Source organism: Phascolarctos cinereus, unplaced genomic scaffold, assembly GCF_003287225.1.
Source record: "Phascolarctos cinereus isolate Bilbo 61053 unplaced genomic scaffold, phaCin_HiC Scaffold_2;HRSCAF=192, whole genome shotgun sequence".
In the NCBI taxonomy this organism is placed as follows: domain Eukaryota; kingdom Metazoa; phylum Chordata; class Mammalia; order Diprotodontia; family Phascolarctidae; genus Phascolarctos; species Phascolarctos cinereus.
This window is the reverse complement of record NW_027555625.1, coordinates 80,600,908-80,889,265: the sequence shown is the minus strand read 5'-3', so window position 1 is coordinate 80,889,265 and position 288,358 is coordinate 80,600,908. Positions and strand designations below refer to the sequence as shown.

The 288,358-nt window shown below is 39.1% G+C and overlaps 1 protein-coding gene, 1 long non-coding RNA gene, 2 other non-coding genes and 1 pseudogene across 5 annotated transcripts in view; 4 read left to right on the top strand and 1 right to left on the bottom strand.

Moving 5' to 3' along the window:
- Positions 1-7,243, top strand: part of LOC110193189 (uncharacterized) — a 114,109-nt gene extending 106,866 nt beyond the window's left edge. Inside the window, exons 8-10 of the long non-coding RNA XR_013484546.1 lie at positions 6,165-6,340; positions 6,866-6,935; positions 7,178-7,243. This is a non-coding gene — a long non-coding RNA (uncharacterized LOC110193189). The remainder of the gene's footprint in view (positions 1-6,164; positions 6,341-6,865; positions 6,936-7,177) is intronic.
- On the top strand, positions 6,726-6,791 carry LOC144456044 (small nucleolar RNA SNORD42). Its single transcript, XR_013484950.1, has one exon. It is a non-coding gene; the product is annotated as a small nucleolar RNA SNORD42 (small nucleolar RNA).
- Positions 6,967-7,034, top strand: LOC144456048 (small nucleolar RNA Z17). The gene has a single exon (XR_013484954.1). It is a non-coding gene; the product is annotated as a small nucleolar RNA Z17 (small nucleolar RNA).
- Positions 7,244-8,191: 948 nt separating the features above from the next.
- Positions 8,192-11,565, bottom strand: LOC110193239 (TLC domain-containing protein 1 pseudogene; annotated as a pseudogene).
- A 47,824-nt stretch (positions 11,566-59,389) lies between these two features.
- Positions 59,390-277,592, top strand: CDYL2 (chromodomain Y like 2). 2 transcript variants are annotated; one of them, XM_078149473.1, is made up of 8 exons: positions 59,390-59,766; positions 192,534-193,125; positions 193,316-193,465; positions 230,497-230,714; positions 238,462-238,634; positions 259,038-259,248; positions 265,375-265,518; positions 270,167-277,592. In XM_078149473.1, the coding sequence occupies exons 1-8, from the start codon at positions 59,743-59,745 to the stop codon at positions 270,323-270,325; spliced, it is 1,671 nt and encodes a 556-aa protein (XP_078005599.1). In that variant the 5' UTR covers positions 59,390-59,742; the 3' UTR covers positions 270,326-277,592. The 2 variants fall into 2 exon arrangements, with proteins under 2 accessions (XP_078005599.1, XP_020820530.1); XM_020964871.2 differs by lacking the exon at positions 193,316-193,465.
- The last annotated feature ends 10,766 nt before the right edge of the window (positions 277,593-288,358 follow it).

The following is a 288,358-nucleotide window of genomic DNA, read 5'->3' as shown; positions in this document are numbered from 1 at the left end:
GTTGGTTTCCAGTTCTTTGCCACCACAAAAAGAATTGCTCTAAATATTTTTGTATATATAGGTCCATTTCCTTCTTAAAAATTTTCATTTGGAATACAGACATAGTAGTGGTATTGCTGGGTCAATGATTATGCAGTTTTACAGTCCCTTGGGTATAGTTCCACATTGCTCTCCAGAATAGTTGGAACGGTTCACAACTCCACCAACAGTACATTAGTGTCCCAGTTTTCCCAAATCCCCTACAACATTTGTGATTTTCCTTTTTTTTTGTTCATATTAGCCAATCTGTTAGGTGTGAGGTAGTACCTTAAAGTTGTTTTAATTTTCATTTCTCTAATCAACAGTGATTTAGAGCATTTCTTTCATATAAGTAGCTTTGATTGTATATTTGTTTGTTTTTGATTCTTCTTCAGTAATCACAAGAGATATCATATCTAATTTTTCTAAAATTCTGTTCAGGTCCTTAAGTTCTTTCTCATTTATATTTTTATTAGATTTGTCTGGGTTTGAAGAAGCATATTGAGACCCCAAATATTTTAGTTTTTCTTTCTATTTCTTCCTGTAGTTAGATTATCTTTTCTTACCGGTGCTTAGATGTTATGCCATTTGATGCATATATGAAATATTGATATTTTATCATTTGTGGTTCTTTAAGGATAATATGGTTTCTTCATTTCCCTTATTTCTCTCTTTTAATCATGGCTATATTTATTGTCAACTCCTTTGAGATCATAGTTGCTTTCCTTGCTTTTTTGAAGTCACCTGAAGAATAATAAATTGTTGTCCAGCCCTTTATTTTTACTTTCTGTGAATTTTTGTTTCATAAGTATTTCTTGCAAACAAATTTTGCTGGATTCTGCATTTGAATCCATTCTATCGCCTTAATCCTTTTCATGAACTAGATGAGATTATTCCATGCACATTCATTGTGTCTTCTTATCAATTGTTTCTCCTTCCATGTACCATCTCATTCTTTTTCTTCTTACCCCACTCTTTACAAAGAAGAAGGTAATGGAGAAAGGAAGTCTAATCAACACTACTGATCTGTGTTTGAAGTGGTCTGTTCCTTTCTTCATCGAGCCTAGAAACCAAACTTTGGCTTTATACTTTCTTTATCACTTTTCAATTTCCCCTTTATATTACACCCTCTGAAGTTCAAATACATTTATTTGTGAGTCTTCCCTCCTCCCCTGATTCTAACCTACTTCCTAAATTTCCTCTATTTCAGTTCCTATCTATTCTTCTTTTCTGCTGTTTAGTTTAATGCATTTTTATACCAAACTCTCTGTCTCTAGGGCAGCTAGGTGGCGCCATGGTGCATAGACTTCTAGGCCTGAAGTCAGGAAGACTCATCTTCCTAAGTTCAAATATGGCCTCAGACACTTACTAGCTGTGTGAATCCTGGGCAAGTCACTTAACCCTATTTACCTCACTTTCCTCATCTGTAAAATGAGCCAGAGAAGGAAATGGGAAACTACTCCAGTATCCTTGCCAAGAAAACCCCAAATGAAGAGTCAGACAAGACTGAAATGACTAAACAACAACAAACACTTGGTCTGTGTCTCTGAGTTTTTCCTCCCCAAATCTCTCCTATCATCTCTCTCTCTGAGTGTCTCCGTTACTTTCTCTGTCTTTCTCTGATTCTGTTTCTCCTTCTTATGCGAAAGTGTGCATGTTCTCCCTCTATCTATATAGTTTTGATACTCTTCTGTTCAGTAAGAGTCAGTTTCATGTGATGACACAAACCCCATTCATTTCTCCATGTTTGAATACTCTTCTTGTACACCCCAATTATGCTAATATTCCCCTTTCCCTCCTTTTTCTCCTACTTAAAACAATAAAAAAAACTTCACAATGAAATCATGTTTAGTCTTTTTAACTTTGTCTATAAACCTTGAATACAGTGGGACAATAATCTCCTTCTTGTAGAATATAAGTGCTCCATCATAATTTAGCCCCCTCCAATTGCTCAAATGTATTTGCCTTCCTAGGTGTATCTTTACTCCCATTCTTGCATTGCAAAGTTTCTACCTAATTTTGGTTTTTCATCAGAAATGTTTGAAAGTCCTCAATTATATTAAAAATCTATTTTTCTCCATGTAGGGATTATATTGAGTTTTTCAGGGAAATTATTTTTGGCTACAAGCCTTTGTCATTTCTCTTTGGAAGTATCTTATTCCATGATTTTGTCTTATTCAGTGTTATTATAGCTTAGTCTTCTGTGATCTTGACTGACTCGTTGCTACTTGAACTCTTTCTGGATGTGATTTTTTTTCTCCAATTTTGAAGCTCTGGGTTTTGATTGTGATATTCAGATTGAGGTTTCTTTCAGGAGACAGTCAATGGATTCTTTGTATTTTTGCTTTGCTTTCAGGTTCTACTAGACCTAGATCCTTTTCTTTGATTTTTTTTTAAATAAAGTTCCCAGGTTTTTAGTTTGGTGATGGTTTCAGGAAGTCCAATGATTCTGCTTCCCAGATCAATTTACTACTCTCCCCCTATATATTTTCTATTTTTAAATCTTTTGAATTTGTTCTGTCTCTTTTTGTCATCAATTCATTGACTTCTGATTATCCTATTTTTCAATTCCACTACTTGGGGAAATTTTTCTACCTTCTTTTCTAATTTAAATTCTAATTTTAAGACACTTTCAGTGCCAAGATGGTGGAGTAAGGAAGGAACCCACTGGAGCACTCCCAAATTATCCTGCAAACAACTTGAAAACTATCTCAGTACTGATTTAGGAATGGGGAAGCAGTTTGCCAGTAAAACAGGAAAGGTCTGTCTCATTGGAGTGGGAGGGGAGTGAGGTCTGAGAGCAGCAACAGCTAGCCTCACAACAAGGTTAAAAAAGTTAAGGAGCTGAATAAAATTTTGGAAAAGTTAGATATGATGGATTTCTGAGAAAACTGAATGGGAATAGAAAAGAATATACATTTTTCTCAGCAGTACATGTCACTTACACAAAAACTGACTATACAGTAGGACAGAAAACCTCACAATCAAATGCAGAAAAGTAGAAATAGTAAATGCCTTTTTTTCAGATCATAATAAAATAAAAATTACATTCACTAATGGGCAATGGAAAGATAGATTAAAATTAATTGGAAAATTAAATAATCTAATCCTAAAAACAGTCAAAGAATAAATCATAGAAAAAAATTGATAATTTCATTAAAGAAAATAACAACAATGATACAACATGCTAAAATTTATGGGATACACCTAAAGAAGTACTCAGGGGAAAATTTATATCTCTAATTGTTTACATCAATAAAATAGGGAAAGACTAGATCAATGAATTGGGCATGCAACAACAACAACAACTAGAAAAAGAACAAATTAAAAATGGCCAATTCAGCATCAAATAGGAAATCCTAAAAATGAAAGGAGACATTAATAAAATTGAAAGTAAAAAAACTATTGAACTAATACATAAAACTAGAAACTGGTTTTATGAAAAAAATCAACAAAATAAACCATTGGTTAATTTGGTTAAAAAACAAAACAAAACAAATTACCAGTATTGAAAATGAAAGGGGTGAATTATAACAATTGTTAGGATTTATTTTGCTCAATTATATGCCAATAAATTTAACAGTCTAAATGAAATGGATGAATATCTACAAAAATTAAATTACCCAAATTAACAGAAGAAGAAATAGAATGCTTAAATAACTCAGTCTTAAAAAAAGAAATTAGACAAGCCATGAGTGAGCTTCCTAAGAAAAAATCCCAGGGCTAATGGATTCACAAGTGAATTCTACCAAACATTTAAAGAACAATTAATCCCAATACCATAAAAACTATTTGGGAAAACAGGCAAAGATGGAGTCCTACCATGTCTTTTTATGACACAAATATGGTGCTGGTACCTAAACCAGGAAGAGTCAAAACAGAGCAAGAAAATTATAGATCAATTTCTCTAATGGATATTGATGAAAAAATTTTAAATAAAATACTAGCAAGGAGATTGCAGCAATGTATCACAAGGATCAAACACTATGACCAGGTGGGATTTGTACCCAAAAATGCAAGGCTAGTTCAATATTAGGAAAACTATTAGCATAATTTACCATATCAATAACAAAACCAACAGAAATCATATGATTATCTCAATAGATTCAGAAAAAGCCTTTGACAAAATACAATAACCATTCCTATTAAAAACACTAGAGAACATAGAAATAAAAGAGCTTTTCTTGAAATGATAAGTAATATTTATCTAAAACCATCAGTAAGCATTATCTGTAATGGGGATAAGTTAGAAGCCTTCCCAATAAGATCAGAGGTGAAGCAAAGATGTCCATTATGACTTCTATTCAATATCGTACTAGAAATATTAGCTATAGCAAGAAGAGAAGAAAAAGAAATTGAAGGAATTAGAATAGGCAATGAGGAAACAAAACTATCACTGATATGATGATATGATGGTATACTTAGAGAATCCACTAAAGAACTACTTGAAATAATTAATAAATTTAGCAAAGTTTCATGATACAAAATGGACGCATATAAATTATCAGCATTTCTATATATTGCCAACAAAGTCCAGCAGCAAGAGATAGAAAGATAAATTCCATTTAAAATAACCATAGACAATATAAAATACTGAGGAGTCTACCTGCCAAGACAGACTACATAAACACAATTGCAAAAGTTTTCACACAAATAAAGTCATATTTAAACAATTGGAAAAATATTAATTACTCATGGTAGGCTGAGCCAATGTAATAAAAATTGCAATTCTACTTAATTTATTTGGTGTCATACCCATCAAACTACCAAAAATATTTTATAGAGTTAGACAAATATTAAGAAGATTCATCTGATGAACCAAAGGTTAAGGGAATCAATGAAAAAAAAATGTGAAGGCAGGTGGTCTAACCATACCAAATCACAAACTGTATTATAAAACAGTAATTATCAAAACAATCTGGTACTGGCTAAGAAATAGGTTGGTTAATCAGTGGAACAAATTAGGTATATATTACACTTTAGTAAATTACCATAGTAATCTAGTATATGATAAACCCAAAGATCCTTCTGGGAAGACTAGAAAACAGTATGGCAGAAACAAGGTATAGGTCAACACCTCACAGCATATATCAAGATAAGGTCAAAATGGGTACATGATTTACACATGAAGATTGATACCACAAGCAAATGAGTAGAGCATGGAATAGTTTATTTGTCAGATTTATGGATAAGAAAAGAATTTAGGACCAAAGAAAATATAGAGAGGATTACAAAATGTAAAATAGATAATTTTGATTATATAAAATTAAAAAGTTCTTGCACAAACAAAACCAATGCAACTAAAATTAAAAGGAAAGCAGAAAACTGGGGGAAATTTTTTTGCAGCAGGTATCTCTGATAAAGGCCTCATTTCTCAAATATATAGAAAACGGAGTCAAATTTATAAAAATACAAGTCATTCCCCAGTTGATCAAGGGATATGAACAAGCTGTTTTCAGACAAAAAAATCAAAGCTATAATCACATGAAAAAATGCTCTAAATCACAATTGGTTAGAGAAATGCAAATTAAAACAACTCTGAGGTATCACCTCACACTTATCAGATTGTCTAATATGACAAAAAAAGAAAATGATGAATGTTGGAAGGGATGTGGGAGAACTGGGACACTAATATGTGGAACTGCAGACTGATCCAACCATTCTGGAGAGCAATTTGGAACTATGCCCAAAGGGCTATAAAACTGTGCATACCCTTTGACCCAGCAATACCACTTCTAGTTCTGTATCCCAAAGACATCAAAAAAATGGGGAAAGGACTTATTTGTACAAAAATATTTATAGCAGCTTTTTTGTGGTGGCCTAAGAATTGGAAATTGGAAGGATATCCACCAATTAGGCAATGGCTAAATAAGCTGTGGTTATTGATTGTGATGGAATATTACTGTTCCATGAGAAATGACATCAGGATGATTTCAGAAAAACCTGGAAAGACTTACATGAACTGATGCAAAGTGAAGTGAGCAGAACCTGGAGAATGTTGTACACCGTAGCAGCAATATATTTTTTTTTGGTGATAGGAGGAACATTTTTATTTCAAAGTAAAAGATTTGGTTCTGTTGATAAAAAGCATCCCTGGTTCCTGTAATGTTAGGGCCCTGTTGCTGTGCCTCCCTTTTCCCTCCCAGGCTTGACCACTATGCCATCATTAAGTTTCCCTTGACCACTGAGTCTGCCATGAAGAAGACTGAGGACAACAACACGCTGGTTTTCATTGTGGACGTCAAGGCCAACAAGCATCAGATCAAGCAGGCCATCAGGAAGCTCTATGACATTGACGTGGCTAAGTCAACACGCTGATTCAGTGAGTAAGGGCTCCTCCCGGGGCAGGATCCCCAGCACAGGCGGCACTTTGTCCACGTTCAGGGAATGTGACAGCTTGGGTGCCAAAGGGAAAGGTGGGTGGGCACTGAAACTTATCAGTTCATCTTACTCATGTGACAGTCTCAAGCCCACACTGAGGTCGAGAGACAGGTTTGGGGTGGGGAAGCATGCTGCAGTCCAACATAAGTATGCTTTGGCCTGACTGCTGGTGAGATTTTATTGCCTTTTCCCTGGGTCCTGACCTGTGCCTTGGCACTTGGAACAAGGATGAAATTCTCCAGTGAAGAAAGGACAGGGAAATGATCTAATCTGGAACTAGAGCTGTAAACTGAGACCTTGTGTCTTGGGGCCTGTTCCCAGTGCTTGTGCAAATGATGGAAAATACCATTTTACAGAGAAAAATGATGCTAACAAAGGAACTGCTGATGCACGACATAAGGAAAGGGGTAGAGACTTTGGGAGAGGTGCTACATTCTGTGTGCTAAGGTCACTTTTTCTGTCCTAGGCCTGATGGAGAGAAGAAGGCCTATGTCCGACTTGCTCCAGGCTATGATGCTTTAGATGTTGCCAACAAAGTGAGTATTGAAGGTGGCCACCTTCTCCTTGGGTGCAGGTGATGAGTCAGAGTGACCAAAGCCTGAGCCTCAGTGAAGACTCTGGGTGGCTGATGCACCCAGTGACCACCTAGGCTGCGGGGATGGGTTGCCCTTGGCAGGAGCATCCTGGCCCAGCCACCTGCTTTTCTTACCCCCTTCTGTCTAGCCTGTTCCTAGCCCTCCTGAGCTCTTTGGTAACACTATTGCCTTTTGCTTTTCAGATTGGAATCATCTAAACTCTGTCCAGCTATCCCACTCCACCTACAATAAAAAAGTTTTCCAGTATATTCATGCTTGTCATCTCTCGTGGGGGGGGTCCCATGGGTGGCCTTTCTGGCAGGTTACCCAGCCTCCCTAGACCATTTCCTCACTTTCACAGGGAAAGGTCTGGATAAGGTTATGCTTCTCAAAGAAAATGCCATCACTGTTCTCGTCACTTTGTGGCCCTGCAAGTTGTCCCCTTTCCCTAGGGCTCAAGCCATCATACTGTGGTTGCTTAAACAGTACCCTCTCAGTGCCTGACAACTGTTTACTCCCAGGAGGGTAACAGTGGGGGAAGGGAAGAGCCATAGCTACTCTGTGTCCAAAGGGAGAGGGAAAAAAAGGAGCCCTGGGACAGAGCCAAGGGAAGGAGGAGGAGGGAACAGGCATTAGGGCCAAAAGCAGGGCTTGATGGGCCTGGTGCTTCTTTGTCCACAAGACTGCCTTCAGAGGGCTCAGTACTGAAATCTTGTGGGCTTCAGTTTTGTGTTCCACCCATTTCTAGGAATGTGGGGAGGAGAAATCAAGACCCTTTGGCAGGGCGAGGTTAACTGTTCCTTTATGTTCCCAAGGAAGAAAGTATGACTACTGACCTCTAGCTTCCAAGCAAGTAGTTGAATAAGTTGGTGGTTACAGGGTAGTAAAACCTGTATTCCTTGTGTTGTTAGGGGGAGTTTTGACTGGTCAAAACAAAATTAGCCCTATGTGGGTTACAGAGCATTTTATGTGATCCTTGTTCTGGACAGATGTTTCCTTCCATCTGGCTTTACCAAGAGTCTTCCCCCAAAGCTGCCATACCCAAAGGAACTGGCTTCCCTTGACCATAGAAAGGATTTCCAAATAGTGTGCTGTGGGATTTTTTGGCTTTTTTTTTTTTTTAGTGTCTTCAACAGTACATCTATGTTGGTAGAGAAATAGCTGCGTGTACCAGGAGAGGTACTGGGCCACATGGATATAGTAAGTCCCCAAAGTTATCAAAGGACAAAGCAGATCTGTTCGGTTGGAAATTTGTCTTTGTTATGCCGAAGGGAAGCTCTCTCTGGGCAGAAGTCTGAGTGAAGGAGGCGGGAGAAGTAGATGAGAATCATAAGATCCACCAGCAACAGGATGCTGAGCAGAAAGGCACCCTCTGTCCTCTACCCCAGGTACCGAAGGAAAAAGCTGGTGAGGTAGGCCTGGGGGGCCAGGCGAAAGAGGAAGTACATGACCAAACTGATGTACTTATTGACCCGGTAGAAAAGGCAGTCCTGATGGTTACCGAGCTTCATCATCATTCTCATCGTGAGGAAGATGTTGCTGACGAGTCATGACCCCACCTGCCACAAAGCTCCCCTTAAAGATGCCCGAGGCAAAGGCGGCAATAGCCAAGACATGGTGGACCAAGTATTCCCAATACGCCTGGGCCTGCTTGCTTGCCAGGAGGTCCACTGTGTCATGGATGAAATAGCCCGTCGAGAAGCAGACGAGCAAATAGCCAGAGACCGAGGAGGCCGTCTCAAGCTCCACCAGCATCTCCGGGGTCTGCCAGACGCAGAGCAGAGCCCAGAGGCCGGACACGATAGAGTGGCCCAAGGAGAGCAGGTTGTGCCGCGCCAGGTGCGCAGGGGGTCGCCCCGCACGTGGGCGGGCAGGGGCAGCCGGCTCAGCAGCAGCAGCGCGGGGGCAGGGGCACGGGCATGGTCGCGCTGGGGCGCCGCTCCCGGCGCCGCTCCAGATGCGCCGCGTCTGTCGGGGCCAGCTCTCGGACTGTCAGCGGCAGCCGGCTCCTCCGTCCGGCTCCCCGCCGGCGGCCCCTCCCCCCAGCAATATTTTATGATGAACAGCTGTGAACGACTTAGCCATTTCCAGCAATACAATGATCCAAGACAATCCCAAAGGACTAATGAAGACACATATACTATCCACCTCCAAAGAAAGAACTGATACTGTCTGAATATAGATTAAAACATGCTGTTTTTCATTTTATTTTCCTCTTTAAAAAAAATGGAGTCTTCTTGTACAAAATGATTAATATGGAAATGTTTTGCATGATTGCACATGTATAAATTATATTAGATTGTTTATTGTGGGGGGGGACAGAGATGGACGGAAGTATAGAACTTGAACTCAAAATTTTAAAAAATACTAAAAAATAGATTTAACATATAATTGGAGGGAAAAAATTGAATATCAAAAATTCTAATTTTATTCATCATCTCTTGCTTCATTGCTTCTAGCCATAGTTATTGTGGCCAAGCCATTTTTTTCCCCTGAGGCTGTACTTGTATTTTTAGAAGAGTTATTCTCTTTCTAGATTTATGCCATAAGCTTCTATTAACCCCAGTGCTCTCAGTAGAGCACTTCTAGGCCCTATCTCCCCCTTGTTAGTGAGCCATTTCAGTTGTGTCTTTGTTGACTCTTTGTGACTCCTTTTGAGGTTTTCTTGGCAGATATTGGAATGGTTTGCTATTTCCTTCTCCAGCTCATTTTACAGACAAGGAAGCTGAGTTAAGTTAAGAGTTAAGTGACTTGCCCAGGGTTACACAGTAAGTGTCTGAGGCTGGATATGAACTCAGGAAGAGGAGTCTTCATGACTCCAGGCCCAGCACTCTATCTACTAGCTGCCCTGTTTCTCTGTACAGGGATAAATTAGAAATGGCTCTATACTTTATTGGTCTGACAGACCCAAAGGTTAAGAACCTGATTATAGAAGCTCACACTAGTTTTCATGGTATGACCAAGGGAATTTACCAACCATTTCAGGCTTCAGGCTGAGTGGGATTGAAACCACCTACCCGAATAAAAATTCAGAGGTTTCTGTTAGTAGAAACAGAAGTTTTATTCTAGCAAGTCTCGCGAGAGAATTGGCATCACCTACCCAGGGCAGACTGGAGTAGGGAGGCAAGATGCAAGCAGCAAGCAAGCAGTTACATACCCCTAGACAAACAAATTCTAAGAAATCCCCACCCTCCCACCTTTTAACCTGAATCTCTTTATCCCCATTTTTTGAGGTAAGAGACCTTACCCAGAGACTAAGAGATACATTTTACCCAAAACAAGCTTGGGAGCTAGAAGACTGCTTGGCAAGATAAGGCTGGGGTGGTAGTTACAAAACAAGGGAGGGGGTAGGCAACAGATGTATGACCCGATCACATGATTTACAGGAAAGCGAAACTTAGGCCTGGCTAATGCTAAAGACTTAACTAAATTTTAGGGTATAGCTTCCATTTCATATGAGAAACTTTCACTTGTCCCACACAAGGCCTATCTACCAAAACTTGCATTAACTTCCCTAATGTAAGGCCTTGTCCAGCCTTACAATCTTTTTGTATAGGTTTTTTTTTTTTTTGGTGAGGCAATGAGGGTTAAGTGACTTGCCCAGGGTCACACAGGTAGTAAATGTCAAGTGTCTGAGATCAGATTTGAACTCTGATCCACCTGACTCCAGAGCTGGTGCTCTAGCCACTGCACCACCTAGCTGCCCCATATAGCTGTCTTCTGAATTGGATAGAGGAATTATTTCTTCAGTTTTCTTGATGTTGATCTATAGAGCAGCCTTTTCAGTAATTTTCTAGGCACATATTTGGGGAAGCTGGTCTCCTTTATGTCCTTTCACATTGCTATGCTAACCATCTTTTATTTAATTTAATTTAACCGTTTTATATTTAAGATAATAATGATTAAGCTTGTGTTTTATACTACTCTCTTTAGTATTTATATTAATTTTTTTCTCCTTATTTAATCAGTTCTTGGGCCCTGTGATGATTTTTCCATTTTTGCACTTTCTCTACTCTCTCATTACTTCCATTTGGAAAGATTCTTTGCTTATCATTCTCATTTTATTTTGTTCTTCTATCTCTTTACTTCCTATCTACCATACTTGATAATAATTAGGTTAAAAATCCTACCTTTCCTCCCTTATCAATTATTTTAACTTGAGGAATGTTAATTTACTGTGCTCTGTCACAAGCCATATTAATTTATTTTACACCCCCTCATGCCCCACTTATTTCTTTCTCCTACTAGCATGTTCTGCAATATTGTCTCCATTCAAGGTCTTTACACTTTCCTCTTCTTTATTTATTCTCTCTATATCCTGCATTCAAAGTAAGACTTCTGGAAAGAAAAAGAAAAAAAACAACTTTGCTGTACTATTTCCCATTCACATATTAGTCTGATTGAGAAGCTTCCCCTTCCATTTCCACCTCTTCCATCTGTTTATTTTGTTCTGTTTTTTTTCTGATGTGCCTTCTGAGAAGTCTTAAACCCTCCCTGCAACGTATCGATTGATGAGGGAGGTAATGTAGTGTGATGAAAGTTGCTCTGTATCTCTTGTCACAAGTTCTTTCCTCTGAGCCTTTATATTCATGATTCATCCATCCCAAGGCCAGTATCGTCTAACTCTTGAGCTGTGTCCTCCTAGCCACTTGTCTTCATTTTGTACAACCTTAACTGTCCATACACCTTCCCTCTCCTTCCTGGGGTGTAATTGGTCTTGGAAATAGTGATTCTTGTCTGAAGAAGAGGATCTCTGAGATACTCTGTCCCTCTGAGCAGCTCCTATTATGGAGGGGGGGTCCTCTCCTCTCTTTATAAGAACACATCTTAATGTCTCCTATTATTTCACTTCTTTGGGCAAGACCTAACTCCTATTAGTAAGTCTCCACATACACACACAGTCCTCATACTACCCTACTCCCCCACAACCATACCCCCAAGGCCAGATGAAAGAGCAAAGAAATACTTCTTCCTTCTAAAACTTATGCGGGGTGGGTATGAATGTCCAATTATACTTTGTCTCTAACCTCCCATTTTCACTGCCTTAGTGACCTCCCTTTGTGTTAACTATCACATTTCATGCCAAAAAACACTGATTCATATATTAGAAAGCATGGGATAATCAGTGGGATATTAATTCAATTTTTCCTCTTTCATTTCTACTTTTAGCATCATTAAATCTTTGACCCCTTAGACAATTTTTCTACTAAAATTTCCCTCTTTGTTCTTTCTTTGACCTTTGGCTAATGTAAGAAGTTTTTTTTGTTTTTCATTTAAGAATATCTTGTTTTACCCAATAAATATGATAGAATTGCTATCATTTATTAACATTTTCTTATTAAGTATATTTAATCATCTTTTTGTGTATCTGTTTCTCTTACTTAGCAAATTTGTTTACCAAATACCCTATTCACCTATGGAATGACTCAAATACTTGCCATTAGTTGAAAAGTTGAAATCTCTTTTTTCATTGATAATTAAGCTCAGCTTTGCAGAATATGTTATTGTATGTATTCCAAACTTCTTTGCTTTTCAAAAGATCACATTTCAATCACCTCTTTGATTTTTCATACATGAAGAGTGGTTTTGATTTATTTATATTAATTTTCCTTGATAGCTTAAGATATTATTTCTCCTGGTTGTCTATATAAATGAGGAGGCTGACCAGTTGGCAAGGAGGATACAGGAGTCCTTAGAGCACATGAAGATACTAATTTGGTCCTTGTCCGATTGACTAAGTGGAAGCGTGGACTGAGCCTACTTCTGGCCATGATCATTCAGGGCTTTTGTTCTGTGTTATGATGAAGAGTTCTCTGATGGGTACACAAAAAAGGTAACCTGCCCATCACTATCTCTGTCTCTCTCTGTCCCTGTCTTTGTCTCTTTGCCCCTTTCTATCTCCTCTGTATCTCTGTCTCTTCCTCTGTACCTCTGTCTCTGTCTGTCTGTCTCTCCCGCCTCCCAATCTTGTCTTAGCTCGGAAGCAGGAGGGCTTCATTGAGTTACCTCCCATGAGCCAGGTGGAAACCTCTGCTTGGGATGTGACTGCCTCTGTTTTGTGTTTTCTTCTCTGACTAGGTGACCAGTCATCAACCTTGAGGCTGACCTTGGAGAATATATAGGTAGTTCTCCTTTAGAAGAACTTAGAGGTATCTGAGACCTCCACTGAAGTTTCAATAGATGATGGCAGCACAGCATGGGAGAAAGGAGAAACACTGAGGACAAATTGATGAGAAGCAACAGCCACCTGAGTAGTCAGCATCATTGAACATTACTCCTAGAGAAATCTCAATTATAGACTCAGCAGAGTTGACCTTTCAGAGATCAGCTGGGCTGCTTCCCCACACTTTAGTGGAATTTGCTGAGGACTCCATGAAGGGCAAAAAAAAAAAAAAAGAAAAGTAATCTTAGTGTGAGAAGTTGAGTGGTACCTCCTGTCTCACATATCCTCTACAAGTATATCTCATTGCTTTTTATTTTAAGTGTTGAGTATGAGAACTTATGTGTATAAGGGGAAAATGCACCTCAGGTTTGGGGGAATGTGTTCTTGCTCTCCATTCTCAGTAAAATCCTTTTCTAAAAGTTAATGGAGTCAATTTGTTGATTAATGGGAAGCACACCAATGAGGGACAACCCTTCAGAGTTACATACCCCTTAAAATCCCTGAGAACAGAACTAATGAATTACTTTCTGGAGTGCCCAGTTGGGATTGTGGCCCCAGGGGAGGTGCTACATATATATTTGCTGTTTGACTTTGAAATTTTAAATTTTAGTAACCAACAAATTTCTTGGTAATTAAATCTCAAGGTTGGTCTGGGATCTTTAGATGTTTTGATTTATACTTTCCCCTGTTTTTTCCATACCTCTGGGTATTTTCTTGATTATTTCATGAAATATGATATTCAGGATTTTTAATTCATTGTATTTTTCCTGGGAAAAAATTATTTTGCTTTTCTATTCTTTCAACTAGCTCTCTATGGCCAATATTTGGGGAGCTTACATAGATCTCATGTGTTTCTCCAATACTATTGTTTTAATATCCTATTCCATTAAATTTCCTTCAATTTTTTTCATTTTTACTTTTACATGTGCCATTTGCCTATGTTTATGTTTTAAACTATAACTCTGATTTTTAACTCATTTCATCTTTAAATCATTCTTTTAATTTTAAGAATTTCTCTTTCAAACAATTTTATAGTGTCTTGGTTTTGTCCTGTTATTTCTAGGGACTTGTGGCATTTGTTGTACTTTCCTTTTCCTTTGGCAGTTTTTAATTCTCTTCTTATCACCATAGGATATTTTTATCCCTTGTGCTTAGAACTTTTCTAAATTTTTGTTCATTTTTTCTATTTTTCTTTATGAGTTTTACTACTACTTGTTTCTCTGATTGGGATTTGGGCTTATACCGAAATGTTCTGTTTCAACTGTTTTGTTGTCTGGTCTTTTTCTCCTTTTTAAAGAGTTGGGAGAAGAGGAGAAAAAAATGATGATATTCAGTGAATTAAAAGTCATATATTAAACTAAAACCAAAATTCAGCCTGCATGAAAATTTGGAGGGATAGGTAATACATAGGGAAGTTGCTTAGATTGAGAGAGGAGAGGGAGAGGAGAGAGAGAGAGAGAGAGAGAGAGAGAGAAGAGAAGAGAAGAAGAGAAGAGAGAGAGCAGAGAGACAGAGAGACAGAGAGAGACAGAGAGGAGAGAGAGAGAGAAGAGAAGAGAGAGAGAGAGAGAGAGAGAGAAGAGACAGAGAGAGGAGAGACAGAGAGAGAGACAGAGAGAGAGACAGAGAGAAGACAGAGAGAGACAGAGAGAGAGAGAGAGAGAAGAGAGACGAGAGACAAGAGGAGAGAGAGGAGAGAGAGAGAGAGAGAGAGAGAGAGAGAGGAGAGAGAGAGAAGAGAGAGAGAGAGAGGGAGAGGAGAGAGAGAGAGAGAGAGATGCATTCTATATCAGGCAATGCTTAGAGAGAAGTTGAGAAATATTTTTGTTTCTGTTGTTGTGGTTGTTTTTCTTTTTTCTTTTCTTTAGTCTGACAGGCTGTTATGACCTGAGTGCCAAGGCAGGAAGGTGCCTCTTGGCTGGATCATTGATTCCCTTTTTCTGTTAGGCTTAAACATAATCAAACCTAAGACCTGTATCTGTGAATCCTACCCCTTCATGAGATCTAGGCATATCCTTTGTCTTTCAGGTCACAGCCTGATGTATATTTGCTCTCCCATTGTTCCTTTTCTCATGCTTCCTCTATAAAGTTAAGCGCCTTTGATTGTCTGAGGCAAAGTGAACCTCTAAGAAAAGGTTTCTTTACTATTTGTATCTAAATGTCCCTAAAAAGCAGTGGCAAAAGACTGGGACATCAGCCAAAGCTTAGAAAGATAAATTAACTGAGTCATCTGTGAACTCCCAGATGGGAAATTAACTGATTGAGATGATTACAAGTGAATTCTTTCATTTTTCATAGAGCAATACATACATATACATATGTAGGCTTCACTAATAGAGAAAGAAGGTAAGTTACATTTATTACACAGATGTGATCTCATTTTTGGATGTCCAAAGCAGGCAGGAATATAACAGATAAAAAGAACTGTAGACCAGGATCACTAATTGATTTTAACACTTTTTAAAATAAAATTTTAGTGAAGAAATTATGTCAATTTTAACAAAAATATTTATTGTAGACTAGGTTGGATTTGTTCCAGAGTTAAAAAAAATAACGAAACACTTAAAAATAAGTTGCATAATTGATCATATGTACAACAAAAACATATGATTATATCAAAAGATGCAGAAATGGCCCGTTACAAAATATTGCAGTCATTTGTGTTAAAAAAAACTTTAAAAGTCATGAATATGGAAAAGCCCAGCTTTAATATTATCAAAGTCTTTCCCAGTCCCTCTTAATTCCAGTGCCTTTCCTCTTAATTATTTACTATTTATTCTGTATATGGCTTGTTTTGTATATATTTACTTGCATTTTGTCTCCCTCATTAGATTGTGAGAGCCTTGAGGACAGGACTGTCTTTTGCCTCTTTTTGTATCTCTAGCACTTAGTAATGTGCCTGGCACATAGTAGGCACTTAATAAATGTTGATCGATTGATTAAACCAGCTTTATTGCAGAAATGCTTAAAGCTTTCTCAATAGGAGAGGAATAAGTAAAGGACACAACCTCTCGTTATTTCACATAATAGAAATTCTAGGTATAATAGAAGAGGCATAAATTAAAGGAATAAAAAAAGGGAAAAAAAGGAAACAAAATTATCTCTGCTTCCAGATGACATTATGATTTGCTTAAGGAGTCTCAAAGAATCAGAAAAGAAAAACTGAATAAAATGTTTAGTAACTTTAATAAAGTTTGGGGGATGGGAGAAGTCAGTGTTTGTGCCTGTTTTCAACAGTCCAGAAACTCCCTCACAATTCAGATGAACAGCTTTTCTATCATTTGAAGTCTTAGAGAATTGCCTAGGACACTGAAAAATCAAGTGACTTGCCCAGGTTCACATAGACTGAATTTGAACCTGGACCTTCCTGACTTGGAGGCTCCATCTACTACACTATGTTGCCTCTCTTCAGTAAAGCAGCAGGATCCAAAATAAGCGCACCACATCCATCATCATTTCTAGACATCACCAATAAAACCAGGAGGAAATAAAAGAGAAAGAGAAATCCCATTAAAAATAACTACAGGGTTCATAAAGTGTCTGTGAGTCAGTCTACCAAGACTGGCTCAGAATTTATGTAAATGCAACTACAAAGCATTTTATAGAAATAAAAAGAAAGCACACAATTGGGAAGATAGTATTGTTTATGGCATTACCACATCATTACAATATAAATGATGATACTAAGTAAATTAATATACGAAGTTATTGTGATTCTAATCTAATCAAACATATTATTGTTTATAGATCTAGACATAACCATATCAAATTCATTTGCAGAAACAATAAGTCTCTAGGCTCAAGGGAAATAATGGGGAAAAGAAAGCAGGACAGGAGGAGGCCGAGCATTATCAGACCTCAAATAATACTATAAGCAATAATAATAAACCTATTTGATACTAGAAAAATAGATCAGTGAGGGAAGTAAGCTCAATGTTTAATAATAATAATACTAATAGCATTTATATAGTTCTTTAAAGTTTACAAAGTTTATTACACATATTATTTCATACCAACCTGGGAGGTAGATGCCATATTATTCCCATTTTACAATGAAGAAATTGAGGCAGAGAGAGGTGAGCTAACTTGCCCAAGGTCACATTGCTAGTAAATGTCTGGGGCTGGATTTGAACTCAGGTTGTCCTGACTCTACCAACCGAACCATAGTAGCTGTCTCTAAGATATAACCCCCACATAAACAATTCTGAAGGAATGACTTTCTATTCGATAAGAATGGTTGGGAAAACTAGGAAGCAACTTGATAGATATTAGACTTAGGCCACTACATCAATAAGCTCCCAACAGGTGCACTTTCTCAGTGTAAAAAATATAAAAAAAAATAGAGAAGTTGATATTCAGAAGAAAGCTAAGGGGGAATTCTTACCTAAATAAGGGATAGAACAAGGGATAGAGGAATTATTATGTAAGAGTATACGCTCCTTGAAGTGTTTGTATCCCCAGTGCTTATCATGCTACCTGGAACATAGTTGTTGCTTAATAAATGTCTGTTAATTGATTGATAAAAGATAAAGCATGCCATTTTGATTGTACAAAATTAAAATGCTTTTGCAAGAATAAAAGAAATGGAACTAAGAAGAATAAATCCTGAGTGGGGACAACAATCTCTGTACCATAGATATTTGAAAAAAGTCTGATATCCAAAATATACAGGAAATATCATATCCTAACCCCAGCATATGATAAACACAAAAATGCATTCCCTTGTAGATAAGTGGAAAGGAATGTAAAGAGTTTCAAAAGAAGAAAAGTAAATTATTAAAACCATGTGGAATTTTCTCCAAAACACTAATACTAGTAAAAGAAATATACTTTCATAATTCAAACATAGATAAAACAATCACAAAATTTCAAATTGGTAAAGATGATCAAAGATGCAAATAATAATGAAGGAGCTATGTAAGAAACATACTGTAATGCAGTCTTGGCAGAACTGTGAATTTGTCCAACTCTTCCATAAGGCAATTTAGAATTTTGTGAGAAGAATAATGAAATAAACCTTTGATTCAGAGATCCCAGCACTAGGCATATAGCTCTAAGCGGTCAAAGACAGAATCTTCATAGCAGTTTTGTTTTTGTTTCATTTTTTTAGTGGCAAAAAAAATAAACAAAATGGGTACTGAACAGATAAGATTTTGCTGAATAAATTGTGATATGTGAATGCAATGGAATATGTTTGCTCCAAAGAAAAAACAGATACAAGATACTGAGAGACACAGGGGAAGATTCATATGAACTGAAACAAAGCAAAGCAAGCTGGGTAAGGAGAACAATACATACAATGACTATAATAATTAAAAGAAAGCAACTCTTATAAGCAGCTGAACTCAGATTAAATGAAATGACCAATCTTCTTGTCTGAGGATAGATGATGTAACACTTCCTTTTTCTTGAGAGGCTATGGGTTCAGAATGTTGTATATGCTATCAGATGTGGTCTTTGTGATGTTGGCTTTACGTAGCTGTTTTTCATAGTAACATGCAAATGTTCTTTAGGGGGTGGTATATCTAGAAATGACTATGGTTTTAAAAAAAAGCCCACAAATGTCATCAATAAGGTATTAAAATTGGTGTTGCTTTCAAAGGTCTTCCAACATGATGTCTCCCATGCATAGATGAAAATCATACAAGATTCCTTAAAAGATGTAACAACAGAGATGACTTTGTTAGGCAACCCTCCTCTTGCAATGTTAACTTTAATTAAAGTTAAATTAAGTCAGGTGTATGCTTGCCAAAGGCAATTTTTATTGTCCTGGAACAGGTGAAGTGGAATCTAAATCTAAGAGTGATTCCCTATAGATGGTGAGATTCTCCAGATGCACCACCGGACAACATGGTGCTGATTGTCAAGCCTCGGAAAACAGCAGCGCTTCCCAAATGTGATCAACAGACACCCGAAAGATTTCAGCCTAATTATTGAGGGAGGAAAAACTAAGGGGATGAAGAGTACCTATTATCTAGACTGAGGTACACAGCTGCATAATCTCATAGACCCAAAGAACTGGTGCTTCAGGACTTTTTTTCCTGAACCCTTTAAAAAGCTTATACCCTTAGGCTGAAAATATCTGATTTGTGGTCTCCTCACATTAGAACATGAGTGTCTTGGACAGACACTATAGAATGGACAGTGAACTAAACTGAGAATTGAGGTAGGAGAGGAGAGCTGGTTAGATTGCATCTGGGAGATGAAGCAGTCTTTTAGATGACCCCAAACTTCTCCCTGAAATAAAACCACATCTCCACATCTTTTTTTTTTTTGGTCAGACAACAAACATTTCTTAAGCACCTACTATGTGTCAAGCACTGTGATAAGCACTGGGAACACAAAGAAAGGTAAAAGACAGTCCTTGCCCTAGAGGAGCTCATGATCTAATAGGGGATATAATATACAAACAATTACATACAAATAATCTATATGCTGGATAAATTGGGGATAATCAATAGTGTGAAGGTACTACTATTAAGGAGTATGGCAAATATATATATATATACACACACACATATACACATACGTGTGTGTGTGTGTGTGTGTGTGTGTGTGTATATATGTATATGTGAATGGTATATACAAGTTTAGCTGATACTTGAAGGAAGTAGGAAGCCAAGAAATGGAGATGAAGCTGGTAAAAATGCCCAGAATCAAGTTGTTAAGTGTCTTTCATGAGGACCAATGAGGAAGCCAGTATTACTAGATCACAGAATGTGTGTGTGTGTGTGTGTGTGTGTGTGTGTGTGTGTGTGTGTGTGTGTGTTGGGTAGAGTTGTGAGATGTAAGAAGAATGGAAAGTGGGGGATGTTATGAAGGACTTTGAATGCTAAACAGAGGATTTCATATTGTGATTAGAGATTACTGAATAGAGGAGCGGGCTACACGGAAAGACCTGGGCTTTAGGAAGACTTTTGTGAATTTAATATCATTAAAAAAAATACAAATATTCCATTATAAAAAGAGCAAGAAGACTGTATAAAAAACTGAATTTCAATAGTTTTTAATAGATATTTATATAAACACACATGCATGTACATGCATGTGTAAATGTGTACTTACAAATACATGTGTATGTGTATATACACACATACATACATAAAATCTCAGACCTCTGTGCTTTTGACATTGTATATATGAGGAAGAAAAGAGAGAAGTGGAGACTGGGGGGGAGAGGGGTGAACTCTGGCCTCTGGACATCCCTTGATTCCTAGTACTTTCAGCCCCAGAGACTTCTAAGGGTAGATTCAGAGATTTTTGTCTTGGCTGAACTGAGATTTTATCTTGATTCTGAGTCAGAATACTCATTTACTCATATATTCCAACATACACACACACACACACACACACACACACACACACACACACACACATATACACAGACACACACATACATATACACACATACACATGTATACATATATGTGCACATGTATTTATCTTATAGATAACATATCTTATACATTATATACATGTCATATATTTTATTGTCTAAACTATTCTCTATGGCATTTCTGATTTATCTTTACTGTTTGCTTGGATAAATGTATTTGCTCACTATCCTTAATTATCGTTTGTCTGATAAACATTTGGTGGAAAGGAGCTAAGCTGGCTGACAGTAAGCTAATGGTTACCTATATGGTATCCTTGGAAAGCGTTTTTTTTTTCTTCTGAACCCTTTAAAAAGCTTATACCCTTACGCTGAAAATATCTGATTTGTTGTCTCCTCACATTAGAACATGAGACCCTGGAGCGTAGGGACCATGTATTTGCCTTTGTATCCCCAGCACTTAGCATTCTTGAGTCCAGATCAGTTTACCTCTCTATGTAAATTCCTGCAATACATGCCACCATGGGTGCCTCTGGTACTGGTTAGCCCATTCCACATAGTAATTTAACAGGGTAGTAATAAAGTTGATTTATTTGTGACCTCTTAAACACTTTTTTTGGTTTCTTCTGTGCATTTTAAAAGGTTTTATTTATGCTTTTTTTGTGGGGGTATGTATGTCACAAATATCTATAGTGAAACAAAACAATTCAACACATTGAAATTTCAGAGAATGCATATTTTATTCTCTACCTTTATTTCATCACCCCTATGACAAAAGGTAGGAAGTATTTTTCATCATTAATCCTCTGAAGTCATCGCTCCTAATTTCCATCTCACAGAATCCATCTTTTCCTTCAAAACTCATCTCAAGCAAGTCTTCCACATGCCTTTCCTATTCCTGTAACTGCTAATGACCTTTTAACTATTTTGTACTTATGCTGCATATATATACATATGTATGTATACACATATTCACAGACACACATATATAGGTGTATGTGTGTATGCATACACACATTTCTTATCTACTCCATTAGAATGTAAGCTCCTTAAGAGTATAAATTATTTCATTTTTTTCTATTTACATCCCCAGTGCCTAGCACAGTCCTTGGTACATAGAAGGTGCTTGATAAATGGTGATTAATTCACTTTCTGAATTTTTCAGTTTTCAAAGCTGTTTTTTTCCCCGTGTTTTGTTCTCTAATTTTTGCGTACTTCATTTTGCATTAAGAACATCACCTACTTCACAGGATTATTGTATGGATCAAAAGACATATGTAAAGTAGTTTGCAGCATTTAAGTGCTATATCAATTTTATGTATATTTTCATATATATTTTTAAAATTCCATTCAGACTTTAAACTTCTTTCTTGTTCATCTCAGGGTTAGATATGTCTAGGTCTAAATGCAGAACATTGAAGCACCTCAAAATTGTTGTTTTGTTGTCCGTAATAGCTCCTCCTTTAAGTATTTAGATTTGCTTTATGCATCAGCTTTTCCATTAAGTACCTAGATGCTCTGCTAATTGGTTCATATATGTTTAATATTAAAATTGCTTTGTTATCTATAGTGCTTTTTAGGATAATGTAGATACCCTGATTATCTCTTTAATCATGTCTATTTTTAATGTTTCCTTGTTTAAAATAAATATTGCTACTTATCCATTTTTGGATTCACTTGATGTGTAATAGATTATATTCTAAGCCATTAATTTAACTGTATGACTCTTAATATCTCAAGCACCTTTCTTGAAACAAACTATTTTTGGATTCTATTTTCTAATATAATCTACAATTCTTTGTTTTATGGGAGAATTCATCCCATTGACATTCCTGCTTATGATAACTAGGTATGTTTTTTCCACTATAGTTTTCTATAATACTATTTCATTTTCCTGCCCTGCACTCTCCTTTAAATACAGGGGGTGGAGAAAGAAAAGAAATGGAATTAGTATTAGCAAACTACAATTGGAGTGGTGAAATATTATTCCACTGCCCTTACTTTATTCACCCAGCCCAAACCCATATTACTGGGTCATACCTTTTTTTTTTTTCTCCTTCTAATCCCCTCTTTTATAAGGGGGAGAAAAATAAACCCTTCCTTCCTTTCCTTCTTCCTATAATCAACTCTCTATAGGTGAAGTTTATTTTGTTTCTGCATGTTACCTACCAACTACCTTTTCTCTTAATTCCTTCTTTTCCTTTTCTTTCCTTTTCCCCACGTATTTCTCCATTAACATTAATATACTTTTATATTAAATTTTGTGTGTATGATTATTTCCCCAACTTTGATAAGCCCAAGTTTCATGAGATGCCTCCTCCTTCCATCTCCACATCCACACTTTATATATTTTGCCCCAATTATGAAAAATAGTAAATTGTTCCCTCTTTCTCATTTCTTCCCTCAGTATTCCTTTATTCTCCATATTCTTAACTCCATTAAACAAAACAAGCAGCAGAAAACCTACACTCACCTGAGTTTCTCTTTGTTCCTTCTTAAACCTTTGAAAGAATTCTGAATGGACACTCTTATTAGACTAGATCAATCCCTTCAAATCGCTCAAATGATTTTTTTAAAAAAATTCTTCACTTGTATTTATTTCAAATGTAAAGGTGGGGTTGATTGAGTGTGTCAATCAAGCCACTCTACCCCACTTAAGGTGATTAATAAAATGCCATGAATCTTAATGAAATTAGAGTGTCTTAATCAACAAGTTAAACAAACACCAGATCGAACAAAATTAGATCAAAAATTAAGCAAAGTTAGATAAGTGCAAAATGTCATTGAATGACCTGTACTAACATTTATAGGAAGACTCTTCAGATTAACTAAGGAAACTTAGTCATGCCCATTGGGTCATCTCCCAATTCAAAGCCCAAGTTATTTTTTAAAATATGGCAGAGATAGATTCCAGATCATTGTAGTAAATAAGTAGAGAACATCATATCAAACCCCCTTGTCCCACCAGGAGTAACGTGGGAAGGTGGAGAGCACTTTGTCCTCAGCCTTGATCTCTTCCCCTCTGCCCTCCTCCCCTGATGAAAGTAAGACTTCATGAATTTTGGAAATCCCGAAAATTTCCCATGTGTATCAGGAGCCAAGGACCACCTAGAATTCAGATCCACAAATCTACAAAGATCTCAGCAGAGAATTTAACCATATCTAAGGGTAACCTCATAAAAGAGAGAAAAGGACTTCTAGCAAGTGAGGGCTGTAAGTTAGCCCTCTGCAACATATGCTCTCCCCTAGACTTCCCCTGACTCTCTGTGTACTGGGGGAGAGTATCACAGACTTTGTGGGGATATTTTGTACCAACTATTTTTCTGTACCACCTTAGTAAATATCTCCTTTTAAAAGCTACTTACATTTGGTTGACTAAATGATTCTCAGCTGATGATCATGTTGAAAAACATGCCACTTGAGGGGCCTGTGAGCTATTGTAGGCTATAATTATATAATGATGACCCTCCAACCCTTCAGTCATACATGCAAAGACTGAAAAGGACAGAAGAACCATATATTGGTCCCTGAATCATCAGATCAAGTGAGATTCAGAATAAGGACCTCAGAGCATGTGCTACATAAACATTTTACTCAGCTCTGGGTTTCTTAACCAGCATGCTTAGAAAGTTCTCTCATCTATATATGGTCCATTTTTTTTCCTTGTAAGATTATATTCAGTTTTTCAGGTTGTTTTTTGGTAATAGGCCTTTTTCTTTTTCTTTTGCTAGATCACATTCCTGGCTTTACTTTCTTTAATGTAATTGTCATATATTCTTGCTTGATCTTGATTGCAGTTCCTTAATACTTAATCTTTTACTGTTTTCAGAATTTTTTTCTTTCTTTGACCTAGCAGCTTTGAGTTTTGAACAGTTTTTTAGGTAGCCTCTATACTCTGCTATGAAAACCATCTACACTCCATAACTCCACTTACTCTGCAATCTGGCTTCTGATGAGATCATTCAACCAAGAGTTAAATTTGTAATATTTGTTCATATTGATTCATGTGTTCTTTAACTTGCCTATCTCTCTAACTTTGGTTGTTGAATTGAGGATTTTTGCCAGAGCCAGGTTCTAACCCTACTGAACTTTTGAGTGAGGTAGTTGGTTCTACTTGGTCTTACCCCAGATCCCCAAATCCTAGACTTCCCAATCAGGGTTCAATCTCTAATAGATATTTTCTTCCTTTCTTCCTTCTTCTTCTTTCTTTCTTTCTTTCTTTCTTTCTTTCTTTCTTTCTTTCTTTCTTTCTTTCTTTCTTTCTTTCTTTCTTCTTTCCTTTCTTTCTTTCTTTCTTTCTTCTGCTTTTAGTTGTTCTTTTTTTTTAATCTTTTATTTTTAACATATGTTTTTAAAACCTTGGGTTACAAATTTTCTCCCTTCCTCCCTCCCCACCCACCCTCATTGAAAAGGCAAGCATCTCAATACAGGCTATAGATGTGTTGTCATGCAAAACACTTCCATAGTAGTGCTGCTGTAAAAAACTAAGTATATTTGCCTTCATCCTATCCTACCCCCCATTTGTGCTATTCTCTCTTTTGACCCTGTCCCTCCTCAAAAGTGTTTGCTTTTGATTATCCTCTCCCCCAATCTGCCCCCCTCTCTATCAACCCCCTGCTCTCTTGTCCCCTTTCCCCCTTATTTTCCTGTAGGTAAGATAGATTTCCATACCCCATTCTGTATGTTATTCCATCCTTAAGCCAAGTCCTATGAGAATAAGATTCACTCATTCCTTCTCACCTTCCCCATTTCTCCTCCACTGTAAAAGCCTTTTCTTGTCTTTTTCATGTGAGATAATTTACCCCAATCTACTTCTTCCTTTCTCCTTCTCCCAGTATAATCTTCTCTCACCCCTTAATTTTATTTTTCAGATATCGCCCCTTCATCTTCAACTCACCTGTTCCATCTATCTATCTATCATCTATCTATCTATCTATCTATCTATCTATCTATCTATCTATCTATCTATCTATCTATCTATCCATCTATCTATCTATCTATCTATTTATCTACCTATACATGCATACATATAAATTTTTCCTTTCCACTACCCTAATACTGACAAAGGACTCATGAATTACAAATATCTTTCCCTGCAGGAATGTAAACAGTTCAACCTTAGTAAGTCTCTTATGATTTCTCTTTCCTGTTTACCTCTACCATGTTTCACTTGAGTCTTGTATTTGAAAGTCAGATTTTCTATTCAGCTCTAGTGTTTTCCACAAGAATCCTTGAAAGTCCCCTATTTCACTGAATGACCATTTTTTACCCTGAAGGATTATACTCAGTTTTGCTGGTTAGGTAATTCTTGGTTGTAGTCCTATCTCCTTTGCCCTCTGGAATATCATACTCCGTGCCCTCTGGACGCTTAACGTAGGAGCTGTTAAATCTTGTTTCATCCTGATTGCATTTCCACAATATTTGAATTGTTTCTTTCTGGCTGCCTGCAATATTTTTTCCTTGATCTGGGAATTCTGAAATTTGGCTACAATATTCCTAGGAGTTTTCCTTTGGGGATCTCTTTCAGGAGGAGATCAGTGGATTCTTTCCATTTCTATTTTGCCCTCTGGTTCTAAAATATCAGGGCAGTTTTCCTTGATAATTTCTTGAAAGATGATGTCTAGGCTCTTTTTTTGATCATGGCTTTCAGATAGTCCAATAATTTTTAAATTCTCTCTCCTGATCTATTTTCCAGGTCAGTTGTCTTTTCCAGTGAGATATTTCACATTTTCTTCTATTTTTTCATTCTTTTGGATTAGTGTTACAGTGCCTTGATTTCTCAGATTGTCACTAGTTTCCAATTTCTCCATTCTAATTTTTAAGAAAGTATTTTCTTCAGTAATCTTTTGGACTTCCTTTTCCATTTGGCCAATTTTGCTTTTTAGGACATTCTTCTCCTCATTGGTTTTTTGGACCTCTTTTGCCATTTGGGTTAGGATATTTTTTAAGGTGTTATTTTCTTCAGTAATTTTTTGGTTCTCCTTTAGCATCACTCTCATTTTTTTTCCTCTACTTCTTTTACTTGCTTCTCAAAATCCTTTTTGAGTTCTTCCATGGCCTGGGACCAATTCATATTTTTCTTGGAGTTTTTGGATGTAGGAGCTTTGACTTCATTGTTTTCTTCTGGTTGTGTGTTTTGATCTTCTTTGTCACCAAAGTAAGAAAATATAGTCTGACTGTTTTTGTGCTGCTTGCTCATGATCCCAGCCAATTACTTGAGTTATAAACTCTTTGTTAAGGTAGGAGTCTGTTTCCAGTGTGGAGAATGTACTGTCCCAAGCTTCAGGGGTTTTGTGCAGCTGTTTTCTGAGATACTTGTAGGGACCTGTAAATTTTCAGTTCTTCCAAGGTGCTATGATCAAGGGCGAGGTGTTTATTCCTCTCCTGGCCTGTGCTCTGGTCTATGAGTGACCGACCACTCTTTTCTGTCTTGGAACTGTGAGGATTTCCTCTCCACACCACTACAAGCTCCACTTCCTCGCCCCAGGGCTGCCACCCAGAACTGAGACCCAGATCTGAGCATGGGCAAAGCAAAAGAATCCTGCACCTGCAGAGAGATCCCTTCAATACCTCCTCTGATCAGCCACTCGATTCCCCCTCAGTCTGTGGGCCAGAAGCTCGGAGGCAGCCACCACCCTGGGGCTGAGCTTGGGAACTGGAGCTGAGACCACCTTGCTTCTCTCTCTCACCACAGACACAGACTTTTCCCACTGACCTTCTAAGCTGTCTTTGGTCTTCATGGGTTGAGAAGTCTGGAAACCACCACAGCTGTCCACAATTCAGTTCTCTGAGGCCTGCTCCAGTTTCACTGCGGCCTGCGTGCCCACACTGAACTGCGCTCCTCTACCTGTATTTCACGATATACCTTTCTGATCAACCATCCAGGCTATCTTTGGCTGGAAATTTGTTTCATTCTGTCTTTTTGTGGGTTCTGCTGCTTTAGAATTTGTTTAGAGCTACTTTTATAGGTATTTGGAGGGGTTTGAGGGAGAGCTCAAGCAAGTCACTGCTTTTACTCTGCCATCTTGGCTCCGCCTCCCTAATAGATCTTTGAGGTTCAATGTTTGATGCTAAGGGCCTTCTCTGTCTTGTCAGGACAAAGTGTTAAGGACTTCAGAGACTCTGGGTCTGAATTCTCCTGACTGAGAACTGGGGTAACTCCCAAGCCTCTAGGGTTTTTTCAGGGGAGCCCTCCACCTCTTGATCCTTCCAGATACGGAGCCTAGCCCATTTCATGTGTTCCTGGGGGTCACTAGTTGGGTTGAGGGTGCTCTCTTATGCTGGTTTTCCTGGCAGGGAACTTCTGTGAAGTGCTGGAGCAAAAGAAATCACTTGCTATAGTTCTTCATTGAATTTCTTAATTATGGTTTTGGGGGGTTTTTGTCTGTTATGAACTTCAGAGTTTTTTTTATTGGAGTAGACAAGTGGAAGGATAGCAGCCAGCCTCCAATTCTGGAGGTCTCAGTCACCTTAGCAGGAAATACCTCCATAGAATTGTCCAACCCACATCCCATCTCTTAAAAAGGAAGTGAGGAAAGTGAACAAGAGAGGCAAAGATACTTGCTCAAGATCACTCAGAAAGCCTTGGTGGAAGAGCTGAGATTCAAACTCAGGTCCTTTGGCTCTACATTCAGTGCTGGTTCCTCCTATACCCCACTGTTCCAACCTCCGTATCAAGCAATTACTTTTCTACATCATCTGTTTCTATGGGGTATGTCTATGGTCCTATGTGGAAGTCAGCTATCTCTCTCTCTTTTTTTTTTTTCAAAGCAGTTGTTTTTCATGTTTTCCCTAATGAAGAAAGACACCTTCTCCCTCTCAACAGGCATTTCTAGCTGCTTGCATTTAAACACAGTAATATCTTGCCTGGCAACTGCCTCTAGCAACCAGCCCGTGTCTCAGACAGACTGTTTTCTGAGTACTTCAGGCAAGTCAGTACCTTGCTCTGGGTCTCAGCTTCCTCCTCTGACGTGAGTGAACTGGATTTGAGCTCTAAGACCCCTTCTAGCTCTTATCCCATGAATAAAAACATTTATGGGGTTGTTTTTGTTATAAAATCACCGAAGATCACATTTCGAAGATCACAATAGGAAGCAAGTATTTTTTTAAGAGGAGGATTTAAATTGGTTTGGCCTCCAGTATACATAATTCCTTCAAGATTGTAATAATAATAACAACAATAGGCCCTTTATATAGACTCTACTGTGTACCAGGAACTAAGTTTTCACAATTATTATCTCATTGGATCCTCATAACAACCCTGGGAGGTAGGTGCCATGATTATCCTCATTTCACAATTGAGGAAACTGAGGCAAACAAAATTAAGTGAATTGTCCAGTAACATAGCTAGTAAGTTTCTGAGTCCAGATTTGAACTCAGGTCTTTCTGACTCCAGGCCTGATAGTCTATTTACTACAAATAATAATAATTTTGAAAATTATAATAATAATAACAGCAATGACAATAATAACTGAGACTTATATAGCACTTACTATGTGCCAGGCACTGTGCTAAGTGCTGTGCTTTACAATTATTGTTTCATTTGACTGTCACAACAACCCTAGGAGGTAGGTGCTATTATGATCCCCATTTTACAAATGAGGAAACTGAGGCAAACAGAAATTGAGTGAATTGCCCAGGGTCACATAGCTGGTGAGTACCTGATTAACTCAGGTCATTCTGACTCCAGGCCTGATACTCTATTCACTGTTAATAAAAATAATACCAATGATGATTATAATAATAGCAAAGGCAATAATAGCAAAAAACTCACATCCTTACGGTGTTTAAACTCCAGTGATTGCCTTTATCACAACAATCGTGCAAGTTCTGCAGGCCTATACAGGGGGTGCACTATATCCCACTTTAAAGATAAAGAAACTTGAACTTCAAGATATAGAAAGGGCTACTCAGGGCCTTAGCTAGCCTTCGAACTAAGGTCTTCTCTCTCAAAATCCAGGGTTCTTTTCACTAACCACTATCTTAGCTCTGTGGGAGTCTCTCCACACCCAAGATCTCTTGGGCCCTGGCATCAATCACGTCACGGTAATGCATACTCTTTAACTTCATCTTCCAGTCCAGAAACAGATTTCTCTAAGTATTACTCTCATTCGGGTCCTAAAAAAGTGTAAGATCTTTGCAAAATCTTTACAACACAGTGTTCTCTCGTATTGAGTTAACAGCCAATAAACCCCTGGTCCTTTTTTTTCCCCCCTCACATGAACTGCTATTAAGGTAGGTCTCCTATATTCATATTGTGTGTTTGATCTTTTAAACCTAAGTGTAGGATTTTACATTTGTTTTTTATAAATTTCGTCTTGCAAGTTTCAGCCTATTACTCCAGCCTATAGAGATCTTTTGAATCCTGATTTTGCCATGGAATCTAAAATGTGATAAGCATGTTGTCTTTGTCTTTTTCCAAGTGATTGACAACCTTTGTCTTAACTCAGACTTTCATCACCTCTCACCTGGTTTATTACAATAGTCTCCTAATTGGTGCCCCTGCATCCAGTCTCTTTACTCTATAATCCATCCTCTGCACAGTTGCTAAATTTTTATTCTTAAAACATTTTATTCTTAAAGAATTTCATTTAATGATATTATTACTTAAATAAAACAGTATTTAATTATTTGGATACTTAAATATTTAAATCTTTAATTAGTTAAATAACAATTTATTCCTCAATTATATATATTTTATTATATATATACATGTATATATATATATACATATATATATATATGTAATATATCTAAATATTTTGCAAGGATGTACACATAGATGATAAGGTTGATGCACACATTGCCAGAGCTAGCTCAGTGTTTGGGAAGTTCCAAAGGAAAGTGTGGGAGACGAGGTATTAGGCTGCCTACCAGACTGAAGGTCTACAGAGCCATTGTGTTGACCTCATTGTTGTAGACCTGTGAAACCTGGACATTATACCAGTGCCATAACAGGAACTGAATTGTTTCCATTAGAAAGATTCTGAAGATCACCTAGCAAGATGAGGTTACTAGACACCAAGCTCATTTCTTGAGCTGAACTGCTGAGCATTCTATTGCTTGAACTCTATTGCAGAAAGCACAATTCCAATGGTCTGACCACATTTGAATGCCGAAGGTACATTTACCTAAATGACTATTTTATGAAAACTCACACAAGGCAAGCACTCTCACAGAGGTCAGAGGAAGCAGTATGAAGACCTTCTGAAGGTCTCTCTGAATTGGAATTGATTGTGAGGCATGGGAGACATTGGCATAGGACCATGCAGCATGGCATGCCTGCATCAAAGAAGGCGCTGCGCTCGATGAGGAAAGCAGAGTTGTAATAGCTCAAAAGATCAGCAAATCCAGAGACATCTCCAGTCCAAATGTTCATATGGACTATTGTGTCTGAGCTGTGGTAAAGCCTTCTGAGCTCTTACTAGTCTGATCAGCCAGTCTATACTTTATATAGAGCTATACTTTGACCCCAACATAGTAATGTCACTTTGGTCCCCTCAGAGCATGAAGAACAACAACAGCCATTTATTCATTTATTCATTCATTCATTTATTTATCTATTTATTTGTTTGTTTATTTATGTAATTGTTTGTTTGTTTGTTTGTTTATTGGGAATCGGGTTTAAGTGACTTGCCCAGGGATCCCTTGTTCCCTTCAATGTAGCTCAGATACCATTTTTTACCTGAACCTTTCTGATTCTTCCAATTGTTGTTGTTGCTCCACCCTATTACTCTATTTCATATACTTTTTTTTTTGCATTTACTTGAATATGCATGCTGCTTCCCCACATAAAACATAATTCTTTGAGGGGAGGGACTATTTCATTTATGTTTTTGTATCGCTGATGCCTAGCAGAGTCCCTTGCACACAGCAAGCATATTTTTTTTTTTTTTTGGTGAATTGAATCTACAAGACCAGAGAGAAGGAGAGCCCTGGGTCACATCTTCAAGACTAGCAATCATCTATTTGGTAGCATTTTTGTGACTATGACTATTAAGCTGCTTATCTATATTACTATCTAGCCTACATTTCCCTACTTTATCGAAAAGGAAACATAAGACACTTTAAAAGGTACCTTGTTGATATAAAGGAAATAAATTAAGTTTGGGATCACTTGGTTTTAGTGAGCCGATGGTAGCTTCCAGGATCATTCCATCCTTTTTGATGTGCTTACAACCGTTTGCTTAATAACCTAATGTGCTAGAATATTACTGGGAAATGACATGTACAGCACTATAGTTCTTAAAAATCTAACTCTGTGAAAATTGGGAACACATCTATCTCTCATTCTTTTTGTTTCTCAGTGACTTCTGACAAGGACTTTCCTGTTGCTTTTATTTATTTTTTTTTTCAGTATCCTGGGGTATAATTCATCTGGTCCTAGATACTTATCTTCATTTGAAAGGGCTTTGCATTCCCAATCTCCTCTCTTGTCTTGGTCGTCAGTTCCTTCTCATCCACGATTGCTCTAACTTCTGCCGCCTGAAAGTCATTATTTTTAACAGAGGAGATAGGAGCAAAGAGGAAATGGAATTGGTGGGAATTTATAGGATTTGGAGCTGGGAGAAACTTTAGAGATGATCACTCCAACCACCTTGTTCTACAGATAAAGAAACTTCTTTTATTCATTAATATTACACCTTTTTCCCTAACCAGAACCCATCTCTTTTCTCATTCTTTTCTTTTTTAATTTGGAATGTACTTTATGTCTTTTTTTTTAATTAAATTTTTTTTTGTGGTTACATTTTAAGTTCTGAACTGTCTCCCCTCTTCCCAGCCCACACTAGAGAAGGCCACCATTTGGCACAGATACATATGCACACATACATATAGTGCACATACATGTGTACATATATGTACCTTATATATGTAATATGTATGCATAAATGTGTAAAACCATACTATGCATACTTCTATTTATCAGTTCTTTCTGTGGAGGTGAATAGCATCTTTCTTCATAAGTCCTTTGTAGTTGATTTGAGTATTTGTAATGTTCAAAATGACTTAGTTTTTCAAAGTTCTTCTTAGAATGATATTGCTGTTACTGTGCACACCATTCTCTTGGTTCAGCTCACTTCACTCAGCACCAGTTCATATAAGTTTGTCCAGGTTTTTTCTGAAGACCAGGTTTTTCTGAAGTTCTGTTTCTTATAGAACAGTAGTATTCCATCACAATCATATACCACAACTTGTTTAGCCATTCTCAATGATGGGCATACCTTCAATTTCCAGTTTTTGCCACCACAAAGAGAGCTGCTATAAATATTTTAGCACATGAATGTTCTTTTCCTTTTTCTCTGATAAACTTGGAAAACAAACCTAATAGTGGTATTGCCGGATCAAAGGGTACACACAGTTTTATAACTCTTTAGGTGTAATTGCTTATTGCTCTCCAAATTGGTTGGATCAGTTTACAGTTCCACCAACAGTGTATTAGTGCCCCATTTTCCCACATCTCTTCCAGCATTTGTTATTTTCCCCTTCTATCATTTTCACCAATCTGATGGTGCGAGATGATATCTCATGTTGTTTTAATTTACATTTCTGTAATCAATAATAGCATTTTTATATGACTATATGTAGCTTTAATTTCTTCATTGTAAAACTACTTGCTCCTATCCTTTGATCATTTATCAATTGGGGAATGAATCATATGCTCATATTTTTAACAAAGTTCTCTATATATTTGAGATACGAGACCTTTATCTGAGGAATTGTCTACAAAAAAAATTTCTCTCCCCCCCAATTTTCTGCTTTCCTTTTAATCTTGCTTACATTGATTTTATTTGTACAAAACCCTTTTTAATTTAATGTAATCAAAATTATCCATTTTATATCTAATTGTTTTCTATCTATTGTTTATTCATAAATTCTCCTATCCATAAGTACAATAGGTAATATGTTCCATGTTCTTCCAATTTACTTATGATATCTACCTTTATATCTAAGTCATGTATTCATTTTGACTTTATCTTGGTAAATGGTGGAAGATATTGGTCTATACCCAGTTTCTGCCAGATTGCATTTCAGTTTTCTCAACAATTCTTAGCAAATAATGAATACTTATCCCAAACCTTAAATTTTTACATTTGTCAAAGACAAAGATATCATAATAATTTACAACTATATATTGTATGCCTACTCTGTTCCACTGATCCACCTTTTTTTTGTTAGCCAGTATCATATACTTCTGATAATTACTGCCTTATAATATAGTTTAAGATCTGATAACTGCTAAAACTTCTTCCTTCACCTTTTTTAAAAAGTTTAATTCCTTAAGTACTCTTGACCTTTTGTCCTTCCAAATGAATTTTATTATTACTTTTTCTGGCTTTAGAAAATAATTTTTTAAAATAATTTAATTGGGATGGCATTGAATAAGTAGATTAGTTTATGTAGAATTGTCATTTTTATTATATTGGCTCTGCTTACCCATTAAAAATTGCATTTCCTCAATTATTTAAATTTGACCTCATTTGTATAAAAAGTATTTCATATTTATGTTCATGTAATTCCTTGGTTTGTCTTGGCAGGTATACTCCTAGTATTTTAGGCTGTCTACACTTATTTTAAATGGAGTATCTCTTACTATCTCTTCTTGCAGGGTTTTGTTGGTGATATATAGAAATGGTGATGATTTATGTGGGTTTATTTTATATCCTGCTACTTTGCTAAAATTATTAATTGTTTCAACTAGCTTTTTAGTAAAATCTGTAGGGTTTTGCAAGTATATCATCATATCACTTTCAAAAAGAGATAGTTTTATTACCTCATTGTCCAGTCTAATTCCTTCAAATTCTTTTTCTTCTCATTGCTATTGCTAGTATTTCTATTACAATATTGAATATTGTTGGTGATAATGGGCATCCTTGTTTCACTCCTGATCTTATTGGGAAGGTTTCTAGCTTATCTCCATTACAAATTATGTTTGCTGATGGTTTTAGGTAGCTGTTTCTTACCTTTTTAAAGGAAAGATCCATATATACCATGCTTTTGAGTGTTTTTAATAGGAATGAGTTTTGTATTTTTCAAAAGCTTGTTCTGCATCTATTGATATAATCATATTATTTTTGTTGCTTTTGTTACTGATATGATCAATTATGTTAAATAATTTTCCTTATGTTAAGCCATCCCTGCATTCCCATCATAAACCCTACTTGGTCACAATGTATAATCTTTGTGATATATTATTGTAGTGTCCTAGCTAGTATTTTTTTTTAAGGATTTTTGCATCCACATTCATTAGGAAATTGGTCTATAATTTTCTTTCTCTGTTTTAGCTCTTCCTGTTTTGGGTATCAGCACCATATTTGTTTCATAAAAGGTGTTTGTCAAGACTCCTTCTTTGCCTATTATTCCAAATAATTTGCTTAATATTGGAATTAGCTGATCTTTAAATGTTTGGTGAAATTCACTTGTAAATTCATCCGATCCTGATTTTTTTTCTTAGGAAGCTCATTTATCTCCATTCATTTTCTTTTTGTAAAATAGATTTATTTGGATATTCTATTTCTTCTTCCATTAATCCAAGCAGTTTACATTTTTATAAGTGTTCTTCCATTTTACTTAAATTGTAAATTTATTGGAATATAATTGGGCAAAATAACTGCTAATAATTGCTTTATTTTCTACTTCATTGGTGGTACATTCATCCTTTTCATTTTTGATACTGGTGATTTGATTTTCTTCTTTCTTTTAAAAATTATATTAACCAATGGTTTATCTATTCTATTATTTTTTTTCATAAAACCAACTCCTAGTTTTTTTTATTAATTCAATGGTTTTCTTACATTCAATTTTTATTAATTTCATCTTTAATTTTTAGGATTTCCAAATTGGTGTTTAATGGGGATTTTTAATTTGTTCTTTATCTATTTTTTTAAATTGCATACCCAATTCATTGATCTGCTCTTTATTTTACTGATGTAAACATTTAGAGATATACATTTTCCTCTTATTACTGCTCTTGCTGCATCTGATAGGTTTTGGTATGCTGTCTCATTATTATCATTCTCTTTAATAATTTATTTTTTCTTTGATTTTTCTTTAACCTACTCATTCTTTAAGGTTAGGTTATTTAGTCCCTGATTAATGTTTAATCTGTGTTTCCATGGTCCCTTATTAAATATAATTTTATTACATTGTGATCTGAAAAGATGCTTTTAATATTTCTGCTTTTCTGTATTTAAATATCAAGTTTTTATGCTCTAATATGTGGTCAAGTCTTCCAAAGGTGTTATCTACTACTGAGAAAAAAAGGGATGTTCTTTTCTATTCCCATTCAATTCCTTGTTCTCTAAAAGTTATACATACATAACTCTCAAAAATTAGCCTTTCATTTCTAAAGGTTTTTTTTCATAAGCCTTTGCTCATTCTGAATTTTAGTATCCCTAATGCTTCTTAAAAGTTCCAGTTTTCACCCTTTGATCCAGCAATAGCACTTCTAGGGCTATATCCTAAAGAGATCAAACAAATGGGAAAAGGACCCACATGTATGAAAATATTCATAGTAGCTCTTTTTGTGGTGACAAAGAATTGGAAATTGAGAGGATACCCATCAATTGGGGAATGGCTGAGCAAGCTGTGGTATATGAATGTAATGGAATACTACTGTGCTATAAGAAATAATGAACAGACTGGCTTCAGAAAAACCTGGAAAGACTTATATGGTTTGATGCTGAGTGAAGTGAGCAGAACCAAGAGGACTTTGTACACAATAACAGCCATGTTATGCAATGACTAATATTGTTAAACTGAACCCTTCTCAGCATTACAAGGATCTAAGACATCTCCAGAGGTCTCGGGATGGAAATGCTGTCCACATCCAAAGAAAGAACTGTGGAAGTTGAATCGCTATCACTTTTTACCTTCTGTTGAGTTTTGTTTCATCTTTCTGATGGATCCTCCTATTGCTTTTAATTTTTATTTACAACTTCACTAATGTGAAAATATGTTTAATGGGTATGTAAATGTAAAGCCTATATCAGATTGTGGCTGTCTTGGGGAGGGTGGGGGGGGGGAGGAAGGGGGAGAAAAAATTTCAACTCAAAAGCATATGGAAGTGATTGTTGATAAATCAAAATAAATTAATAAATTTAAAAAAAAAAGAACAAAAAGTTCCAGTTTTCAGCTTTAGTTTCATGCCCTTGCTTTTACCACCCCATAAAGCTTTCTCTGATTTCCTCAGTCAAGAATTGCCTTCTCTTCTTCAGATCGTCTCTTCCATTAAATAAACATAGATCAAGTACCTCGTATAAATGTGCTCGGCTTGTGCTCGGCACTGAGGTTGGGAGGCTGATGTCAGAGTCAGAGAGTTAGGGTCAATAAATATTTATTAAGTGGTCACAATGTGCCAACAGCCATACTAAGCACTGAGGATAGAAATAAAGACCTAAGGCAGACCTTTCCATCAAGGATCTCACAATCTGATGAAGAAGAGAACATATAAAAAGAACTTGAAAAGGGGAGTAGGTACACAATGAAATTCTGCAGTGGGGTGGGGAGTGATGAGGTGACTACCCTTAGTGCCCTCCTAAAATGGTGGAAGATCTGGGAGGAGCTCTCTGATGTTCATATTCTACCATCTTCAGTTAGAGGGAGGGAGGTGCCTCAGGGACAGGGGCTACTGAGAAAATAAAAGTTTCAGAGGTGATGTAATCTTACAGAAAGATTAAATTCTGAAGGTCCAGAAGTCCAGGAGGGCATCAAAGATACAGAGATAATCTTTGAAAAACTATGGCGGTAGAAGGGTGCATAGTCAAGATGACAGATTAGAAGCAACCCAGATGAACTCTTTCAACATTCCCTTCCAAAGAATCTTCAAAAAATGCCTCAAGTCAAATTCTGCAGTGACAGAGCCAACAAAAGGTCAGGGTGTGATATTTTTTTCCAGCCTAAGAAAACTTAAGAGGGTGGGCAGGAGAGGTTTGTGGCATCAGGGTAGAAGCCCTTCTGGAGCCCACACATACGGCAGCACCAATGGTAGCTGCTGCTGCAGCAGCAGCAGCTTTGGGAGCTCTCTGTCAAGGCATAGTAAAGGGGTTGGACAACTGGTCAGAAAGATATTACAGGAGACCCTTTGCTGGCACTGGAAAGATCAAAACACATTCTGAAGAAAACAACAGTCAAAACTGGTACAGCCAAAGCCTCAGAGAAAAAATATGAATTGATCTCAGGCCATGGAAGAGCTCAAAAAGGATTTTAAAAATCAAATAAGAGAGGAAGAGGAAAAATTGGCAAGAGAAATGAGGGTGATGCAAGAAAATCATGAAAAATGAGTCAACAGTTTGGTAAAGGCAGCACAAAAAATATTAAAGAAAACAGCTTGAGAAACAGAATAGGCCAAATGGTAAAAGAGGCACAAAAATTCAATGAAGAAAAGAACTCTTTAAGAAGTAGAATTGGCCAAATGGAAAAGGAAGTACAAAAGCTCATTGAAACAAAGAAGTCCTTAAAAGTAGAGTTGGGCAAGTGGAAGTTAATGACTCCATAAGACATCAAGAAACAATAAAGCAAAATGAAAAGAATGAAAAAAAATAGACGAAAATGTGAAATATTTCATTGGAAAAACAACTGACCTGGAAAATAGATCCAGAAGAGATAATTTAAGAATTACTGGACTACCTGAAGACTATGACAAAAAAGAGCCTAGATATCATCTTTCTTTTTTTAAAAAAAAATAATATTTTCCCCCAGTTACATGTTAAAACAATTTAATTTTTTTAAGAAAAGTTTTGAGTTCCAAATCTTATCCCTCCCTCCCTTCCCTCTCTATTCCCTAAGATGATAAGCTATCTGATATAGGAAAACTGCCCTGATATTCTAGAACTAGAGGGTAAAATAGAAATTGAAAGAATCCATCAATCACTTCCTCCCCACCAGCCCCCAATAATATTATAGTCAAATTTCTGAGCTCCTAGGTAAGGGATAAAACATTGTAAGCAGACAGAAAGAAACAATCCAAAATTATGGTGCCACAACCAGGATAACACAAGATTTAGCAGCTTTACAGGGCTAGGAATATGGTAATCAGGAGGGCAAAGGAGATTGGATTACAACCAAGAATCACCTACCCAGCAAAACTGAGTATAATTCTTCAGAGGAAAAAAAAATCAATATTCAATAAAAATAGAACACTTTCAAGCATTCCTGATGAAAACAAGAACTGAATATAAAATTTGACTTTCAAATACAAAACTCAGGAGAAGCATAAAAAATTAATCAAGAAAAAGAAATTATAAGGAATTGAATGAGGTTGAAATATTTACATTCTTACATAGGAAAATGATATTTATAACTCTTAAAATCTTTCTCATTATTTGGGCCATTAGGAGGATTATACATAGACAGAGGGCATGGATGTGAGTTGAATATAATGGGATAATTAAATACACACACACACACACACACACACAGATCAATTAAGAGAGGAGAAAGAGGAATGCACTAGGAGAAGGAGAAAGGGAGAGGTAGAATGGGGTAAATAATCTGACATAACAAAGGCACAAAAGACTTTTATAGTGGAGGGGAAGATAGGGGAGGTGAGGGAAAGCATGTGAATCTTATTCTTATTGGAATTGGCTCAAAGAGGGAATAACATACACAACCAGTAGGGTATAGAAATCTATCTTATCATACAAGAAAGTAAGGGGGAAAGGGAATAAGAGTGTGGAGCTGATAGATGGGAGGGTGGATTGGGGGAGGTAAAAGTCAGAAGCAAAACACTTGACAATGGAAGAATGAAAGGAAAGAGAGAGTAGGATAAATAGGGGGAAACAAGATGGAGGGAAATACATAATAGTATCTCTGAAAACAGTTGCACAAAACCTCTGAAACTTGGGACAGTATATCCTCCACCCTAGAAGCAGAGCCCTACTTCAACAAAGAGTTAAAAGCCAACTAATAGGCTGGGAAAATGAATAAACAACAGAAAAAAACTCTATTTAAATTTACTATAGTGACAAGGAAGATCAAAATACACTCAGAAGAAAACAAAGTCAAAACTCCTACATTCAAAGCCTCCAAGAAAAATATGAATTGGCTGCAGACCAAGAAAGAGCTAAAAAAGGATTTTGAAAATCAAGTAAGAGAGGTAGAGAAAAAATTGGGAAGAGAAATGAGAGTGATGTAAGAAAAATCATGAAAAATGAGTCAGCAGCTTGGTAAAGAAGACACAAAAAATACTGAGGAAAATAACACCTTAAAAACAGACTAGGCCAAATGGTAAAAGAGGTCCAAAAAGCCAATGAGGAGAAGCATGCTTTTAAAAGCAGAATTGGCCAAATGGAAAAAGAAGCCCAAAACTCACTGAAGAAAATAATTCCTTAAAAATCAGAATGGAGCATATGGAAGCTAATGACTTTATAAGAAATCAAGAAAATAAATCAAAACCAAAAGAATTAACAAATAGAAGACAATGTGAAATATCTCATTGGAAAAACAACTGACCTGGAAAATAGATCCAGGAGAGGTAATTTTAAAAATTACTGGACTACCTGAAAAACCATGATCAAAAAAAGAGCCTAGATATCATCTTTCAAGAAACTGTCAAGGAAAACTGCCCTAATATTCTAGAACTAGAGATAAAATAGAAATTGAAAGAACCCACTGATCACCTCCTGAATGAGATCCCAAAATGAAAACTCCCAGTAATATTACCGCCAATTTCCACAGCTCCCAGGTTAAGGAGGAAATTGCAAGGAGCCAGAAAGAAATAATTCAAGTATTGTGGAACCATAGTCAGGATAACACAAAATTTAACAGCATCTACATTGAAGGATCAGAGAGCTTGGAATATGATAATCCGGAGGGCAAAGAAGTTTGTATTACAACCAAGAATCATCTACCCAGCACAACTGAGTATATTCCTTCAGGGGAAAAAAATGTACATTCAATGAAACAAAAGACTTTCAAGCATTATTGTTGAAAAGACCAGAGCTGAATAGAAAATCTGATTTCCAAATATAAGACTCAAGAGAAGAATAAAAAAGGTAAACAGGAAAGGGAAATCATAAAGGTCTTAATAAGCTTAAACTGTTTGCATTCCTACATGGGAAGATAATATTTGTAACTCATAAGACCTTTCTCATTATTAGGATAGTTAAGACTATATATAGACAGAGGGCACAGGTGTGAGTTGAATATGATATTTATTATATGAATATTATTATATTTATATATGAATATGAATATTTATTAAAAATAAAGTTAAGGGGTGAGAAAGAGGAATGCACTTGGAGAAAGAGAAAGGGAGAGATAGAATGGGGTAAATCATCTCACATAAAAGAGGCAAGAAAAAGCTTTTATAGTGGAGGGGAAGAGGGTGGAGTTGAGGAACAGTGAATGAAACTTAACTCTCATCAGAATTGGCTGAAAGGAATAACAAACACATCTATTAAATATAGAAATCTTTCTTACTCTACAGGAAAGTAGAAGGGGAAGGGGATAGATGAATAGGGGGTGCTAATAGAAGGGAGGGTGGATTGGGAAAGGTAGTAGCCAGAAGCAAAACACTTTTGAGGAGGGACAGGGTAAAAGGAGAGAGAGAGAATAGAATAAACGGGGGGGGGGAATGGAGAGAAATAGCAATCATAACTGTGGAAAAAATTTTGAAGTAAGTTTCTCTGATAAAGATCTCATCTCTCAAATATAGAGAGGTGACTCAAATTTATAAAAATAAGAGCCCTTCCCCAATTGACAAATGATAAAAAAAAAGATGAAGTCAGTTTTCAGATTAAATAATCAAAGCTATCTATAGCCATATGAAAAAATCCTCTAAATCACTATTGATTGGAGAAATGCAAAGTAAAACAATTCTGAGGCACTGCCTCACACCTATTAAATTGCCTAGTAGGACAAAAAAAGAAAGTAACAACTGTGGCATAGTATATGGAAAAATTGAGATGCTTATGCACTGTTGGTGAAGTTGTAAACTTATTCAACCATTATGTAGAATGATTTGGAACTATGCCAAAATACTTATAACAACTCTTTTCTGGTGGCAAAAAATTGGAAATTAAGGGGATACCCGTCAATTGGAGAATGGCTGAACAATTTGGGGGATGTAATTGGCATAGAATACTATTGTGCTATAAGAAATCATGAGAATGATGGTTTCAGAAGAACCTAGAGACTTATATGAACTGATGAAAATGAATAATGAGTATGAGTAGGGTAATGAGAAATGAGTAGAGCCAGGAGAACATTGTGCACAATAATAGTAATATTATAAGATGATCAGTGGTAAATGGCTTGGCTATTCTCAGCAATACAATGATCCAAGACAACTCTGAAGAACCTATAATGAAAAATGCTATCCCTCCCCAGAGAATGAACTGATGGAGTTACAGATTGAACCATACCTGTTTTTAACTTTATTATTCTTGGGTTTTTATTTTGGTCTATGTTTTTTTTTTTTTTAACAATGTGACTAATATGGAACTATGTTTTTGCATAACTACATATATATAAACCATATCAAACTGCTTACCTTCTCAATTAGGGAAGTGGGGAGGGAAGGTGAGAATTTGGAACTCGATTTTAAAAATGACTGTAAAAAATTGTTTTTACATGTAATTGGGGAAAAGCAAAATAGTAAAATAAAATAACTGTAGACAACATAAGATACTTGCAAGTCTACCTACCAAGATAAAACCAGGAACTGTGTGAACATAATTACAAAACACTTCACACAAATGAAATCTGATCTAAATAAGTGGGAAAATATTAATTGCTTATGGGTAGACCAAGCCAATATAATGAAAAATGATTATTCTATCTTGACTAATTCATTAATTACTCATCAATAATGAACACATTGATTAAATTAATTAACACATTAATTCAGTGCTATACCAATAAAACTACCAAAATAATTTTATAGAATAGAAAAAATAGTAACAAAATTCATCTGAGAAAACAAAATATCAAGAATATCAAGGGAATCAATGAAAAAAAAAAGTGAGAGAAGGTGGCCTAGTGGTACCAGATCTCAAACTGTATTATAAAGTCATAATCACCCAAACAATTTGGCACTGGCTAAGAAATAGAGTGGTGGATCAGTGGAATAGATTAGGTACATGATACATGTAGCAAATGACCTTAGTCATTTATAAATGCAAATATCCAAGCTTTTGGGACATAAACTCAATATTTGAGAAAAACTGCTGGGAATACTAGAAAAAGGTTTGACAGAAATGAGGTATGATGGTGAAAATGAGTACATGATTTAGACATAAAGGGTGATACCATAAGCAAATTAGGAGAACATAAAATAGTTTACCTGTCAGATCTATGGATAAGGGAAGAATTTCTGACCAAATGAGATAGAAAGATTTTGCACAAGCAGAAACCAGTAAATTGGGGAGGGGGAGGGGATTTTTACAGCAAGTTTCTCTGATAAAAATCTCATTTCTCAAATACATAGAGAACTGAATCAAATTAATAAGAATAAGTATCATTCCCCATTGACAAATGGTCAAAGGATATAAACAGTTTTCAGATGAAGGAATCAAAGTTGTATGAAAAATAAAATGCTCCAAGTCACAATTAACTAAAGAAATGCAAATTAAATTGACTGTGAGGTACCACCTCATATCTAGCAGATTGGCTAATATGACAGAATAGGAAAATGATAAATGTTGGAGAGAATGTGGGAAAATTGGGACACTAATACATTGTTAGTAGTTGTGAACTGATCCCATCATTCTGGAGAGTAATTTGGAACTATGCCCAAATGGCTATAAAACTGTGTAATACCACTACTATGTCTGTATCCCTAAAAGATCAATGAAAAAGGGAAAGGACCTATGTGTTCAAAAATAATTATAGCAGATCTTTTTTGGTGGCAAATAATTGGAAATTGAAGGGATGCCCAAAGATTGGGGAATGGCTGAACAAGTTGCGATTAAAAATTGTGATGGAATACTATTGTGCAATGAGAAATGAAGAGCAGGATGCCTCAAAAAAAAAACTGGAAAGAGTTACATGAATTGATATAAATTGAAGTGAGCAGAATCAGGACAACATTGTAGATAGTACATCGTACGGTGATCAACTGTGATGACTTTGCTCATGACTTTTCTAAGCAATACAATGATCCAAGACAATTCTGAAGGACTTATGATGAAAAATTCTATCCATATCCAGAGAAAGAATTGATGAAGTATAAATGTAGCTCAAAGAATAAGTTTTTAAACTTTCTTTTTCTTTTTTTTTCTTTTGGTTTGTGTTCTCTTTTACAACAAAGCTAATATGGAAATATGTTTTGCATGACTGCATATGTATACTCTATATCTAATTGCTTGCCATATCATGGAGGATGATGGGGAGGGAGAGAATTTGAAACTCAAAATTAAAAAAAAATTAAAAATCATTTTACATGTAATTTGAAAAAATATATAAAATTTTCATATATGAAGATAATAAAAAGTAAAAACTTGGGAAATTTGTGACAAAAATAATGTTATTTTTAAAAAGAGGTTGGAAAGTGGTAAAGAGAAAGGATTTTGAAACTATTATTTAACTGGGTTGGAAAAATAAGGGTCAAAAGATAATGAGAAATAGACAAAAAGAAATTAAAAATTAAAAATTTATGTGTATTAATGAATTTGGAATAAGGCAGGTGAACAAAGTAGAATGTGTGAGGACATGAGAGAGCCTATGAGAATAGACTACTATTGGAGTAGTATAAACAAAACTAATCAGTGAGACAAAGTACTGACAAAAGAGCAAAGTGATAAAAAGCAATTCAAAAGAAACAAATAGTAGAAAACAAAAATTTAATATCATAACTTTCAATGTAAATGAATTACAGAAGGTAATGAAATATAAAGGAATGGAAGAAATGATAAAATAAAATCAAGCTGTCTATTAAATAAAAGAAATTCATCTAAAAAAATAAAAGATGCTTGTGGGAAGGTGGTGGCTTGTTAGAACTGAGAAGAAGCAAGATGTTATACAAACACCTTCAGTAATGTGCTAAAAAATGCCTCAGATAAAGAAAGGACTGGGAAAATCAGCTATAGACTCCTCCACTCAGTACAGGAACGCATGGCCTCTTAAATAGCAATTGTTTCTGTTTTGGCCTGAAACCCTAAAGGTCTTCCCCTCCCAGATCTATTTTTTTAGAGGCCATTCTTTGATTAATTTCTTATTAAGCCTTAATGACTGAGTAGGCTTTGCCTCAGTCAAACTGAGGCCTGTTAAGGATCTTAGCTTGAAAAGTCCAAGGATCCTCTCTTCATCCTGGGCCATCTCCAGTTGTCCTGATCTATATCTGGCCACTGGACTCAGATGGCTCTGGAGGAGAAAGTGAGGCTGGTGACTTTTCACAGCCCTGCCTCACTTAAATCCAATTCACTTGTATGTCATAGAATCACCTTCCTTATGTCATGGTCCTCTTTGAGAATGAAGAACAAACAGAAGCAACAACAGGAATGCATAGAAGGGCTAACAGAATATTATGGAAACCATTAACATAGACAAGCAAGGATAGATTGAATGTGTTGTGAAAAGGAGAGAAAGGCTACAAGTTGAGCCCATCAAAGGAGCGGCCTCAGAGGCTGCTGAAGCAGGGAAGCTTAGAGCCTTGGCCATGATAGAAGAAAGGCAATAATTACCATCCAGGCAGTCCTGGCCCAGCTTAGCGTTCTAGCAGCTTGATCCTGAACCATAGAAGGAGATAAGGTCAAGCATCTCACATAGAGGGTGAGGCCTAGCCTTAGCTACCACATCCAAGATCAGACAGAGTCTTTCCATGCATCCAGAATAGAAAAATCAGAGTTTGACCGAGGCATAGGCCCCCAAACAGATACGAATGCTTCTCATAAGAGCAAATCAAACACCAAAATATTATGAAGAAATTCCTTGACTTAAGAAATACTCATGGGAGAACCCCACAATAAATTCAAATAGAGTCACAGAAAAAACAAAATGCCCTAGCCACAAGGAATATAAAATACCTGGAAGAAATAAAACAAGATATACAAAATGGAATAGCTATGGTGGGGAACATGGTAAGGAGAACCAATATCTTAGAATGGATGGGGGAACTGAATTCCCTGAAAAATATAATAAACCAAAAAGAAAATAATGACTCAATAAGATAAAAGAAACACTAAAACAAAATCAAAAGATTGGAAAAAGCAAGAAAAAATAAGGAATATAAGATAAAATATGTTTTTGGATAATAGGTCAAGGAAAGGTAATCTAAAAATGATCCGATTTTCTAAAATTCACTATGAAAAGCTTGGTTCTCATATTTTAGAAGTCATAAATGAAATCTGCCTATATCTCTTAGAACTAGAGGGAGAAGTCAAAAATAGAATGAATCTACTGGTCATATTCTAAAAGAAAGCCCAAAATGAAAACTCCTAGGAATGTCATAACCAAAATTTTGAGCTTCCAGCTCAAAGAAAAATTAAATATTACAAGCAAACAAAAAAAAAGAATTCAACTATGAAGAAACCACAGTCAGGAATATACAAGACTTGGAAGTTGCCACAGTGAAGAAGAGGAGACCTTGGGATTCCAAAAGGCAAAAAGATTTTACAAGCAAAAAATAACTGATTGGGGAGGGGTGGGGTGGGGGAACCAAAATGGGCCTTTAATTGAATAGAAAATTTCTAAAAATTCCTGATAACAAGGTTAGAACTGAGTAGACATTTTAGAATGTAAATGTCAGAGCCCAGAGTGACATACAAAAGGTAACACACTTGTGTTCAATGGAAAAGGACTAGGTGGGGATGAATTCCTTACTTATTAATAGGGCAATAAGAAACATATCTCCTTGAAACTCTAATATCTTAAGGAGTCATGAAAAAAAGAAAGATAAATAAAAGAGTCCCTAAATGTGGATTCGTTCTGTTTTTATGGTCTCAGGAAAAGATATAAATGGTAGGGATTCTGATGAGTAAAGAAGAAGGAAGGGTAGAGGAAACATTTCACATAAAAGTGGTGCATGTGATGAAGAGTATTCAGACATAGAAGAAGAGGAGGGGGAAATGGGCATCCCATGAACATCACTTTCATCTGAAAGACATGGAGGAAAATTGAACACAATCACACACACACACACATATATATATATATATATATATATATAAACACACACTCATAAAGATTGTAGTATATTTTAGTATAGAAATACATTAAATTAAAAATGAGGGACCAGGGAGAAGGAAAAGTAAGAAGAGAAATTAAGAGTGAGTACAACATTCTCTGAATTATGGAGAAAGCAAGGGAGTTTCAGGGAAAAAAAAAACAAATCTACTTCTGCTTCATTGCCTACACTAAAGCCTTTGACCATGTGGATCACAACAAAATGTGGTAAATCCTCAAAGAGATGGGAGTACCAAATTATCTTACTTGTCTTCTGAGGAACCTGTATGTGAGCCAAGAAGCAACAATTAGAACCAAACATGGCATGATGGATTGGTTTAAGATTGGAAAAGGAGTACAACAAGGCTGTATATGGTGACCTTATGCAGAGTGCATCATGTGAAATGCCAGGATAGATGAATTAAAAGCTGGAATTAAAGTTGCCAGGAGAAATTTCAACAATCTCTGATATGGATATGATACCATTCTGATAACAGAAAATGAATTAAGAAGCCTCTTGATGAGGGTGAAAGAGGAGAGTGTAAAAGCTGGCTTGAAGCTTAACATTAAAAATCTAAGATCTTGGCAACTAGTCTCATTACTTCCTGGCAAAAAGAGGGAGAAGAAAAGGAAGTAGTGTCAGATTTTATGCTCTTGGCCTCAAAGATCACTGCAGATGGTGACTGCAGCCATGAAAATAAAAGACATTTGCTCCTTGGAAGGAAAGCTATGGCACATCTGGACACCATTCTAAAAAACAAAGACATCACCTTGCTGATTATGGTCTGAATAGTCAAAGCTCTGTTTTTCCAGTAGCAATGTATGGCTGTGAGAGATGAACTATAAGGAAAACTGAGTGCTGCAGAATCAAAGCTTTCAAATTGTGGTGCTGGAGAAGACTTTTGAGAGTCCCTTGGACAGCAAGGAGATCAAGTCAGACAATACTTAAAGAAATTAATTCCACCTGTTCGCTGAAAGGTCAAATACTGAAGCTGAAATTTAAACACTTAGGCCAAATAATGAGAAGATAGGACTCATTGGAAAAGACCCTGATGCTGGGAAAGATTGAAGGTAAAAGGAAAAGGAATTGGCATAGGATGAGATGGCCAGATAGTGTTGTGGAAACAATGAACATGAACTTGATAGACTTTAAGAGACAGTGAAAGATAGAAGGACTTGGCATGCTATGGTCCATGAAGAATTGCACATGACTGAATGACTGAACAACAACAACACACCATAGGTAAAGGAATAGTTATAAATAACAAAAAACCCTCCACTGTTGAAGAAGAAAACATTAAGGAAGGATAAGAGAAAAAAAGGAAAGAAGGAAGAAAGCAAAGAAAGAAAGGAGGGAGAGAAAAGAAGAAAAAAAGAAAAAGGAAGGAAAATAGGAAAGGAGGTTGGAAGGGAAGGAAGAAGAAAGGAGAGAAGATAGAAAAAAAGAAGAAAAGGAAGGAAGGAAAGAAAGAAAGATAAAGAAAAATATAGAATCATGGAATCAGGTACAAGGCAAGGAAAAGAGAGGAGCTGCTTCTTTTATAGATCACAAATGTTAGGCAAAGTGTCTTTTGCCACATATGTCTTAATTCCAAGGAGATAAGTGAGAGCAAAGGGAGGGAAAAATACAAGGGGACAGATTGAGGTAAATACATGATTAATGTTTATAACTATGAATGTGAATGGGATAAATTCACCCATAAAACAGAAGAGGGTAGGAGAATGAATTAGAAAATATAATCCAACAATACCTCATTTACAAGAAATATACTTGAAAAATAAATATTTACACAGATTTAAATGACGTTCTATACCAAAAATCTATTATGCTTCAGGTGAACTTAAAAAAAAAAAGTAGGGATACCAATCATGATTTCAGATAAGCCTAAAGTAAATTTAGATAGGATAAATAAAATAGGCAGAGGAATGACATTGTTCTTTAATTTACAATATAAAATGTATAAAAATCAACATTTATATGTGTGTGTGTGTGTGTGTGTGTGTGTGTGTGTGTGTGTGTGTATCTACCAGAGAGGAAAACTTCTAAGTACTTGGTGGAAAAGTCCATCAAATGATAAAAAGAAATAGATAGTAAAAGTATAATAGTGGGGTACCTTCTTGTATTACTTTTAAATCTAGATAAATCTAATCTAAATATAAACAAGAAAGAAGCTTAGTATCTCAGGAAACTAGTAAAAAAAAGTAGGAAGGAAAGGAGCCTAGCAGTGCCAGATCTTGATCTATACTACAAAGCAATAATCATTAAAATTATTTGGTACTGATTAAAAAAGAGAGATTATTCAGTGGAAATTATTAGGGACATAACATATAGGGACAAAACAACACATTACTGTAGTGTTCCAAAAATTTAAAGATTCTAGTTTCTGGTGTAAGGACTCGTTATTTGACAAAAACTACTGAGAAATCTGGACAACGGTATGGCAGAAATTAGGTTTAAAACAACATTTCATACCACATAGCAAGATAAACTCCAAATGGCTCCATGACTTAGACAAAGTGATATCATAAGCAAATTAGAGCAAGTTAGACAGAAATAACTTTTTCAGACCTAAAGGATAGAAGTGTTCATGGCCAATCAAGGAAGAAAGAAGATTGTAGAAGTTTTAATTATATAAAATTTTAAATATTTTGCATAAACAAAACTAACGAAGTTAAAAGTAGAAGTGAAATAGGTAGCCGGGGGTGAGGGTGGAGGTGAGGAATCTTTGCATTGTTTCTCTGAGGTGGGTCTCTTTACAAGATATGTAAGGAACTGACTTCAGTTTTTAAGAGTGAGAGTCATTCCCAATAGTTGAATGATCAAAGTTCATGAATAGGGAATTCTCAAGAGAACCAAACTATCTATAGTTATATAAAAAGGCTCCAAATTACTAACAAGGAGGCAAATGTAAGCTAAAACAACTCTGGGGTTCCACTTTACACTTATCAGATTGGTAAAGATGCCAAAAGAGGAAAAAAAAAGACATGTTTAAGGTTCTGTAGGAAAACAGATACATTGTTACATTGTTGGTAGCTCCTGATTTGGTCTACCTATTCTGGAAAGTAGTTTGGAACTATTCATCCAAGGTCACTAACCTGTGTATATTCTATGCCCTGTGATGCAATTGCTAGGACTGTACCTCAAAGGGGTCAAAGGAAGAGAAAAAAAGACTCATATGTATGAAAATATTCATAGAAATTATTTTCACAGTAGAAAAACTCTAGAAATTGAAGGTGTGCCCACCAATAAGGAAATGCCTGTGCAAATTATAGTACATTTATATAAGTTTATTGTGTCATAAAAATGACTAAATGGACAGTTTCAGAGGGAATGGGAGACTTGTATGAACTGATGCAAAGTGAAGTAAGTAAAACTAGAAGAATATTTTATACAATGACAACATTATAAAGAAAGAACTTTGAAAGCCCTTAGAACTCTGATGAATGCAATGACAAAATGTTATTCCAGAGGAGCGAAGAAGAAGCGTGCTACTCATCTTCTGTCAGATAGACTATGGGCTTACATTGCAGACTGTGATATACATTTTTTGGACATCGTCAATGTGGGAATTTATCTTGCTTAATTATGTATATTAGCTATGACGTTTTTCTTTTACCTTTTCTTTTTGTTTGTTGTTCCACTGTGGGTAGGAGGAATAGAAGGGAGAGAAAATAAATGCTCATAAAAATATAAGAGTAGTCTTCTTTTTCTTCCCTTCCCTTTCCTTCTCTTTCCCTGCCTTTCCCTTCTCTTCTTTCCTCTCTTTTTCTTTTAACATTTTATAAAATTCTGAACTTAAAACACCAAGAAAAGATTGTTTCCATATAGACAGCAGCACACAAAAGAGGATATATGGAATTCTGAGTCTCCATTTGATACCATTTATTTATTTATTTCTAATTTATTTATTTTGCAATTACATGTAAAAACAACTTTTAACATTCTTTATTTTTAAACTTTGAGTTCCAAACCCTCCTCCTCCCTTCCTTTCCTCCCCTCTTATTGAGAAGGCCTTTAACCTGGTAGAGGCTATATATGTGGGGTCACACAAGAAAACACCTCCATACTAGTCATGTTGTAAAAGAAAACACAGACCAAAAAGAAAGAGAAAAAATAATAAAGTAAAAAAGTATGCTTTTGATATGAATTCAGATTTCATCACTTCTTTCTATAGAGGTGGATGGCATTTTTCATCATAAGTCTTTAAAATTGTCTTAGATAATAGCATTGCTGAGAATAGCTGTCATTCACAGTTGATCATCATACAATATTGCTCTAATTCTGTACAATGTCCTCCTGCTTCTGCTTACTTCACTTTGTATTAGTTCATGTAAGTCTTTCCAGGTTTTTTCTGAAAGCCTCCTGATAACCATTTATTATAGCACAGTAATATTCTGTCACAATTATATATCACAACTTGTCCAGCCACTCCCCAGTTGATGGGAACACCTTCAATATCTAATTTTATGCCACAAAAAAGAGCTGCTAAACATGTTTTTGTATGTATAGGATACTACTTATTTTAAAAATAAAATCTATCAAGATTTCCATGTTGATTTCAAAATTGTACTGCTTGCCTGTGCTTACTTTTGAACTTTCTTCTATTCCCTTCTATGAATTTAAAAAAAAATGCTTTAATGGCTTTCTTTTTTGTGTCATCAGTGTTATTAACTCTCTCCCCTTAACCCTCCCTCAACCTTTTATTTTTGACTGCTTATAGCATTTTTTTTTCTTTGACATGACATTCCTGAGGCTTTTTCTTTGGGGGTTTCTTTTCGGAGGTGATGGGAATTTCTTTTTCTATCTGTATTTTGCCCTCTAGATCTAATAGGTATGGGCAAGTTTTACTTATGATTTCTTGAACTATAATGCCCAATGTTTTTGTTGTTACTGTTATTTTCTGGGAGTCAAATGATTATTAAATTATCTTTCCTTGATTTGTTTTTCAGAACAGTTGTTTTGTGATATGATATACCTTATATTTTCTTCTATTTTATTCAGACTCTTGCTTTTGTTCTAATGTTTGTTGCTTCTCATGAAGTCATTGATTTCTTTTTCATCTATTCTAGTTTTCAGAGAGTCCGTTACTTGGGTAAGGATTTTTACTTTCTCTTCTAAGCTATTTATTCTCCTTCCAATTCTTTTTTTAGGAGGTATTATTTCATTTTTTAATCTTTAATTTCTTATAGGTATTTATGTAATTGTGAAAAGTCAATTCTTTTCTTTTGATTCACTGCTTTTAGCTGTTGTGGAGTTACTTGCTCTCTCACTATATATTTATACACATGTGCACATTCATATACTCATATACAAATATACCTATACATACACACATATACATACATACATGCATACACACATATATATACACACATATTCCTTAACTGGGGACTTGGAACCAGGACCAGGCTCTTCTCCCTCCTCTATTTATTTTTGCATGGGATTGGTGACCTTCCTTGGTCTCACCTTGAATCCCTTGGGTTTTGTTCTCACCTCCACTTCCCAGAATTAAGCTCCCTGGATATTTGATGTTCAGAATGCTAGATGCTCAGGGTTCTCTTTGGCTTCTCAGTATATCCACTGATCTTGGAGTCCTTAGGCCTGGGCTTTCCTGGTCTGAGTGCTGGGGTGGAGCTCTGGCCACTATCACTTTTGAGGGCTTCCAAGTTCCCCACATTGGGGCTTTCTGACTTCAAGGGTGTGTGTGCCTCCACTCGTGGTTGCTCCAGACCCAGAGTTCTGCAGGCTATACATATTTCTGACAAATGTCTGGTGGTGCTTGAAGGTTATTGACTTGTTTGCCTGTGCTGGTGCATTAATTTGTAGAGTTAGTGTTATACCAATCTAACTACTAGGAGAATATTTCCTAGAACTATAAAAATAATAACAAAATTATTTGGAGGAACACAAAGTCTAGAATCTCAGGGAGAATAATTTTTAAAAAGTATGAATGAAGGTTAAATGGCACTTCCAGCCTTCAAATTATATAATAAAGTCGTAATCAACTAAACTCTTTAGTATTGGTTTAAAAATAGGTAGATCAGGAAGAGAGATATGAAAAAAAAACCCAGAAATAACCAAACTCAATTACTCAGAGTTTGATAAAGTCAAAGACAAACATATCTAAACACATATACATATATATAAAACAAATATGTATACACACATATACATACGTATAGGCAGTCAGTCAATAAGCATTTATTAAACACTTACTACATGCTAGGCACTGTGTTAAGCACTGAGGATACAAAGAAAGACAAAAGACAGTTCTTGTTCTCAAGCAGCTCACACATCTTATGCTACGTACTCTAATAACCTCAAAATTGATATATGAATATAAAGATCATAACAAAATAATTAGAAAAGAAGATCAGGTCTATTTTAGTGTTGTGGCTAGAAGAATTCTTACACACAAAAGGGATTGATATAGTCACAAAAGATAAATAATTTTGATTACAAATACTTGAAATGCTTTTGCATGAACAAAATCAATGCAGCCAGAATAATAAGGGAAACCATTAATTACAAAAAAACCCCTCTGCATCAGATAAGTCTAATAAGCTTTGATATCCAAGATTTATAGGGAATTAGTATATGTAATCAAGAGCCCTTCCTCAATGGATAAGTGGCCAAAGGGTATGAACAAATAGCTCTCAAGAGAATTGCAAGCTATTAAAGACAATATGAAAGATTGCTCCAAATTATTAATATGAAAAATGTCAGATGCATGCATACATAGACACACATATATACACACCAATCTCTAAGGTTTTACCTTATTCCCAGCAAATTGGGAAACATAATAAAAATGGAAAAAATTAATATTGAAAAGGCTGAGGAAAGACATAGACCCCAGTACACTTTTAGGAAAGCTACAAATATGTCTGACCATTCTACACAGAAATTTTGAATTGCATATTTTAAAAAGTGACAAAAATGTCCATATCTTTTGACCCAAAGGTCCCACTGCTAGTAATATATTCCAGAGAAGACAAAGATATAAAGAAAGTTCTCCTATACATCAAAAATTGATAGCAGTGGTTTTTCTGGTAACAAAAACCTGAACACAAAATAGATGTTGTAGATTGGGGAATGGCTAAAAATTTTGTGGCAGATAAATATTATAGAATATTATTACATTGTAAAAATATTAAATTGGAAGATAAATATTATAGAATGTTATTGCACCATAAAATTATTAATAATTATTAATGATCAGAGAAGGAAGCAAAAGATTTATATGAAGTAATGCAGATTGAAGGTAAGCAGACCAGGAAGACAATATACATAGTTATTACAATGATATGAATGGAAAGAACAGGAAAAACGTAAATTAGTAATAACCAAGAAGCTTGGTACTGGAGAAGAGTTGAGAAATTCAGCTTCCCCCTTCTTTGTAGAGCTAAGGGGACTCTGGATATGACACACTGTATACACTGTCAAACCAAGTTGAGGCATTAGCTGGTTTACCTGAAGTGCTTTTTTTCTCTTTCTTTTTTAATTCTTTGTTAGGAAGGGAGGAGAGGGAGAAAGGATACCCACACCCCACACCCACACCCACACAAAGGTGATGCAAAAAAATGAAATCTATAAATTAAATTTTAAAAAGATCGATAAGATTATGAAAAATAGGAAAGGTACCTCCGAGAAGAGTGAACAAATGTGGATCCCATTTTATAGGTCAGTGAATTTAACTCTGATTCCTGGCAAAATTCTAGAGCATCTAATATCTTTAGAGATGGTTCGTGAGTGTTTATAAAGGGTAATGAAAATCATTATACCAGCATGTCTTCATCAAAAGCAGAACATGCCAAACTAATCTCATTTCCTTTTTTGACAAGGATTTTACTATACTGGAATAACAGGGAATGACCGTGACGTAGTATGGACAGTTTTCAACAAAATATTTTATGTTCCTAATATCACTGTGGATGAGATGGAGAGATGAGGGATAGTTAACAACACAGTTAGCTGAATTCAGAACTCTTTGAATGATTACTCCCACAGGATAGTCATTGACAGGTCCCAACAACTTGGAGATAGATCATTAATGGAATTCCATAGCCATCTACTTTTTGCCCTGTGCTATTTTACCATTTTCATCAATTATAAAAACTAGCATCCATATGACTCTTTTAGGTTTATGAAGTACTTTACATATGTTAACTCATTTGATCTTTAGAACAGCCTTGTGAGATAGGTGCTATTATTAACCTCGTTTTACAATGAGGAAGTTGAGGCACAGAGAGATTAAGTAATTTGCCTAGTATCAAGTAGCTAGCATTTGAGGCAGGATTTCAACTCAAGTCCTTCTGATTCCAAGTCCTGTGCTCCATCCACTGGATCACTTAGCCAACCTAACTTGACCAAAGGCACAGAGGGTATGATTATCAAATCTGGAGACAACACAGAGCTGGGAGGGAGAAAAAGCTAACAAATTTGATGATGGAGTTCAGGATCCAAAATTTAATAGAAATAAATGTAAAGTCCTACAGTGGGATTAAAAATAAATCTACTTTGCTTGTAAAGAATGATAGGAATAATTTATATTTACATAGTGTTTTAAGGCTTGCAAAGCCTTACATTGTGTTTTTTTTTTTTTCATGAAGGTAGTGCAAATATTATTCCTATTTTGCAGACTAGGAATTCAATGCAATAAATATCTGCAGAAGAAAAAGGGAGTCATGTCTAGAAAATAGTTAGATTAAAAAAAAACAACTGGGGGTTTTAGGATATTATAAACTTCATGAGTCCACAGTGCAACATGGCCACCAAGACCTGATGTGATTCTTATCTAAAGTAACCTTGCGTCTGTTTTGTGTGTATTTTGCATATACCTCTTTATGTACATGTTATCTTCCCCATTAGAAAGTAAGCTCCTTGAAGGCAGAGACAGTTTTACTTTTGTGTTTGTATCTCTAGTGCCTAGCAGAGTATTTAGCACATAGTAAGTGATTCTTTGATTGATTAGTTTGCCTTGGAAGGTATAGCATTCATGACTCTGGAGAGTTCTACTATCTTCTGCTCTGTTCAGACCACATATGGAGTATTGTGTTGGTTTGTGGTGACACATTTGAAGAAGGTAATTGACAAGCTAGTTTTCCCCAGAAGATAGTGACCAGGATGGGTCAATGGCCTTGTGATCATGTCACATGGAGATTAAAGAAAATGGGGGTGTTTAAAACTAGAGAAGAAAAGGTTTAGGTAGGACACTATAGCTATCTTTACTTATTTGAAGGACTGACATGAGGAAGAAGGTTCTGTTTGGCCCCAAGGGGCAGAATTAAGAGTAATGAGTTGCAGTAAAAGAGAAACAAATTTGGGTTCAATGCAAGAGGAAAAAGCTTCCCCCAAAATAGAGCTATACAAAAATAGAGAGGGCTGCCTCTTCATTGGCAGAGACTGACTGTCTGCAGAGTGTGTGGTAATGTGGATCCTTTTGGAAGTATGCATTGGAAAAGCTGATCACTGAGACAATTAGAACTGTACTAACCTGGAACTGACCATCTTTGGGGGTAGTGAGTTCACCTTTACTAGATCTCTTTAAACAGAGGCAGGATGACCACTTTTCTCTGTTATACAGGAAATTCCTGTTCAGATGTAGGATGGACGCTGAGGTTACTTACAATTCTAGAATCTTATAATTTCATGAAATAACACAATTCCTGCCCCCAGAGAGCTTATGTATGACAGTGTTCATAAATCTCGCATGTACTCATATTCTGTTTTGAATAATATTCTCACTCTCCCCCAGGTTGTGAGCTCCAAGATGGGACGTACTATAGTTTAAGATTATAGGATCATCAATTTTAAAGCTGGAAGGGACCTAAGAGGTCATCTAGTTGATTTTAGTCCAGCCTCCCTATTTTATAGTTTAAGAAATGGAGACTCAGAGAGACTAAGCTACTTACCCAAGGTCAGAATCCAGAACTGAACCCAGGTCCCCCGATTCCAAATCCAACTTTTTTTCCAATTTTACTAAGCTGTTTTTCTCTTATCTCTGTTGCACCTACTGTCTGTCACAAAATCATAAATATAGTATGGAACTGATCAATGTTTGTTGAATTGAACGATTACCTGTCAAAAGACAGTCTTTTACCTTTATTTGGGGGTGGGGTGGGGGGAGGTTACTCTAAAAGGAAAAGAACAGTCATAATGGAAAGAGAAATTATAACTGCTCTATCCATAACTTCAGTCCTTCAGGGATCTATGACTTCTTCAGCATAGGAACTTTCTCCACCAACTCAGATTATAGACTCACTGTGATTTAGGGGATGGTTTTCTAGAAGTTGTGTACCTGAACAATTCATCAACCCATATCCAGACTGTTGCTGTAACTTTTTATGCCTAACTAGGCTGGTCCTTGAACAAGACATGCCGTTACTGGATTTGGGAAGCCTTTCCATGTTTACAGCAACTGGCTCCTCCTAAATGGCCTTTGAGAACCCATCACTCAATGAGGCATTTTGGAGTGGACTTTAATAATGTGAGAAGGGGAATATCTATCATTACTATTCTATTATTACTGTACTTATCATCATTGTGTTTATCATTAACTTTCTCTCCTTCATGCTCTCCAATGGATTTTAGGATTAACTGTGAAAAATAAAGTTTTATTATTATTTACCATATAGACAAATGGATCACTGAAACTTTATGACCATCAAGTTTCAATAGCTATTTTAAAATAAAAGGTTTCTGTGACTTTCAAAAGTTTGACTATCTCTTTATATAACCCTCAGAGGACACTCAGAGGATCTGCATTTAGCTGTGGTCTCAGAGGTCATGTAGTCTATTTCATTTTGCTGAAGGCGAAACTGAAGCTCCCATAGGTCAGAAAACTTGACCAAGATCCCAAGTATAGGACTCAGGCTTCAAAAAACCCTCTAACTCTAAATGCAAAGATGTTTCTTCCACATCCCTATGACTTCCCTGAAATCAGTTAGTCAGTCACTATGTGCCTACTAGGAGCCAAGTGCTGTACTGAAGGTATAACAAAAGCCAAAAGACAGTCCATACTCTCTGTTTAATGGAGGAGACAACATGAAAAACAGTAAGTATGGACAAGATATTTACAGGATAAGCTGGAGAGAATAGAGAGAAAGCATAGGAATGAACGGGGATCAGGAAAGGCTTCTTGTAGAAGGTGGAATGCTGTCCTGTGATGGCTCTTATATTATTGTTCTCAATTTTAATTTAACTTCTTTGTTAGCCTCTCTTCCCCACTAGATTGTTTGCTTTCTGAGGGAAAGAACAGTGTTTTTTTTCTTCCTTTTATCTCCCTTTAGTGTCAGGCTCATAACTTGGCAGAAGGGGATGCTGAGTAAACATCTGTTGAATTTAAAGAATAATGGTGGTGGTGGTGAAAAATGGAGCCCTTCTCTTTTCTTCTCCAGTGGGAGAAGCCTTCCCCAAGTAGACTTCAAGCTCAGGGCACCTTTCCTGGGGGATCATCTCACCGTAGAGCAGTGTGTTTAACCTGGATTCTGGGCTCAGGTCCTCCTGAGGCTGGTACCCTACACCTTGTTTCCAAATTCCTCCATAGAATGTTGAAATCAGAAAGAGCCTGGGAAGTCATCATCCGTCTTTGAAGCCCTCTTATGTTACAGATCAGGAAACTGAAGCTCAACCACAGGAAGTGATTTGCAGAAGGCCACACTGCTAATAGTGACGAGGCAAGAACTTTAACCTGTCTCCCCTGCCAAAGTCCAGCGCTGTTTCCACCACACTGATCTCTTTCCCTCTGACATATAACTAAGACTCAAGCTCTCTAAATGGTGTGGTTCCTTCAGGTCTTGAGAAGTTCTTTGGGCATTTGTCTGTAGGGTGTCTTCAGGGAATGTTATGAAGGGTCCTTAAGTACTCCTCTGTTCCCCCAACTCTCCCCTTCCTCCTACTGGGGGCTCTAAGGCAGCCAAGGGTTAAAGACTTCTCTGGCCAAACCCCGACGCCCCCTACCCAGACATGGATGTGTTTCCTTCCTCCCTCCTCGGGTCCACTCCATGCTGCATTCATACTTTGTAGTCCTAGAGGGAGAGAACCTTAGAACTTGGGACGGGAGATATCAGAGTCGGAAGGAGCCTTAGAACCAGAAGGTCCCTTTAGGATATGGAATGCCCTTAGAACGCAACGTCAGGCCGTGATCTTTGGATAAACGGGGTAGGGAAGTGGACGGCATCTTGGAACGTGGACGGCCAGAGCTCCGAGGGACTTCGAAACATGGAAATGCTGTTGCTGAAAAAGCCCTCGAAACCTAAGCTATTGGGGCAGAGGAGGGGCTCTTAAAGGTCACCCCTGAGGCTCATTTTGGGGAGCAGAGAACGAAAGTGACTTTCCCAAGGTCACAGGGCTACCCAGCGGCAGACAAGCGAGATTCCGACCCAAGTCTCCCGAGCTCTTTTCCCCACGGCGTCCTGCCTTCCTCCCAGAGCCCTGAGAGGGCCAGCCTGCCACGGCCAGTCCCTGGAGGTGGGGGTGGACCGCGTGGGGGAGGGGAAAGGGGGCGAGGAGGAGGCCAGGGGCAGGGCGGGGTTGGGCGCTCTCCTCCTTTCCTTCCTCCCCTTCCCCGTGGGGGCGCGTGTCTTAGAGTCGCTGCGGGCAGGGTGGGGGGGTAGGTGAGGGCGGGGGGTGTCGCTGCTGCTGCTGCTGCTGCTGCCGCCGCCGCCGCCGCCGCTGCTGCCGCCAGCAGGGCGGCCCGGCAGCTCGGGCAGGGCAAGGCTGAGCTCGGCTAGGTGGGCTGCGCTCTCCCGCTCGCTCGCTGGGCTGAGCTCCTGAGGGTGGGGGGACGGTGGCGGGGGGGGGGGGAGTGTTGCTGCTGCTGCTGCCGCCTCTGCTGTTACGCCAGCCTCGCCGCCTCTCGCTCTGATTCTGCGCATAGGCAGCCCCGGAGCCTGTCATTCTGCAAAAACACAGTTTACTCAACACACACACACCACACACACACACTCACACACACACACTCACACACACACACGCACACACGCACACACATTCACACACACACACTCTCACTCCTCGCACACTCACACCCTCGCGCGCGCACGCACACACACTCACACTCCGGGAGCAGAGCGAGGAGGCAGAGAGAGGGAGCCGACGAGAGCGGGGCGCAGGGCGCGGGGAGCCCCAGGCACACGCACCGAGAGCGAGCCAAGTTCCGCAGCCCAGCATGGCTTCGGGGGACCTTTACGAGGTACGCTACGCTCAGCCCCGCGAGCCGGGAGCCGCGGGCACGGCTGGCCGCGGGCGGGGGGCGGCGCGCGGGGACCCTCCGGAGTTCTCCCGGCAGAGGGCTGGAGAAGGGGAAGGCAAGGAGGGGAGCAGGGAAGGGGGCGCGAGGGATGGAGCGATCTCTTCCCTCCTCTTCTTCCTCCTCCTCCTCCTTTTCCTTCTGCTCCTCCTCCTCTTCCTTCTCCTCCCTGCTTCTCTCCCTCCCTCTCCGTCTCTTGCTCCCTCTTTCTTTTCCCCACTCTCGAACTCAAGCTACTTTGCGCCAGCCCAAGGCCTTGCAAGAAGGAAGAGGAGGAGGAGGAGGAGGAGGAGGAGGAGGAGGAGGAGGAGGAGGAGGAGGAAGGGAGGGAGGGAGGAAAGGCGGGCGGGCGGGAGGGAGGACGAGGGGGAGAGTTAGCGGTACTGTGGGAGGTGTTACTACCGCGAGGAGCCGCGGCGGCGGAGAGTGGAGAAAGTCCAGGTAAAGTCGGAGCTGGACGTGCCGGATTTGCAGATTAGGGCTGCGTGGTGGCTGGGGGGGGGTGGAGTGGAGGGCGACGTGGGTGTGAAGCGAATTAATTCCTTCCCTCTGCTTTTGGAGGGGAGCTGGTGGCCGGGAGGAGAGGGAGTGCCCGCAGGGGGGCCGAGGTCCAGTTCCTGATCTGGACAGGCTTGGCAGAGGCGGTATATTCATCCTGGACGGGTTGCCAGGCCAGTCTGGGGTAGGAGGAGCGGAGAGGGGCTTAGGAGGACCTCCCTGGCACTGGATGGGATGTGGTCAAAGACTGGGCGGACTTGGTTCGTGTTCCTTCTCACACCTGCTGCCTCAGTAAGGCCTGGAGTCTCCGAGGGACTTGAAGGTGTGTTTTTGGATGCCACACCCAATGATGAGCAAGAGGAGGGGGGATGGGCGGGGGCCTTCGGTGGAGGGAAAAGAACCTGGAAAGTCACCAGTGGAAGACTTGCTTCTTAGAGAACCTCAGGTGTGACTGTTGTCTTTGGAGTCTCCCCCCTTGGCTACAGGTAGAGGGACAGGTGATGGTGAGCTTGGGAAAGTTTTCAGACATCTGAAGAAGTTCTGAATCTAGGTGGAGACACTGGCCTTGGCGTTTTGTGGGACTCCGAAGGGAACCCAACGGCCAGTGGGGAGCTGGGTCTGAATCAGTTTTGGACTTTTTTACACCTATTTGGGATTATGTTAATGTGAAAACAAACGAAATACCAAGAGTTTTCTCCATTTCCCCCCCCCCCCAAATACCTTTCTTCCTCTTTGCTTCCTCCTTTAGTGGGAGACTAGGACCTGGCAAAGGGGAATGTTTAGAGAGAGAGAGAGACTGGACCTGTGATTTCATTAGCATAGGGAATCCCAGTTGAGGGGACCCCTATCAATAGAGATCAACATCTTTTCTGCAATTTATAAGTTTAGAGATTTGCCTAGAGCACTAAAAGTGTAAGTGATTTGCCCAGGGTTACTCATCACCAGGATGTGTCAAGACAGTATTTGAATCCAGTGCTTCCTGACCTGGCCTTTCTATCTACTACAACCTATTACCTCTCAGGCAGGAGGTTGTTGGTTAGGACTAGGGAGGACTTTAGTTGGGATTTTCAATCCCATGTTCTGTTGATAATTAGTGAAATATTCTTGAGGACGTGAGAAGCCCTCATTGTCAGCAAAGATGAAGATGGCTTCCTTGATCGTCCATCGCTGAGCAGTCCCAAACCTTGTCTGAATCATGGGAAGGGCTCTGGCTAGTCATTTCTTCTATCTAATTGGGAAGGAACTCCCACAGATGCCTTTATAAACTTCAAGTCTTTATGCTACAAGGTCCATGCAGCCATTCTACATTCTATATATTGACTTGGGCCTATTCAGAAAGTTGAAGCTTTTCCAGAAGATGCTTTGGGTGGTTGATTGTGAAAAGAGAATTGCCAACATGAAGGATTGAGCTATTTAGCTTCCTTTCTAGGAGGGCCTCCTAGACATCTGGTAGGCTTGAGTGCACCAGTTGTGGTCTCCATGACAGTGGGGGAAGGTGAGATGGATGCTTAGCTGACTTTTCCAGAAGTAACAGCAAAGTTGCTCTTCCTTTTCCTCTCAGGTGTTGAAGAGGTGAAGGGAAGGTGACAACAGGAAGAGATGGAGCAGTCTGGACATTGTAGCAAAGCAATTGGCTGTCTTCTCTCCATAGTATTTTGTTTTGGGGTGATAGACCATAGCAATTATTGTTGACCCAAGAGCCAGCTAAAGCAAAGAGAGATCTGATGGGGATTCCTGGCAGAATTTTAGACTATAAGAGATTGTTACTAGGCCAGGAATCTGGAATCACAAAGATGGCTTCAAGAATAGGTCAGGTCAGAATACTGTCTCCCTTTAGGTAAGATTATTAGATTGGATAGTTTAAAGGAATGTTGTAAAAATGTACCTAGATGTCTGCGAAGAAGTTGACAAAAGTCAATCATGTGAAAGCTGGTTTAGACAGTCGTACAAATAAATGAATTCAGAATTGGTCTAAAGCTGGACCCAAAGAAGGGTCATTAATGATTCAATGCAAGTTTGGAAGTAGGTCCCTAATAGAGTGTGTCAATACTCTGTGTTTCTGAACATTTTTATCAGTGACTTGATAAAGGCACAGAAAGCGTGTTTATCAGATTTGCAGATGACCCAAAGCTGAAAGGAATGGCTAACAACTTGAGTTATGGGGGCAAGATCTAAAACTCTTGACAAGGAGGTTGAGCTGACCTCAAACTGATAGGAATAAATGGAAAATCTTATATGTGGGTTAAAAAAAATCAACTTCAGAGTTCAGGATGGATCATGAAGGAGACAACATGGCATAGGGGAAAGAATACAGAATTTGGAATCCAGGTAGAGCTCAATTTGGCATCTCGGTTCTAGTATTTACTACTCATGTGGCCTTGGAAGAGTCACTTAAATCTCCCTTGCTCTCAATTTTCTCATCTGCAAAAGGACCTTCCAACTCTCAATCTTAATGTGTGATCTGTGTGGTTTTGTTGTGGTTCATATGAATAAGATCTGAGGGCTTTAGTGGATTGTAAACTCAGTGTAACTCAGTAGAGCAAAGAAAGAGGTAAATCTTCTAGAAATAAGGAAGTGATAGTTCCATTGTACTCTGTCCTGACCAGACTGTATGTGGAGTATTGTGTTCATTTCTGAGTGCTACATCTTAGGAAGGGCATTAATAAGCTGTAGAGCATTGAGAAGAGGGCTACCGGGGTGGGAAAGGGCCTATACCCTCTGCCATATGAAGACTGGGGAAGAGCTAGCACAGTTTGGTGGATAGAGTGCTGAACCTGGAGTCAAGACAACCTGCATTTGAATCCCAGTTGAGACAATTACTAGTTGTTTAAGACCCGGGGCAAGTCATTTGATCTCATAGGACCTCATTTTAAAAATCTTCAATTCAATGTAATATACTTTTCTTAAGTGCCTACTATGTGCCAGGCACTGTACTAAGTGCTGGAGATGCAAAAGAAGCAAAACTCAGTCCCTACCCTTAAGGAGCAAATGGAATGGATTCAATGGCCTCCAAGGTCCCTTCTACCTACCACATTTTGGTTCTGTGAACTGGAGATGTTCATTCAGTGTGGAGAAGATGATATGGAAGGGGAACATGATGGATAAATTCAGGTTTTTAAAGGTTTTCAAGTGGAAGAGTTAGGGCCAGCTAAATGGCTCAGTGAGTAGCACTGGGAAGACTCATTTTCCTGAGTTTAAATCTGACCTCAAACACTTACTAGCTGGGTAACTCAGTTTGCCCCAGTTTCCTCATCTATAAAATGAGCTGGAGAAGGAAATGGCAAACCACTGCAGTATCTTTGCCAAGGAAACCCGAAATGGGATTACAAAGAGTAGGATACAACTGAAAAGACTGAGCAACATGTGGAAGAGGGGTTCAACTTTTGCTTGGCTTCAGATAGCAGAACCAGGAACAGTGGGATAAAGTTGTAGAGAGGCCTTGATACCAAGAAAGGTCTCCCTAAAGAGAACTGTTGAAAAGTGGAATGGACTGACTGTCTTGGGAGATAATGGACTTCCCTCCACTGGAGGTCTTCAAGCAATACCTGAGGGGCTGCAGAGTATTCTTGTTTAGATATAGGTTGGCCAGTTGGCCTCTGAAGTCTCCTCCAACTCAGATTCCGTGAACTTATGGAAGAGAGGCAGCATTATATAATGGAAAGAACATAGAATTTGGAGTTGGGTCCTGGGTGCAAGTCTCAGCTCATCAAGCCACTTAATCTTAAATATCTTCAATTATAAAATGAAGATTTTAGATTAAATTAACTCTAAGGTCCCTTCCCATTCTAAATTTCATAATAGGCAGTGAAGATGCGCATGAATTCAATGGCATTTTAGAAGAGGGAAACTTCTTGTCTTTTATTAATTCAGACAAACATTTATTAAATGCTTACTATGTAATAGTCCCTACTATCAGTGCTTGGGACTACTGAATTAGCATCCTAATACTACACTAAAACCTGTAATTTCATCACTGTGGGGAAATCCCTCTATTAAAGCTGATCACCAACCCCCTATGATGTAAGAGTTGGTCTTCAAGAGTTGCTATGGCCAAAATGTCTATGTCTGTGTCTGTGTCTGTGTCTGTGTCTGTGTCTGTGTCTGTGTCTGTGTCTGTTTCTATGTCTATGCCTGTGTCTATGTGTATGTCTGTGTCTGTGTCTGTGTCCATGTTCATGTCTGTGTCTATATCTGTGCCCATGTCCATATCTATACAGACATATATACACACATATGTACATATATATGTACACACACACATGTATGTGTGCATTAACTATACAGTCTTCAAGAGTCATCTCCACACCAGGCATTGGAGTAGGCCTTTAGCTCAGGGACCAGGGTCACAGTAATGAAACAGACTCCGCCCTCAAGGACCTACTAGCATATGGAATGCATGCCTTGTTCCTCTCTTACTCCCCCTCCCTCTCAGGACACAAGCCCCCTCAAGACCTCCTGACCTTGACATGAGAAACAAATGTAATCTGAAGACATCAGGAGGGCATATTGAGAGGTTTCGTATTCTTTCCCTTTGAAATTTGGAAACTGTGGACTGTTAACACTTTAACGCCTCTCCACAAAATAACATAATTTGGGGTTGAAAGGCATCCAACCAGAGAAAGAATCTCTATTATGTAATTTCTAATAAGTGGTCATTCAGTTTTTGCTTGAAGACCTCCAGTGAAGAAGGCCCTCACTTCTCAAAAGTAGCCTACTCCACTTATGTGTATCTCTTATTATTAGTAACATCCTGTTCCTGACATCCAGTCCAAATTTGTCTCTTTGATTATTCCAGCCACTGGTCTTGGTTCTGCTCTTTGGGGCCAGATAGAACAGGTCTTCTCTCTCCATTGCGTACATCACCTGTGCCTTCTAATCCTCTTATGGCCCTTTTACCTTCTTAGTAGCTATTCTTTAGATGCTCTCCAGCATATTAATATCCTTTCTAAATTGTAGTGCCAAGAACACAATATTCTAGATGTGTTATGATCAAAATAGAATACATTGAGACTATCATTTCTTTATTCCTAGAAGTTATAGCTCTCTTAATATAATCTAAGACAGCATTAACTTTTTTTTAGTGGCTAGATCGTGCTGTTGGCCATACAGAGCTTGCAGTCCACTAAGACCCTCAGATCTTTTAAAGATACACAGCTGTCTAGTCTTATCTCCTCCTTATCATTCGTGATAAGAGTTACTGTATAGAACTATTAAGAGGTACCTTGGGACTAGTTAAGTACCTCAAGGTTCATCCTGAAGTTCAGAAAATGGACAGGATTCAGTAATAATCACTGTTGTGGTCCAAGGCAATTGTACTAGATGTATAATGCTTGTCATAGGTCTCTTGTAACTCTAGGTATTTACTTTGTCATTATAAAAATGTCTGAACTGCATGACCTGCTTCAACACTTTTATTACTTTTGTTTATGTTATGGGCTGTACAAGGAGAAACTAATGTGTTGACCAAACTTATTATCAAGAATGATTAAGGTATGTGAGCTATTTGTTGGCATATACATTTCCAAGTGTAAAATTGAGTAACTTGTTTGTTCGGGTTTTTTTTTTTTGGTAAGACTATACTGATTTAGAGAGAAATCTTTAGAGCTGCAGTACATTGATTGACCTTGAAAAGCAATCAAAATAAAATGGGGATCATTCTAAATGATAGGACTGAATTAATTTAATGTCCTACTCAGGTGAACATAAAATGGCTTCTCAAGAAATTGCTTTTAGAGAGGATTAAGAAGGGCGCCACTGGTGCCCCTCACATGATTGTAGCGAGCTCTCTCACTTTGGGTACTGAAGGAGTGGCTAGTGGTTTCTTGGTTTCATTATGTTGGTGAATTACTCAGGTGACTCTGGACTTAAGGAGGTATATCCTCTGGAACTAGTATTACTTGGAACTGTTGCTAATTCCTGAGTCATCAGAGAGCTAGAATTGTCTGTGTTTCATCATGATGAAGATCCAATGTTGGATTAGGCTCAGTTTAGGCAGTCTTGACCATTAATCACTTCTTGTTCGGTCCTTTCCATCGTGTCTGACTCTCTGTGACCCCATTTGGGGTTTTCTTGGCAAAGATATTGAAGTAACGGTTTGCCATTTCCTTCTCCAGCTCATTTTACAGATGAGGAAACTGAGGCAAACAGGTTTTTGCTGGTAAATGGGTTCAGAGGAAATGCTATGTGCTATGGAGTGGAAGTTCTAGAAAAAAATCTATATCTAAATTTATGTTTAAATTTAAGTCCAAAGATGTTGGCAGAATATTTCTATGTGCGTCTAAACTATAAGTTTACTTGCAGTTATTAGGGAGGTCATAGAATGTTAGAGTTATTGATATTTTACTGACCCTTTTTACAGATGAGGAAACTGAGGCCAAGTAAGTGACTTGCCAGGGATCACAAAACTTATATATGTCTGAGGCAGAATTTGAGCTCCAGTCTTTCTTACACTAAGCCCTCTGTCAGACACTGTATCTGCTGTGCCCCCAGTGCTTTGTCTGGATTTCTTCTTTGTCCCTCTCCCATTAGGCCTCTCCTGTTATATTTAAGGTGGTAGGCTTTTCTAGATCACTAAAAACCAGTGGTATAGCCACAGTAAAGCGAGATTTGTTGAAGATTCCTGGCAAAATTCGACCAAGTGCCATTGAAGGAAGTGTTACTGGACCTCTACAAAAGGAAGCAGTGTTCTGATATTATATTTCTCCTGGATGAAAGGCATCCTGATGAGGTGATAATTTTGTGAGAATATGCCCAAGAATAGCATGACTAAGTGGATAGAGGAACCGGAGTCAGAATCAGAGAGACCTAGATTCCAGTCTTCTGACACACAGGGTGTGACTGTGAGCAAGTCACTTAGTTATCCTTTCTCCAAGACCACAAGTTGTTGATCTGCTTTGGAAGAGGGCATTCCCTCACTGGAAGCTCCCTATACTGATGAAACCACAGGTCTAGTTCAAACTAAACTTATAATATGTTAATATTGTATTTATTTTGTAGTCTTCTATCCTATCCTTTTAGTAAAACTGTAAGTTCTTTGAGGGCAGGCATCGTTTAATTTTTATTTTCATATTTATATCCCCAACACTTAGCACTTAGCATGGGATGTTGCACAGAGTTTGGAAGTGACTGTTGAATCCTTCAAACATGATTCTAAAGTATTCCCTTCAGGAAAGACTTCCTCTAAACCCCTTCTATATCAATGATATCCTTAGTGTACGAACAAAAACTACTTCAGAAAGATAGAGTGCCTAAAACACAACAGATACTTAATAGATGTGTACAGAATTCAGTTGGTGGACAAAGAGTAGTTTGCTAAAAAAACTGGTTCACTATGATGATGAACTTTTGATAACACCTTTTCCCCTAGACTTTAGAGCAGCCAATGTGGAGAAAAAGAAATGTATTTTTATTTGGAGTTGAAAGCTATATTTAGCTTGTCTCTCATACTTTGAGGGTGTGATTTAGCTGTGGATTCTCTTCCAGCCAGGGTACTACTCTCCTGCTGCCTATGTATCACCTCTTCAATGGGCTGAATGATTCCTTGAAATAGTTAAGATGCTCACCTAAGTTATGACAAGGGAGCATTTTAGGATGGTCAGAGAATGATTTAAGCATTGGAGAGAGTAAGATAAATCTGGATACGGAAACTCTCGTGAGCCTCTACAAAGACCCCTGAAAGAGTGTTAGAAGCTGGTTGGATTTACATCAGAATCTTCCTAAATGGCCTTCATAGTGAGCCAGCTAGCCCCATTCCCATAGAGGTCACTCCTTCCATGTCCTCTTGTAGAAAGGTTGGGACTCAATGATGCTTCTTTGGGACCAGTCACCTGGTAAAAGTGTGTCTCTATCTTCAACCTAAGCCCTTCTCCATAAAGATGTCCAGAAACATCCTATCAGGTCGTTTTTTTTTGATGACCCTTGAACCTAAGCCATTTAGAACCTTTAGAAATATCAATCTGGAGGTGGAGAAAAACTGGAATATGTATGAAAATTGAATGAACAGAACTTCAAAAACAAAAACTGTGACTTCTCTAATGTGAATATTCCAGGATGCCTTTGATTGCTATAGATCTTCAGCTGTCTAAATTTTCTCAGACATTTTTATGAGCTGCTATGGCCAGGCAAATTCATCCTTTGGTGGCCAGTTTTCTCATGATGAGCCTATCTAAAATATCCTCGGGGAATATGGAGACACATGTATCCATGTGTCCAAAGACACATGAACCAATGCATTGTTATACCTGAAGCCTTCCCAATTCAGTGGGATCTATTTAGAGCTTCAATTCCACTGTCAATATTTTTTGAGAACCCAGGGTTACCACCGTACCATAGTGAAGTATTGATGGGATAAGAACTTTAGTTGAAGCTTTGCCAAATGTATATTTTTTGTTTTTCACTTTTGTATGAGACCTATGGATCATAGGTTTTAGAAATGGAAGGCTCCTTAGAGATCATTTAATTAGGGGGCCGTAGATTCAGAGTCAGAAGGTACGTTAGAGGTCTTTTAGTCCTGCCTCATTTTACAAAGGAAGAAAATGAGGTCTAGAGGGATTTAAGTAATTGTCCCAAACTCATAGGTGCAGCAAATAGCAGAGCCAGGAATGATACCCAAGCCTTAGAATGTCAAATCTACTTCACCACTGTGTTCATTAGACTATTATAATAATTAATATCATTCTGAGAGGAGGTGTGACATAGTAGGGAAGCACAGAGGTTTGGGCTCTAGTTCTCTCTTTTTCACTTAGAGGTTAAGGACAAGCCCTTTAAGTTGGTTTTGCTTGAGTTGCTTAATCTGTAAAGTTGGAATAATAATACTTTACTTGCCCTGGAGGCAACGAGTATCTAGATATCTAATAAGTTCCCTTCCATTGCTTTAGACCTGTTCCAGTGTGCTATTTTTCTTTGAAAAATTCAAGGCAATTTATCTAAAATGATATTCACATAAAATGTAGGACGGGGTAGTATTCTAGATTTTGTGGCCAGATGGTATAAATTCAGATCCCACATCAGAACTTCAATCTCACAAACATTTCTTACTCACCTACTATGTGCAGAAAAGTTTAGGCAAGTCAGAATCCCTGGACTCGGGGAGTTGACAGTCTAGTAATGTGGAGAGTTTGGAATCACTCTAGACAGGCTTCGCTCTTTAGAGCAGCACTGAAGATGTCAGGCTATTGGTTATAACTTTTACTAGGAAGAGGCTTCCAAGTTACTAAGTTAATACAAAATTCAAACCCATCTGGAGCAGCCTTCTAGAACCTTAAACTCTAGGATGTAGAAGAGATTTGCAAGTTATTTAGTTCAGCTCTTGCCTGAATCATCCAGTTCTGTTAATACAGTTCAATTCAATTTAATTCACGAAGCATTTACTGGTTGCTCTGTGCTTGGCACTGCCCCCAGGTACTGGGGTAATAAAAACTGAAATGAGAGTCCCTGTCCTTGAGGAGCTTCCAGTCTATGGGAGATGGTGCTTGGTTGTGACTTTGGACATTGCTGCCCTTTGGCTTCTTTCCTTTATGTTCAAGTTCTCTTATGCTTTCATCAGTAGCTGTTTAAAATGACCACTGTAATCTTAGTCTGGGCAGCTGGGTGGTGCAGCACATAGAGTGTTGGACCTGGAGTCAGGAAGACTCATCTTCCTGGCTTCCAAACTGGCCTCAGACTTACTAGATTTGTGTCCCTGGGCTTAACCCTGTTTGCCTCAGTTGCCTCGTCTGTAAAATGACTTGAAGAAGGAAATGACAAACCGCTCCAGGAACTTTGCCAAGAAAACCGCACATAGGGTCATGAAGAGGCAGGACTGAACAGCAGCAGTGACACCACCATCAGTCTTAATCTACTGATAAAAGTAGTTAATTTCATCAGATTCTCTTTGGAGGTCACCTAGGCCAGTGCTTCCTGAGCAAGGATCCTTTCTACCGCCTTCCTGACCCATGGACAGCCAGCTTCTGCTTGAAGATCCCCCTCTCCCAACCCTCCAGTAATGTGGAGCTCAGCACTTCTCCACGTATCCCATCTACATGTGGGGTGGCACTTATTAGGGTGTTTTTCTTACGTAAAACCTGGATCTGCCTCTCTGAAATGTCTACCTGTTGCTCCTGTTTCTGCATTTGGAATCACCTGATGGCCTTTGGGTCCTTGAGGACAAGAGTCGTGTTTCTTTTTAGTATTCTCTTTTCTTGGCTAAGCACCCAGTTTCTTCAGCTTGTCCTCCCATGACATAGTCTCCTCTACCCACTCTGTGTTCCTGGTCATCCTCATTAGGGCATGCCCCAGCCTGTCAGCCCTTCTTTGAAAAGGTGGCCAGTTGTGTTGTTCAATAGGATGTGAAGAAATCCATCCAGTGATTTGCAGCTGTAGGTGTTCCACCGGCTGTCTCCTCCTCCTTTCCTCCGTGACTTTGCTGTTTTAAAGCATGTCTACTTTTCTCCCATCTCTGTTCTCTGATCTCCAGGATGGCTTGTCTCGGTACAGCCACTGCCTTGGATTCTTAGCAGGGCATTTCTGTTCCGCTTTTAACTTTTGAAGCTGAAATCAAGTCGTCAAGAAGCATTTATTAAGCACTTACTATGGAGCAGGGCATACAAAGAAAGACAAAAACAAGGTAGACAAAAAATCCTCAAGGAGCTCCTAATACATCAAGGGCAGACGATGTGTAAAGAACTGTGTATAAATAAAATACATATATATGTATACATACATGTATATATTTAATTATATGTGAGAGCAAGAGAAACAGAAACACAGAGAGGGAGGAAGGAGAGATTGAGAAACAGACCCAGAGAGGCAGGCAGAGGTGCATATACAAAGAACAAAAGAAAATTGGAGATAAACTCAAGGAAGGCACTAGATTTAAGGAGAATCAGGAAACGCTTCTTGCAGAAGATAGGATTTTAGCTGAGGCTTGAATGAAAACAGGGAAGCCAGGAGGTGGAGAGGAAGAAAAAGAGATTTCCTGTCTTTCTGTCATCCCCTCAAGGATTGCTAAGAAAGAATTGGAAGATTTGGAGAAGTGGAAACAGCAACAATGATCCAGGCCAATCAACAGGAAGCCAAGTAAACTGGGTGGAAAGGCATGTGGAAGCATGTGGAAATGCAAGAAGTCAGAACATGTTTCAGTGGACCCCACTGTGCAGCAGCTACTCAGAAGCTCTCGTCACAAAATGAGCTCAATAAATCAATAAACCAACAAGCATTTAGCTCCCTACTATGTGCTTGCTCTGGGGATACAAAGACAGAAATGAAGCCATCTCTGCCTGCAAGGAGTTTATGTTCTTTAAGGAGATATATGCCTATATGAGCAAATACAGAATATGGCCAAAATAAATACAGACTATTTGGGGGGAGAGGAACTAGCACCTGGGGAGGATCAGGAAAAGCTTCATATGGAAGATGGTGCTTGGGAAGAGTTTTAAACGAAACAAGGTGGAGGCGAGGAGGAAATTCATTTTAAATGTGGCCCAGAGACGGAAGATGGAGGGTTGTGTGAATATCAGCAAGAGCACCATTTTGATTAGACTACAAAATGTTTGAAAGGAGGCAGCAGTAATACATGATAAGTCTGGAAAGACTGGTTAGGGTCAGATTGTGAAAGGCTTTAAAAAACACTGAGAAATTTATATTTGATCCTACAAGCAAGAAGAAGCCAATGAAGTTTAAGAGGGGGATTGATATAGTCAAACCTGGATTTCAGGAAAATCACTTTAGTAATTTTGTGAAGGTTGGACTAGAATGAGGTCAGACTGGAGGCATGGAGCCTATTGGGATAGTCTAAGTATGAAACAAAGAGAAAGAAGAAGAAAGATGGTGACTGTGTGAGTAAAGAGAAGGGGATAATGGGAGAGATGGTGTGGAGGTAGAAACAGCAAGATTTGGTGATTGGAGATGTGGGGTGAGCAAAAGTAAGAAATCAGGGTAATGCTGAGGATGTGAACTTGAAGGACTAGATAGATGGTGGTGCCCTTGATAAAGTAGAAAAGTTTGGAAGAGGGATGGGTTGGGGGCAAAAGGTAATGAGTTCTGTTTTGGGCGTGTTGCAGCATGTTGAGTGTAGATTAATTGTGTTCTAGCTCCACATTGTTTGTGTTTCTGTCTTACTTAATGTAACGTACTTAGCCCAGGACCCTTCTAGCACTGATAGAAGAATCTGAGGCAAAATATACTGATTTTTTACTTATCCAGGTGTCCCATCCCTATAGAAAGAAGGGTTCTTCACCCTTAATGGCTCTGTAGATTGAGGAGATGTGAAGCTTCTTGGAAGACTCCGTCTTTGAGTCTTCCATAGGTCATGCTCACTCCCTGATGTGATTTTCTACTTCCTTCTGAGTCAGTACCACCTTCACCAATTTAGGGACGGTATTTAGCACTCAATAGTAAATGCAAGGTGGTATAGTGGGAAAAGGGTTGGCTTTGGCATTGCAATAATTGTGTTCAGGTCTTGCCTATGCCAGTCAATCCTGGTTAATGCTGTCCCTCTGTTGGATATCTCCAATTTATCCTGCCTCTGTCTTGTTTGTACATAAGTGTTTGTGCACCATCTGTCCCATTAAACCACAGGCTCCATGAGAAAAAGGACTGTCTTTTGCCTTTCTTTATAACCCCAGCACTTAGCACTGAGCCTCATCCCTAGTAGGCGTTTAATAAATGCTTATTGACTGATTGATCAATTATACTAATTGTGTTGGTTAATTATTTTTATCTCTCTGAACCTCAGTTTTCCCTCCCATAAAATGGATGTATTATATACGCTATCTGCCTCTCAAGGTGCATGTGAGGATTGAGTGAGGTAGTAAATTTAGAGTGCCCTATAAACTGTAAAGTGCTCGATAGATGTGCACTGATGATACTGATGGTGATGATGATGGTAATGATGATGATAATGATTATGAAGGTGATACTGGAACAATTTGGCAATATAGGGTTCCTTGGGTGTGGACTGCTGTCCCTTTTGTCTACTTTAGATGGCTTTCCTTTTTCCATAGTATTTGCTGACACTGAGAAATGGTCTGTGAATGTTTCTATGTGCTTTTGAATCTGCTGGTGAGCTTAATCATGAGCCCGAGGCATCCGGCTACATCACAGGTGACTGTTTCCAGGACTTGTTGATGCCTGTAACCTTGAGTTGAGAGTTCCCTCAATGTCAGAGAGTAGATTCTGACATCAGCTTCTAGTTGCCGCGTCGTCTTCCTAAGTGTGGTTTGGTAAAGGAGAGGCGATGACCTTAACCTTTTTATTCAGTTGGGATTAGCTCTGCTGATGATGAGAGAGGCCATCAAAGACCCTGCTAAGGGCCCAGACAAGACGGAGAAGGCTGTCATGGAAGTCTTGGAGGGTCTTGATGAACTCTTCTGGATACTCCAGAACTCACGTCTGTTGATGACCGTGAGGCTACCCCTCTGTGCAGTTAATGAGGAGTGGATGGAGGAATTAGAGCTCTTTCATTTCTATTGTTTTTCTCCAGTTCATTTCTATGAGCTATGACCCAAAGCCACATTGAATTTCAGAACGTAGTTGCTCACTGCTGTTGGCAGGAATCAGTCTGAGAAAAAAGATTTTGCCCTATTTGCAAAGCAGAGAAAAATTCTAGTGTTGCCTACAACTGTATGTCACTAACACTAACATCTGGTTGACTTGGTTAAAGATTCAGGCAGATAGACGACTGGAATTATGGCAGAGCTGACTAGCTGGGCTGGCATCAGTAGATATTAGCCTGCATCAGTTTTCTCAGCTTTTGTCCTGAAGATACTGATTATGGCAATTTGCCTGAAACTTTAGCGTTTTCTCAGAAGTTTTTACTTGTGTGTGCATGCATGTGTGCAGTGGCTACAACTATGTATGCTTTTACTCTATTGAAGGATCAATCAATTCTTCCTATTTTGAAAGATCTCCTCAATGCCTATTAAGAGGACTTTGATGTGGTATTTTTAATTTGTCTCATTTGATTAATCATCGCATGTCAATGAAGGTCGTAGGAAAGGACCTTAGAGAGTGTCTGGTTAGCCCCATCAATTTATAGATGAAGAACCCCAGAGAGGAAAAAAAAATGATTTATGTTTTTTTTTTCTTTGCATGATAGTGTTGGCGTTGCACAGCCAGCTGCTGCTTATGCCATATACGGTGCCACTGAGGGGAAGTTAGGTCCAAGTTAAGGTGCTGTGGGTCACAGATGGCCAACAGGTATGGTCAATGGGATATCAGATGACAGCATTGTCGATCAATCAGTCAATTAGCATTTATAGTGATTCCAGCTCTAGAACAGCTAGGTGGCACAGTGTATGGAGCTCCAGGCCTGGAGTTAGGAAGAAACTTGAATTCAAATCTGACCTCAGACACTTATCTGTGTGACCCTGAGTAAGTCACTTTACCTTGTTTGCCTCAGTTTCCTCATTTGTAAAATGAGCTGGAGAAGGAAATAACAAACCACTTCCGTATCTTTGCTAAGAAAACCCCAAATGAAATAATAAAGAATCAGACATGACTGAAACTACTGAACAAAATGTGCCAGTTCTGTGGTAGATTCTGTGGCAACAAAGGCAAAAATGAAACAATCTCTTAATTTCAAGAAGCTTACATTCTATTAGGGGAGACAACATGTACATGTATAATCAAGTATTGAATATATAAGAAAATACAAAGTAGTTTGAGGACAGAGCAAGAAAAGTTTCATGTTGAAAGTTGGTGGCTGGACTGAAGGAAATAAGGCCCTCTATATGAAGTGGGAGGCAAATGGGGAGTATATTCCAGGCACGAGGGGAATGGCCACAGCAGTGATATGGAGTAGAGAGATGGAATGTTGGGCGAGGAGCAGCAAAGCCAATGATTCCACATTGGACTTTTCTTTGAAAAACATTTTATTAAATTAGTAAAGTATGATCTACCAATGCCAAAATTAATATTATATTTAGAAAAGAATACTATATTTAGAATAAAATTCAAAGAGTTACAAACACATATGTTCATTTGTAGATGTATGGTAGTTTTATTACAGTCTAGGTGAGGATTTTAAACCCCTGAGGATGCGTTAACCTATTTTTCTCATGGCTTTCTTACCTGAAAGAGAGTATTGGGCGTCTTGCAGGTAAATTAAGGTATTTAACAGGTTGCATTCAGCTGTAGGCACCCAGAGAAATGACTCTGATGGAGAGAAAATGGCCACTTACCCAAAGAGACTGATGTGGATATACAGGGAAATCAAAGAAAACTTAGTTTAAAAGAGACAAGTGCAGAAAGTTGAAGCAAAGGACAGGTAAATGGAGGATTAATATAAAAGTGTGGTGTGGCCTGGGGGGAAACACTCAAGAAAGCTAAAGGTTACAGTGAGCTGAAACTAGTATCGGAAGTTTAGGACATCAAAAAGGGTGGAGGTTTATTATTTTTTTTAAGCCGTAGTGGGGAAAGGAGGAGACTCAGACAGGGGTTAGGACCACTGCTCAAGGTGGAAGGGAAAGATCATTGCTGAGTAGGAGTGTTTCATTCATTGTACTTGTATCCCCAGTGCTTGACACACAGAAGGCACTTAATCAATACCTGTTGATTGATTGATTATGATGATTGACAGAGAGAAGGAAGAGCTGCTTGACTCATATTTTATGTTGTTTGTCCACTGACAAGGAGAATGATCTTTGGAATGTGACAACAGAAAAAATTTTTAGGGACACAAAACCCAAGAGAAGCAGGGGGATGTTAAGAAAGCACATACCTATGCTTGATAAGTCAAAAACTTCAGGCTCCAACAAACTGAGTACTAGGAGAACTGGTAGATATGATTGATGACCCGTTATCAGTCATCTTTGAAAAACTATGAGCACGATGGGTAGACCAAACTAATATAATAAAAATGACAATTCTACCTAAATTAATTTACTTATTCAGTGTCATACCAATCAAACAACCCAAACATTAGTTTATAGAGCTAGAAAAAATAGTAACAAAATTCATCTGGAAGAAAAAAAGGTCCAAAATATTAAGGGGAATTAATGAAAAGAAGTGCTAGGGAAGGTGGCCTAGCTATACCAGATCTTAAATTGTATTATAAATTAGCAATCATCAAAACTGTTTGGTTCTGTCTAAGAACTAGAGTGGTGGATATCGGTGGAATATGTTAGGTACACAAGGCACAGTAGTCAGTGACTATAGCAATCTACCATTTGATAAACCCAAAGACTCCAGCTTCTGGGATAAGAACTCACTATCTGACAAAAACTGCTGGGAAAATTAGAAAATAGTGTGGCAGAAACTGGGCATAGACCAACATCTTACATTGTATACCAAAATAAAGTCAAAATGGGTACACAATTTAGATATAAAGGCTGATACTGTAAGTAGACTGGGAGAGGAAGGAATAGTTTACCTGCCAGATTTATGGAGAATGGAAGAATTTATGACCAAACAAGAAATAGGGAACATTATGAAATGCAAAATGGATAATTTTGATTACGTTAAATTAAAAAGTTTTTGCACAAACAAAGCCAATGCAACCAAGATTAGGAGGGAAGCAGAAAATTGGGAAAGAATTTTTATAACCAATGTCTCCAATAAAGGCCTCATTTATAAAATATATAGAGAACTGAATCAAATTTCTGAGAATACAAGTCATTCCATAATTGATAAGGATATGAATAGATAGTTTTCAGATGAAGAAATTAAAGCTATCTATATTCATATGAAAAAATGCTCTAAATCACTATTGATTAGAGAAATGCAAATCAAAACAACTCTGAGGTACCACACCACATCTATCAGATTGGCTAACATGACAAAACAGGAAAATTATAAATGCTGGAGAAGATGTGGGAAAATTGGAACACTAATGCATTGTTGGTGGAGTTATGAACTGATCCAACCATTCTGGAGAGCAATTTAGAGCTATGCCCAAAGGGTTATAAAAATGTGTATATCCTTTGACCCAGCAATACCACTTCTGGGACTATATCCCAAAGAGATCATAAAATGGGAAAAGGACTCACATGTACAAAAATATTATAGAAGCTCTTTTTGTGGTAGCCAAGAATTGGAAATTGAGGGTATGCCCATCAATTGGGGAGTGACTGAACAAGTTGTGGTGTGTGAATGTAATGGAACACTATTGTGCTATAAGAAATTATGAGTAGGTGGACTTTAGAAAAACGTGGAAAGACATATAAACTGATGCTGAGTGAAGTGAGCAGAAACAGGAGAATGTTGTACACAGTAACAGCCACGTTGTGCAATGACTAATTTTGATAGACTTAGCTCTTCTCAGCAATACAAGAATCTGAGACAATTCCAAAAGACTCATGATGGAAAATGCTATGCACATCCAGAGAAAGAATTATGGGGTCTGAATGCAAATCGAAGCATACTATTAGCGCTCTCTCTCTGTTTCTTCTTTCTCATGGTTCCTCCCATTTGTTCTGATTTTTCTTTACAGCATGACTAATGTGAAAATACGTTTAATAAGAATGTATATGTAAAGCGTATATCAAGATTGCATGCTGTCTTGGGGAAGAGGGAGGAGAGGGAGCTGGAGAAAAATTAAAACTCAAAAGCTCATGGAAATGAATGTTGAAAACTAAATATAAATAAATTAATTTAAAAAAAGAAACAACAACAAAAAGAGAAAAACTATGAGCACTAGAAGAGATGAGTCAGGGCAGGATGGGAATGCAAGTCCATTGAGGGCAGGGACTGGTTTTTTTTCTTCTTTTTTTTTTCCTTCTTAGTATCCCCAGTACAATGTGCAGCACATAGCAGTAAATGCTTAATATATGTAGGGAAAGGACAAATGTCTTAAATTTCCAAAAGGGAAGGGGATAAACCCCGTAAACTAAAAGTCAGTGAGCTTGACTTCTATTACTGAAAAATTTTAGAGTTCATTATGAAAGGAAAGATTAGCGAACATCTAGAAGTGCTAATGTCAGTTCCAAAGATGGCTTCATCAAGAATGATCCCCATTTCCTCTTTTGACAGTCACTACACAGGTGGTTTCAGGGAAATTTACCAAATAAAATTTACAATAATTTGTAAATCCTCATGCTGTACTTGTGGACAAGGAAAAGTCTAGACTATAGTGCAGTTAGGTTTGGAAGCAATTGTATGTCCAGAACCAAAGTGAAGTAGTTAAAGGTTCAGTCCTCTAATGGAGAGTGCCCAGGGATCTGGCATGCTTATCACATTTGCATGTGCCATAAATCAAGGAAGGATGTCTAATATCCTTCCTTGTGATGACAGAGTCAGGATCCAAAAAGGTTTTTGGCAAGGCTAGAAAGTTGGGCTGAATCTAAGAAAATGAAATTTAATAAAAATAAATGCGAAGTCTAAGATAGATTTTAAAAAATCGGCTTCATGATTCTGAAAAGACCTGAGGGTTTTGTTCTAAGTGAGGCATAGTGTTTAGGGGTAGGGAGGTGATGATCCAATTGTGACATTTTAGGAAGGACAGTGATAAACTGAAGAGTGTCTGGAGGAAGGTAACCAGGATGATGAAAGATCTCAAGTTCATGCCATATGAGAACTAGTTGAAATAATTGGGAATGTTTAGGGGAAAAAAGACTTAGGAAAATGTGTGAGATGTCTCAAAGTATCTGGAAGACATTTTTGTGGAAGAAAGATTAAACTTGTCTCCAGATGGTAGAATGAGGAGTAGTGAGTAAAAGCAAAGAGGCAGAAAGAGAATCCTTTAACACTAATAGCTATCCCAAAGTCAAATAGGGTGCCTCATTAGGTCATTAGATCATAGATGCAGAGCTGGAGGCCTTTAGAGGTTATCTAGCCCCTTTGTTTTCTATAAGAAGAAACTAGATGATGCTCTTTTATTGGATTTTTTAATGGAATTTCTTTGCAAGTATAGCTTGGACTACATGGCTTTTCATATTCCTTCCAGGTCTTTGAGGTGTGGTGGTTCTTTAATTCTGTGCTGCCTAGATGCCTTATATTTTCTGCAGATACACTAATATTATCATAGAATCTTAGAGGTGGAAGGACCTTTAAAGATCATCCATTTTGATGCTACTTCTGGGGCAAGGATCTCTTCTACAGCTTCCCAGATGTGCATCCAGCCTCTGCCTAAGAACCTTTTGTGACGTGGAGCCCACTACCCATTCAACCTTTAGGCATCACTAACTATTAGAGAAAATGTTCCTTATGTTCCTTATGTTCCTTAACCCTAAAGCTGCTTCTCTTTCATATTCACCTATTACCCCTATTTACAGCAACGAATTGTACCCCAAAAGTGGTATAAAAGATGGCATTAAAGAAGCAGAAGTTGACCATGATGTGATGGAACTGATATAAAGAAAGGATGATTATGCTACCTACTCATATAACATCGGTAGCTCTGGAGCAGGGCTTCTTAATTTAAGCCAAGCCAAGATCTTTATTTTCATTAGCTTCTAATTGGAATTTAACATTTCTTTCAATTATTTTCTAAAAATAAGTTATTCTGGTAAGGGATCCATAGATATCACCAGATTGCCAAAAGAGTTCATAGATAACAGAAGGTTAAGGTTCCTGTTAGATGCAGAATACACCTAAATCTCTAGATTGTTTTTCCCACATGGATTACTGTCAAGCTAGATCTCCCCTATCCTATACTTGTGCAATAATTGTTTTTTCGGCCTAAATTCAGGATTGGACATTTATGTCTCTTGTGTTTCATTTTGTGAGATTCATCGCATTTTGTCAGCTTTTCAAGAGCCTTTTGAGTCTTGATTCTAACTGTCTATCTTTGTAGGAATCTCTTCCAGGTTGTATTGTTCACAAATCTGGAATGTGTGCCATATAGCTATATCTAAATCTGCATCTATATCTGTCTATCTATCTATCTATCTATCTATCTATCTATCTATCTATCTATCTATCTATCTATCTAGTGATAGATCTATTTCTAGATATCTATAGATCTATCAGAAGGTAGAGCTATATCTATCTCCATACCTAGATATCTATATCTGTATCTATAGATCTGTGTATACAGATAGATCTATCTGTTCCTATGTAGATATAGATAATTCAAAATACTGATTCAAAATAGTGAGGTAGATAAAGTGATAGCAGAGAAAAACTGATTAGCAAGCATTCTTGCTTGTAGAATGGAAAATCCAGCAAACTGTACACCCATCTAAATCTAGATGTTATTAGATTATCCTCAAGGATGCTTCATCATAGAATAATAGCACTGTAGAACTAGGAGTGATCTTGGAGGTCAGCTAGTCTAACCCCTTATCTGGCATGTTGGTTAGAGTGCTGGACTAGAGTCCAGATGATCTGAGTTCTGATACAGCCTTAGACACTTCTTAGCTATGTGACTCTGGGCAAGTCACTTAATCTCTCTCAGCCTTAGTTTCCTTATGTGTTAAATAGGGATAATAATAGCACCTGCCTTCCAGGGTTGTTGTGAAAAATCAAATGAGATAATATATGTACAGCACTTTCTAAACCTTAAAGTGCCATTTAAATGTTATAATTATTATTGCTATTTTTTTCCTGATAAGTGTTCTTACAACCTCTGCTTTAAGACTTCCAGTGAAGAGAGGGAAAGGGAAGGGAAAATACGGTGCCTGTTTTGTGCCAGGCACTTTGCTAAGTGTTTTACAAATAGCTCAACAGTCATCTCTTATGCCTTTTCTAACCCCCTTCCCCCAGTTTCCCCCACCTCAGCTGCTAATGCTGTCTGAATTACTCTGAATACACTTTATTTACTTATATACATACATGGTGTTATCAATAAAATGTAAGCTACTGGGGAGCAGCTGAAGATACTATTTAATTTTTTTTCATCCTCAGCACCTAATACAATCTTTGGCATATATTAGGTTCTTAATAAATGCTGCTTCTTTGATTTTCAGTTCAAACATCCCCAAACAGTTTAGCCAATCGTCATGTGTCATGTTCTTCAGTTTCCTCACAGTGATGATCACTCTCCCGGACAAGCTTTACAGCTTGTCCATAAACTTTTAAAAAATGTGGTACCTTGAATTAATCAGTTCAGATGAGGTCTGACCAAAGCAGAGCACAGTGGGAGTATAACCTTCCTTTTTCTGGATATTGACCTTTGAAATGTAGCATCTAAGATCACAGCTCATTTTTTGTTGTTGTTGTTATTGTTGTTACCATCTCACACTGTTGTCTCTAAACAAATTTGCAGTCAAATGCCCCAATTGCTTTTCACGTCAGCTATTTCTAGTTACACCTCCCGCATCCTATAAGTATGAGGTTGATTTTTTTTTTAACCCAAATTCGACTCTTTATATTTATCCCTGTTTCTTTGTTTGGCAAGCATTTGTTGGCTGAGGCAGTTGCTGGGCTCTTTTGGCCTCCTCTTTTTGGCCAGTGTTGTGCATTGGTTAAATTTCTCCAAGAAAGGAATGGTGGTAGAGTGTCTTTAATTTGGCCATTTTCATTTTTTTTTGGAGTTGAAAGGTAATTTTATGATTATGCTAAACACTGGGGATGCAAAGAAAGGCAAAAATAGCTCCTGCCCTCATGAAGCTTGCAATCTAAAGGGGACGACCACATGCTAACAGTTCTTTACTAAAAGATAAAAACCGGATAAATTAGAGATAATCTCAGAGAGAAGGCATTTGAATCAAAGGGAAGGGGAAAGTAAAGATCTCTTGCAAAAGGTGGAATTTTTACTGGACTTGAAAGAAGCCAGGGTCACAAAAACAACTGATTCTGAAATGAATGCTGCATCGATGGCCTGTCATTCCCTGTCTGATGAAATATAATTAATTTCATTTTTTGTGATTTTTTTTTTAGTACTTCTCATGTACATTACCTCTCTTCTTAAAGGAAGTATTTATGCTATGTAACCATGAGACTTCTGTGTGTTTATTAAGTTTTCGGTCTCTTTCATTTCTTGGTACTGAACCGTAGATCCTGACACATTTTCTAGAAGAATCACAACTGAAGGTAACACAGAGAACAAAAAAAAAAGACACGCGGAAGGCAGTCAGACCCTAGCATGTTCTCAACAATGACTTATGCAAGAGAAGTGACTTAAAAGACAAAAATCAAGAGACATGGCAGAGAAGGAAAAAATAAGGGAGTTTGTCATATCAGAATGAGATAGCAGAGGAATGGGATTATCCACACTGGTAGCTATAAAATTTTAGAAGAGCCAGGAGGAAGTTCGCTAGCACCTTAGGTAGATACAGATACATATATGTGTGTGTGTGTGTGTGTGTGTGTGTGTGTGTGTGTATGTGTGTATGTATGTATACACACATATACATAAAATATATATTTATATGTGTGTGTATGTATGTATACACACATACACATACACATAAAATATATATTTATATAAAACATCTTATATTGTTGGTTTGGCCATTTCCAGTATGGAAGTCATTCTCTTGCATGGTGAAGATGGAGTCAAGATGGAGAGAAGTTCTGCCTTCTCTTTTTCATGTTAATATCTTTTCCAAACAGTAGCTCAAAAGAAACGTGAAATGTACAAATTTCCATCCCACATGTTTACATAGACTATTTGTGCCCAACCTGTGATAAAGTCTTCTGAACTCATATTGGTTTGATTATCCACAGTTGGACACGCTGTCCTTTGACCTCGACATTGTGATATCAGTTTGGTCCTCTTTGAGCTCAAAGGATAACATCAGCAGTCTTTTCTGAGCAATGGGTCCCTTCCTCCCTTGTTCTTTTATATACATGCATACATACTACATATATATATATATATATATAACCCTCCTAATTACATGTTAAAACAATTTTTTTAACATTAGTTTGTTTTTCTTTAAGGTTTTGAGTTCCAAATTCTATCCCTCCCTCATCTGCCCTCTCCCTGAGCTAGTAAACAATCAGATTATACGTGTGCAGTCATGTAAAACACTTCCATATTAGTCATTTTGTACAAGAAGACTTGAATAAGAGAAAAAGAGTGAAAGAAAGAAAGTGAAAAATAGTATGCTTTAGTCTGTATTCAAATAATAGCAGTTCTTTCTCTGGAGGCAGATAGTATGCTTCATCATTAGTCTTTTGGGATTGTCTTAGATCATTGTATGGCTAAGAATAGCTAAGTCATTCACAGTTCATTGTACAATATTGCTATTACCATGTACGTTCTCCTGGTTCTGCTCACTTCACTTTTGATCAGTTCATCAGTTTTTCCTAAAATGATCCTGCTTGTCATTTCTTATAGAAAAATAATATTCAATCACAATCATATACTAAAGCCTTGTTCAGCCACCCCCAGTTGATGAGTATCCCCTCAATTTCCAATTCTTAGCCACCACAAAAAGAGCTGCTATAAATATATTTTTTAGAAATATGCCCTCCTCCTCCTCTTTTTTTGATGTCTTTGGAATATACACCTAGCAATGGTATTGCTGGATCAAAGGGTATGCACAGTTTTAAAGCCCTTTGGTCATATTTCAAATTGCTCTTCAGAATGGTTCCTCCCTTGTTCTTGCTTTGAAAAAAGTTGTTCATACTGGCTCCAACATTTTCATAAATCTCACCTTGCTCTGGACTTCAGATTTCTTGACACCATTCATCCTAGGCACCCATGGTACCAGAGTCTACAGATAAATGGCTTCTTGATTTTCAGAAGGGTCAAATTCTGGGAACTTGTGTTGGTTTTGCAAAAGTCTAGAACAGACTCTCTGTATGTATGTATGTATATATGCACATATATATTTATGTATATTATATGTACATAAGTTTATATATACACATTTATTTATATACATGTATACATGTGTATAATAATATATATGTCAGGGATCTGTCATCTATCTGTCTTTCCATCTATCTATCTATCTATCTATCTATCTATCTATCTATCTATCTATCTAATCTATCTATCATCTATCTATCTATCTATCTATCTATCTGTCTGTCTGTCTGTCTGTCTGTCTGTCTGTCTGTCTATCTATCTATCTATCTATCTATCTGTCTGTCTAATAGTTTAGGAATTGAGGATGTCTAACAGTTCTTTGAATAGCCTTGCTTATTTCTTTAGATTAAATGAGTTAACATATATAAAGTGCCTTGCAGACCTTAAAGTGCTACGTGAATGCTCACTGCTTTTGTTATCATTAAGTGCCTCTCCCTGTTTCGAGCATATCAAATAATGGTCTGCACTCATTATCCCCTCCAATCAGTGGTTGGTACTACAGTTCATTCACTGAGCAAGCTGTTTAATTATAGCTAACATTTATGTAACACTGGAGATTTGCAAAGAGCTTTAAATATATCATCTTACTTAGAAGGATCTTCTTTGTGTTTTGCATGGCAGCAGGTATGAGGGGGAAGTGGAGGGCCACAAAGGAATTCATGGAAAGAGTCCCTGCCCTAGAGCAGCTTCAGTCTGGATTTAATGTTAATGATATCAAAGAGTGATTTGACCACACCCAAGACTTCAGAGGAACACTTACGATTTCTATTAATCCATGATAAAGCCTAAAGATGATGAATTCTCTTACAACGATGCCTTATCATCACGCTAGATGATCTAGATAGATGGTTCAGTGGATAGAGTGCTGGACCTGCAGTAAGGAGGACCTGAGTTCAAATCTAACCTGATACTTCCTAGCTATGTGACCTGGGCAAGTCACTGAAACTCCTCTGCTTCATTTTTCTCATTTGTAAAAGGGGGATAACAGTAGTACCTATTTCTCAGAGTTTCTGTGAGAATGAAATGAGATATTTGTAAAGTGTTTTGCAAACCTTAAATGCCATGAAAATGATGGTGTATGTTAGGGACACAGTTCTCAAAAGCCAAGGTTTTTCATTCTGAGAAACTTTTAGCTGATGATATGTTGTTTTTCTCTCGTCTAACAATTAAACTATCTGGGTTTAGAGAGGCTCACCAGTAGAGGATTAGCCATCAGGAGATGGATTTATTTATTTATTTTTATTTTAGCTGCAGCAAGACAGGAACCATTTACTAAAGCTTGTTGGGGTTTTTATCTTCATTGTTTGAATTACTCCATCAATCAATAGGTATTTAGTAGTAGGTGCTAAGGAGCAAAGGGCAGAGATGAATCGGCCCTGGTATTCACATGGATAAAGTTACAAATTTTTAAAATATTAAAATAATTTTAAGTAACTTAAAATATTTTAAGTTACTTAAAATTACTTAAGTTAACTTAAATCTCTCAGATCTAATTAGAGCATACTTGTTGATTAGATGTGCCCAGGGACCAGCAATTCTTACTTTTTCATTGGGTTTTATAAGTTTATCATTTAGAATTTGCTAATGAGGTGCCCATGTGAATCAAGAGCAGCCAAGTGTTTCAGTCTGGTCTCATTTGCCTCTGCGTGTGTAGACCTGCTCAGAGAACCTTCCTCAGAACCTGCCTGGCAGTTTTTAAAGCCAAAGCTTGGCATGGGTATAGGGAATTCTCAGTTTGGGCCGGAACAGGGCTAGGTGGCTGATATTAGTTCTAAGGACTCAGGGAATCATGGCAGGTGTCAGACTTGGTCCTAGAGATTACTAGGAAATATGAGTCTCCCTGAAGTTTAGCTGGGTAGAATCTTTTAGATGATTGTTGGGTTATTTTCAATGCTAGCCTTGATATGACTGTATTACTCTTTCCTTTTGTGAATAAACTCTAGGGAAAAAAAGTTGCACTGGGATCTTTGGGGGAAAAGGGAAAGCAGTTGTCAGAATTAGTTTGTAGGTACTCAGTTACAATGGCGGCAGCAGAAGGGCCAGGTAATCAGCGAACAGGTGTGGTAAATCTCTGATTTTTTTTTTTTCCCCTCCCCCCTCCACAAAAGGTGTCTAGTGGCTCAGGGACTAGATGATCAAACGACTTGGTACCTTGAGTTAGACAATAGCAGTTATTCGATGGCAGCAAAGAGGATTCATTGGTCCAGAAGGGCAGTGGTCCTGTAAGGGCAGCTCAGTAATGAACTGAGATTCTCAGCCAGACCTTGGTTTAGGGAAATTCCTTGTACTGCAATTCAGCATTTATTTGATACTTATGATGTATAAAGGTTTTGTGCTCAGCACCATGCATACAGAGATGATAAAAGGCTCAGTCTTTCGTCAAGGCTTTCATCATCTAATAAGGGGATGGAGGATGGATTAGGATAAATCACTTACCCCAGTTAAGTTGTAACACATTCTCTGCCTAAGAAAGATTACGTAGAGTTGAGAAATTTGGGAAGAGAGGGTCAGTTTTAGTTAGGGGAATCAGGGAAGTCCTTGTGGTTAGAAAATTGTACCCAAACTGTGCCAAGAAGTAAGTGAAGGATTCCCAATGGGTGATGATCTGGAAGGAGTCCATTCCTGGCATGGGGAACAGTGTTTACAAATGTGGAAAAGGTTGGAGAAGAAAGAATAAGATTAGAGATGACCAGGAATACAATTTGGCTGTAAAATCTGAGTAGAATGGTAAATTGAAGCCAATTTGAGGAGGGCCTTGAACACTAGGATAAGACATTTATATTTTATCTTTAATGTAATAAGGAATATTTTTGAATTAAATTTTATTTTATTTTTCAATTAACAAGCATTAAAATAAATGTAGCCGTATCCACACATGTATGTTACATTCTACATCTTGAATCTATCACTTCTTGGTCAGGCAGTGAGTAGCATTCTTCATCACCAGTCTTTTGGAATCAAGGTTGGTCATTGCCTTTGTCAGTGTTCTTAAGGCTTTTAAAGTAGTTTGCACTGAATGATTTTGAAGGGGTGTTGGAGGAATGACGCGATTGGCATTGACAGTGTTGTGAAGGGTAGATTGAAGAGGGCAGAGACTGGAAGCAGGGAGACCAATTACCCAATGTTCCATCTAGTCACTCCTTTGTGTCTTTCTGTTCTCGGGAGCCACAGACTTTTGGGCTTGGAGGGAGGAGAAGAGCAGTGTCAGGAAGGAGCTGGGCCATGTGGACCCATTGTGGTTAATGCTGGCTCCTCTCCTTTCCAGGTAGTCCAGCAGACAAGCAGAGTCCAGCCCTGGCCTTACTGCAAGCCTTGTACTGACATTAAAAACTGATGCCTGAATATCTGTACAGGAGTGGTCTGGAGAAAGACTGATTAAGGCTTTCTTAGCTGAATAGGCTTTCTGGGCCTAAGCATGTCAGGGAAATGTTCTCTTGGATTAGGTCCCTTCTGAGGGTAGGCTTCCAGCTGACCCATCATTGTAATAAGAATAATGAAACTGTTCAAGGTGGGAACGTAGTTTCCCTCTGGCAGCTGTGACTAGTGGACAGTTTATTTCAGATAGACTTGATAGGGGTTCAGGAAAGGAGGATGGGATGAAAAAGAGAAGAGGTGGAGTTTTCAAAACCCATAGAAAGAGTCAGAACAGAGAGAGGGGTAGAGAGGACACCGTAGGGACCAGGGGAAGGACTCTTCTTTAGCCAGGGTCCTTAATCATTTTGTGTGTCATGGACTCCCTTGGCAGTCAGGTGGAATCTATGGGCCGCATTTCAGGTTAGTGTTTCTAAACACATAAAATACATAGGATTACAAAGAAAAGGAATTAGATTGAAGTAGTTGTCTATCTGTCTTATCTATCTATCTATCTATCATCTGTATGTATGTATGTTTATGTATATATACACATATATTCATAGACTCATGGTTAAGAATCTCTACTATAAAGGAATGCTATTTATGTTTCTCCCACCTTGATCATCCACTCTGTCCATTCCCCGTTCCTAGGCTTCCAGTGGTTTGACTCCAGTGGTAGAGAGGAATAAAGGAGGAAATAGAAAGGTGACATGGCCTGTTCTTGCTTGGGGTGGCTGTCTTCCTAGGCTTCTTCATGCCCGTGGCATCAATAGCAGAAACTTAGCCAAAGCTGATTCCAGAGTCTTAGCTGCACTATCTGTAAACTTGGCTCCATGGAAATGTGGCCAGAGGTATAATCCCTCAGTGCAAGAGAATGAAGTTTTAATTTAGAGTATCCCAGTACCCCCTCTCCCCATCCTTCTATTTCCCATTAAATCCTAGACTATTTTTGGCAATATAATATCATATAACAATATATTATATTATATAACAATTATAGATTTATTGTGATTATATGTAACTATGTAAACATAATAAACCTATAATTATATATTGTATTATATATAACATTATGCATATTATATATAATATATAATTATAGGTTTATTATACATATATTATACATAGTATTATATAGCAATATAATATAATAGCTAGATTTATATATTACTTGAAGGTTTGCAACATGCTTTATAAAGCTCTTACTTTGTTTTCACAATAGTCCTGCTAGGTAAATGTTATTTTTATTCTCATTTTAGAGATGAGGAAATGAAGGCAAATCATGGTTAAATGACTAGCCCAGAGTCACACAACCAGTGTCTGAGGCAGGACTTGAACTCAAGTCATCCTAACTCCAGGTCCAGAGTTTTATCTATCATGCTACTTTATTGCCTCTGAGATCTAAGAAAGATCTACTCACATGATTCAAATCTTGGTGTGGCTACTGATTCCCCATGAGGGCCTCACTAGTCTTATCTGTTAAATTAGGGTGTTGGACTAGGTAATGTTTAAGGTCCTTTCCAACTCTAAATCCTGTGGTCTTATGAAAGTTGACCATTGACCCTGAAAGCCCTGATGGCCCAGATTAAGCCCACCTTTCTAGTTTTTGTTCTTAAGGAGCCTGCTTTGGTTAGAGAAGTCCCAAGGGGGATTAGCATAACAAGGGGTAGAGACTCAGAGAATAGTAGTAGCACAGTAAACCTACTTGAATACACTTTCCTCAATCAACATAGACATCCTTTAGCAGTTCCTTTGATCCTATAAGAAATAAAAGAGAAAGTTTTCTGTGCTCAAGTCCATTCCCCACAATGCTTCACCTACTGAGATGTGAACTGTTGGGGAGAACATGATTCTGGGCCCTAATTCTACCTGTCTACACTCCTACTGCTTCATACTTTGGGTATGAAAGACACTATTGATTTTTGTTGTTGTTGTTGTTTTTAGGCTGAAAGACACTATTGAAAACAAAAATCTTTTTCCATTAAGTATTCCCATTTTATGGCCACCTTGAGCATCCTTTCTTGAGATAGCAGCACCTTCTCCACATAGAGTTTAGTGAAGGGAACTGTTCTCTATAAAGAGGCCCATGATTGAATAGGCTATTGCAAATAGACTCTCAGTTACATTGAAGATATGAGCTCCATTACTAACTGCCTTTTGGACATCTCGAGGCGGTATGTCTTATCGGCATTTCAAACTCAGCACGTCCAAAACTGAATTCATTTTCTTTACTCCCTCCTCCCCAACTCTGCCCTCTTCTGAATTTTCCTTTAACTATTGCTGGGATGACTTCAGCCTTGATGTCATCCTCCACTCCTTACTCTCATTCACTCCCCAGATCCAATCCATTGTTAAATATTGACGTTTCTGCTTTTACAACACAGTCTCCTTCTTTCTGTTCATACAACTACCACCTAAATACAAGCCTTTGTGGGCTCTCACTCAGACTATTGAAATAGCCTTCCAGTTGGTTTTCCTGCCTCAAGTCTCTCTCCACTCCAATCCATCTCCCACCCAGATGCTGAAATGATTTTTCTAAAGCATGGGTCTGACTGAGTGATTCCTGCTCGATAAACTCCAGCGTCTCCCTGTTCCCTTCAGATTATAATATAAAGCACCATGTTTGGCATTTAAAGTTTTTCACCGCCAAGCCCTTCCTACCTTTCCAGTCGTCTTACACTTAGTTCCTTCCATGTATTCTGTGACCCAGTTACACTGCCCTACTAGTTCTTCTTCCTACATAATAATCCATCTCTTGACTCTGGGCCTTTGCATTGGCTGTCTTCTATGCCTGGAATGCTTTCTCTGGCTTTCTTCAAGACCCAGCTCAAATCTCACCTTCTACAGGAGACCTTTCCTGGTCTTCCTCAGTGCTAATGCCTTCTTCCTCTGAAATTACCTTCCATTTCTCTGTTCTTATCTTGGACATACATAGTAATTTACATGTTGTCTATCCTTAAAAGCAAGGAATTTAAAAAAAAAAATCTTCCTTTGTGTCTCCAGTGCCTGACACATACTTAAAAAAAAAAAAGAAGCTGTTAATGCTTGTTGATTGATTGGCTGAAATGCGGTAGTTATGATGAAGATTTTCTTCTCTATAGACAAATTAGGGACATTTGGCATCTCCAAATAAATGTCAGGAGTGTTCTTTGAAGTGTGCTAGAATATATTGATGCATTCTGTTGGATCAAAGGGATCTCCATCCATATCATAGACGTAGAGCAAGAAGGGATTCAAAGGCCATGTAGTCAGATCTGCCACTTTACAGATGAAGATATTAAGGCTCAAGTGGTTAAGTAACTTACCGAGTCACATAATTATTATTCAGTCAATCAGTAAACATTTATTAAGCACATACTATGAGCCAAACATCATACTAAGTGCTAATCAGGGGTGGGAATTGAATCTGTGTTCTCTTATTCTAAAGCCAGGGTTCTTTCTACCATACCACATTGCTTCCTCTAATCTTCTATAAACTTTGTGGGTCCAGGATGACTTATCTCTATTTCCTTTTCACTTTCTGCTTGTCTGAAGAGCAGAATAGGTCTGGTATGTAGGCATTCAAGAGAGGGATGTCTTTATTCGCATTTCAAGGGCTAGATGTGGATGGAGGACACTTTTTCTTGAGTACAACTATCATCTCTGCCCTGTGGAAGTATGTGTAAACTACCACACATTGTTGTATAGTTGGGGGACAGGCTTTCCCCCCAAACTGAGTCTCGACAGCTAAGTGACCTCTCATTGTCCTTCTAGATAGTCCCTGAATTTGGGAGCCTGTCCAGGGTCTCTGTGCTAACTAATTATGAGATTGCTTAAGATCATCCTGAGAATATTTCAACTGACATTTTAAGGCCTATTTTCTCCTTAGTTTGTGGCTGTCCTGTTCCCCTTCTCCCTCAGCTGTGTTTCATGTGGAATTCTAATCTGGGTTCAGAACATTTCACAAGATGGTCTCTGATTAAAACCTAACAAAGTGAAACACAGGGGGAAGTCCAGAATAAAAGAGAGATCAGGAAACCAGTGGGTGTTTATGAGGGAAAACCCCTGGCAGGAAGGTTTCAGTAATCGCAGCTGTCCCCGCTTCTCTCCCTCCAGAGGCTTCACTATCTGTTTGCCCCAGACTGAACCAGCATCATCCCAGCACTTGGGACAGACATAGACCCCACCATGGTGCCTTTGAGAGCTCCCCGAATCTCCCTACCTTACCCTGGCTGAGGTGTGTGCAAATCCCTTCAAATTCTAAATTGATGTTAAAACCACAGATTCTTGTTTCTAGCTTGACTTCTAAACCTAACTTAAAGTCTAATCACAGACTGGTTTCTTGGCTCAGCTTGTGTGATTCCTAGGACCTAGCCCCTTGGTCTTCTATGGGGCATATTTTTCATGCTGGCATTTTGTGATTCAATTTAATTCAATATGCATTTATTGCCATCTGCTACGCTCAAGGTCTGGGCATACAAAGCCAAAAAAAAAAAAGCAAAACAAAAGGAAAAATTAACTTCTGTCTTCTAAGAATTTATATTATACTTGGTATTGCCACATATAAAAGAATGAATAGATACAAGAGGAGAGAGAGAGAGAGAGAGAGAGAGAGAGAGAGAGAGAGAGAGAGAGAGAGAGAGAGAGAGAGAGAGAGAGAGGGAGGAGAGAGAGAGAGAGAGAGAGAGAGAGAGAGAGAGAGAGAGAGAGAGAGAGAGAGAGAGAGAGAGAGAGAAACATGTTTTTGAAGTTTGAGGTTATAGCTTCTCTGCTAAGGTAGCTCTCAGGCCTAGTGTCATTAATGACCATATTGGTTCAATAGCAGGCCCCACCATCCCTACAGTCTATACATCAAGGCAGGCCTTTTTTTGTATGTTGGGAAACAGGTCCAGAGATGTGAAGACATGTCCAGGTTTGGGGGCAGGTTGAGATGGGGGCAGATATAGATTCATTAGATTGTAAGCGCGTTGAGGGCAGGGACTATCTTTTGTCTTTCACAGTTGTTTCATGGGAAACGAAACAACAATAAAACCGTTTTGCTCATATGTCTATATGTACATGCGTGAAGTATCAATAATGAGTAAGAGTAACTAGAGATCTTAATGTGAAGAAGGAAATCTGAACTCACACATATCACTGAAACTTAGTGGATGGGATCCGTGACTAGAATAAGGCTCTATAAGGGTATGTGTTATTGGAAAGGAACAAGATGGGAAAAGGAGATGGCTATCAGTAGCATTCTATATTAGGAAGATACATTCATATGAAGAAGTTCAGACACTGGAAATGGGGCGTGAGTGGAGTATAATGCTGAGAATTTAGGTTAGAAATGCAGGAAGAGACAGACATGATAAAGGACAGCTTGGCGTGGTGGATAGAGAACCAAAGCCAGAGTCACTAAGTTCCACCTCTGACATATGGTGTGACCCGGGGCACGCAGGGTCTCCCAGTGCTATCTATAACATTTTAAAACTGAAAGACAGAAAGCAATTTGCATAAGTAGATGAAACTTCCTCACCAAGAGTTCCTAGCTCTGATAAATCTAGAACCCTCCCACCAAAATCCAAACCAAAAAAACCTATGGCTACAAACCATCTTCCATGCTTCTAATAGGAGGAGGAAATAGATGAGGAATCGTGGAAGAAAGGAGGCATCATATAGTAGTAATGGAGAACTTAAATTATCTAGTATCTGGTGGAATTTGTTCTGCCTCAAGAAAAGCAACTAATAAGTTCTTGGCCTGCCCTTTGATTTTGTCTTTTGGAAGGCAGAGTTGCCAACAAAGGGAATTTATAATCTGGATCTGATCCTCACCAACAGGGAGGGATTATTTGCTGATGTAGACTTGATTGGAAAGTGACCATCCCATCTTGGAAATTGTGATAGAAAGGATGGAAAGTTGCATATAATTTTCCATGCACTATGAAATTTTGGAGAATAGATTTCAAAGGTCTTAGGAAAGAGTAGGAAGGACCACATGATTTACAGTTTTACAAAAGAGGTCAGAGCAAGAGTGGGAAAGTCAAAAATAAAATTCTGAAGAGTTGAAAGAAACGAGTCTGGTGAAGAGGAAAAAGTTGACTAAAGAGATAAATGTGGATGCACGGATAATTCATCAACCATTTTAGAGTTTAGAAAATGAAAAAAAAAGAATTTAAAATGTCTGGAAGGTGGATGTTAGGGCAAGTAATGAGGAATGAATGCAGAATTGTGCCATGTTAAGAGTAGCATCAAGTGCTTAAATTCAGAATAAGCTGAAACTGATGAGCAAAGGAAAGGACAATAATGACTTTCTAAAAGCTGTAGTGGTGAAAACAAGAGGATAAAAGATCAGGACCACTCCACAGGGCGGATGGGACAGTGATGACGAATGATGGACAAGTGCTGGAGTTGTTCTACACTCATTCACTTGTGTTTTATCTGCCAAGGAGAATGGTCTTTGGAAAAGGAACAAGAAAGCCAACAAGACTGATAAGGTGTTAAAACCCAAGATTAGAGGGAAGATAGCAAGAGAGAATTGAGCTCTCCTTAATGAAGTCAAGTTGCCAGGCTCAGAAAAATTACATGTCAGGCAAAGGAAAGAATGAGAGGATGAGATTGCTGGCTCACTCTTAGTCATCTTGGAAAGAATTGTGCAGAACAGAAGAGATTCCACATGCCTGCCAAAGGGCAACTGAAAAGGGATGGTGGTGGAATCTTTGAGGTATAGGCCAGGGAGCTTGACTTTGAGTCCTGGCAAGATTCCAGCAATTATTACCAACGGGAACTGTCTCCTGGCATAGCAGGGCGTTCACTTTTTGATAGCTCTGATTATTAAGAACTTTTCTCCTACGAAACCTAATGTATTTGCCTCTATCCATCTCTATCGTTGTTTTGTTTTGGTCTGAGCTTGTGATTTCATCGGTCTAGAGAACTTCCAGTGAGGAAGCTTCCCTCAGTGGAGATCCTCAGTTGCTCTGGTACTTAAAACCTTAGAGTGTTAGGGGCACAGAGAGATTAGGATGGCGCTGTCAGGACTTCAACCCAACTCTGACTCCTAAATTGAGCCTGTCTAATATAAGACATAGAGCATATATCAGAATTCAAGTTTTGGTTAAAAAAAAGTCATTTTGGGTAATAGTCTTCTATTATTGTTTAACCTGTTTCCTCTCTTGTTGAATATAGCACACATATAAAGATATATATATATATACATATATATGTATATATATGTGTATATATGTATGTATACATATATATGCACAGATCTATCTTTCTATCTGTCTATCTATCTATCTATCTATCTATCCACATGAGCTTGAAGTTAGTAAATCTCAGCTATATTCCATTATAGCACAGTGTCTGTTTGTCCTTCGTTCTCGAAGAGGACCAGTGACATCAGGAAGGTGATGTCCTGACTTGCAAATGAGTTGGATTTAAGTGAGGCAGGTCTGTGCAAAGTCACCATCCTTACCCGCTCCTCCAGAGCCATTTGGGTGCAGTGGTAAGATACAGATCAGGATGACTGGAGATGGTCCTGGGTTCAGTGGGAGACCTTGGCCTTTTTAAGCTAAGATCTTTCCCAGGCCTCAGTTTGTCTGAACAAAACACCCATTCAGTGACTAAGTCTAGGTAAGAAATGAGGCAAAGAATGGTCTCTTTTACCAAGTACAAAAAAACCAATCTGGGAGGGGAAGACCAGGTATGAAGGACAGTCAGTGCCAGGGTAGAGAAACAAATAAAGTGTCCCTGTGTAAGGAAAAGCAAAAACAGCCAGTTTGCCTGGACCATAGGGTGTATGAAGGGAGGTGAAGTATAATATTCCGAGAAAGGTAGGTACTTGGAGCCAGGTTACAAATTTGTTCAGTTGTTTCAGTCATATCTAACTCTCCATGGCCCCATTTGAAGTTTTCTTGGCAAAGATACTGGAGTGGTTGGCCATTTCCTTCTCCAGCTCATTTTACAGATGAGGAAACTGAGGCAAACAGGGTGAAGTGACTTGCCCAGAGTCATGCAGCTCGTAAGCATCTGAGGCCAGATTTGAAGAAGATGAGCCTGCACCACTTAGGTGCCCCAGTATGTACAATACATACATCCATTTAACAAATTTCCAGTCACTTTTCCCTTCACTGGTTAGACTTCATGGTCTCTAAGGTTCTTTCTGCCTCCAAATCTGGATCTTATCAAACCAGTACTTCTTTGTTTTTATTTTTGCTGTGGTTTCACTTCAGGTAGTGCTATCTTCTTGTACACTAAAATTGATAGTGGAGGAAAAAACCTCCAAATTTCAGAAATCAGAGAAATGTGAAAGTCACCTAAATGGCCAGCGTCTGGCATGGTGGTGATAGGTATAGAGACTGGACATGTAATTTCATTAGTATAGGCAACTTCCTAGTTACATAGGGGCAGCTAGGTGGCACCCTAGTGCACAGAGTACAGAACTCTGGGCCTGGAGTCAGGAAGACTCATCTTCCTGAGTTCAAATGTGGCCTCAGACACTTTCTAGCTGTGTGACTCTGGGCAAGTCACTTCACCCTATTTGGCTCAGTTTCCTCATCTGTAAAATGAGCTGGAGAAAGAAATGGCAAACCACTCCAGTATCTTTGCCAAGGAAAGTCCCAAACGGGGCCATGGAGAGTTAGATATGACTGAAACAGCAGAACAAGAAGGGAACTTCCAGGAGGGGAAACTTTCTCTACTCATGCAGATCAGCAACTTCTCTGCAACTTAGATTCTTAGAGAGCTAAGTAGAGCATTGAGAGACCATGACCTTCTTAGGGTCACATAATAATAATAGCACACATTTATAGAGCACCTGCTATGTGTCAGGCACTGTACTAAGAGCTTTACAAATATTAATTCATTTGATCATCACAAAAAACATAGGAGGTGGGAGCTATTGTCAGCTGCATTTCATAGTTGAGAAAACTGAAGCAAAGAGAAGTTAATGACTTGCCTAAGGTCATAGAGTTAGTAAATATCTGAAGCTGAATTTGAACCCAGGTCTTCCTGACTCCAGGCCTAGAACTCTATCCACTGTACCACCTAGCTGCCTCCATGTGGGTAGGATTTCACAAGATAATAGATTAGAATTGTTAAGGGATAGTATGGGACATCAAGCCCAACCTCTTTGTTTTACAAATGAGGAAACTGAGGTAAAGAGAAGTTAAATGAGTTTCTCTGGGCCCCATGGCTAACTTCATAATTAAGACTTCTACTCAGTGGTCTTAATGTCTTTGAGATTGGCTTTCTATCTAATAGATACTTAATAGGTACTTTTGGATTAATAACTTTTGGAAACACTTAAATTTTTTTAAGTTTTTTAGGCAGAGGTAGAGAACGATTACTTTTTATGTGACGCGTACTCAGCCCTGGAGTAGGTGTCTTAACACAGAAATGGGTGGTAGTGAGTAGCTGCCCTTCGAGAGTCGGGCAGATTGGATGATAGCATGTTTTGGGAGCTTTGAGTTTCTTGGAGAGAGTTCCCGGCCAAACGCTGCCAGCTTTCTGAGCTATTTAGAAATTTGAATTCCCACTCGTATTTCCTTAAAGACAATTGACAGGGCAAGTAAAACTTCCAGGATTCATGGATTTCATATGATTTAGAGCTGAACGGACAAGGCAGCCTGACAGTGTATAGCCTGAGAGCCAAGAAGGTTTGTATTCAGGTCCCATTTCTGACACACAGAGGCTGTGTGACTGAGGGCCAGCACTCCAGGATGGTACTGTAGCCTCCAAAGCAGGTTCCAGAGGATTGTCGCCTGACCCCGAGGGACGTGTGATCAATCAGAAGTTGGGAAGACAGGTTGCATCTCCCGCCCCATGCTAAGATAGCCAATCATGGCGCTTGTCTCCAGCTCAGCCACACCTATTGTCCTGCCCTAATACTGCCCTCTCTCTCCTTCAGCTGTGTAAGCTCCCAGTGCGAGCCAGGCTTGGCCCTCAGGGACTTCCCAGATGCCCCTGGGAAAATCCCACCCTCACCGCTAGTCCCCAGGTCACCTTGTGGCTGTGGCAGGTGCCTCTTGGGGGGTGGGGTCTGCACTCTGGGGCGGTGACTGGTGAGTAAAAACAGTGCCTATCATTCCCCTTTAATTTTGAGTGGGACGGAGTGAATCATACAGGATGAACAGACGTGGATGGAATGTGATCTGTTCTGAAGATATTAAATTAACTGTCCCCCCATCTCAAACTCACCCGTCTTCCAGTCCTCCCTGTTCCTGCTATGAACACCTTCGTCTTTCAGTCACCCGAGTTCTCCCAAACTGTGTCATTGTTGATTCCTCACTTTCCCTGACCCCACATCCAGGTATCGGTTGTGTCCGCTTATCATTTCTACCTCCACCTGTCTCACATGGTCCCCTTCTCCTTTATACAATCACCATCCTAGTTCAGACCCTCATCACTTTGGACCTGCATTATTGCAGTAGGATCCTAATTGGTCTCCAGCCTCACTTATTTTTACTCTCGTCCATCCACACAGCTGCCAGTGGGATTTTCCTAAAGTGTAGCTCTGACTGTGTCACACACTTACTCAATGAATTCCAGTGGCTCCAGGGATCAAATAACATTTCATCTTTATCCCATCTTTTTAAAATCTCTATTTTTGTGTGTTTTAAGTGTTTTATAATGATTATATGAAATGTTTATAATTTATGTATTTATAATAACATTTACAATTTAGTATATATAACTTATAAATAAGCAAATTTATCTATTGGGGTGGGCACTCAAAATGACTGATGGGACATGTGGTCAAAGCATTTGCAAGCTGCTTCTCTAGGCAAGACTCTAAGACTATAAATTGCAGAGCCCTGTTATCCTGCATTGGAAGAGGGCATGTCCTCCTCCAGGAGTTCCCTGTACTAGTGAAATGACAGATGCAGTACCCATCCCTTTCCCTGTCTTCCGTCTAGGGGCAGGTAGAATGATGGATATGGGTGAGACAGTGTTAAGCAGAATTAGACTAATCCCTGTTTCATCTGACAGCCTTCCAAATGTTTGAGGATGTTGGTGTTCCAACTGTATTCTCCTTTCATTCAGCTGATCCTCATATGGCCTGGTTGCTAGGTCCTTGGTCATTTTATTTTTTAAAATTTTTTAATTTTTTTTTAGGCAATTGGGGTTAAGTGACTTGCCCAGGGTCACGCAGCTAGTAAGTGTCAAGTGTTTGGTCTGAGGCCGGATTTGAACTCAGGTCCTCCTGACATCAGGGCCCCCCTTTGGTCATTTTAGTGGACCTCCTTAGAACTCTGACTTATCAATTTCAGCAGCTAAGATAGATGACTCTTACTAACTCTGTGACCCTGGACAAATCATTTAACCACTATCTGCCTTTGTTTCCTTATCTATAAAGTAGCACAACTATCTCCCAGGGTTGTTATGAGGATAACAATCAACAATCAGTATATATTTATTAAGTATCTACTAGGGTAAGTTCTGAGGATACAAAAAGTGGCAAAGGAGAGTCCCTGACTCAAGTAGCATACAATCTATAAATTTATTAAGTGTCTACTGGTCTAAGCTCTGGGGATACAAAAAGAGGCAAAGGAGAGTTCCTGACCTAAGCTTACAATCTAACAGGGGTGGGGAGAGACATCAGGCAAAAAAAAAAAAATAAAAAACAAGCTATATACAAGATAGGAAATAATTAACAGAAGGAAGGTGCTGGAATTAAGGGGTGGGAAAAACTTCTTGCAAGAGATAGGATTTTAGTCGGGACTTAAAGGATGCTAGGGAAGTAAGTAGGTGGAGTTGAGGAGGGAAAACATTCCAGGCATGGAGGACACTGAGAAAAAAATGTCTGGAGATGAGAGATGGATTGTGTTATTCATGGAACAGCCAAAAGGCTCATGTCACTGGATCGAAGAGTGTGTGTCAGGGAACAAGGTGCAAAAGGGTCGGCAGGGTGGGAGGGGGCTAGGTTATGAAAGACTTGAATGCTGAAGAAAGCAGTTTGTATTTAATTCTTGAGGCAATAAGAAACCACTGAAGTTTATTAAGTAAGGAAGTTACGTGGCCAGACTTGTTCGAAAAATTATGGGTGGCTGAATGGAGGATGCATTGGAGTGGGGACGTGAGATAATTGTACAATTTAAAGCTCTACATAAATATTATTATTGTTATTATTATTATGATTACTACTACTGCTGCTGCTGCTGCTACTACTACTACTACTATTAAATTTCCTTCAGAAAATGTGGTCCCAAGAATTGAACACAAAGCTCCAGATGTGGTCTGGCTAGGGTGGACTGCAGTGGGACCATCTCCTCCCTAGCTCTGGATACTATGCTTCTCTTAATGTGGTCTATGATTACATTAACTGTTTTTGGCTGCCAAATCACATTGTTGACTTATACTGACTTAGATTCAGAACCCAAGATGTGTTCCTGATAAACTCCTTTCTGTTCCCATTTCCCCATTTTGTATTGTAAAGTTAATTTTTCAAAGCCAAATGTAAGATGTCACGTGTATTAAATGTCACATGATTAGAACCTAGTGTTCTAGCTCACAAAGATCTTTTGGGATCCTGACTGTCATGCAGTATGTTGGCCCTCCTTGTCAGCTGTGTGTCATTTGTAGATCTGAAAAGCGAGCTATTTATGCCTTTATCCATGTCATTGATAAAAATGTTCAATAGCATGGGGCCAAGGACAGGTCCCTGAAGCATTCTACTAGAGAAGTCCTTCCAAGATGACCTTGAATTATTAATAATCTTTGGATTAGGCCTTTTATCCAGTTCTCAAATCAATATATTGTATGGTCATCTAGGCCCCATCTCCCTCTTCTTCACAAGAGACAGCTGGGTGGGGCAGTATGGATAGAGCACTGGGCCTGGAGACAGGAAGATATTCATTAACCATCCCTTTAACAATGCATTCTAGAATTTATAAGCAACTGAAGTTCAGGCTTATTGGCCTATTGTTTGCTGCCTCGAAGCTCTTCTCTTTTTTGAGAATCCCAACACTATTTGCCCTCTTTAAGTCCTGTCGTATCTCTCTTGTGCTTCTTGGACTTTTGGAGATGGTTACAGTGGCTCGTTAGTCTCATCTATTAGTTCTTTCAGTATCTTAGGGTTTCAGTCATCTAGGCCCCATGACTTGAACACATCCAAGATGCTGTCTTGACATCTCCCTACTTACCTTGGGTTCCTGTTCCCTCTTAGGCATTTTTGTGATCATTCTTCTTGACAGAGAAAACAGAATCATTGTTAAGAGATGACCTTCTCCCCACCATCTAGATCATTGTGCTGTCTACCCTGATCAGTGGTCAGTGTCCATTCACTGATTTTCCTTTCTTTCTCACCCATTTATAGCCAAACAAAATAAACAAACCAAAACTGATCTTTTTGTTGTCCTTAGCTTTCCATAGCAACCTCAACTGAATTAAGCTCTTGCTTTCTTGACAATATTTTTACAGGCTCATGTCATGCTTTTTATTCATCCTAAATTATCATCTGTTCTTGCTTCTATACGCTGTGTGTGAATTTTAAAAATCATCATTGGTCACTGTGTTCTCTGTTCATTTGCATTGTTCTCTTTAAATGACTCATTTTTTTTTTTTTTACTTGTTGGAATTATTTCTCTTTGGGTATTTGGGATTTTGTTCTTGTCATTTTCCTATTACTCCAGTGCTGACTTTCCCTAAGGAATTTTGGTCCATGTAATTCCACCTATCTTTTAAAAAAATCCTTTAAAATCTGCACAACTAGAATCTAGGATGCATGTCATAATCTCAGTCAGTATGTCTTCTACAAGAACAGGTCATACCTGAGTAGCTTAATTTTCTCTTTTATTTTTAAGAGTCACTAAATTAGCAGATTAGGGCATGCTATTGATGTATCTCATCTGGATATTGGCAGAGTATTTGTCAAAGTCATGTTATCCTTATGTAATATACACGTATGTACATAATAATATACATATAATGAAGAGTTCTGGGCCAGTATAAGGTGAGGAAAAGACTCCTTGAACCCTCTACTAGAGACTTCATTATAAGTTGCTTCATTGACTAGTTTGCATGAGTAATCATTAATGGGTCCATGTCAAGTTAGAGGGAGGTTTTTAGTGGAGTTCGTTCTTGTCCCTATGGTATTTGGAATTTTTATCAATGACTTGAATAGAGGCTTATCAAATCTGTAGATGACACAAAGCTTGGAAGGGATGATGGGGAAGATTAGGATCAAGAAACATCCCAAACATCACTAACAAAAAACTGATGGGGAAACTGGAAAGCAGTTTGGCAGAAACTAGATATAGACTAACAACTCACACCATGTATCAAGATAAGGTCGGAATGGGTACATGATTTAGACATAAAAGATGATATCTTAAGTGAGTTGGGGAACATGAAAAATTTTACCTATTAGATCAGTGGGTAAGGAAAGAATTTATGACCAAACAAGAGATAGAGAGAATCAAGAGAAGTAAAATGGATAGTTTTGATTATATTAAGTTAGCAAGGTTTTGCACAAACAAAACCAGTGTAACCAAGATTAGAAGGAAAGTAGGAAACTGGGAAAAAGTGTTATAGGAAGTTTCTCTGATAAAGGCCTCATTTTTCAAATGTATAGGAAACTGAGTCAAATTTATAAAAATAAGAGCCATTCCTCAATTGATAAATGGTCAAAGGATATGCCCAGGCAGCTTTCAGAAGAAGAAATCAAAGCTGAGTGGAGTCATATAAAAAAATGCTCTAAATCATTGTTATTTAGAGAAAGGCAAATTAAAACCAACTCTAAGGTATCACCTCACAACTATCAGAAATGACAAATGCTAGGGGTGATGTGGAAACACTAATGTACTGTTGGTGGAGTTGTGAACTGATCCATCCATTCTGGAGAGCAATTTGGAACTATGCCCAAAGAGCTATCAAACTGTGCATACCCTTTGTCCCAGCAATCCACTACTAGATCTGTATCCCAAAGAGATTAAAGAAAAAAGAAAAGGACCTATATGTATAAAAATATTTATAGCGGCTCTTTTTGTGGTGCCAAAGAATTTGAAATTGAGGGGATGCTAATCAACTGGAGATTAGCTGTGCTAAGCACTTATGTGATCCTCACAACAATCTTGTGAGTTAGGTGCTATTATTATCCCCATTTTACAGTTGGGAAAAATTGAGGCAAAAACAGGCTAAGTGACTTGTCCAAGGTCACACAGCTAGTAAGTGTCTGTGGTTGGATTTGAACTCAGGACTGACTCCAGGCCAAGTACTCTATACGTTATACACTCTTTATGCCTAGATGCCTCAAACATATTGACTCAAACATTTGAAAGACTCTCATGTGGAAGGAGGATTAGCTTTATTCTATTAGGCCTTACTGACTAGAACTGCTCTCAGTGTGACGAGGTGACAGATGGGTAGATTTTGGCCGATGTAAGAAAAAATCTTTCTAACAATGAGAGAGAGATAAAAATGGAATGGGATGCCTTAGGAAGTATTGGCTTCCCTTTCACAGGGAGTCTCTATTGATAGAATGTAAAGATCACTTGTTTGGTGTTTTAGAGTGGATTCTTGGTCAAGTACATGTTGGACTAAGTGGCCTTTCAGGTCCCTTCAAATTCTGAGATTCTATGATATTAGAAGGGTTCTATCTGAAAGTGAAAGGAAAGTCATGTGATTCAGTAGGAGTATAAAAAGGAGACGTGTTTTTTAAAAATGACCCACCCTGAGACAAGGCGTATGAAGAAATACTAAATAGAACAGAAAGGGTGTTAAAGCTGTGTTGGGGACAAGAAGAATAAGGAATGGATGGAACCTCAGAGGATGATGAAAATCGATGATAGAAAGGACAGATCATGCTATTTAAACCCTATTTTGGTTCCTCCCCCTCCCTAATCCCGCCATGATGATTAAAGTTCTGAGCCGGGAAAGAATAGAAGAAAGATGGTTAAGAGGAATCTTAAACCCGAGAGAAGTGATGGGATAGTAAGAGATCACTTCCCTTAATTGGTGGGCTGGACAGATACATCCCAAGATCGAGAAGGACATTTTGGATGTGATTCCTTGCGCTGCTGTTAGTAGATCTCTGGGAGATTTGGAGGATGGGAGAGGTGTTACAGGACTGGAGAAGAACATCTTGATTTTCGAAGAAATAGACCCCTAAAACTCTATTAATTCTTGCCAATTTATCAATCAGATTGTGAAATAGATGGTATGTGGGCGTTTAGGGGTCCCTATGGGTAAGCTAGAGTTTCTTTAGAGCAAATAGTGTAAAACCAGTCTCATTTTTCCTTTCTGAATAGGGTTATTAAACTAATAGATACATCAGGGGAATTCCAAGGAGAGACTTTATCAGTATATATTTGTAAGACTTTTTTTGATAGACTTCCACCATACTCTACCCTCATCAGACCTCATCTGGAGGATTTTATTCAATTTTGGGTCACACAATTTAAAGAGGACATTGATATGATCGAGAACGTCCAGGGGAGGGCATCCAGGATGGTGAAAGGCCTTGGGTTCATGCCATATAAGGCATGGTTTAAGGGACTAGGCATGTTTTGTCTTAGGAAGAGATGACTTTGGAATTGGGAGGGGGATGACAGCTGTCTTATGGAGGAGGAATTAGACTCATTATCTTTTACTCCAGAGGGCAGAACCAGGATCAATGCCTAGAAGTTGAAAAGAGGCAGATTTAGTCTTGATGTCAGAAAAGAAGGCCTTCTAACAATTGGAGTTGACCAAAAGTAAAATGGACTGGTTGAGAGGTTGTGGCTTCCTCCTTTTTGTAGGTCTTCGAGCAGAGAAGAGACAGCCTCTTGTTGGGCTTGTTGTGGTGGGGTCCTTTTGTAAGTGAGTTGGACTGTGTATCTACTGAGATCCCTCCCAGCTCTCAAATTCTGTGATATCCCTATGGACAAAATAGAGGTAGCACCATTAGGCTAATTTGGCTGTAGTTGAATGGCCAGGCTGAAAGAATATTAAGGGATTTGTACCTTTCTATAATTAGGTCTCCATTGTCATACTGTAGAGTTCTATCTTGGGGTCTGGTAAATTCAGTTCACAAAAGAGCATGGGATTTAGATTCAGAATTTCTGTGTGTGAATCTTGGCTCAGCTGTTTATGGCCAATGAAACCTTGGACAAGTCATGGCTTTTCTCTCTGGGCTTCGGTTTCCTCATCTGAAGAATGGCGGGGTTGGAATAGATGAGCTCTAATGTCCCTTCCGGCTCTCAAGTTCCATGATACCATAACCTATTAAACACTCAAGAAATGCAAGTCACTCTTAAATTTGTGGAGGATGTGAAGGCAGAAGGCAGAGTGAATATGGTGGATGGCAAACTAAAAGAGATATCTCTGGGCAAGAATGATAAATTTAATCTGGTGAGATTAAATTTTTTTTCATATTATGTCACTTTATCATATTATAGAGCAGTGATTCTCAATTTTTTTCCTTTTTTAAAATAAGTTTTTATTGATATCTCTTTCTTACATTATCATAGTTATCCTTGATATCCTTCCTCCACCCCCTGCCAGAGAGCTAGCTCATATAACAAATGGTACTTTTTTAAAAAGAGGGGGAAAAATCAGGACAACTGATTGATACATTGAAAAAGCCTCAAAACATGTCCAAAGTGTAACACTTATGGATTTCTGACCTCCACAAAGGAATGTCAGTTTTCTCATATCTTTTCATTCATTCATGCTTGTCCTTCACAATTTTGTTACATTCAATTTTTATTTTGAGGTATGGGGTTGTTCTTTCCAATTACATTGTTGTAGTTATTGTATATATTGTTTTCTTGACTCTGTTCATTCATTCTACATTAGTTCATGTAAATCTTTCAATATTTCTCTACATTCATCACATAACAACATTTCTTACAGCACCATAATAATCCATTACATTTGAGCAGTACTCATTTGATAATGGTTCAAAAACTGGAAGGTTGAGGGGGAAAGGAGGGGTTGAGGAGGGTGCTCTTTCCAAAGCAAGTCTTCTGGGAGAAAATGGTTGGGGAGGGAAGAGCAAAAGGGATACCAAGGCATCTCTCCTTCGTTACTATGGACCAAGTTCTATTGATTCCTACTTTACAACAACAACAACAACAAAAATAATACTAAAGTCTGGAGCTCATCTTTTCCTTTCCATTCAGTCAGCCTTTATTCACTTGCTATTCTCTGGGCAATGTACTATGGGCAATCACACCAATTTGGTCCTCATTACCTCTCCACAGATTATTTCATTTTTTTAAATATAAATTTATTTATTTTTAGTTTTCAACATTCACTTGCACCAGATTTTGAGTTCCAAATTTTCACCCCATCTCACCCCTCTTCCCACCCCAAGGTGGCATGCATTCTGAATACCCCTTCCCCTAGTCTGCCTCTCTTCTATCTCTCCCCTTCTCTTATCCCTTCCCCTTCTATTTTCCTGTAGGGCAGGATAGACTTCTGTACCCCATTTCCTGTATTTCTTATTTCCCAGTTGCATGTGAAAACATTTTTTTTAAACATGTTTTTAAAACTTTGGTTCCAAATTTTCTCCTTCCTCCCTCCCCACCCACCCTCAATGAAAAGGCAAGCAACTCAATATAGGTCATACATGTGCAGTTATACAAAACACTTCCATAGTAGACATGTGAAAAACTAACTCTATTTCCCTTAATCCTATCCTATTCTTTCTTTTGACCCTGTCCCTCCTCAGAAGTATTTGCTTCTGATTACCCCTTTCCCAATCTGCCCTCCTCTCTATCATCCCCCTGCTCTCTTGTCCCCTTCCCCCTATTTTCCTGTAGGGTAAGACAGATTTCCATACCCAATTGAATGTGTATGTTATTCCCTCCTTAAGCCAAATCCTATGAGAATAAGATTCACTCATTCCCTCTCACCTTCCCCTTTCCCTCCACTGTAAGACTTTTCTTTTCTGTTTTTTTTTGTGAGATAATTTACCCATTCTACCTCTCCTTTCTTCTTCTCCTAGTATAATCCTCTCTCACCTTAATTTTATTCTCCAGATATGACCCCTTAATCTTCAACTCACCCTGTGCCTCTATCTATCTATCTATCTATCTATCTATCTATCTATCTATCTATCTATCTATCTATCATACATACATATAATTTTCCCTCCAACTACCCTAATACTGACAAAGGTCTCATGAGTTTAAATATCATCTTTCCATGCAGGAATGTAAACAGTTCAACCTTAATAAGTCTCTTATGATTTCTCTTTCCTGTTTACCTCTTCATGTTCCACTTGAGTCTTGTATTTGAAAGTCAAATTTTCTATTCAGCTCTGGTCTTTTCATCAAGAATGCTTGAAAGTCCTCTATTTCACTGAATGACCATTTTTTCCCCTGAAGGATTATACTCAGTTTTGCTGGGTAGGTGATTCTTGGTTGTAATCCTATCTCCTTTGCCCTCTGGAATATTATATTCCATGCCCTGCGTCCTTTAATGTAGAAGCTGCTAAATCTTGTGTTATCCTGATTGTGTTTCCACAATACTTGAATTGTTTCTTTCTGGCAGCTTGTAATATTTTCTCCTTGACCTGGGAACTCTGGAATTTGGCTACAATATTCCTTGGAGTTTTCCTTTGGGGATCTCTTTCAGGAGGAGTGAGTGGATTCTTTCAATTTCTATTTTGCCCTCTGGTTCTAAATATCAGGGCAGTTTTCCTTGATAATTTCTTGAAAGATGATGTCTAGGCTCTTTTTTTGATCATGGCTTTCAGATAGTCCAATAATTTTTAAATTCTCTCTCCTGGATCTATTTTCCAGGTCAGTTGTTTTTCCAATGAGATATTTCACATTGTTTCTATTTTTTCATTCTTTTGGATTTGTTTTACAGTGTCTTGATTTCTCATAAAGTCACTAGCTTCCAATTGCTCTATTCTAATTTTTAAGGAAGTATTTTCTTCAGTAAGCTTTTGGACTTCCTTTTCCATTTGGCCAATTTTTCTTTTTAGGGCATTCTTCTCCTCATTGGCTTTTTGGACCTCTTTTGCCATTTGGGTTAGGCTATTTTTTAAGGTGTTATTTTCTTCAGTATTTTTTGGGGTCTCCTTTAGCAAGCTGTTGACTTTTTCATGATTTTCTTGCATCACTCTCATTTCTCTTCCCAGTTTTTCCTCTACTTCTCTTACTTGCTTCTCAAAATCCCTTTTGAGCTCTTCCAAGGCCTGGGACCAGTTCATATTCTTGGAGGCTTTGGATGTAGGAGCTTTGACTTTGTTGTCTTCTTCTGGTTGTATGTTTTGATCTTCTTTGTCACCAAAGTAAGATAATATAGTCTGACTCTTTTTGTGCTGCTTGCTCATGATCCCAGCCAATTACTTGAGTTTTAAACTCTTTGTTAAGGTAAGAGTCTGCTTCCAATGTGGAGAATGTACTGTCCCAAGCTTCAGGGGTTTGTACAGCTGTTTTCAGAGATACTTCTAGGGACCTGTACATTTTCAGTTCTTCCAAGGTGGTATGATAAGGGGTGAGGTGTTAACTCCTTTCCTGGTCTGTGCTGTGGTCTGTTAGTGACCACAGGCACTCCTTTCTACCCTGGAACTGTGAGGAAGGTTTCCTCTCTACTTCCACTACAAGCTCCACCAAGCCAGCGCTCCTCCTCACCCCAGCACTGCTGCCCAGAACTGTGACCCAGATCCAAGCATGGGCAAAGCAAGAGATTCCTGCCTCAGCACTGGCAAAGAGATCTCTGCAATTCCTCTCTGATCAGCCACTGGATTCCCCCTCAGTCTGTGGGCTGGAAGCTCAGGACGCAGCCACTGCCGTGGCGCCCACGCTCTGCACTCTGGAACTGGCCCTGAGACTCTGCTCCTCTCTCACAGCAGAAACAGACTTTTCCCACTGACCTTCTAAGTTGTCTTTGGTGTTTGTGGGTTGAGAGGTCTGGAAGCCATCACAGCTGACCAAGATTCAGTCCTCTAAGGCCTGATTCAGGTTCTCTGTGGCCTGCATGCCCATGCCTCTGTGCTCCTCTACCTGCCTGGTGATATACCTTTCCGATCAATCATCCAGATTGCCTTGGGCTGGAAATTTGGTTCACTCTGTCTTTTTATGGGTTCTGCTGCTTTAGAATTTGTTTAGAGCCATTTTTTGTAGGTATTTGAAAGGGTTTTGGGGGAGAGCTCAAACAAGTCACTGCTTTCACTCCGCCATCTTGGCTCCGCCTCTGGTTCTCCTGATGAGATTAAATTTAACAAGGGTAAGTCTTGCACTTAGGTTAAAAAGTCAACCACAGAAGAAATTAATGAAGATTTGAGACAGACCTCAGGATTTAGGGAATGACAAGCTCAGCTTTGTCACAGTGGGAGTCCCCCCAAAACTAACAGGATCTCAGACTCCCTTGAGGCATAATATCAAGCACAAGGAGGGCGAGAGCCTTGCTGTCCTGTGTCCGTGTTGAACAACATCTGGAGAGCCATTCAATCCTTGGTTCTATATTTTGAGAGGATGTCAAGGAGATTATGATGAGAAGTGAAAATCATTTATTTATTGCTAAGAAGATGCCCATTTGGAAGTGAAGGAATTATAAACTAGTAGACTTTTAAACAACTAGTTTTTATTTTGAATCTAAACACTATATAAAATGGGTATATTTATGTATATGTGTATATATATATTATATATAATATTATAAACAGAAAAGGAATGCACATGAAACTTCAGATCTTTGTTATGTGCGGCTTATTGTCCTTTTTAAAGGAAGCCATACTACCAATTAGCTGTTCTAAGAGACTGGGGATTAAGTTAACAAGCATGTATTGAGCACCTACTATATGCTAGGCACTGTGCTGAGAGCTGGGGATATGAAGAGCCCTTAAGAAGTTCATAGTCTAACAGGGGAGATAACACACAAACAATGTATGTGAATAAGATATATACAGGACAAATTAGAAATCACTTCAAACAGAAGTAGCATTAAGGAGGTCTGCAAATGTGTACCTCAAAACGGAACTTCATCGTTTCAGATGGGACCCTGGGAATTATACCCTGGCGCCGGGGGTGGAGGGTGGTGGGGGACATACGGGGGAGTAGGGAAGGGGGAGGGGAACCTGTGGCCCCAGGCCACATGTGGCCCTCTGTGTCCTCAACTGTGTCCCTTTGACTGAATCCAAACTTCACAGAACAAATTCCCTTAACAAAAGGATTTGTTCTGTAAAACTTAGACTCAGTGAAAAGGCTGCACCCAAGAACCTAGAAGGCCACATGGCCCGGGGCCCCAGGTTCTACACCCCTGCCCTGGACCCTTCTTTGTTTCACCCTGTTCTGTGTTCCTATGTGCTGATCTTTTCTGTTCATATTTTTGAGCCACGTCAGCTCCTTTATTTCACCTTTGGCTATGGGGGAGAATATAGGGTAGTCCTTTAGGAAGAGAATGAAGTAGAAGCAGGAGGATGAGGCAATCCATCACTAAGGCTTTATGGAGGCCGCCCGTGCCCCCATCCCTGACCACATGCACCATCGTGCTGGGTTGAGCTGTAGGAGTCTCTGAGAAGAAAGAAGAGAAAGAAGAGACATGGGCCTCTATTTGTGGTCATTTATTGTCAGTGCTGGGTGCTAAAACAAGCAGGCTTTGCATATGCTTCTTTTTCGGGGGGAGTCCCTGTGTGTAGCATACTATGACTCTTTTGGCCTTTGTCAAAGGAGGGGGTTAGACAAGACCACTGAGATCCCTTCCAGTTCTGCCATTCTGCCTATTTTGTCATTATTTCTTCTTTAAGTAAACAAGTCCCAATCACTCAGAGAGGAGGGAGGGGTAAAAATAGAGGTCATTCTGGAAAGTCATCACGGAGAAGTGTGAAGAGCAGGAGGCTGCCCTGTGTCTGCAGGAGTGGCCTTTTGTGTGTCCACGCAGCGACACCTGCCACCCTAATGAGCCCAGTTCTCCCTTTCTTGCTTCTCTTGGAGGCAGCTGAGCCCTAAGAGTTGCAGGTGTTGGGTAGCAAAGGTATCATTATGAAAGCCTCGCTTGTAATGTGATGAGTCAGCCTGGGGGTGGTGGTTATGGGAGAGGGGGGAGGGAGGGAGTTGGTACATAATTGATGTAGGTGTCAGGGGGTTTGCTTAATCCCTTGATTTAGCCCTCCTGGGTACACAGGGGAGATGGTGTCCTGTCCTCTCCTGCCTGTAGCAGGCAGCCCACACCCACCCCCTCCTCTTTCTGGGCAAAGAGGACAATGCTCTTCGAGTGGGGGAGATTCCCTCCCCGGGAAAGGGCCTGGAAGTCACCCTCTGAGAATGCTGCTTCTGTAGGGCCAACTTGTCTGGATCGATATGCTCCACTCACCCACCCCCACCCTGCCCCCATCTTGAAGGCCCAGTTTCTTGTCTGTGTATACCTTAGCAGAGCACAGTCACAATGAGGAGTGCCTTCTGTGTATGGGGGCAGAGGTAATCTTCCCCAGGTACAAATGGTGGTCCTGATGTGATTTCCAATTTCTTGTCTGCGGATGCTGAGTAGGGCATGGTCACAATGAGGCGTGCCCCCTCTGTATGGGGGCAGAGGTAGTCTTCTTAAGTACAAATGGAATTTAGGAAAACAAGGATGCATGAGGAGGACACACTGGATAATACTTTGACTTTCTACTGAAAACAAATTTAAGTGAAAGCCTCCACCTGGTGCTTGGAAAAGAACCATCCGCTGGAGTTTCTCAGACTCCTCTGAGGTGTCAAGCAAAGGCAAACGGTGGAAGAAGGATTCTTGGAGACAAGGAAAACAGGGAAACTTTGGTCTGGCCTCCACAACCTACCACCGTCCCACCTTTCCAGCCTTCTCTCTTATTACTGCCTTCAGTGCTCTCTATAATAAAATCCATCTACTTTCTTTTTCAGCCAGTCAGTCACATTTCTTAAGCACCTACTATGTGCGTGTACCCTGACCTTTCCTGCCTCTGCTCTTGCAGTTCCCTTCCCCAGCCACATTCACAAATCGAATTGCTACCCCTCTTTTAAAACCCAGTTTGTGGCCTCAGATACTTGACACTTAACTAGCAGTGTGACTCTGGGCAAGTCACTTAACCCCAGTCACCTCACAAAAAACAAAAACAAAACAAAAACAAAACAAAAACCCATCTTGGATGCTGCCTACTCTGAGAAGCCTTCCCTGATCCTCCTTGATCTGGTCTTGTGCCTTCATTTGTACCTCTCTCAAGCACTTAAGTAATATTGTATTTTGTTGTTATCTTTCTGCCTTATCACCCAACTAGAATGTGAGTATTGTGAGGTTGGGGTTCATAAGATTTCTTTCTGGAAGGGGCCTTAGGAATTGATCAGTCTGGCCCATTCGTTACAATTGTAACGAGATTTATTGGTGCCTTTCTTTTTATGTCACTGTCAATACTGAATATACTCTCTGCCGGCTCCTGGGATTGAACTCTTTTTAGAAAAACTTTTAAGCAAAAACAGCTGTTCCTGCAGGGGTTCTTCACCAGGGGTCCACAGACCCCTTAAGGAGGGCTCCATGAACTTGGAGGGGAAAAATGACATCTTTATTTCAATTTGATTTGTTCTTTTGCAGCCTTATGTATTATTTTATTCAATTAAAAAAGCCCTGATTCCGAGAAGGGGTCCATAGGTTCCTTCAGACTGCCAAAAAAGACCATCGCCCAAAAAAGGCTAAGAAACAGCAGTGTTGACTGAGCCTGACCATGAAGGCAGCATCCTGCCCCTCCTAATCCTTTACCTCTCTGCCAAGATGAGGGACCTTCATTTTACAGATATGCAAACTAGGTTCAGGGAGATCGTGTCTTGCCCATGGTCACATAGCTAATAAGTAATAAGAGCCTCTTTTAAAAAAATGGTAATTTTTGTTTTTTCCCCAGTCTGAGCCTAGTGATCTGTACATAGTAACTGCTTAAAAAATGTTTGGTGAAAGGATGGCTCCGTGGCATAGAAGCCAGAAAACCTTAAACCTGTAGAAGTGTTCTGCACATAGCAACATGTTGCTTAATTGGCGGTTGAATTGAATTGAATGGGTTATTGCCATCCCTGTTCCAGAGAAAGAAGTTGTAACAGCAGAAGGATTCTTGGGCCATGTACACAGTGCTCTTGCCGTGCATCAGGAGTGGAATGGAGCCACAGACACACACACACACACTCACACTCACACACATGCACACGCACACTTTGTTTTTGGTTATAGCAAACTGTTTTAGTTGCTGAACCCGACTGCAGGTGCTGATGGTATGCTCTCTCTCTAGCTCTCCATCCTCTGAGACAAGAGGGAAAACTGGAAACTTGTCCAGGCCGACAGCTTTTTTAAAGTTAATGGTTAATTATTAAAAGGCCATTCATTTGCTGGCTCCCCTGAGTGCAGCTGTCCCCTTAGGCTGTGTCCTAGGCCCTCTTCTATCGTCTTTCCACTATTTCTTTCGGTAATCACATCCATTCTCCTGGGTGCAATTATCGTCTTCCTACAGATGGCTTCCAAATCCATATATCCAGACCTGCTCTTTCCCCTGAGCTCTGTTCCCACACATCCAACGGCATGCTGGTCATCTCCATCTATCTGTCCCTGGGATACTTCCAATTCAATTATCCTTAAACTGAAGCAATCATTTTTGCCCATAAACCTGACCCTCCTCCAAACTTCCCTATTTTTTCCCCCATTATCTTCCCGGTCACTAAGATTTAAAACCTTGGAGTTAACTTCCCGTCTCCCCCCCATCCTCTACATACACATGGGGTCCCCAAAATTGTAGAGCAGTTTTAAACTATTAATTCTTAAAATGAAGTCTTGGGGCAGCTAGGTGGGGCGTGGTGGATAGAGCATGGGCCCTTGAGTCAGGAGGACCTGAGTTCAAATCCAGCCTCAGACCAAACACTTGACATTTACTAGCTGTGTGACCTTGGCAAGTCTCTTAACCCCAATTGCCTAAAAATAAATAAAAAAAAAAACCCCCCTGAAATCTCCAAGTTTGATGCAGTTTTAAACATGCTTAAAGCTGCCCCAAGACTTTGGGGACCACAAAGGTCCTGTCGAATTAATCACATCTGTTCCCTTCTTCCCACTTACATTCCCCGTCCTTTCCTTTCATTCAGACCTTCCTCACTACTTTGAGAACTGTTGCTGTACATAATTTCCCATTTCCTTTTAAGTAGGCCATGCATTTGTATGTGGTCTTTTAACGGACAAAACCAGGATTGGGGAAAATTGCCCCATGTGGATATGTTAGCATTGCATTTCCTTTGAATTCTAAGAAGTATAGGCTAGGCTAATCAAAGTTCTGGCAATGAGAATTTAGGGTTTTTCTTTTCTAAGAGAGTAGTATGTATTATTTTTAGTTTCTCCAATGTTGTATATTCTTGTATAAATGTGAATAAAATTAATACTACAGGTAAAGAAATTGTAATTTTGTGAAAAGTGATTCTGAGTTGATGTACAGATAGTTGGATATTAAAAAGGATCAGAATTTTTAATTTTAAAGTTAAAATATAGCCTAATTGGTCTCCTATCCTCCATCCTCACCTTTCCTCTCTTCAAATAATCTCATGAAGGTTCATGTCTTAACACACTTAAAAACTTTTAGTGGCTTCCTTTTGTTTATGGGATAAAGAAAACCCCCTTAGCATGATTTTCTGCAATTTAGTCTCAGCTTATCTTTCCAGTCTTAGTTAACACTATGTATTCCCATTTCACTCTCTCTATGCTCCAGCCAGTGTAGGGCTCTGTGCCCTCCAGCCTCTGCCATTAGGGTGCTTCCCCTCCTTCTTGCTCAGAACGCAGTTCCTCCTCATTTCTGTATCGTGAATCTTGTTCTTCTAATAAGGCTTATCTCAGAGCCACTCCCACTGTGAAGCGTTCTTTGAGCTTTCCAGCTGGAAATGCTTTCTCTCTTCCCTTATTTTCCTAATGTATTTTGTCTAGTTCTCTCCTTTGTCTCCAATCAGATCCCACCTTGTATTATATTAATTTATGAACATATCATATGGTTTGTTTCCATTTTTGTATCCCTAGTATTGGGTGCAAAGCCTTACTGAATTGGATATGAATAGCTATACATTTGCTACCTTTTTATAAAGAAGTCAGTCAATAAACATTTGTTAAGTACCTGCTTTGTGCCAGGCACTTTGTTCCAAAAGTGAAATTTTGGGTGGAAATCATTACACGTTATACTCCAAAACTCCATTGGCTCTGTGATCTCATTGATACAGGTACTGTATTTTCTCCTGTCATGCAGATTGCACCTCATCCTTGAGGTCTGCCTGTCCTGTGTGAATCTTGTCCATATCTTTCCATACGTTTGCCAGAGAGCATCCATGCAGTTCTCCTGACTATGGGAGGCTATTGTGAGCCCCTTGAGGGTGAGGGTTGTCTTTTTTACCTTTCTTTGTATTCCCAGCACTTAGTGAAGTGCTGAGAACATAGTAGGTATTTACTGACTAATTGATTGACCAGTGGAACATGCAAGCTTTCCTTCTTGCTCTGTGACCAGCCCATCTTTCTCATTCTTCATTTCTTTGACAAAATCCTTTATACCTCTCCTCCTGCACTATTTCTTGTCTGTAATATATTACAGACGGCTCACATCCACTGGGTGCGGTTCCACTGTTCTCTGTCTGCATGTGACTTAACTTCAGTTCTTTGGAGACTAGAGTGGGGCATCCAGCATCACCAGAAGGATATTGGTGTGAAAAATATAACAGTTCATTTCAGGGAGAAACTTAGGTTCATTACAAAGTCTTTGCAATTTCCTGAAGGCAATCCAGATTACTCTGTTTCTCCTTTTCAGTTCTTGACTCAGCCATTTGCTGTGACTGTTCAAGATTCTCTCTCTGTCTCTGTCTCTCTGTCTCTCCCCATCCCTCCCTCTTCCCCTCCTCTCCCTGTCTCTCTTCTCTTTTCTGTCCCTCCTCTCTTTTTCCTCTTCTGTTCTTCCCTCTCTTTCTCTCTCCCTCCCTTCCCTTTCTCTCCTCTCCTTCTCTCTATTCTCTTTCATCTCCCTCCTCTCTCTTTTCCCTTCTGTCCCTCCCTCTCTTTCCTCTGTTTGTGTCTCTGTCTCTCTTCCTCTCTCCTATTTCTTCCTTCCTCCCTCCCTCTTTTCCTCCTTCTCTCCTTTTCTTCTCTTTCCTCTCCCTCTTTTTCCTTCTCTCTTATGTCTCCCTCTCTCTTTCCTCTCTTTCTCTTTCTCCCTTCCTCTTTCTCTTCTCTCTTTTCCTTCCTCTTTCCTCCTTCCCTCCTCTCCCCATCTCTTCTCTTTCCTCTTCCTCCTTATCTTTCTCTCTTTCTCCCTTCTGTTCTCCTTTACTCTTTGTTTCCCTCTGTCTCCCTCCTTCTCCTTTCTCTCTTCCTTCTTCTCTCCTACTTTCCCTCCTTGTCCCCCCCCTCTTTCCTCTCCCTCTTGCTCTCTCTTTACCATTTCTATCCCTTCCCTCATTTCCTCCCTGTATCTCTGTCTCTATGTCTCTGTCTGTCTGTCTGTCTCTTTCGTCTGTCTCTCTCTTTCTCCTTTCCTTCCCCTACCCTCTTGCTTATTTATTGTCTAATGGATGAGTATAGGATATCCATTAATTATATCAGGGTCTAGGCAATGAGTGTTCATCAACCACTTGGTTTTCCTGTGTGGGTGGTTAAATCAAATTCTTTTGAACTGATTATTGATCATGGGTCTCATTTAGAAGATTATGCAGTATTTTAGTGCTTGATAGAATTAGCATAATGCCATCCATGAACAGGATCCCCTAGAAGACCTCACTTCTATGGGATATCCCTTTTTGATTTAGACTCTCTATTGTCCCTCCTCCATGACAGATGTGAATTCCTTTGGTAAGCATATGTCTCCCTGCTTAGCACCTTGAGTGATATTATTAATCAGAAGGTCATTAAACAACATTACCTCTGTTGTTACATGTGTCAAGAAATCTTGAATAATTTTGACATGTGCGTGGGAAATATGTTGATGGAAGAAAAGTCTTCAAGGTGACCTTTTGCTCTACCAAATCAAATATATTTATAGTCATCAAACAATGCTCAGAGGGATCTTGTACTGTCTATATCTTTCAGTTAGGTGAGTGATGATAAATATATGGTCTGTTGTAGAATATTACTTTTAAAAGTCCTTATAATGCCTTAATGTATGTGTGGATGATTCCCATAAAAAGCTTTTTTAATAGATGGGAAAATAGGCAAATGGGTCAACAGTTATGAATATTCTTTTAATTTTTTTGGTAATAATATCTGTAACATTTTTTTTTATCTTTTAAAGGTATCTTTCCTACCTTCAAATGCCTTTAAAAATGATCCGCCAACAGTCTTAAAGTTGTATTTCTCCTAGCATGGAACCTTTTTATTATTATATATTATATTATACAAATTATATATTATTATATTATATATTGTTATTATATTATACTTAAATAAATAAGTTGCTTTTCCCATCTTTGTTTTCTTTAGTTTGATTAAAAAAAATTAAAGTATATATGGGGTGGCTTTATGGCAAAAAAAATTCATTATAAAATTTTTTGTCTTGTTGCAACTTCATCCTCAAATTATCCGGGATTATTTTACTTAGTTGCATCTTTCGCCAAGCTTTCATTTGGTTTATTTTTCCTTTTGTTATTTCTCACTGTTTTATGAGGAAATATTACTCATGATCTTCCATCATCCTTCTCTGTGGGATTTAAAAAATGAGTTTATATTTTAAAACTTTGACTGCTGTATCTCTGGTTGGCAAGCACATAAAGAGTTTTCTGACTAAGGTGCCTTGGGGGATCATTTGGTCTTCTTGTGAAGGCCATTGATTGACATCAGTTAAATGTCTATGAAATTGTTATAATTGATGTTGATGTCCCTTCCTCCATTCATTTCCCATCTTTTGATATCAATAATTTATTTAAGTGGATTAGGTTGGAGTTATTTTAATAGCATTAAGTTTCTTATATTCATTTTACATTGCTTGATATTTGCCCTAACAAGGTTGATGCTCAGACTATATAAGAATATTGATTCAGAATGACTCCCAAATCAGTAATGAGTCATTTTCTGACTATTAAACATAATCATCATTATTTTTTTTGTGATTTTATTTGGTCTTGGTCATGTCTAGTGTTACCAAGTTCTCAAGAAAAGTATTTATCATGTGTAGGCATGAGTCTCCTGTGCAGTGTACATGTCTGTAAGACTCTTCCATGTCTTACTTCAGTACTATGTTTTGCAATGTATTTGTTGTCATCATTGCCTATGCCTACCTTTTGTTTAAAGTCTATGTTGAGCTAATATAAAGAGTAGCTAGGTGACAAGGTGATAGAGTGCTAGATTTGGACTTAGAAAGATCTGGGTTTATATTATGCCTCAGGTACTTACTAACTCTGATAACCTGGCTAACTTAGTTAACCTCTGCCTGCCTCAGTTTCCTTATCTGTAAAATTGGGATAGTAATAGCATCTACTTCGCTCTACCTTTTGTGAAGACTGAATGAGATAATATAAGTAGAGTGCTTTGTAAACCTCAGCATACTATACAAATGATAATTATTGCTATACTTCTTATTAATAATAATACTAATTATTCTTATCAAATTCTTCATAGAATGTCTCTAATGAATCATTTTCTTAACCATGCCCATTTGATGGCCATTGGACAAGAATCTCACATTTAGAGTACTAAGAGCTACCTAAGTTAATATTTACTTATGCTTTAGAAATAGTAATTTTTAGCACACTCAGCTTTCTTTTCCATCCCTTTGCCAACTTTAAGGCAGAGTCAAAAGGTAATTACACTAGATTTAAGGCCATTTTTTTTTTGTATCATGTGTAGTCATGGCTAGTCCCAGTTGGCCACAGAATCACAGAATATGAGTTGTAGCAGGGACCTCAATGCCAGCACTAGCCCAAGTCTCACATATAATAAATCTCCACTATAATTTGTCCAACAGGAGGTTATCTCATCTCTGCTTGAACATCTCCAAGGAGGAGGAACCCACCCCCAAACCATCCCATTCACCTTTTTTTTCAGCTCTCATTTAGGAAGTTTGTTGTTGTTTTTCCTGACATCAAAGCTAAATGGGACTCTTTGCAACTCTTCTTCCTACTTCTGCTTTCTGGGGCCAAATAGAACAAATGTCATTGCTCCCCTGTATGGGTGCCTTTTATATAGTTGAAAACAGGTGCCATGTTTTCCCTTGGTTTTCTTTTCCCCAAGCTGAACGTGCCCCATTTCTTCAACCAATCTCCATATGTCTTAGAATCAAGACCTTCACCACCCTAGTGGCCCTTCTCTAGACACTCTTTAACTTTTCAATATCTTTCTTAAAGTGTTGCACCCAGAACTGAATACCAGACTCCAAATGAAGTCTTACAAGGGCAGAATACAATAGGATTATCATTCTCGTTTCCTGGAAGCTGAGAACCTCTTAATGTAAACCCAGGTCATATTATTTTTTCTGGCTGCCATATCTGACTTATATGGAGCTCATAGCTCACTAAAACCTCCAGATCTTTTTCAGAACAATTGCTGTATATTCACGCCTCTTCCATCTTATGTTTTTGAAGTTGATATTGTGTGTGTGTGTGTGTGTGTGTGTGTGTGTGTGTTTGAGGACAAGACTTTATACTTTATTTTATCTTATTGGATTTATCCCAGTGTTCCAGCTATCAAAATCCCTTTGGATCCTGATTGTCATCCAGCCTATTAAGGATGATCCTCTCTTATTTAATTAGCTTAGTACTTAGGAAGTAGACATAGACTATTACTAGGACGATACTTGAAGTTTATCCAGCATGGCAGAAGCTGCCTGAGTTTGATATACTGGTCTAGCCTTCAAGAACCCAAGTATAGTTCTGTTCTATCATGGGTCAGTGAATAATTTTTTGCCAGTTTCTTGGCTATTAAATGAACTTGGGCAAAATGACTTCCAAGGTCCCTTCTAGGCCCATGTGATCTATTATTTAAGTTGCTTCCCCTTCCTTTCATCTCCTCCCACCACTTCCATGGTTCGGGGAAGAAGTCATTAAGGATGCCCTGTAGTAAGTTAAATACTTTATTCGTTCATGCCACTGGGGGCCTCTGCTACTCAGATGCATAGAAAGAGTGTGGATGGCTCAGTGTAAACAGTCACTATTAGGCAGTGCTACTTATTAGTCTTTTGGAATGAGTCCTGAAAACCATGGGAACCCTTCTCTAGTTAGAGAAAAGTTGGAATATATCCCTACCTTTTCTTGCCTGTCTCAATTAATGTCTTGTCCAAAACAAACTGATACTTTCAATTCCATGGTGATTCAAATAAAAATATACAGCTTTAAAATAGGAGAATATATATTTCTTAATGACGACCTCTAAAAACTAAGGAAGTAAATTAGGAATAAATTAGTACATACCTCATCTATGTATTCTCTTTACCATATCAATTTAAGCTTCTGAGAATCTGGGGTTCCACAAAGTACACTGGACTTGGGAGCAGAAGAGCTCCGTTCTAGTAATCCCTCGGACATTAACTTGTGTATGATATTGGGTAAGTCATGTCCCCTTTCTGGACCTCAGCCTCCTCATTTATAAAATCAGAGAACAGGAATAGGTTATCTTTATGGTTCCTTCTAGCTCTGAGATTCTTTGGATTTTCTATAAGGATTCACTTTGTCTTTCTACTATAATCTGTTTGTCACCATGATAAATTATTACCATCATCTCTCTGAAAGACTGAGACAACTTTTGAGGGACTATGGGACCCCTGGAAGTTGCTCGTTGATTTCTTTTTTATTAGGATAATAAACACTCTAGTCCTTTATTCCAAAAAAATAAAAAAACAAAACAAAAAAAACCAAAACCAGGCCACAGTGTTTAGATATGGTTTATTCTGTTTTAAAACAACTGCAAGAATAGTCTCCCTCAGGAGGTTTAAGGGATAAGACCCTATGCCTTCAGCCCTTAGGGGGTCCCTCTACTAGGGCTTCTAATTACCCCTTTCCCTAACCTGCTTCCCTTCTATCATCCCCTCTCTCTTATCCCCTTCCCCTCCATTTTCCTGTAGGGTAAGATAGATTTCCATACCCAATTGAGTGTGTATGTTATTCCTTCCTTAAGCCAAATCCAATGAGAATAAGATTCACTCATTTCCTCTCACCTCATCCCCCTTCCCCTCCACTCTAAAAGCTTTTTCTTATTTCTTTTATGTGAGATAATTTATCCCATTCTACTTCTCCCTTTCTCCTTTTCCCTGTACAATTCTCTCACCCATTAATTTTATTTTTAGATATCATCTCTTCATATTGAACTTACCCTGTGCCCTCTCTCTCTCTCTCTGTATCTATATATACATACATATATATATATACATACATATACATATCTATCTATATCTACATCTATCTATGGATATATATCTCTATAAAATTCCCTCCAACTGTACTAATACTGAGAAAGGTCTCATGAGTTACAAATATCATCTTTCCATGTAGGAGTGTGAATAGTTCAACTTTAGTAAGTCCCTTATGATTTCTCTTTCCTGTTTACCTTTTCATACTTCTCTTGAGTCTTCCATTTCAAAGTCAAATTTTCTATTCAGGTCTAGTGTTTTCATCAAGAATGCTTGAAAGTCCTCTGTTTCATTGAATGTCAAGTTTTTTCCCTGAAGGATTATACTCAGTTTTGCTGGGTAGGTGATTCTTGGTTTTAATCCTAGCTTCTTTGACCTCTAGAATATCATATTGCAAACCCTCTGATCCCTTAATGTAGAAGCTGCTAAATCTTGTGTTATCCTGATTGTGTTTCCACAATACTTGAATTGTTTCTTTCTGGCTGCTTGCAATATTTTCTCCTTGACCTGAGAACTCTGGAATTTGGCTATAATATTCCTGAGTTTTCCTTAGGGGATCTCTTTCAGGAGGTGATTGGTGGATTCTTTCTATTTTACCTTCTGGTTCTAGAACATCAGGGCAGTTTTCCTTGATGATTTTTTGAAAGATGATATCTAGGCTCTTTTTTTGGTCATGGCTTCAGGTAGTCCAATAATTTTTAAATTATCTCTCTTGGATCTATTTTCCAGGTCAGCTCTTTTTCCAGTGAGATATTTCACATTGTCTTCTATTTTTCCATTCTTTTGGTTTTGTTTCATAATTTCTTGATTTCTCATAAAGTCACTAGCTTCTAATTGCTCCATTCCAATTTTTAAGGAAGTATTTTCTTCAGTGAGCTTTTGGACTTCCTTTTCTATTTGGCCAATTCTGCTTTTGAAGGCGTTCTTCTCCTCCTTAGCTTTTTGGACTTCTTTTGCCATTTGGGTAAGGCTATTTTTTAAGGTGTTATTTCCTTCATTATTTTTTGGGTCTCCTTTAGCAAGCTATTGATTCATTTTTTAATGATTTTCTTTCATCACTCTCATTTCTCTTCCCAGTTTTTCTTCTACTTCTCTTACTTGATTTTCAGAATCCTTTTTGAGCTCTTCCGTGGCCTGGGACTGATTCATATTTTTCTTGGAGTCTTTGGATGTAGGAGCTTTGACTTTGTTGTCTTCTTCTGGTTGTATTTTTTGAACTTCTTTGTCACCAAAGAAAGATTCTGTAGTCTGATTCTTTTTGTGCTGCTTGCTTATGATCCCAGCCAATTACTTGAGTTATTAACTCTTTGTTCAGGTAGGAGTCTGCTTGCATTGTGGAGAATGTGCTGTCCCAAGCTTCAGCTGTTTTCAGAGATACTTCTAGGTACCTATAAATTTTCAGTTCTCCTAAGGTGGTATCAAAGGCGAGGTGTTTATTCTTTTCCTGGCCTGTTCTCTGGCCTGTGAGTGACCACAAGCACTCTTTGTGCCTTGGAACCATGAGGAGGATTCTCTCTCTACCACCACTACAAGCTCCACCACGTCAGCACTCCTCCTTGCGTGTGCTCCTCCTCACCCTAGGACCGCCACCCAGTACTGCGATCCATATCCAAGCACAGGCAAAGCAGGAGAATCCTGCCTCAGTACCAGCAAGGAGATCCCTGAAATCACCTTCTGATAAGCCACTTGATTTCCTCCACCTGGCCAAGAGCTCCAGAAGCATCCAGAGCTGCAGCTGTATCCCAGGGCTGTGCCAGGACTGGGGCTAGACCAAGCTTCTCTCTTACCCAGCTCCAACAGATCTTTCCTACTGGCCTTCTAAATTGTCTTTGTCATTTGTGGGTTGAGAAGTCTGGAAACCGCCATAGCTGGCAGTGAGGCAGTTCCCTGAGGCCTGCTCCAGGTTCACTGAGGCATGTTTTGCCTGCGTAGCCCACACTGAACTGTGCTCCTCTTCCAGCCTGGCACAGCAGACCTTTTCCATAAACCATCCAGCTTCTCTTGGGCTGGAAATTTGTCCACTGTGTCTTTTTGTGGGTTCTGTTGCTCTAGAATTTGTTTAGAACCATTTTTAATAGGTATTTGGAAGGGTTTAGGGGAGACCTCAAGCATGTCACTGCTTTTACTCTGCCATTTTGGCTCTGCTCCTGTCCGCTCCCCCAGCCTTCATTTCTTTCTTTCTTTCTTTCTTTCTTTCTTTCTTTCTTTCTTTCTTTCTTTCTTTCTTTTTCTTTCTTTCTTTCTTTCTTTCTTTCTTTTCTTTCTTTCTTTTTCTTTCTTTCTTTCTTTCTTTCTTTCCTTCCTTCCTTCCTTCCTTCCTTCCTTCCTTCCTTCCTTCCTTCCTTCCTTCCTTCCTTCCTTCCTTCCGTTTGCCTTGACCTGTCATGTTTTGTTATCTTTTCCCTTACTTTACTCGGTCCATCTCTCTTTTTTAAAAATAATTTTTATCCTGAATTTAGTAATGATCAAAAAAGATAAACCATTTCCATATACAAAGTAGAACAGAAAAGATGTGTAAAATGACCTATCTCTATATGAATAACTTAAAAAAACTATACAATAAATTAAATATATCACTTTCAAAACTGCCCTGTTTGGCTGTTTCCTTTTGAACTTTCTTCTGTTCTCTCCTGAGCATTAAAACATGCTTCAGTAATCTTTGTAAGTTCCTTGAAGGTAGGGATTGTTTCATTCTTAACCGAATATGTTGGTAACCCTGGTGCCTAGTGTAGTGCTGGGCACACATTAGGTGCTTAATAAATTCTTATGGATTGAGAATTTATCACATTTGAGTCTTTTTTTCTTTTGGTGGGGGGTGGGTAACACTATAATTAGATTTCCTCTCCCTATCAACTCCTACCTGCTAATTTATATGTGTGTTTGTATTCCATACTTTTGTTTATCTTGGGTATCATACTTTATCAGAGAAACTTGCTGCAAAGATTTCCCACCACTTAACTGTTTTTTTTTTCTTTCTAATTTAACTACATTGAGTTTTGCAAAAATCTTTTCAATTTTGTGTAATCAGAACCACTTCTTTGATCTGTTTTATCTTTGCTGTTTGACCATGAGCTCTTTTATCCATAGTTGAGGATTTTCTTACTTGTTCCTCTAATTTACTTAAAATATAAGTCAGCCTCTCTCTTATTTCCATTTATCTATCTTCTTTCCTTCTTTTCTTTCCTTTCCCTTCCTTCCTTCCTTCCTTCCTTCCTTCCTTCCTTCCTTCCTTCCTTCCTTCCTTCCTTCCTTCCTTCCTTCCTTCCTTCCTTCCTTCCTTCTTTCCTTCCTTCCTTCCTTCCTTCTTCCTTTCCTTCCTTCCTTCCTTTCTTTCTTTATTTTTTTCTTTCTCTTTCTCTCCCTGGGTTAGACATCAAAACAATATTTGTATTAAAGAAGGAATTTTATTATATCTCTTCCTATTTTTGCAAGTGCTTTATTTAATATTGGAATTAATTGTTCTTTGAATATTTCATCAGATTCGTTGATAAATTAATCAGATTCTGTTTTTTGTTTTCCTTTTTGAGTTTATGACTTCTTCAGTTTCTTTTTCTGAGTTTTTAATTTAAATTCTGTATTTCTTATTTTGTTGATGTGGGTATTTTATATTTGTATATTCATCTGTTTCATATTTGGGTGACAATTAGCCCAATAATTTCCAGTCATTCAAAACAAATTTAAGTCCTTTGTTGTGGTTTTTCTTTTTCATTTTTGGTACTGGCACTTCAATTTTCCTCTCTCTCTTGTAAATGAAATTAGCTAATTGTTTATGAGTTATATTGTTTTGTTTCCTTCAAAAAAGCTCCTAGTCTTATTTATTAATTCACTTTTTTTCCTTTTCTATTTTAAGCCATTCTTTAATTTTCAGATTATCCACTTTGGTGTTTAGTTGGGGTTTTAAAGTTTGTTGGTTTTCTAGAATTATGCCCAATTTGTTGATATTTACCTTGTATTATTTTTGTTAATGGAAGTATTTAGAGGCATAAATTTCCCCCTGAGGACTTCATGGCTTCATCTTAAAAGTTTTGGTATCTTGTCTCATTTTTGAAGTACCTAGGTAGCATCATGGATAGAGGTGGACCTGGAGTCAGGAAGACCTGATTGCAAATCCAGCCTCAAAGAATAACTATCTGTGTAATTCTGAGCAAGTTACTTAACTTGTGCCTGAATTTTCCTTAACTGTAAAAATGAAGATAATAAGGGCATCTACCTTTCAGGGTTCTTGTGAGATAAATTTGTAAAGCACTTAGCATAGTACCTGGCATATAATAGGTGCTTAATAAATGCTCATTTCTTTTGTTTGTTCCTTCTTTGATAAAATTCATTTATTTCTATGATTTGTTCTTTGATTTTTTTTTTTAGGATTAAGTTATTTAGTTTCAAATTCACTTTAATCCTTTAAAGATACCAATTAATGAATATTTTTTGCATTGTGATTGGTGAAGTATGTATCTAATATTTCTGCTTTTCTGTAGTTGGTGAGATTTAAACTGGCCTAGTACATGGCCAGTTTTTGTAAGTGTGCTATGAAGAAATGAGAAATGTGTACAGACCCTTCTATTCTTATTCAGTGATCACTAGAGATCTATTATATATAACATTTGCAAAATTCTCTTTAGCTCTTTATTTTATTTCTTGTTTATGTTTTGATTAGATTTGTTCAATTCTGATAGAAGTATAAGGTCCCTGAGAACTACAGTTTTCTTTCTATTTCTTCCTATAAACTGATGATCTTTGCATTTCAAATGTATTTCTTGTAAACAACTTGCTGTATTCTTCTTTCTACTGTATTATACTACCCTCCTCCATTTTTTGGATGAGTTAATCCCATCATATTTACAGTTATGATTGCAATTGTGCATTTCCCCCTATTAAATCCTGTTATACTTTGACCTTTCTCCTCCCGCCCCCGAATCTCCTTTTACTAAGAAGATAGTGTTTGGAGAGGAGTATACTCAGTACTATATTTGATGCAGCCTGGATCCATTCTCCTACTTCTCTTTTCTTCTCACCCAGTTGCTTATAGCAGGTTATCACACTTCTTTCTTTACTTTTATTCTCCCTACCCTTGAGTTCCATTCTCTGAAGACAGAACTTATTTTGATTAGTTATTCCATGAAACCACTCCCTATCAATTCCTCTATTCCCTGTCTCCATTTGATTCCCTATTAAATTCAATGTATTTCCGTAACAAACTCTGTTTGTATTTTGTATTTGTGTGTGTATGCGTGTATTTAACCTTCCTTTTTCTGGTTTAGATAAAAATGAGGTTGAAGTGCCATCTTTTCATGCATCCTGATTATGTGAGATGGTAAATTTGATTCCTATCTTCCCTCTTTTCTTCCTCAGGGTATTTCTTTTTCTGTCTCTTTGCAGTTTCCTCTTAAGTTCATCAAAATAGGATAAAAGTTCTCCCATGTTCTCTGTCTTATTTACTTCTTCTATGATCCTTGAAGACATTAGGGTTCTGAGGGGGCACTTTAATTCTTCTCTCTGTTAGAATGCAAATCCACTTCATCATGATGTAGTCCCTAATAGCTCAAATGCATTTCTCTTCCTGTGTTTCTCTTGACACTTGCATTTGTATTTCTAAATTTTCTCTCAGTTCTGGTGTCTTCATCAAGATTATTTGGAAGTCCTCTATTTCATTAAAGATTCATTCCCCTCCTGTAAGATTATATAACTCACATCCAGCTTTGTTGGATAAATTATTCTTGGTTGTAAGCCTTTATCATTTGTCTTCTGGAATATATCATATTTTAAACTCTCTTACCTGGCAGGGATAGCTGCCAGGTCAGTCAGTCAATAAACATTATTAAGCATATACTATGTGATATTGGGGGATATAATTACAAATGCAAAAAAGAAAGACAGTCACTGCAATCTAATGAAAGAAGATGAGAAACAAAAGGAAGCTGAAAATGGGGGGATAGGGATCTGGGGGAGAGGCTGGGACATGATAGAGAAGTATGCAGTAGTTCAAAAGAGTACAACCAGGTACACAGATGATGAGATGGACATACTCTTTAAATGGTGGTTTTGAAGTTCATGACTGTACCCTCCAAATCAGAGAAACATAGGGTACTGATGAGGCATGAGTACCAAGGCTAATTAGATCTTGTAAGATGATGAGATTTCTCACTGATGAGTTCCTGGGGTGTGATAACAGGATGGAGAAATAAGAAAAAAATCAATGGAGTGCTATCACCTGTCAAAAAAGTCTTGTGTCATTCAGACAGTGATTCCTTGGTAATTGAACTCTATTTTGGGGGAAGGGGGCTGCTGGTAAATTTTTTCTTTACTTGAAGCTCTCGTTTTGGCTTTGAACTTTCTGAGATTTTTCATTTTGGGGGTTTCTTCCAGGAGGTGAACAGTGAATTCTTTTTATGATTCACTTTGCCATACTAAAGGGTCTGGGCAGTTTCTATTTATGATTTCTTGAAATATGGTTTGTAGGTTTTTATGATTGAAGGTTTCAGATAATCTAATGACTGTTACATTTTCCTTCCTTGACCTGTTTTCCAGTTCATTTAAAAAAATAAGAGATACCTTATATTTCCTGATTTTTTTCAATCTTTTCACTTTGTTCTGCTATTTCTTGTTGTCTCATGGCATCACTGATCTCTGTCTTATCCGGTCTAATTTTCAAGGAGTTTGTTACTGGAGTAACTGTACTAAGATGTTTATTCCCCTTCTAATTCTTTCCTCTAGAGTCAAATTTAATTCATATGATATTAAAAAAAAATCTTGCTTTGTTGTCCATCTGGAATTCTAGTAGATCTGATGGCAAATCTTTGACTTTCTTTTAGGTTTTTCTTACATTTTGTTGTTGTTCGGTCATTTTAGTTTTGTCTGACTCTTCATGAACCCATTTTGGAGTTTTCTTGGCAAAGACACTAAACTGGTTTGCCATTTTGCTATTTCCTTCAGCTCATTTTGCAGATGAAGAATTGAGGCAAACAGGGTTAAGTGACTTGCCCAGGGTCGTACAGCTAGTAAGTGTCTGAGTATGGATCTGAACTCACAAAGATGAGTCTTCCAGATTCCGATCCCAGTGTTCAATCTGCTGTACAACCTAGCTGCCCTTTCTTACAGTTGATTTCAAGTTTTTCTTCTTTGGAATTTGTATGTCTAGCATCGCTGGATCCATACTGTATCTTTATTAACACTTTCTCTTGTCTGCTCATTTCTGCAGCCTTATTTCCTGGAATGGGAAGGTCTAGGGTATGAACAGTTCTAAAAGGAATTGTGAGGCTTTCTTTAGTGCCAGTTTATATTACCTGCTTTCTGGGTAACAAGCATTGTGTTCATCAAGGATGTGAAGAGTGGCTGGCACTGCACAGAGTGCTCTATGTTGGGCAGTTTATAGCAGGTAGTTCAGCAGATGCAGTCGGTGCAAGGGAGGTCAATCCCCGGGCAATGCACGTGGACATTGTAACCCATATACTCAAGACAGTCCATGTGGATTGGTTTGCCCTGGAGCAGTGTTATCCAGGCTGGTCTCTCCCAATCTAACTCCTGTTGGCTTCTGAGTCCCAGTTTGGGGTCAAAATGATAGCTGCAGGCTCCAAATGTCCTAGTCCAGGTCCCTGTCTCCCTGTCCCCAGCTGTAGTTCAGGCTCAAGGCTTTGCTGGCTCATCTTTTTCCTTAGAGTGAAAGGTTCACCTTTTATAAATGTTCTTAGCTTTCTAGATCATAGCCCATAATTCTGGGAAAATCTCTGGATGGAAGCAGCATGGTGCCCCATTCAGAACATTGGCTATAATCTGAGGACAAGAGTTTGATTCCAATCTTGCTGTCTACTACCTGTGTTACCTTGAGCAAATTATTTAATTCTCTGGGTTTTAACTTCCTTATCTGTAAAATAATAGTTAGACTAGATCACTTCGGGAGTTCCTTTAAACTATAAATCTGTGGTCATATGATTATTACCCATATCTTCTGATCTTCATTCCTGCTGCTGAGTCACTCTCCAAAGTAGACCTCAAGAAATGCCTGGGAAGATTTAAACCATTCAGCTCCATTTCCTCCCAGGGACTGTGCTTTTTCACCTGGTCTGTTTCCAGCTCTGCTGTCATGCATGCCCAGCATCACTTGCTCTGAGAACCATACTAACTCTGCTGTTGTTTGGTCTGAAGCCACCATCTCTGTGGCTTCAGACCAAAACACTCTTCCTAGATATCTCTTCTTTATGTGTTTTCTCTCCCTATGAGAATGTGAGATCTTTAATGACAGATAGCATGTTGTGTGTGTGTGTTGCCAGAGTTTCATAAGGTGTTTGGCCATTGGTAAGCATTTAGTAATGATTTTCATTCATTAAAAAACATGGATACAGTTGTTATAGGTTACATTGAAAGACTGAACAAAAAAAACCCTGAAGACTTTATGGCAGTTATTTATTTATTTATTTTTTTAAAATCGTTGCTACTGATTGAAGGCAAGGTCTTTGAAAGAAAAAGGCAGATTCTGGGAATGAACTCCATGTTAAGAAAATAGTGTCTGATAAATGGGATTTGGATTTTTGAACTATGGCTTAAAATAAAAGAATGATAGGCTTCTAGTCAGGGATAATGTGAACCATACAAAGTCCAGTAAGGATGTATTTTATTAGGGAATTAAAAATCCAATCATAAATCTTTAAACTGAAAAGGAAGAGAGAAAGGGAAAACTGCTTATGTATATTCGCTATAGACAATAGCTTCAACGTCACCAGAAGAATAGCAGTATGGATGACCAGAAATTCACCAGGAGTCAAAAATCAAAGAAAAAAGAGCCAACAGCACTGTAATCCAGGGTCATAGATGTCTATAAACAAATTGATAAAGGATGAATAACAGGTAAGGTACATCAGGTCTTAATTGATTGCACGTGCATAGCAATTATGTTTTTAAATAGCCTGATATTTGTACTGCAAAAATGCAAACCTTTGTAGCATCTTGGTCACATGAGTGCACCATGGATGAAATATGATTACAGGGTAGTAGAAGGGAACTTTAGTGAAGTATACAGAAAGCAAATGAGGGTATGTGCATGTGTGTGACCACCAATTAGGAAGCAATTTGTCTTGAATGTTGAACCTTTGTGGCAGTTTGTAAACAATTTGATGACAGGTTGATAAGCTGCAAGAGTATGTTGCACTGGGATGGCTAGGTGGCGCAGTGGATAGAGCACTGGCCCTGAAGTCAGGAGGACCTGAGTTCAAATCTGGCCTCAGCCCAAACACTTGACACTTACTAGCTGTGTGACCCTGGGCAAGTCACTTAACCCCAATTGCCTAAAAAACCCCAAAGAATGTGTTGCACTTAATCAGAAGTGGTCAGAGTTTGATGTGATTGCTACATGAACACCAAGATCACTGTGCTTATGATCATGATGGTTGGATCCCTGCAAAAATAAATCTATAATGTTTAAACTATTCACATGCTTGCTGTTATAGTAGAAAAATATACTTGTGATACAACTGGGCAGTTTTATTGCTTTAAGTGTTATTGAAGATTTTTTAGCACACACCCCTTGGCCAATCATTGTGAATCTCCTTGGGGGAATTTTTAGTTCATAAACCTGTAGTTTATATTATGGGAACCACTAGTGGAGAGCATTTGGATGAAGATCAAAGGAGGCAAAAAGATAAGCTGTATTGTGATCAGAATGTGCTACAGACCACCTGGACAGAAAGAAGAAATAGATGAGGAGTTCAGAAAATTGATCATAAGCCCAGCAAAGAGACCTAGTACCCTATTGGTGGGCAATTACAATTATCTTGTCATCTTTTGCCAACAGCAGAGACACTAATAATTTGACTAGTATTAAAATAATTTTATTCTTCAAAAAGTGGGGGAACCAACATGGGGAATGCCTGTCCTTTACATGAGTCTCACAAACCTGGAGTAACTAATGGGGTGCAAATGATAGGGATCTTGTGGGGGGAAGCACGGCTTCATCTTAGAAGTTGTGATGAAGAAAGTCACAGTCTAGCATGTATCCTGGATTTTTTGAGAGTAAGTTTAAAGAGTTCAAAGAATGGATAGGTAGGGTAGAAGTTGTGATGAAGAAAGTCACAGTCTAGCATGTATCCTGGATTTTTTGAGAGTAAGTTTAAAGAGTTCAAAGAATGGATAGGTAGGATTTCCTGAATTACAGTGCTAGAGAAGATAGTCCAGGTTGAATATAAAGCTTTCAAGAATAAAATGATGACCCCAGGAGAACACAATTCTTATGAACAGGAAGAGGAGGAGATGTCTTAGGAGTCCAACATAGGTTATATAGAAACCATCAATCAACTTGGACTTATATATATTTTATATTTTATATGTTAAAAATATATCTTATATTTTAAAAAGTCTTATTGATGCTGTTTTAATATTACATTCATTTCCTAATATTATCCGCGTCCTCATATTGAATTTTCTCTTGTAGTATATAAAAGACCAGTTAAACAAATCCAGATGACATAACTACCACCTCTTACTACATATGCAACATTTTAATTCTGTAGTCTCCCACTCTCTACTTAGGTAAATGTATTTTATCATCTCTTTTTTGGGGCCAAAATTAGTCATTAGTCAGGCAGAGTTCAGCTGCCTCTTTTTACATTTAAAATTTTGTCATTGATATGTTTTGTTTTTATGTTATCATCACTTTGGAGTCTTCCACTTTCTATTCTCAAGCCAAAGGATAAAAAGAGGAAAAATAAGTCAGTTCGGTAAAATTAATAGCTCAGCTCTACATCCAAAGTCTTCTTTTACCTATGTAAAAAAAGAGAAGTCAGTGCATTTTCTGGTCTCTTCTTTGGAGCCAAGCTTGGTAATGAATTTTTTTTTATTCTTTCAGTTTTACATTGTTATAGTAAAGGCATATATGCTTTTCCTGATTCTGTTTGCTTCACATCAATTCACAATGCTTTTCCCATGGTTTTCTGTAATCTTTATATTCATCATTTATTCTAGCACAATAATTATCCATTCCATTCATGTATCACAGTTTGTTTTTGCCATTTCCCAGGTGATGGCTATCTGCTTTGTTTCCAGTTATTTGATATGGTAAACAGTGCTATATGGGAACTTTCTATCTCTTGACTTTGACAGGGTATGTGTTTACTAGTGGATTCTCTGGGTCAAAGGATGTGGTCATCTTAGGTACATAATAGAATTCCAAATTGTCTTCCAGTATGTTGAATGGATTTCACTACCTTTCAGTATTGTTGTCTTTGTGGTTATTATGAATATTGTTCTCCTGATTCTGCTTGCAGATCTCATGATTCTTTGAATTCCTCAAACTTGTCATTTTTTGTACCTCAATAGTTCTCTATTATGTTCATCTACATGTGAGAGACTTAACCTGTAGTCCATGAACTTTTAAAAAAAATTAAAACTTGATAGCTATTTCAGTATAATTGCTTTCCTGTATAATCCTATTTTATTCACATATAAACATTTCCAAAAAGGGTTCATAGATTTCACCAGATTGCCAAAGGGATAAATGTCATACAAAAGGTTAAGAACCCTGGCCTAGTAATTTACCATTTGATTGACATTAACTTTTTCCCCAGCCCTCTGTTACTAGATACAAAAACTGTTGCTCGGAATGTTTTGGCAATTGGAACCGACCTTCTTACTGTATATACTAGGTAATTATGAGAAAATTTTTTTTTTTAATTATGAAAAATTTAAGACTTTTCTTCCGTAACTCCAAAGTGTTTTCAAGAATTATTGGACAACTTTGCACCTTCACCAAGAGTATGTAAGTGTACCTGTCTTCCCACAACCCCTCCAACATTGACTATTTTCATCTTTCATGATATTTTTTTAGTCTCTTCTGAGCTCTAGGCCCACATCACCATTTGTCTGTTGGAAATTTTAACGTGGATGTCCTGGAGAGATCTCAAACGGAACATGTATAAAATATAACTCATTACCTTGTCCTTCCTTCCTATTTTTCTTCCCTAGCCTTCTTACCTTATTTACCCTGTTTCTCCTAACTCATCTACTTCTATCCTTCCTATTCCTTAACCTACCTACCCTTCTAACAGTTCCTCGCTCATCCTCTCCCCCCACCCTATCCCCTTGCCCTCTTATTTCTTTCTGAATTTTTTAAAGTATGCTTCAGTTTGTATTCAGACACCAGTTCTTTGTTTGAGGATGGATAGCATTTTTCATCATAAGTCCTTCATAGTTGTCTTGGATCATTGTATTGTTGAGAATAGCTAAGTCATTCATAGCTGATCATCTTACAATATTGCTGTTACTTTGTACATGGTACATTTCACTTTGTATCAGCCCATGCAAGTCTTTCCATGTTTTTCTAAATTCACCAACTCATCATTTTCTATACCACAGCAATACTCCACCCTTGTACTGTCTAGCCATTTTAAATAGTCTAAAACAATATTGATTAATATGGCTGACATATAGTGTAGTTTCCCAATTTTTTTCTTTTGATTGAATCTATTTTAGCTTTAACTTTGTCTTAGATCATGAATACTACCTCTGTTTTTTTCCCTCATAAATTCTACTCCTGATCTTTATTCTACGTTTGTGTGTATCTCTTATTTCCTACCTCTCCTGGCTCCTTTACTTTCTACCCACTACCTTGCCCTTCAGTTACTTAACCTACCCCCCTCCAAAAATCCCTCCCTTATCCTCTCCCCCCACCCTTTCCCCTTGCCCTCTTGTTTTTATTTGAATTTAGAAGACTTTTATAGCCTTTCAGATGTATGTGTTGTTCTCTCTTTGTCCCATTCCCATTAATCTAGACATCCTTCTATACCCCCCTTATCCTATTCCTACCCTTCTATGCCCCCTGTCTTATTCCCTCACCCTCATTTCTTTATAAATTTAGAAGACTTTTATTCACATATGTGTATGTGTGTGTGTGTGTTTTCTCTTTAACCTAGATTTGATGTGAGTAGGGTTCCCTCTAAAACTCTCTCCCTTATCTTCTTTCTCCTCCCTATCCCCCTAGCATTTTATTCCTTTATGAATTTAGAAGACACATATATGTGTGTGTGTGCATGTGTGTATACATATGCATATGTATATGTATATGTATATGTATATGTATATGTATATGTATATGTATATGTATATGTATATGTATATGTATATGTATATGTATATGTATATGTATGTGTATGTGTATATGTATTGTTCCCTCTTTAACCCATTCCTGATGAGAGTAGGGTTCCAGAACTACCAGCCCTCCTCCCCCATCTAATTCCTCTGTGTCATTCTTCCTCTTGTGCCACATTTATATAAGATAATTACTCTTTTTACCATTTCCTAGATGGTATTACTTTTTGGAATCATGTCATACTCAGCTCTACCCTAATCTTTCTTTCAAACTACCCAATTACTAATTACAATTTTAGACATACAGTTTACATTTACTTGTATAAAAAGGAAATAGTCTGTCCTTATTAACTCCCTTGTCCTTAGTCTTTGATGTTTACCCTATATTTATCTGAGATCTTGTATATCAACTTTTCTATTGAGTTCAGGTCTTTTTGCAATAAAATCCTGGAAGTCTGGCAATGCATTGAATATCTATTTTTTTTTGTTCCAGATTATGCTTAACTTTGCTTGGTATGATATTTTCTGCCACAACCCCAGTTCTTTTGCTCTTCAATATATAGTGTTCTAAGACCTGCAGTCTTTTAGTGTTAGCCATTCCTAGGTCTTGTGTGATTCTAATTGTGACTTTGCCTTATTTAAATTTTTTTTCTTGTGTCATAATATTTTCTCCTTTATCTGGGGGTTTCAGAATTTAGCTGTGATATTCCTGTAGATATTCCTCATAGGATCTCTTTCAGGTGGTGATCAGTGGATTTTTAAAAATGTCTACTTTCCTCTCTTTTTCTAACACTTCAGAACAATTTTCTTTATTTTTTTTTTTCTGATTGTAGCTTTCAGGTAATCTGATTACTCTTATGTTTTCCTCTTCTTGCACTCTTCTCCAGATCAGGTGTTTTTCTTATGATATGTTTTACATTCTCTTCTATTTTTTCATTCTTTATATTTTGTTTTGTTCTTTCTTGGTGTCTTATAACTCTGTTGGCTTCCTTTTGCCCAATTCTAATTTTCAAGGAGTCATTTTCTTCCTTGAGATTCTGGATTTTCTTTTCCATTTGATTAACTTTCTTTTCATAATCTTACTGTTGTCGTTGTTTTTGGATTGTTCTTTTTTTTTAATTTCTCCATCTTTCTCTCATTTGATCTTTAAAGTCTTTCTTAAGTTCTTCTATGAATTCTTTTTGAGCAGGTGACCATTTGGCGTTACTCTTTGGGGTAGAAGAGGCATTTTTCCTTTAGTATTCTCCTCTGAAGATGAACCCTGCTCTTCTCTATCCCCTAGTAACTTTCTACAGTTGGGTTCTTCCCCCTTCGTGCTTATGTTTTTTTAAATTTATAGCAACTTGTTATTGTCATCACCTCTAGTCCTAGGGTATGGGAGATGGTGCCTCTGGCCTCATATCCTCCTTCAGTTCTCCCCTCTGGCCTGGAACTGAAACCAAGAACTCTGACCTTCTGTAAGTTTCCATAGCCCACGGCGTCCCTGCCCCACTTCTTCTGCAGTTGCCAGACGTGGGCTGGTTCCTTCTTGCCCAGGGCCGCATCTGGGCAGCACAGCTGGGCCTGACGTCCCTTATCAGTAGAGGTTCTCTCAATCTTCCCCTGCTCAGATGCCACACTCCCTGCACTGTCTAGAAGGTGAACATTTCTGTGGCTCGGCTGAGGTTACCTTCTAACCCAGCTAGTCCCAGGGCTTGTCACTTTCTGTTCTAGGGGAACTAGCCTGGAGGTGTTTACACTTCACAGGTTTTCTTTAGATCTCTGGTTGTCCTAGGAGGACTACTGTTCTGCCCCTACTCTTGTTTATTTTTACTGCTCTACATTCACCCTGAGATGCTGTTTTATCTTGTTTGTGGGGGAAATCTGGAGAGGTTGGAATTTTCTGACCTACTCTGCCATCTTCCCAGAATCCTTCTTGTATCTCTTTACCCTTCTCCCACTGTGCCCTTTAAAATCTCTTCTGCATCATGAGCTAATGCCTTTTATGCTAGATCATTTCCCGCGACATTCTCTCCATCTTCTCATGTTCACAGAAACGTACGTCATGCCAGGAGAAACTATGTCCCTAGCCACCCTCTTCATTTCTGATTGCTCTGTCACTCATGTACACAGAGCCAGGAGAAATGCTCTTTGCATCCCACAGTCACTCCATCACTCTGCAGTCTCTTCACTTTAGAATTCACTTTATCTGTCTCTGTCTCCTGGTCAAGATCCTATGGCATCCAGTGCATTCTACCTTATTTCTCAAGTTAAAGCCTGGGTGTGCTAGTCCTCTCAATCCCAAATCCTGTGGACTTCAGTATTCACAGTGATGTCCCTTCAGAGACTTTGCTCTTGCAATTCAAACTCTCATTACTTATATTACCTCTCTGCTCACTCATGCACAGGAGTAATTACATCTTAGACTTCACTATCACCCAGACTGTGCCATCTCCATGATTTTGAATGCAAAAATTCTCTGTGCTGACTACAATCTACTATCCTTTCATTTCTCCCTCTACCCTTCCTAAACACAGATTCTGTGTTTTTACCTCAACTCTAGTTCCTCTGCCTTCCCCTCTTCTCTCAGCCCATCCCGTCTTTTCTGGCTTCATTTCTCCCTTTAGAGTCCTGAATCTGTCATTGACTAATTTATACACTATTATCAATCCTTGTTTTCTTGTCTTGCTGCTCTTCACATTTTTCCATTTCCCAATAGTGGATTGTTCTTATACCTCATCTTTACTTTCTAGATGCTGAATGCTGCTGGAGAAAGTCTTCCAACAATGTTGACTGGGTGCATTTCAGGTTTTTTTTTTTTGAGGCTGAATCTGCTTATCTTACCAAGAATAGAAATGCAGTGGCCACTCATGGGCCCAATTGCAGTACCGATTGGCATGGGTTTGCTCTGTTTTTCCAGTGTGGGCCAGTTCACCCCTCCAGTATCTTTGTCAAGAAAATCCCATGGCCAGTATTGGAGTGTTATGGTCCACGGGGTCATGAAGTGTCAGTCACGAAGAGGTAGGCATGACTGAACAACAACAACAACAACAATAACAACAACATGCTATGTTCTGGGAATACAAAGAATGGAAAGGACAGGCCCTGATCTTGGGAATCTCATCATTTAGTGGAGGAGACAACATACAAACAACTGTGTACAAACAAGTTATATACAAAATACATGAGAAGTAATCAACAGAGAGAAGAGAATTAAGAGGGTTTGAGAAAGGGCTTCCTGTAGGTGATATAATTTCATCTGTGATTTCACTCTCTACCTTTTATTACAATTATCTGTGATCCTTTTGTATCCCCCCAAAAAGATAAAATTAATAACAAATCTTATATATATATATATACATATATATATATACATATATATATATACATATATATATATATACACATATATATATATATAATATATGATTATATATTATATCATGATATATACTATGTGGTATATATTATAATATCATCTATCTAACTATCTACTTTTAAGCCTCCCAACAATATTATGAGGAAGATTATATGCACGGGTATTCCATCAAGGCTTGCCCATTTCTCATCAAGGATGCCCTCTATGTATGTAGAGACCATTCTCATAAAGATTTTATGGAGCTAAGAAAGCAGATTTACTACTTGTTAGCTTGTGATCCCTTCTTAGTCACAATTTTTGGTGGTGGTTTGTGATAATTTCTAATATCAACTTTTGGAATCCTTCCCTTTTTGAGGTATCTTGGGGAGGCAGAATCTCCAAGTTCCTTTAAAATCACAACAATTGCAGCCAAGTTATCTTTTTTTAATTGTATTTGGTCTTTAGACGTCACTGCCATTTTCATATATAGAGCATCAGGTATTGTAGAGTGAGAGCCCAGATGTGACTATTCCACTGTCATCAGTGATGGGAATAGATCACCAAAGGCATGCCAGCAGATCTGTTGTATATATTAGCTGTTGTCTTCTTTCTAGCTCCATCTACCACGTTCTTAGGTGATCTAGCTTAGCTAGCTCTCACACGAAACTCTCTGCTGGCTCATTTTTCCTTCAGCCTGATATTCTGTTTTGTGGTGTAATACTGAACATAACCATCTGCTATATTTCAGAGTGGTTTGCAATAGAACTTATACCATATAGAGTGTGATTTAGCACTTGAACCACAGGTGTTTTCTGGCATCTTTTGACATCACTAACTACTTTATATTAGTTGAACTTCTCTAAGAAATTATGATAGATGTAATGTTTTTACATTTGTCTATTTCCCATTTTTTTGGAGTGTGAAATATATATATATATATATATATATATATATATATATATATATGTATACATATACATACACATACACACACACACATTTTTTTTTTTTTGGTGAGGCAGTCGGGTTTAAGTGACTTGCCTAGGGTCACACAGCTAGTAAGTATCGTGTGTCTGAGGCCAGATTTGAACTCAGTTCCTCCTGACTCCAGTGCTTTATCCACTGTGCTACCTAGCTGCCTCATGTGGAGTGTATTTTTAAAAGCTGAGTAAGACATAAGGTAATTATATGGAGTGCTCATCACATACTTATCCTTTCGTTTAACTAGTAGCTTTTGATTTTTCTTCTAATCAGTTGATAGAATATAGGCTCATTGAGGGCAAGGAGTGTTTCAGTTTTTTAGAATATCTCTGGCTCTGGCACAATGTCTTGCACAATATAAGAACTTTTAAAGAAATACTTGTGGATTAGTTAATTGATAATATCACTGTATACAGAAAGATGATGCAGAAATGACTCCTATGTTAGAAGCCATTTGTTTCCTATTTCTTAAGTCTTTTTTTGAATTTTGTGATCAACCAATAAATAAATAAAATAAAACAAAGCCAATAAATAAAACATTTTGATCAACCAATCAACAAACATATATTCAGCACCTAATCTATGTAGTACTAAGCAACAGGGATACAAAAAGAGACAAAAAAGCTTACAGTCTAATGGGGGAGATACATGCAAACAAATATATACAAAGCAGATAAGTAGGATAAGTAGAGAACAGAAGGAGGATATTAGAATTAACAGAGGTTGGAGAAAGCTTCCAGTAAAAGAAGGGATTTTAGTTGGGACTTAAAGGAAGTTAGGGACGTCAGTAGGAAGAGAGGAAGAGAGAAAACATTCCAGGCATAGAGGACAGCCAGAGAAAATACCCAGAGCTGAGAGATGGATAGTCTTGTCTGAGGAATAGCCAAGAGACCAGTGTCACTGATCAAAGAATCCGTGTCAGGGAGTAAGGTGTAAGAAGACTGGAAAGGTAGAAGGGGTTCTAGATGGTGGAGAGTTGTGAAAACCAAATAAAGTATTTGTATTTGATCCTGGAGGCAATAGGGAGCCACTGGAGTAGAAGGGCGACATGGTCAGACCTGTGCTTTAGGAAAATCACTTTAAAAACTGAATGGAGAATGGGGAGATGCTGTTCATAGCTTGTTATATTAAGCACTTTCTGACCACCTTCTTGAAAGCGTCTAAATAATTCATAAACTTATGTCTGCTTTTTAAAAGTTCTGAACAATATTTCTTTTCTTAAAATATAAATATCCATTTGTACATGTGATTTGTACATATGTTAACAAAGGTCATTGTTGTGACATGGAAGTGACTCCATATTCGTTATTCTAAATATAGCTTATTGAAGCCTTTTTTCTTCCCCCACAGCTGATTTTGCACAGTTCTCCAGACTGAACCTTCACTTGTAAAAAAGAAACACAGCTATGCAAAAATATCCAATACTGTGGTTGCATCTGATAGTCTAGACAATATTCTATCCTAATAGTCTCTCACCACTCTTCAGTGAGGAAGGAGGCATGTTTTATTATCTGTTTTCGGGGATCTCCATTTTTTTAAAAAGCAAATTATCTGTTGGTTTGTTTGTTTTTTTTTGAGACACATTATATTTTTAAAATCACTTCAGTGGTTTTTCAATTTTGCTTATCTTTTTGATTTTTAGACAGTGTATTTTGTGTTTAGAGGGTGTGCGTGTGTTGTGTGTGTGTGTGTGTGTGTGTGTGTGCTGTTGTTTTAAAATGACTGCCATTCCATTTTCTTAGTTGCATACCCAGTTCAATGATCTGTTCTTTCTCTGTTTAGGAAAGTATTTCAATATGCAAATTTCCCCCTAATGACTGCTTTGGGTGTATCCCAAAATTTTGTGTGTGTTTTCTTGTTGTTGTAATTTTCTTTGACAGAATTATCTCTTATTTCTATGACTTGTTTGAACCACCTAGCTTTTGGGATTATATTATTTAGTTTCCATTTAAGCTAGAATCCTTTCTTCAAATGCTCTTTATTGATTATGCTTTTTCTTATGTTAGGGTCAGTGAAGTATACGTTTAGTATTTATGCTTTTCTGCATTTGTTTAATGTTTTTTTTTTTCTTTAGCCCCTGGTTAGTTTTTGTAAAGGTGCCATGAACATGTGAGAATTATGTATACACTTTTCAATTCTCATTTGGTAGTCATTTGACTTCTGTAATATTTAAATTTTCTAAATTGGTCTTTAGGTCCTTGATTTTTTTCTCCTTGTTTAACTTTTAGTTAGATTTATCTAACAAGTCATTTATCTGAGTCTAAAAAGGACACATCAAGATGCTTCCAAACTCTATATTCCAGTGCGTTTTTCCTACCATTTTCCTTTGTGACCATGTTCACATTTTACCAAGTATCATTAAAGTAGTGTGTATACATAATGAATGTAGTGTTGAAGACAATGCGTGCTATCCATGTGACCGTGGACAAGTCACTTCACATTTTCAAACCTGTTTCATCATCTGTAAATTGGGGATACAAATACCTATAATATTTATTTCATAGTGTTGGTATGAGGCCCAAGGGAGATAATTTATGTAAAGCATTTCCCAAACCAGATATTATTATTGTTATTGTTTTCTTTGGCAGTCAGGGATAAGTGACTTGGCCAGGGTCGCACAGCTAGTGAGTTTCAAGTTCTAAGGCTGGATTTGAACTCAGGTCCTCCTGACTCCAAGGCTGGAACTCTATCCACTGTGCCACCTAGCTGCCTCCAGATATTATTTTCAAGGTCATATTGACTTAGGAGCATCTTGTCAGGTTCTTCCTAGAAATTCTATACTTAATTCTCTGCAAGAGATACGGGGAAGCTACAACTGCCTTCGTGTTCTGTTTGTTTACACTTGTGAGTCCTGAAAGGTGGGATACCAGATGGCCCACGGTGCGATGTTTCTTGTTGTCTTTGGTTTTGACTGGTCAAATCAACTTTTTTGACTCCTCTCTTTGAGGAGAATCTGAGATTCACCTTTCCATTTACCTGCAGTCTTAAAGGAAACGTTTAGAATTAGAGTGGTCCAAAAGTGAATGGTTTGTCTTGGGAGGTAGGGGAAAAGAATAAATGTTTATATAATACCTGCTATATGCCAGAAACTATGCTAAGAGGTTTATAAATATGATCTCATGTGTTCCACACAACAGTTCTGAGAGGTAGGTGCTAGTATTACCATCTCCATTTTATAGTGAGAAAACTGAGGCAAACAGAGGTAGAATGCCTTGCCCGGGGTTATACAACTAGTAAGTGTCTGAAGCTGAATTTGAACTCAGGTCTTCCTAATTCCTGGCCCAACAGTCTATCCTCTGTGCCTAGTTGTGTCTGATAGTGGATTCCTTCTCACTAGATATCTTCAAGTGACGGCCAAGGGACCGTGTGTTGGGTGTGTTGAAGAGTAGATTCAAGCATGATTTGGACTAGATGAAATCTGAGGTGACTTCTAACTGACATTCTATGATTCTGGCTTTATCTGGAGTGAGAATTTCAGTGATGACATAATGGAATCCCCCCAGGGGTATGACCCTGCATTGGTATTTGGAAGCCTAAATTTGCCTCTTCACTGTTTTCACCCACTGATCCCACTGCTTCCTTCCAGGACACCAAGTAGGAACAATTCTAAAGCCCTCTTGCACGTGACTGTATTTAAATACTCAAAGAGAGCTAGCGTGAACCTCCAAATCTTGTCTCCAAGTTAAATGGGTTGTTTCTTCCATTTCCTTCCACATTCTTACAACAACCCTTGATGGTAGGTAACACAAGTATTATTATCCCCATTTTACACATGAGCAATTTCAAGCTTAAGTAACTTGTCTGGTAAGAGGTGGAGGAGCTAAGAATTGAACTCAGATTTTTCTTTTTTTTCCCCCACTAATTTTCAGTTGAATCTGACTCTTTGTAACCTCATTTAGGGTTTTCTTGGCAAGGACACTGGAGTGGTTTACTGTTTCCTTCTCTAGCTTATTTTATAGATGAGAAAACTGAGGCAAACAGAGTTAAGTGACTTGCCTAGGGTCACCAAGCTAATAAGTATCTGAGGCTAGATTTGAACTCATGATAAGTCTTTCTTCCTGATTCCAAGCCACTCAGTCCTCTATACCTTGCGCCACCTGGCAGCCGGGACCCAGATTAGCTGTCTGTAAACTCAGTGCTCTTTCCACTGTATTCTCCTTGTCACTGTATTCCCTTATTTGTTGTGTGCATCAATGAATGTCCTATACAAAAAGAATTATCACCATGTTTTATCTCCGTGGGGCAGTCCTCCTATCTCTGTTTGGTTAATTGAAGTTCACCATTACTCCCTGGCCTAATTTTGTAGCTTCCTTAATCTCACTTAACATTTCCAGCTCAGCCTCATTATCTCAGTAAGCCAGAACATAGTGTGCTCACGTTACTCCGTTTTTATTAAGTACAGAATTATACCTAGAGAGATTCTATAGTAAGATTGTTACACTGTCAGTGTTTATGTTTGTGTTTCCTTAAAATGCTACTCCTCATGTCCCACCAGGCCCATCTGTTCATTCCCCCTTTGTTCATCCTCCTTTGATAGTCCCTGAATGTACTTGAGGCTCTGGTCAGGAGCTCAATAGAATGTTAGTATACGTGGAGATTGGGCCTGGTGTTGGGGTACATCCTGGGGGTGAATGAGTATTGCCAGTGACATTTCCCCTGAGGAGAAGACATAGGACCAATAGGAATGTCTATTCCAGGGGATGCCAGCACACCTAGGCACACTATAGTGGTGCTTCGTGCATGCCCATAGCTCCAGCTACCCTTGTACCCTTCATTCTTGCCATGCTTTCCAAATCTTCCCCTTTTCCAAGTCTTTAACTTATAACAATCCTTTCCTTTTCAAATACCTCATGGTCTTTTGCCATGGCTTTTTTTTGGGGGTACTCATCTTATTTCTCTTTGTATCATAGTTTTATATACGTGTCTTTTCATCCTATGCAATGAATGAAAAATAATTTACTAATTATTTACCATGGCAGCTATGTGCTGGGCATACAAATAAAGGAGCAAGGCAGCCCCAGCTCTCAAGGAACCCACACTATAATTGAGGGATTACAAATAAAAAGAAAATCAGAGGATTACACATAAAAGAAAATTAGCTTCAGGGTGATTGGGAAGGCTTGGAAGTCCTAAGGTTCCAGGGACACTACAAATGGTAAGGCCCAGGGGTCTTTAGGCTACATAATTAAATTGGGTGATAGAGTGTGGAGTCAGTGAAAATGGAAGCCTAGTGGTTTTCCATTTCATAGAAATAATAGAACTTGGCTTGTTCAATCTTCGTAAACTCTCAAGGAGGCCAGAGGGGCTCTGGGACTCCCTGGAGCAGGGAAAGAGATAAGGCGAGAACATTGGGGGAGAAGGGCTCCTTTGGTGACAGCTAGATTGTAAGCTCTTTGAGACCAGGTCTACACTGTATATATCTTTATGTCCTCTGTGACTTGCCCGTAGAAAGTACTTACTATGTTTCCTTTGTCCTGTTTGAGTCCTTTTGACTTTTCCAGTAGATGGTAATTGAATTGAATTGAATGCTAGTCTCCCTTGCTGTCAAGAAATGAGATCTATGGTTGCTACCACTGACTTTCTTCTTTATTGCTGAACCACAGCAGCAGGTTCTTGGCCTGAATTTTATGTTCATATTAGCTTTCTTCCAGGTTTTCATTTTAAAAGTTTTCAGCCTCATCTTTAATTTTTAGCATGGACAGCCTGGTACAATTTGGGTTTATGTGAAAAGCCTGTTATTCTTCCTGCATGAGCTGCATTTAACAATAGTTCTGCCAGCCTCAAAGCCATGCTCGCTGTAGTATTATTTGGCTGGGCTAGGTGTATGTTAATAAATAGCTGTTAAAGTAGTGAGTTGGAGTGGCTAACAGTGAGAATAGGGCAAGTACTTTCAAGATATACTCAGGCCCTCTCTCGACCCCTCAGAAGACAACCAATGGAACTGTTTGAGTGTCAGAAATCGTGGATGTCACAGAAGAAAGGAAACTTAGATGTTTAATCCAGCCCTCTTTTTAAAGATGAAAAGACAGATCCAGACAGGAAGGTAATTTACTTAAGATCACATGGCAAGTTAGAAATAAGAACTAGAACCCAAGTCTCCAGATTCCCAGGCCAATGCTCTTTCAAGTATACTTTTATAGCATTACTAGCAAATGGCCATCCAGCCTTCGTTTGAAGACCTCCAGTGACAGCTCAGAGTAATTGTAAGGAAGTACTACTTGATAGGGATCTGGCATCTGCTTTTCTCTCACTCGTCCTCATGGGTTTTGCCCTCTTCCATAGGGCCAAGGAGAACAATACTTCTTTTACATAATGGGCCTTCAAATTTTGGAAGAAAGTGATCATGTCATATAGGCAGTTACGTGACCCAATGTACTGGGATTCAGGAAAACCTGAATTTAAAGCTGACCTCAGACAGTTATTAGCTGTGTGACCCTGGGCCAGTCATTTAACTTCTGTTTGTCTCAGTTTTCTCATCTGTTAAATAAGGATAATGATAGCATTTACCTCATAGGGTCATTGTGGGAGTGAAATGAGTTACCATCTATCAAACGCTTCATGAGCCTTAAAGTGCTATATAAATGCTAGGCATAATTATTATTTTAGACCCCTACTGAGACTCTTCGTATCTGACCTAAATATTTCTAGTTCTTTCAGTTGTGGGTCATATTGTATGAATTCTAGAATCCTCATCATCCTGGTTACCTTCCTTTATAAGGTCTTCAGATTGTCAGTATTCCTCTTTCATTCCGTTAAAAAAAACAAAAAAACAAAACAAAACCAAAAACCTGTCAAAGCCTATGTTTTCAAAGCTAAACATACCATTGTACATTCTTGATTTAAAATGTTGTTAAGTGCTTACTGAATAATTCCTTCACTTAGAATTGGTGTCTCTGCTATTCAGTGACTTATTCAAACATAATAGTAGAAGCTTAGATACAATATAAGGGACATTTAGCTATTGGGCTTTTTAAGAGCAAATGAGAGCGACTAATTGTCATTCCCCTTCGGAAAGATTAAAGACTCACACTAGTATAAAGTGGCATGTGGAGAGAATGTCACCAGGCATGTTTCTGTATTCAATAAGGCCAAAGAATCAAGATTCCAGTCTTTACAAATGGCACCGATGCTGTTGCCAAAGTGTGTTACCAGTGCCAAGCATCAAAAACCTTTCAGAAATGACATCCCAAGTCATCACATATTCATTGATTTAAAGTTTCTCCTGTAAGGGAAAGATTACAAGTGGCTTGGCCTCACAGAAACAGTAGTGAGGAGAAACAACCAGTAGAATGTCCGCTGTGAAAGCTGGCTAGACTAGATCATTCTATGTAGAGAGGGAAGCCATAGGGACAAACGTGGTTGTCATGATAAATTGGAACCAAGAACCTTCACACTCTTCACTGGATGTGACCTGAGGGCTTTCATGCCTACAGCTGTTGTTGTTTGTCCTTCATTCTAGAAGAGGACCATGACATCAGGATGGTGATGCCATGCCTTGGATTTAAGTGATGAATGGCTATGCAGAGTCACCAGCCTCACTTTCTACTCCAGAGCCGTCTGGGTCCAGCAGCAAGATATAAATCAGGACGACTGGAGATGGCCTTCCATGACTATAGTAGTGAGATTTGGGGTGGTGGGGGGAAGGTGAGAGAGGACCTGTAGCTCTGCTAGAAATAGAAGTGCTTCCTGCTCTCAGATAAAAAATACAAATGTTTCTAGGATATCCTTCACAAAGGGAATCCATGAAGAAGCTAACAACTGAAGGAAGTTCTTCAAGAACTTTATCGCCAGTATTACTCTTTTAGAACACAGGAGCAAAGGGTCTGACCTGAGTTCCCATTTGGCCTGTGGTTTCCTAATTTGATGGCCAATAGGGGAAATATATATTCTTTGGGAGCAATAGTTTCCTTCATTTCTTTGGTGAATCCTATCATGTATGTGTGTATATACACACACATATGTATCATGTATGTATTTATATGTATACACACATATATATGTATGTATTTTGGCCATGAACCATAAAAGTTAGGCTTTCCAGTTACCAAATTAGGACACCTAGAGAGGCAGAAGGTAGTATGTAAAGCATTTGATCTCTTCAACTATGAGCCCCAGGAATGCCAGGACACTAGATGCTTCTGTTATGCAGGCACAAGGCCCTTAGGAGAGCCAGAACACCAGGCTGTAGGCTGTTTTTTTGTCATTGGTCGGGTCCACTTCAAGGGGCATACAAGGCTACACCAAGACCTTGTACTCTCTTTTCACCTACTTTAATCAATGGGGCTCCTTCCATCCACTGCTAGGACCTCATTCCTCAGCTGATTGGCAATAACAAAAAAAAAAAAGCATTTTTATAGCACTCACTATGTTTTAGGCATTATGGTAAGTGCTTTAAAAATATATCATTTGATCCTCACAACAATTCTGTGAGGTAAGTTGTTGTTATCTTTATTTTGCAGTTGAAGAAACTGAGGCAAACAGAGGATACAGAGGAGGTATGAATGTCAAAATTGAAGCAAGATCTATGATTACAAGATTTCAGGTTGATGAACTTAAACCTGTGGGAAACTTGAGGTTCTTGGAGTTGAAAGCCACTATAGAAGCTGATGGGAAATGGGGAGAATTAACAAACTTTGATTTTAGAGCGCTTCCTCTCAGTCTCTTTCTGTATTCTGGGTCTCTCTTAGATGCCCCTCCTCCCCTACCCCCAACACTGCATCTTCGAATATTGTTTCCAGTACTGATTGTGCCTTCACTCTTACCTTCTTACTGGTTCTGAGGGGTGGGCCAGAATACTCCTTGGTCTCCATTGCTCTCCAAAACTTCCAGCCTCTCATTCTTCCACTGTCACTCAGCAACCTCTCATCCTTTGAGGTTCATTATACTCTATCCAGTTCCTGGTGGTTATCTATTGACCCCCAAAGACATTCTCTCTCTTTAAATAAGTTCAGTGCCTAGCTTACAGTTTCTTTCGCCATCCTAATTTCTGTCCTCATACCAAGAGACTTAAATATGCATGTAGGTGTTTTCTCAAATACCATAACATCCCAGTTCTTTTATTGACTCAGTTTCCATGACCTACTTCATTCTACCTCAGCTACATGCAAACATTGTTACCCTTTAATCTTGCCATCATTCATAGGTGTTCTAATTCTTTAATCAAAAACTCTGAAATTTTTTATTTGATCACAATATCCCATCATTCCACCTCTCCCTGTCTTTACACACGCACACACACACACACACACACACACACACACACACACACACAACACTTCATCCTCACAATGACCTTCAGTCCTACCGTCCTTCAGTATTTTCCGGGGGAAGGAGTCAAGATAATCAGAGTGAGAGGTAGCATCTTTTTCTTAGCTCCTCCACAATGACCTAGAAATCACATCAAACCAAATTCTGATTGGGAAAGCTAAGGAAAAGTCACAGTGAGTCATTTTTTTCCAGCCCAGGGAAACTTAAGTCGGACAGAGAGGTCTGCAGACACTGGAATAGGGGCTAGTCAACAGAGCAGTGCTTTAGCGGGGAGAAAGTAGGCTAACACTCAGAGATGGTAAGGATGCTGAAAACCTGGGCAGTAAGAGAACTCAGAGGACCCTTGTACTAGCATTGGGAGTGGGAATAGGTGTCATCTGGCAGGTCTCTTGACCATTTCACAGTTCTAGGTGACTTTCCAGGTGAAGAGGAGTGGCCATGGTTACAGACATGACCCTGAGGAGCCAGAAACCCCACCTTTCTAAGGAGCAAGTTTCAGAACCATAGCTTTGTGGCTGTGAGCCCAAGAGCAGAGTAGGACTCAGTTCTAACCTGTAGCCCTGCATGTCAGCCAACGATGGAATAAACCAGTACAGGAGATGAAAACCAAGGAGGAGCCAACAGTCCATTCACTCTGAATCTGTAGAACCTTCCAGAGGGCTCACAGTAATCCACTGAAACTCAATGACGTCCAAACTAACACACCCCACAGGCCCAGGAATGTGCAGAGCTCAAACCAGGAGGATTGAAGAGTCCTTTCTCTGGATTATACCGCTTTGGAAGAGTCAAAAACTTATAGGCTGCCCCTCCACTCCCACAGGCTGAGCTATGAAAACCGCAGGACATAAAAAAAAGGTGAGGCCAGACAACCTCCCCCCTCCTCAGAAGCAAGCAGAGCCCAACACATTATAATATGAAGTCCAAAGTCAAGAAATAGCCTGGAAAAAATGAGCAAACAACAACAACAAAAAGGAGAACTTGACCAAAAAAGCGATTATGGTAGTAGGGAAGTTCAAGACAAACACAGAAGACAATGCCCTGAAAGCAAAGCCTCAAAGGGGAAAAAAAAGAACATTGGACACAAACCCAAAAAAATTCCTAGAGGAGTTTAAAAATATTTTTTTAAAAAGAGCAAAAAAGACTTAAAAATAAGAGCAGTAGAGGAGAAATTGGGAGAAGAAATGAGAGCTATGCAAGAAAATTATGAAAAGGAAATGATAGTTTGTAAAAGAGGCACCAAAAATACTGAAGTAAGTAACTCGTTAAAAATTAGAATTGGCCAAATGGAAGCTAATTGCTCCATGAGACATCAAAAAACAACACAAAGTCAAAAAGTAGAAGAAAAGGTGAAATCGCTCATCGGAAAAACTACTGACCTAGGAAATAGATCAAGGAGAGATGATTTAATAATTATCAGACTCCCTGAAAGTCATGAACAAAAAAAGAGCCTGAATGTCATATTTTAAGAAATTATAAATAAAACTTCTCATGCATCTTAGTACCAGTGGGCAAAGTAGACATTGAAAGAATCCACTGATCAGCTCCTAAAAGAAATCCCAAAATGAAAACTCCCAGAAATATTGTAGCTCAAATCTTTATTACTTTTCCAGGCCATCACCCCTATGTTAGCTATCAATTTCCCCTTCCTAATCTTGACCCTTTAGTGAACCAGTTCAACTCTATACTTTGAGTCCCTGGTGTCTTGTTCTACATCATTCATAACTTGATAAGCCCCACCCTTTTATTACTCTCAACATCTTCTTCTTCCACTTTTATTCAAATGCAGCTAAACAGAGCTGGAACAAGTCATTCAAAACTACTGACTGATTCTACTTCAACTTTCTGTTATGTCATCTCCACTGAGCCTTCACTGCAGCAAGACAATTAATTTTACCCTTCCATAATTGATCCTCTATCCTACTTACCACATTAGGTGTTCTTTACCTTCTCTTCTTTCCCCAAGCCTCTCATGGCACACATGAGCAGGGTTTTCACACTAATGATAACATAAATCCATTGAAGAATTAAGTATGAGACTATAAACTTATGGAGATGATAAAACATACCTTTTCTTAACCTTTTGTGTACTCAGTACCTAGTACAGTGCTTTAAACATATACATTTAATGAAAGCTTATTGGTTGAATTAAATTAAATAGCCAACACCAACAGGGTACAAATATGTTTTTATAATGATATATTATAATCAGTGATGTCAGTGGAGCTACCAAATTTAGATTCTCTGCTCCAGTATTTGATCTTTGGGAGGAAGTGGTACCAAAGAAGAAGAAATCTGAGAGGGTGGCTAGATCTGGTCTGTCACATAAGTAGAAGATATGCATGTTGAAGTCAGTACATTAAAAGGCACTCATTTCAAATCCGGCTTCAGACACATAACACTTACTAGCTGTGTGACCCTGGGCAAGTCACTTAAACCCATTGCCTAACCAAAAAAAAAAATTTTTTTTAAATTAAAAAAAAATAAAGATTTGGGACTAGATGGTGTTTATAAAAAAAGGCACTCAAGGATTTACCTTTAAAATATGTCAAAGAAGAGAAGAATATAAAGGATTAGAAAAGGTTATGTATGATGATATTGCCTTCACAAGTTGATAGGTAAATACCTTCCATCATGCCTATTTTCTCATTTCTACAAAATCTTTGGGAATGGCCTATGTATGCATTGAATGTGTCTTTGAAGTAAATGTGAGAAGGGAAAAGAGACAATATTGTATGTAATTTTTTATTCATACAACTGACTGAGAGGTCAGAATGCACCGTCTTGCTATGTTTACTATTTATTACAAAGAAAAGAGAAGAATTTAATCAGTGGATTGAATTAATGAATCCTTAAAGGTGTATCTCCAACAAGATGTCTCCTGTTCATTTGTTAGATTCCAAAACAGATATGATCATGGAGATAGCTTTATTTATTTTTTTTTTTAGAAAAATGGGTTATTTGCAGTGACTAATAATAATTCCAGAGGATTCATGATGAAACATGCTACCAACCTCCTGACAGAGAAATGATGGACTCAAAGTGCAGATTAATATATGTTTATATATTTTTGACAAGGGCAGTATAGGAATTTGTTTTGTTTGGCCATTCCTATTTATTTCAAAGGTTTTATTTTCCTTTCTTTTTCTTTGGAGCCTGGAAGTGAGAGGGAGAGAAGATGGGTTTTTGTTAATTAAAAAATAAAATTTAATTCAAATATGTTATTGATTTTTTAGTTTAGGGTTTTTATTATGTTGATATAAATTCTTTATTTCCCTATCCCTCCCAATAGATTTTTTTCTTGTAAAAAGGAAGTACAGTTAAACAAAACAAACCAACAACTTGATCGTATCTGACAGCGTATGCCTCTTTCAATACTTCTAGTTTACCACCTCTCTACCCAGAGGCTTCCTCATCAATCTTCTTGAGTCAAGGTTGGTCAATACATGGATTTCCTTTCTAATGTCTTTTAGTGTTATTTACCTTTATGTTATTGTGGTAATTGTGTGTATTGTTATCTTTGGTTTGCATCTGTTCATTTAATTCTTTCAAAATTTCTCTGAATTCTTCATAGTTGCTATCTTTAACAGGGCAATAATATTGCATTACATTTTCATAGACCGTGGATTACTCCAGTTAAGGGCAACTAATTTGCTTCTATTTTCTTGCTGCCATAAAATAATTTTCTACAAAGGTTGTAGTATGAGACCTTTCCCTTTATCTCTGACCTCATTGGGGTATATGCCCAATAGTGCAATCACTATGTCAAAATAGCTTGCTCACTTTTCTAGCATAGTTCCAAATCATTTCCCAGAATATTTGGATAAATTCACAGCTACATCAATGGAGTATTAATCAATAAATCATTAAACAAGTATATACTATGTAAGCCACAGGACACTATTAGTTTGGAGGTCTTCCCATAGACCCTTCAACATTGACTGTTTCCATATTATGTTATCTTTGACAGTTTGATGAGGGTGAAGTGAAATCTCATGATTATTGCAATATGCATTTCTCTTATTACAAATATGGAGCAGTTAAAAATGTGTTGACTTTGATCACATCCTCTCCCCACCCTGTTTTGCACGGAGGATCCAAAGAAAAGGTTCAAGTTCAAGATACTCTTTGGATCTGTATATACTCATAATGGTAGTTCATGAATCCCCTGCCAATGTGTTTACTTTTAATAGTCAGCTGGAGGATACAGAGAAAAGATTTGGAAAGAAGGATCAATAGCTTAACAGAAGAAACCGAAACTGGTAACAGACTCTAGTAACAAACTTCCTGAAGATCAAAGATGGATAAAATAGAAATCAAATCAATGTCTCCAGGACAGAACAAGAGTTTTTTGGGTTTTTTTTAGGATAGGCAGTGGGGTTAAATGACTTGCCCAGAGTCATACAGCTAGTAAGTGTTATGTGTGTCTGAGGCCAGATTTGAACTCAGGCCCTCCTGAATCCAGGGCCGGTGCTTTATCCACTATGCCACCTGGCTGCCCCCAACAAGAATTCTTAAAACAAAAGTCAAAAGAATGAGAAAATAGAGGAAAACATTAAGATAGTTCATATAAAAAACCCCACCAGACCTGGAAAACAAATCAAGGAGAAATGACTTAAAAATCATAGAATTACCTGAAATTTACAGCCCAAACCTTCCAAGAAACAAAAACCTGGATATAATAAGTCAAGAAATTATTAAAGAAAACTTCCCAAACATTTATAGAGTACTTTGAAAATAGAAAGAAACCACCAGTCGTGTACTAGAAGAAACCCTAAAATTAAAAATTCTTGGAATACCATTGACAAAATCTAAAGGTTACAGACAAAAGGAAATATACCACAATCAGCCAGAAATAAAAAAAAATAACCATAGAGGAGCCACAAGAAGGATTGTACATGATTTAGTAGCTATCTCTTTAAAGAAGTGGAGAACATGGAATGAGATATTCCAAAAAGGGGGGAAAAAAGATAAAGATAACTTCACTGGAAAAGTTATTCTTGGTTGTTTGAGTATAATTCTATAAGGAAAAAATGGATCTTCAATGAAATAGAAGTCTGTTAAACATTCCTGATGAAAAACCTGAAGCTAAAAAGAAACTTTGAAAGGCAAGTCAGAAACCAGGAGAAAAATAAGGTAAGCATGAAAGGTCTATCAGAAGAGACTTTATAAGGATGAAGTATTTACATTCTAATGGGGGAGGATGCTAACAAGGATTCTTTTAGAATCTTAATATCACAAGGGGTCACAGAAATAGTCAATTGAGCCAGAAGACTTTGCTATGTTTAGAAGATCCCATGAGGAAAAAAATATTGGGGGGGGGTGGTTGAAAGATACATTAGAAGAAAATGAGAGGAAAAATAGAGGAACTTCTTCACACTCATTAGAAAGTACAAAGAGTAGAGGGAACAATTATTACTGAACTTCATCTTTTTTCTAAACTGATCAAAAGGACACAATATAGAGTTTGTTGTAGGACTACTGTCAACCCAACAGCATTTTGGAATGGGGAGATTGGAAAGAGGGAAGGTATGTTCTGGAAGGGACCACTCATAAGCAAAACAAACCTTAAATTTAGAGAGAGGATAGTGAAGAGTAGGTTAAAAGGACAAAAAAGGAAAAGGGTGACAACTTGAAATGAACAGGGATCAAAGAGTACAGAGAAGAAAAATTATAAGAGAATAGGATGGAAAAGAAATAAACAATTATCATAACTGGGGATGTCAATGGGATTAACTTACCCATGACATGAAAGAAGTTAGCAGAAGAAAATTCAATAACATGTTTTTTATAAGAAGCAAATTTGGAACATAAAGCTTCACACAAAATTTAAAATAAGATGTTGGAGCAAAATCTATTATTTCTCCCTTATATACAAAAAATTGAGGGTAGCAATTATGATTTCAGATAAGGCAGCAGCACATATTTAAAAGAACTTTAAAAACAGTGAAACTATGTTTTACTGAAATGTAACAAAGACAGTGAATTGATTTCAATACTAAACATATATGCACTGAATGGCATAGCTTCAAAATATTTAAAGGAAAAACCAAATGAATTTTAAGAAAAATAGGCAGCAAAACCATAATAGTGGAGGATCTTAATTTATTATCAACTCCAGAGAAAACTAACCAAAAAATAAGCAAGAAAGAAGTTAAGGACTTGAAAAGAATTTTAGAAAATTTAGATTGACCTCTGGTGATTATTGAATGGAAATAGAGAATAATATACATATATTTCAACTTTGCCTAGAACTTTTATTAAAGTTGATTATGTCTCAGGACATATGTACCTCACAAACAAGTGCTAAAGAATAGAAACATTATGTACATCCTTTACTTATAACAATTAAAAAAAACTTTCATGAAATAAAGTACTACAGAAAAAAAGCGTTTAAAATCACTTGAGGAGAGGATTCTGGGAAGATGGTGGGTAGGTCAGAAGACGTTCAGCTCTTCAAATTTCCTCCACGAAAAAAAGACAGAACATCACCTCAGAACAGCAGAAATAAACGTGGGGTAAAGCAGTTGTCCTCTTCAGACAATTTGAGAAGACCCCAGGAAAGACCAGACCTCTAGGGGTGGAGATTTGGCCACAGTGAAGTGCAAACATGGCCAGGCTGACTGCAGAATCAACAAATAACCAGCCCTGGGGGTAGCTGGGTTGAGAGGCAGCCTCAGTCTTAGGAACTTTCATCTCACAGATAGTATAGGGGTCTGATGGCTGAGTAGGAGAAGATTGAAGGACCTTCCATTGTCGAGTGATGCCAAGCCCAGCTGTGCTGACGAGAAGTGACCCGGGCTGTGGCTACAGGGAGGAGCTAGCACACACCTGGTGCATTCAGTAGCAAGGGGCAGGAACCCTGTTGGCTGTGGACACTTGCAGGAGAACAGAGTCTCTGTTTTCAGTTCCAGGGCAGAGAGGACAGCTGTAGCTTGCAGCCACCTGAGGGACCGCAGAGAACAAGATCATTTACGGGACAGTGTGACTGGGGGCCCTATCTGCATTTTAGGAGTGGAGAGGAGAGCCCAAGGTTGGGCCCCTAGACAGGCCTCAGCAAATAACAATAAGAAGGATGTGAGGCTTGGGGCATCATTCCTCATACCTTGGGACTAGAACTTGATTACAATAGTAGCTGCTAAAAACAAAATAAATAAAATAAATAAAAATAAGTAGATAAAGGAGGAAGAATCTAACCATAGATAGTTACTATGGGGATAGAGAAGATCTGAGTTCATATTCAGAGGAAAATAATGGAGGTAAAAAAAGCCACTCCTTTTTTTTTTTTAAATGAGAAATGTCATGTGGTCTCCAGCACAAAAGGAGTTCTTGGAAGAATTTAAAAGGACTTTAAAAATCAAATAAGAGAGATCAAGGAAAAAAATAGGAAAAAGCAATTCAAGAAAATCAAGAAAATCATGAAAAGAAAGTCTGGAAATAGAGAATAAAAAACTTATGGAAGAAAAAATTCCTTGAAAACTAGAATTGGGCAAGGGGAAGCTAATGATGTGCTAAGACACCAAGACATCACAAAACAAAATCAAAAGAATGAAAAAATAGAAAAGAAAGTGAAACATCTCATTAGAAAAACAACCAATCTGGAGAACAGATCAAGGAGAAATAATATGAGAATTGTTCGACTACCTGAAAATTATGATAAAAAAGAATCTTGATACAATGTTACAAGAAATTATTAAAGAAAATTGTCCTGAAGTTCTAGAACAAGAAAGCAAAACAAATAGAAAATAAAATCCACTGATCACCACCTGAAAGAGATCCCAGGAAGAAAACTTAAAGAAATATCATAGCCAAGTTTCAAAGTTCCCAGGTTAAGGAGCAAATATCGAAAGCAATAAGGAAAAAATTTAAATATGGAGCTACAATAAGGATTACACAAGACCTAGCCACTATTATGTTGAAGGACCTGTAGGTCTTAGAATACTATATTTCCATAGAGGAAAAAAGTTGGGGTTACGACCAAAGGTAACTTACTCAGCAAAGTGCAATCCTGAATGAATAAAAATGGATACTTAACAAACTTAAAGGCTGTCAGATTTTTGTGACAAAAACCCCAAAACTCAGGGGAAAATTCAATATATAAGATGCAGGAGAAATAAAAGGTAAACATTTAAGATCAATTATAAGGGACTCAGTAAGGTCAAATTGTTTACTTTGTGTATGTGAAAATATTCGCAGTACTCCTACAATTGTCATCATTATTTGGGTAGCTTGAAAGAAAGGCATGGGCTGAGCTGAGTATAATAGGGTGATTCTAAAAAAAATAAAGCTATGTAGAGAGAAATAAAAAGGAGTAATTATCTCATACAAATGAGGAATAAAAGGAAAAATTGATGCAGAAGAACCTTACTTTCATCAGGAGTAAGTTAAAGAGGGAGCAACCTACATATCTAGAAAGGAAGAAATAAGAGGGCAAGGGGAGAAGGTGGGTGTGGGGGGAAGATAAGTGAGGGACTCCTAAAGGCGTGGGTAGGTTAAGGAATAGGAGGATAAGTTGGTGTATAGAAGTAAAGCAGAGGAGTGAGGAAGGATAGGGTAAATAGAGTGAGAAGGATAATGAAGAAAATAGGAAGGAGGAAATACACAACAAGTAATTGTATCTTAGAACATGAATGGGACGAAAATTGAATTCAACAATATGTTGCTTTCAGGAAACATAAAAATGAGAGAAACACACAAAGATAAAATAAAGGTCAGTAGTAGAATTTACTATGTAAAGAAATCATGACCTCAGACAAATTAAAATTTAAGTAGATTTAATCAAAAGTGAAAAATAGAGAAACTAATACTGTGTCAGCAATATTATTCAGTATTGTTCTAGACTACTTAAAATACCCAGACGCTATAAAATACCTCAGTGTGTACCTGCCAAAACAGGCACAGGAACTATATGGACATAAATATAAAACAGTTTTTATACAAGTTAAGTCAGATCTAAATAATTGAAGTAATGTTTATTCATGGATAGGCAAAGCCAATACAATTTTTAAAATGACAGTTTTACCTAACTATTCAATATCATCCTAATTAAATTACTAAAAAATTTTTTACTGAGGTAGAAAAATAATAACAATGTTCATTTGGAAGAACAAAAGTTCAGGAACTTCAAAGAAATCAGGGATAAAAATATAAAAATTATATTCAGCAGTATCAGACCTTAAACTATATTATATATTATAAGATGAGAGCATTGTTGAAATGTAAAAAGGATAATTTTTATTATTTTAAATTAAAAATTTCCCGTATAAATAAAACCTATGTAGCCAAAAGTAGAAGGAATGCAGAAAATTGGGGGAAAAAACTTTCATAGATAATCCCTCAGATAGGATGTGACTGGGTTGGAATATTGATTGCTGTGGTGTAGGAAATGATGAGGTGGTTGATTTAGAAAAACATGGAAAACTTGGACTAATGAAGCAAGATGCTATCCCCTTCAGAGAAGCAGATGATAGGAAGAAATAAACATAGTATGGTCTTACATATATGTGTATGAGTATATATATGTTTGTATATGTGTTTGTTCATAGATATTTATGTATATGTATGTATACCTATGTATACCTATGTATATATATATATACACACATACATATACACACATATGTGTATATGTGTTTGTATATGTGTTTGTTTATAGATATTTATGTATATGTATATATACCTATGCTTAATTGTAGACTTCTTTAGGGTGATGGGGGGAGAGAGGTGAAAAAATAAAGTAAAAAGTGCAAAGCAGAGAACAAAAGAAAACCAACAAGGAAGCAAAGAAAGGCTGGGCAGCTTTGAAAACAATATGTAGTATTTATTACATAGGTTTTCTTGAGATGGAAATTTATTGTTTCATATGGAGACCTCTTTTATGGTCTGCTGTGTATATTGCAATGTTTTTAATTTTTCTTTTCTTATTTTGCATTTAAATTTAAAATAAAAAAATCACCAAAAAAGTTAAAAAATAAAATCAATTGGGGACTACATAACTTAACCCTAAAGAATTGATGGATCAAAGAACAAATCATAGAAACAATAAATAATTTCATTAAAAACAATCACAACAATGAGACAACATACTAGATTTTTTTGGATGCATCCAAAGCAGTCCTTATGGGAAATTTTATATATCTAATCACTTTTGTTAACAAAAGAGAAAAAAAAACAGATCAATGAATTGGGAAGACAACTAAAAACACTAAGAATTTTAAAAGTTAAAAAAAAATAGCAAATTAGAAATCCTGGAAGAAGAGATTTTAAAATTTTGAAAAAATTAATAAAGTTAGCAACTGTTTAAAAAAATCCAACAAATAAATAACTTTTAGGTAATTAGATTAAAAAGAAGAGAAAACCTAGATTATTAGAACCAAAAGGGAAAAAAAGTAGAATTCACAAAAATCAACAAGAAACAAAAGATGTTAGGAAATATTTTGCCCACCTGTATGCCAAAAAACCCAACAATCTAAATGAAATCAATTAATGTTTTCAAAAAATCAATACTTATGTTAACAGAACAAGAGATAGAGAATTTTTTAAAAATCAATTTCAAGCCATAAATGAACTTTTAAAAACAAATCCCGGAACTATATGAATTCACAAGTGAATTCTATCAGATATTTAAAGGAAAATTAATTTCAGTATTATGCAAATTCTTTGCAAAAACAGCAAAAGAGAGGATCCTACCAAATTCCTTTTATGACAAATTTGATCTTGATACATAAACTGAAGAGAATTAAAATAGGAAAAAAACCCCTTTATACCAATATCCCTAATGAACATTGATGCAAAAATCTTTAAGTGTTCACAAAAATTAAAATAACATATCACAAAGATTATACACTATAACCAGGTTGGATATACACCAAGAGTTCAGGATTGTTTTAATGTTAGGAAAACTACAACCTCAATTAACCACATTAATGACAAAATTAATGCAATCATTATATCAGTAGATAACAGAAAAAAATTGTTTGACAGAATATAACATCCATCTCTGTTAAAAAGAAAAAAAAGAAAAGAAGACATAGTGGGATTGAGACCACCTACCCAAATAAAAATTCAGAGGTTTCTCTAGGTAGAAACAGAAGTTTTATTTAGCAAGTCTTGCGTGAGAATTGGGCATCACCTACCCAGGGTGGACCAGTGTAGGGAGGCAGGATACAAGCAGCAAGCAAGCAGTTATGTACCCCTAGATAAACAATTCTAAGAAAACCCCACCCTCCCGCCTTTTTCCTATCCATCTTATTACTATTTTGTCTGATCAATTTCTTATTTCATTCCCACTTAAATTTATGATTGTTAGACTTGTGTTTTCTTCCATTTTTTGAAGTACTTTTTTTATTTCCTTCCCCCTTTAAGTCAGTACTTTGTTCATAGATTTAGTCTTGTTTTCACTACTTTGATGTCAGTCTGTTCTCATTGGCTCTCTCTCCTTCATCCCCTGCTGCTATTTGCCTACATTGTCCTTGGGCCTTTGAATTTATGTAAATTTCTAATTTTTCTTTTATTTATTCTTTTGTCACTATGAGGAGTGAAAAAATCTTCCCTCCACTCCTCCCCTCTAACTTTTTTATTTTTAGTAACTAAACTACTTTTCCAAAGGTCTCCTTTGCTTTGTCCTTTTCATTTCCTTTTTTCCCTTCCAGTCTATTCTGAACATTATTTTCTGACTATAGCTCCATCTTTACCTTTGTCTCTGTCTCACTTTCCCTTGTTTTTTTTTCCCTTCTTTATTCTTTCTATGTTTTTTGGGGAGCTAAATCTTATGCCATACTAAACATAAGCTCTCTTCTATCCAATTTCTACATTGTAGTCATTGTGGACTTCACTTCTTCACCCCTTTTTTCCTGCTGTGCTTAATTCTTTTTAGAAATATAAGTTTCTGAGAGAATGATTTCAAACAGAAGCCATTCCACATGGTAGGAATTATCTTTGTCCCAAAACATGATGTATTATTCTATCCCCCTTGTCTCAATATGATCAGTTTCCATTTCAAAGTCCATGTCATCTATCCCTGACTCTGTTCTCATCTACCCCTTACTCAACCACATTTGGTGCTGGCTGCTTCTAATAAATCACACATTCCTTCCCCTGGAGTACATGCTCTCCATGGAGGTACAATGTTGTCTCAGAGAAAGTAGCTGCCAAATGCACAAATTCGCCCCAATCTAAACCTGTCACAAGAACCCTGCCTTCTACTGCAGATTCATCCTTCTGTTCCCTTGGGAGTGCTTTCCATGAGCCCCTTGCCCAATTTCAGTTTCTTGCCTCTGCTATCTCTGACACGTTCTTCTATGCTATGGGATTGACCATCCTTCATTGTTTATCCATGAACTTGGAAGGAGTATTTCTCCTGTGCTTTCCTTATGTATGAACCTTCTAATTCTGGTATTCCCTCAAACAGAAGACACTGAGGCCTCTGTAGGGTGAAGTTAGTCTCCATCATCTCTTTGATCTCTACTTATCCTGATTCTTTAGATTTCCCTTAAATAGTTAGCTCTTTACATCCCCTGTATCTCTCTTTGCTCTTTTTAAACCTCATATGTCAATCTTTAAAATTTGAATATCAATAATATACAAATAAGAGATAATTGATTCCATTGTTTAATCTTTTCTTGATAATTATATTTATTTACCTTTCTTGTGGTTTTGTTGTTTGGGTTGTTTGCACCAATAAGGTTATTTGTGAGGTAGCTAGGCTGTGCAGTGGATTGAGCACTAGGTCTGGAGCCAGGAAGACAGGAGCTAAAATCTGGCTTCAAATTCTCACTAGCTATGTGATCTTGCTCAAGTCACTTAACCTCTGCTTGCTTCAGTTTCCTTTACTATAAAATGAAGATAATAATAGCAGCCTCCTCCTAGGGTTGTTGTGAGAATCAAGCAACATAATATTTGTAAAGTGCTTAGCACAGTGCCTGATCCATATAGGTAACATGTAAATGTTAATTATGATGATGATGAAAGTATTAAATAATCTGTTCCCCTCTTTTTTTCCCCCAGGAATGACTCAAAATGCCTCTCGTTGCATGTCCTTCCTTCCCCCTCTTCTCCCCCTCTCCCCCCTCCCCCATTGTTGATAATTAGGCTAATATTTTTAGGCTATGTCATTTTGGAACATATTTGTTTTTTGAAACATGCTATTCCATTCCCTTCTTCAATTTCTCATGGCTGTGATATAATCTTGCATCATAAAAATTATATTTCTTTCATATCTGAACTTTTTCTCCTGGCTTCTTATAAAAGTCATAGTATGTTTTTGGAATTGCTAAATGAAACTGTTGTATGTCTTAGAGCTTGAAGTGTAAGGTTCCTCCCCATGGACATCTGTGGATCTTATTGATTTATGTTTTTTATACTTGAATAGTTGACTGAATGGTGTAAAGTAGTGGTATGAAACTCAAAAAGAAATGGGAGCCACTAAGCCATACATAAGGATTCCTGAGAGCCACATATTGACTTAGAAAACCACATATTAAACATTATCTATATTCTATTTTTATTTATTTTGTCAAGTATTTCCTAATTATATCTTAATATGTTTTGGGCCACACTTGAGAGTTTTGTATTTTTATCATCTCTAGTACAGAGAATACAAATTCCCATTGTGTTTATAGTTTGTTGATGATGTTTTATAAAAGCAAATATTTGTCCTTGAAAAATAAAGTGCAGCTTTATAGACTTTACAGACTTCTCCAGTTGCAATCTCAGAATAATCAAAATTATGGGGAACCCAAGGACAATGTAAAAAAATATGGTTGATATAAGAAGGCTTAAGGATATTGCCAAAGGTAGCTTAAGGGAGAAGTGGTATTAAAAAAAAGCCAAAGGATAAGAATGATCAGAAAATGAAATGGGGTAGGCATGTAATGAGTGTAAAGGATAATAGGTATGCAGTGAGAGATTCGCTGAGCATTCCCGTTTCATATAACATGGAGGCACCCTGCTTTTGGGAGAAGACATCTTGGGTGGCAATACCCTCTTTCCATTTGCTATGTAGCTAGAATCAGTTGCATCTTCAAAAACTGTGCAACTGGAACATGACTGTCATGTATGCTCTTTGCTGTAGAATATGAAGATTGTGTTTACCCAAAGCTTGGGTGCAGTGAACTGAACTGGTGAAAGGGGAAGAGCTTCTTTCTTTCCCTCTCCTCTTTTAGGTCTTGTATATCCATTTGCAGGAGCTGGAGCCAATGTCAAAGAATCTAGCCAGCCCATATTCGATTAAGGGTGAAATATAATACCTAGTCTTCAGGCAGTGGAAGCCAAGGTAAGCACAAATAGATAGCCTGATATTTGCATTGGCATCCACAAAGTATTACCAAAAAAACCCAAAGTTCTTTACCCCATTGGGTAGATCTTATGTGGGAGATGTATATGAAGGCAAGAATCACTGAAGTTGAGAACTATTATAGGTCAAGCCTGAGGTTCAGGTTTGAAATAAAACAAATTGAGATACTTAATTTAGGATGGTCAGGAGTTTGGGTTTAGATTGGGATGAATGGATATACTCATTGACATTTAACAAGAGACAGATCATTGGTATACTGGATTTCCAGAGGTGGTCAGACAGGATGGTGAGAAGACAGGAAGTCATGAGGATTAGTTCAAATAATAAAGCATTTAGCTTCATTTAAAGAAAAAGAGAATTAGGGAGTATGTGATCAGTGTCTTTAAGTATTTGAAAGAGTCATATGGATGAAACCTTTTTCTGTTTGGCTTGAGAAGAACATCTAACACTTTATGCTCATATGACCTTGGAAAGTCAACTAATCTCTGTGGGGACTAACTTTTCTCACCTGAAAAATGAGATCTCATTAAATGGCCTGTAAGATCCCTTCCATCTCTCAATCCAATGTTGTATGGGAAGGAAGGGAGGAAAGGAATAAGCATTTATTAAGTGTTTACTGTATGCCAGACACTCTATTAAGAGCTTTATATGTGCTGTCTCATTTGATCCTCAGTTTTCACCTCTAAATCCATTGTCATTTAAGTACATCCCCAATGTAAAAGTTGAAATAATATAGATTGAAGTTTATAGAAGTTAACATTTCCTAATACTTAGAACTGTTGCAAATTAAAATTGTCCATCTCAAGAGACTCTAAATTTCCTGTCATCGGAGGGTTTTGAATGGGAGACTGGGTGCTCACCTGCCAGGCATATTGTAGAGGTGATTCCTTTGCCACTCGCCAGGAGGGGTGGCTTCTGTATTTTCTGTGCTCCTCTTCTTCAGGCTGCATAATTACCATTTAGGTAATGAAGTAACTTGTGGAGCAAATAATGCCAGGTACCCTTCTCCAACTTTCTGGCCAACACCCACTTCCCCTTTCCTTCTTCTCAGTGGATACTGACTCTCATATGTCTACCCTTGAGTACACTCATAATCCCCATTCCAGTCTGAACCTTTGGCTCACTTCTTCCTTCCCAATGGGAATGGGCAGGGTCCCTTCAATCCCCTTCGCCTACCCCCTACTTTTTAGAGTGGACATAACTGTTAATACCACGTGGATGGACTAGAATTCACCAACTGCTGTTCTGTTGATAAGATGGAGACTTTCCAGGGCCTATCATATGCCCTTTTACTGTGCCCTTTGGACCCCTGGGCACTGCCATCCAACTTGAAGCTTTAGGACTTCCAGATCTTTCCATCTACCCTATAGCTGAACACTCATATGTTGTCTCCTCAAATTAGAACACAAACACTTTAAGAGCAGAAACTGTTACGCTCTTCTATTTGTATTAATTTATATATATCCTTATAACACACATATATACATATATATATATATATACATATATACATGTATATATAGTTATTGTTTTGTTGTTCAGTTGTTTTCATTTGTGTTCAACTCTTCATGATCCCATTTGGTGTTTTCTTGGCAAAGATACTAGAGTAGTCTGCCATTTCCTACTCCAGCTCATTTTATAAATGAGAAAACTGAGGTGAATAGGGTTAAGTCACTTGCCCAGGGTCACACAGCTGGGAAGTGTCTGAGGCCAGATTGGACTCAGGAAGATGAATCTTCCTGACTTCAGGCCCAGAGTTCTATCCAGTATCACACACACACACACACACACACACACACACACACACACACACACACACACAAACACACATTCTCTCTCCATGTTGACTGGTGATAGTTCTTGGGAATCCAATCATCACATTCTGGATAAATGCCACAAAAAGACAGATATTTTTATTCTCAATGTCAGTTGACATGTGGCTAAGTACGTCTCCTCAGGGAGTCCCCAACCACCATTAGCCATTTCTTCTGACCAGTAATAGATGACCTCTCTTTTGGTGGAAACTGTACACCTTCATCATTTCTTGAAACATAGGAAGTGGGTAATGGTCATCAGGTTTGATAGTTCTTGCAGATCTTAAAATACTATATAAATGATAGCTGTTAGCTATAGAAAGGGGAGTGAAAACCCCAGAGGAGGTAGTGGCTTCTCATGTTTCAAGAAATGATGGCATTTATCCAGAATGTGATGATCAGCTTCCCAAGTGCTATCAAACTTGATGACACAGACAGAAAGAATCTAGGAAGCATTACTAGGGATTATGAAAATCAGGACAAGGAACTGAAGTCAGAAAACACATAGAGTTATGTTTTCATCACTGTTGTTAATTAAAGAAGCAATTCTAAAAAGTAGATTTGAGAAGTGACTGAATTCCTGGTTAGGAAAATGCAGTCTGAGAGTGATCAAGGCTTAAAATGAAGGCTTTTGGCCCTGATTGGGAGTGCATGTAATGAAGACCAGTAAAGTATATTTGCTAAAGACTTAAAAATTTGGTCAAGAGGGAATTTTCTTGGAAGTAGAAGTGGAATGGAAGACACACACATGACATATCACATATATACCACATATATGCTATGTATGTGCTATATATACACACCACATACACATATATACATGCAAATCTACATACCTGTATACATACAGATATACATGATGTGGCATATTTACATATATGTGGTATGGTATACATACATGTGTGTATATATGTATATATATGTGTGTATATGTATATATACATACACACATATCTACATCTGTCTAAGTAGTAGCTGTGTAATCCTGGGCAAGTCACTTCACCCTGTTTGCCTCATTTTCTTCACCTGTAAAAATGAGCTGGAGAAGGAAATGGCAAACCACTTCAGTATCTTTGCCAAGAAAACCCCAAATGGGATCACAAAGAGTTGGAAATGACTGAAAATGACTGAAGAGCAACTATATGTACACATGCATACACACATATATTCACAATACATACATATATAGATACGTACACCATGCATGATATTGAAGATGATATAGCATAAGAAAAATATCCTAATTTACGTCATATATTTTCAAGCTAAAAGGGACCTTAGAGCGCATCTCATCCAGCTCTTTTATTTTACAAATGAGAAAACTGGAATCTAGAAAGGTTAAAAACTTATCCATAGCTACACAAGTAGTAAGTAGCAGAGTCAGGCTTTAAACTCAGACCCTCTGAATACAAATTCAGTTTTCTTTCAGTGGCGATGGCCAGGAATTTGGACAGCATCCAAGAAGAATTCCAAAATTAAGAGACATGGCCTCAGATGCCTATAAACAAATGGCCAAATATTGGGTACTAATAAGCAAGGCAAAACAGAGATCTAAAAGCAAGGAGATAAATTTGACTTCTTAGGTTTCCAGTGAGACTTGGTGGAAGGTGATGCATGACTCAGGAACATCTATGCAGCCTGGCTTCTATACCCTTCCCTCTACTGAAGCTGCTTTCTCAAAGGCCTCCAATGACCTAATTGTCAAACCTATTACCTATTTTTCTATGACCTTTATGTAATATTTAATAGTATTACTGTCTCCTTCACTTGAAGATTCTTTCCTCAATGTCCTTGACACTAGTCTTTCCTGGATCTCTACCTCTGACTTTTCCCTCTCTTTCTCCTTTGCTGATTCACCATTTTTTCCCTCCTTTTTAATCATAGATATCCCTAAGGATGTGTTGAAGCCCTCTTCTCTACCTGCTGTTCCTTGGTAATCTTATTTGTGTCCTGGATTCTGTTATCACCTCTATGGAGCTTACTCTCCAATGTAAATATTCAACCAGCCCTGATCTCTTCATTGAAGTTTCTGAAAGCCCATGTCACATTTCCAATTGTCTGCTGGACATTTCTACCAGAATGTCCCTCTGGCATTTCAAATTCATCATGTCCAAAATGGAATTTATTTTTTTCACCACAATGCTCCCTCTCTTCACAACTTCTCTATTTCTGCTAATGACATCACCACCCTCCGTCACTGAGGTTCAAAACCTAATAGTCATCTACTCTCGTCTCTCTAAATTCAACCACTTGTCAGGTCCTGTTGGTTCTACCACCATAATATTGCCTGAATCTCTCCCTCCTTATAGGAGGCCAGCCATCACCTCTCTTTGATCATGTGGCCACCTCCTTAGATCAGGCTTTCATTACTTTTTGCCTAGATGAATGTAATATGAAATGAAAAATATTTAATTTTTAATTAATTAATTTATTTTTGGTTTTCAACATTCACTTTTATAAGATTTTGAGTTCTAAATTCCCTCCTCCCCAAGATGGCGTGCAATCTGAAATAGGCTATACATGTATGATCATATTAAATATATTTCCACATTAGTCATGTTGTAAAAGAAAAATCAGAACAAAAGGGAAGAACCAAGAGAAAGAAAACACAAGAAATAACAAAAAAGAGAAAATAGTATTCTTTGATCAGCATTCAGACTCCGTAGTTCTTTCTTTGGATGTGGATAGCATTTTCCATCATGAGTCCTTTGGAATTGTCTGAGATCATTTCATTGCTCAGAACAGCTAAGTCTAACGAAGTTGTTCATCACACAATGTTGCTGTTACTTTGTACTACTTGTACAGTTTCTCTTGGTCCTGTTCACTTCACTCAGCATCAGTTCATGCAAGTCTTTTCAGGTGTTTTAAGTCTGCCTTCTCATCAATGAAAAGCATTTCTTAAGCCTTCACTGTGCTTTAGGCACTGTGCTAAGCTCTGGGGATACAGATACAGATGCACCAGAGACATGCCCACAAGGAACACACATGGGAGATAACACATATAGAGGAGAGATATCTGGGAATGGGTGTTTTGTTCTGGGAAGTTACAGGGCTAGTGAGTGAACCATAGAGTCAAACAGTTCACTCTTTCCATCGGTAATGATAGTGTTGATTTGAAAACTGTGCCCAGAACAAGAGATAGAGAGAGGACAGCAACAGGGTGGCATGATATGAGTGAATGGCCTGGGTGAATTATCTTTAGGATTCTGGGGTGCTTATAGTGATCTCCCTGCATCCAGTCTTTTCTCTTCCAATCTACTTTTCACACAGTAACCAAAATAATCTCTCTAATGAACAGGTCTGGCCATGACATTCTCCTGATGAAAAACCATCAGTGGCTGTTTCCTAAAATAAAAACTCTTTAGTGTGGCACTTAAGGCTCACCACAGTCTGGCTGCACCCCCACTTTTCCAGCCTCCTTCTATTATATTTTTAAAATTCTAGCCAAACTAGGCTGCCAACTGTTCCCCTAACTTGAAATATCATTTCTTGCCCCAGTGGATTTGTAAGTACTGTCATCACTCCCTGCTTAGACTACCCTGCACTTCTTACTTCTTTCTACCTTTTAGGAGTCTCGTTCCTTAAAGGCTCAGTGCAGGTGTCACATGTTCTATAAGGCTTTATTGATCCACCCAATTTACAGTGCTCTCTTCCTCATGTTTTTTTTTCTTTTTTTTTAAATCCCATCATACTCCACACTGTATGATACTTGTCTGTGCACATATTCTATCCTCTTCTGATGGAATGTAAGCTCTTGAGGACAGAGATTGTTTCAATTATTATATTTTACTCCCATGACCTTGCCCATTATCCTGCTCAAATATTTGCTGAAGTTAAATATGAATTAATAGGGTATCATTTATTATTTAAATGAAAGGACATAGCTTACAAACATGTCATAAAAAGGGCGGAGGAGTAGATTGGGTGTTCGGAAGATAAACTAATCTAAGACAATTCCAAAAACTGGATGGGGGAAGATTGGTGAAGGACATTTGAGTGAGGAACACTGGGGAGAAAAACAGAAACAATATTGTTGTATACTATAAACCACTTGGAGAGGAGAAAATAGATGAGGAATTTGGAAACAGATCACAAGCCTGGCACTGAGGGCTGATAGAGTAGTGATGGGGAAAACTAATTACTTGGATGTCTTCTGGAATCCTATCTCTGCCAAAAGCAGAACTGCTAATAAACTTTTGACTTGCCTTTAAGATAATTTCATTCTCCAAATGTGGAGCAAGTGACGGGGGAAATTGCTTTTCTGGAAATGATTCTGATCAATAAAGAGGGACTGGTTGGGCACATACAAATTCTGAGAACTTTGGGAGAAATTAACCATTCCATCTTATAGTCTGATACCTCTAAACAAGGGAAAGATGGGTATAGTCTTATACACAGCCTAGTTTTTTTGAGAGTAGATTACAAAGATGTCAAGGAAAGAATAAGTAGGATTCCATGGTCTAAAATCCCACAAGAGAAATGAGCCTAATAGGAATGTTGTGAAGATATAACCACAATATGATTCCAAAGAGGAAGAATGGGAGAGATTTCCTTTTTTTTTTTAAGTAGTAACTTTTAATTTATATAAATATTTTAATTTTTTTTAATGAACGATAATCTCTATTCTTTCTCTCTGATCTCAGACTTCATTAATGAAAGCAAAATTTCCAGAATGAGCTAGGTAACAATTGCCCTGAAGTGTACCCTGGACATACTGCTTGTGAAATGTTTCATGTTGTCCTTGGTAACATATTGAAAAGAAGGAGCCCATTTGGAGAAGGGATCCAAGATGTTGAGAAGACTAAAAGCTATCCCTTGTGAAGATCATTGAAAGAAGTAAGGATGATTAACCTGGAGAAGAGAAAATTTTGTGTGGGATGTGATAGCGATATTCATACATGTGGAAGGAGTAATGAAGCATCTAGGTGGCACAATGGATAGAATCCATCAGTCAGTCTGCAAGCACTTACAGTGTGGGAGGTACTGTGCTAAGTTCTGGGTATACAAGGAAAAGCAAAAATAAAGCAAAATAGACAGTGTTGGCCTTGGAGCAAGTCATACCTGAATGTGAATTCTGGCTCAGGCCTTTTCTGGCTGTGCGATTTTAACCTCCATTTCCTCATCTCTAGAAAGCAGATAATAATAGCTACCTCCCTGAGTTGTTGTAAGGCTCAAATGAGATAACGTATTTATCTATATCTATATCTGTCTATCTGTCTGTCTGTCTGTCTATCTATCTAACTGTCTATTACAGATTTGTTCTGCTTGTCCTTAGAGAGCAGAACTAGGAACTATGGGGCAAGATAGAAGAAGGCAGAATTTCTGTTGACATCAGAGAAAACTATCCTTCAATTAGAGCCATCCCAAAGTGCAATGTGAAGCCATATGTGACAATCCCTCAATCAATCTTATATACCTCTTCTGTACTAGGCACTGTTTCTAGAGGTCTATGAGTACAGATTGGATGCGTGGTATTCAGGAATGTCATTTCTCGTCCAGTACAGTTTGAGTTAGATGCCTGCTGAGCGCCTGTAAAGATGTTTTTGCCTCTGAATAGGAGGCATTTAATTAAACATGTTTTTGTTGACTTGAGTTGTATGAGATAGGAGAGCTACATATTTCCCCTCATCCTGGTACTCAGCAGGTTTTGTCTGTGCCCCCTGGGCATTTGACTGACTAGCCGTGGAGTGGTGGTAAAGACAGGACTTATCTTCACTTATTACCATGATTCATGCTCTGTAGCCTCTAATTTTCTTGGGCCAAGCATTAAGGATTTGCCTGGGGTCATGGAGCTGCTACCCTGTTTACTTGGCCAATTAAATCAGAAGGCTGTATTAAAGCCCAGAGGACAGTTGAGTTTGAGATTCCAGATGTAATGACGTTGTAATCTTGACTCAGTTTATCCTCATAGTAGTTTTTCTTTTCCTTGAAAAAGCCATGAATTTCTGTTTCTTAGTGCTGTTTCATCCGAGGATTAGATTCTTAATCCTGGGAAAACTTCCTATCTGAGACTGTAAATCTGGAGTTTCTTGGATGAAGTCCACTGGCACAGTTCTCCTGAGGTTGTAACAGAAAGGCAGTTTGCCCTTGTAGGTGTTGTGCATGTTGATTGGTGGTTTGAACTATTTGAGAACATTGCACGCGATAAGTGGTTAGACAAATGTGTTTTGAATGTTATTAACTTTTGAAACTTTTAGATTTTATCTGGTTGCTTCTTCCTTGTCGTAGCCTATGATTATGCTTATGGTTGACCAGACTGGGTGAGATATGCTGGGGCACCATTTTTTTTTTCTTGACCTTTTTCAATGGTCAGTGGATCACTAATCAGAATGAAGGGTAGGAGAGCTGGTATGAGTTTGAATTCAGAGGTAAGTTTCCTGATCTTAGTCAACCATTCTGTTTTCCATTGACTGATAGTTGTCTTTTCCCCTTGTAGAGTCTTCCTCCAATCCCAGTGTTTTTTAATGACTACAACAAACCTTCCGCTCCACTTCTGTGCTTTTCTTTCTTTTTCATAGCATTTGTTGTGGGTGGCAACTAGATCGTACCTGTCTGAGTTCACTCTCTCCTGGTGTTGGAGGAAGTTTTGAGAGTAACTCTGTGTGCTAGTGATTGTGCTAAGTGCTGGGGAAATGAAGAAAGGCAAAAACAATCGCTGCACTCGAGGAACTTAAAATCTAATGGAGGAGAGAATATTTTTCCAGGAGGAAGAGTATCTTAGATACTCTTATCTTTTAGTGTTTTCATGACACTAGTCTCTTCTGATTTTTCTCATAGTCTTCTGACTATAGGAGTTCTTCTTTGGTGTTTTGGTGTTTAAAATTTTATTGATGACTTGGATGAAGGCGTAGTACGCACTTTATTTTCAGCCTGGACTTATCATTTCAGACTCATTGGACATTATTCCCTTTGCCGATCTCTTTGATTTAACCAAACCGACCTCTGTGTTTCCCACACACAATGCTCTATCTCCCATCCCCATGTTTTTACATAGGCCATCCGCCATACCTAAATGCACTCCCTCCTCACTTCCTCCTCATAGTTTCCTTCTTTCCTTCAAGACACAGCTCAAACACCATCTTCTATTTGAAACCTTTACTGGTCCTCCCAACTACAAGGGCCCTCCGTAGCAAACTAGCTTGTACTTTAGATGTATCCATATTTATATTTGTGCCATGTATATTTATATAAGTACTTGTCTCTCCAATTAGAATTCAAATGCTTTGCAAATAAGGATTGCTTCGTTCTTTATACTTATGTCTCCTGTTCCTGGCACCTAGTAAATGTTTCTGGCCTGGTGGAGGGGGTGGGAGGGCAGGGAGGGTTCTAGGATGTTGAAGGGAAGGTAGGAAGTCTAAAACTCCCAAAGGCATCCTGCAGCCAAAGGGTATGAGCTGGACTTCAGCTCTGGAGCTGAAGTACTCTCTCTCCCCACTAAGCAACTCTTAAGGAATTTAAATGGAACACTCTTTCTTCATTTGCTGCTCATTGGCATCCAGATTTCTTGTACTCTTAACTAGCTCACCTCCCCCTCCTTTTTGTTACAAGTCTCACAACGCAGAGTTTTCCCAGTCGATATGAACACCCTCGCTTTCTGACATCACTTCCAGTTTATCCACCTCATCAGAAACATCTAATTGATCAAGGCCTTTGCACAGTCGACTTTGGTTCCCAGCTGGTTAAAGTACCAGGACATAACATTTTATCACTCAGTTTTAATGGAGTGTGGCTTGATTGATTGATTTAATCAATCCCCAACCCTTACACTTTACAACTTTCCTTTATGGCCAGAATGGATCCAGGCGTGGAAGCCATACACAGAGCAGTGCTGCTCCCACGATACTTTATCAACTGTAGAAGCTTTATGGTTCCTGGTTGGTTACTTGTGCACACCATGTAGAAGGACTGGTTAGTTGTGATTCCTGAGGGGGGGGGTACTTAGACAGTTCACTTAATTGTCATCATCACCCTCTGTACTAATAAAAGCTGTCATATCAAACCCAGGCATTCAAATATTATCCAGTCAGAAAGGATCTTTGCATTTTTGATTGAATATACATTGTAAGTGGTCCCCTGAGGCTCTGTAATAATCATCTACATTTCTCTACTTCAGCCCCATGCTACCCCTGTATCAGATCTGTGTGTATATGTATATATGCATATGCACACATACACATATGTATATGTATACATACATATCACCCCATTTAATTGATATATATATACACATACACTATATATATACATTATATGTATTATATATCTACATATCCATGTATTTATACACACTACATGTAAATATCATTTTGTAGACTTTAAAATACTATATCAATGTTAGTTGCTATTATTGGAATTAATAATAATAATACTAATAATTATTATCATATTCTCTGTAATCTATTAGGGCTGTTCAATTCGATTCAATTCAGTAAACATTTATTAAGCATCCACAATGTGCTAAGTGGGGTGAGGTGCCAATAAGGAAAAAAAAAGTACAGACAGTCTCTGCCTTCAGGGAGCTTACAATCTAATGGGGGAAGGCAACATACGAAAGGTGTATGTGTTGGAGGGGTGTTACTTGATAGAAGCATGATGTTCCAAATGGAGTTACCTGGAAAGTTCAGATTGGAGTCCTCTAATAATGGAAGGTTTGGGCAGAAGTTTCTTTCTCTACCCTAAGCCCTCCAGTGCCAAGGGGGAAGTTGAGAATGTGTTTAATATAAAAAACCAAGTCAGTCATGATGATGATGAGATTTCAGGGATCAGCTTATCGATGTGAGTGAGGCATGATGTTTTCTGGAATAGAAACCAAGCAGTTGCTGATGGCCAATGGAAAGTTAGGGTACTAGCTTGTACTCTGTCCTGCTGTACCCATCTAGTGGATGGAATCACCATGCATGATCTCTTGACGGTGATATGCAAGCTGCTTCATTTTTTAATCTGCCTTTTGGCATGCTCTTCCCTTTGTCCTCCACCACTCCTTTCCCTAGGAATGCTGCAGACTTTCTCATTAATTCCTGGTCATCATCATTATTAAGGAATTTTCTAAATAATTCCCAAATGGTACCATTAACAGTTGCCTTTTTGGGAATGCTAGAATGTATCACTGTTTCAGGCAATGCACATAAATCCTTTAGAGGATCAGTTCCCCTAAGAGAAAACGAAGCTTTGAACACGTGAATAGCCAAGGTAGCTTCTAAACTTAATTTGCAATCCTCACGTACCCCAGCAATGTAGCAATGTTAATAAACAAAACACTTCAGTGCACTTTACCAATGATCATGTACTGGTTATTTATAGTAGCTGGTCTGACCTGAAAAGAAAACATTGGAAAACTCTGCTGTCCATTTACAGCTTGAGAGGGAAAAAAAAATTGAGCTGTACTAGTTTGATCAGAGCACTCCATCCCCTGATTCAGATTGCAACCTCTCTGTATCTTAGCAAGGAATCTTTGAAAGTCTCTCAGGCTGAGACTTAGCTAGGTTGGTCTTTGGAAAACAGACATTTCCAAGCCTGTACTGTAACTTTTCATCCTTGGTAGGCTCTACCAAAGCTTCTGCTCAACTGGCCTGGTCTTTAATAACCTCGTTCACCTCTATAGCATAATGAGGCATCAGGGTAGGACTTTAATGGAAGGAAGGAAACAGGTGTTTATTGTATGCCAGGCACTTTACAAATATTATTTCATTTGAACCTCGCAACTACCCTAGGAGGTAGGTGCTATTATTAATCCCTATTTATAGGTGACGAAACAGAGGCAGAATTTAAGTGACTTGCTCAGGGTCTCACAACTAGTGGATCTCAAGCTGAATTTGAACTCAGGTCACCCTGACTCCAGGCCAAGTGCTCTATCTAGTGCTCCACCTAGGTTCATAGAGCTGCCTTACATTTTGTTGTCAAAGATTTTCTAAAAGTAAAAAAATTAAGAGAAAAAATAGAACTGATCAATAAATTTAAAAAATAAGAAGTAGATACAACGTTCTGCCACTATGTACCTGCACCCCTGTAAAGGAGTCAGGGGAGGTATCTTCTCATATGTTTTTCTTTGGGGCTACAACTTTCCCTTGTAATTCTGAGTGTTCGCTCTGGATTGTTCTTGTGGTTGTTCTTCCTGGCCGCATTGTTGTAGTTGTTGCTTATTTTGTTTTCTTGGCTTTCGTGATTTCACTCTGCGTTTGTTCTTGTAAGTGTTTCCCTGCTTTTCTGTATTCGTGATATTTGAAATTTCCTGAAGCGTGATAGTATTCCTTTACATTTCTGTACCACAATTGGCTTAGACATTGCCCAATCGATGGGCATCTAATTTGCTTCCAGCTCTTTGCTACTACAAAAAGTCCTGCTATAAATATTCTAGTGTACTTGGGGACTTTCTTTTTATCAATCACCTCCTTTGGCTATGTGCCTAGTAATGCAATCTCTGGATCAGAAGATATGGATGTTTTAGTCACTTTATTTGCATAATTCTAGCTTGCTTTCCAAAATGGTTGTACTGATTCTCAGCATCAACAATAATGCACTTGTGCCCATCTTCTTTCCACTGGCTATTCAATACCATCTTGGCCATCTCTGCCAGTTTGCTGGGTGTGAGGTGGAACGACAGGGTTACTGTGATGTGTATTTCTTTTATTACTGGTAATTTGGAGCCCTTTTTCCATGACTGTTAACAGTTTGCCATTCTTTCAATAACTGTTCATATCCTTTAACCACTTATATATTGGGGAATTACTTTTGGTCTAATGCATTCTGTTTATTGTCTACATATCTTGGATACTTAAACCCTTATCTGAGAAATTTGATACAAAGTTTTTTTTTCTTTCCCCATTTGACGACTTCCCTTCTTATCCTAGAAGACTTAAATTTGCTTGTGCAGAAATTTTTCAATTTCTTGTGTTCGAAATTACATATTTTAGCATTTGTAATTGCCTCTAATGTGTTTGTTAGAGACAGCTAGATCGTGCACTGGATGGAGAACTGGACCTGGAGTCCAGAAGGTCCATGGTCATATCCTCAGGTACCAGCTTTGTGACTCTGGGCCAGTCATTTGACCTCAGTTTCCTCATCTGCACAATGAGGTAATATACATAGCACCCACTTCTCAGGGTTGTTTGAGGTCAAAATGAAATAATTCTTGCAAAATGCTTTGCAAACCTTTAAATTCTAGCTCTTCCTATTTGATTAGGAGCACGTATCCTATGTAGAACAGTGATGAGTCTCTGCATCTCTTCTATTATTTTTATGGTATGATCATTACTATTCAGGTCACATATCCAATTGAATTTTCGGTGAAATATGGTGTGAGCTGTTCTAAGCCCAATTTGTGCCAGACGGCATTCCAGTTTTCCCAGCACTCCTTATCAAATAAGTTCTTTCCTAAGTAATTTATGTTTTGGGGTTTATCGATTACCAGGTTATAGAGTTCCATTATTTCTGATTATCCCTTATCTAGTCTTTTCCATTGATCTATTTCTCAATATTTAATCTAATATCAGATCGATTTGATGTCTGTTTTTATAATATTGTTTGACGTCTGGAAGTGCTATTTGCCTCTTCATTCCTAACTTTTTTTCCCCCATTATTTCCCTTAATTTTTTAGATCTTTTATTCATCCAAATGAATTTTATTACTGTTTTATTGACTTCTGTAAAATATCCCATTGGTAGTTTGATTGGTATAGTATTGAAATTATCAATTAATGTTGCTGAGAATGTCATTTTTGTTATATTGGGATCTCTCGGCCAGGAACACAGAATATTCCTCCAGCTATTCCTGGAGCTATTCTTCTAACTCTAGCTATTGTTCTTTCTTTCTTTAAGGAGCATTCTGAATCTATATAAATGTTGAATGTGCCCTAGTACATTGAGCCTAAAATATTTTATGAAATTCGTAGTTATTTTGAATGTTATTTTCCTTTCTATTATTGCCTATTGGATTTTAAAAATTACTTTATAGAAATACTGTTGTTTTCTGGATTTTTATTTTTGCCTGGAACTTTGTTGAAGCTATTAATTGTCTCAATATCTTTGCAGACAATTTCTTTCCCTAGGATTATCTAGGTGTGCACACATAACTCTATATAGTAGTTTCTAATGGTTCTCTTTATTTCTTCTGATTTTGTTGTAATTTTTACCTTGTTCATTTGCTGTTGTGTTTATTTGATTCTCTGCTTCCTTCTTAGTAATCAGGTTGCTAGTGTTTTATCAGTTATGGTCATCTTTTCAAACAACTAGCTTTTAGTTTTATACTTCTCTAGCCTTTTTGTTTCAAAATTATCTATTTCTCCTCTAATTTTCAATATCTCCTCTTTTGTGCTTGTGCTTGTGTTTATTTGTTGAGTTTCTGATTTAAAAAAATGCATATTTGCTTCATTAGTCCTCTTATTTTCTATTTTGTTATACTATATTTTGGGAATTATTTTACTCCCTCAGGACCATATTAGTTGCATCCTAGAAATTTAGATATATTGTTTCATCATTATCATTCTCTCTTAAATTTTTTTATTTTAAAATTTAAATTAAAATTTTATTTTTCCCAATTAATAAATATCTGTACTCTGTCCCTTCTGTGTCTCCTCTCCACCTACCTGCAAACAATAGCAACCACAACAAAAAAAAAACCCAGAAAATTAAAAACAAGCCCCCCCCAACAAAAAATACAGTCAAGGAAAACATGTTCCTATATTACACACATCCAAAAATGCATACCTTCCTCTCTATATCTAGTCTTCTACCTCTCTGTCAGAAGGTAGGGGCAGCATTCTAAACCATCAGTCTCCTGGAATCATTATCGTTGTACTTACTGTAGTTAAGTCTTTCAAATTTTTTTTCAGTTTTACAATGTTGTTATTTCAGTGTAAATTATCTTCCAGGTTCTGCTTATTTCACCTCATTTGTATAGCTTTCTACATGTACTGCCCACCCCTTATATGGGATAATAAGTTCTCGCTCTGTTTCCTTACCTAGTATAGCCTTTGTTCTGCCTTTCCTTTCTTCTTTTAATGTCATCAAAACGTAACAAAAGTTACTCCCAGGCTTTCCATCTTATTTGACTACTTCTCTCACTTCCAGTGACATCATTGTTATTAAGGTACACGTATAATATATTGTCCCTCCCCTTTGGAATGCAAACACTTTATCCATGTAAAGTCTTTTCAGATTGCTTGCCTGCATTCACTTTTTTATGTTTCTTTTTACTGCTCTGTTTGTAGTTCAAAGTTACTATTCATCTCTACTATTTTAATTAGAAATACTTGGAAATCATGTATTTATTAAAAATTCATTTTCACTCCTGAATAATTATATTAAGTTTTACTGGATAAGTTTAAAAATATTTTTATAAGCCTCTTTACCTTTATAAATAGTTTGCCTTTTCACATATGGTATTCTATGCTTTCTACTTCTTCACAGTGTTAGCTGATAAATCTTATGTGATCCTGACTCTGGTTCCTCCGTACTTGAACTTTTCTTTCTGGGTGTTTGTAGATATTTTCTTTGACTTGGAAGCTTCAAATTTTGTTATGTTGAATTCCTGGTAGTTAACATTTTGGCATTTCTTTTGGGGTGAAAGGTGGATTTTTTCTATTTTCACTTTGTCTTCTATTCTAGGGGCTATAGGCTAGAGTTTTTCTTTACTTCTTAAAAAAATATATATGTGTGTGTATATAAATATATATATGTATCTGTGTGTGTATATATATGTATACATTATATATATGTATATATGTGTGTGTGTATATGTGTGTGTATATATATATATGTATATATATATATATATATATATACATATATATACACACACACATTTCTATATCACCAGGCTCCTTTTTTTGTCACGACTTCATGTAGTCCAATTATTCTAAAATTATCTTTCCTTGATCTATTTTCTAGGTCAGTTGTTTTTGGCTTAAGATATTTTATGTTTCCTTATTTTTTTTTCAATCTTTTGGACTTTAAAAGTAGTCATTGGATTCCATTTAATTCTTTCTAATTTTCCAGCAGCTGTTACTCCGATAAAATTCTAAATCTCTTGTACTAAGCTGTTAATTCCCTTTCCAGTTCTTTCTTCCACACTTTATTTCTTTTCTGATTGTTTCTTTGATTGTTTCTTCTACTGCCCCTTTCACTTATAATACCATCCTTTAAACTCACTTTTTAACTCATATCATTTCTTTTAGGAATTCTGATTTGATACTGTAGGAAAACTATTTTGGGGGTGGAGAGGAAGGCAGAGTCTGCTTGTAGGTGTTTTGGAATTATTCTCTTTCTTTGGGTTTGTGTCTTGGGGTGTGTGTGTGTGTGTGTGTGTGTGTGTGTGTGTGTGTGTGTGTGTGTGTGTAGTCTTTTTTCTGGATAGCTACTCTGAGCAACTCAGCCCTGGTTGATTAATGAGGAGCTCTGGAGGATGAATCTACAATCCTTCTGTTATAAAGGTAAATCACAGCACTTCTTAATTTTGTAGACTTTGTTTTATACAACACTAGATCTGACCCCTGGGCATAAAGTACAGAGTGTGTAGAGAATAAAATACAAGTGGAGAATTAGGATGGTGGTTGTAATGCTTTAGTTGATAGAGAAATTAGTTATGTGATTCCAAGGGAGAGAAATAATAGTTTCAGAAAGTGAGTTAGCATGTAGGAGTGAGAATGTATTCAGGTGGTGACCCATGGAGGTTATGCTGGTAGAGGAGAGCGAGCATGTGACTGAGTGTTGGAATTCCACTGGCTTATGTGTGAGCCCTGATTTATGGCAGCATGGAGAAATAGGAATCAATCAGTAAATAAGTATTTATTAAATGCCTACTGTGTGTCAGGTACCACGCGATGCTTCGGGGAAAAAAAGTTCAAAGCATGAAACAATCTCTATTCACAAGGAAATTACATTGTAATGGGGGCAGTCCATGGCAAAGCGAAGGCTGTCATCCTTGCTTTTGTGCTGAGATTGTGTGTAACACAGGGTAATTCCACGTAGCAACATCTATATTTGAGGAGCAATAAGGAGAGAGCCCTAACAGATGCTATATTTAAATGTCACAGTTCTTATAGTTGTGTCTGCATAGTAAAGAGACATGCTAAGGGGGAAAAGTACAAATGAACTCAGAACTTGGAGATTGAGGTAAGTATGATGGGGAGTGAATATCTAAAAAATATAGCTATGGAAATTCTAGACATAGGATTACAAATTGTGACCCTAAATTTTTAACAAAACCTTCCTGTGTGCTGAACTCAGCTCTTCCGTCTGCCTTTCAGCTGTTCAGTTGTGTGTGTGTGTGTGTGTGTGTGTGTGTGTGTGTGTGTAAAGAAAGTTGACTTCATGGCAATAAGACTTCTTGACAAGAGCTTGTTCATTTCCATATTTACATGACTGGAACACATTTTTTACTTTCCCAAGGGTGACTTAAAACCCTCATTTTTTTATATGCTAGTTTTATTTTCTGTAGATAGATATGTGAGTTGTATATTACATTCTAGTGATCCAAACGGCAGTGGCAAGGCACAGGGTGGGTGTCAGTAGGACTCAGAATATTAACGGGAATGCTTTCTGCTAAAGAACTGATGTAAAAGACATTATACAGGAAATGTATGATTGGAAAAGGAGATGTAACCAGGTAGAATAATTAAAGATGGACAACCCAAGGGTTGCTCTGGTACCAATGGAATGTCAAAGAAAAATTTAAAAAATAACAGGATCTTTAGAGGTTGAGTAGATGATCTGTGGTGTATTTATGAAAAGACACCTATAAGAATTACACGGGATTAGAAAGTGTGGAGAGGTTGCTATCTACACTGGTGGAGGAATTGTCCACATTGATGAAATCACAGGTACAACAAACCACCAGAGTTGGGAGGCACTTAGTAAAATCATTGTTGCTTCTTTATTTATAGGGCAGCTTCCAACCCTGCACATTTGGCTCAGGAATCTGTTGGAGGCTGGCTGTCAGTTAGCATCTAGATTTATGCTGTTATAAAAAATACATTTTTCATTAAGCTAAAATATCAGATTATGTACTTCCTTCTTATCCTGAAATAACTCATGTTACTAGTTTGCATGATGTGCCCTGGAAGTTATTTCTGTTTTTTTTAAGCAAACCAGAAATTAATATTTTCCAAAACTTTGGTGGTGTTTTGTTTTTTAAACCCGAAACAAGTGAAAGCCAATGGTTCTTGAATGAGAGAATATTCATCTTTGCCTTTAAAAACAGGAATCTGGGTATATAATCATATCATTAAGGGGCAGCATGGTATGGTAAACAGAGAAGGGCTTGTATTGGAAGGAAGAAGACCTGGGTTTACATCCTGCCTCTTGCACATGCTAGCTATGTTACTGTGGGTAAGTCATTTAACCTGTAAGTGTCCCAGACAACTCTCTCAGGCTCTGAATTGAGACATAATGTCAGTCTGTATTGATGAAAGGAAATTCTACAAAAGGAGTTCCCTATGCCAATGAAATCATAGGTCTGGATCATCCTTCTTAAAACAATCACATTATTATACTTGGCAATAAATGAAAATTCCACTGTTGTTAGATTGCTGCATGAGATCAAAAGATTTAGAACTGAAACTTGGACATCATTTAGTCCAACCTCCTTACAGAGGAGGAAAGTGAAGGCCAGAGAGTTTTTTCACTTTAAATGCAGTGTTCTTTTTATTTTATCATCTGGTACTTGTGGGTGGAGTGAGACTTGAACATCACCGTGAATACATTTCTTTAAAATTTAAGATTTTGTCACTTTAGGTCAGGAAAGGATGTTGTTAGACCAAAAATCACATAACAAATAATAATTAGTATTTTAAATGCACACATTTCTTGATGTTCTTCTTTTTATAGAGTAAAAGATAAGATATGAGCAAAGGTATTCCCCCGGGGGGAGGGATCAAACCCTTCTCTGTGTCCTCCTTTTAGGTTCTTGTCTTGAGTCAACAGACTTCCCACTTCTTGCTGACCTCACCTGCATAATGGATCAAAGCAGGGGATATACAGAAGCAAGGGGTCACTGGTCTGTGCAGTGGCTGGCTCCAGCTCATTTAAAGATTCTGTTCTTGGCCAATCTTAAATGTAGCTTCATAGGCTTCAGAGATGTTTACAGACTTGGAGGTCATCTGGTCCAATCCTTCTCATGTTACAGCAAAGCAAAGGGGCTTTATTTCTCTATGGAATGTATGGATATACCCCTAAGTACCTTGTGGAGGATGGGCTTCATTGATGGGGAAGAATTGGTTGGCTTCCATTGTTGTGGGAAGCTTCCCGAGGCACTGACCTCTGAAAGGAAACCAACTCTTTTGACCTCCCTTTTTGCCTTCTTTATCTCTCTTTTGGAATGATCCAAAGAGCAGAGTAGATCTTTGGGTAGGAATTTCCCTATTCCCAAGAGCAGTTAATGGTTGCTTCAGGGCAGAAGCCCATAGGGAGTTGCATAGGCTTGCCCACGTGGGCCAAGAGGGGAAGTTCCTGTTGTCCTAGAATTGGAGAAGCAATGGTATAACCTCTCAACCACTTGGCAGCTATGGAGAGAGAACCACATAACTAATTAGGAGAGTTCCTGAGGGCTGCCTTGCTAGCATCTCCCAAGTTTGGGAGTCTCAGGGCATGGCTTTTTATCCTGAGAAAGGGCATTTCCTAGGTAGCACAATCCTAGAATCCAGCCTTTTAGCAGAAGGGGGATTTCTGGAGTAGCTCCTGCCTCAGCATTTATTATATGAATCACCTCCAGTTGGAAAGTCTACCCATAGATCAAGAAAAGTGGGGTTCAGGCAGTGTGCCTCTTGGAAGGAGAAGAGGATTGGGTATATATATGACGGGAAGGGAAGACTACCTAGGAATCTCAAATGCATTTCTCTTCTGTGGGAATCTAAAACCCTCAGAGTAGTAGAGACTTCTTAGAATATCAGTGTATTGAATATATTAGCCTTAAATTTGTTTCCTTTCCAGGGGATAGTGAAACCATTAGATGACACTCTGAAAATGCAGGGCTTTAGGACCCAGATAAAAAAGAATCAGAAGAAAGGGAAGAGCATTGTTTTAATTGTTTATAGGCTATTGTGAATCCTTCACATATTTTTTACATTTATTTAAGTGCTTCTTTCTCTGAGGATTTCTATGGAACAGAATAAAGACTGTCCTATACCCAATAAACGTATTGTTTCTTTCAATGCTTACACGTGAGCTGGGAACCTCCTTACCTACGTCTGTGGAAACCTAGATATGTGCTATATTTTGAAATTTTCCTAGAGTAAACTCTGTTTAGGAGCATAATGAACCAAAAAACACACGTGATTTTCTGGGTAGTTTCTAGGATTGAGCCTGGCCTGTGGAAACGCAGAATTTGGAGCCTTGAGCCATGGGTTATAGAAAGAATCAGTGATGGCACTGTGGAACTGTTAGCCTGAGTGCATGAGCAAGCCCTACATGGCTGCCTTGACTCCCATGAATGAGAACAGCTTCAGAGGGAATCATAGGATTACAGAACCATGAAACTCACTTCCATGGTAGACACGGCCACGAGCAAACTGGCAGTTTCTTCAAGAATGCTGGGAATACTGCATCCTTAAGCAGACATCCTACTGAGAAGAAAGCAGGTAGAAGTAGTGACTCATAAGCTCACTAGAGTTCTTTGAGAGAATAAATGATATCCATAAAGTAGAGCTATTTGTTTCGGTATATTTAGATTTTCAAAAAGCTTAAAAATGATCTTTCAATATCAAAGTTTGCTGTTAAAAATTATTTTGCATGGAATTAAGGGAACCTCTGTCACTTAGTAGTTGTGTGACCATGAATGTCTATTACCTCCTTTGAGCCTCAGTTTCCTTCTTGTAAAAATGGGGAAAACACTTGCCTTCTCTACTTCATAAAGTTGTTGTGACAAGTCACTTTTTACATTTTTAAGTGCTATATTATTGTCATTGTGGAAAGATAAAGTAGGGATAAATAATTACCTCTCTGGATAGAGAAATATAAATAATAGATGCTCAGGGATTGCCATTGTGACTAGTCTTACCTTACATTTTAAATCTTATTTTACTTATACTTCTTGTTTTACATCTCTTTAATTCCAAGTTGCTTTCTAGAATAGTTGAACCAATGGACAGTTTCACCAGCAGTGTAGTAGTGTGTCTGTCTTTCTACAGAGATGGCTAGGTAGCTGAGTAGACAGAAAGCTAGGCCTAGAGTCAGGAAGACCTAAGTTCAAATTTGGCCTAAAACACTCACTAGTTGTGTGACTCTGGACAAGTCACTCAGTCCCTGTTCCCCTTAATCCGCTGGAGAAGGAAATGCCAAACCACTCTAGTATCTTTGCCAAGAAAACCCCAGATGGGGTCAAGAAGAGTCAGATACGACCGAACATTAGCACCTTTCAACCTAGCCTTTCCAACCCAGACTTTTTAAATTTTTTTGTCATCTCTTGAATACCATTTTTATAAATGGTCTGGGAAGCAAATGCACAGTAAGCTAGTTTGCACTAGTTAAAATTAATCTTTTCTGAGAGGTAAAATGCCAAATCGACAGAACGACTAGATCCTGTGGGAAAATTCCCTGAGGTTGTTTATAGGAGCAGTAGACTGGCAGATGAAAGCATAAATTTCTAATAATCCAGATTGTACTTATAGGAGGACTCTACCCTGATGGTCAGCTTTTAGCCACTGTTGGGACCAGGAGAGGTCTCTTCTAGCTCAAAGGTCCTGTAATTATAAGTCGTTGTGGACTGATCATGGGCTCACTGTGCCGACCACAAGGATTACTGTAGGCACTCAGTACTGAGGGATACATGCCCAGGGTCAACTTGTTAATTGCCTTCTAGGGGGCAGCTAGGTGGTGCAGTGGATAGAGCACTGGCCCTGGATTCAGGAGGACCTGAGCTCAAATCTGGCCTCAAACACATAACAATTACTAGCTGGGCAAGTCACTTAACCCCATTGCCTGACCAAAAAAAGATGTCTTCTAGGGGAAACATTCAAGTGGCTTGCCACCCTGAAGCTGTCAGGTCAGAAGGGAACATGACATTGAGGAGAAAAGGGTAGGAGGCTGTTGAAAAACTGCAGATGAGGATAGAAGCAAATGAATGGGTGCCTGGGATGGGGATGTGATTGACCACAGGTGCTCACCTGTGGTTCTTTCACCTGCTTTCATCTTGCTATGTGGTGTCATTAAAGGCAGTTAAAGTGGTGCAATGGATAGATGGCTGCTCCAGAGTCAAGAAGAGCTGAGTTTATATCTGGCCTTGAATACTTACCAGCTAGGTTTAACCTCCTTCTGCCTCAATTTCCTTATCTATAAAAGGGGATAATAATAGCACCCACTTACCAGGGTTGTTGTGGGGACCAAAAGAGAAATATTTATAAAATGCTTTTCCAACCTTAAAGCACTATATAAATGTGAACTACTGCTATTATTGCACTTAGTAGTGCTTAGAAATTCTTTGTGATAACTTTTCACTAAAGCTCTGAGCCTCAGTTTCCTCATCAGGGCAATTTTGGATAATAACTTCTTTATTGAGTATTTTTTCCTTAATCATCAATTGAGATCGAGTACCTAAAGTTCTTTGCATACCATAAAGCACTACATAACATGGGCAATTGCTATTATTACTGTCAACATTGCTTAGAAATTTGCAGTAATAGTTTTTCCTAGGCTGGAATTGACGAAAGAATGGGAAGCTTGGAGATCATTCAGAAGAGAGCTGCATCTTATTTCTCTAAAGTTCTTTCTTGTAGATAGATAGATACATACATAGATAGACAGATACATAGATAGATACACAGGCAAGTGGATTAATAGATGGAAAGCATGTAGCATGTATTAAGATGTTATAGTGTTAACCAGTGCTGTACTAAATGCTTATGTTTCAAAGGCAGGCCAGCAAGACTATTCATGTCCTAAAGCAAATTGCGTTTTGATGGGGGAGGATGGTGGAGTGGGGTAGGACAAAAAGGAGAGCTAGAAAGTCAGAGGGGATGGAAGAGGAGGCTTGGAGATGGCCAAGAAGAGTCTGAGAGGCCTGCCTCCAGAATAAGATAAGATGAAAACACCTCTCAGAACTCAGGTTCTGAGGGTCAGAGTCCAAGGTTCTGATAGGAAAGAGATGAATATGATATCTAGTGGGCACAGTAGCACTGCAAGCTTTACAGAGCTCTCCTCAGAGCAACTCTGAGAGGCCTAGAGTACAAATATCGTCTTTTGTAGGTAAAGTCAGGTTTCGTTAGAAATGAGAAGTGACTTGCTTAAGACCACACAGCTAATAAATAACAGTTTCAAGAAGAACCAGGTGCTCTTGCTTCCTAAATCCAGTGTTTTTTCTGCTGTTGAATGTTGCTTGCTCAAGTCAGAAGTCTTGTACCCTCTCCGTATGGTCCGTGATTGGTTGTATTTCCAAGGTTTCATTCCCACTGTTCATGCCCTCCTTGTGCCTGTAGCTATTGACATTCTGATCAGCCTTCAAGATCCAGCTTAAAACTTACCTGGGTTCTGAGAAAGTGAGAACCAAAAGGGCCCTTAGATCACAGGATGCAGGAAATCAGAGAAGGGAGGGCTCTAGTCTCATGCTGTCATTTTTCAGGTAAGTAAATTGTGGCCCAGAAAGGTCCTTGAGGCATAGTTATCACAGATGAGACCTGAAAGGGAAAGAAGAGATCACAAAGTCAGCACTGAGATCATACCTATAGGAAGCTGGAATGAGACCTCAGAGGTCTTCAGTCCAACTCTGTCTTTAAAAAAAATGTAAATTGTTTTTTCTATTATTAATTTGACAAATATCAACAAATATGAGCATTCCACATATAAAAAACAGATAAATGATTGTGTATGAAAAATGAATCTAATATACAGATTATTTATTTTCAAAAAGCATATATTAAATTTAAAATGATGGAACTCATATTACTTTCTTGTCTCTGTCCCCTTCTAATTTTCTTCTCTCTGCCATTTATCTTTAAAATGTTTTATTAATACTCTTTTCTTCTTTTTAATTTTTGTATCACTATCACTCTCCTCCAACCTACAAAAATATCTATTTATACAAATATTTCTAAGGTTTCTCTGAATCAGTCCCTTTCATAATTTCTTGGGATGCAGTAATTTTCCATTACATCTATATACAATATTGTCTTGCATTTTATCCCCAGTGTTTAACATGGTGCCTGCCATAGTAGGTGCTTAATAAAAGTTTGTTGACTGATTAATATTTGTTCAACTCTTCGTCAACTGAATGGCATCCACATTATTTATAATTTTTTTTGCTACAACAAAAAGTACTACTATGATTCACACACACACACACACACACACATACACACACACATATGAGATTCGTTTTCCTCTGTCTGAGGTTAGGGCATATGTTGAATAGTGGAACCACTGGGGAAATGGGTATATATAGTTTAATGACACTGAGCATAATTCCAAATTGTTTTCCAGAATGGTCAAACCAGTTTTCATCCTCGGTAACGTTATATTAGTGTGCCTGTCTTCCCACAGCCGTTCCAGCAATTGTTGTTTCTTTTTTATTGTTGTTCTTATTTTTGCCCATCTGATGGATAGAAGAGGGAACCTCAGAGTTTTAATTTACATTTCCCTTATTAATGATTTGGAACATTTTTGTGTGGTTGTTCATAGCTTGCGTTACTTTTTTATTTTGTTGAAAACTGCCTGTTCATATCTGTTGACTGCTTATCTATTGGTGAATGACTGTTGTTCTTGTATATTTATATACATTCCCTAAGTATCTTGGATATCTGATATTTATCAGAGGTATCTACTGCAAAAAATTTTCCAGTTCACTATTTAACTGTATTTTTTCTAATTCTATTGATTTTGTTTGCAATTTGTTTTTCAATTTTATCTAATTAAAGCTGTCCATTTTATCTTTTGTGATTATCTGTGTCCCTTGTTTGGTTAAGAACTCTCTGCCATCCATAGTTATGATGTTTTCTCTATTTTTAATAATGACATGAACTTTTAAATTTAGATCATGCATCCACAATCCCGTAATGAGTAAAGCTTGAGGATCACTTGAAGCACATAAACATGCAATCTTATTTCACAAATTGCATAGCTTTAACCTTTTAACAGTATTCCTGATTATGTTTAACAAAAATCTGGGAAAGAGTAGAAGCAACTCTAAGCAACTCTAATTCAAATAAAAGATAATAGACACCATTCCATTTCTACAATAGATTTTGGGCTAATGATTTCAGGAGAGTTTTTTAAAAAAATATTTAAATATAACAGAGGAAATCATGTTCCTGATTGTTCTGTATTGGTCTGTGGTTTTATTTATCTTTCCCAGGTTAGTCTTTGAGGACTGTATCTCATAGAAAGGATTTGGGAAGACATATTCTATATTTTTGCAATTGGAGTTAAATTGCTCTTTGAACATTTGATTGAATTTACATTTTTTTCTTGGAATTTATTTATTCCTTTTTCTGAGATTGGGTTACTTGAGCTCTTTATTTCTTGTTCTGTTTAGCACAATGCTTATAACAATAAATGCATATTAGTTAATTATTAATCTGGGTATTTTATATTTTTGAAAGCATCTATTTCATGTACTAGTTTTGTTTGAATATAATTGGCTAAAATAGTTCCTTATGCTTTCTTCTATTTCTTCTTTGTTGCAAATTCTCCTTTCAGAAAACTTCTACTTTTATTTATCAATTTAATAGCTTTTTGTTTTTAAGTTTATCTCTCCTTTGATTTTTAGAAATTCTTTTTTGTGTATTTTTGTCTTTTTAAAAATGTGTAGCTTTTCTGTGTTATTTAAATTTTTGGTTGCATGCCAATTCATGGATTTGTTCTTCTTTTGTTGATAAAAATATGTTTTTCCCTAATGATTTGCTTTGGCTGCATCTCAAGTGTTATGGCATATTGTTTTATTATGAAATTATCTATTGTTTCTATAATTTTTTCTTTGACCCACATAGTCTTTAAGATTATATTATTTAGTATCCATTTAAGTTTGAATCCTTTACTCAAGTGCCCTTTATTGAACATAATTTTTATCGCACTATGGTCAGTAAATGATATGTTTAATATTTCTGCTTTTCAACGTTTGATATTTATACCCCAGCACATGGTCAATTTTTTTTAAAGGTACCAGGCACAACAGAGAAATGTCTATAAATTCTCATTCGGTGACTACCAGAGATACTTCATAGCCAACTTTTCAAAAATTCTATTTGGGCCTTATTTGTTATTATAATTTTGTTGAATATTTATGATATTCTAACACTTAAAATATTTTCTAATATTGAGTTTTGCTGTGTCTCTGTAGTTCAATTAACTTTTCCTTTATGTACTTAGATGCACTGGTATCTGGTACATATCCATTTAGTACAGATAGATAGATACAGATATTATTTTGTTATCTATGGTATCTTTAAACATAATATAGTTACCCTAAACATTTCTTTTAGCCATATCTGCTTTTCTCATGACTTTGTCTGTGATCATGGTTACTATTCATGCTTGGATGAATTCACCTAAAGCATAATAAATTCCGCTCTAGCGCCTCATGTTTACAATGGTTATACCGTAATGTAATATAATACATTACAATGGAGCCAATGGTTCTTAATGTTTCAGGTATGTTTCTTATAAATGACATGTTGTTGGATTCTGCTTTCTGATACATTCTGCTATCCCTTTCCATTTTATGAGTGCATTTATCCCATTCATGTTCAGTGTTGTTATAGTTAATTGTGTATTTCTCTCCATCATAACTTCTTATACTTTTTCCTTTTTTTCCCCCCTTCTCCCTGTTTACAAACATGAAATGAGTGGAGAAAGAATCTCTTTGACATTAGTCATCTATAATGGAAATGTTCTAACTCTACTTTTCTGCCCTAACTCTACCTAGTCCAGATCCTCATCATGGATTCCTGTTTTCTTTTTCTACCTGGAATAAAATCTTTATGATCCACACTCTGAAACTGAAATTTTATTTGCTTTTATTTACTCTTATTTCCAGCCTAAGCATTGGTCCCTTCTGTTGCAGATGTAGAGGTAGGCTGGATGTGGGTGACATGCTGGTCTGAGCCCCCTTGGAGGGCTCCTGGCACGTCCAAACAATAACAACAAAAGCAACAATTGCTTCATGGTCTTTTGAAAGGTCCCGAAACACTGATTTCTTTCCCTTGAATGGAAGCCTGGCGCCTTATGCTGCACTGACTATGATTTTCTTGCTATGGCTTTGAATGCCTTAAGGCTAGCATTGCCCACCTCCCTGAACCTGTTAGGGGCTGGCTGTGTCCCTACGTGCCTTCTCTGACAGCCGGTACCCAAGATCCTAATAGCATCAGGCCTGGTTTATTAGAGTTTGATTTGGCCTCCATCTCCCTTGGCATATGTCCTCTGTGAATATGCACAGACTTCTGGCCTCTTTCTTGTGCAGTCCCAGGTTGGCTGGAAGGGCTTATAAATCTTTCTCTTTATTCTCCTTGATTATGGTTTATCTGATTCTCAGGTTTATTAGTCCAGTCCTTACCTCTCTCCAGTCCTTGAGTCATGCATCCTGCAACTGTTTATTGGACATTTCAAACTGTCTCATGGATATCTTAAACTCCACATGTCCCAAACTGAACCCGTTATCTTTTCCCCTCAAATCCTCCCTATTCCTAACTTCCCTTTTACTGCCAAGGGTACCAGAATCCTTCTAATCACCGAGGCTTACAACCTAGATGTCTTCCTCCACTTCTCATTCTCTCCCATCCCACATATCTGATCTGTGATGTCTATTTCATCTTCACAACATCTCTCGTATGTGCCCCCTTCTCTCCTCTGACACTGTCACCATCCTGGTGCAGATCCTCATCACCTTTGCCTGGACTACTGGAGTAGCCTTCTGGTTTGTCTGCCCTCATCAAGTCTCTCCCCTCTCCAGTCCTTCCTCAACTCACCTATCAGGGTGATTTCCCTGGAGCTCAAATCAGAACATGTCAGCCTTCCATTTATTCCATTGGGTATGACTCTTTATGACCCTGTGGACCATACTGTCCATGGAGTTTTCTTGGCAAAAATTTCCTTGTCCAGTGCATTAAGTCAAACAGAGGTTAAGTGACTTGCCCAGGGTCATACAGCTAGTAAGTATCCAAGGCCATATTTGAACTCAGGTCTTCCTGCCTTCAGGCCCAGTGCTCTATCTACTGAGCCACCTGGATTAGATGCCTCTAACAAACTTTAGTGGGTCTCTTTTACTCCAGGATCAACTGTAAAACCATCCATAACCTGTCCCCTTCCTACTATACCAATATTTCTCATATTTTACCCACTTCATACTTTGTCATCCAGTGACACTGGTCTTTTTGTTTCTCTTCCTCAAATACTCCATTTCCTAACTAGATATTCATATGCAATGCACTCCTTTATTATCTCTGCCTCTTGGCTTCCTTTGGATCTCAGCCAAAGTCCTCCTTCTGCAGGAAGCCTTTCCTAGTCCTGCTTAATGTTAGCACCTTCCCTCGGAGATTATCTCCAGTTTATCCCGTGTTTATCTTTACAAATAGCTGTCTGCTTGTTGTGTTCCCCATTAGACCAGGAGCTCCTCGAGAGCAGGGGCTGGATTTTGCCTTTATTTGTATCCCTAGTACTTAGCACAGTGCCTGTCATACAGCAGGCACTTAATAAATGATTGTTGACTTGATTTGGCTACCTTATAAGTCTTTGTTGGGGTATTTGTTGGAGAGCTGGGTTCTCCTAAGGCCTTTCATCTTGTCCTCTAAATCTTTTCATTTTACAGATGGAGAAACTGAGGCTCAGGGCAGTATGTGACTTGTCCATAGTCATCTAGGTAGAATAAATGTCATAACTAAAACTGAAACTTAGGTCTTTTGACCAGCCCTTTTCCCATTACACCCATATTAGTTGGAATTTTCTTAAACTGCTACTGCATTTCTAGTGTATTTCAAGTAACAAATTTCAAGAATTTATTCTGTATTCTAAAGAAGAGAACAGTTATTTTCTTGGTACATTCCTGATAGGGGATTTGGGTTGCTGGGGTCATCACCCCCTTGCATGACCTTCCAGTTCCATTCAGGTACTGGCAGGTTAAACAGCATGGAAACATAAGATGCTGCAGGTGACAGTAGGAACAGCCGCACTTCAATCCACTGTGAACATAGCTTGAGCAGAATATGAAGGGAGAGGGATGCAAGAGGGAAGAAATCCATCTCCCTTTCTGTCCCCAGGAAGTCACATTGATAGGTTTCTGGGGCTTCAAAGGGAGGAGAAAAATCATTAGATAGCTGGGCAGCTAAGATAACCAGATCCAAAGAGAATTCCTGTTATTTTTTTTTTTTTGAGATAGAGAAGACTGAGACAGCCTGAAAAATCCCTCAGAGGTGAAGAAGAGACCCAAAACTAAAGGAAAATTCTAACACAGGGGTTCTTAGCTCAATGAACTTTAAAAAAAATTTTTTTTTATCACTTTTTCAGTATAAATGGTTCCCTTGGTAAGCCTATATACTTTGTTGTATGCATTTACAAATGTGATTCTGAGAAGGGGTCTATAGGCTTCTTTAGATTGCCAAAAGGTTCCATGTCAGAGAGAAGGTTAAGAATCCCGGCCTAACTATAAAAGAAAGGGCATTTATAGTTAGTGCTGCAGATAGAGTGTCCAGCCTGGAGTCAGAAAGACCTGACTTCAGATCTGGCCTCAGACACTTTTTAGCTGTGTGACCCTGGGCAAGTCACTTGACCCTGTTTGCCTCAGTTTCCTCATCTGTAAAATGAGCTAGAGAAGGAAATGGCAAACCGCTCCAGTATCTTTGCCAAGAAAACCCTAAATGGGGTCACAGAGAGTTGGACACTACTGAAACAACTGACAAAATATTATGTTATTAAATGGGATAATAATTGTAAAGTACTTAGCACAATGCCTGGTGCATACCTACTAAGCACTCTATAAGTGTTAGCTATCATTATTATTATTATTATTAACAAATAGCACAGTATCTGGCACATACTAAGCACTATATAAGTGCTAGCTATTATTATCATCATTATTATTATCATCATCAAATGTGATAATAATTTTAAAGCACTTAGCACAATGTCTGACACATAGTAAGCGGCTTATACATGTTATCTATTTTTATTAGCTGGAGACAAAATAGAGATGACAGCTCCCCCTTGGGCCCACTTTGACATGAGGAAGGAAAGAAGGAATGAACAAAGGGGAAGCTGAAGTTTTTGATTTTTTAGAAAACACAGCTGGGTACATACATGTCCTGCAGTCTTTGGATCTCTCCTACTTCCTTCTCTCAAATATATGTGATTATACCCATTTCCCAGATGGTTCCCAGAGGGGGGAAGGGGGGTAAAGAAGCCTTAGGGCTCATAAATACATTGTGCCTCTTCATCCATCTAGTTTTTTTTTTTAATTTATTTTTATTCTGAATTTAAGAAATGCCTAATAAAAACAGACATCTCCACATCCATAATGAGACAGGAAAACAGCAGATCTCGTAAATACAGCTGGCTTTTCTTTTTAAATACATCAGGTCAACACACAACTTTCAAAACTGTCCTGTTCATTTGTGGTTCTTTCTGGCCTTCCTTCCTTTCTCTTCTCTGCATTTTTCTTTAAAAATGCCTAAACAATCCACTTTTCTTTCTGTCCCTTTTTTCTTTTTCTTTTTTCCTACCTTCCCTTTTGCCCTCCCAATGGCAGAAAAAAAATGAAGCCTTTATAAGAAATATGAATCATAAAATAAAATTCTTATATTGGCTGCATCCAAAAATGCGTGTCTCATTCTAGACCTTGAGTCCATCACTTATCTGTCAAGAGGTGAGCAGCCGTCAGCATCCATTTATTCACCTGTCTTTCTGGTTGGTAGCAGTTGTGTATCCGGTTAAATCTAATTAAATTTTTTTTTTAAAGAACCATGACTTAAAACAAAAAAACACCTATTTTGTGAAAGCCGTAGATATTGGAGACAGCATCTTTAGGCAGTCTGGCTCTGGGGAGGATGATTCAAAGCAGGTAAATGTTTCCTTAGCTCATGGAAGATCAGGGCTGGATAATTTCTTCAGGATTGCCCTAGTTCAATTTCCTCATTTTCCTGATGAGGATGATGGGGATGAGCTTGGCAGGTTTCCCAGGGTCCCACAGGCAAATAACAGTAGTGTTTTTATCGGTTAAATAATGGCCTAAAATAAAATCTTCCTTCTTGAATACTGTTGAGTGTCAACTTTGGGGATTGGGCGTTCCCACCCTAGAGCCAGGAAGTAGGCTCATCTTCACCAAGGGCACCTGGCTTATTCTGTTGTTGGTTTTTGTTGGGTTTTTTTTTTTGACATTACTTTTACACTCTGATCTTCTCTCCCTTTCCATCTTAGGTTGAGAGGATTGTAGACAAAAGGAAGAATAAGAAAGGAAAATGGGAATATCTCATCCGATGGAAAGGTTATGGTAGCAACGAGGACACTTGGGAGCCTGAGCATCACTTATTGCACTGTGAGGAATTTATTGATGAATTTAATGGGCTCCATGTGGCAAGAGAGAAGAGGATTAAGTCTGGGAAGCAGACCAACACCCCCAAATTCCTAAGAGAAAACCGAGGAGGTCCTATCGAGAAACTGTCTCATAGACCTGAATCAGGGAAGAGCAAAGGGAGTTCCCACAAACGGAAGCGAATGAACCCTTCCCTCCAAAAACCAAAAAAGGGATATGCCACAAAGCCCCAGTCAGGGGGGGACAGGGCTGCCAAGACTGTTTCTTACCGAACTACGCCCAGTGGCTTGCAAATCATGCCATTAAAAAAGGCACACAGCGGGATACTGAATGGAGATGCCAGTCACGAGAAGGACGGGGGACACTTTGGGGATGCCTCCCACCCGCCCAACTTGGATTTGAACGAGCACGAGGGAGAACCCGAGATGGCCAACGAATGTGAAGTTAGCCATGACTCAGTGGTTGCGAATGGAATCGGTATGTGAGTTAGCTGCTTAAATGCCTTCTCTTGGGTTTTCTTGTGCTGACAGCAGACAGAGAGGGCCGTTTTCTGGTGAGCCATTGTCCTGCCGCCTCGGTTGCCTGGTTGGGAGAAAAAAATCCTTTAGATGGGTTGCCCTCCATGGTGCAGACAGCCAGTAATTCTCCCTTCATCTTTCTCACCCAGGGTCATATGGACTTGGTCATGGGCCCACATTGGTTACAGACATGTATGCATGTGGGGAGGCCAGACCTTTGAAGCACATGTCTGGTCACCAGCCAAGGTGTATAATGAAACTGAAATTTCTGACTGCACTTCAAGGGACCCAAGGCCATGGTAAAACCTCCATAGTCATGCTGTGGGGTCTTTTAGTTAGTAGGGTCTTTTCCAAACCCCCTCGCTCACAATGGCCACAAGGGGCTTATGTGTCCTCAAGGGGTCGATACCACAGCAAGAGGGAATTCTCTTTGGAAAACATTCCACTTTACAGTGCCTAGCCCTCCTCTCATCATTTCCCCAGTACCTGTGGCCCCGTGCAAACTGTATATATGTGTGTGTGCGTGTGTGTGAGTAGTAAGAACTCCAGATCTGTGGGAATATAGAACTTCGGGGGTGGGAATGGAGCAGGACATGCACCCTTTCTCCTCTGGGATTTCTGTGCATTTTTCAGACCCATTCTCACATACGTGATCATTAGACCTCTCCATTGGTAGAGCTACCTTTCCCAGAGTCCTTCAGTGGAGATGGTGCTAAGGCTTAGCTGGTGAAATGGTTCTGCAGCCTGACTCACACCTTCCTCCTTGGGTTTCAGGCAGCTGGCTACTTGATAGAAAGGCAGAATTCCCAGTCCTCCCCTAAGGCTGCCCAGACAGACAGGAGAGTGCCTAGAGAATGCAGGCCTAACCCTGCTGTGGCTACAGCAGCAACGTTGTTCCTGGGGAGGATGGTAGGCCTGGCTTCTTGCAAGTTGTATTGATTGCAGGTCCTTGACACGTAGCTGCTGGTGCCATAGATAGAGTGCTGGGCCTGGCGTCCGGAAGACCTGAGTTCAGCTTTGGCCTCAAGTGCTGTCTGTGTGACTCTGGGCAAGTCACTTAACCCCTGTTTGCCTCCATTGAAAGAAGGGGATAATAGTAGCACCTATGCCCCAGGGTTGTTGTGAGGATCAAATGAGATATTTGTAAAAAGTGCTTGGCAAATAATCGGTGCTATATAAATGCTTGGTCCCATCCTTCCTCCTTCTTTCCCGTGGTTCTGTGCCTCTGCCTGTGTCCATAGAGTTTTATGTTTCACTGCCAGAGATGTAGGTATTGAGCAGTCAGGAAACCCCTCTTTGGGGTGGAGTGGTCCATATAGAGCAGAACTGTGAAATCAAGCTGTCCCAAGTAGGAAGGAAGATGAGGAGGTAGTGGGTCGTGATGGATGAGGCTGGGATGAAGGGGTGGCAGAAAGGGAGAGGGGAATGTCTCCGCATAAAGTTAATGTTGGAGTAGTCCATAAGCATTTGGTAAGCACCTACTATGTGCCGGGCACTGTGCTAAGCACTGGGGACAAAAAGTAAAGACAATCCCTGCTCTCAAGGAGCTTACAGTCTAATGGAGGAGACAACATGCAAAAAATGTACAAACAAAATGTCATCAGGAAAAATAGGAAATAATCATGGAAGGAAGGCACTAGAATTAAGATGGGCTGGGAAAAGAAGTCCTAATTCAAGCAAGATTTTAACTAAACTTGAAAGAAGTCAGCAGTCAGTAGGTGGAGATGCGGAGGAAAAGCCTTCCAGGCATGGGGGACAGCCAGAGAGACGTACAGAGCCAAGAGACCAGTGTGGCCATTGTCCAACCAGATGTACTTGAGCATTCAGGGAACTCTCACTGGAGGTTCCAAGGAATTACCCTGGATTCAAATTTATCATTGTCTGGGAGATAATTAGGGAAATGCTGCATCTAGGAAGACTGGACTAGTGGTCCTCTAGGTGCCAGATGGAGCAATGTATAGAGCACTGCCCTGGGCTCAGGAAGACCTGAGTTCTTCTTCCTGACAACTCTTTAAAGATTCGAAGTCAGCTTTCATGTCTCTATAGTCTTTTCCACTCCAGTCTGAACATACTGTTCATTCGAACAATATTGCCCCCCACCAAAGTGGCAAAGCTGTCTAATATGTGACGGAGACTTCAAGCTTCTAGGGAGTCAAAGGCTTTAGCTCTTGCCCTCACCCAGATACCAACCTTCCTTTCTTCCGGTAATGTCTTGGTGAACATTTAGAGGCAACGTTCCACTTCAGAATAGGAAGTTTCTCAGAAGGGGACCTTATCTGTTCCATTAGAATGGAAGCTGTCTGAGGACAGGGGTTCTATCTCTCCCTTTTAAAAAAAGGCTCCCTGAAGAGGAAGAGTCCTGTTATTAGACTGCAATCTTCATAAGGACAATTAATCACAGTATAGAGGGGACCCTGAGCTCTTGATGGCTATGAGGGTGAAGCCTAAGTTTTAGAAATGCTTCCAAACCCAAGTCTTTTTATACAGGTACAAGGAAGGGTTAGTGCGTTTAATCTAGCTAAGTTCACAGGATCAGATCATCAAAATTTTCCCCTGAGGTGGCAAATTCTCACAAACTATCACAAAAACGATTTGGGAAAGCTAATTGGAGGTAGTGGAAAGGGATCTAGACACAGACTTAGATGACCTGAGTTCAAATCTCAGCTCTACCATTACCCTCTATATGTCTCAATTTCCTTCTCTGTAAAATGAGGTTAAACTAATTGGCCTCTGATTTCACCTTGAACCCAGATCCCTGAACCTTTGGTCCCATGACTAGATCATGTCTAAGGCTCCTTCCACAAGTAAGATTTTGTGGCTTGCAGTGGAGGGAGGCTCCATGATAAAACCACGGCCCTCTGAAGTATTGAAGAAGTCAGTGTTGTTTTAGTGATGGTACATGCAGGTGTCCCAGCTTCACCAATGTTTGTATTTCAAGAAAGAACCCTGTGCCTTCTGCCAAGGAAAGAGAGAATGGATTGACCAAGACTGTACTAACATATGCAAGATCTGTTTCTTTAAAGAATCATTCGATTGGTTCTTGGGGAGAGAAGTTGGCATGATTGCCACGTGGATCAGTTTTAATGATGCCTTTTCCTAACAGCCGATGAGCCCTGTGGGAATCCTGCTCTCTCTTCATAGGCAGGGAATCCAGAAAAGGGGTCCCAGGACAGTTCAGACCCAACAGCACCTTTGCCCAGCGTGTGCTCTCCTCCTCCTTGAACATCTACTGAAATCTCTTTCCCTACCTCCTCCCCCTCCCCCTTCATGATCAGATGGGATGGGTAGGAGTTCTAAGCTAAGCTTTCCCATCACTTAGTGCAATGCCTGGCACATAGCAGGTGATTAATAAATGTTTGATTGATTGACTTAGACAGTGATGAAGTGGATATTATGCCAGGCCTGAGGTCAGGAAGACCCGAGTTCAAATCTCATTTCAGATTCTTACTAGCTATATGACCCTGGGAATTCACTTCACTGCTGTCTACCTCAGTTTCCCCAACTGTAAAATGGGGATAATAAAAGCACCTACCTCACAGGATTGTTGTGAGGCTCAAATGAGATCATATTTGTAAGAAGCACTTAGTATAATGTTTGGAGAATGTAAATAATTATCCTCTTCCTTTCCTTTCTCTGGGACTAACAGAAAAATGTAGAGTAAGAGCTAGAGAGAAGACTTTTCTTTCTCTACTACACTGGGGAAAGAAATGGGTGAGGTGGTAGTTCTGTGTTCTGATATCTTACAGTAGAGGAGGGCAGGGTAGTCTTAGTCTAATGGGATAAGAAAGGTGAGGTGGTGCTCAGTGTTGATGGGAGGTGATCCCATGTCCTGGTGCCTCCAGGAGAAAGAGGAAGATGTGTTAAGTATCTCCAAAGTAGGGAAAAGGGGTGAGGCAGTGGGCTGTTCTGCATGGACCTTCTGCAGATCTTCAGTAGCTAGGGATAGCATGAGGGCACTGAAGGGGACAGTTAAAATACAGGGCAAGATTCAGAGAAGGATGGCGGATCCACAGTTGGAGGTCATCTCCTTATTTTACCGAAGATAGAGAAATCAAGTGATTTGCCCAAGTCACGTAATTAAGGATAGAAACTTGATTTGAACTCAGTTCCCTTGACTCCAAATTCAGCGGTCTTTCTACCACACAGCATTGTTGGGACTGAAAGTTTAAGTAGATTGGACTGAGAATGAAGAGAACTTAGGTCTTAATGTGGCCAATAAACCCCTGTGTGATCTTGGGCAAATTATTCAGTCTTTTTTCCTCCTCTATAAAATGGAAATAAAGTTATCCAATCCTACCTTCCTCAAAGGATGATTTTGAAAATCTAAGGAGATAATGCAAATGGACCATTTCATTGTTGTCATGGATTTGAAGCTGGAAGGGACCTTAAAGGCATTCAATCCCAATTTTTTCATTTTACAGATGAAGAAACTGAGGCACTGAGAGACTTTAAGAGACTTGCTCAGTATCATATAGCTAGTAAATGCCTGAGGTTGGATTTGAACCCAGGTCTTTAAATTTGTTTGACATGGTACCTGGCACATAGTAGGTCTTGTTGAATTGAAAGCATTCTGTAAGCTATTAAACACCCTACATATGTATATGGTTATTACGATGTGGTTATTGTGACTTCGCTGTTTTGCCAGTGGTAGGAGGATATGTAGCTAAGACTCTACTCCTGGTCTCAAAGAGGAAAAGAGAATCCATACTTATCCCATGAGGCTTCTTGGAACACTTACCTTTGCCCAGTGACATAGCCAGACTCTTTTTTCAGGGAATTGGGGGCATTTGGGAAGATTCCTACTGACAGTTTCCCTGAACAAGAAAGAAAAAAAGAAGGGAAGGAAGGAAGGAAGGAAGGAAGGAAGGAAGGAAGGAAGGAAGGTAGGAAGGAAGGAAGGAAGGATGGATGATAGATAGATCCCATTCCTCCTTGCCAGTACCCAGGATGATAATTGGGGGGGTTTAGGAAATGCCAGACTGCTCTAAGGGAGCATGTGTTTTGGAGGTGGGCTGTTGCTTTTCTGTATTATTTTAGGTTCTCTTTGATAAATGCATTTCTACTGAAAAGCAGCTTACATAACACATCTTACTCATTGAGCCTGACTCCCCTGAGCCATATTGTGAGAACAAATGCTAGGCTGCTAATATGTCTGGGTGGGATTCTGGTTGTTTGGCCTACATGGATATGGGTGATGTGTACAAGGGGACTCTCTCTGTTGATGCCCTTTCTGTTAGGGCCTCCTTGTGGCTTGACGTCCCCCCAGGGTTTGCAAACCTTGTGCTCAAGGGGCCCAGGTTCTGGCAGGTGGCCCTTTGCATTGTTATGTCTGTACACTCAGCACCTTGAATAGTATCTGGAAGATAGCAGACATTTCATATATGCTTGTTCAATCACAAGTGCTTTGTAAACAGTTGAAACAGTAAACCTGTGGAAGTGCCTATTGTTGCTTCACAATTACTTTCAGGAAGTTTTAATTTAATTATTTTTTTTTTGGTTGTTATTTTAAAGTTCTACATCCAATGTTGAATTACTAGTATATAGACTGATTGTGGCTGGGGGATAAAAGCAGAAAAAAATATGGTTTTCTCTAGGATTCTTTTCTTTTTTTAATTTTTGAAAGGAGAATTTGAGCTTGGTTTGTGTTCCTGAGTTTAGTTTGTCCTGTGATGAGGGAGGCCGGATCTTTAGAGAAGGCTTTTTCATTTGGAGCTGAGAGGAACTTTAGGGATCATCTAGTCCCTCTCATTTTACATATAAGGAAACTGAGGCCCACAGTGGTTAAATAACTTACTCTGAGTCAGAAAGGTTGTAAGTGGGAGATGGAGAGTTAAAATCCAGGTCTTCTGACTTCAAAACCAGTCCTCACCCCAAGGCTTCATGCTGTCTTACACACCCAGCAATACCTGTCATCTGAAGTCCAGCCTGGCCAATAACTCACTTCTGGAGGGTTAGCCACCAGGAGATGAATTGGTTCTGCTCTAGAAACTCATTAACATTGTCTGGTGAAGTGTGGAGTGACTCAGGATCTGTGTTGGTGGGGGAGTCACCCATGGAGGAGATCATGGAGCTTTTGAAATCTTAGTAATGTGGCTGAGTAATAACTTTAGCTCTGTGTGGGCTTAAGGAGTAAACAGGAAAGAAAATCTTTGCTCTTCACCCATTGGACCAGATCCCCATCCTTGACATAGGATAAGTTCTACCTGTGTCTGGAGATTCTGTGATCTGGAGATTGGGGGTGGGGGAGTAGAATCCATCATTGAACAGGGGATGGATATATTGGGGGGGAGAGAATGGACTAGCAAAGTGACTTCAGCTGAGCACTGGGGGATAATTATTTATTCTTCAGGCTGTGGGAAACTGAGACATCAAGCCCCCTTGGTTTTATGTGGTTATGATTTTTCTGCTTTTGTGTTGTGATTGCAGCCTCTGGTAAAATTCAGTTCATTTCAATTCAGTAAGCATTTATTAAATATGTGCAGTGTGCCAAGCATTATCTTAGGTTTTGGAAATACAAAAACAAAAAGTAAACCTTCTGTGCCCTCAAGATGCTTATATATTGAGGCACTTAGGTAGTAGCACAATAGATAGAATACTGGATCTGGAATCAGGAAGACCTGAGCTCATATCCATCCTCAGACCTTTACCAGCTCTGTGACCCTAGGCAAGTCACTTGGCCTCTGTCTGCCTCAGTTTCCTCATCTGTAAAATAGGGATAATAATAGCATCTGCCTCCCAGGGTTGTTGTGAAAGATAATAATTATAGAGCTCTTAGCACAGTATCTGTTACGTAGTAGATTCTATATAAATGTTAACTATTGTTATGTTATCATTATTATTGGGAGAAATATGTACACTATATATTATGTACATATATACCTGATACATTTATATAAAAAAACTATTTTGAATTTACCATGTACACAGTAAATGCAAAATAACCAACTTTAAAATAAGTTATTTTGCATTTGTTATATATGTATATATATTTATGTGTGTGTATATATATATATTATCTAATAAATGCGTATGTGTGTGTATGAGTAGATAGATAACGATTGCAAAATAATTAACTTGAAAATACAATTATTTTGCATGTTATATATGCATATATAGTATATATGTGTGTGTATGTATATATTTATGTGTACAGTAAATGCATATATATATGTACGTGAGTAGATAGATAGTAAATGCAAAATGCTTGTTAGGGAAATACTAACAATTGGGAGGATAAGCAAAGACCTCAAAAGACCCCTGAGCTGAGCCTTGGAAGAAGCTCGAGATACCTAGAGGTGTCATTCAGGAGGAGAGACTTCTCTGGAAACATGAGGGTGACTGTGTGCGCAAAGAGATGGAGCCAGGGGATGTCCTAAATGGAGAACAGCAGTAGCTGGTTTGCCTGGGACATAAAGTACAAAAGGCAAAGCGATGTGAATCATTTTAGAATGGGTTGGAGCCAGATTGTGAAGAGCTTTAAGGGACAAATAGAGGAATTTGTGTTTTTTTCCCTGGAGGAAGTAGGGAGGCCCTGAAGCTTCTTGAGTAACATATGGTTAAAGCTCTACTTTAGGAATTTCAATTTGGCAGCTATAGATAGAGTAAAGTACTGGTGTTGGGGAGACCAGTTAGAAGGCTGTTGCAATAGCATAGATGATGAGGGCTTGGACTAGGGTGGTAGTCATGTGAGTGGATGGATGCAGGATGTATTGATGAAGTAGAATTGACGAGATTTAGCAGTTGACTGAAGGAAGGCTGGTCAAGAGTCAGGAATGACTGATGTTGCAAACTTGCGTAAGTGGAAGGATAGTGATCTCCTCATCAGAAACAGGAAAGTCTGGAAGAGCTTGAGATGCCTAGGGGACATCCAGGTGGAAGCACCCACCAGGTTCTTGGAGATGGCAGTACTAGAGCTCAGGAGTAAAATGGCAGCCAGATTGGTAGACATGGGAGTCATGTGCTAGAAGGGATAACTGAATCCGTAGGAGCTGATGGGCTTACAGAGAGAGGAAGAAGAGAAGAGAGACAAGGACAAGACTGAAGTATATGCACAGATCTAGAATGGGACAGGAATGGTGATCCTGAGACAGGGACATGAGAAGGACACTCCTGCAGGAAGGAGCAGAGCCAAGAGAGAGTGGTATCCAAAATCCCCAAGAAGGAAATGACATCCAGGATGTAGTGGGATGGTCATAAATTTCCCATGATTCAGAGAGGTCAATCTGTGTCACCCATCAGGGGTAGAGAAGGGACCGGAACCCTGTTCTCTTGATTCCCAGAGCAGTGACCTTTTCATCCACCACACTTGGTCATTCACTGGTGGTCTAATCACAAGCAAGTTTCCTCTTCTGTAAAATGCGGGGAATAAGAATGGAACAACCTATATTGCTTAAGGCAGAGTTGACAGGTGATACTGATTAAGCAGTGAGAAGGTCCAGGGAAAGGCAAACCTTACCTGGGGGTAGAGGAGACAAGGTAGAGAGAGAGGGGCTAAATGATGTGGAGGGGAACACATCACTTATTCTCCCTTCATCATTCTCATCTGGTGTCATGTTTGGCACCAAGGTATCACATCTAGGTTTGTGTTTGTCCTTCATTCTCGAAGAGGACCATGACATCAGGGAGATGATGACATGACTTGCAATTGACTTTGATTTGAGTGAATCAGGGCTGTTCAAGGTCACCAGCCTCACTTTCTCCTCCAGAGCCATCTGGGTCCAGTGGCCAGATATTCATCAGGATGACTGGATGCAATGGAAGACCCTGGCCCTTTTAAGCTAAGGTCTTTTCAAATTCTCACTTTGAGTGACATAAGAAGTGAGTCAAGGAGTGGCCCCTTAAATAAAAAAAAAATCAAACCAGGAGGGGAAGACCCTCAGGATTGCTGGCCAGAGGAGAAACAATTACTATTTACATTCACTCTGAGCAGGGAGGGCCCAAAAGATAACCATGAAGTTGTGCTTGGGCAGAGACCTATTGTTGTCCAATCAATGAGCTCCACAGTGAATTGGGTTTAAGGCTTGGTCTTTGAGAAAGAAATCTAGCTAGTAAGCCCCAGAGAAGAGAAAGACAGGGACAGGGACAGGGAGAAGGGATGGCAAACTGAGTTACCCAACTGGAACTGGGTCCCTATTCAGGCAGTTCCAACTACTCACAGGTTGTGTTTGTCCTTCATTCTCAAAAAGGACCATGACATCGGGGAGATGATGGCATGACTTACAATTGACTTTGATTTGAGTGAGGGAGGGTGGTTCAAGGTCACCAGCCTCACTTTCTCCTCCAGAGCCATCTGGGTCCAGTGGCCAGATATTCATCAGGACGACTCATCACATCTAGGCAGGGCAGGACCAACATATCACTGAAGCCCTGAAATCTGGGGTCTGAGCCAAATAGGATAACCAGTTGTAGGAGCAGAGAGATTTAAACCAGGAAGTCTTTAACCTGTCAAGAGGCAAGATACAAAGAGTCCCAGGGAAGCAACTCTCCCATTCACACTGTTTCTCTAAAGCTTTAGGTGTTATTATTATTTTTTTAAAATGACAGATGCTTTCATTCCCTCCCCCTGCTCTACACCAAAGTATCATGGTGGTCCTGAGAAAAGTACATAGCATTAAATCTCCTCTTGACTCCACCACACCTGCCAGCCCACTTCAGGCTGCCAACGTCGCAAGGTTAGTGTGAAGAAAGCACATTGGAGATGTTAAAGTGATATGTAAATGTCAATTGCTTTCGTCTTAGAAGATTGCACAGACCAGCTCTCTACTCTACTGTATTTGTACCACCCCTGAGAGTCTGAGAGTCTGACAGTGAAAAGAGCGCTAGATTGGAGTCAGAAGATGTGGGCTTAAAAATCTGCTTCCTACCTGTCTTACCTTGGGTAAGTTCCAATCCTTCTCAGGGTTTTTCTCTTTCTAAAAATGACGGGTTTGAACCAGATGACCTCCAAAGTTCCTTCTAGATCTGAAAGTCTATGGCCCTATAATATTCTACATAGTAATAGTAACAAAAATGATGATCGTTCTTTGCAATTTATAATTTATTTTATAAATTTATATGATTTATAAATCTTTCCTCCTAAGAGGAGTTGTTGCTCAGTCATTTCAGTCATTTCCAACTCTTTGTGACCCAATTTGGGGTTTTCTTGGCAAAGATATTGAGTAGTTTACCTTCTTTCTCTAGTTCATTTTATGAGGAAACTGAAGTAAACAGGGTGACGTGACTTGCCCAAGGTACAGATCTAGTAAGTGTCTGAAGCCAGACATGAACTCACATCTTCCTGACTCTAGGCATGGTGCTTTATCCACTGCAACCCCCTAACTGCTCCCCTTCTAAGAGTAGGTGCTCACTACTTGTTTATTGAATAGAATTAGATCTGAAACATACTGGCCTGCATTGCTGAAAGGTGATGGTGTGTAAGGGCAATGTGGCTTCCTGACTGTCTTTGTAACCTTGGCGCTCCCTATCCTGATGACCCTCACAAAGGGCTGGGGGAATGTGTTAATGACTGGCCCACTTTTTGGCCATCTTTGGTGGCCAACAGGGTATCATGAGTGACATTCTTGCCAGCCTTTCCCGAGGTCTTTCATCTGCTTGCTGGCCCCCTCTTAGTTACAATCCATGCTAAAGGCTTTTTAGCTTCCAAATATTTCTGCTCTATTCCCTGGAGAAAGCCTTGAAGAATTTATCTCGTAGATAAATATTAATCTTATTAGTTTTTTCTTAAAAATATCTAGTGAATAATATAAGTCAATACAATATTTACCATGAATTAAAGAAGTTAGGTCACCATTAAACAGACAAGAAAGCAAGATGGCCCTCAGTCTTTGAAGTTCTCTTCTAATTCCATGGTGGTAATTGAGATCAGAAGAAAGGAATCAGGGGTTAAAGAATCATACAGTTCTTAAGACCATGTATCAAGGGTTCTTAACCTGGGGTCCGTGGACTTTTGGTGGGTTGCTGGGGTAGAGCGGGATGTGTGAACCTGAATGAAAAAAAAATACATCTTTAATTTTACTAGTCTATCTGAAATTTAGCATTTCCTTCAATTATTTAAAACCTTATTCTGAGAAGGGCTCCCAAGGGCTTCACTGGGCTGCCAAGGGGGGCTATAACACAAACAAGGTTAGGAACCCCTGCCCTAGATAAATAAGAATTTAGCTGTTAGTATTTTGGATATGTGGCCTTTGTCCAATGATTCAACAAGAGGTACGCTACTGGAAGACTTGAATCTCATCCATATTCACATCCTTGCTAAAAATGAAACTGGAATACATAAATAAATTGCAGGGAAATGGAAAAAATGGCTCAGAGGTTCTTCTAGGAGAGACAAATAAAAGCATTTGTGGAGTTGATTTCATTGTTTGCCCAAAGATAACAAGATACATTTTTTGAGACTATAGATAGATAGATAGATAGATAGATAGATAGATAGATAGATAGATAGATAGATAAATAGATAGTTGATTTGCAGTTGCCACAGACCTGTTTACACCATGATGCTCTGGCTTTGAATCTGCTGCATCCCCACAATCCCCCACTCCCACCCAGGTGGGTTCTTTCCCTATGGAGAGACTACTGGCCATGCTGTGCCATTCATATATCTCACCTCTACCAGGGCTTTGCCATCGCTGTCCCCAAAACCGAAATATGGTGGTCAGCACCAGGACCCAGCATGTACTCAGTCTCCCTGGAAGGATGCATAGGCTGGGGGTATCTACCTTCCTTTTTCAGTCTCCTCATACTAACTAAATAAAGGTTTGACTTAAAAAGACAATCTAGATTTTCTGGGGGTCTGTACTGATATCCGTAAATACTGGGGATCTGCTCTCAAAACACAAATTCAAATGACCCTAATGACAGTTCTGGATGCCATCCCACTCACATACTTTAAATTACACTCCCTCAGTTTCCCTGCAGCCATGCCATTCTCAATCACTGTCTCTCCTTCATGTAGAAGTATTTTCCACAGTTACTTAACTGTACCACACACATTGTGATAAATACCTGGGTACTGCCGCACATGTGTTGCACTAATTACAAGTGTCAGATGAATGTCCTTAAGGTTTTCCTATAACCCAGGTGGGTGAAACCCAATTAGAAACAGCTGTGGTTCACAAAAAAAAAAAAGATCCCAAGCCTACCTAAAATGGCTGTATACCATGGCGGGTGGGGTAATTGGAGACCTTGGCTCAGACCCTCCTTCATAGCTCCATTAATATAGTCCTCTATCTGGAGTCCATCCCCAAAAGAACTGATGAGCTAGATGCCCCATCTAAGGGGTCCTTAGTGCCAGAGCTAAAGTGCCTGCCCCCTGTCACATGGCCCTCAGTGGCATCACGCCTTGCCTTTCTCCCAGATCACCAGTGGGGAAGGTTTCTATACATTCTGCCCTACAAGATTCCCCAATGAGTTGCAGGAACTTCAGATCCAAGCTCTTAGATTCTGTACTCTCTTAACCAATTCCTCCATTGTGATAGGGGAGCGGGAAATGCCTGCCTCCGTTGCAGGATCCCTAATTGGATTCTTATTCTTCATTCTTATTGACATGGATCTCAGGTTCATAGGCTGAGGACAATTGCATCCTCATATTGCCTTAATTTTCACTCTGTATTCTCCATGAATCAAGATTTGCCCAACTCTGGTTAGACAAATTATACCAAATAACAGAAACTCTCTACCTGAAATATAACCTTCGATTGCCCAGGGATCCTAATCTGAAAACCCTTGCCCCAGACTCCCCAGTTATTCAAACTGGCTCTCATTCACTAAGCTTCCATGTCCTTCAATTCAATTCTATTCTATAAGCATTTTTGTGGCTAAGGTTGCAAAGAAAAAAGTGAAAACAGTTCCTTCCTTCAAGGAATTTACATCCTTTTGGGAAAGCGTACATTCTTCAGTCACTCTTATTCTTATACCAGAATTTGAATACTTTTCTCTTCACACATTCAACTTGGAGAATTGACTTCCTAAAAACACTTATCCACTGGTGAGTAGGATCAGGAGAACGTCCTGACTCAACCAGACAGTGAGTATTTATGGCAACTGAATGAATATCCTTTTCTCGGTCCACACACAGTGTTCTGTCTTTCAAGTTAGAAACCCCCGCCGGAGGCCGACATAAGCAAACAGACCAACGTAAAGGTGATTAGAGCTTATGTGTAACCATCTGTTGCTGAGGACTAAGAAAGAGAGAAATTCTATAAAGAACTTGACAAGGTCATACACAGTCATCATTCACGTTGATACATCATGACTTCAATGAGAAAATTTGTAGAGGAGAGGATGACAAAAATTTGTTGGGAACTGTGGTTCTGATTCAAGAAATTAAAAGAGGTCAAAGGCTTGTAGACGACTGAGAAACCTCTTACACCTGTACATCATTAATATTTTCTTCAAGGAGAGTTCTGGATATCTAAAGCAGTGAATAATGCCATAAAAATTACATTAATAATATGTTATCAGACAGGAAACAACTAGCTTCTGGCATGAGTCATTTCAGAGTCATTCATCTGCATGCAGCCAGATTATCATCTGGTTGGAATAAAGGTCAACATTATTATCAAATTAGAAAAAAGGATGGAAATGAGAAGACACCGTGTGCAATTACAACAACTCCAACCTGATATTTACACAAGCTGTTGCTGCTAAAACAAAACAAAACAAAAATACTACAGTAAAACTAAAGATATGGGCTCCCATCATCTTCATCTCTCTCTCTCTCTCTCTCTCTCTCTCTCTCTCTCTCTCTCTCTCTCTCTCTCTCTCTCAGGCAACTGGAGTTAAATGATTTTCCCAGGGTCATACAGCTAGTAAGTGTCTAATAACAGATTTGAACTCAGGTCCTCCTGGAGCAGCCCTCCATCATCTTTATTTCTTAAAGAAGTTTACCTTAGAAACTGTCTCAACTAGCAAAAAAATTCTCATCCAATAAGAGCCGTGACATCCAAAAACAGCATCAGTTTGAAATGTAAGCTGCTTTACAAGTTTGTATGTTCCAACAATATAGAAGAGGAAGATGGAAAACTACAACAGTGTTGCCTTACAAAACAGTGAAAAATAACAGAGGGGAAAACAATATTGTAGAAAGTTGATGTGAGACCTTGTTAAATAAAATCTGCACCATTTACAGATGAAATGGGAAGTAAGACAACTAAGAGATGTGAAATAGAACACCTCTGCCAATGTTTCTTAGGTGATCTATTCTCACCACCAGTGACAGTGGAACCGTTTACAGCTCAACAAATGGAAATGGTGCTTGAGAAATGAAGTAGGAAAAGAGTAGGTGGACCAGACCAAATATTTATGAAAGAAATACGTGGTAAAGGAAACAGACTTTTAAAGGAATTCGGGAATCAATTTTCAAGATATTTCAAAGAGGGACCAATTATAAAATAATGGGAATGACTGGGTGCTATTATTATTCACCCTCTTCCCCCCAAAAGAAAAGTCAACCTGAAAGTTATCAACAACTACCAACCCATATAGTTGGTTACTTTTTTGTTTGTATGAAATCTTTGTGCAATTTTGTCCCATATCAAGCATATTCTTAAAAAAAAAACATGAGAAGGCTTTCATGCATTATTTTCTTTGGGGGATCACATCTTTATAGTCACAGTTGACAGAGAGATTTAAAGACAGTGAGATCTTACTTTATGTATTATCTGTTGGTTATAAGTTAGCTTTTATCCCAGTGGAGCAAAGCAGCTTTTGTTTTTCAGTCATGTCTAACTCTTTGTGACCCCATTCAGAGTTTTCTTGGCAAAGATAATGGAAGGGTTTGCCATTTCCTTTTCCAGATCATTTTATGGATGAGGAAACTGAGGCAAACAGGGTTAAGTGACTTGCCCAGGATCACACAGCTAATAAGTGTCTGAGGCTGGATTTGAACTTGGAAGATGAGTTTTCTTGACTCCAGGCCTGGTGCTCCATTCACTGCACCACCTAGCTGCCCCTTAAAAGTAGCCTTGGGAACCCTCAAATAAGGTGCCTCCTATTCATATGCCAAGCTCATAGGAGATAACTTGATAGATGTCACCACGTACAATAATCTACAAATGTTAGAGACATACTGTGGGAGTATGATTAAGACTAGAGAAACGTTGCTACCTCCAGCTTAAGTGGTTCTCCTGAGTATTCTCCAGTTTTCTGGGCCCGCTTGACTGCTTCCTGCCTCAGAGCTTACCTGCTCCAGGTTCAGATAGACATCCTCTTGCATTGGAGACCTTCCTTCTCCATCACCTCCACTGCCAGTTTCCTGACCAGAATATAACTGTGCCTGCTTCTGCTTGCTTATGCCTGGTCTTAGAGGCCTCGCAGGGCCCAACAATCACCAGCTTCCATGAGATCTGGCCTGGGGGATGACTTGTAACAGTCCAATTAAGCTCTTCTGTCAAGAAACTTCTCTGCATCCATGATATTCTAACTGTATTCATTCCTTAGCCCTTTATACTCATCCCCTTGCAATGATACTGGACTTCCTGCTGACAAAGAAGACATGCCTTCCCCAGCCTTAGCTTTCCTCTCTTTTATTCCTGTTTACATGAAACCTACCCATTAGGGGACCTACTCCAGAGAAACCTGGCCCTTTTACCATGCCATCTGGAATGGCTGCTCCATAGTTAACAAACTTCATTTCATCTTAAACCTTTTTCTTTCTCAGTCTTTTCAGGCCTCCCTCCTGACAATACTGCTTCCCTGGCTACCATTTCCACTACTAGCTAAACTTTCCCTCATCCCACTCTCTACTACTCAATTCCCAGTCATTGATCATGGCAGAAGAGTCTAAATACTGCATGATTGTCATTTCTACTTCCAGAATCCTTTTCTTTCCTCACTAGGTTCAATGCCAGGCCTACAGTCTTTCCATTCCAACTACCATCTTGATGTATACATATTGCTAGTTCTTCAAACACCATATCCTCCTACTTTTTTTAATCTGCCTAATTCCCGTGACCTACTTCCCCATAGATAGATAGTTATATCCTTGATATTATCATCACCCACAATGTTCCATTTCCATGGTTGTGAACTCTGAAATTCATTTATGTGATCATAAGCCTTTATCATTCCATCTTTTCCTATGCCTTATGATTCTTAATCCTGTGTTTTGTCTTTATTGTAACCTCCAGTTTCTTCCCTTCCTCAGTTCTTTCCTAGGCCAGCAGCATTGGCTACACTCTCTTCCCTTCCTAATATCAACCCCCCCAGTGAATGAGTTCAGCTCTATGCTGTTCTTTACTCTTGGATCTCTTTCCTCTTCCCCTAAGTTGCTGATTGTGGCTCACCAAATCTCAACCCTGCAGTCTCCCAATATCTACTTACTCATGTGCTTCTGAATAGAAATGGAAGTAAGAAATCAGGTTATCACTACACATTTATGTCGTCTATTCTCAACATGGCCCTTGTAGCAAGGAAGTCCTGTTCTTCCATAATCGATTCTCTATCTACTTTCACAGCGATTGTGATAAACTTTCTCAGTTCTTCTCAGACCTCCCACAGCATCCTCCTCCTTTCATCCTCTCAACTGAGGATCTGAATTCATATGTAACAGAAAAAAATGCAGGCCATGAGCCTCCTTCCCTTCTCATCTCACATATCGCTCAGACATCTGCCTTCACCATCAGTTCCTCTTTCACTCTAGCATCTAACGAAGAGGTGGCTATTTTCCTTTCCAAGGCTAATTCTTCTACACACACCCTTGATCCTACCCCTTCCTACCTCAGTAGAGTGCCCCCACTGTCATCTTCATAACTCTCCTAATCTTCCATCTCTCACTCTCTACTGAATGCTTCCCTCCTGTTTATAAATGTGCTCATCCCTTTTGATTATTGATCAATTGTTTTTCAGTTGTGTCTGACTCTTCATAACACCACTTGGGGTTTTCTTGGCAAGATGCTGGAGTGGTTTGCCATTTTCTTCTCCAGTTCATCTTACAGATGAAGAACTAAGGCAAACAGGGTTAAGTGACTTGCTCAAGGTCACACAGCGAGGAAGTATCTGAGGGATTTGAACTCGTGAAGGTAAGTCTTCCCGATTCCAAACCCAGTGCTCTGTGAGCTATGGCACCACCCAGCTGACTATGCTCATCTCTACCTCATCCTTAAAAAAATCTCATCTGATCATCCCTGCCAATAATTATCCAATATCTCTCTTCCCTTTCATGTTTAACACCCTTGAGAAACCACTCTACAACCCATGCCTTGGCTTCCTCTCCTCTCACTCTCTTTTAAACTTTCTGCAGACTGGTTTCCAACATCAGCATTCAACTGAAACTGCTCTCTATCAGGTTACCAATGATCTCTTAATTTTCAGATCCAGTGGCCTTTTCTCAATCCTCATCCTCCTTGACCTCTGTGTAGCCTCTGACACTGTCCATCACCCACTTCTACTTGATACCTTCTCCATTCTAGGTTTTCATGACACTGCTCTTCCTGGTCCTCCTCCTGCTTATCTGACTGCTCCTTCTCAGTCTCATTTGCTGTATATTCATACCATTCCCACTAACTGTGGGTGTCCCCCTAAGGCAGTGTTCCAGGCTCTTTTCTCTTTTGACTCTGTGCCCTCTCGTTAGTGATCCACATCAGCTCTCCTGGCTTCAATTGTCCTCTCTAGAATATTAGCTAACATTTATGTAGTGCTTACTGTGTGCCAGGAATTATACTAAGCACTTTACAAATGCTGTCTCTTTGAATCCTCACAATGTCCTGGGAGGTACATACCATTATTATCCCCATTTTACAGTTGATGAAACTGAGGCATGCAGGTTAAGTGATTTGCCCAGGGTCACACAGCTAGTTATTGTCTGAGGCCAGATCTGAACTCAGGTCTTTGTAACTTCAGGCCAAGCCCTCTAGCCACTGTATAATCTGCTGCTCTATGTGGATTTCTCTCAGAATAACATTCTGAAAATTTTGCTTCATTACATATGAACATTACAAATGGCAAAATATGGAATTGCACAAAATTGTGGTGATCTTATCTTTAGTAATGTATAACTAATGCTTTAATTGTCACTTTAACCATGTTAAAGATAAGTTCTGAAATAAAAATCAAATGAACTGATGTTTTAAAAGAAGCCCAATCTTACATCACAAAAAGCCTCTGGAATCAAATGTCCTACAAGCATTTCGAACTCAGCATGTCCAAAACAGAACACATCATCTTTCCTCCGAAGTCCTTCCTCATTACTGTTGAGAGCACAGCCATCTTCCCCAGTCACCCAGGTTTGGAAGTCATCCTTAATTCTTATTAAAGCTAATCCCATATCTTTTGTCAGATATGGGCCTTCACAAATATCTTTTGCAGATGTCCCCTTCTCTCCATTTGTATCCTAGTTCAGGCCTTCATGACCTCCAGCCCAGATGATTGCAGTGGCCTCCTAATTCATCTTCCTGCCTTGAGCCTTTTCCCACTATAATCCATCTTTCTTTTTTTTTTCTTGATAATTAATTAATTTAGTTTTAGTTTTCAACATTCACTTTCATAAGATTTTGAGTTTTAAATTTTCTCCCCATACTACTCCTTTCCCCCACCAAAGACAGCATGCAATCTGATATAGGCTGTACTTATTCATTCATATTAAGCATATTTTCCCTATTAGTCATGATGTAAAGAACAATTAGAACTAATGGGAGGAACCATGAGAATGAAGCATTAAAACAAAACAACAAAGGGAAAGAACAAATAGTATGCATCCATCTGCATTCAGACTCCATAGTTCTTTCTCTGGATGTGGGTAGCAATTTCCATTGTGAGTCTTTTCGAGTTGTCTTAGATTCTTGCATTGCTGTGAAGAGCCAAGTCTATCAAAGTCAGTCATCACACAGTGTGGCTGTATACAGTGTTCTCCTGGTTCTGCTCATTTCACTCTGCATCAGTTCATATAAGTCTTTCCAGGTTCTTTTGAAGTCTGCCTGCTCATCATTTCTTATACCACAACAGTATTCCATTACATTATATACCACAACTTGTTCAGCTATTCCCCAGTTGATGGGCATCTCCTGAATTTCCAGTTCTTTGCCACCACAAAAAGAATTGCTATAAATATTTTTGTACATCCAGATCCTTTTCCCGTTTTTATCATCTCTTTGAGATACAGACTTAGAAGTGGTATTGCTGGGTCAAAGGGTATGCACAATTTTATAGCCCTTTGGGCATAGTTCCAAATTGCTCTCCAAAATGGTTGGATCAGTTCACAACCCCACCAGCAAGGCATTAGTGTTCCAGTTTTCCCACATCTTCTCCAATATTTATCACTGTCCTGTTTTGTCATGTTGGCCGATCTGATAGGTGTGACGTGTTACCTCAGAGTCGTTTTGATTTGCATTTCTCTAATTAATAGTGATTTAGAATATTTTTTCATATGACTATAGATAGCTTTTGTTTCTTCCTCTGAAAACTGCCTGTTCATATCCGTTGACCATTTATCAATTGGGGAACGAACTGTATTCTTATAAATTTGACCTAGTTCTCTACATATTTTAGAAATGAGGCCCTTATCAGAGATACTCGTTGTAAACGTTCTTTCCTGGTATAATCCATCTTTCATTCAAATGCTAAAGAGCTTTTCTTGAAGTGTAAGTTTGATCTTGTTACCTTCCAGTTCCCTTAGCAGTAGTGGCCATTTAAAAGCTTTTGATAACTTGTCTCCTTCCTACATTTCTAGGATTCTTAAACTTTCCTCCCCTCCACAAGCTCAGGGATCCAGCTGCTCCTCACCCCTTCCACTGATTAGCTGATGTCTGGAGTGCTCTTTCTCTTTATCACCAAATTAAATCCTCTGATTTCCTTCCAGCCTCAGGTCTAACGACACATTCTGTAGGAGCCCTTCTGTAGGTCCCCCCAGATACTAGAGCCTTCCCCTCTCAGTTTATCTTCTGTCTGCTCTTTCTGTATCTTGCATGCATTTGTTTCCACGTTTTCTGTCCTGCTGGTGTGTAAGCTCCTTAAAGACTATCCGCCTTTCTTTGTTCCTCCATTGTGAACATACTGCCTGACACATACTGAGTGCCTGATAAATGCTTCTTGGTGGAGCTTAATAATAATTTGGGGGATATACTAATAGCTAGGGAGAGGGAATGCAGGAAAGGCTTCATATTAGAGGTAAGCCTTGAGCTGAGCTTTGAAAGCTTCTAAGTGGTAGAAGAGAGGAAGTGACGAAGGAGTATATTCCAAGCATGGCAGACACACTGGGCAGGGGTGTAGAAAAAGGAGATGTTGTATTATGTATAAGGAATGGAAGATAGGCTGGTTTAACTAGAACCTAATCTGTAAGAAGGGAAGTATGTATTTAAACTTGGAACAGATTTATGGACCAGCCTGGACTTGTAAAGATCTCTAAGTGCCAAACAGAGGAATCTGTCTTTTATCCTAGAGGCAAATGGGAGTCAGTGGAGCTTATACTTGCGTTATAGGGAAATCATTTGGCAAGTGATGTGTGTGTGTGTGTGTGTGTGTGTGTGTGTGTGTGTGTTAAAATAATTTATTTCCTCCCTATCCAGTTTGGTTCACGTGAGCGAAAAAGAAACCAAGAGGACAAGCTTGAGAATATTTCACTCAGTTGAGAATTTCCATTCAATTAAGATGGCAAAAGTGTACATCAGTCACTAGTGAAATGTTCATACGTATCCATGTATATACACACATACACACATGTACATATACATATGCACATGTGTGTATATATGTATATGTAAATGAATGTATAATTATGTGTATGTGTACATATATACACATGTACATATATAAAAACAAAAAGTCTATACAAGACAAAAAGACTCATCCACACTGTAAGAAAATTCAGATTCCATGGATGTGTTATGTATTAATAATTCCTTAGATTATTTTCAGTTGTAGTCTTGTCACAATAAAAGACCCAGTTGCCATTAGATAATGTAAATTAATAGTGGACTGAGTCACCTGTTGTGTAACTTTCTCTAGAGCTGTTCAGTAGGCTGTGACTAGTAGGGGAAGAGGTGAATGGTAGGCACCGTTCAGAGATGGGTTTTTGACAAAATGTGATCAGCAATAGATTAAGGGAGCAAAGGATTCAAAAAGAAAAGATAGTATAAACTGGTTAACTATAAATTCAGGAATTAAAAGAGGGGAAAATGAGATTAGGGTAGGAAGTGGCACTGATGGATAGAGGGGCCAGAGGTAAAATGAGTTCAAAACATGAGTTTAGGATAACTGAGGCACAGAGAGAATTAAAATGAGAAGAGGTTATAGTAATGATATATGATAAGTGATCATAGATCTAGGAAAGAGAGAAGGGGGAAAAAACATTTATTAAGCATCTACTATGTGTCAGGCACTATGCAATCTCATTTGCTCCTTATGGCAACCCTGTGGGTTAGGTGCCAATTATTGCCGCCATTTTACAGTTGAAGAAACTGAGGCAGACAATGGTTAAATGACTTGCCCAGGGCCATATAGCTAGTAAATGTCTGAGGCAGAATTTGAACTCGGGTCTTCTTGACTCTAGGCCCAGCTGTCCACCCATGATGACATCTAGCTGCTTCCAGATCTAGAGTTAGAAGGGACTTCCATAGTCATCTAGCTCAGCTCTTTGATCTTATAAATGGTGATATTGAGGGCTAGGGTTGTTAAGTGACTTGTCCAAGGTCACACAGGTGGTCAGCATCAGAGGTGGGATTTGAATCCAGATCATTTGACTCCAGAGCCAATATTTAATTGACCAGTGAATTAATAAACATTTGTTAAGCATTTATTTAACACTTACTGCCTAAGAGGTAGACAGTGTGCTAAGTTCTGGTGATAAAAATAAAAAGTTAAACAGTCTCTGCCCTCAAGGTACTTACATTCTAACAGAGGTAGAGAACATGTACATTAATATGTGTAGAAAAGATACATGAACATGTAATAGTACCTAGCATTCATGTAGCACTTTGAGGTTTGCAAAGCACTTTAAAATATTGTCTCATTTTATCCTCACAACAACCCTGGGAGGTAGGAGATATTATTATATCCATTTTACAGATAAGGAAACTGAGGCAGCCAAAAGTTAAATGACTTACCAAGGTCACACAGCCAGTAAATGTCTGAGGCCAGATTAGATTCTAATCTTCCTGACTCCATGACTAGGGCTTCATCCACTGTCTGTAGAGTATGTACTGGCTAACCTTAAAAGGGGAAGCCTCTAGCAGGTAGGGGGACTGAGAGAGGCCTTCTCTACAAGTTGAAATTGGAGCTGAGTCTAAAAGGAAGCCAGGCAAGGGGGGCAGCCAGTACAAAAGCGTACAGATGGAAAATAGAGTGCCATGTTTGCAAGTAAGCTTGTATATCTGGAGTGTGCAAAGGGTGTAAGAAGACTGGAAAGGTAGGAAGGAAACAGGTAGGGAGGAACTTTAAATGCTAGACAGAAGACTTTATATTGGTTTCTGGAAGTAATAAGGAACCCCTGGCTCTTCTGGAGTTGCGTACCTGCTCGTTGGGGAAATCACTTTGACAGCTGTGATTAGAACAGGGAGAGACATGAGACAAAGAGAAAAATTGGAGGCTATTGCAATATTCAGAGTGAAAGTTAATGAGAACCTGAGCTAGAGGGGTAACTATGTGAAGAGAGAGAAGGGGATGGATGTGAGGGATGGTTTAAAGAATTTGGCAGCAGATTGTACATGGGAGGTGAGTGAGCATGACAGGTAGAGAATAAATAACATGGAAGTGGGATGCCTGATGACTGGGAGGATGGTGGTACCCTCAATAGTAATATGGAAGCCAGAAAGAGGGGTGGTGTGGGAGATACATAATGAATTCGTGAATTAATGATCTGCGCTGTGGTCTTCACTGACCTCACCTGGAGTACTTTATTCCATTTTGGACCCAACAGCTTAAGAATGACACTGGAAGCAAAGGATGGCAGTAAGATGGGGTGTAGAAAGAAAGTTGTGCCTAAGACAGTCTTGAGGAATATTCACACATAGGAGGCAGGAGGAGAACCGATCAATTAACCAATAAGCATTTATTAAATGTCTACCATGTGGCATGCGCTGTGCTAAATGTGAGAGATATAAAAAGAGGCAAAGGACGGTCCTTGCACAGAAGGATGAATCAGGCAGCAAATAGGTACAGGGGTGCTAATCTGGAGTTGAAAGATATGGGTTCAAATTCTGCCTCTGACACTGTATGATTGGCTTTGTTTGGGCAAATAACTTAATCTCTCTGGCCATTGATCTCTGTATTTATACAATGAAGGGATTTAATTAGATAATTTCTAAGGTTCCTTCCAGCTCAATATCTGTGATTCTGTGATCCCACAGATACATAGAAAAGGAACAGATCATCAGTCAGTCAGTGTCACAAAGCTAGTAAGTGTCTGAATCCAGATTTGAAACCAGCTCTTCCTGAATCCAACACAGCTGTCTGGATGATACATGGCCACATGCAAAAGATGTTTTGAAGGTAAACACAAGATTTAGCAACTGATTGGAAGTGAAGGGTGAAGGGAGAGTGAGGAGTCAAGTGGCGAGGGCAATTATCCAGTCAACAAGAATTTATTAAGTACTTTACTCATCCAGGGCCACCTCCAGTCATCTTGGTCTATGTCTGGCCACTGGATCCAGACGGCTCCAGAGGAGAGGGTGAGGCTGGTGACTTTGCACAGCCCTGCTTCACTTAAATCCAATCCACTTGCATGTCATAGCATTACCTCCCTGATGTTACGGTCCTCTTCGAGAATGAAGGATAGACATTAACAGCCGCAAGCACTTACTATGTGTCTAGTTTTGTGCAAGTGCTGGAGTTATAAAGAAAGATGCAATCAGTTCATGCCCTCAAGAAACTTGCATTCTAATGATGCAAATGACATGTTAGGAAGCTAGGAAATTCGAAGAATGTTAGTGCCTTCAGCAGAAATAGGGAAGTTTGGAAGAAGGGAAGATTTGGGGAGAAAGTCAGTGATTCTCCTTTGGATTTGTTGATTTTGAGATATCTCTGGGGCAACCAATTAAAAATGTCCAATAGGTAACTGGACAGAAGCTCAGAGGAGACATGGAGATCTATGAACATATAGATCTGTGAGTCGTCTGTATAATAACACAATGGATGTGTGTGCTTGGGCACATGTATGTACATATACCTATACACATATGTCTTTATATTTACATACAATAAGCCAGCAAAAGAGATGGAGGGAGGACAGTGAAAAAAGTGGGGGGAGAACCAGGAGAGAGTAATGTTACAAAAACCCAGAGATGAAAAAAGTATCTAGAAGGAAAAGGCAGTCAGCAATGCCAAATGCAGCAGATAGTTTGAGAAAGGAAGAAGACTGAATCAAAGACCATCAGATTTATCTATTAAAATATCATCGATCACATGGGAGAGAAGTGTCTGTTGAGTGACAAGATAGGATTCCAGCACGGAGTAGGTCGAGGAGTGAGAAGGAAGAAGGGAGTGCAGGCATTTTTTTCTAGGAGTTTGACTGAGAAAGGAAGGAGAGATATAGGATAGTAACACAAATGGAGTCTCATGCAGGCTCCTTAAGGATGGGGAAGACTTGGGCATATTTAAAGGCAGTAGGGAAAGAACTTGTAGCTAGGGAAAGGTGGAAGATTTGAGGAGCGGAATTTTAGAAGCTGTGATCTCCTGGAGAATATGGGAGGGTGTGGGATTAAGGGCACATGATGAAGTAGGAGAGCACATTTTCAGAAATACCAAAGGGGCAAGGCATATTCAAAAGGAAGAGGTGTTTAACAACATCAAATGCTGCAGAATGTTAAAGGTGGTTGAGGACTGAGATTTAGCAATTAAGCCATCATTAGTGTTCCAAAGGATTTAGGATGAAAAACGCTATCTGCCTCCAGAGAAATAACTGATGGAGCCTGAATGCAGATTGAAGCATATCTTTTAAGCTTCATTATTCTTGGGTTTTTTTTTTTTTTGGTCTACGTTTTCTTTTGCAGCATGGCTAGTATGGAAATGTTTTCATGACTGCACATGTTTAATCTATATCAAATCCCTTACCTTCTCAAGGAGAGGGGAGAGAGGGAGGGAGGGAAAAAATATGGTACTCAGAATTTTTGAAAAAGAGTGTTAAAATTTCTGTTTACATGAAATTGAGAAAAAATTTTAAAAAATTAAATGTAAAAAAATGAGATGATTAGTGACTTTGAGAGTAGGTTTTATTAAGCAGTAGACTCTGAAGCCAGATTTAAGAGGGTCATCTTTACCCTCTGAATAAGTGAACCAGTGGTGAGTTAGAGGCAGTTACTATGGACTACTCATACTAGGAGTTTGGCTTTGAATGAAAGGAGACATGGGGTAGTAACTTAAGGGAATGACTGTATCAACTTCTTTTTAAGCATGGGGGAACATGAGTATGTTTGTAGACAATAGTGAGTTAGTAGCAGATGGAAAATTGGAAGATTAGAGAGAAAAGGAAAGATTTTGGAGGTCAGGGTCCCGGAGGAGACACAAGGGGAATGGAGTCAAGAGGCCAAATAAAAGGAGGTTAACCATGGTGAGGAGAAAGGCTGCCTAATCCTAGGAGACTGGAATAAAGATGTAGAGAATGAGTGAACACGTTTTAAGGTGTGGAGTGGAGAGGAGAAGAGGGAGCTTAGGAAGGATTGCTTCAGTCTTCTCAGTAAAATAGGAATCAGGGTTACCTACTGAGATGAATGAAAGTAGGGGTGGAATTTGGGGGAAGACAAGACCCAGAACAGCTGCTCTAGGATGTGTGATGGGAGTTTATCAGAAATTTTTGTTTGCTGCTATCTGCAAGTTTCTTGATGAAAATGTGCCCATTTTAGGTTATATAATGTTAGTTTATAGGAGACCCAGTCAACATGCTTTTCTGATTTCTTTTTACAGTGTTCAGGCACTTGGAAGTGGAAGGAGAGAGGGAGATGGTGGTGACAAGGAAGTCAGGAGTAGAAGCTAGTGTACTGTAGAACTAACTGGTTAATTGTGAGGGAAGAGAAATTAGGCCAGATCAGGGATTATAAGACCATAGAGCTATAAGAGATATTAGAGATAATCTTTTCAATCAGAGTTTGACTACCTCCTTTGGGAGGCAGTGAGCTACTCATCCCTCATCAAACAGTGGAAATATTCATGCAGATATTGGGCAAACAGACTTGGGTTCTAGTCCTTGCTCTGCCATTAACTCCTTCTCTGACCTGGGGCTTCCACTTTCTGGACCTCAGTTTACTTCCTTGTAAAATGATTCAGTCGGGCTATTGATCTCTAAGTTCTAGCTCTGCTGTTTTGAGTTGTCAGGGATACTATGGATGAGATCCCTGCCCACTGGATAGGAGATTGGATTAGGTGCCCTCTCATCTCCCTTCTTTCATTCACTAAGTGGCTATGATTCCTTCTGGTGTTTGCCTAGCCTGGGCTCCCAGAAACAAACACCATGGCCAAGCTTCTAGCCTCCTTCTAATAGCTGAAGAGGAATCACTCTGAATTATTAACAGGGAAATGTTGGACTTGTTCCTGGCTTGCCCTCATTGTCTTTTCTCTTTTGTCCTATAGGAAAACATCCCGAGTAGTCCTGTTGCCTGCCTGTATTCGTTTCACAGGTGATCTTCCCACTTGGTCACACCTACAATGTGTCCCTCTTTCCTACCCTGTTTGTAAACATTCCCAACATCTGTTAAGGCTTCATACAAGTGAGCTCCTTCTCTTCTTTCTTATTTTCAGCACTCAGCCTGCTGCTGTTTGCTTTCTGGGGGCTACCATAATTGAGAGGGATTGTTTTGTCAAGTTGGTTGATGACATTGAAAAAATACATTCCTTTCAAGTTGTCTTTTTGATGGGACTTTGTGAAGCAAGTTGTGCTTCCCATCTGTTCTTCTCTGGTTTGGCATTACATCGCTTGCCATGACAGCCCAGAGGACTGGGTCCAGTCTTGAAGGCCTCTCTCTGATAATCGTCTGTTATCGCTCTTTTTTTCCCCCACCCAGACCTTGGGCCCAGAGAGAATCTGAATTTAGCTCATTTTTAACTAAGGATAGTCAATGGCTTGTACAAGCTCCAAGCACCTAATAAGCATTTGAACATAAAATAAACATGTGGGGAAGGTTCTATTACTGTGTCCAGTTTGTAGAAGATGAAAGGGGACTCATAAAAGTTACCTGACCTGCCCAGAGAAGGAAAGAAACAAGCATTTATTAAATGCTTATTATGCAGGGGCAGCTAGGTGGCACGGTGGATAGAGCATTGGCCCTGGATTCAGGAGGACCTGAGTTCAGATCCAGCCTCAGACACATAACACTTACTAGCTGTGTGACCCTGGGCAAGTCACTTAACCCCACTGCCTAGCCAAAAATAAAATAAAATAAAATAAAAATTAAATGCCTGTTATGTGCTGAGTGCTTTACAAATGTTATCTCATCTGATCCTCACAACAAACCTAGCAGATAGGTGTTATTATTATCCCCATTTTACAGTTGAGAAAACTGAGGCAGACAGAGCTGAAGCGACTTCCCAGCATCACACAGCTAATTAGTGTCTAAAGCGGATTTGAATTCAGGTCTTCCTGACCGCAGGCCCAGCATCTTCTCCATTGCCCAACCTTGTTGTCTCTAGAACATCGAGCTAAGTGGGAGGTTTGAAGCCAGACTGACTCTCAAGTTCAGCACTTTACCCACAGTCTTGTTACCTCTCCAGGTAATGCTAAGCTAACCAATGAAGTTGGATTCCTCTGTCCTTTAGGGAAGGAGATGACTTTGAGAACTGTCTTTAGCATTCTCTTCTTCAGGAACCTTCATCCCACCTGAGCTCCCGAGATCATGTAGCTCAAAGAGACCTTAGATAACACCGCCAGCTGACCCCAGAGTAGTGCAGCGAAAAGAGCCGTGGCTCTCTAAGTCAGACGCCATTTCCCTCTGTAGTGAATGAAGGGTGTTTCGTTTGTTTGTTTTGCTATTTCGGAGGGAAGGGAGCGGGATCATTTACGGAGAGATTCTCGGGTGGTAAATCGTGTAAAAGGCTGGACATTTGTACACTAACTGCCCGGCACATACTGATTGAGTTGCATCGAGTTGTTGTTTGGTGGAAGTAGGTTTGTGGCAATGGAATTGGAGCAATGGTGTGTTGGTAGATATTTAACAACCAGCTTTCCAGGAAAAAAGAAGTGCACGTGACACATTTTAAGTTTAATGTACATTATCAACATTTTATTCAAGTCTAGGCAAACAACAAAACAATAAATCAAACCCTGATTTGTAGTGTCTGCCAATTTCCAAGACCCAGCTGCTTACCTTGAAAATTTAACTATTGGCTCTTGAGAGCCAGTCTGCCTACTTTTGAATAGAAGGGATCTCATAGGTCCTCGTAATACTAGGTAATCAGCTACAACCTGTTAGGCATCTGTCATCCATGGATTTGTCTAAATAGGATCAAGCCCTGTATATTTTTAAGCTGAACCACTTCTGAAAAGTGGTGTGGTATAGTAGGCTGTTATACCCACTGTCAAGAAGACTTAGATTTTAATCCCTTCACCTGTCTGAGACTTAGTTCCCTCCTGTGTAAAACAGGGAATACGTACTCTTTTAAGCAGTGGGGCGTAATGGATACAGAGGGCTGGCCTTGGAGTCAGGAAGGCCCGAGTTCTAACATTGCCTCTGACACATATCGACTGGGTTGCCCCGGCCAGATCATTTAACCCCTCAGTGCCCTCGGAAACTCTCTAAGACTATACGTTGGTGTGAAGTTGCCCTTTTGTGTTAGTGAAAGGAATTTCCACACTTGAAGCTTCCCACAGTGATGAGTATAAGAGATCCAGACCAAAAATAAAAAGGAAACAAAACTTGCTGTATGTAGCTCTGGGGGCTGCTGTGATGAAGTGATTTTTTTTTTAAAGTTAAAGGACTAGCAAGATGTGAACTATTATTATTTCATTTTATTACAGCACTGATTTGACCAGATTCTTCTCAATTTCCAGTTTAATTCAGTGAGCATGTATTATTCACCTACTGTGTGCCAGGTAATGTGCCGTTTGATGGTTTCCATAAAATCATAAATTAAAAACCTTTAGTGGTCTTTTGGTCCATCATTCTTGTTTTATAGACAAGGAATAAGAGACCAGAGAAATTAAGTGACTTTCCCAGTGTCACTATGTACTAAGTGGTGGAGGCAGGGTGTGAACCCAACCCTCTGACCCCAAATCCAGTACTCTTCTGTTGCCTCAGCACAGTGGAAAAGCATCACATTCTGTGTCCTAAGGAATTTATAGTATAGTGGGGGTGTGAGACAAGCACACAAATAACTGTAAGCTTTGTTTCAGACTCTTGCCGCAGAAGGATTCTCGGTGGCTCTGGGGGATTCTTCCACTGGGGAATAAAATGCATGGCACTCATCACTGCATAGGATCAACTTCCCACTTCCAATGCCCAGCTCTTGATTGAGACTCTCAAAGGAGCAGCCATCAGTCTCAAAGACACATAGAAAGGCCAGTCACTGATACCCTTGGGTATTTGGGCTCCTCTAGTAAAGGCCCTCCTCCAAGTCCTTTCTTGGCTCACTGTTCACCGCTGATGGAAGAGACCAATAGACTGCTGCTCCTCACACTTCCAATACCTTGCCATCATTCATAGGGCTCTTAGTTCTGTACATTGGGCTCTTGGTCCACCAGTCTCTCAGGCCAGGTGAGACTGGGTCCCTAATGTTCTTGAGTATTTCTGTGCCATCTCCCCTGTGCAAGATAAGTCATTAAAATCTTCAGGGTCATTCTCTTTGCCCTTATATCCTTTGTTACTGTCCTAGTTTTTCTTTTCCTGTTGTCCTCAGTTGCCGTGCACCACTTCCTAGCAGTCTTCATTTTTCTCTACAGGTACTCAAATGAGAAAATTAGGGTTAAGGAGACAAGATCTCAGTAGCTGATCTCTGACTATAATACAACTTGTGAAATGACTAAGTGCTCAGGTCAGGTTAACAGAGGGAACAAATATTTATTAAGTGCCTACTAGCTAGGCACAATGCTAAGCACTTTCCAAATATTACCTCATTTGATCCTCACAAAAGTCCTGGGAGGTAGGTGCTGTTATCGTCCCTCTTTTACAGTTGAGAAAACTGAGAAAGACAATGGTTAATTGACTTGCCCAGGGTCACACAGCTAGTAAAGGTCTGAGGTCGAGTTTGAATCTAAGGTGTTCTTGACTCTAGGCCCAGTGCTTTAGTGCTCTGCCTTGAGGGATGAGAGATTCTGGGAAGGTACCTTCATGGATGAGGTACCTCTTGAACAAAAGGAAGGGAATGGATGCACAATCTATTCTAGGCATGAGGTAACTTGTGTGAATGTAGGGGAGGTATGAAATCAAAGAAAGTAAAAGCTCCAGTTTGGCTGGACTCTACATGGTGTAGTATACAAAAGAGAGTAGAAGTTGTTTGGGAACACAGACCACGTACTCACTTGCCTCTCTCCTACATGGTCAGCACTTATCACAGTTCCTGGATATAGCTAGTGATTAATAAATGCGTGTTAACTGACTAATGTAAAATAAGGCAGAGAAGATTGGTTTTACCTACACCCCTTAAGTAAGATCACTGAAGAGCAGCACCTAGAAAAATAAGAGAAGGGAACCCAGTGGGAAACCCACACTTAGGAAGGTGCTGAAGAAAGAGGAAGCAACAGCAACAGATGCCCCTTTATTGGCAATGTTGTTGAGAATGGTCTTGACCATGTATGGGTTGGACTAGATGACTTCAGAGCTCTCTCCCAACTCTGAGATTGAGTAAAATCGGCTGAAGACGTTAGAGAAGAACAAGAAGATAAGGCAAGAAGCACTTATTAAGAGTTTATTATGTGCCAGACACCAGGGATCCAAGTAGAAGCCAAAAGAAGGACAGTCCCTGTCCTCAGGGAGCCTACCTTCTGATGAGGGAAGATAACACAAACGGAAGATGAAAAGGTGGGAGGGTAATGAGGGAAAATGGGGAAAAGATACCCACATTGTGGGGGCATGGCATCAAAGCCCAGAGAGTTAGAAGTAGAGCCTGAAGGCCAATGAAGGTTGGTTGGCCTGGGTCCCTCTCCAAATGGAGGCCTTGAGTGGTGCTCACCAGTGGGAGAAGAGGGAAGGCACAGCAGAGAGATGTTCCGGGGTGTTAACACTGAAGGTAAAAGTGAATGTTTCAGGAAGAGAAGGCTTCAGGCACTGAGATGTGGTGTTGAAATCTGGATAGTCAGAAGTGGAGCCAGGAGGGGAATGACAGTTGCTTGGCCTGCTCCCTCATCCTCCCCAATGGGGGCCCTGGAAGGAGCTCCACCAGTGGGAAAAGAACAGTAGTAGAAGTCAAGGGAAGAGAATATTAAGGAGGGGGCAGGGAGGGATCAGAAGCATGCATAGAACCTGGAACAGGTGTGCTGGCACAGTGTGGTGGGGTAGGGGGTGCATTTGCAGTGACCCTTACCCTAAGGAAAAAGGGAAAGGCTAATGAAAATGCTCTCCCCAAGGTATCCTATTCCCACCAAGTACTATGCAGGGCTGTAATGGTTTTCAGTGTCCAGAATGATTCAGAGAATTCTGATTCCAATGGCCAATAATCAGATTAGTTACTTAGGGAGGCATCTTAACTCTTTTAGGCCCTAGAAATATGGCCTGGAATTGCTGTGTGGTGCCCTGAAAGAGTTAATGCTCCTGGGCTCTCCCTGTCTGCCTTTCTTTCAGAGAAAGTAGTCTTTGAGAGCTAATCTCCTAATTTGATGAGCTGTATACAAGCAAGAACATAAAATCCAGACAGAATGCAGGCGAGTGAGGCTGGCTGCTCACATTAGGAAGCTCTTCTCCCAGACCGAAGCTGGAGGTTAGCCATAATGAATTGACTCCAATCACTCAAAGCCTTTTAATTAAACAATTGTGTTTCCTTTAGAGAGGCAGTCTGATGTTGAAGATAGCATGCTGGACGTGGCATTGGGAAAACCTGGGTTCAGATCCTGCCTCTGAATGTTAGACCTGCAGTTGGGAAGACCTCTCTTCAAATTCTTCATTTGATACTCACTAGCCATTTAACAATGGACAAATCCTTCAACTTCTGGGAACCTTGGTTTCTCTCTCAGTACAATGGGGAGAAATATACCCATAGCAACTATCTCACAAGGTCATATTGAGGTTCACATGAGATTGTGTGTATAAGGCTAAAGAAAATGTCATGAGAGTAAATCTGATTTCATGGGTTTGAGGAACTCCCAGTGTGGGAACTTCCTTCACCAATTCAGATCAATAACTCACCTGCAGCTTAGTTTTAGAGAGTTACCTGAGACACTGAAAGATTAACTGATTTACTCATGGTCATGCATGCTCATGGGCAAAAGTAGGACCTGAATCCAGGGCTCCCTGGCTCCAAAATATGCCCTCTATCCACTGTGCTTTGCTACTTCCCATAAGTTATTTGTGGTCACTACTTGGAAAGAGATAGATTATTTTACATAATTTCAGGAGAGTTGTGGATTTCTGATGTTGCATCAGTGTTTGGTGTTGTTAAAGTGATAATGAGGCTGTGAGACGAGGAAATCGATCAATGAGGCTTGTGAATATTTCTCAGGTTCCCTTATGAAGCAAAGGATGCCCTCTCTTTGCTCTGGTTGCAGGGAAAGTGGAGCATGGTGGACTTAGCACTGGCTTCTATTACTATCTCCAACACTTAGTTGTGTGACCTTAGATAGATCACATCTCTTTGGACCTCAGTTTCCCTTATTTGTAAAGTGAGAAGGCTGGAATCCTAGACAGTGGGCATCCTTTTTAGCTCTGACATTCTGTGGGTTCTATGTTTTATCTCCCTGGTGGAACCTTGGCAAAGGAGGGCCCCTTGGTGGACATCTCCCATCCCCCTGGCTTTAGCCTTCAGGGCAGGGCAGTGGCCTACTTGGGAATGAAGTATCAAAACCCTAAGAATTTTAGTTTTGAGTGGCTCCTTTTGGTCTACTAATAAAGGTAGCATTCTTTCTGAGATGCTTCATAACTCATACTCACAGGTTGAATGCCTGTGAGGGACAACTACCCCAGGTTCAAGGTACACTGTGGGCATGTTCTCCTAAAACTATAGCTCCTGAGCCTCTTCCAGTGTAGTTACCTTTAACAGCCAACCAGTTGCTACAGTAAGTTCAAAACAAAGGCATTAATGAGATGGCAGTGTAAGAGCAGTAGCTAAAAACATTTATCTCTTTGAACCTACGATGTACTTTCCCACAAACGTACCAAGAATCAGGGGAAAGACACTCATATAGAGTATACTAGTAGAGAAGCATGCATTTAGGGAACGTGTGGCCAAAGCAGCTCCCTTCGGCTATTCTAGAACCTGATGAATGTCCTTTCTCTTCTCATGATGTCTTCCTGCTATTTCCCCTTGATACAGCATCTCTGCTGGGCATGCCATTCCTTGGACCCATTCCCTGCCTAGTATAGCATCTCTTACTGGCTGAGTAGCTGCACTGTAAGATGCTATAGCCAATGGGGAGGGCAGTAAGGGAAGGGAAAGTAATCATTTCTTCTCCCTAAGAGATGAGGAGTAATTTCCTTTAGAACATGAGAATTTCCTTCCAAAAATGACTCTCTTCTCCCCAGAGCTGCCTCCTTCCTCAGCATACTCCCTGGGGAATATGTTTTGCTTTTAAAGGGCCAACTGGGTGATCCTATGGCAAAACAGTGGTTACCTACCATACGATACTATCCAGTTTAATTGAAGAACTTCATGCATCCTAAAAGGGTAAAAAAGTGTAAACATTACTTTATACTTCCTTTAAAATAATGACATCTCATTGTCTCTGTTATCTACCCCTAATATCCTGTAATTTCATCAAATGGGCTGGGTGAAATCAATTAATCAAGAATCCCCTGATTAACACCATACCTCCTTGCCCCCTCAATTACGTAAATATACATGTTGAATTGAGTGATACAATAGGACATTGCCACTCAATAAATAATTGGTGAAAGTGTTCTTTCCCTCCTTTAAATTTTTTAGAATGCTTCTGAGCTTTCTTTTGTCTCATGACTACCTACCTTATACTCCCTACTTTATCTGCGTATATGATGTGTCCTTCTCTAGGTCCCATCTTTCAGTAAAATGTAAACCCTTTCACCTTTGTATCACTAGCACCTAGGAAAAGGCCTTGCACACAGAGGGGCTTAATAAATGTTTAGCAAATGTAATTTGTTGAGTTATACACCTACTATATGCATAGTCCTGTTTTCGGTGCCATAGGGGGTATAAAGAGATGCACCTATCTTCAAGGATCTCAAAGTCTAGGAAGGGAGGCAGGGTGGACAGAGGGACTTGTGTGATCTCAAATTTTAAGTTCCCAGAGTAGAGACAGATCATTGTGCACTAGAAAAGTCAAGAAAGGATTGTTGTAGTGGTGGTTTTGGTTGTTTATCTTTTGTTCTTGAAGAGGACCAGTGACATCATAAGGGTGATGTCTTGACTTGCCTGTGAATTGGATATGAGTGGGTCAGAGCTGTGTAGAGTCATCAGTTTCATTCTCTCCTCCAGTGTCAAGAAAAAAGGTCGAGAGGAGTGGCTATGGCCCAGGGTGCAATGAGTTAAGTTAAGATCTTTTCCAGGTCTCAGTTCATCTAAGGCCACATCAATTCAATGACTAAGGGCTGGGAAAGAATTGAGACTAAAGATGCCCCAATTTACTATATATCAATCTGGGAGGAGAACACCCTGAAGAGTTTCTGGCTAGAACAGAAAACAATTGCTATTTACACTCATTCTAAGTCATTAAACCTAAATAAGGAGCCACCAAGGCTTGGAATGGGGCTATGATTGGTCATCCAATGAAAGCCAGAGTGATTTGGGTTTTAAAGTGGAGTCAGGTAGTTTCATTAAAAACGAAATGGGCTTTTAAAAACCTGTTTTGTCAGAGCTACTTTTCAAGATATCAAAAATGAAAACCACACAGGAGAAAAAGTAAATTTTCCCAGCTTCTTGAAAAAAGAAAAAAAATATAAATAAAAAGGAGAAGGATAAGAAATAGTAATAGCAGCATTCCCAAACTTTTGCTGGAATTGGCAGGTTGAGTCACCAGAGGACAGTGACTACTACTACCTGGTAAAGACAATGAATACAAAATGTTTATTCCTTCAGGGAAAGGGTGCAGAAAGGTGCTAAAAATGGACCAACCTCTCCTGAAGGGTCTTTAGACTGTGTTAGATTCCTTCTGGAATGTCCCAATACAAATGCCAAAATTTTACAGCTAGAATATGCCTAATTTAGAAGGATGGGGAAGAAAGTAAAAATTGGACAATATATGTATTCTCCTCCTGTAGGGTTTGGGGAATCTTCCACCGTGTTCTTTGTTCTATCTATTGCCTGAACACAGTCATGTTGACTTCAAGAGGAATTGGCCAAGTTTTAAAAGAGAAATTTGATATTTTTAAAAGAAGAATTATAATCTGTTCTTACCATTTATCTGTGTTACCTTGGGGAGGCCATTTAACATTTTTTGAGCCTCAGTTTCCTCATATGAGGAAATGAGATGATGCTTGTACTACTTACTCATAGGATTGTTATTAGGAAAGCAGTTTGCAAACCTTAAAGTGCTATAGAAATCCAAATTGCTCATCTCTTTCTCCTCCTCCTCCTCCTTTTTCTTTATTATTATTATTGATTTTGCTACTACTTCTATCACCACCACCATTACAAAATTACCTCTTGGCACCCTTCACTTGCTTTAAAAAAAAAAGACCTTTTAATAAGGAATGAGGAAGGTGTCGGTTTCCCATGGGAGTGGTTCCCACTGGATGCAGTTGTTCTGTTCTTAGGAACTGCTAGTTCCCTGTTCCCTCTCTCCTTTCCACACCTGGAAATTACCATCTGCAGTCAGCAGAGTCTTAAAGAGACTTCAGGATAGTATCCTGGGTGATTCATGCCAAAGCTTCAGTCCCATCTGATTTGAGCAGAAGTGATAATGCTACTTAGGACAGAGACACCTGAGTATTTATCAGATCCAAGTAGGACAAGCAACATGAATTCCCAATATATAAGTGCCTTTCTTGCTTTATCTACAAAACAGCTGGTGGAGACTACTTTTTCCTTGCCATTGAAAGAGCAGCCTACTTGGGTCTCTCCCGCATCTGTGTTCTTCCTGGTACTTTTCTGTTTGAGGTGAGATTATTTGGCAAGGAAACTTATATAACCCTGGGACTTATATGACCCTGGGCAAGTCTTTTTCCCTCTCTGGGCCTCAGTTCTTTCTAACAATGAAGGGGTTAGATTCTATCACTGAGATCCTTTCTAGCTCTCACAGTCTAAGACTCTGTGATACCGTCTCCACTATCCACCCTTTCTGCAGGTCCCCACCACCATTTTCCTCTTTTGGGCATCAGGGTGAGTGTAGATAGTTATTTCAGGCAAGGAAACTTATTTTAATCTGAATCCCTTCCACACACTCAAGGATGTGGGCCAGCCAGAGGAGTTGTTCTCTCTATCTCTGAGGCCAACCAGGGCTTCAATAAATACCAGCAATTATATGATTGAGAGGAGGAGACTATGGCTTTTTCCTCACCTTCCCATATATAGTATGCATACCCAGTAGAAGAAGTCCATTGCCTTCCCAAGGAAGGGGAGTGGCTTGGTGAGGACAGTTAAATATCACCAGGACATGCTTATTGTGGAACTCTATACAGATCAGCCGAGACCTGCTGGCCCTGTCAGAAGCATGGCTGGAGGTGCCATGTGGGTCATCCTCCCCTACAACCTGAGCAGAGTTGAGAGGGGAGCAGGGCAGTGTCTTCCTGGATTTTGGGAAAGAAGAACAGAGCTCTCTGGATTTCAGAGATTCTGTTTTCAGTGAAGCTTTCATGACTGTACCCTTCTCAAGTAAAAAACAAGAATTCAGAGGGGAGCATGTATAGCATAGGACAGAGAGATCACAACTGCATTTTCTTTAGTGTGTCAGGCTATAATTCTTCCCCTCGTGAGACTTCATATCTAGAAGGCCCCTAGTTGTTAGTGACCACAGCAGACCCCTCACCAATAGAGTAATGGTGGGGCTCCACTTGTAGCTTAGAGCCAATGCATAGCTATGTCTAATCCTGAAAAGGATTGATTAATTCATTAAATTAATTAATAATTAATAAAAATTAGCTAAGATTTTAGTCTCTAGATGAGGGATGCTAAGCCTTTTCTATTTGTTTCTAAATCCCTTTGGTAGTCTAATGAAGCCTGGGATCCCCTTCTTAGAATAATGGTTTTAAATGCATAAAATTAAATAGGTAGGAGTATACTTATATTACAATACAGTTATTAATACAGTTATCTATATAGTTATACTTCAAAAAATTCATAGACCCCAGGTTAAGAATGCCTGCTTTAGACTCTCCTAAGTCCTGTCTATGTCATATCTTATTTGTTTTGAATTTGAAAGGTTCCACTCTGACCAACGGAAGTCTACACTTGCATAGCCCTGTGAAGAGGAAAATTGAAGGGGACAAAGATTACGTCTTTGATAAGAGGCTCAGGTATAGCGTCCGTCAAAATGAAAGCAATTGTCGGTTTCGAGACATCGTGGTGCGAAAGGAAGAAGGATTCACACACATTCTGCTGTCCAGCCAGACTTCTGACAACAATGCCCTGACACCAGAGGTAAGAGAGAATGCCACAAGGGGTGATGAACTAGGGTCAGTGTCCACTGACACTTTGATCAAGACATTCAATATAATTACCTTTTTCTTAGCTACACTTAGAGGTTTCTATAAGGGGAAAGACAATTGATTAGTGGAAAAAAGCAAACCCATCAAAAGACTGTGTTTTGTTTTGTTTTGTTTTCCTACAGAATCAGAGCTGAAATGGAACCTTAGAGGTCATTTAGACCAACCCTTGACTAGTTAGGAAACCCTTCCATAACATTTCCAACAAGTTGTCATGCATACATGTGAAGACCTTCAGTAATGGGGAATTCACTATCTCTGTTCTTTGACAGCTCTAAGAAATTTGCTCTCTCCTCCCCCAACCCTTACATGAAGCCTAAATCTGCCTCTCAAGTCAAATCTAGAAGCATTTATTAAGCACCTGCTATGTGCCAGGCACTATGCTACGTGTTGGGGATACAGAGTAAGACAAATGAAGTCCCTCTTTTTCAGGAGCTCAGAGCTTTTCAGACTTTCTACCCATTACTCCTGGATTCCTCCCCTGGAGCTAAACAGACAAATCCATTCCGTCTTCCCCATGACAGCCCTGAAAATACTTGAAAATGATAATCACATCTCCCTAAACTCTTCTGTCTTAAAGCTAAATATCCCAAGTTTCTTCAATTTGTTCTTACTTGAAAGTGGTCTCCGGCTCTCACCACCTCGGCCCCCATTCACTGGCCATTAATCACAGAGACGCAGAATTGCAAAGGTCCTTAGAGGACATTTAGTACAGCCCTCACCTGAGCAGACAGCCCTTCTAGTCATTGAGGTAATCAGTAAGCATTTATTAAATGCCTGCTATGTTTCAGACATGGTAGTCCAGTGTCAAGATTACAAAGGCAAAGGACACACCCAGCTCTCAAGCAGTTCAGTCTAATGAGGGAGACAGCATGCAAATGGCTATATGCATGTAACATATATACAGGATGAATTGGAATAAACAGCTAGGAGACATCCAGCCTTTGAAGACCTCTAGAAATGGTAAACTCATTACCTTCTGAGGTGATCCATTCTACTTGCAGATAGCTCTAATTGTTGGAAGTTTTCCTTACAGCAAACCAAAACTTACCTCTCACATCTTTCATTCATGGATGTTAGCTCATCCCTCTATGGCCAGACAGACTAGGTCTAAACCTTTCTTCCACATGACATCCATTGTATTCCTTGAAGACAAATTTCTACCCAGTTCCTTCAGCTGATTCTTGCATGGCATGACCTTGAGGTCTTTCACTGTTCTGATTACCCTTCTGTAGATTGTCTCCAGCTTTTCTCCAGCTGAAAGTCTTCTGAAAATGTGGCTGAACTGAATACAATACTACTTAACTCATTCTGAACACAATGGCTCTCCAAATGAAATCTGAGACTACTCTGGCTACTTTTTCATTATCTATTGACTCTCATTGAGCTGGAAGTCACAAATTTTTGTCTAGCCATCTCCCTCTCCCCCACTGTCTTGTGCATGGATATTTTGTACTTGTTTAGGACTTTATATTTATCCCAATTAATGTGATTAGTAATCTTAGTGGATTGGCCTGTCATTCTAGGTTGTCAGTGTCCTTAGGTATATCTCAAGTTTCCTGCTATCTGAAAATTTGACAAATATGCCTTCATCTAAATCATTAATAAAAATGTTGAACAGAATGGGCTAACCAGAGACCCTCAGGAAAATCTACTAGAGACCTCCCTCCCTCCAAGTTGACAAGTTTCTATGTTTTCTTAGTTCCTGATCCCAATTTTTTTTCCTTTGAGGTCTCTTCACTTCTATGTTCAAGAGAGAAATGTATGTTCCTATAGCCCTTCTTCTAAATATTCCCCCTCTAAAGGGGGCAGGATGGGAAGGGATAGTATCCCAGGATCTGCTGGCTTGGCTGTTACTGAGAAATACCACAGGATTTGTCTGGAGGTGATTTCACTCAGGCCAACTCCCATCCTACCCCAGATCATACCTCTTTATAGAGCTGAGATTCACTCTTCCCTATGGGCAAGTCAAGACTTCTTAAGTATTTTTAAATACCCCATCCTTGAAGCGCAGTTTAATAGAGAAGAAGCTTTGAGTAGCAGAAAGAGACTAGAAATGTCATCAGAAGACCTAGATTTGAACCAGTTATCAGGCTTTGGCCAAGTCACCTTCATTCTTTGGTCTTCAGTTCTCTCCTCTATAAAAAAAAGGTCAGGCTAGATTGGATGCTTTCTAGATTTCCTTCTAGTCTCAACATTCAACATCAGCCCCTCTTTATAAGGATCTTCCCACTAAATCTGAGACTTGTTTTGTTTAACTCTTCTTTAATTTCTCTTAGTAGTGATACTAGTCTACGATACTGCCAGTATGAAGCTCTCTTTGACCTTGTTTGTGACCCTTCCCAGTCTTCTCTGTAACCATCCTTCCAGCCTGAATCAGTTTTGTGTTTTTGCTTTCTAGAAAAGATTAAAAGAGAGAACTCTTCTCTCTCTTGGCCCAGTTCCCCTCTTGGGATGGGTGGCCAGTTCTATAGAACTGTTTCTTTCTTAAGTTGGAAAGGGTAAGAGGTGGAGGAAGGGGTCACCTAGAACCTCCCTTGTTCCTCTGACCATTCCATTGCCTAATCAAGACCTCTAAAGTCAAGGGACGTTCTCCCTTTGGGTCAGCCAATGTGGTGCCTCACCTCCAATGGATGGAATATGGAACTCAATATCAGAGCCCTCAGCACATGACAGGGCTTCTCCAGCTTATTCTTCAATCTGTAATATAGATCTACAGATCTATTTATTTAGTCCAGTGCCTGACAACTATCACTCCTGCCCCAAAGTGCATCCCTGTGCCCTCACCCCTGCTCCAAAGCACATTCCAGTGTCTCTTGGTTTCACATTTAGGTTCATTAATTAAAGACATGGAGCTACTTTAAGGTTGTGTCTGTTGTAGCTAGGTTACCTTTGTGGAGTGGGTCTGACAAATTTTTAGCCTTCCAGCCAGAGTAAGATTTCTGGGAAGAGGACACGATTTTGAACAAATAGGAAGTATGCTTCTCTCTCAGCTCAGTCCTGCTTCCAGCGCTCCCCATTTACCTACAGTTCTTGGTAGCCAGTTAGCCCAGTAGCCTTAAGGTGATGGCAGAAATTTGTTGAGGTTCCAGTTCGTCCAGAGCCACCTGTGGGTGAACAAAGTGAAATCAATGGACATTGAAATGACCAGTCAGGATCCATCTCATTTTTCCAAGTTAAGTGGTTAATGGGTTTTCAGACATGAAGAAATATTGCCTGTATACCCGTTTTTCCTTCACAACCAATGAGCCTTTCTCATTTATAGCCCGTAACACTACCTGTTTAGGGTAACACCCCTTAGGTACTTGTTGGCATGATTTAGAAGCTGTGTGTCCTTGGGAGAATTACTTCATCTCCCTAGACTTAGTTTCCTCATTAGTCACATGAGGGCACTGTGCCTTCCAGTGCTGACATTCTGAGTCTTAATTAGCAAGTCATTTCAGTTCAGCTCAGTTCAACAGGGGGTAGCCTTAGTAGAATGGAAAAACATTGTTTTGGGGGATCAGATAACCTGAGGTAGGAATCCGGGTTCTGCTATTTACTACTAGGTAGAATGGTACATTGAGTAAACCACTGGACTTGGAATCAGAAAGACCTGAGTTCAAATCCTGACTCAGAAACTTACTATCTGGGTGACCCTGAGCAAGTCACTTAACCTCTGTTTACCTCAGTTTCCTCATCTACAAAATGAAGGATAATCACAGCACTTAACTTCACAAGGTAATGGAGAGGCTCAAATGAGATAAAACGTCTAAAGCACTTTGCAAAGCTTCAAGCACTACATAGGTACTATCATTACTGTTACTGTTGTCTGTGTCAGCTAGGGCAAGTCTCTTATAGAGAAGGAAACTGAACCTCACCTCGCAGTGTTGAAGAGTGGCCCCAACAAAGAAATATGTGGAGCCTGAAGGGGAAAGTGTTTTCCTTGTAGGGGCAATCAAAGAAGGCTTCTTGAAAGAGATAGTGTTTGAGGTCGTCTTTAAAGGATCGATAGGAGTTTAATGGGCAAAAAAAAGAGGAAAGAAGGCATTTAAGACAGACAAAATAGCATCAGCAAAGTGATGGAGGTGGAGCTCACAGTATGTGTTAAAGAGCAGAAATTTATTCAGTTTGTCTAGAGAGAAGGGGGAAGGGAATAAAGATTTATACAGCCATTTAGTATGTGCCCAGCACTGTGCGAAGCACTTCACAAACATTATCTTATTTGGTCCTCACAACAACTCTATGAGGTAGGTGGTGTTATTATCCCCATTTCTTACAGTTGAGGAAACTGAGGCAAGCAGAAGTTAATTGACTTGCCCAGGGTCACACAGCTAGTAAATGTCTGAGGTGGGATTTGAACTCAGGTCTTCCTGACTCAAAGCCCAGTGCTCCATACACTCTGCCACCTAGCTGCCAGAGTAGAGGATATTTGGAGGGTAATACTAGCACCGAGAAGGGAGGCATCTGATGCCAGATTGTGGAATGACATGAATGCCACATAAAGGAAGTTTGAACTCTATTTCAGAGGCAGTCAGGAGTCATGGAAAATGTTTGAGTTGAGAAGTGAAGCCAGCATGTATACTCTTCACTGTAAAGAGTGCCAAGTGTGAGTTTTCTCACTTCTAAGGTCCAATATTTGTTTACTTTCACCTTCCCCAGGAAACAAGAGCATGAACCCCTTGGAAGCTAAGTGTTCTGTGGGATCATTCAGTTACCTCCAATTCAACAGAAATTTATTAAAAACACACTATGTACAGAACCCTGCTCAGCACTGGGGACACAAAGGGACCATTTTCTTTTCATAAGATGTAGTATCCCAAAAGTCTTAGTGTGGTTTTAAGCTTTATGGCTTTCTTAAGTGTTAATAGCTTAAAGTCACATTCAGACTTTTCAGACACCCTGCATAGGTGATGATATTCCTGTAGTTGTGTTTGCTGTAACTGTCAATAGAGCATGGGTCAGAAGATAAGGGACAGTGAGATATTAGCAAAGAGGCAGGACTTTCACACCCATGCAGTTTCATCTTCCTTCCTGTCTAAGATTCCCTCCAAGTTCAAACTGAATTTGTGTGAGTAGGGATAGCTCGAGGGAGTCATCAGTTACTGGAGCTGGGCCAGCTGGCTTCAGGCTGTGTTTTCTTTAGCTATAGACCCTGGCCCTGCACCCAGGGCCCCTTAGTAGGCATTGGCTTCACATACCCCAGATTTGTGAAGCTGGCCAGCCTCCTGTCCCCACCATCCAGCAAACAGTTTCGAAGCAGACTGTGGAGCAGATGGTGGAGCGTTGAGGAGGAAGAATCTTCTTTTCCTCTATATTCATTAGAGGGTTCGTTCCTGACTCTCTTTCAGAGGCATATTAACCACATGGAAATGTTAGAAAAAAAATCACACCACGTTGTTTCCCCCAAACTTTTTATAGGCCATATTTTCATTAGTTTGAATCACTGGCCGGTTATAGCATGACTGAATGATAACAGCAGCAGCACTTCACATTTATACAGTAACTTTACGGTTTGCAAACTCTGGTTTGCAGCCAGCTCAGAATTCCATGGAAGTCAGTAAAAAAAATGGTGATGAATGAGTCTGGTTTTCTTGTTCAAGTTCATGAAGGTACAAAAAGCAAGCCTTTCTTGGCCCAAGGGGAAAAAAAATCTTCCCTTCAACAACAACAGTCCTCAGGCAGGTGTTCTTAGTTAGTGAGGTCAGTGAGTTAGTTGTCTCATATGTGGCTTAGTTTCTTCAGCATTCAAACTTCTTGCTATACTGATTAAAAAACCAAACCAAAAACCAACCGAGTCTTTATCACTAGCTTTTGTCAGGAAGAGAGGGTTGATGTGGGCTTCCTACCCCAACCTCCTCCTCTCTCACCATGCTGGTAAAATCTAGAGGCAAATAAGAAAGCCCAGAGACTCCTGTGAGCCTTATGTGGAAGGTGTGAGCAAAGCCCTCACCTAATCTGACTTTGGGTTGGATGCCCATAAATAGTCCAAAAAGTCAGCTATCCCATTCTATGTGGGGAGACTTCTGTTAAGTGAAGATTTCACATTTGATCTAAGGAGAATTGGGATGATATTTATTCATAATCCTGTGCAGCCCCTGAGGAGAGAGAAGTTCGTGAATTTGTCTTCCTTGTCTAGAGAAAATCACTGGTACGTGCTTGAAATTCCAATTTTCCTTGGCAGAATGGCTGAATGATGCCAGGGTTCTAATGCTCTTCCCTCTCATCCCTCTCCCCACTCTAGCTTTGGAAGTCTGAAAAGGAGGCTGCAGGGCAAGTGGTCCTCATCTTCACCTGATTAGAAGTTGTAATCTAGGAGAGAACTTTTTAATTGGATGTTTTCTCCTTTTTGCTCAAGATGAGTTATTATGAGTAGGGACCATCTCCAGTAGGTCAGTTCCCCCATATCAGATTAAGTGAGTGTTCTTCCATCCCCTACGTGATGGAGCAATGGAGAACTTGCTATTTCTAGAGGTAATCAACACTACTTTAACAACTCTAATTGTTACAATTTTGATGTCTTGTAGCATGGATCCCTGTACATAGCAGGTGATTGATTAATATTTGGTTAGATTTTGAATACTAGCTACAATAATTCAAACCAATGAGAAATCCCTGTCATTACCCCTAGTCCTATCTGTGAAATGAACCTATTTGTGACCAGTTTGACATTGTTAACAAATTCATTAATTGTAGTCCCCTGCATGATAAATTCCACTGAACCTGTCCAGGGCTGGAGTCTAAGGTTTAATTCTTAATTTTCAAAATGTAAGTAAAAACTTGCTTTCTCAGGGGTCTGTGGCATAACCTTGGAGTCCTAGATGCAAAGAGCAGTCCTTACCCATGCCACAGGCCAAGCTTTGTTATCTCTAGAGGGTTTATACTGAGGAAGAGACCTCTGATCTATGAGATAATACAGCTCAGAAAGTAGAAGAGATGGGGAAGGTTTAGAACACAGGGCAACTTGACCCAACATATGGCCATTCCGCCATATATACCTTTCCCGTCACCAGTTAGTTACCCCCAGATGCTGGACTCGTAGCCTGTGACCTGCTGAGACTGAGTGGTGATTCTTCTTTCTGGCATTTTAAAGCCTTTCAGAAGTATGGTCCTAGTCCATACTTTTAGACTGGTTGATTACACATTATTTCCCCTCATCCCATCTCCCATCTACATGTTTTTCACAGGCTGCCCTCTATGCCTGGAATGCTCTCCCTTCTTATTTCTACTTCTTGGAACTCCTAGAACCCTTCAAAACTTAAGTACCATCTTCTTCAAGAGACTTTTCCCACTTCCCCAGTTGTGAGTGTTTCCACCCACCAAAAACACCTGTGTATTTAATTTGTACATACTTTTTATCTAATTGTCTATGTAGGTGTTGGTTCCATGAGTAGAATGTAAGCTTCCCGGAGGGCAGGTGTGTTTTAATTTTAGTTTTTGTGCCCCCAGCCCCAAAGCACAGTACCTGGCACAGAGGAGATGACTAATACATGCTTGTTGAATTCAACTGAATTAAATTAAGTCGAAACAAATGCAGTTATCACCACAGAGAAATACACAGAGTCATAATCACACAGCACCAGAAGGCCTTGACATCCAGGCTGGAGAATCAGTCATTAACCACCAGGCCTAATTCCTCCCTTTGTGAGATGGGTTGCAGCTGTGCTAAGCATGTCCCATTGTTTACTCTTCTCTGTACACAGATTATGAAGGAAGTTCGGAGAGCATTGTGCAACGCGTCCACGGACGACAGCAAACTCTTGCTTCTCAGCGCGGTTGGAAGTGTGTTCTGTAGCGGCTTAGATTATTCCTACTTACTTGGCAGGTTGTCCACCGACAGAAGAAAGGAGAGTACCAGGATTGCAGAAGCTATAAGGTGACCCACACTGACCCTGAGCTCTGTCTGCTCTGGGCCTCAGGACAGCCTCTGATTGACCAGGGCTCAGGGAGCACCTGAACAGTACATTGGGGTGATAGTTTAAGGGAATACAAAGCAACACGTTGCCATAGGAGGGGGCTTGGTGACTGTTTTCCTTTTTTTTCCCTCCCATGTATAAATCTCAGTCCATTCCCAGACTGAAATGCTCATTTGTGTATCTATTCCTGTCCTTCTGCTCATCCACTTAAAATTCTTCTTTTCAGATGAAAATAAAAAGCCTGTGCCTTTATTTATTTATTTACTTTCCAAATTGACTGTGGCATTAATTCCCTGGGGGGCAGACCTTGACCTGTCAAACTCCTGTTGTGTGTTTTGTTAATCAGAGATGCCCAAAAGATTTGGTAGCTCTGATTCATAGCTGCCTGTCTGCTTGGCCCTGGGAGAGGCAGGGAGCTAGACGAACCTGTTCTGCCGCTCATTGAACAGTCTTCTCTGCCTCCAGTGAAACAGGAATGCCAGAGTTTCTGAGTAGGGGCCAGTTGCTGTACGTACTGATAACAGGAGTTGTGTTTTAACCTAACTGGGAGCTAAGAATTAGATCTAAGGCCAAGGAGGTCACCTGCAGATTATGACCTTTTATTATACGGTTCATTACTATCTGGACCGAATTGTGATCTCTGAACTAATATGCACAGTGAAATCCTAGTGTAATGTGCTAAATAAGACTGCTTGGCCAAGGTCAGCCTTGTACACGATGGATAGTCTTTGTAAAAGGGTTCCCTTGTATTTGTTCTACTGATCAGGACCGCTGGTGGGACAGTCCCAATGCAGCCCTCAGAGTGTTGGCAAGTAGACCACTTCTCCCCAGAGTCAGGCGAAGAAGAGTGCCAGATTCTGTGTAAGACTTGGTCCTGATTACAGCCAGGAGAGGCAGGGAAATTCTGCTGATGATTGTGGGATTCCCCCAGTGCGTCCTGCCTTTGGGAGCTTTGTCTCCATGTCTTTATTGGTTTGGTGCCTCTGACAAAATCCATTCTCTCTTTTAGAGAAGTGATCCTGAAACTTTCTCACCTGACATATTCTCACTATAACCTATTCCAAACTTCTTCTGGAAAGAGTTTCCATATTGTTGAGAGAGGAGAAAATAGAAACTTTTTTTCCTTTTCTTCAACCCAGAGAAAACAGGGACAATGAGGAGGAAGAAATGAATTGTAAACTCTTAAAGTTGGAAAATATCTTAGTGATCTTCTAGACCAAGCCCCTGCCTGAAATTTAGACACTTTGTCACCTAGCCCCCAGAGTTCATTTCTATCTGTTTTTAGGTTATTCCTTAATATGAGCCCAAAGCAGTCTTTCTACAATTTCTTTCTTTTTTTAAAAATAAATTTATTTATTTTTAGTTTTCAACATATAATTCCTATTCATCTTTCTAGTTCATTCCACTGGGTCAAACAAAATAAATCAATTCTCCCTCACACCTGAGAGCCCTTCAGATTCTTTGTATTTGCTTTTTTAGCCCCTAAGACAGTTAAACATTTTTGCTAATTGATTGACAACTATCATGTGCTCCTAATTTTTTTTTCTTTCTCAGACTAAACTTCCTTAGTTCCTTTAATCAGTCTTTGTATGACATAGTCTCTAGTCACTCTAGGTTATCAATGACCCTCTTAAAATTTGGTGCATTAAGTAATAACAGATTTCTAAGTAAAGGTCACCTTGCTTTGAATCCTACTCTATTACTTGCTTCCTGTGTAACCCTGGGCATGTTATTTAGCTCTGTGGGCCCGAAGTCCAGGTGTCAGGTGATGAAGGCTTGAACCAGGGTGTTGGCTATAAGTGGGGAGAAGTAGATGTATCCAGGATATGTTAAGATAAAAACAGTAAGGCACCAGATTGAATGTGTAGGGTAAGGTCAAAAGAACAGCTAAGAATGAAACTCAGGTTGTAAGCCTTGGTGACCGGGAGGATATTGGTGTCCTCAATGGTAATAGGGAGGTGAGAAAGAGGAGGTTTTTAGGAAATAATGAGTTCTGTTCTGGACACACTCAGTTTGAGATGTCTACAAGATGTCCAGTTTAAGGTGTTGAACAGGTAGTCGGTTGAGACTGGAGGTCAGAAGAAAAGTTGGGGCTACATAGATATGATGATTGAATCTTTGGAAAGTGATGAGATTCTCACCTTGATTAGATCGTATAAAAGGAGAAGAGAGGTCCCAGGAAAGATGCTTGGGGTAGGATGTGGTTTAGACTCAAGCAAAGGAAACTGAGATTGATCCAGCTTCAGTACTCAACACCTTTTTAGCCTCCTCAGCTGTCTCTCCCCTCTGATTGGAGGGCTAGAGGGCAGAGGAGTAACTCCTTCCAAAGCCTTCTTACTTTATAGAGGGCTCAGAGCTTCCCAGCTAAATTCTTTATTTTCCATACGACACTGCGTGGCAAACATCTGTACCCTCTGGTGGCCACCCCAGGCCCCTTTCAGCTTCCTTTTGGGTACTGTCTTTCCTATTAGACTTCAAGCTCTTTGAGGGTAGGGATTGCCTTTCTTTTTTCTTATTTGTATCGCCAGTGCTCCACAGCATCTGTCACATTGTAGGCGTTCAATAAATGTTTATTGACCATGACTATAACTATGAGAAGAGTAGTCAGGCATGTGGGAGGGGAACTGGAGAAAGAAGTGTCATGAAAAGCTAGAGAGTAAAAAGTATCCTGAAGAGAGTGATCAAAAATGCTAAAATCTGGAGAGGAGTCAAGAAGGATTGGCATTGAGGAAAAGCCATGACTTTTGTCAATTAAGAGATCATTGGTCCCTTTAGAGAGAGCAATTTCAGTTTAATGATGAAGTCAGAAGTTAGACTGCAAAGGGTTTAGAAGACAGTGGAAGGAAATGAAATGGAGGCGCCAGTTGATAGCTTTCTTGAGGAGCATAGCCATGAAAGGAAAGAGAGATACAAGTTGATAGCTAGTATGGATCAAAAGAAGGAGGAGACATATCAAAGTGTATGTATAGATTAGTAACTTTTATTGCATACCACTGCATAAATTCTTTTCCAGAATGGTTAGACCAATTAATGGCTCTAGCAATGGCATATTAGTATTTCTGTATTCCAAATCTCCTCCATAATTGAGTATTTCTATCTTTTACCATCTTTGCCAATTTGAGTGCTATAAGGTGATTCTCCAGTGTTGTTTCAATTTTAATTTCTCTTATTATAAGTGTTTTGAGCATTTTGTCACATAATTATTAATGGATTGTATTTCTTTCCGAATGACTTGTCTTAATGATGTTAAGCACAGGTAAGTGTAGGGATCCTCATGACCAGCAGAGTGATGAAGTTTCAGCCACAGCAGCCTGTGAAACAAAAAATACAAAATGGCTCTCAGTCGTGTGCCCCCTTCTGATTCTCCAGGGACAGTGCCAAGATGACATAAAATGGGGCAGAGAGAATTACACAGTTTTTATACTTCCCACAGACTTCAGCTTGACTATTATTACACTAAATATGTCCAGTGACCAACAAATGTGCAGATAACTGGAGGAACAGAATCACATCAATCTTTATTTTATCAGTGTTAAGTGAAACCAAAAGAAAAAAGGAAAGTACAGCCAAAGAAAAGATGGTATGAGGTTTTCCTTAAATAATGTGCAAAGGAAATGGCAGAATTGTTTTTATTGTTTTGTCATATACCCAAAGATATCAAGAAAATTCATTTCAGTGGACATTTGGTCATCTTGTATTGAAGAGCTCAGGATAAGCATTAGCAAAATAGACAACCAGGGTATTAATTGCAATGTGTGCACCAACAATCTGCAAAGGAAAGAGAGGTAGAGAAATTTAACGAGGAATTCAGTAGGAGCCCCCAAATTAAATAAGCATAGAAAATTGGATCAGATGATAGTAGGATTATCAGCTTAGAGTTGGAAGAGACTTCAAGGGCTCTCTAGCGCAACCCTTTCATTTCCAGTTGGGTAAAATCAGACCCAGGAAAATTAAGTGACTTGCCCCGAATCATATGCATGGTAAGCATCAGAATCAAGTAGGATTTGAACCCAAGTTCTTTTACTTCAGAGCCAGTGATATCGCCACCACACCTTGCTTCTGTGCAAAAGTGGGAGTAGATGAGGATGGAAAAAATATATTGGAAAACATGGATAAGGAAAAAGGAATGAGACAGGTCAAAGGCTTAAAGATTGCACAGAGGCATCACCCCTGTGTATCATGAATACCTTCTTCAAGAATCACTATACCCTCCACAAGAGTCTTCTCTGATTTCTCTGAAACTGTCCGTTTGTCATTTTTAATGGCACAGTGGTATTTCATTACATTCATATACCATAATTATGTTAGCCATTCCCCAATTGATGAGCATCCCATTGGTTTCCAGTTCTTTGCCACTAAAAAAAGATCTGCTATAAATTTTTTTTATAAATGTATCCTTTTTCTCTTTCTTGGTATTTTTGACATATAAGCCTAGTAGTGCTATTGGTAGATAATAATATAGTTACATTTATATAGTGCTTTCAGATTTTTTTACCCTCACAACTCTGAGAGGTAGATGCTATTATCACCCCCATTTTGCAGGTAAGGAAACTGAGGCAAGCAAAATTTAAGTGACTTGTCCAGGGTCACACAATAAGTATTTGAGACAGGGTTTGAACTGAGATCTTCCAGACTCCATCCATGTGGAGCACCCCCATCCCACTGTACCACCTAAATGCCTCATAAATCAAAGAATATGAACAATTCAGTAGCTTTTCAGGAGCAGATAGCAAGTAAAACAAGTATTACATGGAGGGCAAAAGGAAAGATTGTGGTGAATGTGAGCAGATTGATTGCAATTTATAAAAAGTGAGGAACTTTGAAGAATGACTGGGGGAAAAAAGACATTTTGATCAAGGGAACAGAATGAGAGATACCAAGTGGACAGTCCTCATGCTACATTGACATCCTTGTGCTATGAGGAGAAATCAAAAATCCACCCAGCATGTGGACCCCATGTGTTAAACTTAGGTCAGGAAATGGACTAGTCACATAGGATGGGCAGTTACGAATGGGTTGCTATACGAATCTTTGAAGGGAATGTCCAAATCAATGAAATAACAGATCCATTTGAGTATTTCAGCTGAATATTTGATCACATCTCTTGACTGTCTATTGGTGAATTCTCATCAGTTTGTGCCAGTTCTGTGTATATTAGGCAGTCAGGTGGTGGAGGGGAGAGAGTACTGGGTGTGGAATCAGGAAGACCTGAGTTCATTTCTAGACTCAAACACTTAGTAGCTGTGTGTCCCTGAGCAAGTCATTTAATTTGTTTGCCTGAGTTTTCTTGGCTATAAAATGGATATAAAAATAGCACCTGCCTCCTAGGGTTGTTGTGAGAATCAAATGAGATAATATTTGTGAAGCACTTAGCACAGTTTCTAGCACATAGTAGGTGCTAGATAAATATTAGTTATTATTATTATTTATATACACACATATACGCAGATTTGGATGTCAGACTTTTTATCAGAGATGTTTGATAGGAAGGTGTTACCCCAAACTGCAGTTTCTCTTCTTCATCTTAATTGCTTTAATTTTCTTCACAAAACCTTTTTCATTCACCATAATCTAAATTGTCTGTTTTGCCATTTGTAATTTTTTAAAATCTCCTCTCTACCTGAGTGTTTCCCTAACCATAGTTGTGAAAGATGTGACCTTTTCTCATTGTCTATTTTTTTAAATACATGAATACACAAAGGATTAATGATCTTGCCAACAAGGGGAACTCATGGTGTGGAAACCCTTATAAATTCAGATTGTAAGTGATTTAGTAGGTAAGTCCTAGGAACTTGCTCCAGGCGTATAGAGAGAGATTAAATGACTTGCCAAGGGGAGACATTGGTACATTTCAGAGGAGAAATTTGAATCCAGGTTTTCCTGATTTCAAACTTAACACTCTATTCACGATTCCATACTGCCTCTCTGTATATAAAAATAATAATAATAATAATAATAATGTGACTCTTTGCTTATGTGGTTTATCCATTTGGAATTTATTCTGAAGCATGGTATAAGCCTTTGGGTTAACTAACTCTATTTTCTTCCAAGCTACTTTCCAGTTTTTGTAGTAGTTGTTGTCAAATAGAAATTCCCTCACTTTGTTTTTTCTACCCTAGGTTTATTGAGCACTGGGCTATTGTACTCATTTGTTTCTGGGTCTTGCTTCCACTGACCTGCTTTTCTATTTTTCAAAGAAATTTTTTATAATTACTGTTCTATAATGTAATTTGAGATCTGGTAATATTAAGCCTCCTTATTCTAAATTTTTATGATTTTATGAAATCTTTGACCTTTTTCAAAACCTTTTAAATGAATTTTTAAAAAAAATTTTTTTATCTAGTTCTATAAACTACCTTCTTGGTAGTTTATTTTAAAGACCAATCTATACCTGAATTTTAAAACTATCATTTTTATCATATTGGGGAACCAGCCATCAATATTTATTTATGTCTTCCTTATAACAATAGTAGTAATAATAATAGGTAACATTTGTATAGCATCTATTATGTGCTAGGCACTGTGCTAAGCACTTTACAAATATTATTTCATCTGATCCTCCCATAACCCTGGGAGGTAGATGCTATTATTATTACCATTTTACAGATGTTAATGAAGACAATTTGGTAGTTGCAGTTATATATTTTGTAACTTGAGGGTAATTTGACAAGTTGAATCATGGATAATTTATTTAGTAGTTATTTTTAATAGAAATTCTCTTTCTCTTATAAGAGATGGAGTTCCACACCTTCACTTGTAATCAATGTAGTTACATTGATTGATCAAGTTGGTAAAGTTTTAAATGTGTGAATGAGATGGTCTACATGCTATGATCCCTTTCTGAGGCATGAACATTGGGTCACATTTTGGTGAAGGAAGGGAGCATGATTACGTAACCCGATATCATTGCAGCTGTAAAACAGTCCACAGCTTAGGAGCACCTTGGGGAAACAGAGATTTGCACCTGTACTAGGGGGCAACAAAAAGCAAAAAAATGGGGAGCAGAGATGAGGAGAGATGTGGTAAGTGAGCCCCAAGAGAGTGCTACATTTCCTCCCTACATGGACCATGCTATTCAAGATATTAGACCAGTAGTAGAAAATAGCTCTAGCAGGGAGCAGGTAAAGACACATTGAGGAAAAAAGAGACACAGATACATACAGAAATATAGACTCCCCAGTGAGGAAGCCATTTCAATGGGTGTGAGCCCTTAAACAAGAGAGGAGTGTCAGCTATGAATCAAAGAAAGGATTTTCACTAACAAGGAGCTGAGAATTTACCTTTTGACCAAATGTATTCTCTGTAATTAGAGGCAACTTTCCCATCTACCTATGTGCAATTGTGGGAGATGGAGACCCAAACTTTTAAAGAGGGTGTTTGCGCTAATTATTCTTACCAATACCATTTTAGTAAACGTCCTTTGCTTAAAAAAAATGGCTGTCCACTTGCTGATGGAAATCACACCAATGGGGGCCTGGAACCCTTAGGCTACTATCCTTAGTATCCTGAAAGAAAACAGCCATCATTTGGGGACCACAACCTTCAAGTGAGAGGGAGTTGGGAAAGTAGTCCCAAAGGAGATCCTGTACTGTCTCTTCCTCCTTTGTTTATGTTGTGCTTTTTCTTATTAAATACAGAAAAGTAATAATTTTGATGGATTTGTTTTGTATCCTACTACTTTACTAATGTTGTTAATAATCTCAAATTGTCTTCTAGATTGATTCTCTAGGGTTTAAATAACTTTTTCTCCTCTTTGATGACAGTGTTTGTTTCTTTAACTTCTTTACCATTATAGATGATATTTCTAGTTTGGTGCCAAATAATAGTGAATATTACTGCTTTACTCTGAGCATATTCGAAGAGCTTCCAATTTTCCTTTATTTCAAATGATAATATTTTTAAATTTTAGGTAAATGCTTTTTATCATACTAAGGACTCCTATCCTACCATATCTGTGCTTTTTATAATTCTTCATATAAATGAGTGCTGTATTTTACCAATGTTTTTTCTTCATTCATTGATAAAAATCTTGTCCTTTTTTGCTGTTTTTGTTATTTTTATGATTAATTACTCTAGTTGTCTTCCTCACGGTGAACAATTGCTGCATTCTTGATGTGAATCTAAATTGTTCATAATTAATGATTTTTAGATTTATTCCTAGAGTATCTTTACTAAAATTTTATTCAAAAGTTTTGAATCAGTATTCATTAGTGAAATTGGTCCATTATTTTCTTTTCCATTTTATAGCTCCCTGATTTGGGTACCTGAACTACATTTGTCTCATCAGAGGAGGTTGGTAGAGTGCCTTCTTTCTCTATTATTGAGAACAATTTATATAATCATAGGAATTAAATGTTCTTTATATGATAATTAGACCTCATTTATAGATCTGGTCAAACCAGGAATTTTTCCCCTTTTGGCAGTTCATTTATGTCTTTTCTTTATGGATTTCCTCTTGTGAGTCTGGGTTGTTTAGAATATATCTCTCATGATTTGTTAATTTGGGTATTTTATATTTTGTAGCTAGTCATCCATTTCTCTAAGTCTTCAATTTTGCTGGCATATAATTGAGCATAATAGCATCTAATAATTTTCTCTTTTCTCTATTCTGTTTGCACTCAACTACATTCATTTTTTAATTAACTAATGGTTTATCCATTTTGGTACTGTTAAAAAACAGTTGTTTTGTTTCTTAGTTCAAAAGTTCTTTTGTTTCAAATTTCATTTTTTACTCTCAAAATTTCTTCATTTTTCCTTGTCTTAGAGTTAATTTGTTACTTTCAACTTTTAACTTGCACATGCAATTTAGTAATCTTATGTATTTTGTTAACATATCTTTTCAGAGAGATAAATTTTCCTCTAAGGACGCTTTAGCTGCATCCCATATATTTTGGTATGTTGTCCCACTGTTACCATTTTTAAAAATAATTACTTATTGATTCTATGATTTGTTCCTTGACCCACTCATTATTTCAGATGACATTACTTATTCTTCATAAAATCTAGATCTTTTGTTCATTTTTCCTTTATTGATAATTATTTTCACTCTATCGTGGTCTTTAAGGGACCACAATATTTAATATTTCCCCCTTTATGCATTTATTTGTGATTTCTTAATATGCTATCACATGATTTTTTTTGGTAGTGGTACCATGTAGTGCTGAAAATTAAGAAAACCTTCTAATAAATCTTATTTAGAAATTATAATGGGTCTCTTGAATCTAGTTTTCCCAATGTTTCATTCAGACCTATACTTTCCTTCTTGTGTACCTTTCTATTAGATTTATTAAACTCTTAAAGAGGAAAACTAAAGTTACTCACAATTAGTCTCTATCAAGGTATTTTTATATTTTAGTTAGCCTTTCCTTTAAGCATACCATTTTGTGCATACCTATTTAATAATGATTATTCCCTTACATATTCATATATTGTTTATTTATCTGTTGTGCCTTTAAGCAAAAGATAATTTCCCTGCTTGTCACTCTTGTTAGTATATATATTTTACTATTACCTTATCCCAAACTATGATTGAAACCTCTGCTTTTTTGAAATCACCTGTAGCATAATAAATTTTGTTCCAAATTATTGGGTTCTTCTTTCTGTTTTTCCTTCATAACATCACCCTATCTCTCAGTCTGAATGACATTCATTTGTTTTTTTCCCCTTTGAAGAAATACTAATTCAGGCTTGTTTTTTTCTGTACTCTTTTCCCTTCTATGACACTGGAATCCAATCACCTATTCATGAGCTTTGCACCTAAATATTTTCTCACAAGGTGAGCCTTTTAGAAGGCAGTAGCTTGCTGCCTCCTTTGCCAGTCCAGAAAAAGAGTGTGATTCCCACCTCAGCCTCCCCAAACCCCTTCCCTATCTCTTTCAGAAAACATCCTCTGTTTAGATTAATTTCTAGAAGACTTATTCAGAAAAGGGGGGTCAGGAGAGTAAAATGCAGCTTGATGGAATCGACAGTGGATTTGAAGTCAGGATCCAAATGGAGTCCAGATTCTGCCACTCAGTCATCTCCAATCCTTGCTGTTCTGTCCCTCTGAAACACTCCCCTCCCCTATCCAAAAATGATTTTTAAAAAAGCTTTAGCAGAAAACCTCTTAAATATATACATAAATATTTTAACTTGCTTCTCCTCTCCACTCCATTCAACCTGTAGCTTCCTAGGTTTTATCCGTGAATGCTCTCTCTATATTTTTTTATTTGTTTTTAATATCTATATAAAGATGAGATTTTTTTTTTAAGTGAGGAAACTGGGGTTAAGTGACTTGCCCAGAGTCACACAGCTAGGAAGTATTATGTGTCTGAGGCCGAATTTGAACTCAGGTCCTCCTGACTCCAGGGCCAGTGCTCTATCCACTGCGCCACCTAGCTGCCCCAAGATGAGATTTCTAAAGAGGAATCGTTTGTCTCCTTGGTTCATAGGGATATGAGTGTACTTCTGAATTCCTGTCTTCTCCCCCATAATTTCACCTCTTGATTTAAATAACCTTGGTTTATGATGCTCCATTCTAAGAAATAGTATTTTCAATTTTCCCTTTCACTTCCACCCTCTTTGCTTGTCCTCATTTTTTGAGCTTTATCTATTTATACATTCTCTCTCTTTGTTCTTTAAATGTTCCTCAAAGTGAGAGTTTAAAAAATCATAATAGTCTTGTTCTTGAAACATGTTAACATCAATTTATATGCTTAGTCTTTTATGCTATATGTACTTGTTTAGTGTTCTTAAATTTATTTTAATTAATTTGTATGTCACCTCTACCTTTTTCAGTAGAAATGATTCATATTAATCCCTTTTGCTGACAATCAATCTTCTTTAACTGGTGAGTTAAGTCAAATTTGCAGGATATTTTGGAGGGCAAAGGTTATTTTTAAAAAAATAAAGAGGCAAATTTCCTTTGACTTTTGTAATATCATTCCAGTCTTTCCTTTTATTTCCTGTGGACTGGAAATAATTTTGTACTTCTTGGATTGTTCTTTTCTTGTATTGTGAAGAGAGCCCTCTTGGCTTAATGCATATGCTATTTAATATTGAAGTTCTATACTAGAGCTTCACTACAACATTTCTAGGTGAGTCATTTACTCCTATGTGACCTTGGGCAAATTCAACTTTACTAGTCCTTGGTTTCTTCATCTGTAAATTGAGGAGATTGAGAGATGATCTCTGAATCTATGCAGTTCTGTGAATTTGGGCTTTCTATGTCAGAGACCTTGGATTCTCCAAATATATACTTTATTCTCTCCTTCTAGTACTTCTCCTGGAAGTTACCTAGTATGATTTCCCAAAATATGTAATTTAGGCTTTTAATTTCATTGTATTTTTCTGGGTACTAATAATTTTAGATGATTTTGCTGGATTCTTCATTTAAGGTTAGCTGCTTTAGCTTACAGAAATCTGAAACACCCCCAACTTTGTCTTCTTTCTTATGTTTTGATGTGGTTTCTTCCGTCTCTGCATTTTTGAGTTCCATTTTTTTTTGTTTGTCATTTTGATTTTTTCTTTCAAAGCTCTAATTTTCATCCTTATTTCTTCTTTCATTGTTGTTCCAAACCTTTCTATAAGTTCTTGAAGTCCTTTCATCATTATTTTTCCAGCAGTCTTGTGACTATATTTTCCCTGTCTTCTGGAGTTTTGGCATCATTTTCCTTGACTTTATAGTATTTATTTCATTCAGTCTTCTCTTTAGTTGTTTACTCTTTTTAAAATCTATTTGATCATTTTTCTAGGCAGTTTTCTCTTATGTTAGATTCTTTCTGATCCCTTTGTTTGTTGAAATTAATTTACTTTATCTAGCAAAGTTTTTTTGCTCCTTTGTGGTGCTGGAAGTGAACTGAGTTTAGACTGAGTGATCTTGCAAGAAGCCAAATAGAAGTCAGATAGTTCTAATTGCTATTCAAGTGAACCAAAATCCACAACTTTACAACTTCCATTGCTCATAATTCTGCCTTCTGGGTCCAAGCAGAAAAAATGATCATCTCTCTTCCACATGACAACCTTTCAAACACTTGAAAACAGATATTATGTCATTCGTAAGTGTTCTCTTCACTAGGCTGAACATCTCCAGCTTTTTCAGTTATTCAAATTATTGCATGCTCTCCAGTCTCATCACCATCCTGGTTATCCAGGATTTAATTTAATTTAACCATAATATTAGATGTCATGATTGTGGGCAGTAGTGGATTTTAGTAATCAGTTGAGTAGATCAGTTTTCTTTCAGTAGGATGGCTAAGCTAGGACTTTGTTAGTAGGATGGGTAGAATGAGACTGTTAGTAATATAGGTAGGACAGGGCTTTGTTAGTAGGATGGATAGTATAGGGCTTTATTTTTAAGATGTGTAGAATCAAGTTCTGTTAGCAGAAAATATAGGACAGACTCCTTTTTAGGTGTTTGGGTGTCATGATTCTCTGACTAAGAAAGGTAAAGTAAGATTTTAGTAGTGGAATTGCTGAGATAGGAACCCATTCAGAAATGTGTTAAGTCTTTTAACCGAAAGTTCTTGACACCTGAGCAAAAATAGCCAGCCATATTCAGTTTTTTGAGGTCTCCTTTACTTTGGGGGCACCGTTTTGTAAACTATCCTTAAAAACTGATTTAATAATCACACCCAACTACAGGTACCACTGTGATCACTTTCTCCACCTTCACAGTAGATACTGAACAAATCAGGTGTCAAGGCAGTTAGAATGATATTTATATTTCAGTGCATCATTGATTCAAATTGACAAACATTTATTAAGTGCCTACTATATGAAAGGCGCTGGGAGAACAGGGATGAAATTAAAACCTAGCCTCTGCCCTCAAGAAGCTTGCATTCTGTTGGGGGATTCACAGATAATTAAGTGCATGATGATTTGAAGAGGGAGAGAATGCTGAATGGAAAGGCCACTCATGGAGAGATGGCAGCTGAGTTAAACCTTAAAGGTTTCCATCTAAGGATTCGAAGAGGAAGAGGAAGGAGTACATTTAAAGTGGAACATGTGACGAGTTCAGAGAACACAAAATAGGTCAGTTTGGATAGAGCATAGAATGTGCAAAAGGGAGGAATGTGGAATAAGCACTGTTGCACTGATGTGCGCACTTTCTCCACTGGTTCAGGTTCAACCAACTTTCGTCTTCTCATTCTCTATATTTCGTCTTTATGTCTTTTCCTAAATCTCCCATAGGAGATCTGCTCAACATAATTGAAACCTCCATGTATTTTTTCTAACATATTCCATGACTACAAGCATAACTCTTGGGCTACTGCTCTGTTACCTCTTACTGTCATTACTGGACCAGCCCACATCCTTTCCCAATTACAAATGTATACATTTCCTATATGATTCCTTTTATACCATTTCTTGCATTCACATCATCATAATGCACTACAGTCTACTCAAGTCTGCCATTGTTCTTTGGGCCGTCCCTAAGTTTTATTCTTCAAAGAGTGAATGTTCCATGATTCGTAGACACAGAACACTAACAGAACAAGCTTGAGAGTAAAAATATGGATTTTTGTTTTGGTGAACAACCTGGGATGGTGCCATGTGATTTTCCACATATCACATAACCTGCTTTCTTCTGGGCTCAGTTTATTGTGCATTTACAGTGCTTGTCTGATTCATATGTATTTATGGACTAACTCAAGTCTTTCAACTTCATGATGTAGTCTGGACGAGAGGAATTCTTCCTTGATTATTTTCCCTATGTGCATTGAGAGATTGTAGATCTCACAAAGGATATTTGTAGAACATCATTTATACAATATGATTTGTAAATAGAAGTATCTGAAGCGACTTGCTATCTATGGAGGATCCTACTTCCACCCATCCTCAGTGATTGTGGTGTCACGTCTTTGTCAAGTATACTTCTCCCTGTTTTATATTTTGCTTAATGTTCATAAGCGGGGGATCTTTGAGCAAACAGCTCCATGGTTGCACTTACCAAGAAATCTTGTATTATCTTAGCATATATGTGCACAGAAGCCACAGTTTTGTAGAAGAGCCTTTAGTGACATGTTGCTTTACTAAGTCAGACTGTTTTTATATTATCAACAAAAATAAACAGTGGGAATCTTGTATTCTCTACACACTGCGGCTGATTATGCAACCATGAAGATAAGAGATGCGGTGGAAAATTGTTTTTCAAAAACCTGCCTGTTTCCCTTCTCATGTTTTCATTGAGGATATCCTCAATACATGGGTAGCTCATTCTCATCAAACTTTTAGAGATGAGAAAGTAAACATGTTATTGGTGTTCTCTCAGTCATAATTTTTTTGATAGTAGTCTAGGACTTTTTTTCATTCGTTCAGTATCTTCCATTCTTTCAGATATCTTGAACATCTGTCTCTCGGTGCTTTCAAAATTATGTTGTCTCTAGCATGAATTTCTTCAGTGTATACTTTATGTGGTCCAGCTGCTGTTCTAATCTTCATCTTCTTTTCACTATCCTTTCTATACCAGGGACAGAGGTGTTAAGAGTCCAAAAGCAGTGCATCTAGGGTCACTTGTGATGAAACTAATTTTTTTTTAAATTAAATTTTTTAAAATTAAATTTAATTTCTTTCATTACATTTTAGGTTATGAACTGTCTCCCTTCCTCCCTCCCCACCCCATACTAGAAAAGGCCACCATTGGACACAGATTTATAAATATATGTAAAACCATACTAAACATACTTCTCTTTATCAGTTCTTTTTCTGGAGGTGGATAGCATCTTCCTTCATAGATCCTTTGTAGTTGATTTGAGCATTTATAATACCCAGAATAACTTGGTTGTTCACAACTATTCTTTGAACAATATTGTTGTTACTGCATACAGTGTTCTCTTGGTTCTGCTTATTTCATTTTCCATTATTTCATGCAAGTCTTTCCATGTTTTTCTAAAATCAAACAGCTCACAATTTCTTACAGCACAATCATATTCCATCGCAATCACATACCACAGCGTGTTTAGCCGTTCCCCAATGGATGGGCATCCCCTACATTTCCAGTTCTTTGCCACTGGGAAATAGATCTAATAATGGTATTTCTGGGTCAAATGGTAATATACAGTTTTATAATTCTTTGGGCATAATTCCAGATTGCTCTAATAGAAATTACCATAATCCTCAGAGAAGTCAGAATGAATGATTCTAATTTATTTGGAATAAATATCACAGGCATTTATTTTTAAATCCTTTATGGTTCTACTCTGTTGCCTCATCATGGCGTGGAGATGAGCTTGGATTCTCAGGATTCAATTTCTGGATGGTCCAGTTAAACTAGACAGGCTTTGAAGATGAGCCTTGTGATAGATTGTGCTTCTCTGATGTGAGAACCACCCTTGCTGATTTCAGAGATTGATTCCCCACATTATCGCTGGTCTCAGAAACTTACTATGTGATCCTGGACAAACCACTCAGCCTTCGTCTGCCTTGTTTTCTTCAACTGTGAAGTGGGGATAATAATAACACCGATCTCCCAGAGTTAGGGTGAAGATCAATGAGATAACATTTATAAAGCCCTTTGCAAACCTTCGAAGATCTATATAAAAGCTAACTGTTAATAAGCACTTGTTGGATTAGATGCTAGCCTACATTTATAAAGTATTTTACGGAAAGATTGAGTTGCTTGGGCTGAATCACTTGTTTTAGTGCCAAAAGGTTCGCTGCCTAATTAGTTGGTAATAGAGCAAAAGTTTAGGTTGGCTTTAGACTTTTTTTCTCTTGGGATAATTCTCCAGGCCTTTGCATTGTGAGCGTGCAGCTATCCCTTTATCCTTCCCCAAGTTAGTGTTGATGGTGCTTATGGCAGAATGGCCTCAAAGATAGCCAAAGCTATAGAAGCCTCCCACTGTAACCAAGCACTCGCACCTCGGCTTAGCCCTCTCTTTCAGTGTCTCCCTCTCAGGCTAAGACTTCCCACATTCCTGCTTGTTTCCATAATGAGAGATGGTATTGTCAAGAAGAAAGCTTGGTTTGATTCTGGCGGATGAAGAGGAAAACATGTAGGTGACTTGGGTTTGGGCAATGGGGAAGAGTCAGTAAAAAAAAAAAGTCATCCAATTGTGACATGCTGAAGTTTATGGGTGGCATATCCTGCTGATTTTGGTAAAGCTGAGCTTTGAAAACCCGGTCTTTTCAGAGAGGGAGTGGGTAGATGTGTCTAGAAGCTCAGAATTTCTATGGCTTATGAGCACTTTATTGAAAATGCCAATGGTGTTGACCTGAGGAAGAAACAGAATCGTGGTTTGAGCAATCCTCCATGTTGAAAGGAGACTAGAACTAATGAGATCAAAAAAATAAGAGGGAAGAAGGAGAGAGACATGGAGAGAAGCAGGCAGAAAGGCAGACAGATGGATAGACAGACAAAGCCAGCCGGACAGACGGATGGATAGATAGATAGATAGGACACTTATTGAATACTGTGTGCCAGGAAGTATGTTAATCAAGCAAGCAAAACAACCCGTGCCTTCAAGAGGGAAAGACGGCATGCGAGAGACAGCTGGAAAGGGGAGGAAGTACACATGACAATTTGTGGTGGAGATGGCCATGAAGTAGGGTGCAAGTTTGATGGTCCAGATAAGGTAAAAACTCCCCTGACAGAGCTCAGCATCTCATGGGCAGGGTCCAAGATTCTGGCTGGAGGAAGTTAGGGGTTATGGCATGGTGTGGGGATGGCCAGAAATGATGAAGAGACAGAGACTGGACTGGATGAAGTCTTTACGTTCCCTTCCAACTCTGACATTCCACGAGTCTGGGATCTAACGCCCGGCCTGTTAGTGGTCTTGATTCAATGTTGTTTCCACTCTTATCCTACAGTCTTCCTTTATGCCTTATCATGGTGTGAAGGTGACCTTGGGTTCTCAGAGGCTTTGCCAGCAAGACATGAGCTCTGGCAGGCCCTCCTAAGCTGGACGTGCTTCAAGCAGCCCAGTGATGGATTATATGTTGGCTGTTGGAGGAACAGCTCAGCTAAATGTGGAGAGGCTTGTCGCCAGACAGGTATCTCCCAGAGGATACAATTTTTGGTCACTACTCATAGTGACCATCTACTAGGTGAAGGAGGGGTAGTGATTTGCATTGGTGGAAATATTTTCCACATTAATATCATCTGGATTTTTGAAGCATCAATTTCAGAAACATGTCCATTGGTGGATGTAGGGGGCACTTCCTGATGCCAGGTCTCTAGTGTTACAGGGGAAGGCAAGGATGTGTGGCAGGTGCTGAATCAGGAACCGCGCCCCTTCCCGGAGCTGATGCCATGCCCAAACGGGAGGCTTCTGTGCATGAACTGAGATTCTGAGACCTGCTGCCTCATTCAAAAATACTTCTTCCTTATGCTTTTGAAATTTACCTGCCTAGCTCTAAGCCCCTGGTCCAAGGAGCTCTATCTCCAGGCAGGCCAGTATTCCTCAGAATTTTAACTGGATGGAGCCCAAGACAAAGGCTAAAGAGGAAAAGGTATACCATCAGGAATAAGATAAATCCTGTGGCATCAGGCAGGTCTGTGAATAATCTGCCAATGGCATGCCAATGCATGCCATAGTTAATGTCAGGGTCAAGGATTACTGTAAGTGTGCATAGGGTATGGGCCAAGTTTGTCATAGAATATCCTGGAACAGCTGGCTGTCAATGTAGTCTCAGTGATTTCTTTCAGTGCAGTATCTCTAGTTTTTTTCCTTTATCTTTCACATTTTCGGCACCCATATTTTTAATATATTTGTATATGTGTGTGCTTTAATCCACTGCTTGCAATGAGAGAAGAAATTGGGATGTTCTGGACACAAGGAAATGGCGCGTCGAGCAGTAGTTGTCCAAACCACAGGTTGGTTTCTAGATTGTTGAAAGGAGTCGAGATGGTTTGAAATATTGCTGAAAAGACATAGACTTTCATCAACAAGAAGCTGCTGACAATGGCAGGAACACCCATTTGTGTATAGCCAAAGGACCCATGAGGAGTGGCCATGTGACTCAGTGGAGCTTATGCCAGCGACCCCCAGATGTGGAGTGCCCCCATCTTTGTGGCTGCAGTCTGCGCCCTCCTGTTCCATCCAGTGTCATCCCCATTCTTTAAAATGGTGCCACAGGCTTTGCATGTGTGTGTATGGTAGGTGTGTGTGTGTGTGTGTGTGCGCGCACATATGTGTTACACTCAGAGATACAGGTCTTTGGCCCAGGGCAGTGCCATTGTCTGGATCAGGGAAAGGGAGGGAGGCAATATGATTGGGGAAAATGTTGAACGTTGTGATTTTCCACGTCCTTAAAACTGCTCAATAGCTACTCTCCACGATTTATCAGTCTATCAGGTTCCATCATTTCCATTGGTTTCCCCTCTTTTAACTGGTTTTCTCTTTTTAGTGCCCTGGTGTGCTTGCTATTATGGGCTTTTTGCCCCATTCTAAGAATGTTAGACACTAAACTTAATGACAGTATGAGACAGAATCTCATTCAGTGTGTACCCCCTTGATCTCTTTTACTTTATCAGTCCCCAAATCATGTACATAAAGAACTCCATCCAGCGTAAGCATAGGGGTGCTACCAGATCCATATATGTGTGTGTGTGTGTGTGTGTGTGTGTGTGTATGTGTGTGTATGTATGTATTGACCTGAAGATACTAGCTATATAGCTATAGGCCGCACATTGTGGTACATGTCATAAAATACTCTAGTTTTGGGAAATACAGTTTAGGAAGCACATTATTAAATTGGAGAGGATGGTGAATGGACTAGAGACCCTGGCAGTATGAGAATTGGTTGAAGGGACTGGAGATGATTGTTCTAAAACAAATGACTTTTTAGGATTCTTTAAATAGATGAAGAACTATTGTATGAAAGAGGGATTAACTTCATTCTGCTTGGCTCCAGAGGGTGGAACTGCAGTAATAAACAGAAGTTGCCAAGATAAGAATTTGACTCAATGCAAGGAGGAATTTCCTACCATTAGACCCATATAGCATTGGAGTGGGATGCCAAGCGAGATACTGTCCTCAGTAAAGATTAGATGACTTGCCATGTATTTGATATAGGGGATTCTTGCTCTGGGGTAGAGATTAGGAATAATCTCTAAGGTCTCTTCGAGTACTGGCATGCCATGATTCTCTGGTTAATACACAGGTATATAGAGTCAAACCCAGCATGACCAAGGAATAGTGGATTTTTTTTTCCTTCTGAGAAATTTACATAATGATAATCACTTGCTCACTAAAAAGTGTTTCTACAAATTGCTTTTTAATGACACTGTGAAACTGGGAAATCAAACAAACATCTCTTTGGAAATTAAGTCATCAAAGAATTTTATCATTGGAAGGATTTTGGAGGTCATTTAGTCTAGGCTTCTATCCAATTCATAGACCTCTAATAAAAAATCATTCAGCTTCTGCTAAAATACTTCAACTAATTGGGCTCTAGCTACATATTAAAGAAGCCCATTTTAATCTAGGGCATGTCAGTCAATTGATAGGCCAGTCAACAAGCATTTATTAAGCACCTAGTATGTGCTAAGGGCATGTAAGTGGTACAGTGGATAGAGTCAGGAAGACCTGAATTCAAATGTGGCTTCAGATACCAGCTGTGTGACCCTAGGCAAGTCACTTAACCCTGTTTTGCCTCAGTTTCCTCATCTGTAAAATGAAGTGGAGAAGAAAATGGCAAACTCCTCCAGTATCTTTGCCAAGAAAACCCCAAATGGATTCAGACATGACTGAAACAGCTAAACAACAGAAGGAAAAAATACCCTCATTTTAGAGAGAAAAAATTATTAAACAACAACAAATTATGTACTAGGTACTGTGCTAGGTGTTGGAAGACAGAAAGATGGACCATTGACTTTGAGGAGTTTACATTATATTGGAGGAGTAGAGCTTCTTAACTGTTAGGAAATTTTTCAAATAGAATGTGCCTTTCTGTGACTCCTATCCAGAGTTCTGCCCTCTGAGGCCAAGCAGAACAGGTCAAAGACAACTATTTTGTCCCCCAAAGACCTTTTCTTGTAAGTCAGATATCCCCAGATGATTTGACCAGTCTTTTTATACTGGTTTTGAGTTTTGAGTTCCTTCACTACCCCAAGTGTTCTGTGGGCCTGTTCCAGTTTGTCAGTGTCTTTCCTAAAATGAGGCCTGACTTCGAACAGCTGAGGATGATGGAGCTTCCCCTGCTCTGGTTATGTTAATGTAGCCAACAAGAGGTACAGGGAGTAGCTCAGGGAAGGCCATAGATCGTCCCTTCTAGTCTATTCTGAGGGCTTCCATCCCCTCAGGCATCTCAGAGAAAGCTGAGGATCCTGCATTATTCTCACTTAATTCTAGGTGGTAGGGGTACCTAGCACAGGTTAGAAGTAGGTCACAATTTCATCTCTGTAAGATGATCACCTCTTTTTAATTTTTTTTTTATTTTAGGGATTTTGTAAGAGCTTTTATCCAGTTTAAGAAGCCAATTGTGGTCGCTATCAATGGGCCTGCTCTGGGACTGGGTGCGTCTATCCTGCCCCTCTGTGACATAGTCTGGGCCAGTGAGAAGGCCTGGTTTCAGACACCATATGCAACCATACGCCTCACTCCTGCCGGATGCTCCTCATACACATTCCCACAAATCCTCGGTGTTGCTCTGGTAAGAATCCTTGTTTTGTAATTGCCTTAATGATCTTTGCCATCACCTGATTGTTTTTACCTGTTCATTATTGATTAGTTGATATTGATCAACTGTTGGACATGGGGTGGGGGTGGGGAACTGAATTCAGATTCTGCTTCAGATGCTGAATCGATATGTGATACTGGGCAGGTCCCATAGCGGCTCCCAGCCTCAGTTTCCCTTTATGTAAAATGGGAATAAAAAACAGTATCTATCTCCCAGGGTTGTTGTGAAGAACTGATGAGACATATGTAAAGTGTTTTGCAGATGTTAAAGTGACAGATAAGGTAGCTCCTATTTCTATAATGTTTTATAATTTACAAAGAGCTGTCCTCCCAATGACCCTGCCAGGTAGGTAGGTTGAGTAATGCTAGCCTAATGTTAGAGCCCATGAAGCCAGAGTTCAGAGAGTATGGAGTGACTTGTTTGTGCTGACCTTGTATCACAACCAGGGTTCAGATCCAGGCCTGCTGACCATTTTCTACCACATCTTAACTTTTCTTATTCAGGGTTCAAATGAACCTCTGATCACATTGTTAGCTTGCTATGAAGTTGTACATACAAAAGACCCTGGCTGGTCTTTCCCAAGTGTGCCAGGAGAACCTGTCATTCAAGACACAGGGTTGCGCTACCGCTTATGGACCCCCGAACAGTCTCCTGGATCTCCCAGGCCACATTTACCTGCCTCCTGCTCAGATGCATGGCCTCTGAGATGAGCTGTTCCCCAGCAGTCCCCAGTCCTTCCAACGCCCACCTCATCTAGCCATCCTGTCCTAAGCCTCCCTCCATACCCCCTTCAGGGAACTGGGCTGCTTCAAACCTCTCTTTGAGATGGGGCACTCAGTCTCACTCCATGTCCTGCTGCTGGTGACCATCTTGTGACTTTGTGGTAAATATGTCTTATAAAGGGCATTCAAGAAAGTGGTCTAGGACCCTGAGTGTGCCACCAACCCCAGTCCCAGAGAGAAAAATGTAATAATCCCACCCCTCTGAAGGGTGTCGTTGTCTGGGCCCTGCTTGTGTTAGCTAACATTTATATAGTGGTTTAAGGTTCGCAAAGCATTCTACTAATATTAGTACATCTTCACAACAATGCCATGAGGTAGGTGCTGTTACAATGCCTCATTTTATAGTTGAGGAAACAGAACTTAAATGATTTCCCAGAGTTACATAGCTTATAAGTGTCTGATGCTAGATTTGAACTCAGATCTTCCTAATTCCAGGTCCAGCACTCTATTTACTGTGCCACTTATGCTTTTTTGATTCCTTCTGAGAAGGGAGAAAGTACTAATAACTTAGGAAATCAGAACAGGCTTCATATAGAAGGAAACACCTGAAATGTGAGCTTTGAAGAAAGGTAGAGATTCCATAAGGTGGAGATGAGGAAAGAGTACCTCCAGGCATGCTAGAACCATCTGGCCAAGATTCTTTGGAATAGTTCTAATTATCAGGTGGTTTAAATTGAGACTAAAATTAGCCTCTCTGCACCCTTTGCCCTTTCCTCCCATCTCTGCCCTTTCGGGCCCAGACACAATAAGTCTGGACCCTCTCCCATGTGCAGTTTGAAGATGCTTTGTGGCAGCCTTCTTTCTCCTCAGGCCAGGGCGGACAAAGCAGGAGTCCCTGCGTGGTGTCTGATATCTGTGGCTCCTCCCATTCCAGTTCCTGCATGCTAAAGGAGAGCCTGGGCACTGGGGGAGGCAGAACGGACATTTTCTGTGGATGCTTAGCTGTTTGACAGGCAGTTAGGCATTCCCGCCCATCACGCTGGACTACCTGCATTAGGCCATGCCCTGGTGCATCGCCAGCTGACCGTTCCATGCGCTGGGCTCATTTATTTGTTAAAAAGAACTCTCTTCCCCTCTGACATTTTTATAGAAAGATGATGTCTCCGTGGCTTAGGTGGGAGGAGTGCTTAATGCTGCTGAGCCTGGGGAAAATCATGCCCACCTGGGGAATACACAGTGGGAGGAAGCATTGAAGGGTGGGGGCAGAGAGCCCATCAAATCCTGGCTCTGCCATTTGCTGGGTAACCTTAGGCAATTTAATAATTGCAGTAGCTCAAAGGAAATGTGAGATGCATAAATTTCAAGGCATCTCCACCCCAAATGTTGCAATGGTCTATTGGTGCCTGACCTGTGGTAGAGCCTTCCCAACTCATATTGGTCTGATCAGCCACAGTCAGACACACTGCACCTTGACCCCAACATAGTGACGTCATTTTGGTCCTCTTGGAGAACCAAAGATGACAACCACCCAGGTTTCAGCAAGAGCATTTGAGTTTTCTGTTTTTCCACCTAGAAAGTGGGGAAGCACCCAGCAAATACAGTCCAAATAATCCACTCTTCCTGCTCTTTGATTTTGAATCTCCCCCACTGCTACCAAGGTGGGGGCGGGTCACTGCAAACATAAAGGACTGAGGAAATCATTGTACCTTTGAAGGCCTTAGGAGACCTCATGGAAGTCAAGCTAAGCCACAGCTACGGGGAATTATCACTCATGGGTAGAGACCTTCCTACTCTTCCCTCTCCCAGGATGAGGGGGCGTGAAAACATTTGTTGGTGAAGTTTCCTCTCCCCAATGACACAGATTTGCAACAGTGCCCTCCCCCAAGCTCAAAGGGGAGCACCAACAAATTTTGGAGCTGGAAGACCTATCAAGGGCCATGTGGTCCAGCCCATACTTCAGTAAAAATGCCTTCTTTAGCAGGACTTCTCAGCATCCATAGTCCTTCCATAGGGTCCATGGAGAGGTTTCAGGGGTGTTCACAAACTTGGATGGGGAAAAATTTCATCTTTATTTTTACTAACTTCTAACTAAAATTTAGCATTTACTTCAACACAACAAAAGATTAAGAACTCCTGGTCTATAAGATCCAGTCTTAATTTTCAGTAAGTTTTTCCTTACGCCAATCAAACCTAAATTTACATCTTTGCCAATCAAACCTAAATTTACATCTTTGCCACTTGCGTTCACTGCTCCCCATTAGGCCCACCAGGTCCAAATGAAACAAATTGAATTCCTAATCCCAGTGACAACCCTTGAGAGGCTTGCTGACTGACAGCCATTGTGTCCTCCACTAAATCTTCCCTTCTCAGTGCTAAACATCCCGGCTCCTTCCACTAATCTGCATTTGTAATGAATTCAACACCCTTCACCATCCCAGCTGCCCTGTCTAGACTCTCTCCAGTCTATCAATTTTGTTGTTGTTTAGTCATTTTTCAATTGTGTCCGACTCTTTTGGACTCCATTTGAGGGTTTTTTGGCAGAGATACTGGAGTGGTTTACCATTTCCTTCTCCAGCTCATTTTATAGATAAGGAAGCTAAGGCAAACAGGGGTAAGTCAGGTGCTCAGAGTCACACAGCTATTAAGTGTCTGAGGCTGGATTCGAACTCAGGTCTTCCTGACTCCAGACTCAGTGCTCTATCCACCGCACCATGTAGTTGCCCCAGTTTATCAATGGTTCTTCTTAAATAGGAAGTCCAGAATTGAGCACAATTTCAGATATGGTCTGACCAGGGCAGAGTACAGTGAAGACTATTACTTGAATGGGGGTAGGGCATGCTTCTCTGCCATTCTTACATAAACGTAGCAGGATCTATATAAATGTTAGCTGTCATTATCATCATTATCCCAGGGTGGTTCTGAGAATCTATTAAGATAATATTTATAAAGCACTTAGCATAAGGCCTGACACATGGTAGGAGCTATAGAAATGCTTGTTTCCTCCCTCCCTTACATCTTCCCTAGTTTTGTACTTGTGAAATTAATGTCTTCAATCCGTGACCATTAATCAAATTTCTCTTATTCACCTCAGCCTGACATGCTAGCTAGCTTGTCAAGAGCTTCTCTTCATCCCAGCTCTGTCATTTAGGGTGTTAGCTATCCCTTCCAGCCTTGTGTCCTCTGCAGATTCGAAAAGTGTTCCTTCTAGGCGTCTGTCCACAACGTTGATAAAAATGTGAAACAACACCAAGCCGGGATGGATCTACACAAAGAGATGACCTTCTAAATTGACATTGACCCCTGGGTCCACCCATTGAACTGGTTATTATACAGCCAGCCAGTCCCATGTTTTTATAAAAAATAACTTGGGATACTTTATCAAATGCTTTACTTAAATCTAAGTGAAATGGAGATTCAGCATTTCTCTGCCCCATCAGGTTAGTAATCTTGACAACAGAATAGATTTATTAAGAGCCTACTATGTGCCAGGCATCGTGTAACTATTATCTCATTTGATCTTCACAACAGCTATGGGAGGTAGGTGCTATTATGATCCCCATTTTACAGTTGAGGAAACTGAGGCAGGCAGACATTAAATGACCAAAAGCTTATAAAGTGTCTGAGACCAGATTTGAACTCAGGTCTTCCTGATTTCAGGCCCAGCGCACTATCCACTACACCACCTGGGTGCTTCTGAGTAAAAGGTTAACTTAGTATGACCTATTTTTGATAAAACCCTGCTGGCAGTTAGTCCAAAACATAGCTAATTACACCCCACCCTCACCTTTATGGACTTTCTTATTTCTGATGAGGTCACCACCATCCTTCCATTCACCCAAGTTTACAACCTTGGAGCCAGTCATCTTTAATTCTTTACTATTTCCTTCTCTCCCTCCCCTGATATCTAATCATTTGCCAAATCTTGTCTGTCTTACTTCCACAAATATTTCTAATATCCATTCCCTCCTCTCCACTCACATGGAGTATACTCATAAATATTCCCAGCTTTCCAGGGGAAATTTTAAAAAATGTGCTGTGACATACTTTTAAATTTAATCAACATTATTAATATTTTCTCCATCACTTTCTTAAGTCTAGACAATCAACAAAACAATAAATTAAGCCCTGATTTGTGGTGCTTGCAGATTTTCTGGGGTATAAATTCTCAACCCTAACAATTTAACAATTGCCTCTCCTGACCTGGTGTGAGCTTGCTCCAGCCTGCTTCTGGTCACACTGTAGTCTAGTCCGTGCAATCACCACCTATTGCCTAGGCTACTGAAGTAAGGCTGCTGATTGGTTTCCATTCCTCCAGGTTCTCCCCTCCATATGCCTCTAATTAGCTGACAAATGAGGTTCCTAAAGCGCAGATCAGACCAAGAAGCTCCAGTGGTTTCTTGTTACTTCTCTGATAAGATATAAAATACTCTCATCTTTAAAGCCCTCCAGTCTACCTCTACAGGCTTACTGCACATGACCCCCTTTATCCATTCTCTATACCAGCCCAGCTGACCTACTTGCTGATCTCCATTCATTCTATTCCATTCCCCACTACTGAGCCTTTCATAGGCCGTTCCCTATGCCTGGAACGCACTCCCCATTCATCTCTGCCTCTCATATTCCCTTGATTCCTTGAAGGCTCAGTCCAGGTGCCACTTCCTAAAGAAAAGAAAAGAAGAAAAAGGCTTTTCCTTATTTCCCCAGTTGGTGTTTCCTGATCTGCAATTTTTTTTGTATCCATTTTGTATTTCGTTTCTGTCAACATATTTCTCCCTAATACAATGTAAGCTGCTCGCGGGCTAGGAACATGTTCTTCTCTTTTTTATCCCCCTTGCACCTAGTGTAGTGTCTTGTCCAGAATAGACGCTTAACAAATGTTTGTTAAATTTCAAGTGAATTGAATTCATCTTTTAAGCAGCAGAGCCAAGGTTTGAGCCTGGGTCCTCCAGTTCCAAATCCAATGTTCTTTCTACTTCCAAACCTGCATTCCTTTTAGTACACCATTCTCTAAGTCCCTTTAAGACCTAACAATCTATGACCCACTTTCATACTTTCTGTCAGTCTCTAACAGGCATATTCAGGCAAATGCTATATTTAGTGCCAATAATTGGGATAGAGGAGTTACCTCATCTCAGAAGCACTTTAGAAGGGAGGCAGTTTGGTAGTTAAAGGACCTGGATCTTGACTGTTATTTACTCTGTGTGTGTGTGTGTGTGTGTGTGTGTGTGTGTGTGTGTGTGTTGTGATCACTTGTTGGGAGTGTTGCAGAGGGGATCTTGCATGATTAGGGATGGATAAGCCTCCATGCCTTTTGAGGTCTCTTCCAGCTCTGAGATGTTGGGATCCCTCAGGATGTCCTTGTCTTTGCCCTTTGCAGGCCAACGAGATGTTGTTCTGTGGAAGGAAACTCACAGCTCAGGAAGCTTGCAGCCGAGGGCTCGTGTCCCAGGTCTTCTGGCCAACCACTTTCAGCCAAGAAGTCATGTTGCGTGTCAAAGAGATGGCCGCCTGCAGTGCTGTAGTAAGTACTGGCCCCTCCTTCTGCAGGAGAACTCCTCAGGATCTGGGGAAATTCTGCCTATCTGCCTTTGGCACATTGGGAAGCTTCCCAGCCCCTTTTTTTGAAAGGAGTGACTTCCTCCTCTTTCTCCATCCCCTTGTGATTGATTGAATAGTCTGCCCCAAAGATCAGAAGAAAATCAGGCTTTCTAGACAGGTAGGTTTCCAAAGCTTTGTTTCAAAATATGTGTACAACTTTGAAAGGAATAAAGAGCAAAGGACATCAAAATAACTTAAGAACAATGGATGGAAAGTTACATCTACTGTTCTTAGGACCCGAGAGCTGGAAGGGCCTTTAGAACATAGTAGAGGTGAGAGTAACAGAATATAAATAATAGAACGTTAGAGCCGGCATGGCCCTTGGAACAGTATCATAGAATTTCAGTGCTAAAAGGGCCATTAGGACATAGAATATAGAATACCCAAGCTAGAAAGGATCTTATAACATAGAAAAATGTCCTAGAAAATAATCAGAGCTGGGAGGAATCTCAAAATGTTGAATATGGAATGGCAGAGCTGGGAAAAACCTTAGAATATAATTCATAAGATATCAGTACTCACAGGATCCCTACACCATCTAGATCCCAGAATGCCACATCTGGAAGAAGGTGGTAGAAAATAGAATTTTAGAAAGGTAATGGGTCTTAAAGACCATTTAGTCCAATACCCTGTCTTTACAGAGTGGGGAACTAAGGCTCAGAGATGTGAAATGCCATGGCCAAAGTCATAGAGCTACATTACAGGCAAAATGAAGACTAGACCCTGGGTCTTCTGACTGCAAGTCAGTATTTTGTTTTGTTTTGTTTTCAGAAACTCATATTTTCTCTTTAAATTTGTCATGTACTTGAAAATGGAAAGAATTCAATTGATTCCATTCAACTGAACTCTAACTGGTTGGCAGGGGAGTCCCCTAGTCCAGCCCCTATGCTCAACCCACACTCAAACCAACCCTTGCTTGCTCAAATTATGCAAACTTAATATAATCTCTCCAGCAGGTCACCCAACCTCTCATTGAAGACATCTAGTGATGGGTTTATTCATTACCCTGCCAAGGCAATCCATTCTACTTTAGAACTGCTCCAAGTGTTAGAAAGCCCAAGTCTGCTCCCCCTGTGATGCAGAGGAAGGCTATGGACCCTGTAAGCCTTGATCTGCCAATCATAGATTTGTCCTTGGGAACCAAGAAGAAGGAGTCTAATCCATCTTCAGATGGAAGAGTGATAGCATGAACCTCCAAAGTCTTTTCTTCTCTGAGTTAATATCTTTAGCTCCTTTGATGACCCCTCTTATTGCCCAGTCTCCAGTGCTCTCCCCATATTGTTTACCCTTGCCTGGATACTCTCCAATTAGTCAATATATTTCTAAAAATAGGACCCCAGAACTGAATACGGTTTTCCAGTTATGGCCTGTCTAGAGCAAAGGCCAGTGGGGCCAACAGGTCTCCTTTTCCTGGGCCCTCTGCTTTTGTTATTGCAGTTAGGGATCACATGAAGAGAAGTTGAATGTACTAATGACCACGTCAGTAAAAGCCCTAATAGCATAACTTAGGAGGAAGTTAAGCAGGAGTGGGAAGCCTTCCTTCTGAGAGCATTTACTTGTATCAGTATCATCCTGTTGTATGGGTTCTTGGCACAGTCTAACATCCCCATTTGACTCCTAAGTCTTGAAGCAAAGAGATTCAGTCCAAGTACCAGCTTATGATTAAATGTAGATTGTATCTCTTAGAAGTCACTCAGAGCCCAGTGAGTAATATCCTGTTTAAGTAGTAAGACAGAGAAAGTCAGTCATGTAGCCACTGGGATACGTAAGAGCCTAAGAAATGAAATTTAAAGATAAGTCTGCTGGTCTTTTTCCTTTTTGTTATTGTCCAGTTATTTCAGTTGTATTTGACTCTTCATGACTCCATTTGGGGTTTTCTTGCCAAAGATACTGGAAAAGTTTGCCATTTTCCTCTCCAGCTTATTTTATAGGTGAGGAAACTGAGGCAGACAGGGTTAAGTGACTTGACCAGGACCACACAGCTAGTAAGTGTCTGAAGCCAGATTTGAGCCCCCAAAGATGAGTCTTCCTGATTCCAAACCCAGGGCTCTATCCACTGCACTGCCTAGTTGCTCCAGTCATTTTCCTAGGAAGGAATAATTTAGTTCTTGAGTACCAACTGCTTCATTCCTCAGTCACTCCTCTGGAACTGGTAGGGCCATTCTGGGCATCTCTTGCTAAGCATTAAGTTAAAGCCCCTTGTAACTGCTCAGAGAGTGAGTCCTGGGACTTACCTGCAAGAGTTGCCTGGATGGTTGGATTATCAAATCCCACTTTCTCATTTTGCAAATGCAGAAACTGAGGCCCAGAGTGTCTAAGTGATTTGCTCAGAACAGCTGGTAAGTGTTTGAGTTAGGATTCAAGCCCAGGGCTCTATAGATACATCTTTTTGGCATCCATCCTGGTCATAATGTGTTCACCTTAAACTAGACTTACCTGCCCAACTCCTACTCTGGTGGGATCATGGAGGCAAGAGGAGTTTACACTTAAGGGAGAAGCATCTGGGGCAACAGAAAGAACATTGGAGTTCAAATCCTATCTCTTCTGCTTACTAGCCGGGCAAGTCACTTCACTGAATATCATGGAAAAGAAGGAAGGGAGAGAGAGGGAGGAAGGAAGGAAGGAAGGAAGGAAGGAAGGAAGGAAGGAAGGAAGGAAGGAAGGAAGGAAGGAAGGAAGGAAGGAAGGAAGGAAGGAAGGAAGGAAGGAAGGAAGGAAGGAAGGAAGGAAGGAAGGAAGGAAAGAAGAAAGAAAGGAAGGAAAGAAGGAACATCTCTAGGCCCAGTACTTTTTCCACTGTGCCTTGAGTTGCAAAATAATAATCATAGTTAATATCTATATAGTGCTTCAGGGCTTACAAACATATATCATTTCATCTGATTCCCATAATAGGTATTTTTCCATTTAACAGTCAATCCTTAAGCATTTATTTAGCACATACTATGTCCCAGGAACTCTGCTAAGTGCTGGGATATAAAGAAAAAAAGAAAAATCAGCCATACCCAAAGCTCATGGAAGTTGAAATGATTTACCCATCCAAGGTCAGAGGGCAGATTTAAAACCAAGTTTTAACTTCAAATCCATCGTTCCTTTCACTCTTAAAACGAAGGGGTTGGACTTCACTTTTTTGTGTGTCTGAGACCCCTTAACCCATCAGTCTGGGAAAGGCTATATAGATCCCTTCTCAGAATCTCATTTTTTAGGCATGAAATTAAATACACAGAATTATGAAGAAAACCAGTATACCAAAATACAGTTACCAATTTTTTTTTAAGTTCACAGACTTGAGGTTAAGAAACCCTGAGCTAGATGAACTCTTTAAGTCTCTTGTAGCTCTAAATCCTGTGGATATCATGAGACCAGCAGTCAGAAGAAGGGAGGGATTGGGAAAGTGCAGCTGAGGGGACGGCAGCTGTCTCAGAGTTAAGTGAGCAGACCTCTGCAGTCTGAGGTCAGAGAAAAGGAATCTGGTAGCCTCAAGATAACATGTTGTACACATTAACAGGCAACCAAAAAAAGCTATCATGAAGCGATGGATGGATCTAAGAAGAGCATGTCAGGGGAAACAGAAGAGAACGTTCTTCCACAAAAGCCTTCAGTGCCACAACAACTGGGGAGACATTCGTTAAATGTGGACTCCGTGCAAGGCCCTGTGCTTGGCACCAGAGGGCTGGCACAGAGTTTGTTAAATTGCTGAATAATCTAAGTCTGCAGCAGCCCACGGGAGCAACATTCTTTCTCTTTCCTGGAATTCATGCTCAGTCCAAAATAAAGGAATGAGGTTGCAGGCCTATCTGAACTTTACTCAAGCAGGAGGTTTATAAAAAAAATATTCATTTGGAGTCAGAAGACCTGAGTTTGAGCCATAGCTCTGCTATTAACTATGACTGAGCCACAGCTCTGCTATCAACTATATGTCCCCTAACTTCTCTGGGACTCAATTTCCTCTTCTGTAAAATGAAAAGGTTAGTCTAGATCAGAGATTCTAAACCTGAGGTCTGAGAACTTTTAAAAAATGTATTTTGAATATATAAACATGTAATTATAATTAATAATTATATATAATATAGAATTATAATTAATATAGTAATTGATATATTAAATATTAGAATATTGAAATATTGGAATATATATCTATATAGCTATTTCAATATGTTTGAGTTTTTTTTTTCTAATCATGTATGTTTTATTTTATGAATCTAAAACATTACTCTGAAAAAGGGTCCACAGGATTACCGAAGGAATCCATCACACACATTCATTCACACACACACACACACACACACACACACAATATCCGTTTTGGCCCTGACATTTTTAGTCTTTGCTTCTATGACCGTGCTTTTTTATCTGTTGAAAAGAGCTTTGAAAGGGCATTACAAGGAACTCGTCCCAAGCACAGGCTAAGAAAGGATGCACAGGGGATAGTTGAGGGAAGACACAGTCACCAGAAATCTACCTTTTTGCCTACCATCATCAGCCGTATCCTGCTGGGTGGCCGGAGAACGTTTCCCTGGCTGACGGCAGCTGGGTGTTGGCTACCCAGTCTAACTCGATGTTTTCCTCTCCAGGTGTTAGAAGAATCTAAATGCCTCGTCCGGAGCTTCCTGAAATCGGTCCTCGAGGATGTGAATGAGAAAGAATGTCAGATGCTAAGGCAGCTATGGAGTTCTTCCAAAGGCTTGGATTCATTATTCAGTTACCTGCAAGAAAAAATTTATGAAGTCTGAAAGGCTCTGCTATGATTTTTGCACCCTCACTCTGTGTGTGTGCCCAGAGTGATCCTGACTTCCAGCTCTTCCCTGTGTTTGAAACATTGGAGGCCAGTGTTCTAGAAAGGAGCTTGTGAATGTCTCTCCATCCCTAGGGTTGTGTCAGTTTTCCTCGTGAGTCATTCTGGGATGTTACCGGGTTGTTTCTACGTTGGTTTGCTTTTGTATCACAGATGTGGGGCTCAGCATTCTCGGTTTGCCTACGTTGGTCAGGGGTTCCCCTAAGGGCTGTCTCTTCCAGGAGGAAGCTTGTCTCCTTGCTAGACGTGCAGCTTCCTCTGGTTCTGTATTACATTGCCATGATCCAGTAAGGCAGTACCCTTTCCAGTTTTCTCTGTCCTTTTGACTTGGGCTGTGCCAATAGGGTGCCACTCTTTGGAGGGTATCAACTTTTGACCAGCTGTTAGGACGCTCGAATGCCAGTCAAAGGACTAGATTGAGCATGATTGATTGGAGTCCGTCATCCTCAGGCAAGACCAGCCCAATCAATCACATAGACCCTGCCTCAGTATCCTTCCTGTTGCCACAAGGATCTGTGTGACATCTAGGGCTTGGTCTAAAAATCTTAACAAAAGTAATTTACAAACCCAGATATTGTAAATTTAGAAACGTTTTGTTAAATATATATTTTTCAACACTGTAAGTGGCGATTCTAATAATTTATGTGTATTATATGTAAAATTAGTTTTTTTTTCTTTTTGCAAAAGCTACCAGGAAAAATGTTTTTTTCCTTTAATTAAACTTATTTAACTTATTTATTTGTGTTTATATTCAGCTGTCTGTTATTCACAGAGATGTTATTTTCATACTGCCCTGGACCAAATTCAAGGCATGTGCTAGTCAGCACATCTTAGTAATGAGCCACAATGAGAGAAAATTCCAACCGAAAAGCAACATTGAACTTTTCCAGATAATGAATACTTCTGACCCTCTCCTGAGTGGGAAGCTGCTTAAAGCTGTAATGTGCTTGCATCACAAAGAATAATGGTGGAAAATTGTTTCTCTTCACTGACTGTCCTTTTGGGGAGAATTGTACATTCTAGCCGATACCATGTCTACTCATTCTCAATTCACAGTAACCTGCTCTGAGGAAAAGGTGGAGGCAGCATCGTTTTGTGAAATATCTCTTCTCCAGCCTAGAACATGTTAGCTTGGGACAAATGATGGTGTTTGGTCCACCTGTCTTGTGGCGGTCTTGCGAAAGCAAAGAATCATAGATGTAGAGCCGGAAGGGACTTTTGTGGTCATTGAATAGAACTCTCTCACTTTACAGATAAGCAAACCGAGGCCCAAAGAGGTTAAATGACTTGCCCAGATAATTAACAAGTGTCTGAGGCAGGGTTCAATCCCAAGTCTTCCTGACACCGATTGCTGAATCTATTACATCACGCTGGGGCTAACACCTTTGTCCATTGGGCTTTTGAGAACCATAGGGGACGTCTTGGTTTTGATGGGCTATAGGCAGAAGAGTCCTCCTAGGTAGCATTAACAAATGTAAGCTGGCCCTCTAGCAACTTCTTCCAGAGTCCTGGAGCCAAAAGAGAGAGCAATAAATGCTTATCATCCTACTATTAAATATGTTTAAGTTTTAAGAAAGCTTTGGTACCACCTTTGGATCAGCCATTAAAAAAGACCTAGAATTAGCCATTAGAAGGGAGACTTTTTCTCATTTGGAAGGGGAAAAACCGAGAAGAGTGCACCAAGTCGAAAAGTCTATGTAGAAATTAGCGCAAAAAGTATGAAAGAAATTAAATCTATCAAGGGGCAGACACTCACGCCGAGAAAGTGAATGAGGATGCTCTTCCCCTCTTCTCTCCTTGTCTTGCTCTCCATCTTGAGTCTTCTCAGACACTCGTAAACCTCCCTTCCTTCCTCTGTTAGCCCAGTGTTTCATGGACCTCAGGAGTAAAATACCAACCAAGGGGGGCTGTTTGCAAAGAGAGCCATCGCTGCAATTATTGCCGTATTCCTTTCCATGGCGTGACTTTCTAGAAAAGATTGCTCAGTCTGATTTTAGCTCATGTGAAGGGGGATTGCTTGGCCTCACATCTGGGGCCTCCATGTGGCTGCAAAGACCTGGGCTTCTCCTGTGAATTGGGGCTGAGCTCAAGGCAAGGCCCTGACACCCACACCATACTCTTCATACACTTAGTCTTCTTTAGCCATGGCTCTTTAGAAGCAGCACCCCCAGCCATCCAAAGCCAGTAGATATATGGTAGAACAGGAAAAAAAAAACACAGTTAAGGTATTTTCTGCTTCATTCATCTGGGATTCACATAATCTAGAGAAAAGGAAAGAAATAGGAAAAAAAACTTCTGCCTTCCCCCTACCCCCACAACATAAGGAAGAATTCACCCACTGAGTTCTTGTTGCAAACCCAGCTTTGCGAAGGGTGCTTCTTTTGAAAGGACCAATGTAAGAGTTTTATCAGCCTTGGCCAAAGTATCTTCTTATTGTGGGGCAGATAGCCTGAGGACCTATTCTTTGTTGAACACCCAGAGCATCTGTTGGGTTCTCATATGGCAGTTTCCTAGGGAGAGGAAGATCTATTCTCTGCAAAATCGGGGTGGGGGGAAGGCTTGAGTTCCTTTTATCAAATGGAAGTAAATGTTTCAAAACTGATACTAGCAGATGAAATATCTGGGGTCTGTACTGAAAAATCATCAGTTTCTTGATGGCCTTTGGGTCATAGAGTCCACCCAGCCCTTCAGTACAGGAATTCGTGATAGTTAAACAACAAAGTGAAATGATATCTGTAATATCTTGCATTTGTCTAGGGTGAGAATGACTTCATTCATTCTTTGGGCATTAAAGAAGAGGCACATTGATAAACCAACTTCAAAAATAGGTACCATCTGTGACTTAATCTACATACAATAATTTCAGAAAAAAAACATCATCAATGCAGTCAATTTGATGAGAGTTGGGCAAACCAGTTGGGTACCAGATACTACCAACTGACAAATAGAACTTTATTTTTTTACTTTTTAAATCTGTGTTTGCTGTCATATAGACACAACCTATAGGACCATTGGTGAAACTAACTGAGATTGAGAACTTGGGCATTTTGAGGCTGGCTTAACAACAGTTTTCTTAAGGCCTAACTTGGAAGTCTGCTTACAGAGATGTCCTACCTTACAGGTTAGCATATGTACCCACTCCATGCTTCCTTATCCTATTGCCCTCCAACAGCATCCATGCCTCTAGATGTAGGAGGGCACATGGGAAGATCTGCCAGTCAGGAGTGATGGCCAGCCTCCCTGAAGCTCCTCATTGGAGAATTTTGGAATGGGGATCCGTGTTTCTCCTTTTGACATGAAATGACTGAGTCTTCTATGGTATGATGATAAGAGTGCCTGGGTTTAAATCCTGCCATTTCTGAAGGTCCCTGGGCCTCAGTTTCCTCACATGTAAAAAGAAATGATTAGATGAGATAGCTTTCTGAAGTCCCTTAAGCTCTATATCTATACTCTCTATCATGCTTCAGAAATGCTTGGTCAAAGAGATTCTTATGTAGGAAAATGGGAGAGGAAGACATATGGTTACCTAACCTCCACATCTTAAACCCTTTGAGAATAGGACCTTTTAAAAGGTCTACAGTCATTACTACTTGAGGCCTATTTTGGTCTCCATCCTTCAGCTTCCTCAGTCCTCTGGCCCAGGAAGAGTTATGGCCTTCTCTACCAGGCAGGCCTAAACACCTTGGCCAATGAGTAGTTGCCCATAAGAGAAGAGTGAGGCCCACAGTTGCCTTTGAAGGATGCTCTATTAAAGCCAGAGACCATTATTGGATGAACATAAAAAGCCTAGTTTCACAGAGGCAGGTTGACCACTAAGAAACTACTGTAGTATCCACCCCAAGATGAGCCAGTCTGTCCTCCCCAGCAAGGGAAGGATACCTTTGTATAGACCCTAGCAAAGTCACACGCTCCATGTATAATGCTAAAACAATATAAGGTGCTAGGTCACTGATTTAAAATACATGCTCATCCTGTGCTGATTGATCTAAGACACTTGTCTTCCTAACGTGAAAACGTGTTTTATCCGTAGAAGATCTGGAATGGAAAAGGGAAAAAAAAGAAACAATATAACTGATCTCATAACAGTGCCATCACATTCTTTAACATTCACATTTTTTAAACATATACTTTTACAAAGTGAAAAATAGATTCATTTTTCATAATTGATTTTTTGGTAAAAATGCATATACACACAAGTTCTTCCAGTTTTTAAAAAAACAAAAGCATCTGATTCATGTTCATGCGATTTTACAACCTTGTTTCGGTGAAAGCTTGTTTTTCAAAGAGAACAAACAGTAGCTTTTTCCCAGTCTTCCTGATTGCCCATAGGAGACCCAGAGTTTATTCTCATCTGAATTCCTATATTCATTTCGTGTTCAGAGTGACAGCCTTGTTCGATCTATCAGTCTGGATACCATCACAAAGACTCACAGTATGTGAGAATGCAAATGGAATTTTCTTGCTCAGTATTTTATTTTATTCTTGGTACCTTGTTTATAGAATCTTCCAGACTCTCCACTTTGCCTTTGTCAATATTTAAGGGAAACAGTTGGGGGTGGGGGGGGTCATTTTGCATGTATATTTTTATTGTAGATAAATGTTGCTTGGTCTCTTTGGCAGATCTTGGGTTAAATGCTTTCAGACTTGAATACAGTATATATTTTGAAATTCTAAACTTTTCTATTTCTGTGTTAGAGCTGGATATATGCGTTTTAGGCAATCTTTTACACAGTTAGTAACTGTTCTTTCAACCAATATCGTACTGGTTTGGTGCCAATAGTTGTGCATTAGAATCTAATGCTCTTTAATGTTAGAGGACACATTTCTCTCTCTCTCTCTCTCTCTCTCTCTCTCTCTCTCTCTCTCTCTCTCTCTCTCTCTCAAAATAATTAAGCTTGAAGTGGAATTTGAAAAAGTATCATATTCTTGAAGAATTCTTACCATTGGATTCCATAATGTTTCAACCTTTGTAACTACATATGTAGTGCCCTCAAGAACTTCCCTGAAGAAATGCTATGAAGCAGTTGATAGTGGCTGAGAACAGAGCCTTAAGTTTGTTGCAAAAATGTTAATACGGGTTGTTTCTACCAAACGACATGGGCTGTGTCAAAGCAGTGTGATGGAGTTGGTGAGTGGGTCCAGTGTTTTGGGCTGTGTTTGCAATTCATTGTGTGTTGGTCGACCAGGTTGATGAGAATTACTCCTGGCCATTCTATCTGGCCTGATAAAGAACTGGGTCAAGGATCCCCATCCCGTTATTTTTAGTGGTAACAACACAGCCAACATGAAAATTATCAGGCTGGGCTTTGTTTGAGTGAACTGTACATGCACCCTGCTCCTGGCCATCATAGTTCATGGTAGCTGCAAACTCAGCGCAGCTAAGTCTGTAAAGGGCAGCCTAGCTGAGGCCAGCATTCCTTAGAAAACATTAATGACGTTTTAAGTAAGAGACTTACTGTGTAGACAATCTTAATTATCTTTCAGCTAAGCAATCAGCATTCTGGCTGTGTTCTCTGTGTCTATCCAATTAACTATGTGTGTTAAGCCATATTAAGCCTGGGTCTGTAGGGCACGGGCGAATTACTCACAATACTGTAAGAGTCTGTTTGTTGTAGTCATCCAGGGTCGTCTTAAGTGGCAAACAAGGTGTGAGGTTTGTAAGCCCACATTCACGGTATAATTTTGCCCTGCCAGATGGCCAAGAAAATTGAATGAAGCCAGTGTTTTGGTTCTATCTGGTTAGCCCAGTAGATACACAGATATTAACAAATCTCTCTGCCAAGTCTGCATGATGACTAACCTTAGATAAATTAATATCCAGTGAACATTCAAAAAGTCAATAAATTATTTCCTGTCTTGTGGCAACATCATCCACTTGAGTAACAAGAAAAATATGCCTAGCTAATATTTGTAGTAGGCCCTTATTTGCCCTAGTTCATACTGAGGTTAGCTGGTGGTGTCAGGCTTTGGTTTAAAATATATACACAGATGTGACCAAATCCAGTGAGATGAAAATGCTTGCACGGACCCTTGTGCCCCCTTAAGATGGCCTTGGAAAGATGAGAAGGGCTAGAGTTTATGGCACCATGTCTGATTCGCTCTCTATCTATTTAGACCCAGCCTAATTGTCATTCACCAACTTATCTCCCTGTCCACAGGATTGTGAAAAATTTGCCTTTCATAGAAACTAAGGACCAAAGAATTACATTTCTCCCCCTCAAACCATTAGTTACATAGAGATCATGGCTGTGAGTATGCAGAGACAGACAATAAGACTACAGCACAGTGATATCTGCTCAGTTCCATCAACATACCAATCCGTACTGAAGAGTCAAGTGGTCCCGGGTTTCAAAGACCCAAACTCAGTTTTGTCTGTGCTAGGATCAAGCTGTTCCTGCTATGGAGACACAGCCTCTACCAGCTAAGCAGAGCTCTGGTGATCCCCAGGCTAATTCAATCAGTGACGCCTGAATTGCAAAAACAGTCTCTGATGTAGATTGGCTGCTCTGTCTATGCAGATCAAGTAAACCCAAGGACTACCAGATTTCCACTCCACTTGTCTTATGTAGACCCACTCAGAACAACCACAGTATGTTTGGAGTGAGCAGGATTTTCATTCCCTTCCCATGACAAACAACAGGTCCGTTCCCAGGCATTTGAAAACTTAGTACAGAAACCGTCCCCTCCTATCCATTGAGCTATTGAATAGTGTGGACAGTGAAGCTATGACATGCTGTCTAGTGGCAAGGCTTATCGCCAGTGCCTGGGATGGAGCAGGCCACCAATAATTCGCCCAACCCTTTTGGGGAGTTTGTGGCTAATGGTGTATTTATTATACACACACTAAAATCAAATGAACAACTTTTCAAATTTAGGCATTTAATTTATTTTGACAGACTACCCTAGGAGAGACTTCAGCTAGTTTCTGATAGTTGTCATTATGAATATTTAATATCCCACAGTACCAGGGTCCCTTTTCTCTTTTTGCTGTAAATATTTCCCAAGAATGGGTGAAGTCCCAAGGGACTTGTATCTTCTGCTATAACAAATATTGACTGTCTACATCAAATTCTCTTTGTGAATGGTCCTGTAACTAGTGTATGGACACATTTCTGGGTGCCTTAGAAGTTGTATTTTTCATGTGTGTTAATATGCAGTATTTATACATTGTGAGAAGCTGCTTTGAATAAAAAGGTCGAAACTTCCTTGCTGTCGGTGTCTGTGGGGTGTCGTCAGATTGCCACTGACTCACTGTGGAAAAGAAAAGTCCCTTCCTCCTCTCTTGGACACAGTTTCCAGTCTATCATATTGGGATGGGGTAGTTCTGAAAAGGTGATTCCTTCTAGCTTTAAAGACTCCTGGGATTAAATACCCAGCAGCAGCTCTATGTAATGTGAGGAGGTGTCTGTTCCTGCTCCTCTCTCCCACCGCCTCTCACCTGGGATTAGAGGGTGCCTGGAGGTGGTGTTTCCGGGCTCTGCCCTGGCCTCCTGAGGGGATCTGGAGCCTCCCACTGTCTGCTTCTCATTCTATTCCCTTTAGAATCCTCTCGATCACCTGTTACCCATGAAACTCAGTCACCTAGGTTGCCCAGGTAGGCCCCCAGCTAGGGCTGGGAAGCAAAGTCATCACTTACTCCCCTGCTTTCATGCCAGGGATTGAAATATAGACGCTGGACCAAAGGGTATATGTTTTAGGGGGATGACCTTTGATCACCATCCTCTAAATACTCATAAATGCTCCCTAATTCCCTCCTCCCTTCCTCTGTCCAAGAGTATATCCTCTTCCTGAGAATAATCTTCAACTTCACCATCTCCCATATACAACGCTGCCCCACCCCCCCCCCATCTTGATCTCTTGCCAAGGCCTACTGAATTCACCTTTGCAGCCTCTCTTGAATACACGCCCTTCGGTCCTGTGATACTGCCACCACCATCACCTCATGTCTGGGCTAATGCATTGGTCTGTCGGCTACAAATTCCTTCCTACTCCAGTCTATACTCCATTCACCCATCAAAGTGATTTTTCATAAGCGTAGGTCTGACCACATCATGTTGCCCCCTTCCACCGCCCCCCTTACTCAATGAACTCCAATGGTTCCATATCAGCTCCAGGATCAAATATAACATCCTCTGTTTTGTATTTAAAGTCCTTCATAACCTTGCCTTCCCACTCCCTCACCTATGTAGATTTATTACAACTTTCTCTCTCTCTCACACACACACACACACACACACACACACACACACACACGCCATGTACTCTGCTATGCAGTGACATTAGACTCCTTGCTGTTCCTCAGACAAAACACTCCATCTCTCAACTCCAGGCATTTTCATTTGGCTGCCTGCTCTGCTTTCGTCCCCTCCCCCACTCACAGTCTTTATTCCTCAATTCACCTCCTGGCTTCCCTAGCTGCCTTCAAATGCCAGCCTAAAATTCGGCCTTCTACAGAAAAGCCTTTCCTGATCCCCATTAATTCTAGTGCCTTCCCTCTGTTGATTATTTCTTATTTATCCTGTACATAGTTATTTGCATGTTATCTCCCCCGTTATTGTGAGCTCTTCCAGGACCAGGACTCTCTGTTGCCTTTCTTTTTGTACTGGTCATGCTTATACCGTGACTGGTACGTAGTAGGTGCTTAATAAATTCTTATTGACTGACTGACTTCTTCCTAGAAGCTCTCCCATCTTCCTAGACACCATCCTAATTCCCTTACTCCAGGGCACATCCTGTCCTTAGGAAACTTCAGTTGCGCTATGCTCGTGTTAATTCATTCCAATCCAACAACTATTGTGCACAAGGCACAGTGCTAGGCGCTGGGGATACAAAGGCAAAATGAGCAACCATCCCTGTCTTCAAGAAACTTTCAAAATTCTTCAAGAAACTACCAAATCAAGCTGTTGTTCAAATTGCATATGGTAGCAGAAAAGGCACTCGGTTTGGAGTCAGAGAATTCCCTTCTGCTTTTTACTAGCCATGTGACCTTGGGCAGGCCACTTACTGCCAATAGGCATCATTTTCCTTATCAGAAATACAAAGAGTTTGGACTGGAAATCTATTCAGAAGTTCTTTCTGGCTGTACATGCTATCCCCAGCCTTCCACTCCATCTTAGCTACCCACAGCCATGGCCACACTCTTGATTTCATTATCAACTACATGTTCCACATCCATAGTCAAGAATTGTGAAATTCCTTGGCATGATCATAATCTCATTATCTTATCTCTTTCTATGCTTTATATCTCCTAAACCTATTCTTTATCCTCTCTGTGACCTCCCCCTTTGGTGCTTTCCAAGGCTATCACCCTTGCTCTGGCTAAACTTTCCTCTCTTCCCCAACTTGATCCTCTAGTTAACCAATTCCATTCAACTTTTTGCTACAGACAAATCTCTTGATCTCTTGTCTTATCACTATTTGTGCCTTGCCAAAACCCAATTGCATTATTCCCACCATCCACCTCCTCCTTCCCTCACATTCTGCTAAACGGAGCTGGAGGAAGTCAGTGAAACCATTGAGTGAGGTAACAAATTGATTACCTACTCTCAACTGGGTCCTTGCTGCAGCAAGGCAATCCTTTTATTCTTTTCTAATTGATCATCCCTTTCACCACAGAGCTTTTCACAAATCTTCTTTTCTCTCCAAAAGTAAAGGGGGGGAAATGGTTAGACCTCTACTTTAAGAAAATCCCTTTGGTTGCTAGGTGGTTTGGAGCAGAAAGCCTTGAGAAAGGGGAGAACAACTTGCGGACAATTGTAATAGTCCAGGTAAGAGGTAATGAAGGTGATGAGGACTGAACCAGGATGATGGCTTTGTGGACTAAGCTAAAGAGTCAGATGGGATGCAAGAGATGTAAAAGTAGCAATGATGAACAGTTGGTGTGAGGCAGAGTGAAGAGGTGGGGAGTTAATGGGTGTCTGGGAGGATGAGGAGGTCCTCTATAGAAATAGGAGATTTTAGAAGAAAGATTGGTTTTGGTTTGGGAAAGCCAATAAATTATATCTTTTAATTAACAGAAATCTATTTCCTCTCTCTTCTACCCCTTCCCCATTGATTGAAAAGAAAGAAAAACCCTCATAACAAATATGCATAATCAAGAAAAACGAAATCCCACACTGGCCATGCCCAATATACATGCATGTATATATATATAATATATATATATATATATATATATATATATATATATATATATATATATATATATATATATATATATATATATATATACATACATATATATATATACATACATATATATACACATACGTGTGTGCATATGTGTATACATATATACATGTATACATATTGATCGAATCTACGTGCACATTGCATGAATGTGTTTTTATATATGTATGTATATAAGTGTGTGTGCATATGTACACATACATGCATATGCCTATACACACAAACACACATGTATGAATGTATATGCATGTATAGGTATGTATTTCTGGTACTCTGAGTCCATCACCTGTCTGTTGGGAGGTGGGTCCTCTGGAATTGTGGTTGGTCATTGTGTTAACTGGAATCCTTAAGTCTTTCAAGGTTGTTTGCCTTTACAATGATGTTATTAATATATAATTTGTTCTTATCACTTCACTCTTCATCAGATCATATTCACATCTTCATCAGGTCAGACTTCATCAAGTCTGAAAAAAAAATTAAGTCAAAGAGTTCTATTTGGGATATGCTGAATTTGAGATGCCATAACCAATAGGCAATTGGAGATATGCGATTGAAGCTCAGGAAATAGACCATGGCTGGGTAAATAACCTTGGGACTCATCTTCATAGAGATGATAATTACAGCCATGGGAGAGGAAGAGGTTACCAGATTAAGAACCATAGAAAGATAAAAGGTACCAGGATAGAGCCTTGAGGTGTACCCACGGTTAAGGGGCATAATGTGGATGATGAGCCAGAAAAGGAGACTGAGAAGAGGAAGCATCGTTACAAAAACTCAAAGAGAGGAGATCCAGAAGAAGATAGTCAGCAATGTCAGAGGCTGCTGACAGGATAAGAAGGATGAAGATTGAGACAAGGCCAGCCTCTCAGGGAAGATGGTGCAGTAGCAGGAAGAAGAATAAGCTCCCCACCCTCCCTAATTTCCTGAAAATTTGATATATATATATATATATATATATATATATATATATATATAATATAATTATATTATATATATGTGTGTGTGTGTGTGTGTGTGTGTGTGCGTGTGTGTGTGTGTATGTATATATATGTATATGTATATATATATGTATATGTATATATACACACACATACACACATATATACATATATGTGTATGTGTGTATGTATGTGTGTATATTATGTATGTCTTGTATATAATGTATATTATATACATATGTACATATATATATTCCTCTAAACTTATCTTAAAAATGCATGCACTAGAATTCTCTTGGGAAATTCCAAGAAAAAGTCACAGTGAGTTATTTTTCCAGTCTAGCTTGACACAGAGAAGTAGAGAGGTCTGCAGACATTGGGGATTGGGGCTGGCGATGCTCAGCACAGGAAGAAACTGTACATCGGGGCAAGACGAGGTCTCTGGCTCCTGCTAGGGCACCATGACCTTTTACAGGTTGTGTGAACAGGAGACAACTGGCAGCCGTGTTTCCTACTATCCAGTTCTGAGTCCCAGGTTCAGGGAGGATCAAGGAGGGAATTTGTGCCCACAGGCGCCTTTCCAGGGTAAAGAACAATCACAGAGCCTAGGTGGTATACCGAGGGGGGAGCGAGTTCAGAAGCAAGAAGCAGCAGTGTAACTTGAACCTTGAGAACAGAACAGTCTCAGTTCCAACTTCTAGCCCTTTCTGATGTCTGCAGAGAAATAACCAGAGCAGGAATCTCAGACCAAAGAGGAGCCTGCAGTTCTGTCATTCTGGACCAACAGGAGTAAATGCTACTCAGCCGACTCGGACTGCTGACTCACAGAGCTCAGACTATGGGGGCAGCAATCAGACTTTGCCTTGGATTAGACCACTTTAAGAGCACTGAAAACATGTAGGTCTCCCAACCTAGGCTGTCCCTGAGATCTTGAAATAACATAGCATACAATACCACACACACACACACACACACACACACACACACACACACGCCCGCACACATGTGCGCACATACACACACACACAGAAGTAGCAACAGGAATAGCCCAATTCTTCCCTCCAGAAGTGCTTAAAGCCTGAACTGAACATTAAGTTCAAAGTCAAAAACTAGGCTGCAAGAATGAACAAAAAAGAATCCTATCATAAAAAGCTATTATGTTAATAGTGACTCTCAAGATGTAGAAGAAGAGAATGAGTCAAAAAATATCTGCAAGCAAAGACTCAGAGAAAAACATGTGGGCACAAATTCAATGAGAATTCCTAGGGGAGATAAAGCAAGAATTAAAAGATGATTTTATAAGTGAAATGAGAGTGCTTGAGGGGAAAAAAATGGAAAAAAGAAATGAGAGCAATGTAGCAAAAAAAATTGGAAAAGGAATTAGCAGTTTGACGTGAGGTTTAAAAAAAAAAAACCTTAACCAAGCAATAAACTCTCTGAAAATCATAATGGATCAAATAGAAACCAATGATTCCATGAAACAGCAAGAAAAGTTAAAGCAAAGTCAAAAGATTCAAAATTAAAAGAAAATATAAGGCATCCCATAGCAAAAACAACTAACCTGGAAAAAATACCTGGAAGAAAAATTCAAGAATCACTGGACTACCTAAAAGCCAATACCAAAAAAAAAAAAAAGAGCTTAGACATCATATTTCAAGAAAACTACCCAACTCTCTTAGAACCAGAAGGCAAGATGAATACAGTAAGAATCCATCAGTTACCACCTGAGAGTAGATTGAGGACTGGGCTTGCAATCAGGAAGATATATCTTCATGAGTTCAAATCCAGCCTCAGACACTTACTAGCTGTGTGACCCTAGGCAAGTCACTTCACCCTGTTTGCCTCAGTTTTCTCATATGTGAAATGAGCTGGAGAAAGAAATGGTAAACCATTCTAGTATTTTTGCCAAGCAATCCTTAAATGGGTCATGAAGAGTCGTACACAACTGAAAAATTATTGAACAACACACACACATGTATACATGCATGTATATGTGTTCTATATGTATTTGTGTAAATACATAGACATGTCTCTATAAACACACATATATCTATATGTGTGTGTGTGTGTAGCCAAAGTGGGCATTTATTTTGCTTGACTATACATGCTTGTAACACAGATGTTTGTTTTTCTTTTGTTTTCAGAATGGGTAGAGTTCTAGATTTTTGCTGATTGAAAAAAATAAAATTTAATTTTAAAAATTACTACAAGCAGAAACAAAAAGGTGCCAAAGTGCAGCTAGATGGCACAGTGGATAGAGCACTGGCCCTGAAGTCAGGAAGACCTGAGTTCAAATCCGGCCTCAGACACATAACACTTACTAGCTGTGTGACCCTGGGCAGGTCACTTAACCCCATTGCCTAGCAAAAAAAAAAAAAGTGCCAAAATCAAGATTACCTATGATTTAGCGACCATCATTGCAAAAGATTGGAGAGATTGCAATGTAATATTTCAGAAGACAAAGGCAAAGATTTAAAGCCAAGAATAACTTACCCAGCAAAACTAAGTCTAATGCTACAGGGGGGAAAATAGACATTTGATGAAATACAGAACTTCCAAACATTCCCGTTGGAATGACCAGAGATAAATAAAATCATCAAGGTTCAAACACAGGAATTAATAGAAACATTAAAAAGGTAAACACAAATGAACAATCATAAAGAACTAAACAAAGATAAACTGCTTACGTTCTAATATGGGAAAATAAAATGTGTCTCCTCTGAACCATATCATCGTCAGGGGTCATAGAGGGTGTGTAACTAAAAAAAAAAGGCCTGGGAGTTGTCGTTCTATCTTAATGATCTCAAAAGAAAAAATGTAAAAGGAGGGAAGAGAAATACACTAGGTGGAAGGGTAGGAAAGGAAAATTAGGGGAAAAAATCTCACATGATCTGTTGTACAAAGTAGATGTCTATACAAATAAGGAGGAAGGGATGGGGGGAGCAGATGACGCTTCACTTTCATCCCAGCTGATTAAAGGAGAGCAGAATATATGCACAAATACAATTAGGTACAGAAATACATTTTACTTAACAGGGAAATAGGAGAGAGGAGAGAAGGGAGAAGGGAGAATTAGAGAAAGGGTAGATTAAAGGAGAAACTAGTCCTAAACAAAACAAACTCTAAGGAGGTACAAAAATATCTATATCTCTTTTGAGGTGGTAAAGAATGGGAGTCTAAGGGGGTGCCCAACAATTGAGGAATGGATGAACAAGTTATGGCATGTAAATGTGATGGAATACTGTTATGGTGTGAAAATGATGAAGGAGATAGTTTCAGAGAAACATGGAAAGATTTCCATGGACTAATAGAAAGTAAAGCAAGCAGAACCAGGAGACCAAGTTATACAATGACGACAATGTAGGAAAGACAAACAACTTTGAAAACATTAGGAACTCTGATTCCAGAGGGCTAATGATAAAACATGGTACCTACCTGCAGATAGAGGTGAAAGACCTAGAGTGCAGAATGAGACATACATGTGTGTATGTATGTGTGTGTGTGTATATATAGTGTGTGCATATATGCATATGTATGTATGTGCATGTATGTGTTGTATACTTACACTCATGTGTATACACATACATATAGATATATTTATTTATGCATAAATATTCCTTTTGGACATTGCTGATACAGAAATTTGTTTTGTTTGACTTTACATTTGTAACAGGAAATTTGTTTTTCTTTCATCCTCAATTAGCAGGGAAGAGGAGGGAATGTAGTGGGAGGGAGAGAAAGAAGATTTTTACCAAGTGAAAATAAAATTTAATTTAAAAATTTTTGAAGAGAAAAGGTCATTAGTTTCTGCAATTATGGTATCATTGATCTCTTTCCTACATATATAAGTACAGACAGAATAAATATGTATGAAATAGACCTCTCTTCTTTTGAATTTCAAGTAATCACCTCCAGTCCTTATGAGTTCCATCTCCTGACCCCCAGAATATTTTTGTTACCTTCCTCAATGACCTCACCATTTGACTTACAATCTTCCTATCCATTACACCCTCTGACATCATCCTTGTCTTCCTCAACATTAACAAAAAGCACTATGGTGTAGTAGAAAAGATCACTTCCTTTATAGTCAGAAGACCTGAGCTGAATTCTGGGTCTACTCCTTACAGCCTGTCTCCCCTCAAGTAAATTGAGTCTCAGTTTCCTCATCTGTAAAAAGAGGATGTTGAATGAGCGGGACCTCAAAGATCCCTTCCAGCTCTAGAACTGTGGTCCTCTGTAGCCCTAAATCCCATGATTTCACCCATGATAGCCCTTCTGACATCTGTTTGCTTTCAATTCTTGAATTCCTCCTCTTCTATAAACCTTGTTCTCATTCTGCTCCTCCTACGTGACCCCCCTCACTCTGCCCCACACTTACACCTTAGATCTCACCTCAAATAAAACTGCTCAGTGGCAACAATCCAGAAGCCTGAAATTCTCTTCTCTGACTGCATCCTCTATTCTATTGACTCGGTTCAATCAACATTTATTCATTGACGACTCTGTGGAAGGCACCATGGTTGGAACTTGGGGAGCAAAGATTTCACATTATTTAAAAAATGAAAAAAGATATAGACTTCCTCTCTTCTCAGTGAGCTTCTGCTCTAAGAGAAGAAAGAGAAAAATACAGAATTAACTCAAATAGATTATATGGTAAGTCCCAACAGAAGTCCAGAGTGACATAAAGGATTTGAGAGGGGAAATGTTGTTTCTTTTTAGAATGGGAAGGGGAATAAGGGAAACCTTGATGGAGGAAATGGCCCTCGGGCTGGACTTTGAAAGGAAGGATTTCATCTGGTAGCCTTGAAGTGGGAGTGTATTTCAGATATGTGGGATGAACCATATAAATGCATAGAAATGGCAAAATACAGAAATTCAGGAAACAACCATCCACTGGAGGTAGAATTGATATAACTCAGCAATTGATTAGATGTAGAAGGATGGAGAAGACTTCAAAGTCTCAGACCTTCTAACCTAGTCTTCCTGCCTACCATTTCTTTGTCCTCCAGTGTGCATGTCAAACCCAATCCAGAATAACTGTCCGAATGTACCATTCTGGCCATGTCATACTCCCACTCAGAAACCTATTTCTATAGCCAATAAGGTAGAATGCAAGATAGAATTTAGGGCCTCCCGCAACCTAGCATTAACTCACTTTTTTTTAAAGTTATTAAGGAATATCTTTCTAATCTCCAGTCAGGCAGCTAAGGTGGATAGTGTACAGAATCTGCAGTCAAGAAGACTTGAGTTCAAATTTAACCTCAGACACTTATTAGCTGTGTAACCCTGGGCAAGTCACTTAACCTCTACCCACCTCAATTTCCTCTTCTGCAAAAATGGAGATAATAATAGCATCTACTTACCAGGGTCATCATGAGGAGTGTGGGAGAAGACACTCAGCACCCTGGTTTTGAAATCTAAAAAGTCTGGCACTGGGCTGGGAGGAGAAGAAAGGTAGGCCAGCAGAGTCCCTTCCCTAAAATGGAGGCCCCAGGAGAAATTCACCAATAGGAGAGGCCTTGTCAAGGAATATTCTCAGGTGAGCGTACTCCAGGGTAGTAGGCTCTTCCGAGGCAAGGAGGCTCCAGGTGCTGAGGGAAGGTCCAGAGTGAGTCAGCAGTAGAGAAGGCCTGGGAATTGGGGGAATGAGATGTCCGCTAAGGTCCATTCTGTGATCCCATGGTCCCTTCTCTATCCTTGTTTTACAGAACTTCCTTTGCACACTTGATGCCTCAATGAAACTCGACTAATTATTGTTCCCTAATCTTGTCTTCTTCTTCTCTGACACTGCATGTATTTACAGATCAAGTACCCCAAGCCTTGCACTGAGAAATCCTGCACCCTCCTCCATGGCCACATGTTAACATTTTTATCTTCCTTTAAGGCTCAAATCAGAAGTCACCTTCTCTGTGAAGCCTTACCTGATTACCCCTCTCCACTCAATTGGAAATAATCCTTCCCTCCTTGAAGCTGTCATGTCACTCTATTTTACTTCTTTCACCGACCCTCCAATCAATCAATAAACATTTACTAAGCTCGTACTGTGTGTTAGGCACTGTGCTAAGCACTGGGGATACAGAGAAAGGCAAACATACAGTTCCTACCCTCAAGCAGCTCACATGACATACAAACGCCCACAACGTGGCACTGTGGATAGAGCATTGGGCCTGGAAATAGGAAGACCTGAGTTCAAATCCAACCTCAGATACGTATTAGCTATGCGGCTTGGAGTCAGTCACTTACCCTCTCTATTTGCCTCAGTCTCCTCATCTGTAAAATGGGGATAATAATAACACGTGCCTACCAAGCTTGTTGTGAGGATTCGATGAGATAATGATTGTAAAGCCCTTAGCACAGTGTCTGGCCCATAGCAGGTGCTGTGTAAGTGTTAGCTATTATTAAATACCTCTGTCCACATAAGATATATAGAGTGTATATGGTAGGGAATCACAGAGGGGAGGCACTAACAGCGGGGGGGGAATGGGTAAAAAAGCCTCTTGTAGTTGGTGAGATTTGAGCTAAATCTTGAAGGAAGCTTGGGAAGCCAGAAGATGGAAGGAAGGAAGGAAGGAAGGAAGGAAGGAAGGAAGGAAGGAAGGAAGGAAGGAAGGAAGGAAGGAAGGAGAACATTCCAGGCATGATGGACAGCCAGTGCAAAGATTTGGAGTAAGGAGATGGAATGTCATATCTGAGGAACAGCAAGGAGGCCAGCGTCACTGGATTGCAGAGTGCATGGAGGAGAATGAAAAAAAAAACTGAAAAGGTAGGAAGATATCAGGTGATGAAGGGCTTTACAAGCCAACCAGAAGATTTTATATTTGATGGAGGTAATAGGGAGCCTCTGG

Coding starts and splice junctions, on each gene's coding strand:
- CDYL2 (XM_078149473.1), top strand. CDS start 59,743: ATGGCTTCGGGGGACCTTTACGAG. Junction 193,466..230,496: donor TCAAGGGACCCAAGGCCATG/GTAAAACCTCCA, acceptor TGAATTTGAAAG/GTTCCACTCTGACCAACGGA. Junction 238,635..259,037: donor AGGATTGCAGAAGCTATAAG/GTGACCCACACT, acceptor TTTTTATTTTAG/GGATTTTGTAAGAGCTTTTA.